Genomic DNA, 288358 nt, shown 5'->3' on the forward strand with positions numbered 1-288358 from the left:
GGGTAGGACACCTCTGAAATGTCATTCCAGGCTCCAGTGCTGCCTGTGGGATCAGAACGAAGCCACCCTTCAGCAGAGCCCATAGCTTTATCTGGCTTCTCCTGCTTCTCTCTCATCCTTGTAAGTTTTCCCTGGAGATCACGCCTCACTAAACCACTTGCAGAAGAATTGCTGTCTAAGGCTCTGCTTTTGGAGAACTTGTCTTAAGACAGTCCCAATGCATATGCAGGAATGAGAGCTGTATGTACTTTGCCATGCACGCTCGAAATTAAACATAAATCACATATAAACCTCAGGTTCTGATTGCTGCCGCAGATTCCTCCTTCCTGGGGGACTAGTTATAACCCCAACCCATCACTTCCAGTCACGGAGATGGACGGTCTTATCTATGGGTCCTTTTGCACTTGCTCCTCACACTGCTGGGGTTCCATTTCCTACTCGCTCGTTCTGACTAATAGAGATTGGCCTAAATCAAGTCAACCATATTCTCTGTGATTTTGCTCCTTCAGTTAAGCTCTCCTGTTCTGATAGCAGTATGCCCGCCTTTGTCCCCTCATTTATGCTGGCTCCATCATTGTGGCCATGGTGTGTGTCATAGTGGTCTCCTACATCTGTCTCCTTGTCACCATCCTCAGGATGTGCTCCACTGAGGGATGCTGCAAGGCCTTCTCCTCCTGCATGTCCCACCTCACAGGGGTCACTCTATTTTTCTTTCTTAAAGGTTTTATTTATTTATTTGATAGAGAGAGAGAGAGAGAGAGATTGAGTGAGAGCACGCAAGAGAGTACCAACTGGGGAAGGGGCAGAGGGAGAGGCATTCTCCCTGATAAGCAGAGAGTCCTATGCGGGGTTCGATCCCAGGACTCTGGGATCACGACCTGAGCTGGGGGCAGATGCTTAACTGACTGAGCCACCTATATGCCCCCAGTCACTCTGTTCTATGGGACCATGACATGGTGGTGATTCCCATGTTGAACCCCCTCATCTACAGCCTCAAGAACAGTAAAATGAAGGGGGCTCTGAAGAGAGAGCTTGGCAGGAAAATAATTTCTTAATGAAATCTGTTATTATTTGGATATAATAATATACCATAATAATAAAAGGAAATATTATCCATGACCTAAATACATAGGTCCATACACCATTAGCTGATGCGAAGCTTTCTAGTAAATGAAGAGGGTAGATTTTTTTTATATCAAATTATAAATTAGAGGGCAATAGTGAGTTACTTTAATGAAATTCTAAGTAGAAACCCATATTGATTCACATGAAGAAATACCTTATCAGTTGAATGCCTTTTAAAATTTAATTCACATATTTTCTTCAAATGTTGTTCTCTGTCATAAGTTAGGGTTATTGTACCTCCAAACCTTTTAGACTCTTCACTTTGAATAACATTTTATCCTGTAATGAGTGTGATAACTCTAGGTGTGACTGAGTACCTGTGAGAAGAAATGACAAAACAAAACCAGACAGAAAAGGAGGAATGGTTTTTCCTGCAGGAAGGTTAACTGCTGAGGATGGGCTTTGTGGACCCATGAAATTCTAGCCTGTGCACTTAATCTCTTCTCCTCTGGGTACAAAGTGGGGGTAAATGCAAACCTAGCATGTGTCCAAGTGGGGGTACCCAGAGGAGAAGAGGATGGGATGGCCCTGACTGACCTGTGAATTATGTCAGGTTAAAACAGGTGGCTTCTCTGTGGGAATGAGCAGGCTTCATGGCTTCCTTAGGGACAAGGAGTGAATAAAATCTTGAAAGCGAGTTCGTGGTCAAGCCCATTCTGGTCAGGAAATTGGAGGGAAATGGATTGTCTCTCTTCTGAATTTTTGACTGCACCCTGTAGAGACTTAACCATCTTTATAGGCTGACAACAAACATATTTACTTTTTGTGCCCCCTCTGTGGTGTTTCAGACACAATATCTATCGTTTTGCTGACAAAACTCATAGGGCATTCATCATCTCATTCATCATTTGTTCTATCATACAATCAAAAATTGTATCGAATGAGTTTATATTCCAGGGATTGTCCTGGGCTATGGGGAATGTAAGTGACAAGTATGCAGAGAAAGCTGCCCTCGTGGAATTTTCTTATATCATGGGAGATGCAATGACACAAACAAGTGGTAATTCAGATTATTAGGAGAGCCATGCAGACTAAGGAAGACTAATATGTCAGAGGCTGGGAGGAGTCAATGTTACTGTCTCAGTGGGAAGATAACATCCGAGCAAAGACTTAGAGGAGGTGAGGACTTTTCTTGTCTTGTCAGGTAGTATTGTTCCCTGTGTACATATGTGCAAGCTTAATCTCCCACTCATATGCATATAATTTACCTTTGGGACAATGGCAGCCTTAATCATTTTAACCAATCCAATGGTGAGCACAATGAAAACAGATGATAAAATGTTAAATAGTTCTTAAATACCACACTAGAGGATAGTAAGAAATTGCCTCACCAGAAACTGAGAACCCAGAGAAGCAAACTTAACACTCAAAAATGCTTTTTGGGGTGCCTGGCTGGCTCAGTCAGTGGAGCACGTGACTCCTGATCTCAGGGTTATAAGTTTTAGCCCCATGTTGGGTGTGGATATTAAGAGTCAAAAATATTTTTTAAGATCCTTATTTTAAAAATGTTTTTTGCAGGGCACCTGGGTGGTTCAGGGGGTTAAAGCCTCTGCTTTCGACTCAGGTCATGTTCCCAGGGTCCTGGGATGGAGCCCCACATCGGGCTCTCTGCTCAGCAGGGAGCCTGCTTCCTCCTCTCTCTCTCTCTCTCTCTGCCTGCCTCTCTGCCTACTTGTGATCTCTACCGTCAAATAAATAAACAAAATCTTTTTAAAAAATGGGTTTTTTTGCCATGAGACAATGTGAGAAGTCAGAAGCAAGTATTACCAACTCAGGAGGATTTAGTGTTCTTTTGGGATGAGATGGTAAGTGCAAACCTAGCACGTGTCCAGGAGACTATTCTGAATGATACAACTCACATATACCCTCAGGACACGCGGATATCTGAAATGACCATGTGTCCTGCAGATTTTCAGCCCTGGAGATATAGTCTCAAGCCTTGCACTTGAATATAAGATGGTCAAGGACAGGTGGTACCTCAGGGTGAACTGAATAAGCAAACAACTCAAGCCACAATGATTCTGATCAACAATTAATTCAAATACACTGAGTAGCACACTGTGAAAGATACTGACTAGCAAGAAAGGAAACAAAGTAGTAGGCGTGGGAGCCAGTGCAAACAATGAACAACAGAAACCAAACCACTAAGATTGCAGATATGGAAATTAATAGACACAGACTGTAATAGTACTTTGTTTACAAAAAAGATAAAGAAGATTATAGCAATGTCAATAGCAATATTGTACTATAGTTTTGCAAGATGTCCCCATTAGGAATCAATGGGCTGAGAGTACAGAAGAGCTCTGTATTATGCATGTTCATCTGCATATGAAGGGACAATGATCTCAAAAAGTGTAATTCAAAGCTCATGGGTGGCTCAGATTTTAAGCCTCTGTCTCTGGCTCAGGTTTTGATTCCAGGACCCACCTGGGGCTCCCTGGTCAGCGGGGAATCTGCTTCTCCCTCTCCCTACTCCCTCTGCTTGTGTTCTTTCTCCAGCTGTCTCTCTCGAATAAATAAAATCTTAAAAGAAAAAAAGTGAAATTCAAAAAGGGGGAGCATGCATAGGAAGACACGGGTACCAGGGCATTCTGAAAAGCCATTCCTGCTGAAATCTATGGCTGCACTCAGCCAGATTTTAGTCACAATGTATCTATCCATGAAGTTCAGAATATTAGTTGCTTCATGAATGCTCATAAATAAGAATTTCAAGGAGAATTATAGCCAAAGGAAGTTTGTGCTAAAAGTTCACACTGGGAGAGCTCTCTTGGGAGGGATGGGAAATGGACAGTGTCCTCCTTAAAAACGTTTTAGGCATTCAAGAGCTATAAAAGCAAAAATAGCTTGAGTGTCCATGATCCTGGAAAGAAAAAACAAAAACAAAAACAAAAACCCTTACTGGGAGCTCACCATTCTGTATCACTTTTCATCTTGAGGAATTCACTAAATGAAAAGTAATGTCTGAAGGGCTAAAAAGCATATAACCCAGATTACTTGCTGATAAGCCAAACGGATTTTTGAAGCTGTGAGAGGCTGGGGAAATTGTAGTTCAGGGTCAAACAAGGAGGGAAGGTCCTAGTAAAAATCCTCAGCTTTCAAATGGAACACTCAAAGGAAGAGGAAACCAAATCATCCCAAAGACTGAAACCCTGTTCCCAGTAACCTCAATACTATTTTGGGTTAAGGTGATCTGCCTCGCCCAAAATGCCTGCCTAAAGCAAAAATAAATAATCTCTGAAGGAAATTTAAATCATCCATATTCCCAGGTTTTCTCTAGGATTTGTTTTCAGCACTGAGGTATAATGAACACATAGGAATTGTGTGTATTTAAAGTTGATTACGTTATGCTTTCATACACATTGTGAAATAATCTCTGTAAATCGAGTTAATTAACATACCCATTACCTCCCATAGTAAGTCACACAGAGGTAAGTCTTCATAATTTTTTTCATGATTCTTTCCTTCTTCTTCTTAGGTTTCATTTCTCCTTCCTTGGTTCCTTCTCTCAGCCCTCCGTTTTTCCTCACTCCTCCCTTCTTTCCTCCATCCCTCCTTTCTTGTATTGCCAACTGATAGAAAAATCATTAACAATGAACAGTGATTTTGTAAGAACCACCTTTCGGGGCACCTGGATGCCTCAGTCAGTTAAGCAGGTGACTCGATTTTGGCTGGGGTCATGGTCTTGGAGTCCTGGGATCAAGCCCCACCTTAGGCTCTGCACTCAGCAGGGAGTCTGCTTCAGGATTCTCTCTGTCCCTCTGCCCCTTGCCGCCCGCACCCCGAACTCCTATGTGCTTTGTTTCTGACATGGATAAATAAATCTTAGAAACAGAAAAAATAAGTACCATCTTTCAAAGTTCTCTGTATAAAACCCTTGATCTTGTCTCTGCAACTTACTGAATTTATCAGTTCCAATAGTTCTTTGGTGGTCTTTAGGATTTTCTATATGTAAGATCATGTTATCTAAAAACAGTGACAGTAAAACTGTCGTGTGCAGTAGTAAAACTTCTTCCATTCTGATTTGGATGCCTTTTATTTCTTTTATTATTTATTTAAGATATATTTATGTTAGAGTACACATGCAAGCAGGTGAGGGGCAGAGGGAGAGAGAGAGAGAGAGAATCCCAAGCAGATTCCATGCTGAGCATGGAGCCCCATGTGGCACTCGATTCCATGACCCTAAGGATCACGACCTGAGCTGAAATCAAGAGCTGGATGCTTAATCAACTGAAACACTCAGGCACCACTGGATGCATTTTATTTCTTTATCTTACCTAATTGCTCTGGCTAGGACTGCCAGTACTATGTTGAACAAGGAGTACTAAGAGTGGGCATCTTGGTCTTATTCCTATTCCTGGAGGAAAGTTCTCAATCTTTCATCATTGAATATGATTTTAGCTAGGGTCTTGTCCTTTTCATTTATGGCCTTTGTTATGTTGAGGTACATTCCTTCTATTCCCAATTTGCAGAAAGTTTCTATTATGAAACTGTGTTGAATTTTATAGATGCTTTTTCTGCATCTATTGAGGTGATGAGATTTTTTTTTCATTCATTAATGTGGTATATCACATTTATGATCTATATACGTTGAGCCATTCTTATACGCCAGGGATAAATTCCACTTTATCCTGGGATGTAATGATTTTAACATGCTGTTGAACCGGCTTTCTTTTCTGTAGTGTCCTCACCTGGTTTTGGTGTCAGAGTAACGTGGGCCTCATAAAATGAGTTTGGGACTGTTTTCTTCATTTTGGGGGAAGAGTTTGAGAAGGATTGGTGTTAACTCTTCTTTAAATGTTTGGTGTAATTCATCAGTGAAACCATATGGTCCTCAGTTTTTCTTAGCTGTAAGGTTTTGATTATTGCTTCATTCTCCTTAGTCATTATTGGTGTTGAGATTTTCTATTTCTTCTTGTTCAGTCTTGGTAGATTGTATTTTTTTTTTTTTTTTTGGAATTCATCCATTTCTTCTAGGTTCTCTAATTTGTTGGTGAATAGTTGTTCATAGTAGTCTATCTCTTATGTCTTATGTCTGTGGTATCAGCTGTGCTGTGTCCTTTTTCATTTCTAATTTTGAGTCTTCTCTCTTTTTGTATTAGTTACTCAAAGATTTGTCAGGTTTGTTTCTCTTTTCAAAGAATCAGATCCTAGTTTTATTGATCTTTTCTATTGTTTTTCTGGTCTCTATTTTGTGTATTTCTGCTCTTATCATGGTTATTTCCTTCCTTCCTCCTAACTTTGGGTTTCATTTGTTCTTCCTTTTCTAGTTCCTCTAGGAGTAATGTTAGGTTTTTCCATTTTCTTAGTTATTTTTTATGGAGATAATTAACATATAATGTTACATTAGTTTCAGGTATACAACATAATGATTCGATATATGTATATATGGTGAGATGATCATCACAATAAGTCTAGTTAATATCCAGCATCACAGTTATACTTTTTTTCTCTTGTAATGAGAACTTTCAAGATTTACTCTTAGCAAATTTCAAGTATACAATGTGTTTTTTTAATGATAGTCACCATGTTGTACATTAACTATAAATTTGTACTCTATGACCAATATCATCCCATTTCTACTACTCCTTAACCCCTGGCAACCACTATTCTACTTTTGGTTTCACAAGTTCAACTTTCTAGACTCCACAGAGATAGCATGTAATATTTGTCTTTCTGTCTTTGGCTTATCTCACTAAGCATGAAGTCCTCCAAGTTCATACACAGTATTGCAAATGGTAGATTTCCCTTTTTTGAAGGCTGAATAATATCCCATTATGTAGAGATGTGAGTTTGTTCATCTATCAGTGGACCCTTAGGTTGTTTTCATATCTTAGCTATTGTGAATAATGTGGCAATGAACATGTGTATGCAGAACTTGAGATATTAATTTCTTTTCCTTCAGATATATACCCAGAAGTGAGACTTCTAGTTTATATAGTAGTTCTATTTTAATTTTTTGTGGAGACTCTGTACTGTTTTCTATAATGGCTATACTAATTTATATTCCTTTCAACTATGTACAAGGATTCCCTTTCCTCTGCATCCTAACACTTGTTATTTCTTGTCTTTTTGAGAATATTCATTCTAACAGGAGTGAGGTGATAGCTCATTGTGGCTTTGATTCACATGCCCCCGTTGATTAGGGATGTTGAACACTTTTTCATAAACCTATCGGCTATTTGTAGGTCATCTTGGAGAAATGTCTATTCCGTTTCTTTAACCATTTTTCATCAGTTTTTTTCTTTTTTTGCTATTGATTTAGGAGTACCTGATATGTTTGGATATTAATCCCTTATCAGATACATGGTTGGCAAATATTTTCTCCCACTCCATAGGTTGCCTTTTCATTTGATAATCTGAACCACTACACTAAAATAATGGAGGATAAAAATGATAAGATTGTCTCAATAGAAGCAGAACTAGCATTTGACAAAATTCAATATTCTTTTTTTTAAAAGGTTTTATTTATTTATTTGACAGAGAGAGAGATCACAAGTAGGCAGAGAGGCAGGCAGAGAGAGAAAGAGGAGGAAGCAGGCTCCCCGCTGAGCAGAGAGCCCGTTGTGGGGCTCCATCCCAGGACCCTGAAACTGCAACCCGAGTCAGAGGCAGAGGCTCAACCCCCTGAACCACCCAGGCATCCCAATATCCTTTTATAATATAAAATCTCTCAACATAATAAAGACCATGTATGATAAGCCCACAGCTAATGTGATACTTAATAACGAAACAGAAACAAGTTGGAGATATCTAATCTTGAAACTTCAACACAGTTCTGGAAGTCCTATCCAAAACAATTAAGCAAGATTTAAAAAAGGGGGGGGCACCAGAACTGGAAAAAAAAATATAAAACCGTCTGTTTTTAGATAACATGATCTTATATACAGAAAATCCTCAAGACTGTACAAAAAACTGTTAGGACAAACAAATGAACTCAGTAAAGTTGCAGGATACAAAAATCAACATACGAAAATTCACTGCATTTGTATATACTAAAAAAAGAAAACCATGAAATTTTACCCAAAAAAGGGTATGAGGGTTGGTTACAGTTGTATGAAATTCTAGAACCAAAATTCTAGAAGCCATGGTGAAAGAATAATCAGGACATGGGTGTCTCTATAAGGAGGAGCTAGGACTCACTGGGAAGGGGAGAAGTTCCCAGGCTGATGCTCGTATTCCATATAATGAGAGGTGTTTGAGTTACTCAGCGTGATGCATTTGTCAGTTCATGGTGATTGTACATTTAAGATTTGTATATTTCACCTTACGTAAATTTCCATAAAGTTGCACAGAATAAAACATGTCAGAAGTATTGAACTCTAGTGACTGATGTGTGTGTAAAGTATTGAGGAAGTATACTGATGTCTGCAATTCCCTTTGACATATATCTCAGGATGGATTAATAGAAGGATAAAGTACAAAAAGATATGTGATGAAGCAAATACAGTAAAATCTTAATGTGTGCTGTAAGATGTTTTCCAAAAATGATGGCAGCAATAATTCCACTCCCACATGCTCTTCTAGAACTTTGTCACTGTCCCATCAAGTGTTGTAATTTCTTTTCATCTCCTAGAACCCAGGTGTTACTTTAAGGCCAGTCTGAATGAAAAGAACGCAGTACCAGTGAGGTAGGGCCCAAGAGTTGATTTGGCATCCACTTGGCTGTCCCAGAATGCTCACCCATAGACCCCAGCCACCATGCACATGCCAAAAAGGCTGCATTCTAATTCAAGGTCTCAGACAACAGCTAACTGTCAACACCCATATTAGAGTGAACAAGATGTTCAGTGTGTCTATTATCCCTATGGAGCCCAGTCTATAGGAATTCAGTTAAGTCCACTATGATTTGGGATTGTTTATGATACAAGAGTAGATACTCACAGCAATGTAGGTCCTGGAGACACAGATGCTGACAAGATAATTGTTGCATCATGGTTTTAAACATTTCATGAAATACTGGGAAAAAATTTTGAGTGCCAATGCAGTCCATGGAGGCTTTGATTACAGGGGATTTTCCTCTTCAGCAAGGCCTTCTACAGAAGAGGTACTTCATGAGGAAGCACTTGCAACAATCATTCTGCCTTCATCGTCTTCCCTACCTTTCTTCAGACTGATTCCCCAGACAGCAGCCTATACGATAGGCTCTCTCCCTAGGCCTGCATACAGGACAGAAGACCTCGGGGACTTGGCATATTGTCAAAACTAAGGAAATGCTGTTAGTGAGTAGCAAGTAAAATACCTGAGCGAATCATTCGTATTCCAAAATGTATCTGAACAACTTAAATTTCAAATACCTAATTTGTTTTTCTCACATAAATAAGAGCAAACTTCTCTGAATAATCACTATGCTATATCAAAATGAAAACAAGGTTTTGTTTCGACATTCACATCACAATGAGCTCTAGGTCCACAGAGAACAATCCTCCCGGTATCTACTGGGAAGCAAGAAACTCCAAGTCATTTCAAGGGGTAATGGTCTCAGGTGACCACAGAATTCTCTTTGCAATGTACATTGAAAACTCAGCTCCAACCATAAGGCATTGAGAAGATGCTACCCTGTGGTTATAAGAGACCTTGTAATTTCAGACCAAGTGAACTTGTCACAGTCATTCAAAGGGCAAATTGCCTCAAACACGTATCCCTAAATGACATGAGAGAAGGAAATGTAGAAAACTGTGCAGAAACGTAAGTTATTCATACGGCTTACTGTTTTCTTCTTTTTTTTAAATTTATTTATTTGAAAGGCAGAGATCACAAGTAGGCAGAGAGGCAGGAAGAGAGAGAGAGAGGAGGAAGCAGGCTTCCTGCTGAGCAGAGAGCCTGATGTGGGGCTCGATGCCAGGATCCCGAGATCATGACTTAAGCCGAAGGCAGAGGCTTAACCCACTGAGCCACCCAGGCGCCCCTAAGGTAGGAATTTTATTTTATATTTCTATTTATTGTGAACATTGCGTTCTACCCACTAATAACAAAGTAGCTCTGAGGGTTAATTGGCAGTTAAAATGTACTGAATATACTAAAGGTACAACTGGATGGGGAATAAATGCTGTTGTTTTCCTATTCCTGACATAATTAGCACACAGATGAAGCAAGGAGAAGCTAGAAAGCTGCAGAGAAGAGGGCTGCAAACTCCAGCCCAAGGCAAGTGTGCAGCCTGAGAGGGACGACTTCATACTGCAGCTTACGCAGAAGAGCAGGGACAGTGTCACAGGTAACTTGTGAGCCCGTGTTGCTGAGCCCCTGCTGGGAAAGCCGTCTCTACACCACATGATGTGTTTTTTTTTGTTGTTTTTTTTTAGATTTTTTATTTATTTGACAGACAGAAATCAGAAGTAGGCAGAGAGGCAGGCAGAGAGAGAGGAGGAAGCAGTCTCCCCGCCGAGCAGAGAGTCTGATGCGGGGCTCGATCCCAGGACCCTGGGATCATGACCTGAGCCGAAGGCAGAGGCTTTAACCCACTGAGCCACCCAGGTGCCCCCACCACATGATGTTTTAACAAATGGGAAAGGAACTAGCAGCTACCGGGCACTTATGCTGTAACCCCTCAAGGAGGTAGATTTAGGGCCGTGTTATAGAGGAGAAAAGTGGTTACTTGCACATATGAATGGAATAGAAGCAGAATTTGGATTTGAACATAGGTCCCTCTAATTCTGCTCAATCCCCTCCCCCATTACAAAGTAGACTCCAGGATAATTCTGGGTTTCATTTCAAAGCTAATTTGTGGATTTTATTGTATCAAAGGAATTAAGCAGGAAAAAAGTAAAGAAAAACATTTATAAAGTCTTGCAATTTCCACATTTTGCCCATTAGTTAATTGTATATTTCCCTGTAAACCATTGGCAATTTGATTCTTTGTGTGTCCTCCTTACCCTACACACCTTTTCCCTTTGACCTAATGGTGTGACCATTTGGCTTCATATTTAACAGTTGTGATTTTTAAAAACAAGTCTTTCTTGGGCGCCTGGGTGGCTCAGTGGTTAGGCAACTGTCTTCAGCTCAGGTCATGATTCTGGAGTCCTGGGATCGAGTTCCACATCGGGCTCCCTGCTCAGCAGGGAGTCTGCTTCTCCCACTGATCTCTCTCCTCTCATGCTCTCTAACAAATAAATAAAATCTTTAAAAAAATTTAAAAAAACAAAACAAAAAGACAAGTTTTTCTTTAGTGGATCTAATAAATATATACACACATATACACACACACACACATATATATACACACACACAAATTTAGTTCTTTTGGTGAGGCTATACACACACACACACACACACACACACACACACACACAAGAGAGAAAACATAAACCTATGAACCTCTAATTTATGTAAATCTTATTAAATTTCCTATCAGAATTAGCACCTATAAGTCAATAAAACACTCCTTTATTTTCCCATTAAAAATATCAGTATCTTCTCTGAAAATTATAGAAAACCGGACTCAAAGCTGACTTTTATTCTGATTGGGTTGGAAGAAAATTGAATGCACTTTTCTGAACACTTGGTTATAAATATTTACCTTTGAACATTGCCCCATGGGCACAAATTAAGAGTAGCTGCCAGAAAATTTCTCGTTTCAGCTGGTGGGGAGTGATGAGTGACATAGTGGTCTCAGCACTCCCCAGACTGGTCATGGTTTGGAGGTACATCTTAGGAGGTAGGTTGGTTTAGAGTGTCCACAGTGCAAGGTTTTGACATGGTCTGGGACAAAAGAATGTTCCAGGTGGCTTATGTCAAGAAATAGCCTCAAATTCTTATAGGTCTCACCACTAACTCAGAGCAATAAGGCATCTGAAATCCACCAGAGCTCTAGCAAGGGTGGGGGCATGAATAAACCAGGAAAGGGGTTTTTAGGAAAAGAAGTCAATTAGGCCCTTTCAGTCTGCAGAAGTGGTACAGCACAAGGAGGGTGAATGGATCACAAAACCCTGGGCCAAAAAACATCTCCTTCAAACTCTGCCCTTGGAGAGTGACTGGAAGTGATCGGTGTGATGCCATATTGACATGCTCTCGATCCCTAGTTCCCTTGAGTATTAGGAGGAGAGAAGGATTCATAATCAACACAAATGAAAAAATAAAGTAATAGAATCACAGTCAGAATTTAAAAATCTACACATGTGAACTTTTCCTGGTGTTTTTCTTTTCTCCTTTTAGAAACACCTGCCAGAAATTTGGGATGAATGCTAGTGAGGATATGGAACCCTCGAGAATGCTCCCCTGGTGACCCAGATATCCTATCACAGGAGCAGTTATGGCAATTGCGTGTTCTTCGATCAAATATTTGTGGAATTAATGTATTGGCTTTGGATAGCCAGTTAAGCAACCTGTACCTTAGTGTCAATTTTTTATAGCATCAGAATCAACATACCTACCACAGAGAGTTGTTGGGAGAAATTTGGAGAGAAAATTCTATCAAATGCATATTTGATATCATATCATATTTCAGATGCTGAGCTAATGCTGATTGCCTGATCTGCCTCCCTGTAATTTTTTGACCCAGTAGTTCAGTACATGAAGAGCATACACACTTCTCAGCTGAAGGTATATTTTCTTTCTTTTTTTTTCATCAAGCTTTGTGGATCCTACAAAATGTGTGTCTCTATCATTCTTTCCCCAACCTTCAACTCCACACTGATGTCTTCTCAATGTTTTCCTTTCCTTCCTGGACAATAGTGCCTGAAAACCAAACCCCACGTCATATGGGAAGTCCCTGGGTTCCTTTCATCCTGTCATCTCACACCCAGAGAGGATAGGTTAAGAAGTGATGAAAACCACCTGAGGAACTTGAGTTTTAATAAGAGTGGTGCTGCCAAGCAGCCTTTCGCCCAGTGTATCAGTTAGAAAATGTCCTGAGGGGCGCCTGGGTGGCTCAGTGGGTTAAGCCGCTGCCTTCGGCTCAGGTCATGATCTCAGGGTCCTGGGATCGAGCCCCGCATCGGGCTCTCTGCTCAGCAGGGAGCCTGCTTCCTCCTCTCTCTCTACCTGCCTCTCTGCCTGCTTGTGATCTCTCTCTGTCAAATAAATAAAAATCTTTAAAAAAAAAAAAAAATGTCCTGAAAGTCTTCTTAAAAGCTAAAGAATTCACTATGACATCATGGGCACAAATGAGCCATCCAGGATGGGACAGTCTCTCCCTAACCATTTCGCCTCTCAGATCTGCCTGAATGGGAGACAGTTATTGAACACTTCTAGCCTCAACTTATTGTCATAAATAGGAAACCAGTACAAATTTCAAAATGGTAATTTCATTTATTAAGTCTACTCATTGGCATAATTGTTAACAAAGCAGCCAGTGTCTTCTGGGGACAACTCTAGAGATCCCAAGACTGTTTGGAAGCCATTCAAAATCTTTTACTTCTTAAAGTTGTATTGATTCAGGCAATGTTGTTCGGTACTTGTGTGTGCTAAGCTAGGATTAGATCACACACGCACTTTATACCTGTTAGTTTTCATACTCCAATAGGTGAGAAAACAGGCATTTTTTCTTTCCTATTTCCCTCTTCCTTGCAGGTTCTGATTGTAGAAGACAGAAACGGGTGGTAAATGCAAGGGTTTCCAGAATCTATTTCCACCACTCTAGGGCATTTATGCAGATTCTTCTACTAGAATCTTTCTTCTCATCATTCTGACCTCGAATTCAGTCAGGTGCATTTACCTCCCATTTTTCAGGCTCCCTCATTAAGAGTTGTCTTGTTGTTGCCCAAGAGCCATTGACTAAAGGCCAGGAGACCTCAGTGCTTTTTACAATCTTGAGTCTTGACCTCAAAAATGTTGACATCTGTGGGAGAAATTTACTGAGCCTATTGAATGATGGGCAATCACACCACAGTGAGCACCTTCCTTCTGTGGGGGTTTTCCAGTTTTCCAGACTTGCAGGGTCCCCTCTTTGCGATGATCTTCTTCCCCCATATGACCATCCTAGCTGCAAATGTATCCATAATGGTGGCCATCAAGCTCAGTCACAACCTTCACACCCCCATGTACTTTTTCCTCTGTGCCCTGTCCTTTTCAGAAACCTGTACCACCATGGCAATCATCCCTCGCATGTTAGCGGACTTGCTGTCTGACAGCAAGACCATCTCTCTTCCTGAGTGTGCCACGCAGATGTTTTTCTTCTTTGGCTTGGGAGGCAATAACTGCTTCATCATGGCTGCCATGTCCTATGACCGCTATACTGCCATTCACAACCCACTGCACTACCCCATCTTGATGACCCCTAAGATCTGCTTTCGTTTCATCACGGCTTCCTGGATGCTTGGGTTTCTGGTTTCTCTGTGCATCGTCATCATTGTATTCAACTTGTCTTTCTGTGACTCCAACATCATCGAGCACTTCTTCTGTGACATCTCACCTGTGGTCTGCCTTGCGTGTGACTACACCTTCCATCAGAAAATGGCTATTTTTGTGCTCTCTGCCTTTGTGTTGGTGGGCAGCTTTGTCTTTATCATGATGTCCTACATCTTCATTGTGTCCACAGTTGTGAAGATGCCCTCTGCCCAGGGGAGGTATAAGGCCTTCTCCACTTGCTCCTCTCACCTCACTGTGGTGTGCATACACTATGGATTCTCTGGCTTTGTCTACCTGAGGCCCAAGGACAGGGACTCATTCCGTGAGGACATGCTGATGGCTGTCACGTACACTGTGCTGACACCTCTGCTTAACCCCATCGTGTACAGTCTCAGAAACAAAGAAATGCAGATGGCACTAAGGAAGGTATTAGGCAAGTCAAATAGGCTCATCCCTCAGATGGTGAATAAAAGAACACTGGATACTTAAAAATGTGCAGACTGCTGATAAATAAAAGTGGGGAAAAGTGGAGTATTTCCAATGAAATAATCACTTTGTGTACAAAGCAATTAAAGTGCATCCTAATTGCCTGATATACCCTGGTCACACTCCTTTCTTACTACAAAATCAGACGTAGTTTTAAAATGAGAAAAATATTTTAAAATGTTATTACACATACATGTAGATATACACATATACATGCATATATACACATGCATATATGTGTATGTGTATACATATCAAAAAACAGTTTGGAAAACTATTTTCATAACCTTTGTTGCCTCTGGAAGGAAAAAATTCTACCAAAATGGAAAAAAAGAAAAAATGAAAGAGAGGGAGAGTGAGCCAACAAGAGAGAAGGAAAATCACTAATTTACTTTAAAAAGGAAAAACTACAAAGTCTTAAAGTTGAAATGAATGAAAGACCACAATACAGAGAAATTTCAAGGAATTTTAAGAAAGACCTTGTTCAGCTCTATTCAAAGACATAAGGAAACTTAGATCAGAATGGGTGAATTTCTGGAAAAAAAAAACAGATGAAAATTACTGCAAAGGAGATATTTTTAACATATCAGATTTCAGGAATAATATAGAAAAGTCTGTCAGAGAGCTCTTCCTTCTATGCCCCAGCAAAGGAGTAGGCTAGATGGTTTCACAATTAACTGAGTCCTCAAAAAGCAATGAATTCAAATGCTATTTGAGTTAGAGTATACAAATCAAAGCTTCTAATTTTTGAAAGTCACAGAAGTGGAAGGTGCTATGTATAACTGGAGAATCTAATTGAGGCCATTGCAGTAAGGTTTTCATGTGGACTGTGCAAGATGTTAGCTGCTGCAAGGAGTCTAGGCATTTTGAGGTCATATTGTCCAATGGCATAGCCACATGGTGTGAAGTTGCCAATGTTGGAGGACTGAGGGACACAGATGGGAAAAAGATCAAGAGGCTGGTGGCGGGACGCCTGGGTGGCTCAGTTGGTTGGACGACTGCCTTCGGCTCAGGTCATGATCCCGGAGTCCTGGGATCGAGTCCCACATCAGGCTCCCAGCTCCATGGGGAGTCTGCTTCTCCCTCTGACCTTCTCCTCGCTCATGCTCTCTCTCACTGTCTCTCTCTCAAATAAATAAAATCTTAAAAAAAAAAAGAGGCTGGTGGCAATTTGCTAATAAATGAGAAGAAACTGGATTGTCAGTAAACAACCAAGGACAATAGTACAGTTCACCCCTGAACACCACAAATTTGAACTGCATGGGTCCACTTATAGGGATTTTTCAATAAATACAGTACAGTACTGTAAATATATTTTCTTCCCTTATTAATTTAACATTTTCTATTCTCTACACTACTTCGTTGTGAGAATACAGTATATAATACACATAACATACAAAATAGTGTTAATTGACTTTTTTAAAAAAGATTTTAGTATGCGCCCACGCGTGTACACATATGGGAAGGGGAGAGGGGCAGAGGAAGAGGGAAGGAGAGAAGCAGACTTCCCACTGAGCAAGGAGTGTGGGGTCCCTTGTGGGGTTCCGAGTGGGGCTAGATACCAGGACCCTGAGATCATGACCTGAGTGGAAGTCAGACACTTTACCAACTGAGCCACCCAGGCACCCCAATTAGATTTTAGGGGAAGTCAAAAGTTACATGTGGTTTTTTGACTATGTGGAGGTCAGTACCCCTATTCCCTGCCTTGTTCAAGGGTCAACTGTATACTATTTCATAGCTGGATAGGATTGGTGTCGATGAGAAAAATATTTTATCATAAATATTCAAACAAATGACTTAGAAATACAGTAAGAAGCTGGGAGAATATCAGCTTGTTGCTGGTGCGTGCAGAATAGGAAGTGAGGAACTTCCTTTCAACAGAGCTGAGAAACAATTGTGCCCTTCTCAGACAACAAGGTTTAGTTAAAACGAAGAAGTAGAGAACAAACTCTGTAAAGCTGATGGGTGGAGTAAAGATTCTAGAATGGCAGCAAAGCATCTTGGGAGAGAACCCTGCAAGGAAGAATCTCAAGAGAGGAAGCATGGGGTTGTGCTCAAGTGAAAGGTGAGGAGAGCTCCAGAAGGGCTTGTAACTGGGATTCACATCACAGCTTCATTGATTATAGGTGGTGTCAGAGCCTATTGGGTCTCTGGATCCAATGGGAAATGGAATGGGAATTCTTTGTTTAACACTGAATTAAAGTTTGGCTAGAAGTTCACTGACCAGTCATTCACAAACATCACCATTCCATTTGCACAAACGTCCCCTAGTTAACATGAAAGTCTCTATTTCCTCATATAATCATCTTAAACTTTTTCATCTCCTTGTTTCAGTCTCAATTTTGACTAAGTGGGATAGAGTGCAAGTTTGTTTTAACATATGCAAACCAATCAGTGTGATAGACCACATTAACAGAATGAAAGATAAAAACCACACAATCATGTCAATAGATGTGGTATTTATACTTGTGGAATATTATGCAACCATAAAAAGAAGGAAATCCTGCCAGTAGTTACCAGGGTTGGGGAGGTAGCAGAAATGGGGAGACATTACTCAGAGTACAAAGTTGCCATTATGTAGAATAAGTATGTTGTAGAGATGTAAAATACAGGGACACCTGGGTGGCTCAGTTGGTTGGACGACCGCCTTTGGCTCAGGTCATGATCCTGGAGTTCCCGGAGCGAGTCCCACATCGGGCTCCCAGCTCCATGGGGAGTCTGCTTCTCCCTCTGACCTTCTCCTTGCTCATGTGCTCTCTCATTGTCTCTTTCTCAAATAAATAAATAAAATCTTAAAAAAAAAAAAAGATGTAAAATACAGCATTATATGTTAATAGTTAATTGTGTATTTTATACTGAAAATTTGCTAAGAGTAAATTTCAGTTGTTTTCACTGTAAGGGCTTACTTAGCCAGAGGGAGCCATTTTGTTGTTTATGCAGTAAACTTAGATTGACCCTACGCAGTAAACTTAGATTGATCCTGCCCCTCCTAGAGGAACTTACTTGCAAAGGCCAGATACAAGGGCAGGTCAGGCCAGGTGGAGACATCCAATCAGTGGAGCATGCATACTGTCTCGCTAGCTACCAGGGAGAGTGGGCCCCGCCTTCTGGGCACCAATTCTGACCAAGGTGATAGGCTAGTTCAAATATCTACTAGGGTAAATTGTAATCTCATTGGCCACCTGTGTGTAGCCAGGCTCAACCACATGGCCTTTGCTCTATAAAAGTTAGTCTGTGAGGCGGGGAAGGGTCGCCTCTTTGTAAGAGATGACCCTGACTGGTCAGTTTGATTCTCGATGCTTGGCGCGAAATAAAGCTTTGTTTGACCTTTGCTTTGTATCAGTCTGGTTCCTTTGATTACGGACCCAACATTCACCACACCCAACAAGGTGTGAGGAGATGGATATATTAATTAGCTTGACTGCATTAATCATTTCACATGTATGTCAGAAATCATGTTGTACACCTTAAATATATACATTAAAGAATTTTAAAACCTTAAAAAAAGTAAAGTTTAAAAAAATGGCTACTAGCACTTTATTCTTACTATGTGGATAGAAACCATTGGATTTTTAAGAAACATTTCATTGCAAACTTCTTGAAAGGAAAGCATATGATGCATTCAACTTCCTTTCCTCAGTTCATAATCTAGTGTGAGGAATAAAGAGACCAAATAAATATTCATTGAATTAATGTTTAACCAACAGATATTTGTTAAATGCTTGCTGTGTACCAGACCCTGTACTTTGAGCTAAAGATAATTAGTTCAACCTCCCACATCTCTCCTTTCACCCACCTGTTTCTGCAACTGCATTTCCAGCTAGCAATGACCACCTTACTCCCATTTTCCTTTATGCTTCAGTTTAATGTCATTTCCTCAGTAACTTCTTCCTGGAGCCTCACAAATAAAAGCATTTGCCAAGTGATATCAACAGGAACGGAGACTGAGCAAAAAGCTACAGCCTGGGGTTTTTGGCAACAGGGCAGGCAACCTAAGACAGAAGAGACTTGAGTCTGAAATTCTATGTGTAATTTCTCTTTAAGGAAATTGACAACTTCCAAGTTGCATGTGAGAGATCAAAACACCAGGTGGCAATCTGCCTGGGGGAGGCTGAAGATCTCAGCAGGTATTGGCATTTGGCAGGGCTGAAAGACAGCCTGTTTAAAGGTAGAAAAAACCTGTCACACCTTATGCTTCTAATTGGGAGTCCTGAAAGACCAGATGTGAGGAGTAATTACTGTATCCAAGAAATAAGGCCAAACCAGAAATAGATCATCCCCAACACAGCACAGCACCTAACCGACACTGTTTTACCAGGAGTTATACTGTACTAGGAGACGTGGAGTTGTTTTGTTACATGAATGACCCCTTTGGGGACTAAAATTCCATTTCTTCAAAGAGATTCATCCAGTGCTTTATCTGCCTTCTAGAAGAAAATTGAATACATTTTGAGGAAGATAATCTCATTTTTATCCTCTACAACTTTTTATCCATATTGCCCATCATTCAAAAAACAAAAGAACAAGGTATGCCAATAATTTGCCAGGATCAAATACATAAAAGCCAGGTACTTCAAAATAAATATTAAAACTATGTCTAAGAAAAAGAGAAGAATAAAATGAAGACTCACATCAGAGAACTGAATACATTTTTTAAAAACAAGTTTAAATCTGAGAAACAGAAAATAGGAATTCAGTAGATGAATTCATAGTAGATTGGACACAGCAGAAAAGAGGATTAGTAAACTGAAAGATAGGTCCGTAGAGAACATACATGTTACTGGATGGAGGAAAAAAATACAAAAAGAATGAGAGCTATACGGGAAATTGTGAAAAGATTTAACACATGTGCAATTGAAATCCAAGCAAAAAGGAGAAGTAGAAGAACTTTCCGAAGAAATAGTATTCCAGACATCCAGACATGAAAGACCATGAGCCACAAATTCAAGAAACCCTGCATCTTCCAAACACGGTAAGTAGAACAACTGCACTTTGGGAAATCATAACAAGACCACAAGAAGCCAAAAGCAAACGTTAAAAACTTCTGGGGTGTTGGCTTGAGACCTTCTCCTGGAGCTTCCCATGTATAATCTGAAACCAGCCCTCTTACACACAGGGCAGGGAAAAACCAAAAAGTGAGGCACCACTCCAGGTTGGAAGGTGGCAGTTTTAATAGCAAAGGGAACTTACATTCAAGGCTTGTCTTGGGCAGCAGCAAGACGGTGAATGCATCCCCCCACCTACCAGCCAAACCTTTAAAGCTTGTAAAGAGGCCTTAACTGGGTGCAGCCATGCAGACCACGCAGGCCACGCAGGTGTTTTCAATACCAGTTACCGTCTCAAGGCTGTGTCCTTGGAGCAGGCTCAGGGAGCAGGAGAGGCAACAGGAACATTCCAAGGACAGGGGAGGAGGCCCGGAGCTGCTGAATACCTGGGTCCAGCTCCTGGGTTCATGGGTAGTCACATCTTTTTGATGATTTCCCCAACAAGGGGGACATACAAGACATATTCCTTTTGAAAAAGAGGATGAGAGAGGGAAGGACTGATGGCTGAATTTTTGAGAGAAATGATAGAAACAAGAAAACAATTGCATCTTAAAAGTGCTCCAAGATTTATAACTGGAAACCTAGAATTCTACCCAAAACAGACTTATCTTCAAGAATGAAGGTGCACAGTGTGCCTGGGTGGCTCAGTTGTTAAGCGTCTGGTCACGATCAGGTCATGATCCCAGGGTTCTGGGATCGAGTCCCACACGGGGCTCTCCACTTTGCTGGAAGCCTGCTTCTCCCTCTGCCACTCCCCCTGTTTGTGTTCCCTCTCTCGCTGTGTCTCTCTCTGTCAAATAAATAAATAAAATAATAATGACATTGCACAGAACTATACTAATACATTGTCTCGGCGTCTGTTTCTTGGTTTTTGTTCTGATTCATTAGTAACCTGGGGTGAAGCTGCATCAAGGGTACACAGGCCCTCTTTGTACTATCACTGCAGCTCCTTGAATCTGTAATTATTTCAAAATAAAAGCATGTAAAAAGTGAAAAAAAAATGAAGATTTTTTTTGGTGACTCTTGTTGACCAAAGACTCTTTGTGACCAAAAATAAATGAACCTACCCCAAATTTTAAAATCATCACCAGCAAATGTGTAATAAAAGAAGAAATAATAGATTTTTTAAGCAGAAAGAAAGTCAGTGCTGGTATTGGCACAGTGTTGAAGAAAGGCATGAAAGGAACAAAAAAGAATAAATACCTGAGAAACTAGAGGAGGTACAACAGGTGAGGGAACAGCTTTGATAACTAATTAAGAAATAGCGTTGGCCTCCATTTCTAGGTAGATGGTAATCCTGTTGCCACTGCCTGTAGCCTCAGATTAAAATGAGAAAGAAAGGAGTACTCTCTTCTAGAATCTTCTAAAATAGCAACTTTATTAAAGTATAATTTACATACACACGATTTAAATATATAGGTAGATGACTTTTGACAAATGAAACACTTCTATGACCACCATCTTAATCATGGTATGCAATGATTTCCTCACCCCCAAATTACCTCTCACTCCTTTGCCTACAATCTGCTCTAATACTCTGTTACAGGTAAGGTTCACGGAATATGAAGAATGTCAATGACTTCCTAAGTCCCAATCCACTCCAAAAGAAGAAAAATTTCCTGAAATTTATATAGACTAAAAATCTTTTAACAACCCAACAGCTCAGGATCTTTAAAATCTTCTCCTGGTTCATATCTCTGCCTTCTAAGTAACAATCTATAGTCTACAGTCATCAGGAAACTTCAAAAAAAAAAAAATTCTTACAAAAGGAGTTTTTGATTATTTGCACAGGGATAGTCTTGATCTTTATTTTTTGATGTGCTCTTTGGGGAAAATGCTTTTTCCCATTTCTAGTATTCTCTGTCCCCCTTTGGAAGAGCTATCCATTAGCATAACACACCTTTCTTAGCCTTCACTCCCTCCTCCCCAAGAAGTAGTAAATTAGTCAATAGTCAGTTTGGAGGGGAATACTAGATATGTAGTTAGTTGTATTAACTTGTGAGAGCAGCTATAACAATGCAGCACGAACTGAGTGGCTTAAACAACAAAAAGTGATTGTCTCCCAATTCTGGAGGTTAGGAGTCCAAGATCAAAGTGTCAGCAGGGTTGGTTCCTTCTGAGGACTGTGAGATCTGCTCTAGCTCTCTCACTTAGCTTCTGATGATTTGTGGGTTATCTTTGGAGTTTCTTGGCTTATAGGAGCATAACCTATTTCTCTGTCTTTATTTTCACATGAGGCTCTCCCTGTGTGTTGTCTGTGTCCAAATTCTTTTTTTTTCTTTTGTAAGTAAGGATATTAGTCATATTGGATTAGAAGCCCATCCTACTCCAATATGACTTTATCTTAACTACTTACATCTATAACATCTGTATCTATTCCCAGATGAGGTCACATTGAGATACTGGTGGTTAGGACTACAACATATGAATTTTTGAAGGACACAATTCAAGCAGAAGAGCAAGCCCAGCCTTTCCCCTTCCTCGTTTCTCTTGGGAGCGAGCTTGACCTCAGTGCTCTGGGCTACTCTTGGTCATACTGTAAACAGATGGGGAAAGACCCAGTTTCACTGGGGAGACCTGAGTGTTTCCAATACTGCCAGGGACAGAGAGGAGAGTGTCAAGTTCTGGGATTTAGAACATGAAAACACCTGTGTCCACAAATATGTGATATTCAAATATGAAGATATTCTAATATCTTCATTTGTAAAGGTTAATATTTTGCTCTCCTACATGCCTTCTCCTACGTGCCATTTCCTCATTTAGAATTTGGGAGGGAAAAAAAAAGGTGCCAATGTGTATCCCCTCCCATAAAAGAGGTAACAGTGCCACACACCACACCACCTACATCTGGGGGATTGGATTATTGAATAGGAAGGAAAAACCTCTGCGTGAACTTACCATAATCAACTGGAGAGTCTTTAAGCACCTAGAAAGGAGAGACTTGGATGAGGAAGCGGTCCGTATGCAACATGTCTTCCCTCTGACAGAAGGAAAGGGCTGGAGGGAGGCAGACCATTTTGATGGGTGTGCAGGGATGGTCACCCCAGATCTCTTGCAGTACGAGGCCTTACAAAGAGATGCCACTTATTGAGAAAGGACCAGAGGAGAAGGAATAGTTTTGTGAGATGTCTGATAAATTCAAGTCAGGACACACTGAGTTTGAGAGTCTTGGGAGAAAAGGGAAGGGTCGGTGAAGAAGTTCATCTGTACTCCAAGGAAGGGTGTGTAGGGATTCTGTCACCACAAAGGGGGCAGCTGAGCTCATGGGAGAAGATAAGATCACCCAAGGGATTATTGGGAGGGGGAGCGGAGCTGAGGGCTGAGGATGTACCCTGGTGAAAAGCAAAGTATAAGAGGAAAGATGAAGACTAAGACTTCCAGAAACAGCGAAAAAAAACTTCAACCACCAGAGTGCAGAGCTCCCACTATGACTCCCAGGATGCCTTTTCCAAGACTGAAGTTACACCTTTGGAGGCCCTCTCTTTGCAAAGGGGCATGCCTGTGCTGATGCGAGCCCCCGAATTATTGCACTGCTGGGCTTACAGGCCCCATAATTGGTGTAAGTAAATTTGAGGCATAAATGGAGAAATAGGACCAGAGAAATTTCACAGAGTAGCTTCCAGGCAGAAAAGGAGAAGGTTTCCTTGATCTGATTTGTGAAGAACTCGGGTCAGCTTGTAAAGTGGTCCCTCCAACCTGTCACAGAATTTGTTTGTCTGACATTATTCCTCTGGTGATAATAAAATATGTTAGCTAGAATATTAATCATAAATAATTGTGAAAGGAGTATAGGAGGAAGGGAATCGATTTAGAGGCAGTTGACATACCAGACTGGACCATAAGCCCCTTCAAAAAGGTCAGTGGAAAAAGCAGTGACAGGAGACACCTCCCTGAGAGACATTATAAAATGTGTGGCAAACATATTATTTGCCTGAACCATAATCTCATGCCTCCTATCTATCAATTATTGTTGAAAGAAAGTCCCAATATCCCAGTCTCCCCCTCCAAAGAAACTTCAGCTTTTGAAGTCCTACTCTAGAATCATCTGGTAAGACTCACATTGCAAAAAGAGTCCACGAGACATATACAAAGTTCCTTCTGTGTTATCTGGGTTGGATCTCTTAATGGCCACACGGAAGAATCATGATCTTTACTTTGGCTTAAATAAAGTGAAAATAGAAGCTTTTTGGAGACACCAACATCAGTGTTTCCAAAAATTTAAATGTTCATTGATGAAGGCAGGGCAGTATCTTTAAAGGAAGTGACCTGAACAGCCTGATTGTCAATATAACCATTAGCTGGGGACAAGGTTTTTTTGTTTTTGTTTTTGTTTTTTGCCAGATGTTATTTAACAAGATGGAATTCAATCAAGTTTGATCTTTGATGGAAATAGCTCTCTTTATTTAAATAGGACTCACAACTGATGAATGGAACTAATTTGCAAAGGTATTCTTACCTTGGAAAGTTCATACTTAATTTGAATGAAGCAGATTTCCATGTTAATCACATATTTCATTTTCTATATGGCAGTCAGCATTGGCTTTTTATATTTATAGGAGTTCTTCACTATCAAAGTGATAAAGTTAATGATAAATATCATCAAAGTATCCAGCACAAATTTTTCCCCAAATCATTGGTTTGTTATTTATGGATTCATATCTGACGTAATTCAGGAGAACCAGTGTGTTTTAGCCATTAGTTTTCTCATGGCCCCTTTCACCTCCTTGTTCCTCAGGCTGTAGATGAGGGGGTTCAACATGGGGACCACTACTGTATAGATCACAGATGCCACTTTGACCTGATCAGCTGAGTAACTCGACTTGGGCATCACATAAACGAACAAAACTGTCCCATAAAACAAAGTGACGGCAGTGAGGTGGGAAGTGCAGGTAGAGAAGGCCTTCTTCCTCCCCTCCGTAGAGCGCATATTCAGGATTGAGTGGAGAATGTAGCTGTAGGACACAATTATGGTAAACAGTGTGCTGATGAGGACGGATGCAGAAGAGATGGCAGGAGATATTTCGGCAATATAAACATGGCCACAAGAAAGCTTCAGGAGTGGGAAGAGGTCACAGAAAAAATGGTTGATTTTATTTGGTCCACAGAAGGATAGGTTCATCAGACAGCCTGTAAATGATGAAGCATTCATGCATCCGCCCAGGTAGGAAGCCCCCAAAAGGAGGAAGCAGACCACTGGGGACATCTGGGTGGAGTAGAGCAAGGGAGAGCAGATGGCCACATAGCGATCATAGGCCATGGTAGCCAGCAGGAAGCACTCTGTAGTCCCAAAGGTGACATCAGAGCCAAGCTGGGCTATACAGCCAGTCACAGGGATGGTCGTTTTCTCTCTCAAGAAACTCATGAGCATGATTGGTGTGACTGACGTGGAGTACCCAATGTCTACAAAGGCCAAATGGCTGAGGAAAAGGTACATTGGGGTGTGAAGCTATGGGCTGCTTCGGATTAAGATGATTATACTGATATTTCCCACTATGGTAACTATGTAAACTCCCAGGAAAATGACAAAGAAGATGTCACATAGCGTGGGGTTATCTGTTAACCCCAGAATAATGAACTCCGTCACTGCTGTATGGTTTTCAGTCTCCATCTACCCATTTAATGGTGCCTATTGAAATCAGAACCAGAGGAGGTTAAACAGGTTGAAATTACCCTACATTTAATGTAGATATCTAAACAGAACCATACAATTATCATTTCTGAATGGTAATTCTGCCTCACTTGTAGAATACTTTGTGCACATGAATTTTCTTCTCAAATTCCACAAAAATATTACAGTTGAAGACTGAATGATCTTGGAATTCAGCTATTTTATTCCTATTTGTATACCATAGAGCAAGTCTTCCCCATGTGTACCAGAAACATGTAAAAGGGTGTTACACCAATACTGATGGTAACAACATAAACTGTAAATCACCAAAATGATGAGGGAAAGGCAAGCTCTTAATTTTCCACCCCCACCCCAAATGTGTCTCTGCCCCAGGATTCTCTTTTTTAGTAGATATTATTACCATTTATCCAATTATTGGACAAAAAACATGGAGTTGACTTTGACATCTCTTTCTTACCTGATCATTTTCCTGGAATGAAAACATTGCATCCTTAGTTATAACTGATACTAAGGGCTGGAAAGTGTCTATGTCCAAGATGAAAGGGCCAAATAGAAATTTTACTATTGTTATGAGTTAAATTCTGGATATTCTGCAAAATCTTTCAGGACTTATCTCTTATACCACACTTTTTCATCCTTCTGAGATTACATGAAGCAATAAGAAGATTCCAGGTATTTTCATGGACTGGATTAATTGGAAAGTGAACTGAAGCATTTGGGGACCTGCAGTAGTAAGTTTTGGTTCCATCAGTTCTATTAAGCAACTGTAAGGAAATAGGAAGTAGGAGCATATGATGGTGATGGGAGGAGAGGGTAGTTAGAGAGATATGGATGCAAGTAGCCAGCTAGGAAGGCTAGGAAATTGGATTGAAAGACAGATTAACATTTCAGAATGATATTCCCTTATTTCAAATTAGAGCATACGATCAAGGGCAAGGGAGAATATATTAGTCACATCCAGTCATCTCCATGGCTCTTCTAGTTTAAAGACCAATAATTTGCTTTTTCCTGAAGAGCTTCCATCTGATGAAGAAGGAAGGAAACATACATACATAACTACCAGCAACCATGCACCTTCTACTCCATGTTACATGTGAATCATGGCAATGACATCCTACAGTATGAACAGTACTAGGGTTATGTGTCTGAATTCTCATATTCTGGCACTTTTAATAAGACAAAGCCTCAACCTGAAATAGATTTATTGAGAAAAAAATAAATGGATGAAAGACACAAATGTTTCCAAAGTTGGATATGAATGACATCAGGGAAGACAAAGGGACGTGCAGAAATACCTTGGATTTTGCAGCCACACAAACCTGGGATTGGTTTCTAGCTCTGCCTCTTGCTGTCTATGGAACCAGAGTCACGTTACAAGAAGTTGTAGATCTTCTGTTTCCTCACCTATAAAAAGGAAATAATAATACATACCTCATGTGATTCTTGTGTTAAAAATGATACGATTTGAATGAAAAGACCCAGCACTGCGTATATGACAAACGCTCAGTTACTAATAATTTACTCGAAATAATCAATTTGCAACTTCTTGTACATATAAGAGATCAAATATTTCTGTGTCCTTAAAAAGGAGCAAGGATAAAGTAGTGACACATCCACTGCAACACTAGGGATAGGCTCCGAGGATTGGTCACTGAACGGCAGAGCCATATTTAAGTGAGGCTTGTGTCATTTGAGATAAGGCCCAAATCACTTACTTCACCGAATGTAATTACAAATTAATTGGTTTATTTGTTTTGGAAAACTATATTGAGAATCCATTGGGATAGAGAAATTACGTGTGCACCTCTACTGGGACTGAGAAATAACACATAAACATGATTATATAAAAGTATATGAGTGCAACACATACTCTGTGTTTCCACTTATTTTTTAAATGAAAAAATTAAACATTCAACTCAATTAAGTTGAAAATAATTATAACATTTTACTATCATTGCAGTTGATTATTAGATCAAGATGACTAATGTGGCTGTGATATTTTGTGGCATTTCTGAAATGTGACTACGAGGAGTGGCCCAAGTTTTCATGTCACCTATGTTTAGAGATAATTTGGGTTTGCTAGTACTGTTGAATTTACAAACATGAATCCACTGGAATTGTAATATTATTTTCAACATAAGTGATGTACATTTTTTAAAAATCACATATATTTTTCTCATGTAATATGGATCTGTCCTAGGACACTTGACACACACACCATGCTTGTTGGTGGCAGACATTTCTCACACACATGCTCTTCCTTCGCCCCTTTGCTAACTTTGATCCACCAACATGTAACCTTTCTAATAAAACAATGAAGCTCACCCTAAGATTTTTCTTAGGACTCTGCCATCTACAAATGCCACATAGACTGGCAGGTTGTCAAAGATACATGGCTGCAATCTACTCTGGCTCTATTCTTGAACCATGGCCACAAAGCAGAATGTTCTCTAAGGTTGAAAGTCAGGTTCTTTTGATTCTGGGAATGAATCCATCAACCAATGACCTTCAGAACAAAGCTAAACCTGATAATCCACATTAGGAGGGCCTAACAGCTCAAACACCTCAAATCCAGCAAATTAGGAAATGGACATGCTGTGAGACTCCCTCTGTCCTAGAAAGATACTATTCCTTTAGGTTTTAAGGAAGCCCGACTATGGCTGATGAATGATAGAAACAGGTACCACTGATTCCACAAAAACATTCCAGATCCTATCTGGGAGAATTAAAGTCTCTTCATTCCTGTCCATCTCCCAACTTTCTGTTCACATCACTTGATTAGTACCATTACAGGTGGAAGATCTTGTTCTTTCCCTGGAATGAAAGTGCAGTGTTTATGATTAATGATTTTGCATCCCTCTTAAATGGTGTAATGCTGGGAATATAGGACTAAATAGATGTTTGCTGAATTAGTGTTAAACAATTTTTAGAAAATCTATGCATTAGATACTATGCTAAAACCTAAAAGTAGACATACTTCTATCTCTATCTTTACCCAACTACAAACCATTTTATGATGGTATTCACCACTCCACACCCTTACAGTGGAAGACTAATATTAGTCACCTTAGATCTCAGGTTTAAATATATTTCACCCTTGAAGTGTCCTCTGACACCTTGGACTAAGTTACAGTGTCATGGTGAGTAGTTTCAGAGAACCCTGAAATATGTTCTGCACTTTTACACCTTTACTTATGTAGACACTAGTGTAAGTTATTGCTCAATGTCTTTTTTTTTTTTTTTTTTTTTTTTGCCTACTTTCCTACATTTCCATGAGGGAGGGATCATGTCTGCCTTGTTCCACACTTTCTTCTTAGAACATTGCATAGAAGGGGTGCCTGGATGGCTCAGTTGGTTAAGCGTCTGCCTTCAGCTCAGGTCATGATCCCAGGGTCCTGGGATTGAGCCCCGCATCGGGACTCAAGGGAGCCTGCTTCTCCCTCTCCCTCTGCCTGCTGCTCCCCCGCTTGTGTACTCTCTCTCTCTCACTGTCAAATAAATAAATAAAATCTTTAAAAAAAAAAAAAAAACATTGCATAGTACCTCATACATAGCAGTTTTAAACAAATGAATGAGTGAATAAATGAGTGACCTACTTTTTAAGATTTTTATTTTACTGTGGTATACCTAATATGAGACGTCCTCTTAAGAGGCTTCTGTGTGCACACTACAGTACCGTTAACTACAGTATAATGTGCTACAGCAGATCTCTAGGACTTACTCATCTTGCTTAACTGCAACCCTGTGCCTGTTGATTAGCAACTCCCCATTTCTCTCCAGCTCCAGCTTCTGACAACCGTCATTCCATTCTCGAGTCTGTGAGTGACTATCTTAGGTACACCATAAAGTGGAGTCCTACAGTATTAGCTCTTCTGTGACTGGCTTATTTCACTTGGCATAATGTCTTCCAGGTTCATCCATGCTGTCACATGTTACAGAATTTCCTTTTTTAAAAGACTAAATTATATTTCATTGTATATATAGATGCCAACATTTCTTTATGCATTTATCTGTCAGTGGACATTTAGGTTGCTTTCACATTTTGGCTCTTGTAAACAATGCTGGAGTGGACATGGGAGTGCTAATATCTCTGAGATACTGACTTCAGTTCTTTTAGATCAATATCTAGAAGGTGGGACTACTGGATGATATGGTAGTTCTGTTGCTGACTGAGGAAACTTCATACTGTTTTTCATAGCAGCTGCATTCCCAGCAACAATGTACAAAAGTTTGCTCTTTCTCCACATCCTCACCTACACTTGCTTTTTTCTTTTCTTTTCTTTTTTCTTTTCCTTCTTTTTTTTTTTTTTTTTTTTTTTGCCAGTAGCCAGCTTGACGCATGTGAGGAAATATCTCATCATGGTCTTGATTTGCATCTACCTGAAGATTAGTGATGCTGAGCATCTTTCTTTGTACCTCTTGGACATTTTTATGTCTTCTTTGAAGAAATGTCTGTTCAAGTCTTTAGGCCTTTTTAAAATTGAGCTACTAGTGTTTTTGCTATTGACTTGTTTTTTTGTTTGTTTGTTTTTTTAAAGATTTTATTTATTTATTTGACAGACAGAGATCACAAGCAGGCTGAGAGGCAGGCAGAGAGAGAGAGAGGAGGAAGCAGGCTCCCTGCTGAGCAGAAAGCCCAACACGGGGCTCGATCCCAGGATCCTGGGATCATGACCAGAGCCGAAGGCAGAGGCTTTAACCCACTGAGCCACCCAGGCGCCCCTATTGACTTGTTTTTATTTGATTTTTCCTTACATATTTTGGAAATTAACCTCTTACCAGATATATGGTTTGCAAATATTTTTCTCTCAGTCTGTAGTTGCCTTTTCACTTTGGTGATTGTTTTCATTGCTCTGCAGAAACTTTTTAAAAATTAATTTATTTATTGTTTAATTTTTTATTATTTTTAAAGATTTATTTGTTTGTTTGACAGAGAGACACACAGTGAGAGAGGGAACATAAGCAGGGGGAGTGGGAGAGGGAGAAGCAGGCTCCCCACTGAGCAGGGAGGCCAATGTGGGGCTCCATTCCAGGACCCTGGGATCATGACCTGAGCTGAAGGCAGACGCTTAATGACTGAGCCACCCGGGTACCCCAGGGCAGAAGCTTTTTAGTTTGATGTAGTCCTTATCTATTTTTGTCTTTGTTGCCTGTGATTTCGATGTCATACCAAAAAAAATTATTGCCAAGACCAACAACAAGAAACTTTTCCCCTATGTTCTCCTCTAGGGCTTTTCTTCCTGGAGTTTTAGTTCTTAAATGTAAGTCTTTAATTCATTTTGTGTTGATTCTTGTGTGCAGTGTAAGGTGAGAGTTCCATTTCATTCTTTTGCATGTGGATATCCAGTTTTCCCAACACCATTTATTGACGGACTATCTATCCTTTCCTCACTGAGTATTTTTGGTGCCCTTGTCGAGAATGACTTGACTGCACCCGGATGTGTTTATTTTTGGCTCTCTGTTTTATTCATTGCTCTGTTTGACTGTCTTTATGTCAGTACCATACTGTTTTGATTATTGTAGCTTTGCAATATTGTTTGAATCAGAAAGTGTGATGCCTACAGTTTTTTTCTTCCTTCTTAAGATTATTTTGGCTGTTTGGGGGTCCTCTGTGGCCCTTTGTTCATCGAAAGATACAATTAAGAGAGCCAAAAGGCAAACCAGAATGGAAGTGTAACTTTAAAATGTACAAATCTGACAAAGGACTTGTAGACAGATTACAGTAAGAACAAATCAATAAGAAAAGTACAATATGAGAGTAAAATTGGCAAAAGACTTGAAGAGACATTACACAAAAGAAGATGTACAAGTCGCTGACAAATATATATTTTTTAAATGCAGAACATAAGAGGTCCAGAGAGATGAGAGGAACACTGCCTGATTACTTTGTTGTAAAATCTGTGACTAGTCCGGAATTCTCTGGCGTTATCTTTTTTTTTTTTTTTTCTGGCGTTATCTTTTTTAAAAACTGTAGGTAAATAACTTCATCCATCAGAGAGCCGAGATGCCAGGACTTCTTCAAGCTAGCTCCTTCTGTAACAGTCTTTATATCCCTGACTATTTGCAAAGAGTACACTGCCACCAATTTATTTGCCGGGAACATTGAATTGGGGGGAGTCGGAATCTACTCTTGCTCTAGGACTCATGTGACACACACCACTTTGGTAATAATTAGAAAATGCTATTTTACTCTTGAAACAGGATTGATTGGAAGTCACAGGGAAGGTTCTGGAGGCAGGGAGGTAATTAAGGAGGCTGAAAACTCTCCAGGCTCAATCACGAGCACCTGAAATAAAGCCATGACAGTTGCAGCGATGAACACCTTGGGGGATGTTACAAAGAAGGATGGAAGGTATATTTCAGGCCTGCGGTAGCCTGGGTGTCTTAATCCATAATTTTATACCCTGGAAATACCAACTGGCTTGCTGAAAGCAAGCTCCACTGGGCCGTAGCCCCCTCCCCAGCACCACGCTCAGGCAGTTCTTCCTACTGTTCAAAGGCTTGTCAGCACATGTTCAAAGACAAGTGTCTGCACTCAGGCCTTTGAGAAAGACGAAAAACTATTGGGAATTCTCGAAGGAGCTCTCAGAGACTCAGCCTTCAGAGTTCCTTCTGTGTTATATGGATTGAGCTGTCTTGGTGACAAAACTATGGAATAAATTCTTTAGGTCTGTCTTATTTTAGGTGGGAATAAAATTTTTCAAGACTCCAGCATAACTATTTCAAAAGATTATGATAACCCGGTATAAGACAGGCCAAGTCTCCCTGAGAAAGTGACCCAGACTGGCAACACTACCATCATTTGCATTTCCATTGAATACATGATGCTTTCTAAGATGTTAATTTACAAAACGCTATTTTAAAAATATAGAACCTAACAGAAGAAAAAGAAAATACTCTCTAATCATGGACTGTAAACAATGAACAAAGGAGAGACAAAGTGAAATTATATTTCCCAAGTCTCCTAACCCTGAAAGGGTTTAATTTGAACCCAGCTGAATTTCATGAAATATTCTGTGACTCCAGAAAATTATAAATTAAGGTTGGCATTAGTTAACATACTGGTATTTTGTGTTTAAGATAGTTCTTCACATAAAGTGATAAGGCTAATGGAAAACATAAACATCTATCACATATGTTCTGAAAACTGTCATTTTTCAATTTCTGGAATCACACTGAATTTCTTTCAAAATAACCGATGTCTTCTAGCCATCAATTTTCTCATGGCCTCTTTCGCCTCTTTGCTTCGGACTGTAAATCAAGGGGTTCAACATGGGGATCACCACTGTGTAGAACACAGACACCACTTTAATGTGGTCAGACGAGTGACCTGACTTTGGTGTGACATAGACAAATGTGACTGTCCCATAAAACAAAGTGACCGCACTGAGGTGAGAAATACAAATAGAGAAGTCCTTGTGTCCTCCCTTGGGGAAGTGCGTACGTAGGATGGAGTGCAGGATGTATAGATATGAAACAGCTATGATGACCAGTGTGATTACAAGGACTGACCCAGCTGAGACGGCAGGAGATACTTCAGCAACATAGATATGGGTACAAGAAAGTTTTGCTAATGGTGGGAGGTCACAGAAGAAATGGTTGATTTTATTTGACCCACAGAAAGTCAAGCTCAATAAACAGCCAGTAAATGATGACACATTCACACATCCCCCCAGATAGGGAACAGCCAATAGGATGATACAGACTCTGGAAGGCAGAGGGTAGAGTAGAGAAATGGAGAACAGATGCTCACATAGCGATCACGGGCCGTGGTGGCCAGCAGGAAGCACTCTGCTGTTCCAAAGATAACATCAGAGCCAAGCTGAGCTATGCAGCCAGCAACAGGAAACTCACAATCATACTGGGCATGACTGACATGGAACACCCAATATCCACAAAGGCCAAATGGCTGAGGAAAAGGTACATTGGGGTGTGAAGCTGAGGGCTTCTGCGGATTAACATGATTATGCTGATATTGCCCAATATGGTCACAACATAGATTCCTAGAAAAACCACAAAGAAGACAGAAAAAAGTGTAGGATCCTCTGTTAACCCCCAAATAATGAACTCCACCACCATTGTGTGGTTTTCGGTCTCCGGCTTATTTGTAATGATGCCTATTGAAATAAAAACCAGTGTGTATTAAGGATAAATTAAATGATCTCATAGGTGACATATTTACTTTACTATTCACCCTATTAAAAAATTAAAACCGGGACACCTGGCTGGCTCAGTCAGAAGAGTGTGAGGCTCTTGATTTTGGGGGTAGGTATTTGAGCCCCTATGTTGTATGTAGAAATTAAATAAACAAACTTCAAAAAAATCAAAACACAGATCCCTTTCGTCTAGTTTACACTCTACAAAATGTTTCGAAACATATTTACATTATGCATGATTTGAGAATATTAATGTCCATTACTTTAAGGCCAAAGATACAAAGAGACTAGTGACTCAGATCAGAGCACAGTTAACACTCACATTTGCATCATTTGATTAGTTCAGATTGTTGAGTGAACACTTAAATCTGATGAGAACCGGAAAAGTCAGCCTGATTGACCTTAAGCTAGTGTTTAGCAATATCCAATTTGCTCCTATCTCGTTCACCTCGGAAACCACACTTCCCAGCCCCTTTGTGGTTTAGGTGCGACTGTGAATAGTACATGCAAACGGGCTAGCTCAGGAAATGCAGTACGCCTCTTCTAGATCAAATTAAGTTACCGGTGGACAATGTTCTCCTCTTCCACAGTGATATATTCTACCTGATACAACTAGAAGGTAGAGGTACCTCCCACCAGCCTGGGATTTGAGGGAATGTGGAAAACAGAGGATAACTGGAAATACACTAGAAGTGAAAAAATAAATCTGTGCTATGTTAGACTACACTGAGTTTCCAGGGCTGATTTGTTAGAAGAGCGTAATATCACTTTACCTGGTGCATATAATTATAGACTGGCTATAAATGGAAGCTGTGTGTAGGGTTTAATCCTGAGAACAGCAAGAGAAATAAATCCACTGAGTCCCTCAGGTACTCTACAGACCTAACAAAAAGATACATTTCCTAATCCTATAAGAATAACACACATAGAATATGTGGACACAATGCTTCCATGCTTATATTATGCCAGCTATGTGAGAGCAAGACAGAAATACATACATGTAAGGAATATCAAAGATCGGTGCACCTAACAAAATTAACAAGTGGGTTTAATCATAAGAATGCAAGAATTAAAATTAAAGCAGATTTTCATTTTAGGCAACACTGTGAACATGAAATATCCAAAAACACTCTCAACAAAATACTTGGGTAAACTGCTAACTTCCATATTGAGAAACATGTTCAGAATGCAGAAGTGAGATTTCATGTAAAAAAGGAAATCTCAACCAACCAAAAATGATGGGAGAGTTGGTAATCAGCACAAGGAGCTGAAGCAGGACTGCAGCTGTGTAGGGGCGCCTGTGGCTCAGTCAGTTAAGCGTCTGCCTTCAGCTCAGGTCGTGATCCCAAGGTCCTGAAATCAAGTACCCCATCAGACTGCTTGCTCAGTGGGGAGCCTGCGTCTCCCTTTGCCTGCCGCTCCCCTCTGCTTGTGTGCGCTATTGCTCTCAAGTGCTCTGACAAATCAATAAAATCTTAAAAAAAAAAAAAGGAACTACAACCCTCTAGACCTTTGCCAATCTCCATAACCAAGGACCTTGTGCTTTAATAGCTGTGCAGGCCCTGGAGGGAAGGGTTGGATACGCTGCAGAGTAGAAACTGAGGCTCTCAGGCCCTCCCCACATACTTCTTCATAATTCACTCTCCGAGTATCCCACAAACCATCATTATAATCAATCCCATGGTCGCACCTCCATTTCCCTGTTGCTCTTTTTTGCCCTCATCTAACAAAAGTGACTTCTGGCTAAATGCAATTTTCAGCTCACTCTACACCTACCCTCTTAGACCAAACTGTGTCTGGGGAAAAACATACAAATGCATTGATGGGTCTCATTTAAGTTGTGACCACAAACTTCAAGTGAGCCTATATAGATGTCCCATTATACTATATTTTCTTAGTACATTCACTCTCTTGTCCTTCCATTCCAACTTCATCTCTGATAAGGAGTGGGTAAATTGTGGCCTACAGAGATTAGAAAATTTTATCACACACATTATTGATAACTAAGCTTGAAACTAGACCCTATATTTTGTTTCCTAATTGATGACTATCAGTTGAATAATACATAGGATTCAGGCAATTGTCCAAGGAGGAAAATAAAATATCAGAGTATTTGATATCCACTTTATCTGGAAAATATCTAAAAAGCACAAATTATTTTTTCATTCAAAAATATTTATCGAGAGGTGCCTGGGTGGCTCAGTGGATTGGGCCGCTGCCTTCGGCTCAGGTCATGATCTCAGTGTCCGGGGATGGAGCCCCGCGTCTGGCTCTTTGCTCGGCGGGGAGCCTGCTTCTCTCTCTCTCTCTCTGCCTAATTGTGATCTCTCTCTCTGTCAAATAAATAAATAAAATATTTAAAAAAAATATTTATCGAGGGGCACCTGGTTTAAGCCTCTGCCTTCAGCACAGGTCATGATCTCAGGGTTCTGGCATCCAGTCCCACATCGGGCTCTCTGCTCAGCGGGGAGCCTGCTTCCCCCTCTTTCTCTGCCAGCTGCTCTACCTACTCGTGATCTCTCTGTCAAATAAATAAATAAAATCTTTTTAAAATGTTTTAAAAAATATTTTCGAGCACTTTCTATTTATCAAAGACTTCTAGGTATGTGTGAATTTCTGCTAAATAACAAAAAGACACACCCTCTTGTCTTTCATTCTATTGTGTCATACATTCTGTTGTGGAGGGCAGACAAATCAAAAAGAAAGGAAAAAAGAAAAGTAAATAAGTAAGATAATTACTGACAATGGTAAGTACTATGGAGAGAGTTAATCTAGGGTGATTTGATAGTGTTTTGCTGGCTCATTTAAAATTTACCAGGAGGTGCCTAGGTGGCTCAGTCAGTTAAGCGTCTGACTCTTGGTTTCAGCCCAGGTCATGATGGAGCCCGCATTGGGCTCCATACTCAGTGCAAAGTCTGTTTGAGATTCTGCCTTTCTCCTTCCCCCTCTGCCCTTTCTCCCACTCACACACTCTCTGTCTCTCAAATCAATACATAAATAAAATCTTTAAATTAGTCCGGAGGAAACTCTCTGTGGAGGAGATATTTTAAATGATGCATAAACAATACAAGCAAACCAGCCATGCTAAGATAGAGTAGAAGAGCATCGCAGTGCGAACTGCAAATTGCAAGGGCCCTGAAGTGAGAGCTTTGCACTTTGGAGGAACAGCGAAGCCCATGTGGTGGGTAGAGTGATACAAGATTAACCCAAGAACTAGGCGGAAGTCAGATCACCTGTGGCTTTGTAAGTCATAATGAGTTTAAACATTATTCTAAGTGCAATGGGAAGACAGTGCAAAATTTGAAAGACAATGTCATGATCGAATTTACAAATGACAGGATAACCTTGCTACTTTAAGGGGACTAATGTAGAGGAGTGAGAGAATAAACAGAAAGACCTTTCAGAATACTGCAGTAGTCTTGGCGCAATGTGGTGCTGGCTTGAGGGGCCTTGGTAAAGATGGAGCATAGTGGACAGAATAGGGAAATATTTGGTTAGGTTACAGGGGAATCTGTAGCTGAGTCCAAGGAAATGGGAAGATGATACCAACACAGGATTTTTTTTTTTTTAAAGGAAAGATCAACTAACCTGCAGCCACTTCCAGTTTTGAGGTCATCCCAGCATCCCAGGTTCCCAGCAAGAAATAAGCCAGACCACCGAAAAAGCAAGTGCCAAACAATGAAAAGAATTGGCAAGTAGTATCGAAAATATTACCAAATATCAAATAATATTTTGGAAGTATTATTAAATATGAGAAATCTGCTCCTTGAGAGAGAAGAAATGTAATTGTTTTTGAAAGGAACACAGTTCACCCTGTAGAGTCCTCTGAACTTCCAAATGGAATATTTGCTACTTAAAAAAACCCAACGTAATTTTTTTTTTACAAAATATACAGGTAAATAACTATCAGTACCTTATTCTTAGTCAATTTTACTATGAAAAACTGTACCCTCTGCAGTGATGATTAAACCAATGTGATTTGATCAGTTTTTCAGATGAATTAGCTTGATCCAGTATTATAAGAATGCTAAATCTCTAGCTTCATTAACTAGTCCTATGATTGTGTCAGAGGTTTAAATGACACAAATCTAAAACAAACCTTATATTTTTTAAAGAAAATCTATACATGAAAAACTCAAATAAGTTCAAAATAGGATATGGAAAACATGATGTACAGTTGCTGCAATGAAAATAAGATTTCAGAATAGAAGTCTCTGGGGATAAATTTAAGGTATGCTACTTACGAGCCAGATGATTTTGAAAAAGTTACGTAATCCTTTTGAGACTCAATATCTTTATTTTTTTAAAAAGATTTTTATTTATTTATTTGAGAGAGAGAGAGAGAGAATGAGAGTGAGTGAGTGTGAGAGGGGGAAGGTCAGAGGGAGAAGCAGACCCCCTGCTGAGCAGGGAGCCTGACTCCTGACTCCATCTCGGGACTCCAGGACCATGACCTGAGCCAAAGGCAGTCGCTCAACCAACTGAGCCACCCCGGCGCCCTCAATATCCTTATTTTTAAAATTAAGATAATATTTAACTCACAGTGGTTGCTGTGTTAAAGGGAGATAGTGCATGCTAATACACCTAGCAACGGATGGTAGTAAACAAGTAATCCATAAGTGAGAATCTACTTCAAACAACAACACTATTAGCTTCTATGAGAAATGCAGAACATGTTTACAAATCAATAACAAGAATGAATGTTACCTGCTGGTCAAATATAATGACAGGGACAAATTCCAGGAGTCATTTCTGAATGGCAAGGCTGATTTATGCAGCAGTTAGGACTGTCTAGAGTACAATACCTTGACCTCAGTATCAGGTACCCACAGGTTTGTAAACATCCCACTGAAAATCCAGTGGGAGAAAATCCAAGGAAATCGAGAAAATGAGGTGCGTTTAGGTCTGCCTACACCATTATGCAGGCTGAGATACTCACTGAGGTCTCAGGGGCTTCACTTATGCTTCTCATTATTGGTGTATAGGTATTACAATGGTAAACACCTAATTAGTTTTGAAACCTGATTTGGGCCAACACAATTAATGTGTGCTATCCTTTGGTCATCTGTGATATTTCTAAGAGCGATGATGAGGTGCCTAGAACTATTTTCTTGAACACTGTCCTGTAGTTCATGGTTAGTCATACCTCAGGGAGCTGCATCAAAAGCCAGGGTGCTTTTCTCTGTGTGAAACTGACCTATGATCTATTTCAGCATTGGCATTTCCCACTTACCACATAGATGCCCCCACCAAATCCCCAGACTCCTGAAATAGACAGAAATGAAATCACTGAAGATACTTCTTCCACTCCCTCCCTTATATTTATCTCTATCCCCATCCTGCCTTGGATAACCAAGAATCTCTTTCTTGTTCCTGATTTCCTATGATTTTTCATAAGCGATGTTACTGTTTGTATTGTTCTGAAATTGCTTTCCTGTACTCAAAAAATTCCTTGTGAGTATGTATTAATCTCCGTCACTCTCTGTAAAGATCCATGGTATTCAAGTATTTAATTAGTATTTATTTAGCTATACTCTGCCAATGCTTCATTGTGCTTATACACCAGTTCTCTTGGATGTACTCTAAGAAGTGGAATTACTGGGTCAAAAGCTTTGCCCAATTTAAATTCAATATATACTGCCAAATTGTACTTCTTCATTCTTTGTATCTGTGTGTGTATATAAAAATGTGTGTGTGTGTGTGTGTGTGTGAGAGAGAGAGAGAGAGAGAGAGAAAGAGAGAGAGAGATAGATTCTGGGTAATTCCTAAGAGCTATATTCCAGCTAATTAATTCTTTCTTCAGTTATGTATAATCTGCTGTTTAATCTATTTTTTTCTGAGTACACTTCTTTAAAAGATTTTATTTATTTGTTTGCCAGAAATCACAAGTAGGCAGAGAAGCAGGCAGAGAGAGAGGGGAAAGTAGGCTCCCTGCTCAGCAGAGAGCCCGATGTGGGGCTCAATCCCAGTACTCTGAGATCATGACCTGAGCCGAAGACAAAGGCTTAACCACTGAGCCACCCAGGTGCCCCTTCTGAGTACCTTTTTGATTCTAGACTGTCTCTTTGTTTTTTGTTTATTTTTTTCAAATTTCTATGCTCTTTTCTAAAACAAAAACCCTTCTGAGGTTTCTTATTCTATTCCTTCAAAAATATTAACCAATATTTTATAATGTCTGTTAGATCATTCTATTACCTGAAGTTCTTGATGGTATAAATCTGCTCTGTGATGTGTCTGCACATACTCTTATTTTTTTCTGTTTTTGCGTTTGCTCTTTTATAATTTTAAATTTTGAGCACATCTTTTTTTAGTGGGGCTGGTCTGTGTTACTCTTATCGAGGCTGGGTTGATAGTACTCTGCCCAAATAAGTTTTGTTTTCTATTTCCGCTAGCTCTCTTTTGTATCACTGGCTCAGGATAAACTGTGGTGCTGTTTTCTTAACTTGAAGGTCTATAGAAGAGGAAGACAGTAAAATTTGAGCCCCAAAGGCATATGTGGTACAGATTTTGGTCTAAAATTCCGAAGAGAGATATTTTTTCCTTCCAAAAGAAGGAAACCACAGTATCATGGTTAAAAAATTGATTTTATACTACCAGGCCAAGCAACAGCTCAGTATATCCCTTTCTGCAGGTAACTATAATGTGCAGTTATTATAATCCCTGGAACGCCAGGAGGCTTAGGGACCGAGCCTTATAGAAATTTAGTATTCCGGACCTGATACCATCTCCCTAAAGATTAAAATTTTAGCAGCAAGGGGTCAGAGTTTATACTTTCAAGAGACTGGATTAAAAACTTTTAATGGCCAGGTTCACGTTGGGAAAGAGTCTGTTGCTAACACTGATAACTGTGATATGTGTTGAATATGTTGATACAAGAACTTAAATGTCTTCTCCTGAATTGAAGGAAAAAGCAAGAGCCCATGACATTTCTGTGTGCACCACTCTCATGGGCAAGGGAGAGCTCATCATTTTTCATTTTAGAGTCAAATTTTTTTATTCTGTGATGCTAGAAATTGACAGGAGGTTGAAAGCTCGAAAGGCTCTGAGGTTTAGAGGAGTCTCCATACCTACTTGGGGCTCATCAACCCTCGTGCCTCCCAGGCAAATCTAAGTCTTCCTGCAACTTTCACATGGGTATTACACAATGAACAGACAAAATATAATGACTTAAAGCCAAGAAGGCCATATTCTTAGTAAAAGTGCCCTGGAAAGTGATTGATAAAAATAATAGGAACTGCAAGATCCCTTGTTGTCAAAAAAAAGATGGAGATCTTCATTTTTGTTTAGACTTTGATTGATTACCTCTTATGGTTGATACGAGTCCCCAAACCAATGGCCAAAATTTTCCAGCTTCTGGATTAAAGTATTTGTGAAAATGCCTCAGTTGGAGGTTTGCATGTCCTTCCTTTTTTGTTCTCCATTTATTTTATTTGCACGCAATGTATTTTCTAAAGATTTATTTATTTATTTGAGAGAGAGAGAGAGAGCACGAGCAGGGGGAGGAACAGAAAAAGAGAGAGTCCCAAACAGACTCCCCCCTCTGTTTAGAGCCCATGGGGCTCAATCTCACGACCCCGTGATCATGACCTGAGTCGAAACCAAGAGTCAGATGCTTAACCCACTGTGCCACCAAGGTGCCCCTGCATGAGATGTATTTTTATCGATTTATTTTGTACAAGGACAAAAGTTGTCACAAGGAAGGTAAAGGCTTCTGGTTTGACATTTGCTCTTTGGGGCAGATAATCTGCAAAAGTTGGCAGAAAAATCTCATGTTCCTCTGTGGGCATAGATGGGATTGGTGAATCCACACGTGTTTCCCCCGCACTGACCATGTGCCAAGAACTCAGCCAAAGAAGGGAAAGACTTGCACATAATCAGAGCCACCTCCCTGTGCCACGTTGTCTACCAAGTGTAGAGGTGAAGGGGATTTCGTGTTTGCCTTCTATAAATATAAAAAAATGATGAGAAAATGTAGATTCGCAAATGCCCCTACAGACAGTATCCTAAATGATTGTCTGGTAGCTTGATTTCCTGAGTGTGCTATCAAATTATCTTTCTTCTCCTCCCATATTCTGATGAGTTGTTGGCAAACATGTAGCATAACCTTGTAAACAAGGACAACTTTGATATTCAGTCCTCTTGTAGACAGTGGTAACTTACATACTAAGAAGCAAGTAATATTTGCAGATGAAACTTTAGACACCAACTACTTGGCTAGCCAATATACTTTGAGGGAAGAAACATATTGATGTGGGTGTAATGGGACATGTAATATTGCTTGATCAAGATTATGCTTCTGTGGTTGACTCCCCACATTTTGCAGAGATTTTTGCAAGAAACCACATTCAGAAACATCATATGGTCATGGTTGAATGACTCAAGTCTTGGTTAATAAATAACTTTCTTTTAAATTGGCTTCTTACTGGTCTCACAGGTTTTCTATGTGGTTTTTTCTTTAGTCTAAAAGTTCTAGGAAAAACTCTGAGTCTCAAAATGCCTCTGAACAAGAATAAGCTGTTTTTACTACTTGGAATGCTCTGTTTGGAACAAGGTAAACCTGCAATTCTCCCTCTCCCCAAAGGTAAGTTCCAAATGAACTCTGTAACTACCTTCATCAGAAGGAATAACCTTTGTTGGCAATGGGCATCATTACTCTATTCAATGTGCCTTTGGGAAAACAGAAGCAGATATATTTTGGGGATCTGTTTTTCATGTAATTATTTTGGACTTGTCTCCTGCAATCGGCATATGAAACTGCATAAAACGTTCATGGAATGAACAACTTGCACAAATGGCATTGATCTGGAGAAAACTGGGGTTATTCACTCATTAGGACACATTACACAATCCTTTTGCATGAGCAAATTCTGGAAATCAACATGTATTTGAAAGCATTTGTAATCTTTTGGAAAATGATCTTACTGGGAAATATGAAGTATATTTACTGAGGTTTATTATGAATGGTCTTTTTTTCCCTCCAGTAACATAAGGTGAGAACAGTTCTTGGCAGGCTTCTCCATAGTCGGAATTGTGTCAGCCCCAAGAACCATCCTGTTTTCTATTTTTGCTTCAGTGAGTTTGGGAAATTGTAAGTTTTGTGTCTAATTTATTTATGATTCATTCAACTGAAACTGTTAGAAAATAAGCTTTTGATTCAATCAAAAGAGCCAGTGTCATATCCATTCTTTGCCGTTCACTAGCTGTGCGTTTCTTCGATTCTTCATTTTCTCATCTGTAGTGCAGGGACAACAGTGCTTGATTCAGAGGCAGAGAAAGAGGATTAAATGAGAAGTTATTTGTAAGAGCTCTGTGTATTTTAACATATGAATCTAAATAGCTATGCTCTCCAGGATATGTTCTCCAAAAAAAAAAAAATCGTTCATCCGTCCAACTTTTCTAAGCGTCTACTATATGCTAGGAATTATCCGAAACCTTGGAAATACAGAGATGAATAAAACATAAGGTATTTTTTCCCCTTGTGTAGTACAGAGGCAGACAAACTACTCATTATCACAACGCTGCACGGCACAAGCTATAAAAGCAGGGAGGAAGGAGCACTACACAGTATGGGAGAGACACTTAACACAGCCTGAGGAAATCAAGGAAGACTTCTCAGTTGAGGTGATGCCTAAGCTGAGGGATAAGGGATAAGGATAAGGATGAGGGATAATCCAGCTCATCTGCTAGTTGAGGAGTCAAAAAAACCACTGAAGTTAAATAAGTAAAGGCAACTGTTTCAGGGATAGAGTCCTCTCCACAAAAAGGAGAGGCCCGTTGCCTGGCCAAGTACAGGCCTGGTGTGTGAGTTGAGGCACGGTCTTCTCTCCACTCCACTGTTCTTGAGCAACCTGTCACTTTCTACTTCCACAGAGAATGAATATCTGACTGTGTGCCGGGTAGCATGGACCACGGCCTCAGACTCAGTCCCCTGGGAGGAGCAGAGAAGACAGACACACAGTCACAGTCCAAGGCAGAGTGTGGCATCACCTGCTTCACCAATTAACCGAGCAGCTTCTATGCATCATGGACTGTTCTCGATATTTTGAATTTAGATATTTCTGGGATTAAGTTCCTATCTCTGAGAAGCCCACAGTTTAGTTGGGTTGAAAGACACAGAAATAACCACAAAGGCACGTGATAAATGCACAGAAGCACAGTGAGGAGTCCCTAAGGGGCCGGATGGCTCAGAATCAAAGGGGCTACATTCCTGTTGACCCAGTGGAGGTCTACCTCTGAGGCTCTTAATCTTTATATCGGAAAAGTAGAAAGACTTCGTGATATACCTGTTCTCGGTCACAAAAGCCGAACAATCCCACGTTCTACAAATCACAGCAAATCCCATAGTTAACACAAAGCCGTGTTGTAATCTTTTCACATGCGCCATGTCCTGCAGGGTTTTTTTTTGTGCTCAGGAAAGTTTCCTGTATCCCTCAGTTCTAGGAGCTACCTAATCACTAAATTTTTGTCTTCTCTCATTCCCAGCTCCCACTTGTGGGCGGAGTTTGGTGAAGGCACAGCCTTGGAATTACCTTAGCATTTTCAGTCGCATTGTTGGGGGAAGCCAAGTAGAAAAGGGTTCCTACCCCTGGCAGGTGAGTCTCAGGGAACATTCTCTGGAGGGTAGACTGTGAGCTTTCTCAGGAATCGATGTCCCAGAAACACATGTTACTCATTAGTATACTCCTTTCTGCCTAACTCATCAGCAGAGATCTCATGAGTGTTCCAGGATCCAAGTCCCTCATGATGTCTGTCCGTTGAGTTCCAGAAAACGTATACTCAGGATAATTACATGCACTATTGACTTGCCACCCAAACTGGAAATGCCACCCCAAACTTTCAGCCCCTAAGACAAAAATCCCACTTCAATAAACTAAAAAACCCATAAATTTACAATTAAAAAAAAAAACAATTCTCTGATTCAACAAATATAATAACCTCATTATAGTTAAAGATGACCAGGAAAGTCAAAGGTGTCATATCCATACAACTACTTTCTGTTTGGAGATTTATACCTGTACCATAGGACCTCTTAGGCAATCGTGAAGAATACTGCCTCCTTAGATATATCCCAATATATCCTAATAATACAGCCTCCTTAGCTGATATCCTAAGAATTTTCTCTCAATCTAACCTCCTGGTCTTCACATGTCATCAGAATGCCTTTGTGCATCTGTCCCTAGCCTATGGTGGTCCCATTTACTGTCTTTGAAATTCTCCCAACTTTCTTTATCCTGGGAGCCATGTTGTTTTCTTGGCTCTTAATTTTGTGAGTAATAGCTCCTTACTTTTACTTTAAGTCAGTCACATTAATTTTTGGTCGGTGGATATTTAGTAATGGCTGGTTGATTGAATTTATGTTTAGTTTGACTCAGTGGTTGAGTCATTGTCATTTGATTGACTGATGAATTAATTACTTGGTTGAAGAGTTAATTGATCAGTTGCTTATTTGGTCAACTGGTTGACTAATCAATTTAGAAGTTCATATTCAAGTCGGAGTCAGTAATTTTACTTACTTTTTCTCTTTATTAAAATTTTTTCAATTGTTCATTGAATAATTTTTGGTCAAAAAGTGACAATTCTAATAAATGTCTTCTTTTCTAATTCTGACAATGGAATCGAAAACATTTACTTGTACCTTGAAAGCATTTTAGAGTCAAATATAATGAACAGGATAAACAGGATAAACCAGAGATAAACCAGAGATAGAAAGTAATTGGTAGGGACACCTGGGTAGCGGCTACCTTTGGCTCAGGCTGTGATCCCGGGGTGCTGGGATTGAGGTCCATGTGGGCTCCCTGCTCAGTGGAGCATCTGCTTCTCCCTCTCCCTCTGCCTGATACTCCCCCTGCTGTTCTCTCTCTCTCTCTCTGTCAAATAAATAAATAAAATCTTTTTTTAAAAAAAGTAAAAAAGAAAGTAATTGGTAGAAGCAGATTAAAAATAGGCTTGAAGCAGTGATAGAGGTCAAATAGTTAAAAGCCTGAGAAAATTATAGGTACTGACTATTTCTCTAAGAGGCTTCAAGGAATTGGAGCATGTGTGGAAAGATTTCCTCAGTCTTCTGCTGTTTTTCTCCCAAACCTGTTTTTCTGGACTCTGCTATATCTTATACTTCCCTTTCTTTCTCTTCATTCACAGAAATTGTTTATATTGCTAGCGTAACAGTCTGGGTCAATAGTTTTATGAAAATAAATAAATACCAACAGTTTTTACTATCAACTCTATTAAACCCTTATAGCCAACCATCTCAAATTAACCACCTCTCCTACAGACCGGGGTTGGGAATGTTCTGGTTCCAACACTGCTTTTCCTTCTGAGCTGTCATGGGTTGGGTTTTACTCCTTCACAGTCCACAATTTCTAATATTTCTAAGACATCTGGGTCTATTTTCCAGAATATGTTCAGTCTCCAGTTTTGGGGCGGGGAGGGTGGTCCCAAGGCATTTACTTGCTCCCACTTAGGCTCTTTGCAATTTAGGTGTCCCTGAAACGAAGGCAGAAGCACATCTGTGGTGGGACCATCATCTCTGCACAGTGGGTGATCACGGCTGCTCACTGCGTTGCAAACAGGTAGGGAAGGCCTAGCTCATGGATGAACGCCAGACTACCCTCCTTCTCCTTTGCAGTCAGCAGCAATAACTCTATTAAAACATGGAAATGTGGGATGCCTGGGTGGCTCAGTTGGTTAAGCAGCTGCCTTCGGCTCAGGTCATGATCCCAGCGTCCTGGGATCGAGTCCCACATCGGGCTCCTTGCTCATCAGGGAGCCTGCTTCTCCCTCTGCCTCTGCCTGCCATTCTGTCTGCGTGTGCTTGCTCTCTCTCCCTCTCTCTCTCTCTGACAAATAAATAAATAAAATCTTTAAAAAACAAAACAAAACATGGAAATGTGTGATGTATACTTTAGCACAGGAACATAACAGAAATGCATAACACAAACAGGGCTCAGTGACATGACCAAAGGATTCTCAACTCAGTAGAAAACATACTTTGTTTGCAAGAGTAGAATACTTTGTTTACTTAAATATGACTGGAAGTAATTAAAGAATAATATCTAAGTGAAAACAAGTGTGACCAAGATACACTTGTGAAAATTCTCTCTTAAATTTCAGTGAAAAAAAAATCTTTCATTATACATCTTTAAAAAATTGATAAAAGAGCTGAATTCTACTCCTGAAACCAATATTATACTCTATGCTAGCTAACTAGAATTTAAATAAAATTTTGGAGAAAAAAAATGATAAAAGAAAACACAGGGAGGCCAATAAAACGAGAAGTAGGCTCCCACGTCTGCTTTCCTACTGGTCCTGCCTCGCTGAGCTTCAGCCTAACAACTTCCATCCTTTATCCAATTTCCTGTGTGCTCTAAACATTGTACTGTTAGTGTTCTTGGTAGTCACCAGGCCGCAATCAAGATCATGTCCCATATTTGCCCTCTTTCCTCTCAAGGCTGCAAACATTCCCTGGGTATTTACTTGATGCTAGACACTTTGGTGGGTACCAAGGATACAAAGATAAGTAAGATGTCATTCCTGCCCCCCACAGAGAGTTAACAGTCCATAGAAGAGTCAGCTGATAATTTCACTGCAGTGTGCCAAGGGATTAGGCTAAGGAGATGCTGTGTATTAGGTTAGGTACCCAATGTAGCCAAGAGTCAAGGAAATATACCAACAGAAAAGGATGCCCTTTCCAGTTCTGTATAAAATCATCTCTTTGGGGAATGAGGGGTCCCCAAAGAGAGTAAACTCGAAGTTCTTAATCCACCTCAATGCATCCTACCAAGTTCCTTTCAGATAACTTTGCTACAAGATGAAGGGAAATAGAATGGTCTTTCCCATCTCACACCACGTCTCTAAAGTACAAAGGTAAAGGAGGTAAGGAGAAGATCCCTACCTCTCATTGTTTTAATCAGTCCCAAGCCTTGAGCGTGCACGATCTCTGATGTATCAGAGTTATGAGGCCATTATGTTTTTCATAATATACATTAAGCATTAGATCTCTGACACTAAAGTAGCCTACTTAGGAGGGATCACAAATCATTCTCAGAGAATCACTGATACTGAGACCTGGCCAACTACCTAGGGTAGCTGAATAAAATCCATTATAGCTGAGTAACCCCTGAGTTACAATATATGTGCATTTTTAGACGTTTTATGGATAACACTGCAAAGTATTTGATTTATCATATTCTTGGTTCCATTTGAGGCCAATCTTGATTAGCCCCCCCCACTTAAATTGGGAACCTTCGCATTTTTATTAGTAGTGATGGAATCATTCTCACTTTCTCTGTTCAGCATCCTCACATCCACATTATCCATCCATGTCATTTTAAAGAGGCCAGATTGTCAACCATTACAAGAGTTCTCAGAGGCTAAATGAAATTTATTCATTTTACTGCTTCCTATTCATAGAAATAGTGTAACAACTTTGAATGTCACTGCTGGAGAATATGACTTGAGCCATATAGAGCCATGGGAGCAAACGCTCACCATCGAAACCATCATCATACACCCCTATTTCTCCATCAAGAAGCCAATGGACTATGATATTGCTCTTTTGAAGATGGATGGTGCCTTCCATTTTGGTAAACATTTGAGGCTCACTGTGTATCATCTATCCCATGTTCCTTATAACTTCTGCTCCATAGCACATTCCCTACAACGTATGTTACGTAAAGTCCAACACTTCCAACACTTACGTACATCCAACAGTTCCGGGCTATGCACTTCAAGATGGATTTGGGGTGGAGGGTCCCCTGAGTGAAATCCTTTTTGTTTGTGGCCTCAGATATAGGATTATGTGGAGTCAGGACAGGGTCTTTCTTTGTCTGATAAGTGACCCCTGGAAGCACAGATAACACAACTCTCACGAGATCTTTGGGGAACCATCTAGATGTCAATTGGCGAGTGGCTTAGGGTGCCCTGTGCTTTGTGGATGCGACAAGACCTGCCTGCTCTTTCTCTTCAGGCCAGTTTGTGGGGCCCATGTGTCTTCCAGAGCCGAAGGAACGATTTGAGGCTGGATTTATTTGTACAACTGCAGGTTGGGGCCGCTCGGCTGAAGGTAAACACTTCTGTGCCACATTCTCTTAATCAGATGTTAGAACTTTCTGATGGGTAATCAGAAAATACAGTTTTCATCTATTTTCTAAACAACAATTGTGTAAACATTTTTAAAAGAGAGTATCCACTGTCCTTAGAATTTCAGGTCTTTCCGAAAGATACAAACCTGCGTGGGGCATCTTCAACTCAGGAAGGGCGAGGGTGCCTTGCTGGTCCTCTCACCTCTGTGTTTTCTAGATGGCGTTCTCTCGAAAGTCTTACAGGAAGTCAACCTGCCTATTTTGACCCAGGACGAGTGTATGGCAGCTCTGTTAACCCTAAAGAAACGTGTCAGTGGGCGCACCTTTCTCTGCACAGGTTTCCCAGATGGCGGGGGAGATGCCTGTCAGGTAGGTGGGAATGGAAATGTCCCAGGAAGGGCTTCCCTCAGCTTTGTCATCAGGGGACAGGCTAAAAGAAGGCTGTAAGTAAGACTGGACTCTAGAAAGAAGGGTCAGGAGCGACAAGGGAAGTCAAGTCAAAATAAGGAACAGTTTATACAACCTGTTTTTACCAGGGAGTGTGGACTCAGAGGAGGTCTTCTATTTTTTCCAAAAGACCAGATAACAAGAGATAATGCCAACAGTGAGCTTAGGGTTCTGTATCCCTGAAGGCTGGCTGGCTTTTTCCCTTTTAGAGGTTTCTAATTGGTGGGTAATGGGGACTTTCCTTTCCTTCCATTCCTCTTGCTGAGCAAGACCAGAGATCAGTTTTACCACTGGGCAAGGCTTTTCTGAGTCTGTAGGATGAGATAGGAGTAGGAAGAAAGTCTGATGTTTGATGAAACAAACATCCCCTGAGGATGGGGAAGAAAGAGGGGGAACTGGTGGGCTCCAGGGATATTTGAGGATTTAATGTGAATTGTGCTGGGCTATTCTCCTGGGCCCCTGAGTCCTAATCATTAGAAGTGAAGAGGTGTCATTGATCCTCATCTAGCTTCTTTGTGGGGGAAAGAGTGAGCACAGACCAGACAGTGATGGTAAGAGAGGTTTTCCCCCCTTCCAGGGAGATTCAGGAGGTTCCCTCATGTGCCGGAACAAGGAGGGGACTTGGACTCTGGCCGGTGTGACTTCCTGGGGTTTAGGCTGTGGCCGTGGCTGGAGAAACAACATGCGGAAAGATGAACAAGGATCCCCTGGGATCTTCACAGATCTTAGAAAAGTGCTTCCCTGGATCCACAAACACATCCGAACGGGTAATAACACCAGCACACAAGGTCGGGACGCCAGGGCCGGCGAGGAGGTCAGCAGACCCGGCAAGTCAGGACCACTGAGCAGACAGGCCCTGCTTCTGTGTTTAGTGCGGCATGTGAGAACCCTGACGTTTACAAGATTTAAAACAGTAGAATATGGTATGTAGTGTAGCAGATACTTATTCAAAGAAACACGATTCCGTCCATCCTAGGCTCCGTCAAATTTGCCTTTAGTTGAAACTATCAGTTGGTGATGTGTTTTCCATCACTTCTCAACTGTGCTAGCAAGATTTAGTAAGTTATGAATCAGTGGAAATTCTGGCGTCCCAGAGGACAATGGAGACATTTTTTGTTGTCACCATGGAGGGGAGGGGTGCCACTGGCATCTGGTGGGTAGGAGCTAGGGCTGTTGCTAAGCATCCACAACGCACAGGATGGCACTCATGACAGAGAATGATCCAGCCCAAAATGTGAGTAATGCCATGGTTGAGAAGGTCTGGCACAGATCTGTGTTCCATGAGTCTGAAGAGGTCAGGGTCTGTATAAACCCGTTTACTAGACTGACCAGGGAGTTAACTGAAACATCCTTTCTGCCTCCAAAGCTAACTTCATTGTTTTCTAACTGGTAGCTTTCAGCATCAATAGGCCTTCTATTCTGTCCCAAAGGGGTTAATGCAAATTCATTCAATAAGAACTTGGGTCTGTTTTCAAGGGTATGGTCCTGTGGCGGGCTTCCAAGCCCTCCAGTTGTAGATCCACCAGCAACTCTCTCGTGGCTGTGGGTCACTTATTTCCATCTCCAGCCTCCCTTCTCATGAACAAGGAGAGAAGTAGACCAGAGAACCTCTTTCTCTGTATAACCTCCAAGCTAATCATGGCCTGTTTTTTAATCAGCCCGCTTAATAAACAGAGTGAAATTTCATTAAAACACCAAGGCCACTGTCCTACTTTGTCAATTCACCCCTTCTGTTTTTTCCACAGACTAGATTTTCTTCAGTTGCATATTGCCTTAAGAATGTCTGTACTTTGGAGCCAGGCATTTTGATAACTTCTTGAAATGCTGTGCAGGATACCACACACAGACCCTGACCAGCATCTCTCTTTTTCGTCCCTAGGGAAGCGGAGAAAGAGCTCCAGAGGTGGGTATCGCTCACAAACTGCTCCACGAGGAGCAGGAGGTAATATCTAGTATTTCTGAATATAGGCTCCCTTTATAATCAAGTCTTTGCTAGAGCTCTCTCTGCTAACTGGGTATAAAGCTACCCACACTTGGGGCACCCACAGCCATTCGGGGCAGTCGGGGCAGGCCATCGCCCAGAAGGAGCCTTGGTTTCCTCCCATTTCACTTCTTGAGAGCTGCATCTCACCTCAGCAAACATTTGCCAAATCCTAGCTTTGTGTCAGGGACTCTGGGGCAGGGAAGTGAGGTGGTGCAGATGTGCCCAGTGAGCTACACGCCTTACGCGGAAGTGTCCACGTGGATACAGAAGAGTCTCCCCCAGGGTTACGTGGCAAGTCTGCAATGAATCTGCTCTGTAACTTTGGGAAAGCTCTTTCCTACCTCTGGACCTCAGTTTCCTCATCCATCAAGAGAAGACTCTGGACCAGAGTGTCTCTAAGGCAGCTTTAGCTCAAATCTTCAGTGGGCTGTGAGTCTGTGGAATCATCTACAAAGAATCATGGAGGCGGAAGTACCCCGAGAACTAGAGGAGTGAGTGGCTGGGGATAAAAGCCAGAGGTGGCTTTGGAGCACAGACACCTTTTAAGCTAAGTCATACACATGCAAACAAAACAAAACAAAACAAAACACCCCACAAAGAACAAGTAGAATATTGTTAGGTGGAAACAGGATAAACATAAAGAAAAATATTGCAGCTCAAGGAATCATCTTTGTGGAAAGACGATACTAAAGGATGAAGATCTGCAAATGCAGTGGGTAAAGACACCAGTGCCTCAGTCAGAGCAGCTGAAGTGGGGGTGTGTATGATGGGGTTCGATGAGGGAGATTCAAAAATAAATTGAGACCAAGTGGTGGAAACTTTCGATGCCTGTCAAAAAAGTCTGGATTTATTCAGCAACAGGAAGTTGATGAATTAGAGAACTAGATCAGGGCAATACTCTGGTGGTATAAGAACAGCGGGTAGGGGCAGGATGGCTGCGCCTGGATGAGTGCCAGAGACCTAGGACAAGCGCCAGAGGATGAAAGGATGGGACTAGAAACAAGAGGAAGGGGAACCCGGTAGTCACTTTATTGAAGGGTGAGGAGGGACAGGGAGGAACCAAGGATGGTACCAAAGTTTCGAGCATGAGGGATAAAGCAAAGGGCATATCTATTCAGGGACGCCTGGGTGGCTCAGTGGGTTAAAGCCTCTGCCTTTGGCTCAGGTCATGATCCCAGGGTCCTGGGATTGAGCTCCACATCGGGTTCTCTGCTCAGCAGGGAGCCTGCTTCCTCCTCTCTCTCTGCCTGCCTCTCTGCCTACTTGTGATCTCTGCCTGTCAAATAAATAAATAAAATCTTAAAAAAAGAAAAGAGGTAATCTAATCAGGAGGCACTTGGGCGGTGCAGCTGGTTGAGTATCGACTCTTGATTTCAGCTCAGGGGGTGATCTCAGAGTTGGAATCCACTTGAGTTTCTCTCTCTCTCCCTCTGCCCCTCCCCCTGCTCACACACACTGTCTCTCTAAAATTAAAAAAAAAAAATCTCTCTTTTTTTTTTTTTAAGTAATCTAATCAGAAGGGGAAGCAGTTTTGCAGACCATTTGTAGCAAGTTAAGGGGATATCTAGGAGATGGTTGAAAAACCACGTCTGAAGCTCAGCAGAGTAGAATAATGGTTGAAACTCAGGGTAGGAATGAGACCCATCAGAGGCCTTGTGCAGAGAGAGATGAAAGCAAAGGATAGAACCTGGGAAATGAAATACATGTATGTACAGAATCGAGTTATGATGCCAGAGAAAGAATAGTGAAGGAAAGGAAATCGTCGAATCTGAAGGTTAAGCAGGATCTAAAAAGACCAGAAGGAATAAGGCATGGCAGAAGCCACGGCAGGGAAAGATTTCACGAAAGAGGAAGCATGCGTATCGAAGAACCAGGCGGTGCCAGTGTCTGCCGGGTTCTGGAAGGCTAGCCCCCACTGTCACCCTGCTTCTCACGGCTCTCTCTCCCAGCCCCATGCAGCGAGCAGGGTCGTGTGCTCCGTGAGTCTGAGGGCGAGCTGCACTTCCCGGAAAGCCCCTTCCTGCATTATGAGAGCCAGCAGTAAGTAGCCCCCTGCCATCCCTCCCCCAACCGCCGCCTCCAGTCTGACTGTGCCCAGTCTGTGCCCATGACAGCCACTTTCTGTCTAGCAATGACACTCTTCACGGATCTGCCCGCAGACGGTGTGTCTGGACGCTGCTGGCCCCAGAGAAAATGCACGTGCTGCTCGGTGTTTCCCACTTGGATGCAGAGTCTTGTCACCATAGTTACCTCTCCATCTCTTCCACAGACGACAGACTTATGGGTGAGCAGATTTTCGCATTGTCAAATGGACGCTTGTGCTGGGAGGGCTTCATGGGACATGCATGCCGTACGTCTGGCCCTGAGGCATTTCTAAACACCGCGCTGCCTGTCTCCAAGTCTGAGACTCGGGATGGACAGTAGAAAGGAACTGAAGCTGAGCCATTTCGTTCGCTGCATCTGCTTTCCGTGGAACTGGACTTCCTAGATTCATGTGCCAGGCCTGGAGCCCCTCAGGGGTAAAATACAGACACATCACAGGGAGAATGTTGCTTTCCCAGGCATGCAAATGACCTGGACTGCATCGTCCAGCTAAGAAGGAAAGCACCAATGGGAAACCATGCGTAGGGGCAAATGTCACTAAGGCAAGAAACAGAGATGGAGGAGTTTTCTGTGGTTCCTGACGGGTGGGGATTTTGCCCCCCAGGAGATACTTGGCAATGTCTCAGAGCGTTTCTGGTCATCATGACTAGACGGAGTATTACTGACATCTGGCGAGCAGAGACCAGGGGAGCTGTGAAACCTCCCATAATGCGCAACACAGTCTGAACACCAAGAATGTTCTGGTTCAAGGATGTCAGTGGTACCAAGGTTGAGAAACCCTGGCTTAGACAATCCAGTCCTACCATGACAAGTCTAGGTCTCCTTGAGTCCCCTAACGGGTAGTGTTTCCTAGACTCTGAACCAAGACTCTCGCTTCTGGTGCTGCAGGGAAGTTCTGTGGGAAGAGCCTCGCTTCGTCCGTTCTTGTCGGCTCCAACTCCCTACGGCTGAATTTCATCTCTGATGCCACAGATCAGGCAGCTGGGTTTAACCTCACCTATAAGGCTCTGAAACCAAACTACCTGCCTGGTAAGACCACTTACTTTTATCCCACACTATCCAGGCCATCTAGAGAGGTCTGAGGCCCTGTAGAAACTAGGAGCGGGGACCCCGAGGCCAGGGAGAGCTCCTTCCACAGTCCTGCTAACTTGTGTTTGTCGCACATCAGCTGGGAGGGCTGAATGAGTCCTGGAAAGTCAGCTCGCAGATATCTTCCTTCATGCTGGCTCCACCTGAGAGGGTCAGTGCCTGCGTCATTTTGTGGGAGACAGGAGGGAGCATGGAGAGGATTCTTCTTTGCTTGAGTCATGCCATCGTTGGGACGTTTCCCCTTGTGTTTCAGATTCAGGTTGCAGTTCCTTTACTGTCCTTTTTGAAGAAGGCCTCATACAGAGTCTCCACTATCCTGAAGACTATAGTGACATGGCCAGCTGTAATTGGGTTTTTCAAGCCCCCAGACGCTACCTAATTAAGGTACTGACTCTGGTTACCCTTGACTTTGCTCAGGTATCCCCACAGAAATCATGAGGGAAGAGGTTTGTTGTGTTTGTGCGTGTTTCTGTGGGTTGCGTGTGTGTTTTTAAATCGGGTTTATTCACTGCTATATCCCTGGTCCCTGCCATACAAGGCTCTCTATTACAGGCATTGAATACAGACCAGCCCATTCTCCCGGTAACTACCCACGTTTACCACTAGATGGCAATAGCGTGCTTTACTTCTGTTGGTGGGCGTCTTTCATCTGTACCCGGAAACAGGTTTAATCAGTTTCTAGTCCCTTCTAGAAACAAGCATTTCTTCTTTATTCAGTAAACTGCTAACAAAACGCTTTGTAAGTAATGGCTATCAAAAGTCAATGCTAATAAAGCCCCAAACATCAAGCTTTCCATGCATAGGGAACAGAGCAAGCACGGAGGAGCCAATGTAGACCAGATTGAGGGAAGGGCAGGTGTCAGAGGGTCCGTAGAAGAGGGGCCATAGAAGGTGAGGCTGAACTCCAAGAACAGAGAGTTTTCAATGTCAGGAGGCAGAGTTTACTCCGCATTTGCTTAGTAGCGTTTGTGGCCACTTGTTTGTTCATTAAGCACTGGCGGGCCATCGGCAGAGACGACGCCACCTGGTGCTTGAAGGTAAGACTGCAATCAGGATGAGGCTAGACATAGACATTGAGAATTCTTTCTCTTAAAATGATCATTGAAAGCAAGAGAGGATATGAAGGAGAGAAAAGGTAAAAAACAAAGGGGGAGGAGCAAGGATGGACAAGACCTCCAGTTTCTCATATATTTAAAAGGCAAACAGAAGCCTGAGGCTCAGGAGCAGGTGTGGAGTTAGGACAGTCCAGAGAATGGAGGCTTTCATTTAAAACACAAAACAAGGGGCGCCTGGGTGACTCAGTGGGTTAAGCCTCTGCCTTCGGCTCAGGTCATGATCTCAGGGTCCTAGGATCGAGCCCCGCATTGGGCTCTCTGCTCAGCAGGGAGCCTGCGTCCCCCCTGCTCTCTCTCTGCCTGCTTCTCTGCCTGCTTGTGATTTCTGTCTGTCAAATAAATAAATAAAATTAAAAAAAAAAAAAAAGAACACAAAACAAGCAAACATGCAGAGGTGTGGCCTACAGTTTGGATTCCCCACAGAAAGTGAGTTTAAGGAGGAGGACTCAGCATTTGAACATTTACTGAGCAGCAGCTCATCCCCCAGCAAAAAGGTAAAATACTTGGGTTGACAGTTGAGCAATGGAGGGCAGGTGGGAGAGGAAGCACCTGGAACAGCCAGTCTGATGTTCGGAGCAGGAACAAGATCTCGCAGGTTTTACTGATGAGTAGGAGAAGACACAGAGGAAAGAAACGTGTAGATCTCCTCTTCCTCAAAGCTTCTGGAACCCAAACAGTCAAAACAGAAAATTTCAGGAGGAAGCAGAATTAAGGGAAGCTTTGTGATGAGTGATGGAGCAAAGAAGTTGAACTATGAGTGGATTTCTGGAAGGAGGAAGAAGACAAAATTTCATTGAAAATCTGAATGTCTCAGAGCTAGAAGGGATTCAAGACCACCCATTCGATCCGTGTGTACTGATCAGTGACGTGATGCTGTTACCCCTGCAGTGACAGCATCGTCCTGCAGGACCCCTCCAAGAGGAATTGGTAAATTAGGACTACAAGTAATAACTATGTACATACCATTTGACTCGAGAGAAAAGGGCCTATTTCCAGAAAGCATCGAAGTAAGTGTTTCAAAATGCTTGAATGAACCCTGTTTCTGACCCTTTCCTTACCCTTTGCCCACATTCACCACTAGTAACCGTTTACCTCCATGTTGTCCCCTCCACGCAGCCCTCTGTGTCTCTTGCCAAGTGTTCAAGCGCCATTGAATCCCCAGCATTTGTGTGTTTAAAATCCAAATTTCTACCTCATCAGCCCTATCTCCCACTGCTCCTCCCTTCAGTCAATTAAAGGCCCCAGATGCTAGCAAATTGTTCAGATTGTTCTTTACTGTTTGTTTGCTCCTCGGGGAGGGGGCTAGGGAGCTCAAATATTTACGCTTTTCTCCACCCTTTATATATATATATATATATATATATATATATATATATATATATGTGTATGTGTGTGTGTATAATTTAATGATATATATGATATCATATATATGAAATATAAATTATATAATTTATAAATATATTATATTATATATAATATAAATATAATTTATATAATTTATAAGTGTATATATATATATATATATAAATTTTTGTTTTTTTGAGATAGAGAGAGTATACAAGAGGGGGTAGGGTCAGAGGGAAAAGCAGATTCCTCACTAAGCAGGGAGCCTGATATGGGACTTAATCCCAGGACTCCTGGATCATGACCTGAGCCAAAGGCAGCCGCTCAACCAACCGAGCCACCCAGATGTCCTTTTCCCCCACCCTTGTGTCGGCCTGGCCCATATTTGGTAGCTGAGATGTGCCTGGAGTGGAGCAGTCTGTAGTATAGCCCATTTTCCTAAGTAATTTAACCTACTCATCAACGCCCCATTTCCATCCCAAAGCAAGTTGAGCAATCCAAATTTCTCTGCTTACCCAAAATCAGGTCATTCGCTCATATAATTTGCTCTGGATGTAACACGGAGTCTTGTCAGCTTTCCTTTCAGAGTCTGGAAGTAGAGGAAAGCGGGGACTGCACTTCTGACTACGTGACCGTGCACAGGGATGTGGAAGGGCAGGAGGAAATAGGTGTGTGCCCCCTGGAGCCGAGGCTCCCCCGGTTTGCATTTTGGACCGGTTTGCATTTGAGCAAATCCTTTTTGGGAATAAAAAGGATGTGGCTTCAGCTTCCTTCATTGCCCTGCGCCCTCTCCCTCCTTCCCTGGGCGCCCATGACCCCTCCCCTTTCTCCGAGGTCAGGGGCCAGAAGAGCAGGAGGGAGGACCAGAGAGGCATCTAGGGGTCAGGAAGGGCAAGTGCCACTGAACTAAGCCCCGTGGCTCAAACCAGTTCCCTTGGTGGCATTTCCAGCGGAAGTGTGTGGGAAACCACAGAACGGAGGCATTGCTGGACTTGAATACCTATTAAAAAGAAGAAAACTGCCCTTCTATTTTGAAAACGAATTGGGACACCCACCAAAAAAGTTATTTCTCAACAATTACCTAAAGGACAACCTTTTTTTCTCTCCTATGCCACGTCTGTTCACTGGGCCCTTGACCGCGCCTTGCCTGGTCTGGGCTTTTCCAGCTCGGTTGTGCGGCTTTGTTGCCCCTGACCCCGTGCTGAGTTCCTCTGGGGTAATGCTCATCAGCTTCCAGTCGGATGAAAATGTGACCTTCAGAGGCTTTCAGGCTACAGTGTCTTTCATCCCTGAAACAGGTAAGAAGACTGAGACATCAGTGCTTGTGTCCCAATTCCCATCCTCATATTGTGGTAGGAAAGGGCAGCCTCTGTGGCCAGGAGTGGATACAGCAAGTTCTGGTTATTTGCAGGAGCTCGGCTCTATAAAGTCACTGGGAATCCCAAGTTAGTACTACTGAACCAGGGCTCTGAGGGGAAGTACGGGGTTAAGTTCCTGGGAGGCTCTGGTTTTATGGGTGTTTCTGTTTGAAGTCACCTTCTTCAATATGTCTCCTTGATTGATTCACACTGAACTCACAGCTAGGATCCCTATAGCTCAGCCCGAACAAACCTGGTCTATCCCGCATATTTTCTCCACAAAGCACATCACGGCCTCCTTGCACTCACGAACACCAGATGGCACCGCAGACCTGTGTTACATTTAGGGCCATTTCAAACCACAAAATCACCAACAAAAAGCACAGAAATGCAAAAACAAACAAACAACCCCCCATGGCACTCAAAAGACCACGGAATGGACACTTGCTTATAGGATAAGAGCTAAACAAAGAAGGCAGAGCATCACCTCGTTTGACCTCACCTGGGGACATGTGCTTCAGGAGACTCAAATTTTTCACTGCTCTGCGTACGTCATTGAATGATCATGAAAACACCAGTCCTTCTGAGTTAGAAGTAAACGTTATGCAGTGGGTGAATTTGCAAATGTGGAATCCACGAAGAACGAGGACTGACACTATGTCTGAATCATGGCCTGTCATTAGATGTGTGATCTGAGAGTCACCTGAGACTCATTTTCTTTGCCTTACCCTGGGAGAAGAATACATGCCTTGTTAGAATATAGGGAGAATTAATCAGATCAGGTGTGCGTGGCCACGAGCAAGTGTGTGACACATGACAGAGGCCTAGAAATGTGAAATGTCTTCACCAACCCCCACTCCCTAGGCACACGGATGACACAACCCCCCTCCAGGTCCTCACATCCATGAGCATTCCGCCCAAACCCTACAAAGCCAGGTGTCCGTCCCTCAAGTTGTTCATTCTTGTTAGACAAGCAGCGGCTCCTGGCAAATTCAGGTTACAGTTAAAGTACTGCACTTTTGGGGCGCCTGGGTGGCTCAGTGGGTTAAAGCCTCTGCCTTCGGCTCAGGTCATGATCCCAGGATCCTGGGATCGAGCCCCGAATCGGGCTCTTTGCTCAGCAGGGAACCTGCTTCCTCCCCCCCTCTCTCTGCCTGCCTCTCTGCCTACTTGAGATCTCTCTCTGTCAAATAAATAAATAAAATATTTTAAAAAAAAATTCTGCACTTTTCAGTGAAAATACCCATAGTCCAGCTGACTTAGATGAACCCTAACAATGATAATTTTCTGGTAAGTCCCAAACGCTAGCCCTGTGTGCATGATCTGAGCAATTGTGTATGCTTACACTCAGATTTAAACATCTCCAGCTCAGAGGACCAGTCGATGTTTTTGGAGACATGGAATGTACTACCTGAAGACCACAGTGCTTCTGGTAAGCTGTTTTGGGGAATGTGACTGAGAAATATCCACAGAGCCTATCAGCCAGGGTTCAACCAGAGAATACCAAAAAGATATGTTGGAATCCTAACCTCCAGTACCCCAGAATGTGACTTTATTTGGAGCAAAAGTCTTTACTGAGGTAATCAAGTTAAAATGGAGTCCTTAGTGTGGGCCTTAACCCAATACGACTGGTGTCCTTATAAAAGGGGAAACTTGGATTTGGAGAGAGACACCCACACAGAGAGAACGTCAAATGAATAGGAAGGTGGAGACTGGGTGACACATCGTCTATAAGACAAGGAGCACCAGTGGTCACCAGCAAACCACCAGAAGCTGGGGGAGAGGCACCATCACCAGCCTCAGAAGGAGCCAATCCTTACAATACTTCAATCTCAGATCAACAGCCTTCAGAACATAACCCAATAAATGTCTGTTCTTCTAAACCATCTGGTGTATGATACTTTGTTACAGCAGGGCTAGCAAGCCAATGCACCAGAAACTGACTAATATGGCTGAATGGGGGGTGACCAAGCAATTAAATCCATCCAGCAGACAGTTAGAAAGCGAAGGTCACAGGACACTGGAACTCTATAGGCACAGGTTGAAGATACTATCCCCCAGGGGCAGACTTGCTTTCTCTTCCTCCAATGAAGCGTCAGCTCTTTTTTTTTTTTTTTTTTAAGATTTTATTTATTTATTTGACAGAGAGACACAGCAAGAGAGGAAACACAAGCAGGGGTAATGGGAGGAGGAGAAGCAGGCTTCCTGCTGAGCAGGGAGACTGATGAGGGACACGATCCCAGGACGCTGGGATCACGACCTGAGCCTAAGGCAGACACTTAATGATTGAGCCACCCAGGCACCCCTCGGTACTGTTCTTAAGGGCTTTCCAACTAATTAAGTCAGACCCACCCAGGTCATCCAGGATGATCTTCTTTACCTAAAGTTAACAGATTAGGGACTTCTCTATTACATCTGCAAAATCCCTTTGCAGCAACACCTAGACTGGCATTTAACAGAATAACCCAAGGCTGTGGCTTAGCCCAGCTGACACATCCAAAAAGCCATCATACAGAGCTGCATGGGACGGACATCATTGTCATTTTGCTCAAAGCAACACCAAAATATTTCCAGTCATGAGAAGCAAGACCCCTGTCTAAATCAATTCATTTAGTGGAAATGGCTAACTTGTGTGCCACGTTGCGGTCTGACTCATGAGATCTGTCCCTAAGAAAAGTGAGTGAGTTTCCCGCTCTGTATGAACGCCAGTGAGCGTCGAGAAGCCCTGGGCCTTCTCTTCCCCGTGTTTGTTCCATGACATCCACTGACATCCACGTGCCACAGCCTGGTCCACATAGAAAACATGGTGACCAAAGCAAGCAGAGGAGGGGCAGGGAGACTTGTATCATCTGTCATTTTGATAGTTTGTCAAGAGAAAATGCGAGCGCCTTATCTTTTTTTTTTTTTTTTTTAAGTTTTATAAACTGACACAGAACATAGAGTGTGGAGAGAGAATATTCCTTCTAATGAGAAGGAATGGAAGCAATCTGAGTTTTTTGTTCTGGCTTCTTAGACCCCGTGATGCACGGATGCCTTAGGTAGAACATCTTTGTAAAGTGTGGCTGCAGGGGCTCCTTCTCTTGACCCCCGGGGGTGCACTCAGCAAAGCCATGTTTCCCAGCTGAAACCAGGTATGATGGTTTCTAAGGAGTCTCATTACAACGCTCTGCAAGACTTACTCATCATTCTGTGCCCAGCACCTACTACAGTGCTCAGAACACAGCAGGTGCCAAATAAATGTTCAGTGAATAAAGCAAAATAATCCACAGGTAGCCCCTGAAGTAAGACCTCAATAAAAGAGACTTTCCTTCTGTCACTGAACTCACCCATTAGGGCCTTTTCCTTTATACATAAAAATTTAAGAAGGACAAGAAAAAGAGTTTACATGTGCCCTGTTTTTTTTTAAGATTTTATTTATTTATTTGACAGAGAGAGATTACAAGTAGGCAGAGAGGCAGGCAGAGAGAGAGGAAGGGAAGCAGGTTCCCCACTGAGCAGAGAGCCTGATGTGGGGCTCAATCCCAGGACCCTGAGATCATGACCTCAGCCGAAGGCAGGGGCTTTGCCCCACATGTGCCCTGTTTTAAATAGCACATGTAAGGGATGCCTGGATGACTGAGTGGGTTAAACATCTGCCTTCAGGTCAGGTCATGTCCCCAGGATCCTGGGATCGAGTCCCGCATTAGGCTCCTTGCTTAGCGGGGAGCCTGCTTCTCCCTCTGCCTGCCGCTCCCCTTGCGTGTGCTTGCATGCATGCTCTCTGACAAATAAATAAAATTTTTATTAAAAAATAAGTAGCACACCCAACCTAGATTATTTAAATCATTCAGTAAGCAATTTTGTCCTTCAGGTTTTTTTTTAAATGTCTCAAATCTACAGAATACATGAAAGAATAATACAGTGAATTTCTGGGGATCCCTCACTTACATTCGATCATTGTCGCCATCCTGTCACATTGGCTTATTTCTCACCTGATGCTTTCTCTGTACAGATCTCCATACCAGAGCCCAGGGCACAGGGGAGGAGGTGCAAACAGGAACAAGACATAGCTCCTATCTTCAAGTAATTTATATCCTAATAATGAAAATTACGTGTACGAATTAGGCGCACAAGTCAAGAGCAGATACTGTATGATTTCCATTTACGTGAATTAAAATCGTTCAAGATTACTATATGGTAGTAGACGTCAGGAAAGCAGTCACCCTTTGGGGGAGCTCAATATTTTACTCTTGGGTGAAATACCCACTTCTGGTAACGTATGTATTATTTTCTCTCTCTAGAATACAATCAGCATTTCTCATCACTCCCAGGTGTCTGTTAAAGTGCCTGGGACAAGACAGATGCTCAGAGCCTACAATCTGGGCTTGATGGTGAGGAGGAGCCATGGGTAATACAGATGGGTTTCCTTGGCCCCTTCCCAGGCGGCCTTTGCAGAAGTGCTTCCCCCAACCCTTCCAGGTTTCTTTCCAGCTAGACTGTAGGAGGCAAGGAGACAGGTCAGCCTGCGGACTGCCACCTGGCATTTCTGCAAAGGAACCATCTTTGGGAAGACCTGGGTAGTCACTGCTGCCTGCTGCTTCACCAGGTTGTAAGTACACCTAGACCGTGGAACAGGCTGGGAGCCGATGGTTTAAGCTGGCTGATCATTAATTCTTCAGCCACCACCACTGACATCCATCAGTGTGGACCCAATGACTGGGTCTGCTCCCAGACATTCCACCACCATCATGGGCAATCCACCTCCCCAGGCAGAACTGGAGCTCCTGAGTGTTCAGGAAAGTTCTGCCCCTTCATACTGTGCTTCTAGCTTATTTTAATTAAACATAAGGCTGGCAACTACATACATCTTACCATGGCTCTCCCAAGGATTTTCTGATCAGAAAAAGTATTAAATTTTGTGAAATACGTTTTAGCATCTTTCAAAGTGATTAAATGGTTTCTCCTTTGATTAGTATTTTCAATCCTTAATTAATAGATCTCCTAATATTCCTACATTCCTGAAATGAATCCCACTTGAGCCTGGTACATTCATCTTCAAGGTACTGCTGGGTTCTGTTTAATATTCCACTTAGATTTTTGTATCCACATCCATAATTGAAGTTGATTGATAGTGGAGGCTCTTAAAATGTGGCCTTTAGATGTCTGGGGACCTCCAAGATCCTTTTAGGGGGTTTGTGAGGTCAAAACTACTTTCATAGTAATGCTAAGACATCATTCTTCCTGTCTACTCTCATTCTCTCACAGTGTGCAATGTTTCCAGGGGCCACACACCATGTGGTAACTCGACAGACTGAATATAAAAAGCACATAGGCGGTGCCTAGGTGACTCAGTTGCTTAAGTGTTTGACTCTTGATTTCTGCTCAGATGATGATGTCAGGGTCATGGGATCGAGCCCCACATGGGGCTCCTGGCTCAGCCGGGAGTCTGCTTCTCCCTCTCCCTCTACCCTGCTATCCCCAATCTTGCCCCCTCATATAGATAAATAAATAAAATCTTAAAAAAAAAAAAAAGATAGGACATCTTGCCTGACTTCTATTTAGCCAGACATTAAACAGTTTTAAAAATATGTGCAACAATGTGAGTCTTATTTAGAGTTTCTGTTTTGGAAAATGTAGTCATTTGAATAAACATGGTATTTATGCTATTGCTTAATGTTTTTATTATGTTATCTTAAATAAATTAGCAAATACATAATTTTTAAAGTTTCTTTAATTTTTAATAGTTTTAAAGTTTCTGCTTTAATTTTTAATAGTTAACTGTTGATAAATATAACACATAAACAAAAGCTCTTTAGGATTCTCAGTGATTTTTTTTCAAAGTGTAAAGGTGTGCTCACTTCAGCAGCATATATACAAAGTATAAAGATGTCCTGTGACCAACATGTTTAAGAACTCTGACCTATAGCTTTCTTTTTATTGTCTGCCTTTGTCAGAATTTGATATCAGTATTCTTCATGAAAAGAACTGGGGAACTTTCCTTCTTGTTCTAAGCTTTGCATACAATTTATAACAAAAGAATGATTATAATGATGTCATACAATTACATGTACTAAGCATCTATTCCTTGAAGCCTTAAAGGAAACTTTCTCACAATTTCCTTCATTCTTATTGGCTTTTAGGTTTAAAATTTCTCTTTCAGTCAATTTTGATAATTTTTTGATAATCTCCTGCTAATAGCTATAACATTCAGATTTTCCTACTACTTGCTTTGAGTTGTACAAAACATTTCCTTAATAATTAATACCTTCTGGATTTGCATGATTTTCTAGTTTCCTAATTTTGTATATTGCTTACATTTTTTTTAAAAGATTTTATTTATTTGACAGAGAGACAGCGAGAGAGGGAACACAAGCAGGGGGAGTGGGAGAGGGAGAAGCAGGTTTCCCGCTGAGCAGGGAGCCCCATGCGGGGCTTGATCCTAGAACCCTGGGATCATAACCTGAGCTGAAGGCAGACGCTTAATGACTGAGCCACCCAGGCACCCCTGCTTAAATTTTTTTAATATAAGATTTTATTTATTTATTTATTTGAGAGAAAGAGAGAGTGGGGTGGTGGGGAGCCCAAGGCAAGGGGGAGAGGGAGAGAAGCAGAGGAGGGTGGGGGACAAGCAGATGCCATGCTGAGCAGAGCCAGACTCGGGACTTGAGCCCAGGACCCTGAGATCACGACCTGAGCCGAAATCAAGAGTCAGTTGCTTAACAAGTGAGCCACCCAGGCGCTCCTGCTCCTTGCTTAAATCTTTTTTTTTTTTCTTTTTATTTTTTTAAATAAACTATTTAGTGTTTGGTCACTTTACAGAGGTTTTGTTTTTATTTTAGAAGACAGATACCTTATTTTACTGCACCTATGTCCTCTGCACCCTGCGGAGTCACTTCAGCTGACCTGGACAGGCCAGCTGATCGGGGCTGGGGACCGTGCCTCGGAGACAGTTCCTCCAGATGACTGACAGGCACAGTCTGAGCTGACATTACAGATGTCATGAATTCTTGATTACATTATCAAGCAGCTGCAAGACTTGATTATGTTCCCATGAGAACTCTTAACTCATCGCGTGACGTCACACAGATTACTTCATGTTTCTGAGCCCTAGAATCCTTCACATACATAGAAGAGAGAACATTCTCTAGAGCCTTGCTGTACTGCTGAAAGGGTTGGCCGTTGCTCTCAGTGTGATGGCCAAAATGGTGACCTTGCTATCCCTCTGATCCCAGGGCCCCTTGGAGAGCCACCTCCTAAATAACCCCATGTGTTTTGATGAGGCCTGAGATTCCTTTTCCTCTCATTTTCCAGGGAACAGCATGCCGCTGTGTGGGTGGTGAATGCAAGAATTGTGATTGGGCCAAAAACCCCCCTCAGTAAGAGCCCTGGGAGCCTCCCTTCTGTGCAGCCAGCCTGGCCACCGGCATGTCACTGTGACTGTCGCAGCCCCACTCCATCTTCAGGTTTACAGTGCTTGCCAGAGTTGGCCATAGAAAGTTTCAGGCATGGAGTATGGGATCTGGACTGAATTTTCTTTCCCTTTATAAATTAGAGAAATATGGATAGGATTCAAGAGCCAATGACAAGTTTGTCCCTGTGTCTAACTTCACAATGGAGGCTCTCTTCTTTTCCTGGAAACCTACAGATTTGTCTTTCCTTGTTCCCAGCCCCAATAAGACTATAGAATGAATAATAGTGACTTAGGAAATCCTCCCTGAGGCCCACGTCCACCCAGTGCCATGCCGGGCACTTACAACCCAAGGGTGAGTCAGACACCATCCCACGTGGCGATCACTTACCCAAACTTCCAACTTCAGGGGTTTCCCCTGGAGGGGAGTTCAACCACCCGAGCTCCATGTGCCTCCCTTCTTCAGGGAGTCTAGTTAAGGCTCCTTTCATCCGACAGAAAAGGTCCATCAAGCACACTGTACTCCCCTCTGCCTCCTGCTCATCACCGTAGAACACGATTTGCCAACACGGCAGCCCGTCGGTCGGCTTCAGTTTGGCCACTGTGTCTGCCGGCCTGTCACCTGAGAGAGGCACAGGGCTGTCTGCCTCCAGGGTGAGCACAGCCACGGGGTGGGGACTGTCATCCGGGTCTGTGATGAACCCTCACATGGGGTCCCTGGAAGATGACGGCTCTGCAGTCCTTCACAGGCCCCGTCTTCACGCACCTTCTGTCAGCTGCTTCTTTCTCATGCTGCCCGTGTGGCATGAAAAGACAAGGACGCTTACCCCATGCTCAGAAATAGAAACTGAGGTTTACAAAATCGAAGTGACAGAGTCACACAAGTGCTAAGTGAGGCAGAGCCTGCACCTCATTCAAGTAATCCCGGAGATTGCCCCCGTGCCCCCACGTGGCCCATCCTGGAGAACCAGGGCTGGTTCCACTCCACTCTGGTGCGGGGCCGCCCTTCCCTACCGTATGATCCATCACTTGTTTCACTCATGCTTTCATACAGTCACGCACAAGTCGTCACGGAGCACCATCCCCTCACCAGACTTGCAGTTAGGCTCTGGGCTTGCAAAAGCAATTAGCACCCAGTCCCTGGTTTCTCGTGTAGGATTTGGGAGGCCCATTCAGCTGCCTCTGTACAAGGGGGGAGATACTGCAACAGATGCGAGCGTTAGTGTCAAGGGAGCACAGAGCACAGAGAAGTCCTAGTGACTTCTAAGAGTATCAGGGAAGGCTTAGCTAAGGATTAGACACTTATGCTGGGTCTTACGAGAATCAAAGTTTTTCAGGTGAACAGAGAAGGGAAGGCATTCCATTGAGGGAAACGGGCATGAACAAAGGATCAGAAAGACTAAGCAGAAGGATATTCAGGGTGAAAAGTGTAATTCTGTGTGGCTGGGGCTTTGACAGGGGGAACTGAAGGGAGATTATTTAAAATCACAGCCTAGGTCCCACTTGTGAAGGGCCTTATTTTGCTAGAAAGAACGTTAGACTCTGTCTTGTAGCCGGAGGATGGGGATGATTGACATTTGAGCGCAGAGGAGAAAAAAATCAGACTGTGTTAAAGAGAAGTTCATGTGGCGGAAGTCAACAGGGTGGATAAAGAGAGAGAGCGGAGGCCGGAAACAGCTGAGGAGATGTGCAGACGCAGGAGCCCCAATAAGCTCTGGTGGGGACTGCGAGTGACGGGAGGAAAAACAGAATCAGCAAGCTCAGGGGACCAATTATGTTTGAAATGGAGGAAAGGAAAAATCACACATACGAAAAATGACTCCCAGGTCCCTAACTCCAATGACTGCAATAGGGAAAAGCTAGTAAGCGTTACCATTTTTATTTACTCTAGGCCAAACCCTTTATATGCATTATTTCCTGCAAACCTGAGAGATAAGTAGTATTATTGACCCTAATTTTACAGATGAAGACACTGAAGCTCAGTGACCAAGTCCTCTGCCCAGATGGGTGGTGAAGTCAGGCTCTCTGATTTCCTTTTCTCAGACTCCGTGCACACATATATCATGGTAATACTGTCTCTCTGTAGGACAGACTATAACACAATGGCTCAGGCCACAGATTTCTCAACCACAGACACATGGGACAGCCCTCCACCGAATCCTGCACCCTGAACAATGCGCCCTGACTCACGTGTTCCCCACTAGCCCCAATCAGGCATTTGTAAAGAACGCCCGGGGCTGTAAGGAGGCCCGCCTCGTGTCTGCACCTAGTAGACACTGTGTGTCTCCGGAAGTTGGTCAGGGACCAACGTTTTGGCTGTGTTCAAGTGGGAGAAAGGCATGCCTCCCTTCATGTCTTGGTTTTGGACATTTTCTGACCCTGTCCCTGCCCCTCCACTCCCAAAGGCCTGCCTTTCCTCTATTACAGGTCTGAGGCTCCCAGTCCCACCCCCTCTGAGCGGGTGGATCCCTGCCCTAGAAACTACATTTGCTGTCCCATTTACTCCTGGTTGTCCCGCAGTCCAGGCTGGTGAACTGGTGCTGTCTGGACGCTCTGACTCTAATTGGCCCCTGCTACGACAGAGGCCATTTGGGAAGAGTGGAGCCACTGCTGTAAACAGGGCAGAGGGACTTCAGTAGCATTGCTGGTCAGGGGGATCCCCTGGGTGCCAACGGGGCAATGGGCAGAGGACTCTGCAAGCTGTTCTTTTGACTCTTCCCAAAGACACTGTTTCTAGCAAATTCTGCTCATTCCCCATGTCTCAAGACTCTTGCAGAAGGTGGAGGGATGGGGTAGCCGGGTGATGGGCATCAAGGAGGGCATGTGATGTGATGAGCACTGCGTGTTACACACAACTAATGAATCACTGAACACCACATCAACAACTAATGATTTACTCTATGTTGGCTAATTGAATAATTAAAAAAAAAAAACTCTTACCTTTATACAATCTTACTCCATCAGGCCCATGTCCGCCTCCAATTACCAAGTGTGTGCAAGGTTTCTCATGACATATTTCTGTTATACAAATCAAAGTTGAAGACGGTCCACAAAGCAAAGTGTTACTCTCGTTCTCCACCCACCTGCAAGACACAGTGGGGAATTCTGATCAAGTGGTATCAATACCCTTTCATTTAAAATCCTTGAAGAAGGAAACCAAGGAAACTTCCAATTCAAGTCAGATTTTTACCTTGGTCATGGCACTGGCTGCTGGAGTGGGTGAGGTGTTCCATCAGTGTTCTTTCATTAAGCTCAGCCCAGTCAACCGAGGACAATCCCCAAGCCCGAACTGGGCTACCAGGACCCTTTGTTCAGGATGACATTTGTGCACAATGCACAAAGGACAGGCTAGAGCCAGGGTGAGAAGGAAGGGATGGAGTGGATGGGCCGCTCATGGGGCCTGGCAGAGAGGACAAGCTGAGGACACGGCCAGCAGCAGGAGGAGAAGGCTGAAGGAGGTGCTTTGCAGGAGAAAGGGGCATACAGTCAGAGCAACAAGAGCTTGGACACCAGAGGGGAGGAGCACTTCCTGGCTCTTCTGATCCAAATCCCAGGAAAGCTGTTTCTGGAATAAATCCAAGTATAAATAAATAAGCCCAATGAGACAAAAATAATAATTCATTTAGCATATCAGTTTCCCATTGCTGCTATCACGAATTACCACAATTTTGCTGTCTTTAAACAGCACAAATGTGTTGGTCTCTTACAGTTTTGGAAGCCGGAAGTATGAAATCAGTTTCACAGGGCTAAAGGCAAGGTATTGCCAGGGCTGGTCCCTTCCAGAGGCTCTCAGGAGAAATCCTTTGTCTTGCCGCTTTCCTGCTTCTAGTGGCTGCCTGCATTCGTTGGTTTGTGGACACATCATATTGCCTTCTTGTCTCCTCCTGCATCCCTCTTATACAGACTATTGTGATCACAATGGGCCCAACCAGACAATCCAGGATAGTCTTCCCATTTCAAAATCTTTAGGTTAATCAGAGCAACAAAGCCCCTTTTGCCATATAAGCCAGCATTCATGGGTTCTGGGATTTAAGATGTGGGCCCATTTGGGGAAGATCATTATCCAACCTACCACAACATAGGCTTAATAGCTAGGACCTCAGAGGTGGTCATCTGTTCAGGGGTAAAATGGAAATAAATCACTTTTAAGGTAAAAAAAAAAAAGCTAATGAAAAGCCCGCAGCAGCTCAGACACTGTTTAAAGAGCAAAGGCTCAGAGAGCTTTGACTTGGCCACAGCATCAGTCCCCACTAGGGGAGTCTCAGCAGTGAAGGCGGCCGGTCCCCTCACTCGAGAAACTGTCCTGTGGGGCAGAGTTTCATACATCCTAAAGCAGTGACAATACACATTCATTGTTTCTTTTTTCAGCAAACTCTTGCTGAGTGCCTCCTCTCTGCCAATTACCAATCTGCAGATGTAGGGAGTGAGACCTGCGCTCATAGTCTATTTCATGGAATAGTAAAACATGAGCCAAACCAGGCAGAACATGGGCATGCAAGGGGCGCATGAGGAGAGAGGGGAAGCCCTGCCTTCTCAGAATCGGTGAGAGCCCAGACAGATGCCTGTCTCTTATCCTGCTCCAAGGGTAACAAAGGGAGATGTGTCGCTGCCTCTCTGGTCACATGGAGAGAAAAAAAGAAAGGGGAATGGGGGGGTAGAGGCAACTGTTAAGAGCCACAGGAAAAATGGAGGTGCCCAATGCTTCCAAAGCCAAAGAGAAAAAGTTGATTGAACCGGAGGGAGAAAATTAAGTTCGTTCTTCATTCACTCTTTCATTCATTCATTCAGAAAATATTTATTAAGCATCTACCAATTGCTAGGCACTGTTTTGAGGCCTGGGAAACAACAGGAGTTAAAACAAAGCAAGTCCTAGGGCACCCGGGTGCCTCAGTGGGTTAAGCATCTGCCTTTGGCTCAGGTCATGATCCCTGCATCCTGGGATGGAGGCCCTGGTCAGGGTCCCTGCTCAGCAGGGAGCCTGCTTCTCCCTCTCCCTCTGCTGCTCCTCCTGCTGTGGTCTCTCGCTCTCTGACAACTAAATAAATAAAATCTTTTAAAAAGGGAGGGGGGAGCAAATCCTGGCCTCATGTAGCTTACATTGCAGTAGAGGGAGAGAAGGAGTAAGCAAGTAGTTAAGATACATAGTATGTCATCTGCTGACATGTCTTATGGAGACAGATTAAGCAAAAAGGGGGACACTGACGGAAAGGACTGTTCTTCTCTTGAGCATTTCTGGAGCAGCTACTGTGTTCCAGGCAGTGTGCTAAATGAGGCAGGGCAGAGAGGAATTCACTCCTCCTTCATCTGTTACCTATTTATTGTCTTCCTTGTGATAGTCACTGTGCTCAGCCCTGGAGAAACACCTCTGCCACAATGGAACATCTAGACTAATGTGAGAGTCAGCCATTTAACAATTAAATAGACAGGATGTATAATCAGAAACTGAAGTAAAAGCCAAGAAGAGAATATAATGTGTGCATCTATTTAAATTGGGGGATTGGATCAGGCATCTCTAAGGAAGAAGTGATATTTGAACTGAGACCCCAAGAATGTATGAGAGGAAGATAGAAAGTCGTAATAAACGACTGTAATTAGAGCAGCATGGTACGCATGCAGCATGCAGAGGGGTTGGGAAAGGAGATCAAAAGAGAGCAAGGAGACCAGAAGCAGACTTAGCCATACATGAAGGCTGGTACATGACAGTGGTGATATTGTAGGTTATTGACCAGGTGAGCAAGTCCACACATTTTACTGAGACAACAGATTATCCACATGGAAAAAATTAAGGTGGATCCCTGCTGTGCATCATATACAGAGATCAGTTCCAGATGGCTGACAGCCTTAAATGTTAAAGTAAAAACTTTAAGTCTTGTCAGGAAAAATAGAGAGGATCTTTATGATCCTGCATACAAACAGACAATAATGATAAAGGCAAAAGATTGCAGATTGATACATTTGACTACACTGCAATTACAAACTGGTGTTCATCAAGACAGAGAGAGAGAGAGAGAGCAGAGAGAGAAGGGGAGGAACGGAGGCAGGAAGGAAGGAGGCAAGGAAGGAAGGGAGGAAGGGCGGGGGAGAGGAAGTTGCATACCAGGAGAAAATATCTGTAACTGATCTAACTGGCAAATAAGTGGTCTCTAATATATACAAGACTCCTAAAAATTAGTAAGAAAAAGTCAACTCCTGAGAAAAGAGGCAAAAGTCATGAGCAGGCACTTTTTTTTCCCCCCAGAAAAAAAAAAAAACCCACCATGGGGCATAAGCATATGAAGGATGTTCAACCTCCTCAGCTCCCAGGTAATGATATTAGGTAGAAGCTATCACTTTACATTTATTAGCCTGTCAATAATTAAGATAGCTTACAATAATACCCTGGTACCTGCAAGTACTAGGGCAGGTGTTCACTAAGTACGTGCCAGTGCTGGTGTGGATAGGGGGCTGGGGATGGCTGGCTATCTCTTGGCCTCTCTCGGGCCCAGGGGCAGGGATTCACCGTTGCCACCCGCAAGGGGAGAACTGATGGGGGGCGGAAGACTATCAAGGTTCTGAAATGTGCTGGCGAAGAACCCCCATTACCGTTGATGCCTGCCATTCTGCCTCCTGTTGGTCTAGGGTTGGGTACCTGCCATCTCTCTCTCCCAATAGAGAATGAATGAGTGAATGAGCGCTCTGAACGAATGTCTTATCTCCATGACACCCCCACCCGGGCAAACACCCAGCGCTGGACCAGGCCCACAGTAGGAGCTCCTTATGTGCGTTGAAGGAATATATTCATGTGCTCTTGGACTTGGCCTAAATTCCCATTTCTCTTACCAGCATCCCCTCCTCCCACCAGGACGCACCTCCCTCTCTCCCACCTTTGGACCACGCGCGGAGAGGAAGCTCTCCATCCGGGCTGCTCTGAGAGTGCTGGGAGAGGGCACGATGGAGAGGGGGCCACGAATAAACGAGAGATGGCCGCTAGGAACGGGGACCCTACAGCAGTGTCACCCCGCAGGCAGGGCGCGGCAGGGCGCGAGCGGCGTGGGAGTGGAACTCTGCGGGCCGCGTGGGCGGGGAGCGGGGAGCTGGGAGCAGGAAGGAGTTACGGAGGGGGGCTGTGCGGGAGCGGCCCGGCGCGCGTTGCGGTTCTAGCGCCTTTCCCGGCGTGCGCCCGCGCGTCTGCGAGGCTTCCCGGTCAGCCAGGCGGAGCTGCGGGTTCTCCCGCGAGTCGACCCGACGCGCCCCGGCCTGGCAGCCAGTGGCACTTCGACGACATGTTCGGCGTCTCGTTGCGGGTGGGTGCCCGGGGCGTGGCTGGGAAAGGCCGCGGAAGTCCGACGGGGCCCGGGGTCGGCTGGGCGGGCGAGGCCGAGGGCGAGGCCGAGGGCGAGGCCGAGGGCAAGGGCGGTGCCGGGCGGGGCCTCGAGGGGCGGGGAGCGGGGCGGCCCGAGCTGCGACCCGGCAGGCGTGGCGCCGCCGCAAGCGGGGCCCGGAGGCCCTTGTCCGGTCCCGCCTGGGGCCGTCTCGGGTCGGGCCAGGGGCTGGCGGAGCGGGCCGCGGGGCGGGGTGGGGGCGGCTTGGGGGAAGGGGCCATATCCCGCGCGAGTGGCTGCAAGTGAGTGGCCGAGCCACCTTCGCCTGCCTTGGAAGGTGCTGGTGTGTCCCGAGGCGCGAAGGTAATGGAGCACCCCGAAGTCGGAGGTACTCACCCCACCCCAACCCGCCCGAACCTGGTTGGGGGAATCGTGGGGTTGGTGAGCCCCATCCCCTGCCTAGCGGTCAGCAGCAACAAGCTGCTGGGGGACACAGCGCCTATCCCCCCTCTTTAGCTCTGCCTTTGGGGACTGGGACATTCATCTTAGATTGTGGGTTAGAAGCAGTGCCATGGGGGGGGGTGCTGGGTAGCTCAGTTGGTTAAGCTTTGGACAAGATCCCAAGAACCTGAGATCCAGCCCCACATCAGACTCAGGCAGTGGAGCCTGGTTGGAATTCTTTCTCTCCCTCCCCACCTCACCCCATCATGCTTTCTCTCTCAATAATAATAATAATAATTATTATTATTATTTTAAAAAGCCGCAGCAGCACTCAAGGAGTGGGACTCCCAGGACTGGCACCCCTGGATGTACCAGGTTGGAGGCAGATGGGTAGGAACGGCCTGGTGACATTAATTCCGGTTGGCCTTGTCTGATCGGCAGCTCACTCCTCCCTATCCTCCAGGTCCACCATAGGGTCAGCCTACATTCTGTTTTATGTTTTGTTTTGTTTTTTAAGATTTTATTTATTTATTTGAGAGAGCATGCACATGGGGGTGGAGGAGAAGCAGGTTCCCCACTGAGTGGGGAGCCTCACATGGATCTCCACCCCAGGAGCCTGAGATCATGACCTGAGCTGAAGGCAGATGCCCAGCTGATGGACCCACCCAGGCACCCTGGGTTCTGTTTTATTACCTTTCCCTCTGATTTCTTCTGCCCGAGCACCATCCTGCCCTGAGCATGCGGGACCTGAGGTGCTCTGCTCACTTTGTGTCTGGCCAGGACTCGACCCTGCTCCTTGCCATCACCATCGTTGGAGTCACGGTGGTCCTGTTGGCCCTGCGGAACATGAACTTACGGAGAAGATATACCACCTTACGGGACTCTGAAACCAAGTACCCGCTGCCCCTGATTGAGAAAGAGGTAGTGGGGTCAGCCTGTGAGAGAGAAGACAAGAGTGGTGGGGAATGTGCTGGTGGGAAGGCAGGGCAGTGGGAGAGGCATTTACTGGCCTCCACTTTGCATCCTTCTGCGTGTGTGTGTGTGTGTGTGTGTGTGTGTGTGTGTGCTGGGATCATACCAAATAGAGCTCCTTTGCCAGGCATTGGAGCTTCTGGAAAGCTGACAGAGCCTGCCTCTGTTTTCTGTTTTATAGCAAATCACTCACAACACGCGGAGGTTCCGCTTTGGACTGCCCTCACCAGATCATGTCTTGGGGCTTCCTGTAGGTGAGTGGGGTTTGGGGTCATCACCAGGACTGGGCCTTGCAGGCACTCTGCTCCTCTCAGAAACTCAGATGGGGTGTGGAGGTTGCCCTGCCCTTCCTGAGACAGGTAAGCTCAGAGATGTAGAGAGATGGGCTTGGGGGCAGTCCATTTCCTTTCTCATTGCTTGATTTGGGCCAGCACAGAAGTGATTAATGTGCTTAATCACAGAAGTGATTTAGTGAGCACTGAAAAGAAGTGAATCTAGAATCAGCAGGCCTAAGATCTCATCACAGGTTCCTTGGTGGGCAACTTTAGGCAAGTCCTTCAACCTCTCTGAGCCTTGGTCTATGAAATGGGAGTTTCCCAGACCTGCCTGCCACTTAGGTTGTTGTGAAGGTAAGGTGACTGATGGGTGTGAAAAATGAGAAAGTGTAAAATGCTGTGTACAAGTGAGGGATGGAAGGAACTGATGTCCTCTACAGTCAGGAGAGAGGCCCAGAACGTGTGGAGAGGCAGGAGTGTCATCCGGCACAGGGTGTCTTTTCAGCAGGGACCTCAGACCCACACAGGGAGGGACCCAGTGTGAAAACCAGCCCTAGCGGGCCTAGAGTTCCAAGTTATCCCATTTCTAGTCTGCAGACACCAGCAGACCCAAGTCAGTCTTAGTGGGGTGGAAAACATCTGCTAGGTCCACAGCCTGGGGATTCAGAGCTTTGAACAGACTGCTAGTGCTGCTTGCCAACCTGGTGGAGACCCTAATCCATGCCTACTTGTCCTGTGTACGTAGGACATCATCTTGACCTCTCCTCTGGCAGGTCATGAAACTACTCACCAGGCAGCCCACCTGGCCCCCGAGCCTCCTTGCTTCTTCCGTTTCCTGTCTCCACCCACAGGAGCTTGGTGCCAGCCTGCCTTCCAGCCCTCTGCCTGGCCTCTGGGGGCAGCCCTGTTGGCAAGAAGGCTAAAAGAATGCAAAATGATGAGAAATAGAATTTCTGAGACTCTGCCATGACCCAGCCTCTCCTTCGCCCTGGTATAGGCAGAGTTAGTGGGACAGATAGTTTAGAGGCGTCTGGAAGAGTCTGCTGTGAGGGCCTCCCAGCTCAGCTGAATCGAAGCAGGTGAGAAAAGGGGCCCGCCAGGGCAGCCCAGTTTTCTCCAGGAAGGATATGGCCAGGCCAGGCCCAGGTTGGCTGCATCTGGAAGAGCCTTTCTGAGGTCTCCAGGTTCACATTTGTCCGTAGGAGGAAGCTGCCTCAGGCATTTATTTCTGAGTGTCCCTGATAGGCAACAGGGACATAGCAGAGTCACTGAGCCTGTCCTTTTTTCTTTCCCTTCCCTTCAGTTTAATTCCAGTATAGAGTCTGTCCTTTCTTAACCCTGAGTGTTTGCATCTCAGGCTTCAGGGCCTCCTCAGAGACCCTGAGGACTTGCAGGGTTTACACTCCAAAGCAAATAGAAGGACCCGGCTCCTCCAGCGCCGCCCTTCCTCCTCTCCTCCCTGCCCTTCCCCCTTCTCTTTTTTTCTGTCTCTCCCAGGTCTCCCAGGTGGATATGTCTGCATATCCACCCCATCTTTCCTGCATATGGTTTCATTCCCTCGGATGGCCCAGAGCTTCCTTTTGCCTCTGTCTCCTAGCAGATCCTGTGGGCAGCTCCTGCCCACACCACTATTCTTGTAGTCATCAAACTGTCCCACTTTAGATCCAGGGGTGACCTTAGCGGCCCCACCCACCCTGTGACATTGGGATTTAGTCCTAATCAATATAGGTCTGTGGCCATACCTGGTCCATTCAGTTCTACCCTGGAGGGGCAGAATTCCACGGCCCAGAACTTGACTCTTCCTCAAGCAGAGCTATGGGCCAGGAAGACACAATAGCTCTTCTAGAACTCCTGGTCTGTGGTGTCCAAATCCCGGGACCCAGCATGCTCGTGAGCCGAGGGCTGGCCCTGTGCCAGGCAACAGGAGGCAGGTGATGGGGGCTGTGGTTCATTCATGGACCCCAGCAATCCACCCCATTCAGGAAGAAACGACTTTGTGAAGGTGACATATTTTTCCTTAAAAGGGAGGCACACCTTTCTGTTATTTTTAATACTCAGCCTCTGACTTGAATGAGTTCTCCGTGTGGCACGGGGGACTCTGACGCAGGAGGCAGGCACTCCCACAAAGCTCCCAGCTCCACTGGGATGGAGGGCAGGCATATCATGCCCACTCACCCAGAGAGGTGAAATGACTTGCCCAGGATAGTACACAGAGTGACAAGGGCAGGCCTAGGCCCCAGGCATCCTGGCTCTGGGCCCCTTCCCTACCTGGCCCTGCTGCTGAGCACCCTGCCATACTGGGCACTTGCCTCCCTGAAGCTCAGTCCTTTATGGGAACCCTGTGTCCTGTTTCGGATGGCTGTGCTCACTGAACATGGGATGCCTTTTCTGTAGGGAACTATGTCCATCTCTTGGCCAAGATTGATGGTGTTCTGGTGGTCAGGGCTTACACGCCGGTGTCCAGCGATGATGACCGAGGCTTTGTGGACTTGATTATAAAGGTAAGTGGTGCCCACTGCATCCAGCTGCTTTTCCCTACCAGGCCTAGGAAAGGTGGTTGGGTAGAGAAGGAACCCATGTCCTGGGAAGGGCTTCCCAGCAGGGTCATGTAACAGTGAAGCTGTGGGGAAGTCTTCTGGGGTCTTTAGAGCAACTCTGAGTGCAGAGGACTTTCGCTGCAAGGCTTCCAGTAGCAAATGGAATTTTGAGTTGTTCGCAGCTGTGGCCTCAGGTCTGAGAGGGTACGAACCAGGCTGCCTTCTTTTTCAGATCTACTTCAAAAATGTGCACCCCAATTATCCAGAAGGGGGGAAGATGACTCAGTACTTGGAGAACATGAAAATTGGGGACACCATCCTTTTTCGAGGGCCAAACGGTCGCCTGTTCTACCCTGAGCCAGGTACTTGCACTGGAAGGAAGAAGATTCCTGTGGTTGCTCCTGTTGTAGAACACTTCTGGAGGGTGGGTCCTGTGGACTTGTCCTTAAAGCACCCACTCCACACACTTGATGAGATTGTAAGCTTCATTAAGATAGGGAAGCGCTAGGGTGTTTCCTCATGGAGACCGGCTCTCCACGATGCTCGATGCAGAAAGGGTGCCTGCTAAGGCTGAGCAGTGGAAGGATGGATGGATGGCTGGGTGGATGGATGGCAGCCACTCTCGTCCTTACCAGGTACTCCTCACTACCTTGTTCGTTCAGGCTGTGGCTGAGAGTGCTCTGAGAGGCTCCATTTAACTCCACGGCACCTCCCTCCCCCCTCAGAAGAACAGGTCCAGCGAGTTCTCGGCTTGGTTTCCACTTTGTGCACCAAGACCCCGGGGCTGGTGGAGGGGGCCGCCCTGACCCGCTTCTCTGATTGTGAACAGTGCGGGCCCCTTCCTCGGGTGGCCTTGCCTCCTGCGAGTCCCAAGGAAAGCCCGTGATCTCTTACAAGCTCTCAGGCAAGAGCTGCAGAAGTCAGAGGGGTCCTCTGTTTCTAGGGCACTTTTCAATCAAGGCATACAAAACAAGTGAGCCTGAAAAGAAGCTGGTCAGTCACCTGGGAATGATCGCTGGGGGCACAGGTGAGTGGCTTCCGGGGCTTCATCCACAGGGTGGGGGGGGGCCCCGAGACCCTTCTCACTTTGGAGTCATCTGACCTAGAGGAGAACCTTCTACAGCTGTTTTAGATGGGAGTGCAGGATTGATGACAGGCCTGGAAATGGACCCCGTGTGCCCTCCTCCCCTGACCCAACATGCTAGCGAACATGGAAGAGTCCAGAGACTGAGCTGAGCAGGTCCACACATGGTCCCCTAAGGGCTTCTGGATCCAGATCAAGCCCAGTGCTCCCCATCCCTTGAAAATGAATGTCTGGAAGAAGAGAACAGATGTGTAAGGACACCTACAATGTGCCAGGCACCATCACAGGCGCTTGTAAAATGATCACACTTACTTGTCATTCTGTTGTACACATGGGGACATCGAAGAGCTCAGACTCACCCTGCTCAGAAAGCAAGTCGGGGGGGGGGGCAGTGGGGCTGGGTGGGAAACCAGACAGTTCAGAGCCAGGGCTCCTTCTGTCTTGCCCCATGAACATGAGAAAGGGCTTTCGATTTATTGTTGCTTTAGAAGGGAAAACTGAAATGAAGGGTGGTTTTCCACTTTGAATTTGGGGGCAGGCATGAGAAAAGTAGGCCTGGGGCTGAGGCAGACCGCTGAGGGGGCCGCAGACCAGGGGTCGTGGGCATCGGAGAGGGACGGAGCGCCACTAGCTGAGTCCCACCTTCTCCTATCCCAGGGATTACGCCCATGCTGCAGCTCATTCGCCACATCACCAAGAACCCCAGCGACAGGACCAGGATGTCCCTCATCTTTGCTAACCAGGTCAGTTCTGCCGAGTTGGCCTTGGGCTTGAAGGGGTAGGAAGCATGTTTGCTGAATGGGGTGTCTGCCTTCATGCCTCCCCGACTGAACTCTTGCTGCCTCTGCTGTGGGCGGAGCACATGCTCAGCCGAGGCGGGCGGGTGATGGGGGGCATTGCCCAAGGAGTGAAGTCCAGGCCTGGTTTTCCACTTGCTTCTGTTTTTATTTCTGCCTCCCCAGCCTTGTTTTGAAGTAAGCTTTCCTTCTTTCATATGTAATTCTGTTTTTCTGAGTATAAAGTCTTAGATGCCCTCAGTAGAAATTTCAGAAAATACAGAAGTTTATAAATACTTCTTTTCTTTCTTCTGTACATGCCATGTATTTGCAATTATATTTATATACTTTTTTTTCGCTCAACATTACCACATGAGCATTTTCTTCTCATCAAACTTATTTATAAATATTTTCATCAGTCTGTATCAAGTTGTACTACAATTTACTGTGCTTTTGCATTCAGATTGTTTTCAGTTTTCACAGTTGGAAAGGATAAAATGAATGATAATCCTAGGCTTGGTGCCTTTTAGATTATTTTCTTAAATAGGATCCCAGAAGTAGAATTTCTGGCACAAAAATCATGGAGATTTTAAGATCAAGGTCCTCTCTGCGGTACCTCTGAGCTTATGACGAGTTCCTTTTGGCTTTGGCTCCCTTTCCCCAAATGAAGCTCCAGCCCTTGCTTTCCTCGACTTTAGCTCTCCGGTGCTTTTACGTTAGGTGGTACCTCATACATTACTGCCTTCACCCCTTGCGCCCCCTGCACAAGACCCTGAGCCCACACTCAGCTCCTTCCAGCTGGGTTAGCCCTGCCTGGTGCTCAGTGTGGATAGGGGCAGGATGGTGGGCTGGGACCTCTGAGTGAGGCCATCCTGCCGGGACTCTGGGTGGCCTTCCAGCTGGAGGGCAGTCACCACCTCTGCAGGAGCCTCCCCTGTCCTCCGCCCACAAGAGGGAGGACTAGTAGCGTGGGAGCTGAAGCAGAACCTTTGTTTGTCCCCAGGAGCCGGTGCGAGAGCACTCCTGCCTGAGCGGGGGGACAGCCCAGGAAGAAATGTGCTGACCCGTGCGCTCAGGGTGGGGACCAAGCAGGACATTCCTGGAGAGGCTTTGCTCATGTTGCTTCTTTTCTAGACAGAGGAGGATATCTTGGTGAGAAAGGAGCTTGAAGAAGTTGCCAGAACACACCCGGAGCAGTTCGACCTATGGTACACCCTGGACAGGCCTCCTGTTGGTACGATCCCCATGGTCCCCACTGTGGGTTAGCTCCAACCCTTGACCCACCTCAGGAACTAGTCCGAGTTTGTTTGCTTTTTAGAACTGTGCTTGGGAGCTGAGACCTTCAGCTCTGTCCCTGCATGGGAAGAGGAGGAACTTGAGGGAGAGAGGACCAGGGATGGCCTGCTTTTAAGAGCTGTCAAGGGCAGGTGTCTGATATCTTAGCAGCAGTCCATAAGCGTACTGACCTCAGGAGGGACTCCGAGGACACCCAGTCACTGGGTCACCCTGAGCACCCACCCCACACTACACTCGACACAGCATCCTGCAGAGACATCACACACGTGGCCATAGACCCCTTGTCCCCCTTACCACCCAAATTCTCCCAGACAGCAGTCATCACATGGCGAGCCCCAAGTGGCTACGGCAACCCTGGCCAGCACCCAGCCACCGCCCGCACCCTGCCTCTTCATGCTGCCTCTCCTACAGCACCCGGTGGTGCCCCCCTTGTCATGTAGCTCACTGCCCAGCAGAGGGCGCCCCCCAACAGGACCACAAACCCCAGACCTGCTCTACCCTGCCCAGCCCCAGCTCCCTGTTGTGTTCTCCATCCCTGCCTGCTTGCCGCGCCAGCTGGTGGCTGGGGGCCTCAGAGTCCCAGCAGTGAGCCTGGGATCGCGGGTCAATACTGAAGGCAGCTTCCTGGGTCTCCCATGTCCTTGACTTTCCGGCTTCTTTGTAGGGAACAGCAGAGCAGATTTCTAAGCCTTGGAGAGAAGCCTTGCCTCCCTCTTTGTCGGGGGGGACGTGGTAGGAGGCTTGGGGTCTGGGGATCCATCAAGCAGCCTCACAGCTTTTTTCTCCTTCTGCTTAATCTCAGGCTGGAAGTACAGCTCAGGCTACATCACCGACAACATGATCAAGGAGCACCTCCCTCCTCCTGGGCAGTCCACGCTCATTCTTGTGTGTGGCCCGCTGCCCCTGATCCAGACAGCTGCTCACCCTAACCTGGAGAAACTGGGTTATACCAAGGATATGATTTTCACTTACTAATACCTCCCTTGCTTCTAGCACATTTGCCCGTTCCCTTTTATCTGTTTCAGAGTGAGTTCCACCTTACCACATTAAACTGGGATGTGTTTACAAGTGCCTTGTTATGCATCCTTGGGCACATGGCTCCTCCTTCTGCTGTGGGCCTAAGATGGGTTCAGGGGGCTGGAAGCAGACTGGTTTCTGAGGCCTCCTGGTTTGGGAGGCTCAAGGGAATTCTGTTGCAGTATCCTGCCCTGTAGTTTAATAAACTTCAGGATGAAGCAGATCGCTCAGGAGATAGGGCTCTGTGGGGCCTGCTAGACCAGCCCTCCATGTGAACGGTCTTCTGGATGTCCAAGGGAGGTCAGAACTGGCAGAAGTGCAGGGGCAGAATTCCGGAAGAAACCAAGTGGGGTCATATAAACTCCCAGTAATCTCTTGAACTTTCCAGAGTGTTCTGTTTTTAAAGGTCAGATGGACTAGAAGGCCCAGGCACCCTCCATGTGCACTCTTCCTTCTTGTAGGAAGACGCTTTAAGTGGAAACAGTGTTAAAAGGCATGAGGGCAGTTGCAGATCCACTGGGGTAGGCGGGCTCCAGCCATGCTAGGCTCCCCGTGCTTTGCACAGCAGATAGAGGCAAGGGCCCTGGTTTTCTCTGCGTCGTGTAAATGCCAGGCCGCATTCCGGTGTGGCGGGGTGGGGGTGTTTAGCACAGTAGCTTCTGAATGTGCAGATGGGCTGAGCTTCCAGGAGGTACTCCTGAACTCCTTCCCACTGCTCCCCCCAAGTGATGCAAGGGAACACCCAGCCTTGGCTGTCCACGGCCTGGCTGATGTGCTGCTCTGATACCTGGGGCTGGGTAGAACCCGTCCTGCACTTCAGTTCACATCATTCTCGTAACAAGCCAGAGATTCCGTGGGGATTTTGTTCTCCCGAGTTATGGATGAGGAGAGTGAGGCTCTTAGACAAAGTTAGTATCCTCAGGTCCTTTCAACAGGAGGCAGGGAAGCTGGGCCTGAGACCTGGGTGCTTAATTCCAAGTTCTTCCCTTTCTGCAAAAAACTGGCATCGTAGCATTGTTGCTGCAACGAGTGACACTGGGGGTGTGTGTGTGTCTGTGTGTGAGGGGTACAGGAGAGGGTAAGACAGCTCTAGAGAACTCACCGAAGGGCAGCTGTGCCCTGCCTAGGGACAGTCTCACAGAGGGCAGGTAGGGGTATGGTGGGTGGGGGGCTCAGGGGATAGAAGCTAGGAGCCTTCACCCATGTGTGTTCAGTACACCCTCAGCGGATTCCCACTTGGAGAAGATACTCCGATGGGCGCAGTATGAGTAGTACGAGCTCACCCTTGTACTTCTCTCTAACACAGATCTTACCAGCCCTTACCCCTCTGGCACACTCGGGGAACCGGATTCATCTCAGAAATCCAAGTAGCACTGCTTCATTGAAGCCTTTCCTATCTGCTGCTCCAGCCCTCTATTAAAAAGGACAACTAGTTTCTATCGGAGCAGCTGTACCTTTCAGTACACCCATGTTTGAAAGAGGTGTCCCCCCCACTAGACCATCAGCACCCTCAGACAAGCACCTTGACATTCGTGCCTAGATCCCCAGCTCTTCTCAGCCTGGCATGGAACATGCTTAACCCACACGTAGGAAGGGGTGAGTGGATGGAGCACGGCATCACGGCACGCGTGGAGTCCCCAAGCGGTGTGGGGTCCGGGGCTGGCTCTTGCTCCAGTCTGTACGGGAGTGTGCTCAGAGCGTTTGTGCTGAGCGTGGCTGTGGGAAGGGAGAAAGACACACAACAGGGGGAGCCAGGAGGGCTCTGGCTCAAGGACTGACAGCACAGTGGGATGCAGGAAATGCCAACGCATCAGAGAAGGTTTTCTGAAGAAGCGGTGGCTTTCTGGCTCTAACTCAGCCTTGTGAAGGGGACCGGGGGGAAACATCTCACAGCGAGGGAAAGGCAATGGCACAGGCTACAGAGTGAGTTTGTGAGGCTGAAGATTCAGAAGGGATGTGGGGGCTGGCTAAGGCTTTTGAACTCCTCTCGATTCTGGAACTCAGGAGTTCTTAGCAGAAAGGTAACGGGATGAACACAGTGCTTTGGGAAGGCCACTCTAGGACAGGGGAGAGAACTTCTGGAGAGGACCAACTGGGGAGGAGGTGGACCAAGGAGGAGATCAGCTTTGGAAAGCAGAGAGGAGGCCTGAGCTGTCACAGGGAGGAAGAGTATGGCTGGGGGCACGTGGGGCCTCCCCCCAAGGTAGGAGAAACCACAAGGAACGGGCTGTGTGGGGAGATGGACTGGGCCAGTGGAAAACGTTTGGGGTGTGCCAGGACTGTCCACTAGGGGGAGCTGTTTGACCAGACACCAGCACTTGGGAGCCTGCGCTTGCTGGTCAGCTAAGGTGAGGGTGCCCCTGTGCGTGTGTGCGTGTTGCAGACACCTCTGCTCAGACCTGAGGCAGCCCAGCAGCACTGACAACCTGACACCCTGTTGCAGAGGAGGGTAGGACGAGGGCAGTCAGGGCCGCCATGGGAGGAGTCGCACTGCTCCTTCCCGGTGCTCACCTGGCCCTGTGAAGGGAAGTACCCCCACCCCCAACTCCCCACCATGTGGAAGCAGCCAGGAGGGACTCCCTGTCACTTCAGCCAGCTCAGCCACTACAGGACAGTCAGAATATTTTTTTCAGAATTTTCTTCCAGCAGAGCTTTTATGAACTCCTTGCCTTTCCCCTTTGGTGTTAAGAACCTCCCAAAAGTCACCAGGAAGAGCATGAGCCATTGAGTCTGTGCTGACATCTCACCGCCATCCCCACAGAAGTGGGGTGCAGTCCACGTATAAAAGTACAAAAGGTATATAAAAGCTACAGTGAAGAGCACAGCACGGGTGAAAACACAGGGCCCCCCCCTGGACCATCTCCTGGACATCCATTCACCGCTCTGCTCGCTCCTGTCGGTACACACGTCCCAGGTGTCCTGCTAGCCTGGCTGGGCTTTGCAGGTGGCCATGCCAGCTCCCCCTTGACGCAAAGACTTGAGACCCCCACGCGTGCCTCTCTGGGCTCTCGGCCACGAAGAACATCATCTCCAGTCCTCAGAGCTGGGAGCGGCCAGGTGAGAGTCGTTCAGCAGGTGGTCCTGGCTCAGCAGAGTCTGAAAGGACACAGCCCAAGGGGCAGTTGAATAGGGTTTTGGTCAAGGCTGCCCTGCGGCAGCTGCATGGGAAGCCATGGGACACTGGGTGTGGTCCTGACACTGGCACCCTCTAAGTTCACGGGGTTCCAGGGACCCCACATATGGAATCAGAACAGACTGTACTATCGCTCATATCTTAGTGAAGGTGAAGCTACTGTTTCAAGACCCCCCCAAGGCCTATTAGTGGTGATGAGGGGAAGGGTGGGCGCATTCACTGTGTGAGCCAAGGAAAAAAAAAAAGAATAAAAATGAACCCATTTCAATCCAGCCCCCCCCCATTTCCATATTGTCCTTGGATATGACCTTCTTAGTGTTCCTCAACAGATCAGTGAGCGAAGGACAGGGATGGGGGCCTCAACGTGGACAGATGCCACAGCCAGTGGGCTCAGTGATGGGACCATCCAGAAGTAACGGGAACTGGAAGGTACAAGGCCTCCACACTGCAAATCTTCTCTGTGGCTGGTCTTTTACTGCCAGTTCTCACCTGTCTCTAAGTGCCCTGCTTCACAGGTAACTAAGCTGGGGCTCGGAGAGAGAATGACTCGCCTGGAATCCCAGAATTAGTAAGAGGCAGAGCAGCACTTTGAACCAGACTGGCCTTACTCCAAAGTGGCTTCTTTCTCTGACACCATTCTGTCCCTTCATGATACAGTCTGTCCCCATGAGGATGACAGGATGTGTCCACATGCCCACGATATCCATGAAGTCAGAGGCACGGCATGAAATGCATGTGTCTCACGGACAGAGAGTGCAGTGCGATGCCCACCAAGTCAGAGAGGAGGCCCGGGCATCGGGCTGAGGAAGCAGGTGACGCAGAACTGCTAAGCATCTTGGTTCTCAGATGAACTCACCAGCTCTGAGCCTGGGAAGAGGACTGAGACCTGGCTTGCTTTAGCTGATTTCGGCTCAAGGCCTGTGACCCTCCTTAGGGCCCCTTGCAGCTCAAGGCCCAGCAGCAGGCCAGCTCTGGCTCCAGCTCCGGCCACAGTGCTCAGCACCACCCTTCGAATCCCTAGCAGAGGCTAGGACACAGACTTGGGATTGGGTGTGTGTATGTAGGGGGGTTGTCTCAGGCCGTGGGTATCACAGTGTCAGAATCGTGGGGCCACACTGGCACCTGGCCTACTGTGGAGAGAAGGTCAGAATCCTACCGTGAGGCGGTGAATGTCTTGGGAGAGGAGCCCTATCTGCGTCACAGCGCCTTCCGAAGGGGCCATCTGTAAAACGGGCAGCAGCCTGGTCAGCACACGTGGACAGAGTCCGCTTGTGATCACAGGGACGGCATGCAAGTCCTGTCCTGGGGGAGTGGGCGAGGAGGGGGCCCAGGGCACATGCTGTCTGTGTCCCCGGGAAGGCCAGAGCTTCCAGTATCCCACGCAGCCATGTGCACACTCTCCCGAGGCCTGCCCTGGCACCAACACTGAGGGTGCAAGGGACACAGGACACGGGCATCCACACGAGCTCGGGGCTCCAGCTAGTTCTAGGAGCAGAAAGCGGCAGGGATGAAGGCCTCAGCATGCTGAATAAACCAACAATTTCCAGGGACGACAGGGCCCCATGTGCCAACGCCCCAGTAGAGGTTATGGGCATCCTTAGGAAGCTGCCGGGAGCCTCCCTTTTCCTTGCCTCCCCTCCTACCCTGAGGTAGTGCTGGTCTGCTCCCTCTTCCCTAAGCCTATGCAGACATTCTAGCTTTAGAAGCATCCTCTGAGGGCGTCAAATATCATCCCACATTTTCCAGGTGCGAAAAACAGGTCCACAAAGGGACACAGGCCTTGCTTGGGGCTGCACAGAAATGCAGTGATACTAATTCCATGCAGGGTTTGAAAACAGGTGCATGCAGAGACACTCTCCCCAGGACACTCCAGGAAATTAGGGACAAAGCCAGCTCAATGACAGCCATGTCCTGCGACCAGCCCTGAGGAGCACCTGCTGTTCAGTGTCCCAGGTACTGGGATCAAGCACCAGCCGTGCCAACTAGAGACCTTATCCTGTTCTCACTGGCTGACTTCAGGGGGGCTCAGGAGTCATGATCTGGGGTTACCAGCTGTCCCTGGGGCTGCTGGTAGTTTAAGAAGCAAATCAGAGCACTGCCGGCATCTGGGACAGAATCAGAGTGACCTGAAGGGGGCCAGCAAGCCCTGTTCCTACCCGCCAGACTGTTACGAGGCAGTTAATACCCTGCAGATGAGGCCCGGGGGACCCAGCAGGCCAAACCCTGCCCCGGAGAAACTGGAATCTCAGAGCAGGAACCCAGACTGGCAAGATATGTCCAGACAAGGCCCATCTGGAAGAGCCATCATCAGCTAGCCAGCCTCTAAATCAGGAGGCAAGACTGTTCCCGTTCTGCCAACAGACGGACCAGCCCCCACGACAGACATGGGCCCAGCCAGGTCAACAGCAGAGAGGCTGACAAACCACACAGAAGAACAGAGGCGATTTCCATGGGACCCTTTTCTTGCACTCTAGGAGGTTCACGCCACTGAAACGGAAACTGACTCTGGGGTCTGCATGACAGATGTGACCGACGGTCACTGAGCACCAGGTTCCCCACGGCTTCACAGAGGGAGGTGGAGCCTGAAATGAAGAGGCCCCACACCTCCTCTGAAGGACATGGGGTCCCTCCGTGCTTCAGCCCCTTGTCCACGACACCTGGCAGATGCCAAGCGGGCCCCTGGCCAAGGACTGGCTCAGGGCCACCTAATGTCACAGGACTCCATCTCCAGCTTTGCCCAGCTCTCTTCCCCACCCAGTGAGGTTAAAGATATGCAGTGCTGTTGGCTTTTTACATAAATACTGTCTTTATTACCAGAAAGAAGCGACCACCCATGTGGGTAAGGCACAACACAGTGATGCAGTCACTGCCGTCCCTGGGGTCTCAGCCGCGACTCTGTGGCCACAGGCCTAAGGCACTTGACACTGGCCCCCACCGGAAGCCCAGAAGAGGGGCCCAAGAGCCGAGCCTCTGGGGATCATCCGTGGTTTCGGGACCCGTGTCCAGGGTCATGTGTTTCCACCAGTGCTGAAGATGGCCACTAAGAGTTACTACAAATGTACAATCATCCTTGTGTCTTTCCTCCCGAGTCCATTTTGGCAAGAGTCCCCAAAGCCTGGCCCCTTAGCAAAAGTGCCACTCCATTACCCTGGCCACCCCCCAGAGTTCTGAGAGACACTGGCCGGGGGTACACAGCAGCCGGAATGTTCTCTGTGAGGCATGCACAGGGCGGGGGGTAAGGCGCAGCTCTGTGGGGACACACGCGATGTTACGGTGAAGCTCTCAGGGTGCACAGACAGGACGGTAACAAGGCCATCAGCGAATCTGTCCCACCTGGTCCAGCCCATCCAGTTCAGGGCCATCGAGGGGGCTGAGGCCCCGGTAGCCACTGTAGGCCCTCTGACTGTCACCAGCACCATCAGTGGGCTCCATGGGGCAAATGTAGTCCGTCGACTCATCGAATTTCTTTTTTCTTATGTTGCCAAAATGCGAAAATCCTAGTTTCCTTGGCTAAAACACAATAAATGCATGATTAGGAGAAGGGGATTATCAAGTCAGGGTGCAGACAGGACTCACAATATAAGGAGGAAAGGAAGAAGCTAAACAACTTCTGGAAAAATTCTCAACACAGCAGAGCTCCTGGCTAGGGAGAGGCCGATAGGTAAATAATCTTGAGCAAGGAGAGAGAATCTTGCTCCTCCAAGACTGTGTGACTTGAAAGACTCAAGTCCTGTTGGCCCATGAGTGACCTTCTACCTTCCCCAGGGGTAACTGGAGGAACTGCCTCACAGAGAGGCGGCCTCTATGGCCTGCAGTGCCTCGTGCCCTGGGGAGGCCGCATGGACAGCCCTAGGCGGCCCCTCCTGCTTGTTCTAGCTTCCTGCGGTACCCTATCTGATGGTCTCCCCCAGACACACGTGTAGCCCTGCTCCCTTGGAGATGGCAGTCCGTGCATGAACTGTAGCTAGACCTGGGCATCACCATGCTGCTGGGGACATGCCCTCCAGAGGTGTGGGTCTGCAGTCTGAGGAGGACATGGTCTGAGGACAGTGTGGTTCAGGCAGTTTCTCACAGGCTCTGTGGGATTCAGAGAGCCCCAGGGTGTGCTGCTGGTGCTTATATGACCTTGGGACCCCTGGACAGTTGTGTACTGGCCACGTTCCCAGCACCAGGCCATCGGAGCACTGTGCTGGCAGGACAGTTCTGAGGAAGACACCTCCCTGCCCCCCCACCGCCCCCCGCCATGACACTGGCCCAGAGATGAGCCTGACTGAATGGAACACAGAATCATGAACTCATCTGCTTGCAAGATGAGTCAAGGCATTCCTGGGATTGAGGACAAGCACTAGCTGGCTGAGAGCAGATGCTTCCTGGACATGGTGTGTGTGCACAGAAAACTCTACTCTCTTCCTTGGACTCAGGTACAGCAGGAACTGAACAAATGAAACAGACGAGGAGACCAAAGCTCAGAGGACAGGACCTGAGAGAGCCTCCTCATCCGTGTGCCCCAGGCGCCTGCCAGTTTGGGTCCGGGCACCCGGCCCACTGCAGTACAACGCAAATGCTAGAAGGCAGGCCCCTCAAGGGCCCAGCAACTCACCCGGACTTTGGCTGTGGTGGTCAGTGGTGTGTACGCTGGTGAGGCCATTTTCTCTCGCTTTTCCTGCTCAGCCTCGGGACCAATCAGGGCATTGAATTTGGTGGTCAGGTGGCGTCTGAGGAGCGTCTTTTGTGGTGGAATATTGAGAAGCATAGCTAGGGTGTCCCCAGTGAAGCGTGGCTCCAGGATCTAAGAAACAAACACAGACAGAGCCGCCCAGCAATGACTATAGATGGCTCTAGGAGGGGACATGGAGAAACAGGCCCTCATGGGCTGGGGGGTGTCTCCAGAGAGGGGTTGGAGCTCATCTGCTCATCCTGTATGCCGCTCCCCTCGGTTAGCCTGGCACATGGCCTGGCTCGGAGAAGGGACTAACACACTGGGTGGCTGGCAGCCTCATTTTCACAGACCAGAAGAGCACAGTTGCTTCTTGGATAAGCCTGTCTCCCTGGGTCCGCTCTGCTCTGGAGGATGTCCAAACCACCCCTCCTTCATTGCCCCACTGACTTTACCACTTGACAGATCTCAGGGACAATCACGACCATATTATGGCAAGCAGGAAGTTACACTGTGGTGGCCAACCCCTCACTCCCCAGCCACCGCGTTCCTCCAGGAGCAGGTGGAGATGCTGTGTTAAGGCCTGACTGATGCAACCGACTTGTCCTGGATCCCTCTGGATCTGGTGCTCCGGAAGTCCTTTCCAGAAACCATCTTGTTTCCATGAAGTATATTCATTCCCAACTGCAAATTATCAAATATTCTGAGATTTCAACTGATGTAAGGGCTGTCATTATTTTTACCAGGATTTATGTCTAGCTGTGAAAAAACCGTGTTCTGACTACTCCAGTTTACATGACGCAGCTGGGCTAGTCTAAAGAGCCACTCACGATGAGGCCTCCATGGACACCACTCCCACGAAGGTTGGGTGCGTACTCTGCCAGGTCCACGGATCGCAACCACTCCATCACCCTGTGGTTGGACCACTGCACAACTTCTGAAGGAGAAAGGTTACTCTGCGAGAGGGAGAGGAAGAAAGTTAGGTCTAACAGGCCCTACCTGTGGCCCCCTGTGGGACCAGCCCCTGTGAACAAGCCTGCCTCAGATGCCTGACCAGAAGACAGCCCTCATGCCCACTGAGCTAGGCAGCCAGCCCAGCGACCCGAGAGCCTTCCTGGTTTTCGAGAGAGAGTTCTCACAGAGTCTTGCAAGATCTTTCACACTGAAATCTTTGATTCCAGAACCCTAATTGTGACTCCCTAATTCTCTGGTTGGGACTGGTAAATGAAGGCACAGAGTCATTCATTCAGTGACTCAACAGAACTTGAAAGAGGACTATCATTTACGAGTCACGTGTTTTACAGACAAAAGATCTCCTGGGAGCAGCCAAATGTTTTAAGACACTTAGACCTAAGTGGTATCTTAGGCTTCAAAATGCTCAGCACTGTGCCTGACACACAGAAGGCATTCAAAACTTATTTGCTGAATAGGGAAAACATGAGACGGAAGGCGGAGGTAGGAGTTTTTGATCCCTCAGGAAGAGGAGTTACTCTTATAACACGGGTACACTCAGTTCCCAGGAGTATAGGAGATGGGGTGTGATGGACAAGCCTTTAGCTTCAGGGCGTAACAAGAGCTCTGTGGCCTACAGAACATGACCAGGCACTTCTCCACGACATGAGCTGCAGTGTTTACCTAGGCTCGCTCTTCTCTAGCAAAACCTGCTCACCACCCCCTGTGCACCTGGGACTAGAGGTCAGCTAACTGTGTAGCTACAAGTAGGGAGATCGGAAATGTCTGGTTCCTGAGGGGCTCTTCTCCCCTCTGTCCACTTTGACCCCATCTTCCCATTTTGCTTTCCCCTCCTTCTCCTTTGAACCGCTTGTTCATCATCTTTGGTCACTGTGATGGCTTTAAAGACTTGTTGTTACTGCCTCTGGCCCTGAACACCGGTCTCCCTAAGAGCGGTGGGAACTTAGAGGCCCAGTGTTTGTTGTGGGGCACAAAATGCAGGCAACAGGGGGTGTCTGGGGGCACCATTTAAGCAGCAGCAAGGGAAAGAATCCCAAGCAACCTGGTTCAGAACGCAGACACATTGTTCTGAGGCCATTCTTGTTTTGTCACACCTAACCTTGCAGGTGTCCAGACACACGGCTACCAGGCTAGGTCCCCGGATAGGTACAGTCCTGTCCTCACCTCATCAGCTGGCCGCCGGTGCAGGCAGTGGGGGTTGAACTTGTTGACGTGAAGCACATGAATGGCACATTTGATGCTGAGATGATGCAGTTGGCTGGTGACTTTTAAGAAGAGGAGATCATTCTGGAAGAGAAAAGTTTTGGTTGATAAGCCAGCATTTCCAAGGTGACTGAGACCCTTCAGGTTCCTTCCCAGACCACACACAGACAAGTCTACCACATCTTAGAAAGTGCACAATGGACACCCCAGCAGCTTCTCTTAGCTCAATGGTTGTGCTACCTTGGACCTCTTGTGTGACCAACAATACTATTTAAAGACCTTAAGAAAAGAGGGATGAGGTGAAAGCAAGTTTAGAATAAGCACCAGGGGGATAGCTGGGCTGAGTGCTCACAGAGACCATGGAAACCCTGAAAGGGAAAATCCTCACCACAGTTAGGTACTGTAGCATTCGCCCATCGACTCTGGACTCATGGAACTGGTCTTTGTATTGTGGTAAGCCAATATCGTCAAGCCAACCTACAGAAACCAGAAGAAACAGGTGTGCTCGGGCTCATAAGAATGGGAGACTGTGAATGCAGGTAAAAAGCAACGAACGAGGGACGCCTGGGTGGCTCAGTGGGTTAAGCCACTGCCTTCGGCTCAGGTCATGATCCCAGGGTCCTGGGATCGAGTCCCGCATTGGGCTCTCTGCTCAGCAGGGAGCCTGCTTCCCTCTCTCTCTCTCTCTGCCTGTCTCTGTCTACTGTGATCTCTCTCTGTCAAATAAATAAATAAAATCTTTAAAAAAAAAAAAAAAGCAACGAACGATCATCTTGCAGGTCCATCTGGATTCCCCGTAAGGAACTCACTCCCCCATCTGCCTTTCCCAAGGACAGCTAGTCCTGGAGGCACACATTCCCAGCACAGGCTGTTTACCCTCGGGAGCTGCCAGGGACATGTATGCACACTGCCCGTCCTTACGTGTCACCCAGATGTGGTCCAGCAGGGCTGACTTCTCCTCCTGCTTGGTGTTGATGGCTTTCACGGCCAAAATCAGCTTCTTCCTGTGCAGAGGCTGCTTAATCCCCAACTCCTGAAATTGAAAGACACAGACAGATGTGAACTTCCGGCTGGCAGCTTGGCCCTCAGAGGGCGCCATGTCTGGGAAGAGATGGGGGTGTGTGTGGCAGCAGATACAGGCACAGTGCCCTGTAATCGACATGCAGTCACAGAGGACATCTTGGCCTCGTCCCCTGCCCCCCACCGTGTGTGTGTGTGTGAGTGTGTGTGTGTGTGTGTGTGTGTGTGTGTAAGGGCAGGAAGGAAGAGTGGGGGCCTCACCGCCCCAGATACTGGTTTGAGGACAAAGGGGAACCTCCTTCCCGGGGCTCAGTTCTTACCTTTTCCATGTCCTGAGGGGTAGCTGACAGTAAAGTGTGGCCAGAAGTCACCCACTGCCGGGCGAAGATCACGTACTGGCCCAGGCCGAAGTCCTCCAGCCACGCGCACACGCGCTCCGTGCTCCATTGGGCAAAGGGGGCGCCAGCGTCACTGGGGGACAAGAGAATAGCAGGGCCCTGTTAGTGGGAGAGCCTGAGGCTGCATCTGAGCACAGCAGAGCCTCAGAGAAAAGGCAACTGTGTTTTAAATAATCCTAATCATGGGATCAAGCTGCACGAAATTCCATGACAATACTCATCTTTAGTGGATTCCAGAGTTTCCTGTGGTAACACCTGGTGTGAGCTTTGAGTCTGCGGGGACTGTGAGCACAAGCCAGGCATACGGTCCTCAGGAGGCCGTGTATGTGGGTCATCTGTCCACTGATGAGGCACACGAGCTACAAGCCCAGAATTGTGCCCCGTTACGAGGGTAATCAGATTTTTATGGGCCAACACTGTCTTAAGGGAAATGCTTAGAAAACTAGGAAAAGGGGGTTAGTTCTCTAACATTAAAAAAAAAAAAAAAACCTTCTAAACAGCGAATGCCTTATTAATGAGACACTAGAGACATTCACATTAAAGTCAATAAAGAGTATTTTTAATCAGGACTAAGAACACGGGTCTGAGAGAGCGGCCAGTATAAGAAGGGAGAAGAAGGATAGAAGGTAAAAGTAAAAGACAGCCACTCTTTTCAGATGATGGGCCTGCCCCACCTGGACAACCCAAATGAGCCCAGTAAGGGGGCTCCTCATAAAACACGCAAGTCATATTTATATGACTTACAAAATAAGTAGCACATATACTAACATTTTTGTTGAAAAATTTTAAGAATCCGATTCACGGCAACCAGAATTATAAAATGTCTAGGAGCTGCTTTCTCAAGCAATGCCCAAGTCATATGTATGTGTGTGTGGGGATGGGAGCAGAGCAGGGGGAGGTGGTGACGATTACCCTCAACTGAGCAACATCGAGTCATGAATAAATCAAGGGCTAGATCATGTTCCCAGACAGGATGACTGGGAATTACAAAGCCATCAGTTCTTAAAGACATCAATTTTTCATTTAAGTGTGAATATAATGGCACACTCGAAACCTCCATGGAGTCTGGGGTGGGGAAGGCTGGCAAAGCAACTTTATGTTCATTTGAAGAAAAACCAACCAGGATTTATGGAATGTAGAAAACTAGATAATCTGTAAGGTTCCTTCCAACAAAGTACCCCTAACATGCTAGTTAAAAAATTGTTTTTGGCGGGTGGGGCAGGGGTGCCTTGGTGGCTCAGTGGGTTAAGCATCTACCTTCAGCTCAGGTCATGATCCCAGCGTCCTGGGATCAAGCCCTGCATCAGGTTCCCTGCTCAGTGGGGATTTTGTTTCTCCCTCCATCTCTGACCCTCACACACACCGCCCCCTGCCCTGGCTTTTGCATACTCGCTCAGTCTCTCGCTCTCAAATAAATAAATAAAATCTTTTTAAAAATTTGTTTGGGAATGCCTGGTTGAGTTGTTCTTAAGGTAAAAGAGTTAAAACACCAGAACAACAAGAAAGCATGGTTCTAACACTGATCTCTACCTCTGAAACCAATAATACATTATATATTAATTAACTGCATTTAAACTAAAAAATAAGTGAATAAAATGTTAAGTGACTAGAATCGTAAAAATTAATTAAAAATAAAAACAATTCAATATTAAAAAAAAGAAAAGAAAAAGAAAGCATGATTCTAGGTGTCCTGGGGTAAGTGCTGGCCACTTGGAGTAATGAGATCCAGGTTCTGGGAGAACTTGTAAAATTTGGAGGGACCGCTTTAAGAAAAGTACAAAATCTGAATATGGAATTAGGAACAAATAATTTATTTAGAATGAGAAATCACAAAATGTTACAAGTTTAATCACACTGAAAACCATCACGAACTCCAGAAATATCTTTGAGTTTGTTATCTTTGTCAATGTATTCTATCATGTTAAATCACAAAATTTTCAGCTTTTTCCAGTGTGTTTAATATGATTCACTTTATATAAATAATAATCTAGGAACCTATTCACTATTTTTTTTTCCTATTCAATATTTTTGTTTGGAATTTATCTTTTGCTTTTAATGAATTACTGCTTTTGGTCTGATCTGGAATTTTTTTATTTATTCTTTTTTTTTTGAGACATTGGTTTTTTTTTTATCAAGCAATTAACATATGTGTATTATTAGTGTCAGAGGTAGAGTCCAGTGATTCATCTGTTGTCTATAACACCCAGTGTTCATTACATCCCATGCCCTCTTTAATGTCCATCACCCAGTCACCCCATCCCCCCCCATTTCCCCTCCAGCAACCTGTTTATTTCCTATAGTTAAAAGTTTCTTATTGTTTGTCTATTCTTTTGTTTTTAAGATTTATTTATCTGAGGGGGGAAGGGATGGGGGAGAGAGAAAGAGAGAGAATGAGTTGGGAGGACAGAGGAAGAGGGAGAAGCAGACTCTCCACTAAGCAGAGAGCCGGATGTGGGGCTTGATCCCAGCACCCTGAGGTCATGACCTGAGCTAGAGGCAGGCACTTGACTGTGTTACTCAGACACCCCAGTTTGTCTTAATGCCAGAATACTTTCAGTTTCAAATGTTCATTTTGTCACTTTTATTTCACATTCTATTAGCTTTTGATTTCACTTCATTTCTTACTTCTGGAAATTGGTAAAAATACATATTCAATTTATCAGAGGGGTATTTCAGTTCTGAATGAAAAATGTGCTTCTGAGATCATAATTTGAAAACCTCGCTCTTCTACACCTTTTCAAGAGTTCTAGAGCTCCAGTGCTCATCTTCGACAGAATTTCCATGCCCTTCTTTGTAAACGGTCTCCACCCTCCTCCACCAGTGTTGTTCCCACAGTGGCAGACCCTGCTTCTCCACCTGCCTGCCCCTACTAGGTTCTCAGTTTTGGGGTCTCCCAGGGCTATCGCTGAACAGGCAACGAAGCAATTCAGAGAGGATAGAGAAGGTACCTTCCAGGCACAGCCAAACCACTTGCTTTACTGACATGTTCCAAAACATCTTCCCAAATTGTGGTTAAAGTGATGTAAGAGATTATCAGATGTGCCATCCCCATGAACGAGGGACAGCACATGGTGCATTTATAACTGTATACACGTCATCAGTCAGTGCACTTCTGACTAGGAAGAACTTCTGTTTTGACGAAGCATCCATGAGAAGCAAAGCCCTTGCCTGGGATTTCGCACCCTAATGACTGGGAAAAGTTTTCAAAGAACAGCTTCTGGTTTTATACATTTGAAATGTTTCTTTTCTACTGCCCCAGACTTCTAATAGCAAGAGCCAAAGGACACGTTCACACTGGGACGTGACCGCCAGCTCTGCATCTCTGTGTCAAAACGCTGGACAGATGGGCACACTGGGAAGTGGTGCAAACCCTGGGAGCGATTTTTACAGAGGACAGCTAGTTAACCAAACATGAAGTGACCGCACACCACGGACGCACACCCCAACAAATACAAGCTAAATGGAAACCCGGAACTCAACTCCCCCTTGGCAAGATCCCTCAAATGCCCATGGTGCTCCAGTATCATCTGACAGAAGGCAGTGTGTAGATGGAGGGAAGTCTGCAGTGAACAGTCAGCAGTCAAAAACTGCTTAGATTAAAATACCTGACTTGGGAAAGTTTTGCAAAACACATGGCTTTGTTGGCACATTGATGGGACTCTCTCCATATCCTAGAAGACACCTGGGTGCAAGCAAAGGACCCTGAAGCTTAGACTTGCTCACATTGAGGGTACACCTGATGCCATGAATATGGGAGAAAGGCAGGAAGAGAGTCTGACCAGAGCCCCTCATAAAGCTACAGTCCCGAAAGGCAGCAGACTCAGGAGGCCAGCTCAGGAATCATCGCTGCACGGAGATGAGATCCAGCCATGGGATCGAATCCGCCTGACTTCAACATTATACACTGCTGCTTTCTCTTGGAAAAACAAAAATACCTCTCACCACATACCAAAATAAATCCCCAAACGGAGGATTCAGACACAGCTTTAAAAAAATCATTGAAAAAATTAAACATGAACAAAACCACAAAAGTTCATGAACTTCATTATATATAAACATAAAAATTCCATATGTCGAAGTGTCACAAAATAAAGTTCTGTAACAAGCCTAAAACACAATTTATCACCATTACTAGACATAGCTTCATGTCTTAATACACAGAGAGCAGACAGAAGTCTGTAAGACAGACAGTAACAAAAATGGGCAAAAAATGCAGACAATTCACAAAAAGTAAAATGACAAACATCTGAAAACTAAATTAACAATAAAATGTAATTTTTTGTGAGTGTGACAGGCACTCTGCGTAGCAGTGCTGACTAGAATATAAATCAGGAAAACTTAATAGGAGAGAAGAAAAAACATAATAAAATTTATTCTTCTATAACCTCAGAGAAGAGTCCTAGGAAATGTCATTATCAAATACTATTATTTTAGCATAATTTTTAAAAGTTTACTTATTTATTTATTTGACAGAGAGAGAGACACAGCGAGAGAGGGAACATAAGCAGGGGGAGTGGAGGAGGGAGAAGTAGGCTTCCTGCTGAGCAGGGAGCCTGATGTGGTGCTGGATCCCAGGACCCTGGGATCATGACCCGAGCCAAAGGCAGAAGCTTAACCACCAGGTGCCCCACAAATATGATTATTTTAAAAAGAAATATTTCATTAGAATAAAAAAAAAAGACTGGGGCTGGAGACTTTCTGTAACCAAGTACTTTTCCTACAGGGATATTGGTGATGAGACTTTTTTTTTTTTTTAAGATTTTATCTTATTTATTTATTATCTTATTTATCTGACACAGATAGAGAGAGAGAGCATGGAAGGGAGGGGCAGAGGGAGAAGCTGACTCTCTGCTAAGCAGGGAGCCCGACATGGGGCTCAATCCCAGGCCCCTGAGATCATGACCTGAGCTGAAGGCAGACATTTAACTGACTGAGCCACCCAGGCTACCCCAGTGATGAGACTTTTTAAGGCTATACCTAAACATCTATAAATACCAGAAGCCATTAGTTTATATCAAATTTCCGCTGACAAGTAAGAAAGGCCATTCTTTTCCACCAGTGAATGCAAGGCCTTACCACAAGCACTGTTAGCATAAATGCAGCAATCTCCTTAGGGTGTCCTCTTCCCCTTTCTCATCCTTATTATGGTTAACAAAGCACAAAAACATTCACAGCAACCAGCCCTGTGGCTGGAAGCAGTTTTTCCTTCAGCAGAGAAGTTCCTGACTTTGGTTACCCCATCCTGAAATGGCTGACAGAAGATAAACGGGCCTCCTAACCATGCGGTCGGCACTAAGAAAAAATGCTGAAGGGTCTTAGAGAAAGTTCTTATAGCCCTGCCAGTGAATCAATGCTAAAGAAATCACCAGAATTGGAGCTGAGGTTAATCATGCAAGCTGACTGTAGACTTTTTTCATCTCTGAAAAATCAGAAACATTTGCATCTAAATTTAAAAAACTGCTAGGAAATTAGAGCGTCCTTGTGGAATACATAAGCTTTCTTTGGCTCGCTTTTTTACTGGCTCTGAATGGGTCTCTGCCTTCTCTTGCCTCCAAAAGCTACCACTCACCAAGCATTTACACCTGTAACACCAATGCCTCGGCTGGCAGGTACACAAGTGCACACACCCTCACATCTCCCTGCACGGCACCTGGAAAACACGTCTGTCGACACCCATCAAAGTGCAAGTGGATCTGGGGAGGCCCTCGTCTCACACCCGAGCCAACTGGGAAAGCTTAGAAAGCTGGGGCTGGCTGGGTGGGGAAGAGAAGGGTGTGTCCGTGGGTTCCCTTTCTCAGGGCAGTGGGGGCGGAGGGGTGGGGGTGAGGTCCGCCAACAATAGGCTGCTTTAGGGAAACGTGCTTCTCTCCTCTTGATTGTACTGTTTCTGAGGATTGGTATTGGAACTGTGCATGTCTTACTCACTACCCGCTCCTGGCACAGGTAGATAGCAATCTCAGAGGAATTAAATAGGAGAGTTAAACATTACTTTTCACTGTTGGGTTAGATTTAAAGTGTCACAATGCAATCCTGAGGAAGGTGCTCAGAAGCCTGACCTTGGCTGAGTAGCTCAGACTTCAGGAGATAGTTACTAGAGATAATATTTTGTAGAAACTGTCTGATGGGAACAGGGGATCAGAGGATATGGAAAGGGATTTTCCTAAAGCTCCGGAGTACTGTTCTGCCTGGGCAGGCCTGAGGAAAGGGGGCAGAGCTACTCACTGGAGAGTGTCTACCAGGGCCGTCCAGGTCAAGCCAGGAACTGGAGGAACCCCAGCACAGCCAGGGCAAACCAAGAAAGTTTAGTTTCTTTTCACACTTTTTTGTTTGGGCATGATGGGAGACTCCTGCAAAAGTAGGTAGTTCCTGTGGAACACACTGTCTGCCACCCCCTTTAGCTAACACCCTTCAGCAAAGCTTGGGGCCTTGTCTTAGGAGGCATAATGGCAACGCGGCCTGCTCGGGTGGCGGGGGACAATGCCCTTTCTCAACGTTTACCGGAGGAGGTCGACCCGTGAGTGGCAGACTGCTGATGCTTAGGTTAGATGAGCAGCAGCGATGCGATCCTTCTAAGAACTTTAATAAACTTCCTTTGATTCCTCACTTCACAAATGAGGAAACTCATTTGTTGAGGCTCAGAGAGGTGAGAACTTGCTTTAAGGCTCGCCGCTAGGAGTGGCTGAGTGGACATTCCAAGTCGGGTCTGTGGTTCCATAATCTGTGCCCCAAAGGTTGCCCCAGAGTTTCTCAATCCCGCACGCCAAGGCCCTGAGGCTAATGAATCACACACATGCAGAGCTGCTGAGGGTCCAGCACCCACGGCGGCTTGGAGGGGGCCTCTTGCCTTTACCTCAGCGTGTCTGTAAAGCATGAACAATGTCTGCTTGCGCCAAGTGGGAAACAGGGAGAAGCTCTGCCTTCTGTCTTGGCAGCATTCGGCCCCTTGGCCAAGACCTCACAGTTCTCTGTTGATGGACTGGAGGGAGCCTTACCATTTCTGACCCTTGGGGTCTCTGGTCCTAGAAAGCCTTGGCCCTGCAGTTGCCCGGAGCCCACCTCGTCGAAACTCCGCCATCCCTGGGGCGTCGGTGTTGAAGTTCCCAGACTGAGTTCTTCGGATCCTGTGTGGAGAGGAGTCCATGGAGGGTGTCAGGGGGCAGCTGGGGGCATGCAGGCAGGGCACCAGCCCCTATGCAGGGCCATGCCAGCTGGACGCTGGACTCTTCACGGCACTGCTGCCCAGGGCCTCCCGGAGATCAAGGATCATGACCTGTGACAGCTCCCCAGACCCAAGCCTCGATTCTCATTCTGCCTCTGGGATTTGGGGCACACCCTGTGGGGTCCAAGTGAGGAAGTGATGCGGGGAGGAGGCCCATATCTGCCCAGGGCCAGCAAGTCCTTCTTTAGGCACAGACTGACCCCTTGGAAGGAAGAAGTTGGTCTCATGCATTGTCTCCCCCAAAGTACATGTGGTGAAAGCTGTGCTTGGGGTTCGTGGGAGGGAGTGATGCTGGGAACGAAGGGCAGATAAGGCAACAGCTACATTTACTGTTCTCCTCCTCTGCGCCCTCGAAGAGAACTCCAATTCTTCCCTCTAACGGCCTGTTTCTAGTGCTGTTCCAACATCTAATTAAACAGGGGGCTATGTGGTTCTTTACCACATAGAATTTTGATTTCTAGATTTCTAGAAGAATTTTGATTCTAAGCAATGTAATTATGATCACCACCAACTTACTTTCCCCAGAACTTCCTGATGCCTTTGGGGCTCCGTTTACCATCTGGGGTCAGGGGAGACTGGGGACTTGAGTCAGTGCCCGAGGATGTGGATGAGAGATCGTTGGCCATGGCGGTGTCATCCCAACCACTTTCTGTGTCTCCTGAGATGGAAAGAATGGAATGGTGTGTGAAGGACAGAAAGGAACATGACCTTCAAAACCTTGACCCCAGGCCAGGGCCATCCTTCAGTGGGACTGGGGAAGAGTTTGCTCTGCCTGCTAGGCAGAATGTCACACCTCCTTCTCAGAAACCAGTGGGGGCTCAGGCACACTCCAGGCTCTCTCTCTGAGGACTGGCCAGGTTAGTGTTCCAAACTGGGGTGAGCTAATGTTTTCAAGTCTAAAGGTTTGGGGGTCCAAGTACTGGCAGGTAACTTCAACAAGGAGCTTCCTCCTTCCCCCAAGGGAGATGCAGGGCTGCAGGCAGGAGGGGATGTGGCTGAATGTTCCAGAAGGGAGGGTGTCAGGGGAGGGACACAAGGGCATCTCACTCTCCACCTCACCTGGAAGGGTACAGTACCTAATACCGGGGCACTGACACTCCGGCCACGATCTCCAGCCAATCAAGAAGCAGAGAAGCCACATGAAGAAGCAAGAGAGGCCAAAGTCCAGCCCAACAGAGTTATAGGGAAGCAAAGAAATAAACAGAAGAGTCATCGAGCAAGAGAGAAAAACTCAAACAGAAAGAAAAATAATCCCATGAGAAAAGAAGGGTGGGAACAGTGACTGAACTTGGACCCCAGGGTCAGTGCGTTGAGAGGAGGTCTAACGCGAGGGGATCGGAGGGGATCGAATACTCTCAGGGCCACTCCCTGGCAGCCCGAGGCAGCCACACACGGGTAGGGAGAGGGAGGGAGAGTGGCAGGGGCTGACACACTGGGGCACACGCAGCCCCCATGTGGGCGCCAGGGCTCCCTCAGATCAGTCTAGAATGCCCTGAAGCTGTTGTGAGTCCAGAGTCTCAGGGTTACCAGGACAGACTATCTCAAGAGCTTGTCTGGAGTTCCTGCAGCCAGAGGCGGAACTGGCCAAGGGCAGAAGGCAACCCACGAGCTAGCTCAGAGAACTTACAGGGGTGAGGAGGAGAGGAGGGAGGGCTCTGCAGGGACCAGAATGTTCCCTCCTACACTCCATTGACCTGTTGTTGTTGAGGAAAGATGGCCTACTCTGTGTGAAAAGCAGTGAAGACCTCCACGGTTCCAGGTCCTAAGCACCAAAAGGGCACCTGTGGATGGATATCTTTGCCCATTGGCCACTCCATTTCCCTAAGGAAACACTTTCCCTTGGAAGAGCGCATAATATCATCTTACCAGTAATAGGGAGGCTGCAGGAGGAAGGCACAGATGGGGGTGATATCAGGATGACAAAGGAGGAGGGAGGGAGGGACAGGAAGGATGCACTCAGGGGTCTAAGAGGGAAGGAACAGAGGAATGATGGGAAAGACACGGAGGGCCAAGAGAGGAGGACTGGAAGAGGGCAAATGGGGGTGGAGCAACTGTGGAAAGAAAGGGAGGGCTCACACCCTGGGTTTCTGGCGCTCTACAGGGCTTACCAAAGGAAATAATGTACCCAGACAGGGAGCCATGGTCTCTGCCAGGGAGGCCACCCAGAAGGACACCTTTTCCCGTCCATCCACCCGACCATCCCCCAACTGTGGGCTGTGGCAGTGGGCACGGGACTTTTGCAATAACTGAAAGTGTGGCCGCCACCCCTAGGTCCTGGACACTCACTCAGCCGCAGTAGGCTGCTCCCTGCGGGGTCGGGCTGCGAGGCAGTGGCAGTCGACTTGGCAGCCTCTCCATTGGGTGTCGCTCCTGAAAGCTTCCCAGGTAACGTGGGGTATTTGTGCTCCACCAGGAAAGGGCTGTCCTGTTGGAAGGAGAGAGAGAGAGACATGTTCAAGCAACTTTATGGCTTCAGACTCAAACCCAGTTAGGAAATGTTTGGATGCACAGACAATTCAGCTTTCCAAGAGCCACGTGTCACTTAGCCCAACTCAAAGACCTTGCAAAGATGACTTAGTTCAGGAAAAGGGACCAGAGTTCTGAGAAAGAAACTTGCCCAAGGGCCACACAATGAGACAGGGACAGAGTCAGGACCAAATCTGGGGCTGTTTGCAACTGACTCTAAATAGGAAGTGGAAGTGTCTGGCAAAGGGGGGCTTTGCCCTTTGGCTGGATGCTCGGACTTGCCATGAATTAACAGCCACCAATGATCCCTTGGGCACTTCGAATTAACAGACCCGAATTCTAGTAAAGGGTACAACTACTGCTTTAGTATATATATTTATGTAATACGTCATATGGAAGTTACATTTATATATTACAGTAACAGTTATCTTGAAAAACACCAGGTTAAGACAAAGTGAGAAGGGACGTACACTCTGGGGAGGTGACAAGAGCAAACACGCCGGTGGGGCGACACACCACCCATTCCCTTAGAACTTAGGATCCTGGTCTGCACAAGATTCAGCCCCAGCACAATGGGCCTGTGCAGACACCCTAGCCACAAAAAGGGTACCCAAAACAAGGTGACATAAAGGGAAAAGAACTGCACTTAACTGGTCAGGATGGGCACAATGCAGCCAGAGAAAAACAAATATCATAAGATTTCACTCCCATGTGGAATTTAAGAAATAAAACAAATGAACAAAGTGAAAAAGAGAACAAAAAACAGGATTTTCACTACAAAAAACAAACTGATGGTCACCAGAGGGGAGGTGGGTGGGGACGCGTGAAATAGGTGATGAGGTTAAGAGTGCAGTTATCACGAAAAGCACGAGTGACGTATAGAATTACTGAATCGCTATGTTCTAAACCTGAAACTAGTATAACACTGTCTGTTAACTACACTGCAATTTTATTTTTTTTAAGAAAAAGGACATAATGGCCCCTAAAGCCACAAACCTAAGGGAAACCCAGTGGAATGCATTTGCATAAAGAGAGAAAATGCATTTGAATAAAGAGAGAAAATTCATTCCATTTTCTTTTACCAAGGAAATCGACTGTGGATAACTTGATGGGGCCCAGAAGAAAAGTAATACAAAAGTTCTGATTTCCAAATGGACAAGTCCGAGAAGTGATAGAGACTTCAATGCCTGAGACATCTCTTGAAGTTTCATTTAGTTAAAAGCCAGGTATCCAACGAATTCTGAATTCATTGTGCTTATAAAATACGCATCCCTGAAATTGTCTGAAATCCGATTCCTTCACTGAACATGGACTACTAACCACTGTGAACTCGGACTACTAATCCCCATGAACAGGCTCAGGAAGGAGAGATATGGGGGAAAAAAGGAGACTAAATTTCCAAGGAAGTCTGAAAGAACCAGCTGGTGAAGCACAAATAATCAGATGGGGAGACTGCATGATTTTTAAGCTCATGACGACCCACGAGGCAGATACTGGACCTGGTCAGGTCAACAGTTTACAAATGCCAGTCCCTGTGCCAGCTGCCTCACAGTCACCGGGAACACCTGAAAAGACAGGGTTCCCAGGTTGCACCTGGTCCTGTGAATCTACCCCGCTGGGAGCACACCCCAAGTGGTGGTATTTTTTTTTTTAAGATTTTATATATTGGGGCGCCTGGGTGGCTCAGAGGGTTAAAGCCTCTGCCTTCGGCTCAGGTCATGATCCCAGGGTCCTGGGATCGAGCCCCGCATCGGGCTCTCTCCTTGGTGGGGAGCCTGCTTCCTCCTCTCTCTCTCTCTGTCTGCCTCTCTGCCTACTTGTGATCTCTCTCTGTCGAATGAATAAATAAAATCTTTAAAAAAAAAAAAAAGATTTTATATATTTATTGTCAGAGAGAGAGAGAGAGCACAAGCGGGGGGGCAGCGGACAGAGGGAAAAGCAGGCCCCCTGCTGAGCAGGAAGCTCCATGCAGGACTCAATCCCAGGACCCTGGGATCAGGACCTGAGCTGAAAGCAGATGCTCAACTGACTGAGACAACCAGGTCCCAAGTGTCTGTATTTTTAACAAGCGTTTCAGATTACTCTGATGCACAGTTAAAGCTGGAAGCACTGAGTGTGGGGAAGGCAATGTTTGAAAGGTTTAAGGATCTGTGACTCCAGGTTCCACATGACACAGGAAATAGAAGAGTGGGGAAGGGCTCTCAAAACCAGATTTCCAGTTGCATCATCACCCATGCACCACCCCCCTCAAAGATCGGGAAGAGACCACTGAGGCCACCGATGTGGGCTGTCCAGGGTGCTCATTGGATGGGAAAGGGGACAGAAGCTGGTTGGGAAAGAAGACAGAACCTAACCCAAGCATGCGTGTCCCAGGCCTATAAGACAACAGAAAGAATCGAGGGTGACAGAAAGGGCTCTCAGCTCTGTTTAGCCAAGAACGACAGCTAGGAAGGAAGGACTCACTGCTGGAAAAGGTAAAGGTCAGGGCAGGACCCAGAAGGAACAGAAGAATGCGGCTGGTTGTGGGGGAATGGAAACCCCAGCTGCCTCACGTTAGAACAGAGTGGCAACGCACTGGAGGCGGCAAGAACACAAGCTTTGTGTCAGACGGACTCAGACAAAGCTCTTTCCCTTCAGCCTCCCACAACCTGTTTTATTGTTTCTCAATGGGGAACAACTCTTGCCTCAGGCTGAGCATGCCAGGACAGCAGATAAGCACAGGCACAAGAAATATCACGTGCCCGGGGCCTGGAGAGACAGCAGGCTGTAGGAGCACAGTCTCTAGATCAGACCCCATCCAGAACATTGCGCTCATGTGTGGTCCAGGGCACAAGCCGGAGAAACCAGTGCGGACCCTAAGGAGGATGAATGGGAACTTTAAAGGCTTGTGATCCACACGCTGGAGAAGAGGATGTTCAGCTCAGAGGAGGGTGTGAGGAGCAGTCAGGAGCAGAGGAGGCTGGTTCATTCCAGGGGCTCCAGAGGGAGAGCCAGGATCAGCGGGCACATGCTCTGGGGAAGTCCTGAAGGTGTATCTACTAGGGCTGGGAAAGATGTGAAGAGCTCTCCAGCACAGAAAGCGAGGGCCAGACGTCAATGTTAGGGGATGCCCCGGTGGCTGAGTGTGCCCGTGTTTAGCCCTGACACGTGAGCACAGAAAGGATGAGAGCTGTCCTGCTCCTCCAGCTTGTGTGTAGGAACCCTAACCTTCCCCTTCCCTGCAATCAGATCCACAATGTTAAAGATGAACTTTCCTGAGCCTGTAAAAGAAAATCCCATCCCACAGACAACGAGACGAAATCACACTACACGGTGCGCGTAAGCCAGAAACGGGAAAGGAAGCGTTGTCTTTCCTCCTGTGCTCTTATCCCTTATGATTCACCTATTTCCCAGGCACAAAGCTCCGTGTAAACTCTAGCAGACAACCATGAGTGCACGATCGGGGCAGTTATCGTACCTTGGTTTCCACCCCAGGGGAGAGCTGGTTCCCGTTGACACACTGTGCAGCAGCAAGAAGGGTTTCAATCATGTGCAGAGAGAGAGACCAGTGTTAGTCACAAATGACAGCTCTGGACCACCTGCCTGCTTCCAGCTGCAAGGCTCATCCCCTCCCTCCCCATCTTTCTGTTAGGTAATCACCATCCACGGAGGAAACACAGGTCACTGTCCAACCTGTGGACAGATGTTCCAGGTAGTTGCCAGCAATCTGACCAGGGAGAGCAAGAAGCACAGGACCACAGGGCCAGAGCCACTGAATGGGCCCCGTGGCTCCTGCCAGCCTCAGTCTTCAGGGGTGTCCTTTGTAATTACTGGTGCTGGTACACTGCTCAGACCAAGGGATTGAACACAGCAGGCTCCAGAAAGGTGCTCTCTCAGGAAAGGAGTCTGGTCTCCAGTGACCATGCCTGAGAACCTGGGATCTACCCTCCAGCACCCGGAATACCCACATGGTCAAGGGCCAGCCTCGAATAAGGGGCACAAAGCCCTCCTCACATCTCTCTAGACTCTTAAAAAAGCTTCCTCTCCAATCTCCTAAATTATCCTGTAACTCACTCCTGGGCTCATCAACTTTATCCACATTACTTCCTCATTCAAAATCCCTGCAACAGAGGCCCAGGACTCAAGACCTTGACGGCTTGATCTGACTCAGGCTCTGAACTCACACCCTCCTGCTCCCCACCATTTCCCAAAACCTGCCTGTGCTCACCTCTGCATCTTGTCCATCAACTCCCTGCAGCATGCCCTGGCCTCCCTCTGGGATGCCTTGGGCCACACCTGACTGGTTTTCTCAGAATGTTCATGTAATTCCTGCCTCCCCATCAGCTTCAGAAAGGCCTCTACAAGATGGGACCTGTGTGTCCCAGCACTGCTGGGTAAGGAACTCAGGAGTTACAAGGGGCTGACCTTGTCCACAGGTTCACTTCTTAGGTCTTCTAGGCTACATGAGAGTTTTTTCTGAGCTCTGGAAAAACACAAAAGAAAGCGAACAAAGACACAGTTACTGGACAAGGTGGTGTGTCATTCATACAGAGGACATACCAAATGTTTTACCAGTAGTCTGTTAAGTGGGTTTAGGGTCAAGGTCAGGAAAAAGTCACTCTCTCATCACAACCACTACACAGGAGACTGGCCCATTTCAGGGAATAACCTGGTCAGACAATGTATTGTTGAGGGCATGAGAGCATCATTTAAATCCAAATCAAAAGGCCTTGACGTTCCTTGGAAATACAGAACACACTCAATTCTATTACATCAATGGGAGCTAACTGGTTTATAGTCAGAAAGAAGACTTTGCAGAGTCAAAAGACAGGAGAGGTGCCGATACGGCCTCATCCGTGAGTCTAAGATGTAACCCTGGGAGGAAGGAGCTGTGCCACATTACAGTGGAGGTGAGCACATCGGCCAGCCACAGCTCCAGAGCATCACCTGCTAGGATCTTCCAAGCCTTTGCTCCAGCTCTGTCCTGACCAGTCCGCTCAGCGGAATTTGCTTTTTCAGAGGTTATTTTGCAGAGAAGGGCACAAACTATATAGAGAAGAGACCATGCCACCAGGGGTCACAAGAGTTACCTTGTAACAAGTCTCCTTGGCAGTGATGCGTCTCAGTTTATATGAGTAAAGCAAAATCTCTTAGTACATTGGTCTCCTGTGAGTCTGGTCAGTGTGAGTTAATCACTGTTGACTTTTTCCCAAGTGAACTCATACTTAAACTAAATTTCTTATTGTGCAAAGTGACTACCAATTGCAGTCTTTGACACTGGCATTTTTCTCTAGGGCTAAAGGCTGAGGGAAACAATGGCCCTATAGAAAGTGGGGTCCAGAACGTAGTGCTGGAGCCTCAGCACCATTCTGGGGAAACTTCCATCATACATATGGCCAATCTCCCCAGATGTCCTCACTGAATGACACTCTGCTCTTGGCAGTGGAGCCTCTGTATCTCCATTACATGGGGCCTAACCTGAAAGCATGTCCTAAATTGTTGACCTAGGGAGCTAGAAATTGGTTCATTTTAGAAGGAACTAGACCAGTGGCAGCCAGTGACCCCACAGGCCAGCCCATTATAAGCTCATTGTCATGTGAAGCTTCCCCAAAGCAACAGAACAACCTCTCTGTAGGAGAAATGGCTCTTCTGGCGAAGCTGGACTTGTCACAGGGCTCTGGGACTCCTAAGAGCAGAAAGGACTTTCAAGAGGGGACTGTTGAAAATGAGACCTACAACATGGGATGCTCTCACCCCAAGGAATCCCTGATGGGCACAGATGACCTACAGCCACTTCTCCTTTGAGGCTCCAATCCCTGGCCAGGTCTTTTCTCAGTGACAATGGCCCAGACCCTTAGCCCATGGGAAGGGAAGCTCATCCGTGGCTAGGGGAGGTAGGCATGTTTGTGACTGTTCCGGCCACAGTGTGGCCACTGTCAGGGCCTGGAGCACTGCTCAGTGGAAGGGCAGGTGTGCCTAGGACCTGTGGCTGTGCTTACCATGCATGGCCAATCCCTGCCTTGCAGGAGCCCCAAGGGTGGGCTGAGCGCACAGCAGCTCTAGGGACATAGTCAGGACCCCTACCTGGTTTCCAGTGATTTCTGTGGTAGAGGAGGCGGCCCCACGGCGGGAGAGTTACATCTTGGAGGCATCTGTACAAGAAACAGAAGTCGCCGTAGGGGACACTTAATGTGTGGAGACCACCTACCATCCCTTCTCCTTTGAGGAGTACCACTTCCTCCCCTAGGTACAGCCACATTGGCTGTGTTGATTCAGGTGCCTTGCTCTTTCAGGATGCCCAGGAGGAAGGAGTATTGGAAACCCAGGCCAACCTGCAACTCCTCCCCAGACCTGGCCCCATATCCCTGCAGGAGAGTCCTGACACCTGAACCCCTGGGGACCCTTGCCACTCCTGCCCTCTCTGAGCTGGGTTCTTTAGCTTTTTCCTTCTTGCAGGAAGCCACCATGCACCCTTTCAGAAACATGCCTTGTTGGTGTAGGTTAGCCAGAGTTGATGTCTGGTGCTTGCAATGAGAAGCACTAGAACGGACCTATGCACTTAACAAACATGAGCCACCTCCACGGCCTGCCGGGCCCCGTGCTGGGTGTGAGTAAGTGTTCCCCACAGCAAACAGGCAGACAGCTGAGATAAAAGATCAGTGCAGACGTTCTTATGATAATGATACCTCTAATGCAACAGAGGGATGGATGGGAGGAAGGGAAACTTCAGAAGAGGGCTTCAGAGGGGAGAACACTTGAGAAATGAGAATGGGCTTAGTGAGAAGGCAAAAAGGGAAGAGAATTACAGGTAGACTGAACATGAGCTAAAGGTGGCATCTAAGGAGGACACAGTTTGACATTTTCACTGTTGTACTAAGTGCAAAGATGACTTTTTCTCTAGAGCCCAGTAAGTACCTTTTTGGTCTAATAAACATGTGTCCATTTCCAGGTTCTGCCATCTAGCTGCTGTGTGACCTAAAGCAGATTAATTACCCTCTCTGAGCCTCAGCTTCACAATAAAGAAAGAATCCCAGCTGGGTGTCATTAAGGTGACAAGAAATAAGGTGAGAGCCATGTACAGAGCTCATTGCAGTAACCACACATTGGTACTGGGTGTCAATCACTGCTTCTGTATGATTGCCAGCAATCTGGAATGTTGATCTGACTTGATAACTGGTCACTTGGTAACATTTTAGTTCCTCCCTCAATTAAAAGAGTTGAGCTAGACCCCTAAGATCCTCTTCAGTTTGGCCATTCTAGAGTTTCATGAGCTTTTTACACCCTGAGCTGAAGGCCTTTCTCTCCTTGAGATCTGGATCTATGAGTATCTAGTCTGAATGCGGAGAGATTTGTGTAGGACAAAGAAAATCTGTCTGCTGGTTACAGCGGCTGGAGGGGTGTCTGAAATAGGAATGGATCCCTGCAGTAGCTGAAGTTATTCCCCTCCATGAGCAAGGCACACTCATCCATTCGACAACCATCTGCATTCTCCTGGGCATCGGGCACTATTACAGACACTGGACAAATGGGGGGAGATAAAACCAAACCACCCTCAGTCTCTGCTTATACCCCAGAGAGGAAAGACAAAAGAAACAAGGAACTGGATTGAGAGTTCCTATCCTTGCAAGTCCAGCGTCCACAATGTCAACCCTCCCAGTCAGGACACAGGCCAGCGCCTGGGCCCCTACCCACTCTCAGTGCTCTCCCCAGGGCCTTGGGGGCCACTCCATCTATTTAATTTCTCACCTGTCAAGATTTATACCTGACAGGTACCTGACTAGATCATTCCCCAAGCTCTGTAAGCTCCCAGGACCTGCTAAAACCCCCATCATGGGTGAAACATAGCACCTCTGGTTTAAAGAATTCTTCAGGGCCTTTATTCGCACTGTTCCACTTCCTGAAACTTCCCTCGAGTTCTTCTTCATTGATTAAGAGAGTTCTTTCCGAAGGCCCTGGAAGCATTAATGCAGAAGGGGGGGATCACTACTGTGGGAGTTATTCAGAAACCCATAATTAACACAAAATTCTAACAGTCTTTCTCCTTCATTAAGAAAGCCTAAGGAATACATAAAGGTACATTAAGAGTGTGACTCAGATTCTTCAGGGCATCTGAAGATGGACTGTCATGAGGGTCATCTCAAGGGCAAAGCTCATGTATGGAACATAGAGAAACCCCTAGGATTCCTCCCCAACCTTCTCACTCCTTGGCCACAGGCAGTCAGGCTCTGACTAGACCCCAAATACCAAAGAAGAGGAAAAACAGGGCAGCGATGTGTGTGCAGGCCCAGCAAAAGCTCAGCCAGAATGAGAGGTCTCTGAATGCCCTCGGAGCAGCCCCCTCCTCCGAAGTAGCTGCTTTCCGGGGACTGTGATAGGAGCCCAGGTCAGCGGCACGTAGGGTAAGGCAGGCAGCCTGGCCTACAGCCCGCCGTGCTCAGACGAACACTAATGCTGCCTGGGAGGTTCGTTCACCCCGGGCAGCAAATACGAAACACGGAGAGCTCTCCCTGCCCTGTGCCTTCCTACGGGAACCCAGGTACCCAGGGACTTAAAGGAGGCTCCCTGAGTGTCCTGGCAATCTACTGGGGGAGCTTTTAGATTCCTCTGGACATGGGAAAACTCTAATCCCCCATGAGGGTACCAAACTAATTTTTGGTCCAGGTTTGACTGCACTTACTGCCCCTAAGGGGTATGCTGGAAAGACACACAGCCGATCTCCAAGAATGGAGATTCCCAAGGGTTCGCACTGATGGCTTTATTTTCTTGATGATCTGCTTAGTCCCTGGGAGCTCTGGACCACCATCAGACATAGTTTCTAGGAAACAACAAGCTGCCGATTTCCCCCATCCAGGACAGGCTAACCAGCTCCACTCTCTAGCAGAGGATCTTCTCCAAATGAAGATGAAGAGCCTTCTGGCAAAATGCCCCTGGGTTTAACCCAGTCGATGAAATACCTCTGGGAGAAAAGGGCAGAGCCCTCCTTGCCCTCACCTTGTGTTGCCATCATCATCTCCTTCGCCCTTCGGTACTGGTTTAGCAGCCCCGTGAGCTCCTCTATCCGACGGTCCTGTCACAGTGGGAGTAGACTATACGTGAACACCACCACTGGCCCCTCTGAAGATTTCATGGGTGACGGGGGCCACATTATGTTCTGGGCACACGGAGAAGAGATGCCACAGGGAACCTAAGGAATGCTTCAACAGAAAGGTCGGCATCCAGCCTCCTTCCCATAGAGCCTGGGTTCTCAGTGCTCTACTAGGCCGCTCCCAACATTCTTGCCTCTACCCAAAGGCAAGAGTTCAATCTCTAGCCATAAAACAGTCCTTCTAGGGGTTAAATATTTCCCATCAGAACAATCACTATCTCCCCTCCTGAGGTAGCCTTAGAAATCTGTCTCCTAGTTCAACTATTGTCTTCTGGAGCTACATGCAAAAAAAGATTAAATAAAGCTGGTGTATTTATCCCCAATTCCCTCACCTGTTCCTGGGAAGTCTGAGATTCCGTGTACAACAGATGAAATCTCCCAGAGGAGATCATTTCTTTCATCAAAAGGTCTGGGGACTTGGGAGGTCACACAGATTCTGGCCCTAGACAGAATTGGGGGGTGAACCCTGGATACACTACCTACTGTGACCTGACCTTGGACAAGATTCAAGTGCTCTGAATCTCAGTGTCCTCATCTGTAATGTGCAGGGCTGTGATCCTCAGAGCTGATGTCCATCCCAGGGAGGTGCTCTCTAGTTACAGAGGGGGCTCCCCTAGGATTATACAGGGATCAGACGTGAAGGACAGAAGGTGGGGGGTAAGCACATGGCATGCTGCTTAGTGTCTCCACGATGAGTCTACACCAGACAGTACACAGAGGAGACTGGTGTCTAAGCGGGAGTCTAAGTAGTTACGACATTGGCAATAACTGCGGTGATATTTTTTCCCCCACACCTACATGAACAGGTACCACTTCAATCTGCCTCTGGGAGATTTCACTTAAGCCAAGTTCCTAGGCATCAAGGGCAAAAACAGGTGGCTGAGGCTCAGTCTCTAAGAGGCAGAAGCCATTCTCCCGACATATCCCTGGATCAGCAGCCTAATGGGCATGACCCTGCCCAGAATATCAGAGACCAATAGGGACCAAACAGTCAGAGACATCAGCAGAGGAAGGAGAGGGCTTTCTGCCTGACGTTCATCTTACCTTATCTTCATTGGCAACAAGCAAAGTTTCCATCCCCATTTTCAGACGTTGAATTTCTTGGTCTAAAAGAATTCAGGTGTGGGAAGAATTATGTAAAGACAGACAGCCATCCCCACATGCTAAGCTGCTGATACTTTCCTTGTGAATCAACTGCACACAGGCTCTTCTATTTCTTTAAAAGCCTGTGATGATGTCTGGCATAGTCAGTCTCATTAAACATTTGTTGGACTTCTAAATGAATGAAGGAGCCTAGTATTTTATCTTCTCTTTATAGACGTTAGTGGGGAAAAATCAAAATGCCATTTACTCAAAGGTGACACAGAAGAACCCCCAGATCTTTCAAAATCAACATCTCAGAAGAATACAGACATTTATTGCTGATTACCTGAGTGGGCATGCACCTGGGCTGCCAACTAGTTTTAGAGAAAATCCTACAGTCCCATGGACTGTAGCAAAGGTGAATTTAAAATAAGAAGAAAAAAAAAAAGAGAGAGCCCACATCTGAATGAAGATGAGAAAAAAATGATTATGTAAAAGAGCTGGTGGGTACTTGGCTTAATTTAAAATGGTATAGTCAGAATTGACTAACAAATGTTTAGACACATCTATAAGTATGTTCAAACAAACTCTATAGTTAAGGAAAACTATCTTACTTCATAAGCCTACAGAATTTCCCAGTGTGCCTCTGTATGGAGCACCCACGGCCTGCTCTCCCTCTGGGCCTAACAGGGACTCTTGATTTCTTCCCCAACCAGTCTGGAGAGCCAAAGGACAGTGCCTAAAGGAGCCAGAGGTCTCTCTGCTAAATATTTAGGCCTAGGGATTGTCACATAGTTGGGAGTTCCAAAACAAGGACCTGTCCCCACTCCTAAACTGATCACTGCAAAAGGAACAGGGACAACTATGTAAGCAAAGCAAGGAGACGAGGGAACTAAAGTACAGGCATCCCACTTGCAACAAGAACAGGACGAGTAAATTTATGGGCTTTGTGTACATAGTCATAGGGATTTATTTTCAGAGGAAAGTAGACAGTGCCTGCTCACTATCTTAGGCTCTTGGCAGCTGAAGACCAACTCTGCAGCTCCACTTGTGGGAGGAGGGCGGTAATCCCCATATGAAGACTGGCAAACCTCAGTGATTTGGGCAGAACCCAACCTGTGCAGCAAATGACAAAAGGACCAGCTCTAAGAGTTACCTGATGATGGACTAGAAGGCCTGGACTGCAGAGAAGCATAGGGTGGCGGGGGAAGGCTGCCTGGCCTCAAGTCAGGGCTCAGCATTCTATGCAGGTCAAGTATCGCAGAGAAGCTAGGATATCTTAGGGGGCCCCACAGCCTCCACCCCGAGCCTTGGCAGGTAGGGGGCATGCTCAAAGACTTGAGAAGAGACTGAGAAAGGCTGGGGGAGGGATGAACATATGGGTCGCAAATTTTCTTCTCCAGCCCGAGTCTTGGCTTCAGGGCTGCGTGGCTTCCCCACCCCAGCCAGGGACCCAGGCTCAGCTGTGCTAAGGCTGACCAGGGACCCAGCAGTGGGGCCAATCCCCAAGGCTACCGGACCTCGTCCAGCATCACTCTGCAGCCTGGTGGTGGGAGGAGAAGTCAGGAGGTGTGTGATCATTCTGTACTCCAGGTGAACAGCTGTAAACACTCAATAGGCGTGAATAAGAGGATCTGAGGATTCACCCTCTCGTTTTACAGCGGACTTGAACTTATCATGGTCCACTCACCACGCTTCCACTCACTCAGGATTTCTGAGGAGCCTACCAGGGCTGAATGCTGTGTGCAGCTCTGTGAATCCAGTCTTAAAGAGAACAGACACAGACCTGGCCCCACAGCGAGGACCACAGTCTTCACCACAGGACTTCCACCAGTGCAGCCCTGATACATTTAAGTGCTAGGATGGAAGTTAGAGAAAAATTGGACTGGGCGTGGGGGCGCACTTTGTTAAGGTACGGTGGCCAGAATAGGTCTGAGGGTTAACAGTGAGTTGAGATCTATAGGATGAGAATTAACTGCTTTGTTTCTGTGCCCTCAGGGCCTGGTATGAGTATCAGGCAGGCATCTACAAGTGACTGAATCACTAGTCTCCCCTGGGGGGAGGACACAAAGGAAGTCCTTCCAGTCAAGTGAAGGAAGAGCTCCAGGGGGGCTGCACAGAGCTTCGTGATCATACTACACATGAGAAGTTCACGGCCGTGAGTCCACAACAGAGCTGTGCTTTACAGGCCCGTTCACCCGCACGCTCATTTGTTCGCTCAGACATGTTTGCATGCATGCAGGCACACACAGCAAGCCTACTCACACAGGCACACACACACACCCCCACTCACAGACACACGTGCCCGGGGCCCAGGGGCAAGCACGTCCTATCACCGTCCAGCGGTTACCTTTCTCTGCATGGTCACTGTGGAGGGCCGCAGTCCGGGAGAGCTGGCTGTGCAGACGCTCGATTTCGGCAGCCTTCAGGGCCACCTGCTCTTGCAGCTGGGCCACCTCAGCCTGAAAGAGCAACAGAGGGTCCCTGGGAACTCAGAGGGACGACCAGACTGTGATGGAGTGCCTCAAGTCTCTCACCGCCCAGGACCAATGGGTCCTACAGCCTGCCGGGCAGTCAGGGACAGAAGTGGCAGAGGTGAGCAGTTAGGGGCGCTTAACTGCTTTCTCCACAAGGGGGCGCTCTGCCCACTGAACTCATTCTTCCGGGCCCATTTGGCCATGCCTACAGCTCGGGCTGGTCTCCTGTATCCTTCCACCTGACCAGGTGGCCCAGTCACCATGGAGGCCTGATAAGCTGGGATGGTGTGCCATGGGAGAGCTGCTGATGGACAGTTTCCTTCTGGCTGTGGTCTTCCTTCTCCCCAGAGAGTCACACAAAGCCATGGATATACACCACTGTGATAAGTACACACAGATTCCATTTTCCCAGCTCATCCAGGAAGTACAGTGGAAATCAAACCACTATTGGTAGACAAAGAGTAAGCCAAGGGTTCCTCCTGGAAGTACTTTCCCACCCTTCAGGCATAGCCACGGCCTCTGCCCAGGCTCCAGGAACCCACACACGCTCAAGTACGTGTCCACACATACAAGCACTCAGGTGCACCGAGCAGACACACTGTGGCAAATAAAGCTGGTAAGCACAGCCACAATGCCGCATACACACATTCAGACCCACATGTACATGGACTGTTGTACTGGGCAGTTCCCACATCTCTACTAAGCAGAGCAGGTTAAATTTCACACATAACAGTAAGTGTGATTATTCACATGTTCCCATACTCATGAGAAGATCAGAATGGTGTCAGTCCCATCCCACGGGGCACACTGGCTTTGGAGCCAAACCTGGATTCTCTCATTTCCTACTTGGGTGACTTTAGGAAAGTTAACCTTTCCGAGTCTTGCCTCATGTATGAAATGGGGAAAACAGCATTTACTTCATAGGGCAGTGGTGAGGATTAAGTAAGATAATAGTCACGGACAACTTAGCCTCATGCTTGGTAGACAGTAAGTGCTCAATAAATGCTGCCACTGTGGCTCCTCTCATCGTAATCCTTCCCCTGTGGATAACCAGCTAGTTCTCTGAGCACCAAACTAGACAAAGAAAGAGGGTGAGGACTAACTCTAGAGCCAGTCAACACAGAGTGGAGCCCAGTCCTCTGGCTATCTCTCCCTGGGGGGAGCCCAGTCACATCCCTGTCATGCCTCAAGGTCATGGAATGGGCTGTCCTTTCCCACAGGGGCTGGAGTTAACCTTCAAACAATTTCAAGGAACCAGATGAGCCCTGAGCCTTCTGGTGGCTCCTCTGCCCCACAGGCCTGCGTTCAGTCTCAGGACACACTGGCAGAGCACCCACTCTGCCTGGGCCTCCATGCTTGCTGACTACTCACGTCAGGCCTCACTCGCTCCTCACAGGAAACCATGGGAGGAAGTAATATCCCTGCGTGGTGCTTCTGGGGAGACACCAGGACCGGTACCCGGGACATAAACCCCACCCACTCCCGAGCCAGCTGCTATCCACTGTGGCCTGCGTGCTTTGGAGTTAACAGCACAGTGAAGGCCGCTATTACGGGGTGAGGGCTCCCCGCGCCCACCTCAGGGTCCCTGAATAAACCTTCCCTGATATCCCCCAAAAGGGAAAGAGATGACCATGTAGAGAACAAGGAGGCAGCAAGGGAGAGGATCTCCTTACTTGAAATTGTCCTGTGGAGCACTGCCCCTCTGCTCTGTGGTATTGACCCGCAGAGGCCAGACAGCCAAGCCTCGCTATGTCAAACTGCTTGCTGAGACCCATAGCTTTCCCTGGCTCACTGAGGGCCTCAATGCCCATGGCTGACCACTACTAACGTCCATGGCTTCCAAAAACCTTAGCCTTGAGACCTGCAGTCCAAACTCCTCTCACTTCTACAAGGACTATACTATTCTTAGGAGATAGTCTCCTAACCTCTCTTGTACCTCCTACAGCCATTTTCCCCTTTCTCTGCAGTCGGAGTGAGAGCTGGTCTCTGTCAGCAATCTGGATGCCCAGTGCTTGTCTGCAGGAGCCACGTATGTCAGTGGCGTGAGCCCATGGAGGCAGAGCCCAGCACCTGGCACAGGGAGGTCTCTTCTCTCTGAGGCCTGCCTCTGGGTGAGGTCACCTACTGAAAACCCTACAGACTAAGTGCCTGGGCCAAACCTCCCTTGTGTCAAATTCCACAGAATGGGCCAGAAATGACAAGTGTCCCCACGGCTGGGAACCCTAGTCTACCACAGCCCACAGGCTCTCTACCTGACCACAAGGGCAAAGGACGTTCCTGCCACAGCCACTGAGGCTGCAGCTGTGTGGCAAGAGGTCCAAGGCAAAGGCACACACATTGGCGCTGGGAGGGGGGGTATCCCAGCTCCCTTCAGGTACGCGGCCTCATTAAACCCAGGGAGCAGGCCCTGCTGCTGCTGCACTGGAAAATGAATGGCCTACAGGGACTGACACATTATATGCAGAAAACTGAAGAGAACTTTCAAGAAGAATACGGGTTTTTACTGTAGGGAATCAAGATTTTATAGGGAAGAGAGCATGGTTTTTGCAAAGACACAGTTCCAGATCGGAACCTCACCTTGGCCTCTCTGGGCCTTGGCTTTCTTACCACTAAAATGAGGATAGTGAATCCACAGACCTCACTACCTTATTTCATAGATCAAACGAGAAAAGGTGGGCAAAGGACTTGATGCCTTCTGGCCTGCAGGAAGTACCCAAACCTAGGAGTTACCAAATAACCCATCGTATCTCAAAGGGTTATATGCCAAGGCAAAGAGCTTAGGTGACCGAAAAAGAGTTATTTGGTCTTATAATAGGTGGTATGTACAACTCTGGAGGCTTCCCTGAGACAGGACTCGCCTGAGTGGAGCCCTGTGACAATAGGTTCTGGGATCTTTGAGAAAATGACTGAAGCACCATACACACAAAGGTCCCCTTAGATAAAAACAGGCTATAGATAAGCAGGTTCGGATTGCCTACGGTTGCTGCTGACTTGGTAAGATGTTGGGAAAGTTCCTTAACTGCTCTGTGCCTCGGCCTTCTCATCCATACAATGGTGAAGAAAATAATTTCATACAACATATTATACAGACATCAATATCACATTCAGAGTTCTAACAGCATGACATACATTGTATATAAGTGGTCAATACTAGAAACTGAGACAGAAAGAGAGAGAGAGACCTCCCAAAAGATAAATTCCTAGAACTAAATATTACAAATGGTAGCTCCTAGGGCTGGGGGGTGGGGTGGGGAGTGATCTTTATTTGTTTTTTTATGGCTTAAAAAGCCCCTATAAGGGGCACCTGGGTGGCTCAGTTGTTAAGTGTCTAACTTCGGCTCAGGTCATGATCCCAGGGTCCTGGGATCAAGCCCCAAATTGGGCTCCCTGCTCAGTGGGAAGCCTGCTTCTCCCTCTCCCACTCCCCCACTTGTGTTCCCTCTCTTGCTGTGTCTCTGTCAAATAAATAAATAAAATTTTTTTTAAAAAAGCCCCTATAATAAGTACTTTTTTATAATCATTAAAAGTTAACTTATAGAAAAAAATAAAATTACAAACTAGAAGTGAAGAAAATTCTTAAGGATTTTTAAAAACCCTAGTAAGAAGTAAACATGTCAATCTGGCTAACACCTCTGGGTGGCGCTGCAGAGACCGTAGTGAAATAGAGAGTGCGTTCAGAAGCTCCCTTACCCAGGAATGCCGCTCCAGGTCTTTTCCCTTCCCCCGCCCCCCAGGGTAGCCGAGCTCCCTAGTTCAACAGCAACATGATTTAGTTAGAACAACAGTCAAAGTATATTTATATAGGTAAAATATGCATTTGAAGCTAAAAACACAGCATGCCTATTTTAAAAACATTATTTAAAAACATCATTAAAGGGACTGCTACATTTAAAACAATGCAGCCCCTATTAACATTGGCGTTCATCTACCTTAAGACTTCTCACTTGCTCACAGCCCCTTCCCGGTCCCACGTCAGCCTAGGGTGCTACAGGACACAGCAAGAGGAAGGAGACTCAGCTGCTCCAGCAGCGCCTAATCCCAGGGGGCTTTCCCTTTGAAAATAGCGTTCTGGATCTTCTGTCTGCGTGGGCGCACAGAAGGGTCAATCTGCGTGTTTCCAGCTCAGGCTATTGCAAACCCTGAGCCCGAACACAGACCCTCCCCAATGGCCCTCAGCCACTCCCCAAAAGCACCAGTAACTGCCTCGTACCTTAGTGGCCTTCAGCTTCCATTCATACTGATTCCGTTCATTCTCCAATTCTTCCACCTTGATTTTGAGGTGCCTGAGCTCTTGCAGTAACTCCTGGAAGGATGAGGGGGAAAGACAGAGTTCTGATGGTGACAGAGCACGATGGCCCCTGGATCGACAACCCTGGGTAGGCTCATGCACAGGATGCCAGGTGCAGGAGCTCCTGCGTCATGCTCTGCGCGGCAGCTCGAGTCTTGAACCATGGTCCTGTTCCGGGAAAAGCTGTTTGGGCCATTAGAAAACAGAAGCCAGGGAGTTTTAGGCACAGGAAGAGAAAACGTTCTTATTTTTAGAACCTGTTCTGATCCATGTCCTCTGCAGAGTGCACCCAGATCATGCCCAAATGTGTGGGGGCGAGGACAGCTAGGATATGGGAGCAAGAGCAACACAGATGCAAAAATGAGGCAGCTTCTTGTGGACAAAGTAGTGGGAAGCAGGCCAGGTGGGAGCATCCCTCTGTGCTGGGGGGTCAAGGAACCTGGAGAGGGCAGTATGATCCTGGAAGGCTCCAGAGAGGAAGGGACAACCAGCAGGACAGAAGACACTAAGAGGCCAAATGCCAAATATAGCGCCAGTTGGAGGGTTCCTGGGCAGGGAACTGGGTCCACTTGAGAGGAGGGAGGGAGAAGCCAACCCAGCACAGGGAGGATGCAGGAGGCCGATAAAGGGGACGCACTGTTGGGACTGGGGCAGAGGATGGGTGGCATGCAGTGGGAGGTGAGGCCAGAGAGATAAGGTGGGGCCCTACTGGAAAGGCTTTGGATGAGGATATAAGGAGCTCAGATGCCATTCTTTGTCCAGTAAGGAGCCACTGAAGGTTGCTGAGTGAGGAAGGGATCATTGAACAACTTGCCCGTGGTGAGTCAGGTTTGTTTCTTCTGACTACAAGGCCCTTGCTCTCTAAACTACCCCTTTAGCAAAGATGACATTGCTAAGCTCCCTTGTCCCAAACCGAGGCTTCTTTAACAGTGGATTGGTCCTGCTGATTGGTTCCTATCTCACTTCCAGACTTTCTGATCTCCAGATTCTCAGAGACTCCCTACTCAACACCTCCACGCAGGCATCTCACGATGGTCGCAGCCCGGGTGGAACACTTCATTCCCCCTTTCGCGTCCCACGAAACTCCATCTCCGTGCACCTACTCCCTGTGCCAGAAACCCGGGGCCCATTCCTGGCACCTCACTCTCCCCCAAGATGGGGAGACACAGACAACCCCAAGCCTTGCGAATTCCACCTCCAGGGAAAGGAGTCTCTCCTTTCTCCCCAGCTTGGCCACCACTACTCTGACCTAGCAGCTCGCGTCCACAGCCCGGGCAGTGTCGCCAGGGCCTGCTCCTCCGTCACCCTGCCCTTCCTGAAGGCCCTGACCCCTACGGCATCCAGGGCAACAATACCATCAAAGCATGCCTCTGATCCTGGCATTCCCTCGAAACTCCGAAGCTCCTCAAAACTCCTAGGCTGCCCAGCCTGACCCGGCACCAGGTCCCTTGATATTACCCTTGCCTCTCTCCCTAGGCAGGCAATAGCCACATTGGCCACTTTGTAGTTCCCCTTTTGACGTGGCCCTTCACACACACCGATCCCTCTTGTCTGCATCTGTTAATTCTCACCGATCCTCAAGGATCTGAGGCCAAGCTATGGCGACCACCCCCTTCTTCAGGCCCCCTTACTACACTCCCACAGGGCACCCTGGAGCTCTCCTCCATCATCTGCAATCAGACATTTACTGGTATGATTGCAAACAGCTAGTATTCCTCCTACGCTGTGAACTTCGGGAGGGGCTTGGCTAACTCCAAGTCGGCTTCGCTGCCTTGCGGCACACAGGTGTGTCTTACCTCCTGATGAACGAACATGTGAAATTCAATTCGGCATTTAACCAGCCTGGAGTTGAGACAGTCCGCCAAAACGTTACACCGCTTACCCTTGAATTTTGTAGGGTAATTCATCAAGATTTTCTCGCATCTAAGGAAACTCTCTGTTGATGCCCTTTTAAAAAAGATGCCTTCCAGGCAAAGATCACTGCACCCATGACCTGCGGCATTAGACTTAAACGCCTGGTGGGATGGTGGCTTATCGCGGATGGTTCTGGGAGCACATTTCTGGCCCTGCCTGAGAGGCCACCACCAGGGCACAGACAGCATAATGCGGCCAGGCTCTGGTGACCTCTTTGGCACAATCTCTTCTTTTAGGTTGTCTGCTGCCCATCAGCGGCTATAAGCACCGGTGTGAATTTTAGCCTCTTTTAGCCATCTTCGTGGGTGACCCACTCAACACGGGGCATACCCAGTACCTTCTCAGCACTTCCCTATACAAATCCACACTTATATCTGGACTCTCATTTTTCCCCCCTCTTATCATTTATTTAATGTAGGAAGAAATCTCCCCCCAACCTCACCCACCGCCCCCCAGCCCGCCCCCAAGCTTCTCCCCTCATGCCTGAGTCTGGGTAAAGTTTCCACATGTTCCACGGTTGAGTATGGACTGTGGTTAACTACAGAGCTGAGGCAGACCCTCTGCCGTGCTCATGGCTACTGTGACCCTGACCTTCCCTCAGACTTTCCAGTCCTCTTTGACAGCAGGCTTTTGAGGCACAGGTCATCTCCACGCAGCTTCCATCACCAGGCCCAGCTAGGACACACAGGACACCGTCCCATTAGTACAAGGGGCCAAGTCCAGGACACCAGTCAGATACATCCCACAGGGCCCAGAGTTTGTGAAATCCCTTTCCTAGACATTCAGATGATGACCTCACTGTCATAGCAAATGGAAACTTGTGTTCTATTTTCTCACTAGGGATCAACTTGTTTAAAAATAAACTTGAAAGAATTATTTCATGATGCTGTTATTTTCTTAAAAAAAAAAAAAAAAAATCCTGGGGCGCCTGGGTGGCTCAGTTGGTTAAACGTTTGCCTTCAGCTCAAGTCATGATCCTGCGGTCCTGGCATTGAGCCCTGCATCAGGCTTCCTGCTCAGCGGGGGGCTGCTTCTCCCTCTGACTCCCCTTCAACGCCCAGCTTGTGTGCGTGCGTGCGTGCTCTCTCTCTCTCTCTCTCAAATAAATAAATAAATAAATAAATAAATAAAATCTTAAAGAAAAGAAATCCATGAAATGGAACTTTAATCAACCTCCCAGCCCAGGAGTGTCTGAATCACACCTGGGAAAGGGACTCCGGAGGCTTCCTGTTGCGTGACTGCCCCATCCCTCAGAGCACCTGACACACCTCACTCCTAGCCCTGAGGAAGACGAGGGCCACCACCCACTGGAGAGCGGACCTCACCTGCTCAGACCCTGCTCAGTGAGGGTCCCAGAGCTCAGCCCAGAGGTAACAACAGAGCCATGTTAAGCCACTGCACGCACCTGTGGTTAGGAGAAACCCCAGCCCCTCCCCCTGTGGAATGCCCGCACACGCATGCTGATATACTTAGGTGTGGTTCCTACAGGTGACCCCTCCCAATAGGCGCAGTCCTGGCTGCAGGCCGGGGGCTCGGCGGTGCCATCCTCGGGCGCCACCTTGTCAGGGACACCCCTCCTGAGTGAGAGGCGCTCCTGGATCTGCCTGTGGATGTCCAGCTGCAGACTACACATCTGCTCCTGCAGCTCACTGATCACATTCAGAACTGACTGCAGGAAGGAAGAGAAAGGAGAAGACACACTCAGGGCCAGTCGGCTCTCAGATGCAAAGCTCCTCCTTGTGAGAACCGCCCAGAAAGAAGGCAGCAGGCAGATGGGGAGCAGCAGGCGGCCCCCAGGGGTGACCACCCACTTCCTTCACAGGAACCAAAAGACATGGCATTTTCCCGGAGACCCACACCACAGCCAGGGCTGTCTTATAACTTGAACAAACCCCCAGCAGCTCCACAGTGCCACACGGCAGCAGTGGGGGGCGGGGGCATCCTAGCACGTCAACACAGAGGCACAGGGCCTGGCGACAGCAGAGACAGGCACGTGCACAGACCCATCCCCTCTTACACACGCTACAGGTGCCCCACCCCCATGAGCACACATCACACTTACAACACTAACATGTCCGACTCTATAAACTCTCCCTCACACCTCTACCAAACCTTCCTCCTTCGCCTCCCACTCCAGATCAGACTCCTTTGTAGCCTCAAGAACATGTTGGCCTTTTATGGCAAATTTGAAAAAAATAATCGCAATTCCTGGACTTCATACCTATTCAATGATGAATAGCACCTGCTAGCGCTCTATGGGGCTTTCCTTCTCCCGCCCCATAGACATCTAGTCACCGTGCAGACAAAGACCCATGGCCACAGTAATGAGGGGGGCTCACAGGTGAGGGGGGAGAGATACACAAATAATCACGACAGGCTGTAAGTGCCAACACCCAGAAAACACAGGGCTGCCAGGGAGTAGAGGGGCTGGTTCTGCCAGCCCCCTTGCCCACGGGTGGGAGTAAAGGAGTGAGCAAGCGAGCCATGAGCCTGAGTAACACGGTAGATGATGGTGCCGCTGGTGGCAGCAAGAAACCCAAGAGGTTGGGGGAAGCTATGAGCTACGGGGATGTGGACTTAAGGAAACACGTGGCAACAGAGCAGAGCAGAGACCGGGGTGGATGGGGTGGCAGCCAATGAAGCAGCTTAGGTCTCCCCGCCCCACTTTATTGATACTCTAAGCACTGGCATCTGGTACTTGGGTCTGCCACTGGTGCTGTGGGAACCGCCCAGGTGTGTTAGAAGGAAACTGTTCATACTCACCAATGACAATGGTGTCTAAGAAGGAAAACTCCCATCCATACCTTGTTTTGTAAATCCCCTTCCCCAGCGTAGATGGGAAATGGAGTCTGAGTGGCAGTTCGGACTAAGAAGGCACCAGGCTAAGGCACCTGTCTCCTCTCTGCTGATGCCATTTGGACTGTGTTGCAGTCCTTGGTGGCAGAAGCAGCCCCCTGGCCTCCCAGCCAGTCTCCCTGTGAGCCAGCCCCCCTGAGATGACCCCCACACAGCACTAGTTATCTTCCCCCAGGACCATCTCTCTAACAAGGCATTTTCCTACCAAGGCCAGAGGATTGGGCTGAGAAATCAAGGTGACCCTTATGGGCCTCAATGCCCTGGACCTCAGACCTCCACCCAGCACCCCTGTTACTGTGTGCACCCTGATGGGCCACACACCAATGGGCTGGGGCCATACCTGCCCTCTGCGTTCTTATCCGCAGTCCCAGTACAGACACTGGGCTCTGACTTAGCCAGTACTGTGTGTGCCACTAGCTTCCAAACCCCTTGCTGAGATTTTGTGTCTGAGAGCTGGCTGACCCTGAGTGCTTCCAAACCCCTCCTGTCTGACTAGCCTGAGCCACTAGGCATCATAGGCCAGCTCTGTCTCTACTGCCCATGGACTTGGCCACCATTGGGAGGTGCTCAATGGGGAGAAGACAGTCTACATTCAGTTTTTTCATGCTTCTTTGAGAAGTCTCCAAGTCTTTTGGAGATTTTAACCACTTAGCAGGTAGGTTTTAAGGACTACTTTAAGGACCAAGAAGCTGCACACAAGGAATTAAGAGGGAGGAAAAGTGCTGGAACAGGCATCCCAGGTGGGGGAGATTCGCTAAGCACAAAGGGAATGTTGAGGGTCCAGGCAGTCTTTACATGAGCAACAGCAAGTTGAGGGAGGTCGTCCCAAGGGCCTTGATCTCTGTAAAGCAGGCAAGGTCACCTTCTCAAGGGACATAGCAGTGAAACAGAAGGGGCACAGATTTAGAATGGTTACTGTGAGGCATGAGAGGAGGAAAGGTAGGCATGGATAAAAGCAAGACTAAGGAGAGAGGGAGATGCAGCTGGCAAGCCATTAGCATGGAGGCAATTTTTTAAATTTTACATCTAGGGGCGCCTGGGTGGCTCAGTGGGTTAAGCCTCTGCCTTCGGCTCAGGTCATGATCTCAGGGTCCTGGGATCAAGCTCTGCATCAGGCTCTCTGCTCAGTAGGGAGCCTGCTTCTCCCCCCCCCCTCTGCCTGCCTCTCTGCCTACTTGTGATCTCTCTCTGTCAAATAAATAAAAATCTTAAAAAAAATTTTTTTTAAATTCTATGGTGAGTGCTGTGACGTATGTAAACCTGGCGATTCACAGACCGTACCCCTGGGGCTAATAATACATTATATGTTAATAAAAAATTTAAAAAATTTTTTAAAATTTGAAAACGGACTTTTACCTAGAAAAAAAATTTTTTTTAAATAAAATAATTTTACATTTAACTCTCTAACCAAGAGCCCTGGGGCAGAAGGAAGGATGGCAGGTTAATCAAGGACAGAGTCAAAAGTGACCCCTCCTGGTAACAATAAGTCTTTACCTCCCCAAAAAGGGAGGTCAGACGGTTATGGGTGGCTACACCACGATGAGCTCCGGCATGATGCAGGCCAAGTATGCAGGCTGCAAACTCGTTTCACTTCTGTGGAAATGAGGGTTGATCTCAGAGTGTTCCTGTGAGGGGTTAATCAAGTGAGCCCTGGGTGAAGCACCTGGCACAGGGCCTGGCACACGCAGGGCATCTGACATATGTGTGGGTTCACTTCCTGCACTGTTTCTCCTTTGCCAAGTATTCGATCCCTAAGAAAGGAACACGAAGAACAATGGAAAACACTTAACTGTCACGGGACACAGGTAAGGCCCATGACATTGATAGTGGACAACAAATGCCCAGCAGCTCTGCACTCCCTGGCATGCTCACTCTTTTCCAGAATCTTTATTTAGTCCCTTGTGCACTGGCCCTGCTCTTATCTTTAGACCTGCTTGTCTCTCTTATAGAAGCTTCTAGAATTTCACTGTCCTCTTCGTTCTTTTGTTCTCCCTATTATTAAACCTCTCAGATGAAGAGTCAAGACCTGCTGCCCGATTTCATCACCCCATTCATTCCTGCCCCCCGCCTCCTGGCAGACAAGCTCTGTCTCCATGACGAGGAGCGCCTCGCTTCCTCAGGGCCCTCTTCCTGGTCAAATCAGAGCCATGTTCCTGTCCTCAAGCTGCTTGGCTCCATCTTGAAGTGTTTCCTTCCCTACCTTTAGTGATTTTCCACAACTCAGGTTCTTCTGACCTCTTTATCCTTTTCAGCCCACCTAGCTATCGCTCTAGTCTATGCAGGTTTTGATGAATCCCAGTGTCGGCTGATCCAGTTGGTTTTTCTTTGGCTTTACATCATCAGAGCTTCAAGACCTTCTAGATCAGCTTCCACATTATACATTTAAGATGCTAAATACAGGAAGGCTGAGGGCAGAAGACTACCAACCTGTACAGTAAATCCTCCTACAGATGGTCTCTAGGTACTATTATCACCTGCCTACCTATCATCTCAGCATCCGTGCTATTTCCTCCAGCTCACCCACAGGACTCCCTGAGTAGTGTGTGTGCAATGCCTCGCAAAGCGTGCGTTTACCCGGTCTATCCTACACGATGCATTCCCGGCCCAACACATGAGGTCAAGTGGATGGAACTTCCTCTCAATGAACACCATTCCTACTTCATATCCTTGCCTTCCACAAACTATCACAGGGTCAACGCCAGCCTCGACAGACTAAATTTCACAGGACCTAGCTCACTTTCTCTGCCGCATGGTGGGGGTGGGGGAGGTACAAGGAGAAAATGGTTCACTTCCAGTTTGCTAGCAGCTCACCTGATTTCCCTGATACCTCAAAATTCACTTACAGCAGGCAGTTTGGGGACGGTTGCCCTGAGTTCTTTGTGGCCGAGGCATTGGGAGAATGGAGCCCATTCTCTCTCTGATTTCCCGGACGTAACTTTAACAAAAAGCCTCTCCCCTATCCTCAGCACTGTCCTTTGTTTGGGGCTTGCCCTTCCTGGCGCTCAGGCAGGCGCACTCTGTTTGGTCCTTTCCAGCTTTTATACAAGCCCATTTGAATACCAGGGTCTCTCAGGGTGCCTCTAAGCTTCTCCTTTCATCGGTATTATTTGGGAGATTACAGTCAGAAATCACATTATTTTTAAGTTCAATATTCCTGAGTCATCTGCTGTGGTATTTCTGAACTTTCAAAGGTCTGATTTTCCAAAGCCTGCAGGGCACTTGTGGCTACGCCGTTTTCTCTCTCTGTCATGGACCCACAGCACGATGGCCGCTCTCTCTCTCAAGGCACCCACTTTGCTCTCATACACTACTGTCTCCTTTGCTGTGACATTACAACCAGGGTGGCAGTTTCCTAGTGTCTTTCACTGCACACACCCCCTGGGTTGAAACAAGTAAGGGGTTGGGGCACCAAACGCCAACCTCCCCAGTACTTAAGTGTTCAGCTGGAGGAGATCTCTGGGAGTTGTGCACACTGCTGCCCGCCTCTGTGTGTCTGGGGATCTATGTCACGGTGGACCCATCTTCCTCCTTGGCTCAGGGAGACTGTGAGGTGCACCCCAACACTTCTGGGACACTGCCCTCACTCTACCGACCCATGCCTTACTTTCCAGGGCGTCCATCCTCAGGCTCAGCATTTCAACTGACGTTTCCAATCCTCTCTTTTCAGGGCTGGGCCACTTCCCCTCTTAACAAGTCTGTTTCTCCCCCACAGGGCGCACCCATTCTTGGGTCCTGCGTCACCAAGTCCAGGTGACATTTCTGAGGTTCTAATTGCCACTGTGTGTCATACCCTCAGCTGGCTTTATTACTCCTGCTTCGCTAACCATCAAAGTTCTTCTTTACGGCTCTTTTCTATGTGAAACCACTGGACACCTCCCATAATCATGGTCCTCCCTAGCCCTTTCCCACCTGTTAAGCTCGCTCCCAATTTTACGTATTTCTTCTTTCTCTTGCTTCATGCTCAATTTAATACTGGCCTGGCATTTACACATCACTGATGGGAACATAACCTCTATGCTCCATGGGACAACATGGAAATATCTGCCATGTAGATATTATCTGCACACGTAGCCTTCGGCCCAGCGACTGCACCTCAGTATCCTCACACACATGCAAGCTCGTTCACAGAGGCATTTTCTGTGGTAATGAATGCTGGGCAACCACTTCCGTGTCCATCAAAAAAGGACAGGCCAAACAAATTCGGGTACAGTCAGATAATGAAATAATATGCAGATATAAATATAAATACATTTTTAGAAAAACATACTTGGTATGAAATAAACTCCCAGAGTGCCAAATTAGAAGGACTAGGGGCACCTGGGTGGCTCCGTCAGTTAAGCCTCTGCTTTCAGCTCAGGTCATGATCTCAGGGTCCTAGGATGGAGCCCCACATCGGGCTCCCTGCTCAGCAGGGAGCCTGCTTCTCCCTCTCCCTCTGCCTGCTGGTCCCCCCTGCTTCTGCTCTCTGTCAAATAAATAAATAAAATCTTAAAAAATAATAAATAAATTAGAAGGTCTAGAGTAGTGGGCATGTGTACAACAAGGGAGAGAATGTGCGTGTACATATGTATCTCCACATAAAATTTGCAAATTTGCTCATCGGTGCAGCACTCTGGGAGAAGACAATACAAACAAACGGATCACAGTGGTTCCCGACGGTGGGCTTGGGGGGCATGGAAGGGGACTTTCTGCTACATATACCTTTTTGAATACTTAATTTTTTAATTGCTGGAGTGTATATTTCCCATGCTAATAAAAATCACTAAATCAAAATAAATAAAAGCCCTACAATTCTCCTGCTCATGCCAGCTCTTCCCAGAGCAAATACCACCTTCTTAGCCCCTGCTCTGTACTCCAAGTCCATCCCTCTGGTTGCCCCAGCTCAGAAATCAGAATCCCTCCCTTCCAAGGTGCTAACGACAGGAAGGAAGAAGGACGACACCACCACCCATGCTGTAAGACATTCTGTTTTCTGCCAGAAATCCTAAAGACTCTTTCTGGTTCTCTTTATATTTGTGTATAGCTCTGGGCTGACTTGGCTTTCCAGGACCTGCTGGATCCCTGCTCCATTCTTTACAGGGTGCTCTGGTACTGCACACAGCCCTCCTGGATCCCACAGAGGGATCTAGCTGCAGGCCCCCCTGCATCTCCAGGGCTTGGGGGAAACCAGACTTCCTGCTCCAAGGAAGATGCCTCCTGAAGGACTTTCCTGTGATACAGTGTGGCACCCAGAGGGTTCCTTTTGCCTCTGGCTCTTTTATGTTCCATCCTCCCAATTGTGTTATTTACTTTCCATGGTAGCCATTCCTCAGCAGTCCTGCTTCTCAGGAGTAAACCTAACTGATTCAAGCCTGGGTCTCCTGAAACGACCCAGAATCACTGCAGAAGGCTCACGAGGAAAGGTAAACAGAAAACCCAGTTTTCACCCACATCTCACTGACAGACTCCTAAGCAAGGCCGGCTGCCAGGATGCTCTCAATCTGACAATAAACCTGCACCTCCAAAGTCCTCAGGTTTCTAGAATCACTTCCATCTAGAATCACTTCCATACCTTTCTAGAGGCAGCGGGATACAGGCTTCTGGAGGAACCAGAGCCAGACAGAAAGAAGCAGCCTGCAATGCTCTGGTTCACAGCATCCTTTTTCAATTTTCACTGAAACATAAAATGGAATCTGAGGATAAAGCCTGAACTATATGGAGGAGTTTTCAGATCCTGCTGCCCCAGAAAACAAAACAAAGAGAAAGGTCCTGCCTTTCCAAACCACAAGCCATGAGGCCTTGGGCTAAGTATATTCACTGGGAAAAAACCAGCAGCAGTGCGGGCTGGGAAGCAGCACTGCCCCTATTCATGTAAGTACAGCTTCTGGCGGACTTAGCTAAATGCCCCCTTCTAACGCGTCCTTCTAACACGTCCACGCGCATGACAACGGGCGACTATACTTCCCACTGCCCCGGGGTTTAAAGCCTCTGGGGCTCCAGGGAGTGCAAATCATGGCAGAGCCTTTGAGCATACCAGCAAGGATTATGTTCAATTCTAAGAAGGAGAAGTGCATTTCAAGTCATGTGGTTGTTCATGGAATATCACAGGTTGGAACAGCCTAAAAAAATTCCTCCACGTAGAAACCTAATGTTTGTACTAGCAACTGGGAAGGGCTGTTATCTGGCAGGACTGAGGCCAGAGGCTCAGGGTCTATGTTGTCTCAGGCATGAATAGCCCAGTGGAACACAAAAACAAAGAATTTGGATTGAAACATAATCCCTCAGAAAAGAAAAAAATAAAGCAAACAGCAAAATGACTGCTTGCTTTAGCTGTACTTGGCCCAGAAGTAGGAGCTCTCCTTCCACCCTGTCTTCCCCAGAAAGGAACTCAGCTGTCCCAGGTTGGTACTAACTCTGCCTTCTCTCCAAGATGGATTCACACCCACCCACATGCTCCCTACAGTTCAGAAGCAGGCATGTGACCCAAACTGGCCCGGTGAGATGCAATCTGGGGGCTTTTGCTGGACCTCTAAGAAAGAGACTCTCTCTCTGCACAGGTTGCTTGGCTGGCAGGACCTAGAGCTGCTGAGGGCCATCCTGAGACCTCCTGAGAATAAGGCTAAAGCAGAACCAAGCCATACACTACAGCTGATTTTTAATGGCACCCAGAGGTCACTTGGATCTAGTGGTATGGACTTTAAACCCTAGACATGTCAAGTTGTGTGACCTAATAACCCCCACCTTTACTTATTTTTTTAAATTTAAGTGGTTTTGAGTTATCTCTAACACTTTAAGACTTCTCAGAGTTTACTGAATTCTGCTGCCAGAGCCTCAATGTATGTTCACATGTAATCACACAACTTGAAACATTGGTTAAAAAGCAAAAACAACAACAACAACAACAATAACAATAACAAAACAACAACAGGGACGCCTGGGTGGCTCAGTTGGTTAAGCAGCTGCCTTCGGCTCGGGTCATGATCCCGGCGTCCTGGGATCGAGTCCCACATCGGGCTCCTTGCTCATCGGGGAGCCTGCTTCTCTCTCTGCCTCTGCCTGCCATTCTGTCTGCCTGTGCTTGCTCTCTCTCCCTCTCTCTCTCTCTGACAAATAAATAAATAAAATCTTTAAAAAAAAAACAAAACAACAACAAAAACAAAAACCCTCTAAACCTGGAGAAAATTCAGTTTCCTTCTTTCCTTTTCTTACATTTAAGAAGCAAAGTCTATTCAACTAACACTTCACCCAGATAAGCTTTCAATCTGTGTGACTTTGCAGTTTTTCAATATACCTCAATCTATACCGCCATCCACAGCATGCGTAATGACAATTGGTAAGTAATAGATAAAAGCTCTATGTTACTGTGGCCAGCACTATGCTAAGGACTACACACCCAAGGTCTTGTTCCCTCCTCAGAATCAGCCAGGAAATCCCAAGCGTTACTCTCTCCATTTCACAGAGGAAAAGCAGAGGTTACATGACTTGCCTAAGATCTCAAAAGCTACAGTTGGAAGATCTGATTGGAGGGCCTGTACCCTTAAGCACTAGAAGACACTGTCTTCAGTGTAATGGAGAGTTCTTCCTTTGGCAACACTATGTACCAATGAGCAACTTCTCAAAGCAATGCATAGAACTGCCCACATATTACAAGTATCTCTATCACCAGTGTTTACCCAGTAAACACAGCAATAGGGCAGGTTTCAGTGTACACAATGGTGGTACTTAATAGAAAGGAACAAGATCAATTTTTAGATTTTGGAGATTCCTAAATTGTGTGTGTGTGTGTGTGTGTGTGTGTGCGTGCGCGCGCGCGCACGCATGCGCGTGCACATGTGCATGTGTATGAAGATAGACCAAATGCCTATATCATGCCAGATACTATGACAGGGACTTAACTTTTGTGATTTGATCTGGACTTCCCATAGTTACCCATTGTACAGGTAAAGAAATTGAAGTTCAGAGAAATTAAGCAGCTAGCTTGCAGAATGAAATTCAAAGACCTACTAAGCAGGCAGGTCAGTAATTGAACAAAGGTGCTTCTAAATCTAAAGCCTATCTTCTTTCCACATCTTACATTGCCGGGTACAAAGAGAGGAACTTAGAGGTACAGGTACATGGAAGGTGATTATCTAAGGTTAAAACAGGATATTCTCTCTCAACAGAAGCAGCTCTGAGCCTAGAATTTATCCAAGACATTCATCCCAAAAAGGAGTCTGGCATGCACTGGCCAATGGCATTATGGAGCCTGAAACAAAAACGGGAACAATGCAGGAAAACATTGCATGGGCTCGTTCCTATGACCTATTAGGAGAAAAGAAGCACATAATCTAAGGATTCCACCTGGGTCTGTGAAATGTGCTCCTCTGATATGGGGATAGTGGCCTACTGGGCAGCAGACTTCATCCCAGTACATGGTCATTACCTTGGCTCTCACAGAGGACATCTTGGGTCCCTTCACATCTCGTCTGATCCTTCCCCACCTACTGCTTTCCCTTCCATCCTTGTCAGCAGCTTGAGGGAGGATAAAGCCTTAGAGCCAAAACTGGGTGGTTTGGGCACTGCTGAAATTTGCAGCCACAGCAAAACCTGATAACTTGGTATTAACAGATCATTGCGTCTCTTGTGCATAGACACTTCTGGCTGCCAGACTTGGGGTTGACCAGATGGCCTGAGTCCACATTAGACCAGCTTCCCCTGCTCTGAGTTTAGAACAGTACATATCCCACCCCCCCGCCCCCCAGAATTTGGTATATCACACTCACCTCTGCTTTTCTCTGCTTCTCCTCCTGCTCTCTCTGCTCCTTCTCCATGCCAACCAGCTTGAGCTTCAGCTCAGAAACTTCAGTCATCAGATCGAGCTTCTGGGTCTCAAGAGATGTGCGGCTTAGCAGCTCCTATAAGCAAAACCAGATCTCAAAATCACAGCCTCCCTGGCAACAAGGCAACTGTAGCTCCATCCAGAGTGCAGAAGGCAATCTCTAAGTTATATGTTGGACAACAGAGTTGAGACTGCTACATGGGAGCCACAGGTCTAGTAGGGACGGACCTGCGCTGCTCCTGGGTCATTCAGGGAGAGCACAGCCCCTCCCACTACCCATTGTGCTCTGAGAAACGATATGGACTATAGCACTCAAAAAAACGTTTGCCTCTAGAAACCATTATTTCCAAGTACAGAAAAATGGACAGGTTTGCTTAAAAAAAAAAACCTCATTTTCTCTATCTCCATTTTTACAGCAAACCAACAGGTCCTCTCAACCTAAACGAAAAAACAAACAAAATCAAGCTTACATCAACAATATATTTTTCAAAATCAAGGATTCCAAATCATCTCCTGGGCTCAATGTTTAGCCTACAACCTGAACAAATTTCAGTGTAAGAGTTCATACAATGAGCCTAGGAGGGAGCTAGAGCATACAGCAGATACTCGATGAGTATTTAGTGAATGATTAGAATCTTATGTATGTGATATGGATTTTTCCTAGCCTATGTGGTATGGAGCTTTCTGAGCCACTAAGGGATTAAGTAGGAATCCTTCCCTTTTGTAAGGCCGGGCTAGAGGAGGTTTTAAGACCTGCCATCACCGGAACAGTAGTAGACAAAAGCCTGCCATCAATACATACACGTAATAAGCATAAATAAGACAAAAAACAAAGGTGATAGACAAAATGCCTGCTGGGAACTACTAGGGATTATGTAGACCCTCAAAAACCGTGAGCATTCCTAAAGTCCGGGGCAACACTTCTCCACTGGCAAAAGGCAATGGTCCATAAGCCCCCAAATCTGGGCACGCGGTAGATACTGGATACACAGTTCCCAGCAAAGAGATTACAATAGGGTGATTCGGAGACTAACCAGCCAAATGAGCAACCAGAACAGATACACTATCTGGTCAAAGGGTGAACATTTTATGTTGTCTTGGGCAACCCAACCTTAGTACCAGAAGGGTGATCTACAGCTATGATTTCACATATTCTGAACTGTCCTCAGACCACAAACCAAATCACACAGGACAGAGATTTAACTGGGAATACAGGATTCCCTAGGCAAAGGCCCTCAGGGTCTCAGAAAGCCAAACTACAAACTATCTCTATCTACTAATCTGAGGGGATGAGTATCAAGAAATTCAGCAAAATGAGCTCACTGAGCACAGGGCAGAAGAGGCCAGCTCTTTCTGTTTCAGCTCAACTTGAAGCCAGTGTACAGGGCAGAGGCAGCAACACTCAGTGCCTGAACTACAGGCTACTGGGTCACAAGGAGTCTGCCAGACAAATGTGGGTAACGCTGGAGGGGGAAGGAGAGAAGACACACAGATTCAGTGAGTGCCTCCTCTGTGCCGGAACCCCCCGGGTACTTTGCATACATGCTCTCAATAAACCTTCCTAGTGATGGGACAGTAAATATTATCCTAATTTAACAGATGAGCAACCAGGCTCAGACACTGGCCTGTCTTGGCCGAAGACACATGCCACTCAAAAACAGCAGAGTCCGTTTTCAAACCAAAGTCTGCTGGACTCCAAAACTCATTTCTGTCTAACGTATCACATTGTCTCCCAAACAAAGGAAGAAGTCCAAGAATTTTAAGGGAAGTAACAATATACATGCTGAAAAAAGCCAATCAACAAATACTCAGTCAAGGAAACTGCCACTCAAATTGTCAAGATTTTTAAATATTTTTTGTTTACTTGAGAGAGCAAGCAAGCACAAGTGTGGTGAGCAGTAGAGAGTAGACGCCTGATGAGCAAGGAGCCCCATGCGGGGCTTGAATCCAGGACCTTGGGATCATGACCTAAACTGAAGGCAGACACTTAACCGACTGAGCCACCCGGGCGCACCTCAAATTGCCAAGATTTGGTCACGCGCACACTTTATACCAGGGCCTGGTACTAAGACTATCTTAAGATGCAATCTCCCCGATGCCACCTACTCACTCCTACCTCCCCCTTACTCCTCTCCCTTCCCCTCGGTCTCCACCATCTCATTGTGTGTTTCTCTCCCCATCCTTTCATATACCTGCTTTGTTCCAAAAATGATTTGAGACTGTTTGAAAAATGGACAATTTGAGTTAAAATGTAAAATCATAGAATTAAGGCAGGTAGGAAAAGAAGTTAAAGCTGGAGCCATCATTGGTAAAAAAAAAAAAAACAACACCTACCCTAAAGTTCTGTGGACTCCTAGAGGTGGACTATACTGCCTATATGAGCTTTTCAGCCACCGAGGCGAAGAGACGAGCAACTCTACAAATCAGGGTCCATGAGACAACTGCTTTGGAGCACCGACAACTGAGAAAATATTCTTCCATGAGACTTTAATCATTTACTCAACAAATATGTTTTTAAATATCTACCAGATGTCAAGGCCTAGTGATACGACCATTAAACACAAAGCCCACTGAGTGCTTAAGTATCGTAAGCTGCAGTCTGTCTACTAACTAGCATTCATGGCGCTGAATCTACTCTATTTCTACTCTTGCCAGAATCCCTCTAGCCGTTTTAATTGGTCACACCAATGTTCCAGCTGATGAAGATAATATCCTAACTGGTCGTCCTAAAGTTCCAATTGGTCATGTCGGGGTTCCAATTCGTCACACTAACATTCCACGTGCACATTCCAGTTATTAGCGATTATGCTCAAGTCTATCTGTTAGCATATGCCTCTACCTTTCATTACCGTCACCCCTCATCCTGGTCATCAGTAAGTACTATCCTACTTCCTGAATTCAAAACCGGCCTTGGACAAGCTCATCCCAGTCCAGATCCACCTCCCATCTCCAGGATCACATGGCCTCCAGGGACTAGTACATGCTAATACTCTATCATATGTGTCCTAAGAGGGTTTAACTACCCTATAATCTCAACTGTTCTTTCTCCCTCCAGCATAAACTGAATCCTGACTTTGACATCCTATGCCCTAACCTTCCCAGTCATCTCAAGCTCAGTCCACTCCACTCCAACAAACCAACTTACTGGACAATTTCTCCCTGTTTCTAGACCACTACTGTCCTTACTGACCATCTACACCTGCCCTCCTCTTCTAAGGCAGCACCATTCGGTTATAGCAACTTCCCCCAGACATCCAGAACCCAAGACAGTCTCCCATTTTCCTCAGGGCTTTTGTGTTTTTTGATCAACAGTTTCTCTACCTAGTTTGGGCACATTCCATTTCCTCTGTAACTTCAACATCCTTGTTCCTTTCTTGTGAGTCTTCCCATATCCACTCTGGCTTCAGCTTTCTTGACTGCAATGCCAATGGGCTTTGCTTCTGCTTTGCCTCCGTTTCTCACTGGGATTATCACAACTTGGCCCTCGCCCTTGTCTAGAACGCATTTGTTCTGCTTCTAAAATCTTCAGCTCTGAAATGGTCTCTTTCAGCCACAATCTACTGACCTTTAAATTTTCCCAATTAGTAACTCAAATAATCTTTAATTTCTTCTGTGGGCACTATTTTATCAACTTCCCTTAAATAATATTTGCCTCCTTATCCATTCCACAGCTTGAGGTCATTTCAACTGTATCACATCTGCACCAGAAAATTCCTCATCCAGCTCATCCCTGCCCCCAGGCCTGAAGTGCATTTGCTTTACCAGAGACCAGTCCATGCCAAACCTCAAAGTCTTTTGTCTATCTTTCTAGTCTCCATGGCCTGAAAACTGCTGCTAAATGACACTTAATGATGCCAGCTGGTTTCCATACAAAGTTATGCTATCTAATGATAGCTGATCTTCCAAGACCACCTGGCACCCTTGCATTTGTCTCTGGTTGGTTCGTCCAAATCTTTCCCATTCTCCTCCAGCCACAAATCCCACTGTTTCTCCCTCTTCTCAAATAACCTCTCCTGTTTAGTGAAAAGATATTTAAAAATAATCTGATCATTCGTTGAATTTATATCCTTTCTATTTCAAAGTTTCCCAGAAACATCTCTTATTCAAATCTCTTAAATCCACACTTAGAGCTAGCAAGCCCATGTTTCATGTTGAGTTCTTTCACTTTTAAGAACCACTCTGAAGCCCAGTAAGTTTCCAGGTTGCACATAAAAAGCATGTTCAAGGACACAATGATTCTGGAGTTTGCCCTGGAATTGCCCCATCTCACCCACCTTCCTGTTGCTGACTATCTCTTGTTCTCCAGACTTCATGCCATCTCCACACAGCTTGATGTCCAAGGCTTTCAAGTTACCTCCCTGGTCAGTCATTAGTGTTTGGCTGTGATCTCAGAGTCCTGGTCCGGTTTCTCCCTCTGAAGGATGCCTACTCACCTGGTCCTATGCTCTCCCTCACCTCTGTCCTGCCTGTGAGGAAGTTCCCACCCAGTCTGTGCTACACTAGGGTAGGACTATTAATCATCCACTCTGACAGGCATTTAATCTCTTTCACCATCAGCTCCCATTCCTCAGGCTATAAGCATGATCAAATTTCTGACATTCAAAAGAACTTCCCCTCTTGACCTTGCCTTACCCTGAAGCAAACGCCATCAACTCCCTTCTGCTCTCGCTAGCCAAATGCATGCTCTCTGTGCACTGTTGGTATGAATGTACTCTCTCTCCAATCCCTCCCTCACCCCTTCACAGCCAAGCTCTAAAAGAATAATCTACCCTTGCTGCCTCTTCTTCCTTACTTTCCCGTCATTTCTCCACAAGATGTCTGCATTCCTGCAACCCAGCTTTTGCCTTCAGCAGGTAGCGCACAGAAACAGATCTGGTTTTGGGGACCAATGTCCAAACTTTCAGATACAACCTGTACTTCTCAGCTTTCAACCGTTGATTCTTCACCCACTTAACAGTCTAAGATACTACCTTCCCTCTCATCCTTCCAGTATTCCTGATCTTTCTTTTTCTCTTCCGTCTTTTTCTCTTCCGTCTCCTTTCTTTTTCTCTTCCGTCCTCCTTTGCTAGCTGCTTTTACTCAGTTTGTGACTTAAGAGAAAGGTTGTTGGATCCCTATCTCTCATCCTGAAGACTGGGGTTATCTCTGGATCCAGACTTTTTGTCTGGAGCACCAAGGGAAGGCTTGGTCCCTGCTCGGATCTACAGGGTGGATCTGGCTGGGAATCTCTTGGAATCATGCAGCTACCATAATGTGGGGGAGAGGTGAAATGTGGGGAAGCAGGGAGCTGGAGATAAGGGGGATAGGTTTCATAAGCTGCATTAGCTTCTGCTCTCCCAATTGTTTTAAGGTTGCCTATGGAGAGAGTGCAAACAAAGAGAAGGAGGTGCTATGTGAGGCAGGTGGTATTTGTTACTATGAAGCATCACAGAACTAGGTCATGAAACTTTCAGAAAAAAACCCCAATGAACAAAAGTATCACTCACCCCTCTCGCTTCACCAGTAACCTCCTCCAGAAGGGCAAATACATCTTTCCCAGAGATGGGAATAAAAGCTTACATCTCAGAGAGAAACATCATTTCCTTTTTCCAAAGCTCAGTTTGAGACTGGAGCTGATAAAAAGAAGTGGCCTTTCAATTTATTCTCTCCTTAAAGGGCCACATCTTGAAGCAATTACTTCCATCTTTAAGTGTGGAACTTGACCCAGGGAGTTACTGACCAATGACAGAGGACTGAAGCCAGACCGGCAATCTGAAACCAGAATGAAAGATTGGGCCATGGAAAGACATGAAAGGAAACATGTGTCCCTTTGCCCTTTGAAGTAAGAGGCCTAGGCAATGCCAAAAAGCTGCTTTTGTGAATAACACTGCTGAGAAGTGCCTGTAGTCAACCCGGGTTCGAGTCCAGACTCGGTCCCCACTAATAAAACCATCCCTCTGAACCTCAGTCCCCTTACCCTGTGAAAGGAGGGTAAAGCACTTACTTCATGCTGTGGTATGAAGACGCGACATCAAAGATAAACAGTTATTTCTGCCTCAGAAATCTCCTGGGCGGGGCGGGGGGTAGGTTTAGGGAATAACTGGCAAACCCCTATTTTCTTCACTTGTGCCTCAAGTGTCCTATCTCCTAAGACAGATCTGTGCTCTCACAGGATCATGTACAGAGCTCTGTTTAATATTCCTTGTGAGACAGAAATACCTCCTTAAAGGTGCTCTTGGGAAATTAGCCAGGTGCTGACGACACTCGGGAGTGTACATGCCTGGACCCATTATCCCACACTCAACTCAAGGGTAGGAACTGGGTATTCCGGGCCCCAAATCCCCACACTCAATGTCTTAAAACTGGTGATTTGTGAGATAGCTCTTTTTTTTTTAAGATTTTATTTATTTATTCGACAGAGCAAGAGATCACAAGCAGGCAGAGAGGCAGGCAGAGAAAGAGGGGGAAGCAGGCTCCCTGCTGAGCAGAGAGACCAACACGGGGCTCGATCCCAAGACCCCAGGATCATGACCTGAGCTGAAGGCAGAGGCTTTAACCCACTGAGCCACCCAGGCGCCCAAGATAGCTCTGTTTTTAATGAAACTGAAATAACCACACTCCACTTCTAAGAGGTGAGCAATGTAGAGCCCATATTGTCATCCCTGTTCTCCATACATTAAGAACACAAGTCTGACGACTTTCCCAGATCAACGGCAAGAGGTGAGTCTATAGAAAGTCATGTCCACTGACTCCAAATGCCAAAATCTGTCTCTCCACACCTCACCTAAATGGCAGCCAAGACAATGAGGTTGTCTAAAACCTGGGATTCCAGGTCGGGTGGTAGGACTGAAATTGAGGCTGGTGTCCTTTAACATTACCCCAAAGCGGGAGTGTGTCCTCACAAGGAGGTTTGCATCCTTTTTTCCTCCCCATGTGGCTCCCCTAGCCTGTTTCCTTTTTGACACTGATCCTCTTTTCTGCTCGACACTGACTACATCTGTAAATGGCTAGTCCCTGGAAAGTACTCCATTTCACTGCCAGCTCTGTGTAAAGTCTATTAACCACTACATTGCATCAGTTTCTTCCTTAAGGTCATCATCCTCTGGAGAAAGGTTAGAGGCTGAGGAGTGTGCTGGGCAGGACTCTAGAGGCCCCTTTAGAAAAAGCCACCAGGGACCTCACTGCATCAGCAGGCCATGGAGAACCTGCCCTGTAACACAGATTTTGTTGCTAGCCTGAGCTAGTTATGACAAGGAGACTGCTGCTTCATGTCTGTGTTCCTGGGGTGCTAATTCTGGAAAGCCCAGAGTGCAGCCCTCAGAGACACTGCTAGGCAATGCCTTGATCTGCTTAGGAAAGAGAAGGCGAAGGTCAGACCCTAGGCCCAGACTCCCCAGACCTGGGAAAACAAATCCAGTCTGTGGTCTCTCTAAGACCCATTTATAGATTTCTTGGAAAATGACTCTTTCTAATGGAGAAGGTTCCCTGGGAAATCCATACCTGTTCAGTGAGTCTGAGACCATACCTGAGTAAGTGCTTCCAAGAGGCAGTCCCCAAAGATGCTCACAGCTGCACCCAGAATCTTGCAGAGGGCTGCAGACAAGGATTTGCCCTCAGATGGGTCCTTCATCTAAGTGCTGCTCACATGAACCAGCCCTGGTTTGGTCTGTCTAACCCCAAGGTCTTCATGCTCCCTCCCTTTGGAGACCAGATGGATTGATGCATAGAAAAAGACAGATGGGAACTGAGATATCAACACCCAGCAGGGGTGGGTGGAGGAGTGTGCGGCTTACAAGTTGGATGAGGTGCTAACTCTCTCCGATCTTGGGCTCCTGGAGGGAGGGGAACAAACAGCTGTGGGGAGATGTGGCTCGTGGGGTTGCTGGAGCCTATGTGAGTAAGCACAGGGCTGGGGCTATGGTGGTTGGGTTTGGGTTCTGAAAGTCCCACAAGCGCTCTAGCCAGTGGAGAGGGTAGAGTCTAGAGCAGGGGTTGCCGATTAGAAGTCTGTGGGCCCAACTTGGCCTGTAGGTATGCGGGATGTGGTTCACATGTAGGGTTTTTTCCCCCCATTTAAATTAGTTGCCAGTGTTTTTAAAATAGAAAAACTTATCTTTAAGTCTGGATTTCCAGGGAAGCTTGGGTGGCTCAGTCGGTCAAGCCACTGCCTTCAGTTCAAGTCATGATCCCAGGATCCTGCGAGCAACTGAGTCTTGCATCAGGCTCCTTGCTCATCGCGGAGTCTACTTCTCTCTCTGCCTCTGCCTGCCCCTCTATCTGCTTGTGAGCATGTGCACTCTCTCTCTCTGACAAATAAATAAATAAAATCTTAAAAAAAAAATCTAGATTCCCAGCCTTTTGTGAAAAATGAGAGTATCTAACAGCACTGGGCCTGCATGGGCAGTCAGCTCCAAGCAAGTAGCGGCTGCCTCTGGCAGACAAGGCCACTCCATGCACTGGAGAAGTGTGACCAGGAACAGAGTCCCCAAGGGTGTCAGCGTCAATAGGCAGTTCAGAAGGCTCCTCACTGACTGAGAAAGGACCTTGTTCAGAGCCCTTTGGGCCGTGGAGCAAGAGGCTGGGCTTGGCTCAGGGCAGGAACAGTCTCTGAGGGCTGGCAAAAAAAGACAACTGTTTGCCTTCCTTCTCTGCCTCAGGGCTGGGAGTCCTTCCTGTTCCTATCACCAGAAGCCAAGAGCCCTGCAGTCCAGGATCTGCCCACCCCTAGTTCCCAGGACACGTGTGTAATGTGGTCCCAGCCATCCACAGCTCTGCCTCAGCACTGTGGAGAGTTAGGTGCCCTTTCAAAGAGCACCAAGCATATCTCAGGAAAGGGTCAGCATGTGCAGCAGAATGTTCAACAGGGGATTTGGAGTGAAGAACTCAAACATCTCCAGCCCAGGTGCCACCAAGCCGAGCAGACACATGAGTGGGAGCTGAGGCTCAAATGGGTCCTATGACCAGAACCCAGAATGTGCCAAAAGTGAGTGTTCCACACTCCCTTCATTTTATCCTTGAAAGATGGAAAGAACACAGGGAAAGTGATGAGCAGCATAAAAATAACTTGGTATAGGGGCGCCTGGGTGGCTCAGTTGGCTAAGCGTCTGCCTTCAGCTCAGGTCATGATCCCATGGTCCTGGGATTGAGCCCCATATAGGGGCTCTCTACTCAGTGGGGAGTCTGCTTCTCCTTCTCCCTCTGCCCCTCCCCCCCTGCTTGTGTGTGCACACGCGTGCTCTCTCTCTCTCAAGTAAATAAATAAAATTTAAAAAATAATAATAACTTTGGTTAGTTCAGGAAGATCTTTAAACCTGAGAGGTGACAAATAAGACCTACTGCACTTCAAAATCTACCGGGCCACAACATCCAGCTCTGGCACACACAAACCCCATGCCTGGAACCTCACTCATAACACAAAAAAGATTTAGAATAAACAAGAAATCAAAGGTATCTGAGGTTAAGACTTTTTCAAAAATCTAAAATCCAGTCTGTGGGCTGATGCTTAGAAGGACAAGACAGCCTGCCCAGGCGGTGCTGGGACTAACATCAGGTACCCTGGCACAGAGACTCTGACAGGGGGGCAGAATCTTGAAGGACGGGTGGTCAGGTAGTACAGGCACCACACGCAGCCGTTCTCTGACCCCTGACTACGTGGCTACCCACCAGGCACTGCCTTCCTGAAACATCAACCTTCTGACATCTTCCTGGCACGTTTGCCTTCCACATTCAAATCTTCTTGGTCTCTGCCTGGGGTGCTATAACACTCTATCACCCATCTCCCTCATCCCCATCTCAAATCCACAGCTTGCACGGCCTTGACAATCTAGCAGGCTCTCCCATCACTCTTTGTGAAAATGCTTTCCCACCATTAGAGATCTTTCCATCAGGCTATTTTCTTTCCTGGCTTTCAAAAGAAAGATACTGCTTGAAAAAATAAACTCAATTCAACTCCTACTGAGATTGAGATTTTCAGGGAATAGGATGAGCAAGAGAAATGCATGCAATTTAAATAGAAAAATCAGGGGGCGGCTGGGTGGCTCAGAGGGTTAAGCCTCTGCCTTTGGCTCAGGTCATGATCTCAGGGTTTTGGGGTTGAACCCCAGGCTCTCTGTTCAGTGGGGAGCCTGCTTCCCCCTCCCTCTCTGCCTGCCTCTCTGCCTACTTGTGATCTCTCTATGTCAAATAAATAAATAAAATCTTAAAAAAAAAGAAAAATCAAACAGAGCCAAGAATGTGGTAACTTATTAATCAGAGTTGAAAAGAAAGCAAACTAGGGACGCCTGGATGGCTCAGTTGGTTGGGCAGCTGCCTTCGGCTCAGGTCATGATCCCAGCGTCCTGGGATTGAGTCCCACATCGGGCTCCTTGCTCATCAGGGAGTCTGCTTCTCCCTCTGCCTCTGCCTGCCATTCTGTCTGCCTGTGCCCGCTCTCTCTCCCTCTCTCTCTCTGACAAATAAATAAATAAAATCTTTAAAAAAAAAAAAAAAGAAAGAAAGCAAACTAGAGAGCAAACAGCTTCTGAGTTGTTGGAACTAGTTTTTTTTTTTTTTTTTTAAGACATCTGCATAGAAATACTAACTTTTCTTAAAAAGTTCTTCAAATGCACTCAAAACTAAGAAATACATGGGAACCAAAACATTTATCCTAAGACCAAATGTCAAACTCAAAGCTTGTGTTCATTATCATTCAACCAAGAAAAGACTTGAACGCTGATCGTGACAATAAAAAATGTTAAGAGCTTTGGGGGAAAGATTGAAAGCAGTTATCTGACTGAACCCGTTCATGTTAAGGGACTGTCATTCTTTAAATAATTAGTGAGCACTTCTATGTGCCAAGTACTACAGCAGGAGTTACAAAGCATAAACCATGACTGAAGTTTATGTGTCTATTTCCCAAAATAACTGAAAATGCAAGAATGATTCAAGGACATCAGACTGATCACCTTGATAACTCTCACAAAATTTCTAATTAGCTTCTCAACAGTTTCTGAAAAGACTGAATAAAAATTCAACACCCCTTCCTAAAAACAGCAACTCATCATTTTAAATAGGGTAAAACTACTTGAAAGTAGAAAAACGATTATCATACTTTGAGCTAAAAAAAAGCTTCTAAGTGATAGTAAAGAAAATTATACAGCAAGATTTAAAAATGGAAAAAACTTCACGCTGATTGGAAGCCTAACAAAATCAGAGTACTAAACTCTACCTGTGGTGTGAACAGGGCTTTGTAAATTATATGCACATCTGATGACAACAAGGACCAAAAGGAAACAAGGCACTGAAGAGATTTATTTGAATGGTATGAGAACAGGTCAATTTTTCATTTTGATAACCATTAGATAACATTAACATATTCTTTATGAATTAAGTCCTATCAAAGAAGATTACACAGAGTGGGAGGGCAAGAGTGAAATGGGAAGCAGGAGAAAAGCTAACCGGGGGGCCTGGGTGGCTCAGTTGACTGGGCATCTGCCTTAGGCTCAGGTCATCATGGTCCCAAGGGGCCTGGGATCCAGCCCTACATCCTTCTGCTCATCAGGAAGCCCACTTCTCCCTCTCCCTGCCTTCTGCTTGTGCTCTCTCTCGCTATCTCCCTCTCTCTCCAATAAATAAAACCTTAAAAGAAAAAAAAAAAAGAAAAAGAAAAAGAAAGAAGCGAACTGCCTTTCTAAAATCCCAGATGCTACCCACTGTGAAGCTGTGCCTTGAGAAGAGAAGGGTGACTTTGCCCCTGAACCCGAACCCCGGGAGAAAGTGCCACCTGGGAATCTGTCTAACCTGCCCAACAGGTTATTCCTCTCAGGCCAGTCCTTCCCTCCCTCTCCTCCCCTGCAACTCTCAGTTCCTGGCTGGTTTCACCTGCTGTATAAACACCACACATGGAGCAGCCCAGCCCAGCCCACCTCCAGGCAGGATGGGGAAGTAAGCAGTGAGCGCAGTGACCTGGACACAGAAAGGGACTTTACCACAGGAGCTGCTTTAGAACCTGAGGCTTGTGCACGCGCATGCGCCCCCGCCCTCCGCGCCCCCGCCCCCTTACCTGCTGAAGCATCTCTTCAGCAGCATTGAGTTTCACCTGGTGTCCTTCCAGACACACTTCCAGGTCCCGGATCTTCTCTCCTTGGGCTTCCACTTGGTCTGTGAGGACACTCACCTGTCCCAAGAAATAAAGCAATGCTGGAGGAGCAGAGACGGCTCACCTGGGGCTGAGAGACCAGGCTGCGGATCCTTAAGTAAAGATGGCTTTCCTTTTTGGCAGGCGGCGCGTCAAGGGTGGAGGAGTGACGGTTCTGGATGAAGAAAACTCCAGCTGCCTTCCTACCTCGCCACTGCCTCACTGACGCTGCGGCGTTTCCCTGCTCTTGAGGCACTCGAGAGAGAAACACCCGGCAGTCACGGTCACGCGCGCTGCCTCCGGGCTGGCCTCTTGCTCCTCAGCCGGCTCACCGAGCTCACTCAGTCTGGACCTCCAGGCATATCTCGGCTGGCTTGCCAGGGCTCCTGCCACCTCGCGTGGAAGGGCAAGCCAAGCTCCTGCGGAGACTAGCCAATGACCTTCCCTCTCTCTTCAGGGTGTGATGACTGCTCACCTACCAGGCGGGGCTTCTGAAGCAATTAAGGAATGTGGGATGTAAAGGGCATGTATTAGCACTGACAGAACTTGGCTCCGGGGAGGTGTTTGTGCCTCACAGGCCAAAACCTGACTCTAAGTCATAACACACACCAGCCCCACGGCACATACAGCGGCAGGAAAGTCCTCCACCTAAAAAAATCACACAGAATATCTATTGGAATTAATAAAAATCCACTTTTATCAGTCACTGAAGTTATGCCCTCAATACATACCTAGAGGATTTCCATAGCCTGCTCTCAGCAAACTGCTCCAGGATCCTCCTTTTTATTAAAAAGGTGCCTCAGAGCAGGAAGATGAAGAAAGAGAATGAGTGGCCTCCCCAAACAGAGAAATCAATGACCAGTAAACTGAGATCCTTTACACACTTCGGGTTTTTAACCAGTGGTGGAGTTGTGGCCATTTATATATAGATTATCCTAAGCAATTTCTCAGTCTGTAATGATAGCCGGAGTGTGAAGGAGTTACTCACTTCTGTTTCAACAGACTATCAATCATAAAGCTTACTTTACAGGGAAGAAATCTACTAATGCCACTTTAAGCCTTTCATTTTCATATTCCCACATGATTAAAGAATGACTGGAACATATTCCTGAAGTTGGTAAGTAGTGTGCTAATATTCCAGGTACAGTCCCCAAAACAGGCACTTTCTGTCATTTTGGGCCCATGTGAAACACAAACCTTTGTGGTGGATCGTTCAATCCTTGTGACCAACACTATCAGCAGTCCTGGCCTTTTTAAACTACCAACCCTACCTTCAAAAGGGTACAGATTCTTTGGGGTGGCCTTTCAAATCTCCCTGGGTTCCAGAGTTTCTGTTTGGGAGGGATGTGTGATGGTTAATCTGATTATGAGGATTAACATATTGTCCGCACCACACCTCAGAGTCATGCGCTGGGGTTACCCGGAGGAATGATCTGAGGTCTTCTGCACTCCATAGCCTGTAGAGCTCGGCTGTGCATGACTCAGGATATACAGGGCTACAGTGTCCTCACAAAACTGAATACTCAGAAGGACTATGGAGAGGCCCAGAAAACTGGGAAAATGTATAAAGATCCTAGAATGTGACCTTTACTCAATAAAAGGAAATACGTTTTGATCCCTACTACATGCTAGCCATAATTTTAGGCATTGGAGGGAATATAGAGATGTGGTAAAAAAGGGAGGGGGTGAAAAGCCTTACCTTAAACAATTACATTCTCATGAAGATAGAAAAGATTCTGGTTTTAGTACACATGCTGCTGAAGTGAGCACAGAAGATTTGGGGTTTCTTTTTAATTTACTCTGAAAACAAAGTATTTTGTTATGTGTGATTTGCCTTGCTCCTCTACGAGTAGACCCAGGAAAACATTCTGGACCAAGTGCTTCAATTAATTCATTCTGGCTAAGCTGCCTTATAAGTGAAGCGAGAGGTTCTACCAAGTTGAGGGGCCTAGCAGCTCCATAGGGGCCCACTACAAAACAGAGTGATCGCCTAAGAGCAGCTCTGAAAGTCTGGTCACAAGCTCCTGGAACAGAAACCACAAGGATCCACCTCTGACTTCCATGATTAGCAGGTTCCCAATTGTGTTAGGACTGTTGCAATAAGGATTATCCAAGGAGTCAGGATGTTTTAAAACAAACAAACAAACAAACAAACAAACAAAAACTGTGAATGTCAAAGAGAACATTATCACACAGGACTCCTTTATTAAATTAAATTCCTTTAAAAAGGAACATGTTAGTTCCATCACGAAGGTTCCCGTTTCAAAAGTCTGAGAGATCACCCTGTTTGCTGTAAAAATTTAAACCGGACACTCTGATTAATCATGTCATTGGGATGGACTTTCAAGTTATACACATCCTTCAAGATACATGCCATATAAGGTGCCATATAACCCAGCCCCTCCTACCTCTCTGAAGGCAGCTCCCCACCAGACTTCTTCATGGTCATAAACTCCAGCCACAAAGACCCTCGCTTGCTCCTTCCTACACACCAAGCACTGTCCTCGCTCAGGGTGTGCACTGGACAGACTACCTCCTCTGTCTGGAATGTGCTTCTCCAGGCATCTGCAGGGCTCCCTCCCTAGCCTCCTTCAGGACTCCCCCTCTCAGGGAGGTCTTCTCTGACTACACAATCCTCACCTTGCTTTCTTTTTCTCCATAGTATTTATCACTGCCAGAAACATTTTACGTATTGGTTTATTGTATATTCTTGAACCCATACACATGTACCTAGACAGACACACACAGACACAGACACATAAGCTCTGTAAGAACAGGGAGCTGGTTTATTTTTGTCTCCACTGCAACCCTAGCACCTAAAACCCGTGTCTGCCAAGGGGTGAACACTCAAATCTTTTTTAATGAACAAATTATGGAGAAAAAAATCCCTGAAAATGCAAAATTACGTAATTGTATATTTGGTGTGAGCTTAATTTTTTAAAAAATGGGGCAGGACAGGAAAAAAATGTCCAGGAAGAAAGGTCAAAATGTTAAAACTCTTTTTGACTTTCCAAAGTTCCTAAAATAATCATTTATTACTCTTAGATTCATAAAACAAAGTAGAAAGGTGAAATAGAAGGAAAAAAGCCAAACATATGGCAGCCTCTTCATTTCAGTGCTCTAAGCTAAAGCCCACAGCCTGCGGAGGGTTCCAGAACCCTACCTGCCCCCTGTCCCGTTTCACTACTACCCTTCAAAAGCTTTTTAATGAGCCAAGATTGGAACAGTCATCTTCTTATTCTCCAAATCAATAATCGCAGTGTCTGACAGTGTACAAATGCTAGATTTACACATCTGAGAGCTAAGACAGTGGAGAACCCCTACCACAGAGACAAACCTCACATAAGAAAGCTCAATGTTCTGTCCTGCCAGGGAACCTGAGTCTTCAGAATAGAAAATGTTCCTTGACCATCTTTCTCCATAAAAAGTTTTGGAGTTCCTCTCTTTGAAGCAAGAAAGTCTTCACAGACTCATGAGCCCATGTTACTAGCCCCAGGGGACTTGGCCTCAAAGGGATCAGTCTGGATCCAGCTCCAGATGATTTGGGCCTGATCCAGTTAGCATCCACCCTATGTCCGTATCACTCATGGCTGGTTTATTAGAGCCAGGAAGACACATCTTATCTCCCTTACAAGGCTTCTGGGCTCCTAGAGGACAGGGCCTCATTCATTAGCCTGGCCACAGAGCTCCCAGTGTACAGAAGAAGTGGGTGCTCAAACAGTACAAGATGAATAAATGAATGCATTCACAGCCCCAAGGCCAACTCCACCTGAGCTGTGGCTTCAGTTACTTTCTGCTTTGTTTCAGTTAGAGTCTTTTTAAAAACACACACTTTCAAAGAGGTTAGATCCAACAGAAAAAAACCTCTTGTGCCTCCCTCCCACTCAGGGTACGTACAGAGCTAGAGGTAACAAGATAAGCTGTTTCCCACGAAAGCGGACCCACCTGTAAAATGAGGGACTCCTTATCTCCTTCTAGACGTGCCAAGCGTTCCTGGTACGTTTCATTATTAGCAGCACCTTGGTGATTTACCTGGGACTAAAAGGGGGGAAAAAAAACTATGTACTTAAAATGCTGGAAAAACATCTTCTCAGTTTCCAAATGAAGTATGCAATTTGTGAGGACAGTTTCGCTGGTTACATGTGCAAAACCACCCACCTAAACAGGAAACCACAGGATTTCAAAACTACTATGAAGAGGACCACTGATAGGTGTACCTTGAACGCTGGCCACACCAGCCCCTGGATGACCTCACCCTTGGCCGGGAAGGCCTTGATGGAACTCCAGACCCAGTGGTGCTGCACTTGACTGGGCATGTCGGGTTGCGTCTGGTGAAGGAGGAGGCCCAGCCCGCCAGAGGCCCCAACGGCGAGGAGTCTACTCTTCGAGGAGGCCCGGGAGCTGGTACATTCGACAAGGAACTATGTGGGAACCAGTCCTGCACAGATCTTGGTCTCTCCTGACTCCCATGCCAGCATTCTCCAGAGCCGAGGCTCTGCTCACAGCATGGAGGCCCGTCTGGAGCGCTGTGGGGAACATGGAGGATGGGGGACCCAGCGGCAAGGCATGCAGTATGTTTGCTTATCTCAGCTCCAACACTGCAGGAAAAGGTAAAAACATCCGAGAAGACCCCAAGTGATGGTCAGAGGGACTTCAAAGAGCTAACAGGAAACGAAATATCCAGAAGCTGGAAAACAGACGAGCGGGAGAAGCTGTGAACTGGCAGATGGTGGGGGGGGGGGGGGGGGGGGGAGCAGGATTTATAAAATGCTCTGAGCAAGAGACAGGAGGCTGCAGACACTTTTTGGGTGTGTCTGACCTGGTTGCAGGCAGGGAGGAGGGAGAGAGGTGGCTGCCAATGGTCCTGAATTGGCCTAATGCCATCCACACTCCCTCCATGCTTAATGGAAGGCCGAAACCCAGAGGCCCAGAGTAGGCCATTCAGGGGTTTGGCAACCTGAAAAAGCAGGTCTTATTGCTAAATGGGTAAGTGACAATCATCATAATCTGGGCTGGTCCAGAGGAGTAAATGCTCTGAGGTTTATGAGGCAGTATCCTCCATTCCAAAGGCAAATCATGGTTGTGCAAAGGAGTGGGTCGGAGAAGAACCTAGGCACAGAGGCCTGGAGGTGGCCCCCTTCTGAGTCCATTTCCCTACATTCTGACCTTCAGAATGGGCTTGCCAAGGGCACTCCTTCCTTCCCTTGTCCCACCCCTTCCCCAGTGTACACCAGGTAAGGGCAGGGGCAGAGCCCGTCTTAGTCCTGAGACAGAAACAGGGACTAAGAAACAGGCACCACATTCAAGGCCTGGCACGTCACTTGATAGAGAATCACGGGCTGCTGGAGGTGCAGGGGGAGGGCGGGCCCGGGGGCCGGTTCCCAGGGCAGCTGTGCCAGGCCACAGTGCTCACTGCCCTGGGCTCCAGCCGCTCTCTAGTCTGCATCTTGTTCATTGTTATGGAAGCTCTTTCATACCATAGACAAAGGGCCTTCACAATCACAAATGACTTCTTTGTGAGGATGGCAGTTTATTGTTGTGACATTAATTCTGCTCCTCACACGGTCAAACTCAGATGAGTAAGCGAGGATGTAATTATCACCCATGTTTTCTCAGACCCTCAAAGGAGAGGAAAATAATTGCTAACAGCAGGTCAAGAGCTTCTCTGTGAAACAACTCACACGGTGATGAAAAAAGGACCCAGGCCCCCAGTGGAAGCCGTGCGTGTCCCGACCCAGGACCACAGTCAGCACGTGTAAGGGGCCGCCCAGCACTGCTGGCTGTCACTTCTCCGTGGGTGGTCATGGAGAGAAGCCCAAAGGGAAGACTCCTGGCACAAGACTCCAGCAAGTCACCACATCACTGTGCCTCAGGCAAATGGCACCCAGTACGTCCCTCATGTTACAGGTCTACCCGTACAGTCACCCAGAGACACAGCTATTTTTACTAATTGACCCCAAATCAAGTTGATATCGTAAGCTCAGTTAATACACAAATGCATGCCATTAGGGTCTCTAACAGATGCTAGACCGTAGTTTAAAAAAAAAAAATCTGGATCTACTCTAGCAGCCAGAGGAAAAAGCAAAGCACAGTGAGTTATAAGATGCCCAGATCAGTACAGTGAATAAAGTCAAAATGACGGCCTAGGAGAAATGTAACTAGTCCTACAGAAAGGACAGACTTCAAAGTTTTCAGAGAGAGACTCTATGCAGTGGGGTAGACATCCAACATCTATTATGCTAACCTCACAGTAAACGGAGCCCAGCAGAACTCACTGCTTTCTTGGGATGTCCTCTAAATAGGTCAAAGGTTAATGGATCGTCTGGGCCAAAGGCACAAGAAATTCATCGGAGACCAATCCAATGTGGAGATACACAGCAAGCTCTTACGTAGTGCTCAACATCGCCAGGTACCATTTCGAGCATTTTACATGCCTTAACTCTTTTAATATTTCCCATAAGCCTGTGAGAGGGGTATTATTTTGATTCCATTTTGCAGATAAAGGAACCGAGGCACAAAGTGTAAGAACAAGGCATAAACGGTATTTTGCCTAAGTGACTACATACTAAATTAGTAAGTTTTCTGTTACAGCTTAATTGAAGATATATATAATTAATTGAGGATAATATATAAAAATTTATATATTGGGATTGTACGAAAATTCACTTAAAATAAGGTTTGAAAACACTGTCTGAACCTAAGTGTCCATTAATAAAGGAGTGGCTGGGACACCTGGGTAGCACAGTGGGTTAAGTCTCTGTCTTCGGCTTAGGTCATGATCTCAGGGTCCTGGGATCAAGCCCCGCATCAGGCTCTCTGCTTGGTGGGGGGCCTGCTTCACCCCCCCTTTCTCTGTCTGCCTCTCTGTCTACTTGTGATCTCTGTCAAATAAATAAATAAAATCTTAAAAAAAAATAAAGCAGTGGCAAAATAAACAATGGTTCATCCACATTATGGATAGTTTGTGACATTCCAAAACATGAATATAAGACATACTGGTGGGGCGCCTGGGTGGCTCAGTGGGTTAAGCCGCTGCCTTCGGCTCAGGTCATGATCTCAGGGTCCTGGGATCGAGCCCCGCATCGGGCTCTCTGCTCAGCAGGGAGCCTGCTTCCTCCTCTCTCTCTACCTGCCTCTCTGCCTGCTTGTGATCTCTCTCTGTCAAGTAAATAAATAAAATCTTTAAAAAAAAAAAATAAGACATACTGGACAGTGAAAATAGCAAGATCCAAAGAATCATACAAAGTGACATTAGAAAACAATACTGTGGGGCTCCACGCATGTATGACATATGAATAAAAAAAAACTGACCCAGTGTCTGGAAGGCTACATAGCAATTATAATAGTGCTCTCTCCTGGGGAAGTGTCTGGGCTATGGAAAGCTGGGGATGGGAGGTTTGGTCAAGGTGGGCTTTTATTTCAACCATAACAATTTTTGTAAGAAGCTCAAATATTTTCTTGATAAATAAAAACACTTTAAAATCTAGAAGCACTGTTTGAGTACCAACGACGTTGGTTCCTGGTACTTTCTTCCTCCTACAGCAGCCTGAAGGACAGGCAGCAGCAGGCACGCTGCCCCATAGGACAGTGAGCCTGGCACAAAGCACCTCTCTTGCCCCAAATCACTACTTGAGAGTAAAAGAGCACCTTCCCCTCTTGTTCAGTCTACCAAAATCACCACTGTTCTCTAGCAAGCTTTCGAGAGGTACTGAACAGCAGTGAAATGGAGACAATGTCCCAAAACACAAGTCTGCAGAATCACCATCCTATACTTTTCCTGACACACTGAGCCAGATCTTTGCAATCTAGGTAAGACTGATACCTTGAAAACTGCAGTCCTGTAGAAAGGCACAGACCAGGATAAAACACCATCTCCACTGAGCACAGAGCCATGAAGAGGATTGTTTTAGAATTACCTTGTTGAATGCCAACACTCCTCAGCTGAAGGTGAGGATTTCATTAGGGGAGAAAAGGCACGTGGTTATGAAAATATCATTCCAATGACTCTCAAACATGTTTAAAAAAGAGTTGAGACCCAGCTCAGTTTTGTCCTACTTTAAAAAGAGTTTTTGTTTGTCTAAGGATATACTGTATATCCCCTAACTGTAACAGTGAAATCACAATAGAAGGCTCAGATCAATTTGGGGATTGTACGTCTGGACCCCAAGTGATCCCCAGGTTTGGGAGTCTATGAAATTCTTGTCCACGTTCTCTAGGAGGTAAATCAGTGATAGAGTGGCTGCCCAGCTCTCCACGCGTGAGATCAGACTGGGAGACCCATGCTGGCATTTCACTGAAGGAAGCCGGTCAAGTCAAATTCTGAAGGGTGCTACGTGCTGAATTTCTATTCCTCCACACTCTACACGGCAGGGAAATGTAAATGAGAATTCTACCCTGTTCTGCTCTTTTGAGGATGCTCATCCCACTGATGAATAAAAATGACCTTTTATTTATATTTAACTAATGAGGTTAGCCTCTAGGCTAGACCTAATAGATTACTGATGTACGAGGTAGGATATACATCTATCTGATGTTCTCTCCTGTTTTGATGGTTATTTCTACAGATGTGACAGAAGAAAAATGGATCTTCTCATTCAAATTTTCTATGGTCAGAGCTGTTCCTCCATCTATAACCAATGTCAGTTTACCTGATATATTGTGTGGGGCCAAGAGATACTGTGTGGAACCCAGGGATCTGTGTGCTCTGTGGAGGTGGAATGGCCACTACAGATGAACATTTCCATGTCCTCTTGCATCTTGACCAAAGAATGCCACAGTGGAACAAGCTCCCTCTCTCGTATCACAGAACTGAATGGATGGGGAGGCCTTCTTGTACATATGTTGTCAGTAATAGGGAAACTTTAGCCTAGATTACTGAAGCCAAGCCACCTTTGCTTTTATCAAAGCTGTGTTCTCAAGAGTCTGGGAAATCCATTCTCTAAAACCCAGAACTCTTGAAGGCAAATAGAAGACACAGGCCGTAACGGTCAGATCAAGGTCTTCCCGAGGCCTTGGCAGTAATGTTTCTGTGAGTCCTCGGGAAGAGAGAAAACACAGCATCTTGACTCTTGCAAGGCAAGCCTGGCAGCTTCAGCAACTGACAGTCTAGCGTGGGGCTATTTTTCTAAGCCTTTCTTAAGTGGAAAAGAAAGGCTTAGGATGGTGGAGCAGCTATGCAGGGTGTTCTGTGGTTGGGGTCATGGAGTTGGTCATGAGAGTTAATCAGCCTTAGTGAAAAGGAGAGCCAGGAGAGGATGGAGGACTGTGTATCCAGGAAGGAGAGTACTGGCTAGCCAGATTCCAGCATGGACAGTATCTACAGAAAGGGTGGTCTGGGCCAAACAAGGACACTAGCCTAAACTGGACTGAGTCCTGCCTCTATCTCTCCCACAGGTTGGTGAAGAAGAAGTTTACTCTTGGTAAGTTCCTCATGCACTGAGAGCTGACTGCCAGCAGACTCAAGAAATAAAGCAGGCTTTCTCTCTCTTGGGGGACACTGAATTTTAATTAGGGATGAGATTATCCAGGGACATTTAAAGCCCCCAAAAGAACTATCATCAGTTGTAAAAACCAAACCAAACAAAAAGCCTCCAGACAATTTTCCCCTTGCTTTCTTGCTCAGGATGGGGGTGGGGGGGTGGAGATGAAGACCAATACGAAGAACTCTTCTGAACCCTGGAATCTCCTGTCTGTCTGTCCAGAACAGGCCAGATCATCACGTTTACTGCAACTACATGGCACAAGTGAGGGCTGCCACCTTCTTGGAGATACTCTCACCCCTCCCAGCCACCTGATCCCAGCATGGATGTGTGGATCCTTCCTCTGAAATTTTAAACTTGGGAATAGAAAATGAAGTGGTTGTGTAGAAGGTTCTCAGGTTTGATCAGGTTTGTCATTAGCAATGTCCTTGTTAATGGGAAGACGTGGGTTTGCAAGAAGACTCCACTAAGAAGCCAACATGCAAAGAAACACAAACAAGAGCCAAGAAGGAGACCAGCGGCATTCTCACCTCTGGCTCATGTGGTCTCAAGGCAGCAGATGCATTTCTGCCCTTCCTGTTGGTTGCCTCTAGTCTGCAGTGGTTCAAACCGAGTTTCTGCTGCCAGAATCCAAAATCCGAAATCCCTGGCCCATGCATTTATCTCAAAGGGTGATAAAGCAACCGAGCAAAACTTACTTCTTGGGCAACAAGAAAGAATTCCTGCTATCTGGAGAAAATACACTTACAAAGTTACAAAGAAATTCTGCCTACTGTTGATTTTCTGAACTGGCAGCTGAAGAAAGAATGGTCAGTTCTGAGCCAACTGTAGTTAAAACCAGGATCCTCGCTGAGGGCCAACAGGGATCTACTCTGTGGCACAGAGCGTGTCTGTATGGGATATACTGGGATAAAAATGGCACCCAGTCTCCTTCATGTGGGAAATGGAGGACTTCCTCTCCCCGACCTGTTAGCCTCCATGATTCTCCATGTAGAGCAAGAAGGTTAAGGCAGGGAATGTTACAAGATGCATGAGGCCCATGGGTATCCACTGGGCATGCATGGTGGGGGATGGTTGGGGGGGAGATACAAAAATAAGTGAAAACACAACAATAAACAGGAAGGTTAAGGAGGACTAAGAGGATGAATGGGAAATGAAATGAAGGGTGATAAGAACATGAAACCACCTAACCATCATTTAAGAAGCTATGTTGAAAGACGGACCTGTCTTACATAGCTGGACAAATGTGGAGTCTAGGAGTGGGAGGCCAAGAGCTGCGGGTCCCCTACACCCACCCTTTGCCCAGCTGGAATTCAAGGCAGGGGATCCGGGGAGACTCTGCTGTGGGGCTTCCATAGGCAAATACAGAATTCCTACAGCTTCCTGCCACACAGGTAGGACATCTGCAGAAGGACAGCCAGGAATGTCTAGGAGGTAGGGCTATACTAACCATGTGTGATCTCAGCTAGAATTCCTCATTTTGGGCCTTCCCAGCTTTTAAATGGAGAAAGTTCTACCTCACAGAGCAATCAATGCAGAGGGTCAGTTAGGTCGTTAATCACAAAAATGTGTGGGAATATAAGTACAGGATATTCTTTGTAGAGGGATGCGCTAGTATTTCCAGTTTCTGAATGATTATGGAAATATGGAAATCATTTAAACGGCACTGTTTAAGCCAAAAGACCAAAGTACAGTTGGAAGCAGTTCCTCCCTTATACTGACAGTTTTAATTAACTTGCTTTTTTTGTGCAAGAAAACAAAAAGGCAATGTTTTTGATCAGGACACCTATGAAGTATCTGTAAAGATCTGTATAAACAGACCAAGGAACAATAAACAAAATATTTTTAGGCTGGGAGGGAAAAAAAAAGCCTAAGTGACAACATAGAACCCACTGCTACCTAAGAGCTCTGGAATCATGCTTGTGGAATAAACAGCAGAGGACGTGTTCATTTTTCCATTGTCCCAGAAAAGATGCCCATGTTTTGAGTCAGATCTACAGGACCACATTTTTTCCTTCTTGGTGAGCATTTTACTAATGCTCTAAGTAGTATGTGCTACATACTTTATAAACGAGCACAATGAGAATTTCAAGAGCTAATTAATGACCAATCATAAAACTCAAATTTTTTATTTCTGTTCCAATCTGGAAGTCAAGTCCAACTGAAGTTAAACATGAGTGTGTCAGCCACATCACCCCTGGCGGCTTCCTCAGAGCCATCACCCTCTGACTCTGGTGGCTGCTTAGATTCCATGATGCTTGCTCACTCTTGGCCTGGCCCCTCCATTGTAGCTTGGCCAAGGGATAGCCATATTAGGTGTCTGTGGAGTTCTGGATGTGAGCCAAGGACACTGTCAATTAAAAATCACAAGAATTTGGGGCGCCTGGGTGGCTCAGTGGGTTAAAGCCTCTGCTTTCAGCTCAGGTCATGATTCCAGGGTCCTGGGATCGAGCCCTGCATCGGGCTCTCTGCTCAGCAGGGAGCCTGCTTCATCCTCTCCCTCTGCCTGCCTCTCTGCCTACTTGTGATCTCTGTCTGTCAAATAAATAAATAAATAAAATCTTTAAAAAAAAAAATCACAAGAATTTGGAGGGTATGAATCAAGATGATGCTGAAATACTACACAAAAATAAAGTGGACGACAGGGCAGTGGTAGAAATCAAAACCTTCTAAGAGTCAGGTATATTAATGAGGAAGAACTCCTCTTCTTTAAAGATACTTATCTTTAGCCTTCATGGTCAGGAGACATGTTAAAAATATAAGTATGAGGGGCGCCTGGGTGGCTCAGTGAGTTAAGGCCTCTGCCTTCGGCTCAGGGTCCTGGGATCAAGCCATGCATCTGGCTCTCTGCTCAGCAGGGAGTCTGCTTCCCCCTCTCTCTCTGCCTGCCTCTCTGCCTACTTGTGATCTCTGCCTGTCAGATGAATAAATAAAATCTTTAAAAAAATATATAAGTATGAGCATCAGATGACTAGAAATAGATATTTTACTTTCTAGCAGAGGTTAAAAACAACAATAGAGGCCAGCAAGACAAAGCCAAAAACAAGTTAAAAAAAAAAAGTTAAAACAGAGAAATAATCCTTAAAATACCTGTATAGCAGTTAAGTATAATAATTATAAATGTATTGGGGTGCCTGGGTGGCTCAGTGGGTTAAGCCTCTGCCTTCGGCTCAGGTCATGATCTCAGGGTCCTGGGATGGAGCCCCACATCGGGCTCTCTGTTCAGCAGGGAGCCTGTTTCCCTCCTCCCCCTCTGCCTGCCTCTCTGCCTACTTGTGATCTCCCTCTCTGTCTGTCAAGTAAATAAATAAAATATTTAAAAATAATAATAATAGGGGCACCTGGGTGGCTCAGTGGGTTAAAGCCTCTGCCTTTGGCTCACATCATGATCCCAGGGTCCTAGGATCCAGCCCCACGTTGGGCTCTCTGCTGGGCTGGGAGCCTGCTTCCCCTAATCTCTCTCTCTGCCTGCCTCTCTGCCTACTTGTGATCCCTGTCTGTCAAATAAATAAATAAATAAAAATCTTAAGAAAAAAAAAAATAAGGGGACCCAAAAATATATATATATATATATATATATATATATATATATATATATATATATATATATATATATATATATACACACACACACATATATATATATCAGTGACTTACAGAAGCTATACTCAATCCCTGTTACATAGTTTAGGTTCTGTATTGGGGAACCTAGCAGTATGAGCAACAGTAGTGCTCGTAAATAGGAAAACCTCCCTAGATTTTTTGGTTTAGGGAGTTATAGGGTTTTCTGGCAGCGCTTATAAAAACAACTGTTCCCAGGACACGTTCCACCTTTTCTAGGCAAAGGATAGTCAAGCCAGTTTACTATCCTTAGTACAGAGTTGAAAGAAGTTTCTTCCAAATGCAGTATGAGTGGAGTGCAATCAGATCCTTAACTACTAGGAGTCCAACAAGAGACACCTATCCTGACCCTGACCTCTTTATACCTTCCACCTCTTGGTTTCAATTATATATCAGAGTTGCTATATATTATATGTAAGTGTTGCTAGTAGAACTGTCAAATGATCTAAATGACCACCTTTAGGGGAAAGCAAAGCCAAGTTCGTAAGTAGTGAACAGTTTGGTTGACTAAAGTACATGTAATCACTTGTTCTTCCTTTATCTATTCAATGACTCAAATCTTCCTAAATACCTACTAGGTGCTGCTCTGTGCTGAATAAATGATTCAGTCCTTACCCTCAAAAAGCTCTGCAGTCTGACCCTGAGATATGGTAAGTACAGTCAGAGAATAAGCCAGCAGCAGTGGCACAGGAGAGGAGGAATCAATTATACCCTCAGGGGAGAAGAGGCTTTATGGTGAACCAGCTTTGAAAGCTACAAGGGGGGGGTGCGCCTGGGTGACTCAGTGGGTTAAAGCCTCTGCCTTCAGCTCAGGTCATGATCTCAGGGTCCTGGGATCAAGCCCCACATGGGGCTCTCTGCTCAGCAGGGAGCCTGCTTCCTCCTCTCTCTCTCTGCCTTCCTCTCTGTCTACTTTTGATCTCTGTGTGTCAAATAAATAAATAAAATATTTAAAAAAGAAAGAAAGAAAGCTACGAGGGAATCTCCCCAGGAGAATGGAAGAACAGCGTCTCTGGAAAGTCTTCCCAATACAGAAAGTCATCCATAAAACCATGATAATCACTACCCTTCAGACACTCTGGCTTCCCAGACTAACACAGAAAACAAAAGATACCATGAAGACCATCACTGAGAAGCTCCCTAGTCAAGGAGCTGGTGTGATGTACATGAAAGTTCCTAACATCCTAAGGAAGATCTGGAATCAAAGGAATGCATTTGGTTTACCAAGGTCTTATTCCTAAATTATAGCCTTGGATAAGGTATGTCCCTGCTAAATTCTCCTGACAAGGTGGCTGGATCTGTAAGGAACCTACAGTGCTGGGCTGCAGGAGAACCGGTATCTCTAAGTGTGCTGGTATCTTGTGAAGGGAGGATATGAAGACCAGGAAGAGCGTACAAACAGGAGGTTCTCTGAGTGGCTCACTTTCCTCATCTTGCCAATACCAACAGACACACTGGCTCCTTGGTATTAGAAGCATTTTCGGGGATAGAGGGGCAGCATCAGGTGCTGGGGTTGGGGTGGAGAGGGTGTTGTGACTAGAGACATTAGAAGTAAATGCCCAGTTCCTCCTCCTGCTGAGGAGCCAGTAGTCAAATCAGCGTGAGAGAAAGATCCATAGGTGGAAAACATGGGATTAGGTAGAGGGCCAAAGTGAGGAACGGGTCCTTGGGACACAAGAGTCCCAAATTGGAATGAATTCCGAGGAAATGGATAGGAAAGGTTGTTTGGGAACAGGAGGCAGGAAGAACATTCTAGAAGGAATGTGAGAGAGGTCAAGAGGGACAAAGCCAGTGCACAGTGGGGTTGGGAGCAGTCAGGAAAGAGCAGAGATGGTGAGTTTTCAGTCTACTCTTCCAAGATTCCTGATGGTGAAAGGCAGGCAAGTTATTATGCAGTGTGGAGGCAAGTAGAGGGTCAAAGACAGTCTTGATTTATTTTTCCCTAAGAATGAAGGAAAAGCATATTCTGCCAAGGATAGGGACGAGCAGGCGGGGCTGCGATTTAGAGGAACAAGAGGCAGTGGAACCAGACTGGGTCAGGAGGACAGGATCCTGAGACAGCCTTGGCCCATGAAACAGAAGTTGAAAATGTTGGCTGTGAACATAGTTACATTTTGTGGTGAAGGGGAGGGAAGAGGAGAGCTTCATCTATGGGTGGCATCACCTCCCACTGCCCCTTCAGTGAAGTAGGTGGTGACATCAGTTGAGAAGGGAGCCTAAGGCTGTGGACAGATGGAAAGGTGTGAAAGGGCTGACACAGAGGACTGGAGAGGGAAGAATGAAGGGAGGAGTCCGGGATCCCCAAGCCCGGCTGCCAGCCTGCTACCAACGGCTGCATTGTTCTGCCGTGTCCACAAGCTATTTAGCAAATGGCTCTGCTATGATGTCACCTTGTTAAACCCTGCTGGGAAAGAGGCCTGGGGGCCTCTCCAAGAGGCTGACAGACAGGAGTCACAGGTGCCAGAGGTCAGAGATGGTGGAATTCTAGCTCCTCAATTACACTGAGGGACAGGATGCTTGGGCATGTTGGGTACATTGGCTAAAGACAGGAGGTACCTAGAGGAAACTGGAAACTGCTAGAACCCTTGAGTAGGCATACCTGCTGCTATCCTCCTCGTGGTCTTGAAAACCTCTCCACCCAGAAGCACGGAGGGGCAAAGGATGCCAGTGATGATCCTGATCATCACTGCCATAACAAATGCTTACAATGCATTTTCTAAGCACTTTACATATATCGAATTATTTATCCATATTTTACTATCAAGGAGACTTACTCCTGGGGGTTAAATCAGTCATCCATGGTCACACGGAGCAGAGACATGAGCCTAAGGAGCTTGATCCAGGATCTGTGCTGTCACCCAATAGGAATGACTTTCAGAGGCCACTGCCTGTGTCTCCCCCTTGCACGGCAGTCCAACCTGAGTGCGAGGAAAGTCAAGGTCTGGAGCTAGGATACCTGTGCGCCTCTTTGTCCTCACAGCCCTGCTGGCCCAGGCTACCGGATCAACCATTTGAGTACCAGAGGACACAAAATAAAAGTCTCACATTCGCAGCTTGAGTTTATTCCACATTCTACTACAGAACCCAAGTTCACTGTATAGGGGATCCACAGTAATTCCTTTTTCTTAGTGACTTTGGCCTGGAAGTTGGCTTAAACACTGAATGTGTTAGCAGCCAGCAAGAGTGTGAAGATGCTGATGGTGGTGGGATTTCTGTCCCTGGGAAAATAAGCTCAGCTCAGAGGGCAGTGGGTGGGCCCCACAGACCCTGCCTGGGGCTATTTTTAGAGACTCTTTCCTGACCATCCTGGGTTGGATCCAGTGATCTCAAAGCAGGGTAGGTGTGTGTGAGTCGTTTGTGAGTCAGTAAGGAACCAGACAACTGAAGGGCAAAGGCCTTCTGGATGCTTGCAGCAGATTACCCTGTCCCTGGATTCTGTTCTGTTGGAGAGGGAGCTGGAGGAGCAGCTCTGGTCAGCCTTCATTCAGTAGCCACAGCCAAGTTGGCCAGAGCCAGAGGCTGCTGGGGCCTCTGGCTACTCCCCACGGGCCAGGTCACAGCTGCCTCTTTCAGGTCTTCAGTTTGAGACCTTGACAGGGCATGCAGCAAGTGGGGGAGAGCCAGAGGAAAGGATGGCATAGCACGTGCCGCTGGAGAGAACCCAACTGGTCCTGCCGTTCTCCCTTCGGTTCCCACCTCCCTCACAACGGTCAGTAGCAGTTCATAGGTACAGCGATTCTTTGTATAGGCATGTTCCTATGCAAAGCATTCTATAGATGTTAGCTAACTTGACTCACACAACACCTGTATGCAGCAGGTACTATACCCTCCTGATTTCAGAGATGAAGAAATCCAGGGCTGATCACGTAGCTAGTAAGTGTGGCAAAGCCAAGATTCCAGTGCAGGCCTTACTTCAAACCACATGTTCTTAATTATAATAGTACACAGTATCCCATCCCCCAAAGGCCACAGAACAATGTTCCCTTTTTCTGAGCCAATTCTTTCCTGCTACTCGGTGCCTCCTTGCCCACAGGCATCTCCCCCTTTGTCCCCAAAGTCAAAGACTTGGACTTGCTCTGAGACCCTGCCCTCCCAGGCTGGTCTTAAGTGCAAGGGCTTCTAGCTTGTACACCAGATCACCCCTCATCCATCTCTTCTAGAGTCTCCCCTTCTGCATGGGAAAATGAAGGAGATAGTGTTTGCACCTTCAAAACTCCGGGCCTAGAGAAACCTGCTCTCCAAGCCACTTCGGCTGGAGGACGAGCAGGAGAAGGGAGGTATGAGCCCCACAGACAGGAGGTACTGAAGACCCGCAGCCAAGGAGCCCATGGCAGGGATGGGGTCAGCAGAGGACTGCTGGCAAACGAGAGCCTTGATGGAGTCAGATGAAGTGGGTGGCAACGAGGACGACATTGGATATAAGCTTAGAAAATGGAGGGAGCTCACGCCGGAGCTCAGAGTAGATATAAAGGATGAGATTCAAAAGGTAAGTTGAGGGCGCCTGGGTGGCTCAGTTGGTTGAGCAACTGCCTTCAGCTCAGGTGAAGCGACTGTCTTCAGCTCAGGTCATGATCCCGGAGTCCCGGGATTGAGTCCCACATTGGGCTCCCAGCTCCGCAGGGAGTCTGCTTCTCCCTCTGACCTACCCTCTCATGCTCTTACTTGCTCTCTCTCAAATAAATAAATAAAATATTTTTTTTAAAAGGTAAGTTGAGGCTGGGTTGCAAAAACTCTCAAAGGTCAAGCAGGCAGCTGATCTTGGGCTTTCATTCCCAGACTACAGGCAAGTCCTGGGGTCTTAGGACCAGGGTCACAGGATAAAGGGATTTTTTAAAGAGGATTTAAAAGAATCTGGCAGTAGTGTTTCAGGTACAGATACTCTGATTATTCTTCCCAGGTCATACCCAATACTTTGTGCTTTTTTCCTAATGATCATTAACATTCTAAAAGTAGAAGAAAACTATCTTTTTTGCTAGGAGTCATCCCAGCGGTTTCTGAGGTCTCCTTGCTTCGAGAGTCCCTCATCCGACTTGCATCGTGCACAGGAGCCAGCGTGGCCAGCCTGGGTCTCAGGACAAGATGCCCGTCTGCATCGCAGCACGTGTGGAATCAGTTCCTCTACGGACAGAACTTGGGCACGAGGTGTGGAGTTCAAGCCAGTGGGATGAGGCACCGATAGTCCCACATGCATCACAGCTGGAAGACCTTCTGATTTAAAAGCTTCATTTGGAGCTAGGAAAACAGACTCAGTGATGGGAAATGCACTTCTCACCTATTTTCCCCCAGATTCTCCTGTGAAGGTTTTCGGATGCTTGAGACAATGGACACAAACCTTTGCCAAAATGTCTGGTCCCCTCAGCGCGCTCTCTGCTGGCCGCAGTGCCCCCAACCCAAAGCTGGGCAGGGGCTGAGCACAGTCAGGATTTCAGCTGGGTTCTAAACCAATAGTTTTCTACATATATGGCAAAAGAGGGGAGGAAGGAGAACTGGAATGGGAGACAGAAAGCAGGGTCCAAGGCCAGGCTGCACCATGAGGAGTTCTAACACTAACAAGCATGAGGTCCTCAGCCTCTCCTGGGCTTTGTTAAATGGAGGGTTAAATGGACTCGCCAGTGGCTCCTGGCGAGTCCCCAAAGCTCTAGTTTTGTTCAGCTGCCTTACTTTGACCACACGCTTGCCATATACCACATCACAGCAAGAGTAATTTTCTTAAAATACAAACTGGATCCCCCCATGTGTGCCAGGTCACTCCCAGTCCACAAGTCCCCAGTCACATAAAGCACGTTCCCCCACAAGCCTTATCATCTGCTGCCCTGAGTGACTGGACATCGGCCAGCTCCCCCGTCATGGAGCTTACTCCGGCTTTCTCTCAATCTTGAAGCTTGCCCAACTCCCTCCTGCTTTAGGACCTTTATACACTCTGGCCTCTTTGCCTGGAATGTTCTTCCCTCCACTTTCCACCTGACTCGCTCCTCTCTTCAGGTCTCGGTGAAGCATTCCTTGCTCGGAGGACTCCCCGATCGCTCCTCCTCACTCGTGCCTCCTCCTGGATGGTGCCTAGTAACAGCTCCCTCTCCTCTCTGCGCTTAATTTATAACTTCAGCTTTATCTGCTGGGACGGTAACCTCAGCCTGCCACATCGGACGGCGGCTCCCCAAGAGCAGAGACAGATTCCACTTTGCTTGCCCAGTACCCCCGTCTCTATAAATATTTGCTCACGCGCGCCGCAGAGTGTGCACACAAAAGCCAGCATCCCCTCGTCTGGGGGTGGCAATCGGGGGCCTTAGGAGCTGGACACGTCCTGTCCCTGCCCGGTTACAACGTCCAATCTCTTATCTGTCAGCTGTTTTGACCTTCTTGCTGCTGAGAAACACTCAGCCTCCATGTGAAAATAAAATGGACAACCATCTTGACCGGTTTAAAGATGATTGCGAAGGAGGAAAGAGCCCGAGTTCTGCGAGTACGGATGGTACTCCAGCCCCAACATTCATTTCATTCATTCGTTCGTGGCTCACACCACACGCTTGAGCTCATCCCCTAAAGAAAGGGCATAAACAACTTGCAACCCAAACCCCTGGCTTCAGAGCGGTCAGAAGAGAACTCCCCAAGAGCCTTCCTCCGGAAACACAGACGCTGTCCTGGCTGACAGCAGCTAACACTCGCCTCAGATAACATCAGAGCAGAGACGTTCCGAGGCTGAATCTGAAAGGCAGCAGCTTCCTCTGCGTCCTCAGACCCAAAGGGAGTGGGACACTTTTCTCTGGTCACAGCGTTTGGAGCCTCCAACTGTTCAAGCGCCCGAGTTAAACTAACGAACTTTCTTCACCCCTCTGTGCATTTCTGCACAGAGGCTCATTCACCAGAATGTCAGTGGAGAAACAAAGACAGCTGACTGTTTTCTCCCCTAGTGCCTATAATTAGATTCTCATGGAGAACTTGGCCACCACAGGACTTTGCTGGACAAATACTACCCCTGCCCCCCCACCCCTCAGCATCTCTCTAACCCTTATCTCCCGGGAGACCCACTCTCTCCAAAGGAGCCAGTCACTTACCCTCTTCAGCCACGCAAAATGCTTGTAAACATCAATGTCCCCATCCATGCTGGGCACCCATGTCAGCAGTTAGATTCCTTGGTGGAAAAAGCCCTTTTTTCTGGCTAGAGACCAAATTCTCTCCTCTTCCTTGCTTCTGCCCCCTCCCCCTCGGGACGTCAAGCTGTGTTCAAGTTTCCCCACTTGCCTGGCCCATGTCCTTCAGCCTTTCCCTAAACAGTTTCAGATACACAACGGCTCAGACCAGACCGTGCTGCTCCAGTGTCCTCCCCCTCCGCCCCCAGACACACGCAGGCACCAGCTCTGGGATTCAGAGCCTGAGCAGCAATCAAACCTCGAAAAAAGGTAGGGGAAAAAGACAGACTTGGACAGGAGTTGTAAACACACACACACACACACACACACACACACACACACACACACTTTTTTTTTGGTGATAATACCAGAGCCTGCCAGAGGGAAACAGTCCTGAAGAAAATTCCTCGTCTGGCTTCCCCTTTCTGCAGTGGCTGGAACTCATTACTGAGAGACCCCGATTTCCTGTCTCTGCTCCACTCTGCATTTACCCACAGGCTCCCAGCTGCTCTTGGTTTATTTGGGACTGGGGAGAAGACTAAAAATAAGTGCTGCTCTTGGAGGAGCTGCTGGTTCCCACACACAGCCTGACCCCCACCCCAAAGCCCACGCCTACCCCTTTTCCAGGCGGGTGTCGGCCTGGGCCCTGAGGAAAGCCGTTTTTTCCCAAAAAAGAACACATTCAGAACCAGCTCCGGTCTGGGTGGCTGGCTCGCTGGGTGTCTACTGTCTTTGGTTGCTGGTGGCACTGTCTGCCAGGGGCGAACTGCTACTCCCCAGGAGACATTTGACAGTGAGGGAGTTTGGCCTGGGGGTTCTGTCAGCCCCCCATACAGCCAGGCCTTCCTGGGGCACATTCAGAGCCAGGATGGGTACAGCTCCAGTTGAGCCCGAGGCGGGCCTTGCTGGCTATCCACCACTCTAGCTTAACTGCCTCAGAAGCCAGGGAAGGGGGAAGGAGAGACCCCCTCAAGTGGGTGCCCATGTGGGAGTGGGTGCCCTCAAGTGGGAGGGCTCTGGGGAGGAGCCCTAGAAAGGCAGGGGCTGGTGGAGATGGGGAATTGTGTCTATTTTCCTGGGCTGGCCTTCCAGGGTGGTCTCCCCATCCCTGCCTGCCCCTCCTCCCCCACAAGGCTGCCCTTCACCTCCACTCACCCCCCACTCCCCTGAGAGCTTCCCTAAACACAGCTTTTCTCCCTGGCCTGGCCCTTAACGTGCGGCCTTTGGCTAGAGTGATTATGAAAGCGATCCTTGATGTGGGTACAGTGGGAACTGTGGTTACACACAAAGCCTCTGAGCTCTGCTGCCGTCAATGACTTGCAGATGTAAATCTTGTGATGGTGGGGGCCTTCCTGGTGCCCTTAGGGGGTCCCCGGGGTGGGGGGTTGTTCCTGAAATGCTAGCCTGAAAAGAAGGCTCTACTGGGTGTCGCTAAGCCCCTTAGCACGGCCTCGAAATCCAGCACGGCCCAGAATTGGGCCTGGCAGTCTAGTCACCAGCAGGCTGGTCCAGTCCACAGCGATCAGAGGCGGCAGCCGGGGAGCTCTGGCCAGCAGCTGGCATGAGGGGAGGAGTAAATTCCTGGAGGCACACCCAGATCAGAGGCTGGAAAGGAAAAGCAGGCTCTGCTGCCCGTGCGCTGAGCTCTAGGCCCTTCTCGCCTCTGGCCCAGTTTAGTCAAGGCCTGGACCCCACCTGGATGAAGTTCCCTGACCAGAACTAGGGTAGGATGTGTTGGGGAAACAGGTCTCTAAGGTTGCAGGGGTAGGTAGAGCTTCGTTTTTGTTTTTTTTCCTGTCTGAACGTCTGGGAAAGCCTAAGGAAGAATTCATCAACATGCATTTGCCCAGCGTCCAAGGCAAATGAAACCGACTTCTTGCCCTGAGCAAATAAATAATCATCACATGGTATGTGGTAAAGGTATTTCTGGGGCCCTAGGGAAAAAGAGGCCTCTAGAGTGGGTTTGGGGGCTGGGTAGGGAGACACAGGGCACAATTCTAGCCCCTGCTCCCCGTGGTCATGGCTCGGTGCTTTTTAGTAGGTTCTGGTGTGAGGAGGAGGGAAAGGACAAGGCAGCAGTGTGGTGGCCTCTCTCAACCTTGCCAGCTTCCACCTGCCTGTGGGGTTGGCTCCAGTGGCAGCACCTCCCCAGCAGCCACACCCCTCTGCACTTCACTACCTGTCCTGTTGTACTGAACCACCATGGACGGCTGACAGGTCTGTGCACTGCACCAGACTGGAGAACATGTGTCTGTGCCCTGACCTCCATGCCTGCCAGTTCCAACTGAAACATTCTTTGAGTGAAAGAGTGAGGCTCACATGGTAAGACTTGCAAGACAAGCCTAAAATTCAACTTGGAGAACATGGGTCCTAAAGGTGTGTTTCCCTAGGGTAATGATGCTCCACTGAGAGGAAAAGATGGAGCTGATGCTTTTTTTTTTTTTTTTAAAGATTTTATTTATTTTTTTGACAGAGAGAGATCACAAGTAGGCAGAAAGGTAGTCAGAGAGAGAGAGAGGGAAGCAGGCTCCCCACCAAGCAGAGAGCCCGATGCAGGGCTCGATCCCAGGACCCCGGGATCATGACCTGAACCGAAGGCAGCAGCTTAACCCACTGAGCCACCAAGGCACCCCTGATGTTCATCTCTTAACTCACCTCACATGTGACAAATGTGAGGTGGGAGGGTAGAGAAAGGGAAAGAAGAGGAGGGAGGAATCTAGACAAGCAGCAGCTAAAATCTTGACATATTTTTATGGTATCCTCAAGTAGCAATTTCTACCTCAGCCTTTTAAAAAAGGGGGTGGCATTTTGTAATTCAACTAAAAAATTCACAGAATAACACTCTAAAAGACCTAGGAGCAGAATACTATTTGGATGTATAAATCACTATTTCTCTGAAAACAAAGCTTCCAGATTATCAAAATGATCCGTGACTCCCAAAGAATTACAAGCCTGGGTTTTATCTGGCTTATGCTGTGTTAATCTGCAAGGTTTAACCTTCCCTTAAAGGAGAGTGGGGGATGGGCCTCCTATCTAGTACACCGCCTTGGACCCACTGCTGAGGTGCGTTCTCAGGAACCACAGGGGGTACACAAATAGGGGTTATTACGGTGACCCCAAAAGCCCTTGGGGCCTTCCCAAAAGCAAATCACTCCCCAGCAACCACACTCAGCTCATCACCATCTGGAACAGGAGGTAGCCAGCTGAGGGCAAAGGGCATGACATTGAGTGCCTGAGCATCTGGGGCCTAAAAACACAGCGAAGAGGGCAGAGTAGTCAGGTTTGGACTGGGAAACACAGGTAGCCTGTCCCCTTCCTCATCCCAGGGCTTAGCAGGGAACCCCAGGAGAGTCACCTCCGTGGCTGGAGTTTCACATATGTGTGAGGACTGAGGACGGCTTCCTAAGGTTCTACACCCCCACCAGGAGTCAGCAGCATCTAACTGGGTAGAACTGTGGTCTGAGAGGGGGTCTCATGGGTCACATGCCATTCTGACCGGACACCTGCACCCTGAGCTCTAGCTCAGTCCTGAGCCTTGGGCCCTGGGCCATGGTGACAGGTGTCAAGATAGCCCTGGAATACCAGATACGGTTTGTATCCTTCAACAGGTGTGGTGCACGGTGGGCCTGCCACTGGGGAGTGGGGAGAGCGTGGGGGACAGGGAGGGGCCCAGCCCAAGGACACTGCTCCTTTGGGCTCACGGTAAGCAGCATCCTGGCCAAAGCAGCCCAAGTCCCCATGGGGCACAAGCATGGGAACCCACTACCACAAGGAGCTGGGACAAGGATCAGCAGACTTTCCTGTAAAGGGCCAGATGGCAAATGTTTTAGGCTTTGTAGCCCATATGGTCTCATTTATACTCAACTCTGCCATTTGGAAATGCAAAAGCAGCCACAGCTAACACATAAACCAAAGAGTGTGGCTATGTTAACACCTTATTTGTGGACACTGAAATTAGAATTTTAGACCATTTTCACATAAAATATGCTCATAATTTCTCAATCACTGAAAAACATAAAAATCATCCTTACCTCATCAGGCATAAGAAATAAACAGTGAGCCAAACACATGCCATAGGCTGCTGACCCCCGGCTAGGGCAATACTTCCCCATTTAAAACAAATCACCTGAGTTGAGAGTGTTCTTGTAAAAATGCAGATTCTGACCCCGAAGGTTGAGAATGGGGCCTGAAACTGCATTGCTAACAAGCTCCGGGGTGATGCTTATATCTGAAGATCTTGTATTTGTATAGTCAAAGGTTAGGAAACCATGTTTAGAAGTTTCTTAAAGCACAGGGTATTGAAGTTTGCCTGGAAGTTCGAATCCTCTGGAGCTCTCCTCCCTCCTTCCCCTTCTCCCTCCCTCCCAGGGGTGCCTGAAAGGGCAGAAGGTTCCTGGTGGATGCAGGGTGGGTGGGTGTCTACATGCTCAGACCCCACGTTATGCTAACCTGGCAACATCAGCCACCATGTCCCCTGGACCTGAAGCAGGAAATTTAGTGGGGAAGGGTTTATTTGCTCTTTTACCAGTGTTTGCACATTCTTGGTCATTTATAAACATTGGTTCTTAGGGACTGAAATCACATCCTCAAGTCAGGTCTGAAAGGAGCCAGACCTCTAGAATTTAGGAGGGTACAGTTTACTGGCGGGGGTGGGTGGGGGTCGGAGAGGTGGCATGCGCAAACATCCAGGAAAGTGAAAACTGCAGAGTTTATAGTAGCTGCAGGGTCCCCACTCCGGGCTGCTATGCCAGGAAAAATGTATTAAAAAAAATCTAAGGTACAGGTTTCCTCTAGGGCAGGGCCTGGCAGCTGAGGGCCAGGAAATGCCTCCTGGAATGGAAGGAGTCATCCTAATAGCGCCCCAGCAAAAGGCACTGGAACGAAGGGGTTTGGAGAGGTCTTCTCTGCCTTGACAATGAAGACCAGGTCTCTGCTCCCAGCAGCAGCCCTCAGCCCTCCCATTTCCTCTCCCCCAGCACAAACAGTAGCAACCTCTCAGGCTTGCCCTTTCTCCAGTGGGTTCCGAGGAAAATGGGAAAGAACTCTCCTAACTGAGCCAGGTACGCTGTCCAGCAGCTTCACTAAGCTCTCCTAAGAGGGGAGCTTAGGTCATCTTTCTAACTGAAACAAACAAAGCTATTTTTCTTACATAAAGCCTGCACCTTCTTCCTTGGGATTTAGACTTTCTAGCATTTATCCCTGACTGCCACATAGCGGTTTCATCCAGTACTGCACAGGAACAAAAAACCGGACTAGCACCCCAGCCCTGCTCAGGTGGAGTCTCAAGAAGTCCCTGGGGAGCAAAGCACAAGTGGGGGAAAAAAAGAAGAAGAAGAGGAAGAAAAGTGGAGGATGGTGCCCATACCTAGGACTTTGAGCTCTCACTCAAGGGAAAGGCAAGAAATTCACACTGCGAACTGGCTCACATAAGCTCTATTTTTCCCTCCCCTTAAAATGTAAGCACCAAATTTCCCCTTCTCTCAAGATCCATAGGAAGGGATATGTGTGTGGCTTAGTCCATTAATCGTCTGCCTCTGGTTCAAGTCATGACCCCAGGGTCTGGGATCGAGTCCCGAACTGGCTCCCTGCTCAGCAGGAGTCTTATTCTCCCTCTGGCTGCCACTAACTTTTCAAAATGAGTACATCCAACGTGCATATACCCTGATCCATCTTTTGTTCAAGACCCCAAGTGGGGAACAAAGATACAGAGAGAAATCACACATGGCAGAAGAGAAACAAGCTCACAGTTCATAACTCATAGAACAGCTTTTTCTCCCTACCTTTTCTTGTAACTCCTCTGGCTTTTCAATATGGTAAACAGATTTGCTTCTTTGGCCAGAATGAAAGATTGCAAGCTGAATCTGGGAGGACTGGCAGGGGCCTCTGTTTGAGGAGCTGGGAGCTGAAGAACCAGCCATCTGTGACAAGGTACTGGAGCAATGAGGGGGTGGCCCTCCTGGGCCTGGGCCACTTTGTTTCGTGAATGACTAGTGAAGAAGGGAACCGCAGGCTCCTAAAGCTACAGCAGGCAGTCAGAGGTGAGCACACAGGCTAGAGAGGATATCACTCCCCACCCCATTTCAGTGGTCCTTGAGAGGTCAGCCTCCGCCAAGCCCAGACCATGGAGCAGCTGCGCCCAGAGAGGATCCCTAACCTGTTTCTACTCTGGAAACCCAAAGGCCTTGGCTGGGGGAAGGCCATGGCTGGTGCGGACCACGAAGCCAAGACCAGAATGCCTGGCCAGATCTTGTCAAAGCAGTGGTCACTTCCAGTAGGGAGATGGGGTCCCAGAGGAGAGAAGAGGCCCATCCAAAGTCACATGCAAGCAGCAGGCCACTGGTCTCTTAACTCATCCCTACCTCCCATTCTGCCTCATTGTGCTTCGGTGCTGCCCAAGCACCCTGTCCAGGACACCTGCACCCTCGTGAAGGAAATCCAGGGCTCCTGCTCAGAGGCCAAGCCACTCCAGAAACCCAGCTTGCAGAGAGGGGCCTGGCATATGGTCCTGCTGTGGGTTTCCTGCCCACCTCTCCCCCTCACCCCAGAGCCTGGGTTGCCCTGACTTGCCCTCACTCTGCTGCTGCTGGGTTTGCCAGCCTTTCCTTGGACTTCAACTTGAGCCCCTGAAGCCTTAGGTCTTTATGCAGGATTCCCCTGACCCACACCAAAGCCACTGAACAGCCGTCTAGACCTAGCACTGTGTAGGAGGAGAGGAGGCGTCTATACTGAAAGGTTACAGAAGCCCCTGAGTTGCTCCATCTGGAGATGCTGCTGGCTCTGATCGCTCTTGCACATCACCTAGCGACCCAGGTGTCACCAGCCTGCTGCTACCTGGCTATCCCCAGCCCTGCTGAGCCCACTGGAAGCTGGAACACTAGTCTGTCTCTGAGCTCTACCCCCAGCCCAGCCCTGGTTCTCCAACCAGCCTCCATCCAGCCAAGCAAGCAGGCATGGAGGAACATGACACCCCTTCCGGGCTCTGGAAAAGCCCCACTCAAGGTCCAGCCGGATTCTGGGATGTGGCCAGAATGGACCAGCATCTCCCTGCTTGTGCTGTATGTCAGGGCCACGGATGAGCATCCCTAGCCTCTCTGGCCTTCAGGACCATCTGGTGGGACTGAGGGGCTCTTGACCAGAAATGGCAACGCTCTCCTTGAGGGCATCATCTGCACTCCGCCACAGGTCGTGAAGGCGGCTGCAGGGACGTGAGCTCAGCTCAGTGCCCACCACAGCAGAGAGGCCTCAGCCCCGCAGCCAGGGCCTCAGCCTCACCCTGGGCCTTAGCCTCACCCTCTCTAGTACTGACCCTGAGCAGAGTCCGGTCTACCCAAGGTGCAGGATGACTCTTTCCTCTCCTGAGCTCACACAGGAGAGCCCTACAGAAGCTTCTCTGCCAGTCAGGCCGCATGGCTCACCCAGGACCCCGAGACGCCCTCCCTACAGAAGAACCTTATCAGAAGCTCCCGGCCACTCTATCAATTCCCTGTGACAGGCCAGACAGATACCACTTCCATGACAAGGGAATCTGGGCACTTGGTTCCTTTCCTCATTGAAGTCCAGAGGGGGTCCCCAGCCTAGAGAACCCCCCCCCCACCCTTCTGGGCCTGGAGCTCACTTTTCCTCATCCTACTGCCTGCCAAGGAAGGGAAGACCCTATTTTAGGCCCCAAATTTCTGGAGACTCATTCACAACCCAGCACCACTGAATCCTGGGCAGTCTGCTGCACTGGGTCTTTAGGAGTCTGGCCTGTTGCTAACTATCCCCAGGCAGAGTCTTTGCTGGTGCCCCTGTCCTCTGTCCAGCCTGCCAGGCCCTGGCAGAGGGAAAGCCAGGCCTATTGTAGGGAGACAAGCTGTCTGGGATGCACTAGGACCGGGAGCTCCTCCTCCACCTGAGACAAAGGCAGGGCCCAGACTCATATGTTGTTTGTTCCTATGAAAACACCAACCATTCCCCCACAGCCACCTCTGCCTCCACAGCACCCATTCTCCTTGTGTACCCCGGATGCTGACATCAGTGTCTGAGGGCCCCCAGCACGAAGACAGCATCTTCTACCACACGCACCCAAGGGCAGCTAATCCACAGCTGTGTGTAAATGCAGGGTCTTTAATTTCTACTTCTTTTGCACCTAACAGCTGTTTGTAGGCCTGGAGGACTTGACTAGAAAATTAGGAGGCAGCCAATTAGATCCTCTCCTTCAGGAATATAAGTCACACACACACACACACACACACACACACAGAATAAACACTGGAGAGAAAACACAAAAAGAATTTGTCAACAAGAAGACAAGTCAAGTCTAAAGGCCATGTGGCAGTTGCTCTGGGCTGTGTTCCCAGGAGCCATGCATGCCCCCTCCCTCCCGTCATGGCTCCTTTTGGACAAAGTGCCAATACTTGTTTCCCAGCCTCCCTTGCAGCTAGGGTTTGCACAAGTGAACAAATCTGGACCTGGGGCGCATACTGGAAGTCAGCTGCAGGGCTTCAGAGAAAAAGAGTTCCCTTTCTAATTGGAAATAAAACACAGGACAAGACATGCCCTACTTCTGGACATGCTGCCTAGGGCTGCAGTCACCATCTTGCAGTTGTTAAGCGATACCCCTGAGGAAACACCAACCCCCAAGGATGATGTGGCAGAACGATGGGAAGAGCCACCCCATGATGACCTTCAGGTCATCCCAGAGCCACTGATCTGACCCTGGGACCGCCCACCTTCTGGGTATCTTGTTAGTGACAAATAAACCTTTTTACAGACTATGCCTCTTCCCTGGAGAAAAATCACCAACTGACAGAAAGATCATGAGGCAGAGCTGGACCACACCAGGCCAACAGAGGACAAGCAGTAATTGGTGGGAGGGGGAGGGGGGCGGGGCGGGGAATATGGCAAAGCCAACTGACCAAAGAGGAGTAGAGCACAAACATTCAAGGGACGCACAGGTATGAACCCTGCCCGCCTGATCCTTCCAGCTGCCTTATTAGTTTCTATTCTAAGCCACATACATTTAAAAAAAAAATAATAATTTAAGTGAGTCTCTGAGGTATAAAGCAGTGTGTCTCAAACTTTAATGACAATATGAATCACTGCGAGATGGTTCAGTGGGTAAAGGGACAAGGGGGTGGCAGGTCCCATATTCTGCCCTTTTCTAAAGACACCAAGCAGCACGTAAACTACCAGGGGCTGGCAAAGTTGCTGGTCCACAGACCACGATTTCAAGTCTTCTAGAAGGACCAATCTAAAACCAATTAAAAAGTACTGGTGGATCTGTTCACTACTTTGGATTCCATTTTCATATAGGTCTGACCTACTATGGAATGTGTATGCCCCCAGATTATAAAAGGACTCTAGGGCTGCACAATCCAATATGCAGACAGGCTATCTCTGTCCAGATTCAAAACTTCACATCCTGTCCTGGTATCCTGGAATGTTTATATGAACTTTTGACCCACCCTAAAAGTACACCGTTCATAGGTTGCTGATGGCCATAATTACTCTAAAAGACACCGAATGCTATAACATTCAGGAAACTTTCTCCAAAGGCAGGCATTCCCCCCAACCACCATACAGAACCTCAAAAGAGATCTACAAATCTTAATATAAGTGGTTTTCTGTAACACGTTTTGAAAAACTAAGAACAATGATGACTGCCTTTGGATCAAAAATATTTAAGAATCTTTTTAGTAAGTATAGAAATTAGGTTCATATTTCATACCACACACTAAGAAATGTTGCAGGTGAATTCAAGTTAAGCCTAAGATATAAATCAAACCGTAAACTTACTGGAGAAGATAAAGGTGAATATCATTTGATCTGAGGTTTTAAAAAAAATGCACTTCTAGGGATAAAAGGAAAACAAGAAACCCAAACAGGAAAGACGGTTAATTACAATCCTTTTAAAGTTTTTGTCTCAAAAAGCACCAGAAACAGCATTTAAAAAACAAAGCGAAGAAAATGCCACAAACGATGCAAAGGGCTTTAAAAAGGTCAGTATATATGAAAAGCACTAAAATTCTAACAGGAAGGGGAGAGAAGAGCATAGAATATGAACAGGGTATGGTAAGGACACCCAAGGTGATCTCCTGAGTGTGTGGGAAGGAAGTATTAGTGTTATTTTTTTAACCTGACCCTTAAAAAAAAATCTCTATTTGGGGCTATGTTTTATAATTTACATATATTAGGACAATACTGTATTTATAAATATGAATAAATGGAAATGAATTTTTTTTCCAGATGGGGTAGAGATAAAAACTTTGGAGACCATACAGAAGAATACTAATTTAAAAATGTTTAGCCTCCCACTAGGCAAAGAAATGCAAAAGTGGTAAAAAGACATTTTCTCCTAAGAAATTAGTAAATCTAGTTTTTTTTTTTTTAAATCTTAGTGATTGTTGTTGATCAGGATAGACCTCAAACTCTGCCAGTGAAAATATAAATGAGTAAAATCTTCCTGAAAAGTGGTTTGGAAAAAATGTGTCAAAGGCTTAAAGATATTAATACCCTTGGATTATAGTTGCCAGACTTAGCAAACTGCATGGGACAAACTTACTAAGATTTATCCATCACTTAAGATGGATAGAAACTAGAAACTAAAATTCCAGTTTAATGGGGCATCCTGTATTTTGTCTGTTAATTTTACTTTAATCCCACCTTTAGGACTCTACCTTACGGAAATATCTAGAGAAAAAGACAAATATTTCTGGACATTCTCTGCAGCAAAGCTATATATTGGTTAAAGATGAAGAAAAACCTAAATGTCAGTACTACAGAAATGGTCGCATAAATTCAGGCATGTCCATATAAGGTGGAAGTACATCATCATCGTTAACTACACAGTGAAGGGTAAAACCACGAACTGTTTCCAAACTCTGGGCAGACTGGGCTTTTGCTGGGGAACCCGCTTCAGTTAATCTCTTGGTTATATGATGGTAAACGCCCCCAGAAAGCTGAGAGGGGACATTTAAAACCAGATGCCAAACTGCTTTGCAGCCTGAGGCAAGGATTCAGGGAACAGTGGAGGCGGCTCTGGAAGTTTCCAGTGGGCCCCCAGCAGACGGTGACAGGCCAGCCCAAGGACAGAGAGAGTCAACAAGTGATGTTAGGAGAATTCTGGCTGGATATGGGGAGCAGTGAAATCCAATATCCAACAGTTTGGTCTGAAATTTTCGTTTTCTACACGGTAACATTACACATATAAGCTCACCGTCCCTTACCTGCCATTCTGAAAGCCCCAAAGCTCTGAAGACCAAAAGGTTTTGGTTTGTTTTCAAAGATAATGTTGGTGCCAAACTTATTCAGCAGTCTCACTGGACCTGATAGATTTGTAGTCTTTGTCCCACGTCATGTGGATATTCACACATCTTACTGTAGAAAGGTCAACGCACTCCTGCTCAAGACAGAATATATCCTAAGTATAGATGTATGCTCTCACCTTTCTGAAGTTTAATATGTTCTGGTTCTCAAATGCACCTGGACCCAGGGTTATAGACAGAGGGGCTAAGGACCAGCAATTCTCTTTATGTGTCATCAAGTTCCCTTTAAACACTACAGACGGAGTCAGTCAGGCTAGCAGAAATGGAGGGAGGGATGGGTGTCCACCCCTTGGGGGACAGTGGGCCTTAGAAAGCTCAGTTGTCCACACAGATGGGCAAAAGATGATCAGAGCGGACTGGAGAGAGGCCAGGCACAGCTTCGGGGAGCTAGAAGTATGGGAACAGCCAGAATTCCTGATGAACTCCAGAGAGACAGAGACCCCTCTGGCCTGGGATGGGAGAGAGAACAAAAGCCAACCGCAGGTTGGGAAAAGTGGGTGGAGGAGCAGATGCAGATTTCTGTCTGGTCGTGGCACAAGTCTAAGAGACCGTCGACGACGGTCTTCATCTGGCGGTGACATGAGGAGGTTTTCAAACCTAGATGGTAACAGGCCCACCAGAGACCCATCCTGCGGGCTTCCCCATCCTTCCCCAGGCAACGTCCGGCTGTATTCCCTAACGCTGCCTTCACAAAGGACTACAAACCTTGTGGCTTCCAACAAGGCAAGCATACAGTCTCACAGTTCTGGAGGTCAGAAGTCCCCAAGGGGTCTTGCTGGGCTCCAGCCGAGGTGCTGGTAGGACTACTTCCCCGGCTGGGGGCTCAGGGGAGGGCCACCTTGCTAGCCCCCAGCCCCTGGGCTCCTGACTTGCTTCCATCCAGAAAGCCTGACTCCCATGGGTCTGCCACCTCCTTCCTAAGGATGCCAGTGACTACGCTGGCCCACCTGGGCAATCCATGCCCCTTGTTCTCCCTATTTAAACTCTGCTGATGAGCAACCCTAATTCCATCGGCTACCTTCCCCTTGACCATGTACAGTAACAGTCACAGGATCCGGCGATTAGCACACAGACATCTTTGGGAGGCCACCACTCTCCCTCCACAGAGGTGTAGGTATGTTACAGAACACGAGGCAGGCAGCCTGCGTACTGAAAATACTGAGTAACACACGAATGCAATGAAGAATTCCTCAGCGTTCAGAGGGAGGCTCGGGTAGAAGACTGTATTGACCGAGGACTCCTGAACAGAGAGCCCGCTAGGACATCTGGCATGTAACCTGTCTCATTGCAAATGACTTGGACTCTGGACAAGGACATCCCAACCTCCTTGGTTTCCAACACCACCCTCTACCTCCCAGTTCAGTGCCCATTCCTGCCTTCCCCCCTCGGTGTGTACCTTCCCGTCTGGAATCAGTCTGCAGGGCTCTGGCTTTGGAAGACTGCATTTTGGCTTCCATCCTCAAACTCAGCTCAGGCAATCCCATGCTCCCTCAAGCTTCCCAGGTTCCTCCCTCCTGCCCTGGAATGGTTGATCTTAGATACCTCCTCAGCGGGCAAGCTCCTCACTTTCCCCCACTCCGGAATATCGGGAGGCTCCTAGAGCAGACCAGCTGGTCTCCCTGGGGAAGGAGACAGGCCACCAAAGCCATATATTTACAGCTTTGGTTACTCATCTGCCTCCGTCAGAGACTAGCAGATGTGTAGCCTTGATCTAGAGAGCAGGAGGGGGCTCACGAACCCTGCATCCTGCTCCAGGGACAAAGCGTACCAGGGCAAGGAGGTCTGAAGGGCAGGGGCGGCAATGAAGGGCTGGGTGAGGAGAGGAGCTGTTGTAAGAGACAAGGAGCAGTGGGGACAGCTGAGGATAGGGACCCCATCTGGGGATCGTAATTTGGCAAGTTGTACTTGTAATCCCACAGGAAAGAACTGTCCCTTGCACTCCTCCAGCCCTGGATGTCCCCCATCCCAGAGAGCGTGACTGGTGCCCACAGGCAGGCCGACCGAGTGTCTTAAGCTGCTGGCCTGCGGGGGAGGCCAAAGACTAGCTGGCCAAAGCCAGATAGGAAGCAACAAGAGCCTGGATGGTGCACAGATGAGGTAATAATCCCCAGGCAGTGTGGCCATTCGGAATGCCCTGGCATTATGTGGTTAGTATGTTCCCCAGTGGTTTCCCGAACAGGCCACAGTCCCACTCACCAAGCTCTCCTTTATGTAGGCAGCTGTGGGGCCCGGGATCTGGCTCAGGAGGGCTGCTCTCTCCTGGGGTTGCTCCAGCATCTCCAGGGCCAGTTTCAAGTCCTCAACGAGATGGAGCACTGGAAAGGGGTTTGTGTGGGAAGCCGGAGAGGCTCGCGCAGGCTCACAGCCACCGTCATTGGTATCTGCACCTGTCTGAGTGCCTGGAATAAGAAAGAGGTGGGAACCTGGTAAGAAGGGCGGATGCCATGGGCAAGGAACTGGCAAAGGGCAAAGAGAGAGGAGATAGGGGACAGAGATGGACAGGAAGCCCAGAAAACCACTTCCGCCTCAGCAGAACCATTCACACAGCAGACTCGGCAGAAATCATCTTTAATCCTGGACTGGGCCTGACAGGAAGAGACGGGACCAAGGTGGATGACTTGCCCAGCAAGAGTGATGTATAGAAGCTAAGAGCCCCAGACAACTGGGTGAAAACAGCCAGCCCTGATCAGGAGCCAAAACATGCCTGCTCAAACAATGAGCAGCCTTTCTGCTGCCTTTAGATTCCTTACTTTAAGTTAATGCTGTAGGGCTGTCTGCACGGTCCCCTCCCTGGAGGTGCATTCCTCTCCTCTGTTCCACAGCAGTTCCTCACTCTGGGCTGGCCCTGTACCGTGTCGCAGAGTGACGCAGTGCCACCTCTGGTGAGCACTGGTGAGCTTCTAGCAGACTGGGATTTTTCTAGATCTTCCCACTTGGGGGATCTCTACATCCCCTTATAGACTCCCACTTCACAGCTGTATGAGTGACCATATAATCCACATCTCATCCCCGTGTCATGGGCTGTGAAGCTCTGAGGCCAGGGTCCCTGGGGTCCCGGCTCCTGCCCCCAACCCCCCAAGATGCTGAAGGGGCATCTGGCTCTGCACACTTGCTTGGAGGAACAGCTAAGAGAGGGAGACAGCTTGGACTGGGTCAGCTCTAATTTCAAGTGTCCCAAACAAGACTTGTTTTTGCCTTTCTGAACCTCACCATTTAAGCAAACAAACAAAAAATCTTCTTTACATAAACACAGTCGTTTATTTTTCAGACCAAAAACCAGGGTGACACAGTCTGACAAAGGATTTCTGTGCTTCTTTCCGCAATAAAACACACTTCAGAAAATACGGGGTCAGTGGTGGAATTTCTAGGGTACTTGGATTGTTTATAAGGCCAGCGGGAATCAGGGCCCTGCTGGAAAATGTGGGCAATAGGGCCACCGCAGCCCCAAATACACGGCAGGCCTGATGTCTACATCTAGGTCCCTCCACCCTTCTAAGAGCCAGCTTCCTAGTTGCCACGGCAGTCCTCGCAAGGAAAAATCCACACAGAAGGAAACAATTACTATCTGATTGCTGGTTTGCTTTCTGAAAGCACAGGATAGAGGGAACTGTGGGTCACAATCCACAAACAAGTCCATGGCTCTGGGGAGCTGGGAAACTGCCCGTTACCCACACTCTGGTGTGTGCTCAGCAGTTTCTGGGCCCTGCAAATCCAATGGAGAGTTGACTGGGAAGGGCCACAGCCGGCTTCAGGGAAGAAAATGGACCGAAATAGAGCAAGACCCCCCATCCCTGCCACCACCCCAGTCTCCAAGCAAATGATGAGTGATCCCTGACCATCCCAGACATACTCCAACATGCACAGCTTCATTCATGGAGGATCAGTCAGGCCAGTCAGACCAGGGGTAGGCAGGAAGACCGAGATTTACATTAACCTTATGCTACGCTGTGGTGTTGGACAAGTCTCTTCCTTTCTCTGGGGCCCTCCCTGCCCTAAAGCCTTGGGATGCTTCCCTACTGTTCAAGGGGTGTGTGTGAGTGTGTACACATGTGTATCTGTGCCTCTTTTTTTTTCTGTGCCTATTTCTGTATGTGATGTATGTATACATAAAGTACATAATCCCCCCCTTCTTTTGTTTTGCAATTTACATCAACACATAGGCTCACAAAAGGGTCCAGAATGGTGAAACTCCTAGGGCCCAGCATTAGCAAAGGCAAAATCACCCAGAAGATTCAATTCCATACTCCACACATTCCCTTTGGATGATTAGTTCCTATGGAAAAATTACAACCACGGAGGGAACCAAATCAAAATGGAACTACCAGATACAACAAAGAAGAAGATATATGCCCTCATACCTGTGAGGATAATGGAGCAAGATAAAAGAGATGATAATATAACATATAACACAAAATATAAAAGAGACAAGGTGTTACGCCCCAAATTACTTCTCGGAAAAGAGCAATTCACCTTATACTCAACCCTAATAAAGTTTCTCTCTGGGGGCACTCTGTCACTTTATTGAACAACAAGGCACTCTTTGGGGAAGACAGATTAGCAAGAAAGGTTTCAATTTTATATGCACATTGAGTTTTACAAACTACAGATGCCTGGGCCCCACATCCAAGGTTCTAATTGGTCTGAGGTGTGACCTGGAAGAATAAAAAGCTCCCAGATGACTTGTGTGCAGCCCAAGCTGAAACCACTGCACCAGCAAATCACCACAATCGATACTGAATTTTGATGTTTAGGGAGGTCACCTGGGAATTTTTATTTTAAGGATAAAAACACCAAAGCTTAATACAGATTTAGTAATTATTAGAGGAAATAAGACCCCATAAAATGGAAGCATAGGATTTTACTGGAAGGCAAGTAAGTAGGTATGCGGTAATAACTAGGGTTATTTATAGATGCTTTGCTTCTCCTCTATTTGAGCTCATATAGTGGGATTAAGCGTTTGCCCCTTAAAGTTATTTAAGGCCATATGACTTCCTTTGGCCAATAAATATCAAAGTCTTTAAGAAACAATACATGATTCCCCATATCTCTTCTACCTGCTCTGGCCTCTGGTAATGGTGGAGACTGAGTCAGCCCACGTCCAAGAGAGAGGATGACAGGGACCAGAGCTCCCAGCAGATCTAGGGAGAACTTAGAAGATGAACAAGAAATAAACTATGCTGTTTCAAGCTAGTGATCTTTCAGGCTGTTATGCTGCAGTAACACACAGTCCTATCTTCCCTTATACAAAGTATGTATGTCATAGGGTCACATATGTGAAAGATAAACTTTTCAAAAATGACCTTTTAGTGGGTTCCAACTTAAGTGACCATCAACTTAATACAGACTCTATATGTGTAAGATGTTGACCACAAATCAAAGACAGGCAAAATATAAAGAGAAGGAATCCAAGTATATTAGTAAACAAAGTGAGAAAATTGTGAGAAAAGAGCAAGAAAATAAAGGAACAGAGAAGAATTATAAAACAACCACAAAACAAGTAACAAAACGGCAGTAAGTTCATACCTAACAATAATTATTTTGTAAATGGACTAAAAGCTCTGAACAAAAGACATAAGGTGGCAGGATGGATAAAAAACAAGACCCATCTATATGCTGCCTACAGGAGATGCATTTCAGACCTACAGACAAATGCAGATTGAAAGCGAAGGGATACAAATCATTTCTCATGCAAATGGAAGTGAAAAGAAAGCCTTGGTAGCAATACTCACATCGGAGAAAACAGACTTTAAAACAAAGACTATAACAAGAAAAAAAGGACATCACACACTCATAAGGGAACAATCCAACAAGAAGATGTAACAGTTGTAAATATTTATGCACTCAACATGGGAGCACCCAAATACATAAAGCAGCTAATAACAAACATAAAGGGAGTAACTGACAGTAATATAATAATAGTAGGGAATTTTAACACCCTACTTACATCAATGGATAAATCTTCCAAGCAGAAAACCAACAAGGAACAGTGGCTTTGAATGACATCTTGGACCAGATGGAGCTAAGACTGATATATTCAGAACATTTCATCTGAAAACAGTAGGGTACACATTCTTTTCAAGTGCATATGGAACATCGTCCAGAATAGATCACATAACAAGTCTCAACAAATTTAAAAGCACTGAAGTTATACCATGTATCTTTTCCAACCACAATGCTAGGAAACTAGAAATCAGCCAAAAGAAAAAGTCTGAGAAGAACACAAATACATGAAGTTAAATAACATGCTACTGAACAATGAATGGGTCAAAGAGGAAATTTAAGAAGACGTGGAGACAAATGAAAATGGAAATACAATTGTCCAAAATCTTTGGGATAAAGCAAAAGCTGTTCAAAGAGGAAAGTTCGTAGCAATACAGGCCTACCTCAAGAAGCAAGAAAAATCTCAAATAAACAACCTACTCTTATACCTAAAGGAGTCAGAAAAAGAACAAACAAAAGCCAAAGCCAGTTGAAGATAGGAAATAGTAAGATTAGAGCAGAAATAAACAACATAGAAACTAAAAAAAGAAAAAAAAACCAATAGAACAGATCAATGAAACCAGGAACTGGTTCTTGGAAAACATCGATAATATTAATAAACCTTTAGCCAGACACATCAAAGAGGCAAATAGAGAGAGAAAGGACTCAAATGAACAAAATCAGAAATGAAAAAGGAGAGTTAAACAACAAACACAATAGAAATACAAAGGACACAAGAGCATATTATGAAAAATTTTATGCCAACAAACTGGAAAACCTAGAAGAAATGGATAAATTCCCAGAAGCATATAACCCCCCAAAACTGAAACAGAAATAAACAGAAAATTTGAACAGACTGATTACCAGCAATGAAATTGAATCAGTATTAAAAAAAAAAAAAAAATCCCATGGGGACACCTGGGTGGCTCAGTTGGTTAAGCCACTGCCTTCGGCTCAGGTCATGATCCCAGCGTCCTGGGATCGAGTCCCACATCGGGCTCCTTGCTCAGCGGGAGCCTGCTTCTCCATCTGCCTCTGCCTGCCACTCTGTCTGCCTGTGCTCACTCTGACAAATAAATAAATAAAATCTTAAAAAAAAAAAAAAAAAAAAAAATCCCATGAACAACAACAACAAAACTCCCAACAAACAAAAGTCCAGGACCAGATGATTTCACAGGTAAATTCTACCAAACACCTATAAAGATGAGTTAATACCTAGTCTTCTCAAACTATTCAAAAAAAAAAAAAAATAGAAGAGGAAGGAAAGCTTCTAAATTCATTCTGTGAGGTCAGCATTAATCCTGATACCAAAACCAGATTAAGACACTACAAAAAAAAGAGAACTACAGGCCAGTATCTCTAAAGAACATAGATGCAAAAATCCTCAAAAAATATTAGGAAACAAAATCCAACAATATTTTTTTAAAAAAATCATTCACCACAATCAAGTGGAATTTATTCCTAGGATCCAAGGGTGGTTCAATTTTCACAAATTAATCAACATGATACATCACGTCAGTAAGAGAAAGGATGAAAAACATGATCATCTCAATAATGCAGAAAAAGCATTTCACGAAGTACAACACCCATTCATGATTAAAAAAAAAAAAACCCTCAACAAAGTAGGTTTAGAGGGAATATACTTCAACATAATAAAGGCCATACATGAAAAACCCACAGCTAACATCATACCCAATGGTGAAAAACTGAGACCTTTTCCCCTAAGGTCAGGAACAAGACAAGATCTTGTCTATCACCACTTTTATTCAACATAGTATTGGAAGTCCTAGCCACAGCAATCAGATAGCAAAAAGAAATCAAAGGAAGTAAAAGGAATCCAAATTGTTAAGGAGGAAGTAAAATGTCCTATTTGCAGATGACATGAACTATATATAGAAAGCCCTAAAAACTCCATCAAAAACTACTAGAACTGATAAGTGAATTCAGTAAGACTGCAGGATACAAAATCAATATACAGAAATCTGTTGCATTTTTATACACTCATAATGAAGCAGCAGAAGAGAAATTAAGAAAACAACCCTATTTATAATTGCACCATAAATAATAAAATTCCTAGGAACAAATTTATCCAAGGAGGTGAAAGACCTTGAAAACCATAGCACACTGATGAAAAAAACTGAAGACAACACAAAAAAAAGGAAAGACATTCCATGCTCATGGATTGGAAAAATAAATATTGTTAAAATGTCCATATTACCCAAAGCAATCTACAGATTTAGTGTAATCCCTATAGAAATACCAAGAGCATTTTTCACAAAACTGGAATAATCTTAAAATTTGTATGGAACCACAGAACACCTCAAATAGCCAAAGTGATCTTGAAAAAGAACAAAACTGGAAGTATCACAATCCCAGATTTTGAGTTATACTACAAAGCTGTAGTAATCAAAACAGGATGGTACTGACACTAAAATAGACAGATAGACCAATAGGACAGAATAGAGAGCCCAGAAATAAACCTGTGCTTATATGGCCAATTAGTCTTTGACAAAGGAGTCAAGAATATACAATGGAAAAAGACCATCTCTTCAACAAATGGTGCTAGGAAAACTGGACAGCTACATGTAGAAGAATGACACTGGATCACTTTCTTACATCATACACAAAAATAAACTTAAAATGGGTTAAGGACCTAAATATGAGACCTGAAATCACAAAAATCCTAGAGAACACAGGCAGTAACCTCTTTGACATTGGCCATAGCAACAGTTTTCTAGATATGTCTTCTGAGGCACAGAAAACAAAAGCAAAAATAAACTATTGGGACTACATCAAAATAAAAAACTTTCAACAGAACTAAAAGACAGCCTACTGAATCGAAGAAGATATTTGCAAATGACATACCTGATAAAGGGTTAGTATCCACATATATAAAGAACTCACATAACACCAAAAACCCCAAATAATCCAATTAAAAAATGGGCAGAAGACATGAACAGACATTTTTCCAAAGACATCCAGATGGCCAATAGACACATGTAAAGATGTTCAACAGCACTCATCATCAGAGAAATGTAAATCAAAACCACAATGAGATGACACATCACACTGGTCAGAATGGCTAAAATGAAAAACACAAAAATCAACAGTATTGGCAAGGATGTGGAGAGAAAAGAACCTTCGTGCACTATTGGTGGGAATGCAAACTGGTGTAGCTACTGGGAAAACAGTATGGAGGGTCTTTAAAAAAAATTAAAAATAGAAATACCATATGACCCAGTAATTCCACTACTGGATATTTACCCTAAGACTGAAAATACGAATTCAAAAAGACACACGCAACCTTATGTTTTTTGCAGAATTATTTGCAATAGCCAAATTATGGAAGCAGCCCAAGTATCCAACAACAAATGAATGGATAAAGAAAACCTGATATAAAATGGAATATTACTCAGCCATAAAAAAGAATGAAATCCTGCCATTGCAACAACATAGATATTTCTAAAGAGTATAATGCAAAGTGAAATAAGTCATTCAGAGAAAGACGAATATGATATGATTTCACTCATATGTGGAATTTAAGAAAGAAGAGACAAACCAAAAAAAATACTTTTTTTGTTGTTGAAGATTTTATTTATTTATTTGATAGAGAGAGAGAGAGAGTATAAGCAAGGGGAGCAGCAGACAGAGAGAGAAGCAGGCTCCCGGCTGAGCAAGGAGCCAGATGTGGGACTTGATCCCAGGACCCTGGAATCATGACCTGAGCTGAAGGCAGATGCTTAACTGACTGGACCACACAGGCACCCCCCCAAAATAGACTCAACCATAGAGAAGAAACCAGTCATTACCAGATGAAGGGGATGGGTAAAACAGGTGATGGGGATTAAGAGTACTTATCATCGTGAGTGCCAGGTAATGTATGGAAGTGCTGAATCACTATACTGTACACTTGAAATTAACATAACACTGTATGTGAACTATACTGGAATTGAAATTATACTAAATGATATTTAATCATTTAGATGGGGGCTCTTGGGCACGAAATGAAATATCTGATGACAGTATCATATGTGAATTTTAGAAGTGCTATATTTAAAACAACTTAAAAATAATGTTTTCTAAGACTTTGCCACTTAAAATCTGGTATACATCAGCAGCACTAGCATTACCCGGGAGCTCAGCAGAAATACAGACTCTCAGGTCCTATATTGGCCCTACAAACATGGATCTACATTTTATTAACATCCACAAATGCTCTGCAACTGCTCTGGAATGCTAAAATTATTCAAAAGGTAGCGTTCATCATGATAGAAATAGCATGTTAGAGAGAAACATAATGCTTGGATAAAACTGTTAAAAATGTGCCACCAAGACAAGAAATTCATAAATATATTATTTTATGTAAGTACTTATAAATACACATGAGTCTAAGCCAATCAATCAATATTATGAGTACGTTATTTGTCTATTTGGGAATGCTTGTCTATTGGGGCATATATGGTAAGTTTTACACGGTTAAAGGGGAAAAGGAAGAAATAGAAACCTTAACAAAAGAATAAGAAAGCATGAGCAAGGAAGACAAAAACTTGAAAAAGAACCAAATGGAAACCAAAACAAAAAATGCAACGCTGTAGTTTCAAGTGAAGTGGACAGATTAAAGAACAGAGGACAGATTAAAGACAAGAGAATTATGGAAGTGGGGGTGTGAGAGAATGTGGAGAATGAAGCAGAGGCAACAAAGACAAAACCGCTATGGACTTCGCTATGGACTTCTCACAGTTGAAAACTTGCATCTTCTCATTTTGAAGACATAGACTGCATCTCCAAAAGGATACATGTCAAAACACACCCACCCTAGAAACCACATGGTAAAACTCAAGAACACCAAAGATAAAGAGGACACTTAAAAGCAACTAGAGTGGAGCGCCTGGGTGGCTCAGTGGGTTAAGCCTCTGCCTTGAGGCCCAGGTCATGATCTCAGGGTCCTGGGATCCAGCCCCTCATCGGGGGGCTCTGCTCAGCAGGGAGCCTGTCTCCCCCTCTCTCTCTGCCTGCCTCTCTGCCTACTTGTGCCTCTGTCTGTCAAATAAATAAATAAAATCTTAAAAAAAAAAAAAAAAAAAGGCAACTAGAGGGATGCCCGGGTGGCTCAGTCGTTTGGGTCACTGCCTTTGGCTCAGGTCATGATCCCCGCTCCTGGAATCGGGTCCTGCATCGGGCTCCTTGCTGGGCAGGGAGCCTGCTTCCCTCTCTGCCTCTGCCTGCCACTCTGCCTGCTTGTGCGCTCTCTTTCTCTCTCTCTCTCTCTCTGACAAATAAATAAATAAATAAAATCTTTAAAAAAAAAAAAGCACAACTAGAGATAAAAGGCAGATAGTCTACAGTTACCTTGTCAACAGACTTCTTGTGGGCAATAAATCCCAATAACCACAAAGTATCATTTACAACCTGTAACCTGCATGAGATAAACTGGAACTCAAGATTAAGTGACGGTGACTCATGCAATTTATTCCTGATGGACTTTTTAAGGATCTCCTTCATGAAGAAGGAAACTGCACCAAGCAAGGTATGGCATGAAAAGAACTGATTATGTTGGAGCAGTTGTTAACATATTTTGTTAAGCAAAATAAACACTGTCAATTAAAAATCACAAGAATTTGGAGGGTATGAATCAAGATGATGCTGGAATACTACACAAAAATAAAGTGGACGACAGGGCAGTGGTAGAAATCAAAACCTTCTAAGAGTCAGGTATATTAATGAGGAAGAACTCCTCTTCTTTAAAGATACTTATCTTTAGCCTTCATGGTCAGGAGACATGTTAAAAATATAAGTATGAGGGGCGCCTGGGTGGCTCAGTGAGTTAAGGCCTCTGCCTTCGGCTCAGGTCATGATCTCAGGGTCCTGGGATCAAGCCATGCATCTGGCTCTCTGCTCAGCAGGGAGTCTGCTTCCCCCTCTCTCTCTGCCTGCCTCTCTGCCTACTTGTGATCTCTGCCTGTCAGATGAATAAATAAAATCTTTAAAAAAATATATAAGCATGAGCATCAGATGACTAGAAATAGATATTTTACTTTCTAGCAGAGGTTAAAAACAACAATAGAGGCCAGCAAGACAAAGCCAAAAACAAGTTAAAAAAAAAAAGTTAAAACAGAGAAATAATCCTTAAAATACCTGTATAGCAGTTAAGTACAATAATTATAAATGTATTGGGGTGCCTGGGTGGCTCAGTGGGTTAAGCCTCTGCCTTCGGCTCAGGTCATGATCTCAGGGTCCTGGGATGGAGCCCCGCATCGGGCTCTCTGCTCAGCAGGGAGCCTGTTTCCCTCCTCCCCCTCTGCCTGCCTCTCTGCCTACTTGTGATCTCCCTCTCTGTCTGTCAAATAAATAAATAAAATATTTAAAAATAATAATAATAATAGGGGCACCTGGGTGGCTCAGTGGGTTAAAGCCTCTGCCTTCGGCTCAGGTCATGATCCCAGGGTCCTGGGATCGAGTCCCGCATTGGGCTCTCTGCTCAGCAGGGAGCCTGCTTCCTCCTCTCTCTCTGCCTGCCTCTCTGCCTACTTGCGATCTCTATCTGTCAAATAAATAAATAAAATCTTTAAAAAAAATAATTAAAATTGTAAATGCATTAAACTCACCTATTTAAACTAACAAATTTGAATAGAAATACATCCAATTCTTTGATGTTATTAAGAGAGACACACAAAAAAATTATGACACTAAATGAATGAAATATAAAGTATTCAAAAAGATATAGCAAAGGACTCCATATATTAGAGCATTGGGTCAAACTATTGAAAACAGTCACACACACACACACACACGCACACACACACAAAATCACTGGGTGAAATTATAAAAACCAAGAAAAAAATCATCCGAATGGTCCTGTAAAGAATAATTTAAACTGTCATCTGTTGAACCATTTGAACCACAATTTAAATTTTTTTCCAAAGAAAGTATCATGCCCAATGTTTTTATCAGTTAGTACTGTCAAATCTTCAAGAAGTGACTAATCCTACTCTGTGTTGCGGAAGTGAAGGAAGGGACTGCTCCCAGTATTCTCAGTAAGGAGAACCCACAAGCACAGCCTGTAGATTGGAACAGCACAACTCAGCAGCCCTGAGTGCCACACAGGGAAATCCAGGCCTTTTCACAGATGCACCTGGACACATAAATTCTGAAAACCAAATCTATGGTAATTAAAAAAAAAAGAAAGAAAGAAAAAAAGGTAGCACATTATGACCATCAAACCTGGGAAATGGCAGATCAAGCAGACCTAAATAGGAAATAATAAATACAGCGGTGATCAACCAGGACAACAAAGGACTGAGACCTCTGCCCCCCAAAAGCTAGACAAGGCGCACTGTGTTCAAGCACATGTGAAGAACTTTTGTCCAAACTGGCAACAGATGTGTTAGAAGGACTAAAATAAAAAAAGACAAGAAATAACAGGTGTTGGTGAGGATGTGAAGAAAAAGGAACCCTCATATACCATTGGTGGGAATATAAATTGTTGTAGTCACTGTGGAAAACAGTATGGAGTTTCCTCCAAAAATTGGAAATAGAAATACCATATGATCCAATAATTCCAGTATTGAGTATTTATCCAAAGAAACAAAACCGCTAATTCAAAAAGACATACGCACCCCTGTGTTTATTGTAAGATTATTTACAATAGTCAAGATACAGAAGCAACCCACGGGTCCACGGAGAGATGAATGGATAAGGAAAATGTGATATATTAATATCACATGCAGCCATAAAAATGATGAGATCATGCCATTTGTGACAACATGGATGGACCTAGAGGGTATTCTGCTAAGTGAAATAAATCAGACTGAGAAAGATAAATACCATATGATTTCACTCATATGTGGAATCTAAACATACACACAAATGAATAAACAAACAAAAAGCAGAATCAGACCTATAAATACAAAGAACAAACTGATGGTTGCTGGGGGAGCAAGGTGAGGGTGGGCAAAATGGGTAAAGGGGAGGGGGAGATACAGGCTTCTCTGTTACAGAATAGGCAAGTCACCAGCATACCTAAAGGCACAGCATAAGGAATCTAGTCAATGATGCTGTAACAGAGATGTATGGGGACAGATGGTAGCTACACCCATGGAGAACAAAGTGTTAGGTACAAACTTTTGAATCACTATGTTATACAGGTGAAACTAACATAACATTGTGTGTCAGCTATTCAAATACATTCAATAATATATTCAAATTAAAAAAAAAAAGCTGACCATAGACTAGGCCACACAGGAAGTCTCAATGAGACTCAAGAATCCTATTAGGGGGATCTATTCCTGTCTCCCTATTTCCGTGGAAAGGAAGGGTGGATGCCACTGTAGCCACATTTGTGGCCTTGCCCCTGCCTCCCCTCACTCAACTTCTCCTCAAAGGAGGAACACATCTTCTGACAGGAATACTGACAGGGGGCCTCTCCTCTCCCCAGAGCTGCTCATCCCTGGATACAAGCCCTGTCCTCTGGCGAAGCTTTCTCAGACCAGCTCTGCTCCACAAGGTGGAGATCTTTCACTGGGGATTCAATTCCATTTCCTGTGTAAGTGTGTGTGTAGGATGTCTGGTATTCAAGATCCTGATGGTGGTCTTCAGGTCAAACTAACTTTCCTAATGGGTAAAACTAAGATAAAGCCACTTCTTCTCTTTCCATCTGACCACTTTGTCTAGTCCTTAATTGGTTTAAAACCAAGGAAGGGACTAATGGGATGTTACTTAACGATTACCATGGTAGATGAAATGATGACATCCCTACTCCCTGAAAAACAACCATGTCCTTAACCATGAAATCTATGTGTTACCTTGCACTGCAAATGGAACTTTATAGACGCAACTAAGGTGAAGAATTTTGAGACAGGGCAGTTATCCTGTATTGTTACTCATATGCACTCTTAAGTGAGAAGAGGGAGCCAGAAGACTGACTGGGTCAGAGGAACAGGAACCCTGCCACTGAGGGTTCTGAAGATGGAGGAAGGGGACAGCGAGCCAAGAAGGTGACAGCATTATAGCGGAAATAGGGCAGGCAGGGGCAAACTAGTTGTACAGAGAAAACCCTCCAAGAACACCCCCAAATTTAAAAATCCATGCACACCCACTCTTTTATGCAACTGAACTGACAGAAATCTTCAGAGCTCAGAACCTGGGGGTTAAGAGAGCATTTGAGCTGGTGTTTGCCCTGTGCACCACTGCCAACTCCCTGATGGCCTATCACCTGGGCCACAGGCCACTCAAGGGGGACAGGGAACAAAGCTAAGGCCTAAGCACAGGGAGAGGTCAGAGGGAGAGCTCTGCAGAGCCGGGCTACCAAAGGGCACTACCTTCAGTCAACTAGAGAAGCCCACCCCACAGGAGGACACTGGGTCTTGACTCTGGAGTAAGAGCACATGCAAAGAATTTGATGTTTTAAAACAATAAAAAAGGGGAGGGGGTCAGGGAAGTACAGAAAGTGTGAGACAAGTAGACATCAGACAGTAAGTAGATAAACAGTCAAATGAATTGTCAAAATAGATATATACAGACTAAACTGACCAGTTAAAAGATAGATATCGTTAACTTGGTTAAAAATTGAAAATGCAGCTCTATTCCTCTGGCAAAAACTACACCTAAGACAAAGGCACACTGAAAGTCTGTGATTGAAAAGGATGGAAGAAGGATAATACCAAGAAGATAGTAACCAAAAGGAAGTTGGGATGGACTGATTAACATGAGACTGAACAGTCTTTAAGACAAAAAGCATTGGGGCACCTGGGTAGCTCAGTTGGTTAAATGTCTGCCTTCTGCTCAGGTCCTAATGGGATGGAGTCCTGCATCGGGCTCCCTGCTCAGTGGGGAGCCTGCTTCTCCCTCTGCCTCTGCCTCTCCCTGCCCACTTGTGTTCTATCATGCTTTCTCTCTTTCTTAAATAAAAAGATAAAATCGTTTAAAAAAAAGACAAAAAAGCATTGCTAGAGATGCAGGGTGTAATTATATGATGAAAGCCTTCACCAGGAAGTACTAATTCTAAATGTGTATTCATATAATACATAACACAGCTTCAATATATAAGGCAAAATATTCAGAATTACAAGGAGACAAAATCCACCATTTAGTAGAATATGGATTTCTAAGAAACTGATAAGCTCAAGCAGACAAAAAACAAAACAAACAACAACAACAAAAAAACCCAGTGATGGTAGCAAAGATTTAAACAAAGTGCATGTACCGAACAAACAGAGAACATTGCACCTGATGACTGGGAGAAGGCACACACCTTTCAAGCATGCGTGGGAGAGTAAGGACCACTGACACTGTTATAGTCAAGGCCAGAAAGCAAGGATCAATAAATTCCAAAGGATATGTATTAGAGACCACTTAACCACAACACAATGAAGTTAGCAGCCTGGTGAAAATATCGATTACTGATTGGCTTTTTAATTTGGTTTTTAAAAGAGTACGGATACCTTTAAGTAAGTAAAGAAAAAAGATAAAAACATTCAAATAAGTTAAATACGAATATAGTAAGTACAGCTACAGAATGCAAATTTATCTATAGATACAGTAATGGTTAATTTTATGTGTCAACTTGGCTAGGCCACACACCCAGATATTGGATCAAACGTTATTCTAGATTTTTTTTTTAAAGATTTTACTTATTTATTTGACAGAGAGAGACACAGTGAGAGAGGGAATAGAAGCAGGCTTCCCGCCGAGCATGGAGCCGCATATGGGGCTCGATCACAGCACGCTGGGATCATGACCTGAGGCAAAGGCAGAGGCTTAACCCACTGAGCCACGTAGGCACTCCTGTGAAAGTATTTTTTAGACAAGATTCACATTAAAGTCAGTATACTCTCACTAATGCAGGTGGCTTGCCATATGTGGGGGGCCTTGTCAAATCAGTGGAAGGCTGTAACAGGAAAGGAATGATCTCCCTGGAAGAAGAAGGAATTCTGCCAGCAGATAACCTTCACATTGGAGCTACAACAATGGCTCTTCCCCAGATCTCCAGCCTGCTGGCCTGGCCTATAGGTTTTGGACTTGCTAGCTTCCATAATCATGTCCGCCAATTCCTTAAAATCAATCAATCAACCAATCTCTCAGAAATTCCCTCTCTCTCCACACACACACATTGGTTTTGTTTCTCTGGAGAACCTACATAAATATACATATTTATCTATTTACTATCTCTTTACATAATAAATAATATATACAAACATATCACCCACATATAATGGAAACTAATCAGCAAAGGCAAAAGTCATTTCTTTGAAAATAATAATCAAAACGATAACACTGGCAAGCGGTACCTGGGTGGTACCTCAGTTGGTTAAATGTCCAGCTCTTGACTTTGGCTCAGGTCATGATCTCAGAGTTATAAGACTGAGCCCTGCGTTGGCCCCATACTGGGCATGGAGCCTGCTTAAGCCTCTGCCTTTCACTAGGGTCATGATCTCAGAGTCCTGGGATTGAGCCCTGTATCAGGTTCTCTGTTGGGCAGGGAGCCTGCTTCCCCCTTCTCCTCTGCCTGCCTCTCTGCCTACTTATGATCTCTCTTTTTCTATTAAATTAATAAATAAAATTTTTAAAATAAAAATCCTCTCTCTCCCCCTCACATTCTCTCTCTCTCAAAAAAAAAAAAAAAAAGGATAACTCTGGCAAGACAAAAAATAAAGGGTACAATTAAGCAATATTAGGAATATAAACAGAGACATAACAAGTGTAGCAAATCTTTAAAAAATATGATAGCTAGGGCACCTGGGGTGGCTCAGGTTAAGCAACTGGCTCTTTATTTCACCTCAGGTCATGATCTCAGGGTCCTGAGATCAAGCCCCAAGAGAGCTCCACGCTCAGCATGGAATCTGCTTGAGATTTTCTCACTCCCTCTGCCCCTCCCCCCACTCAGGAACGTGCACATGTGAGCATGTGCTCTCTCAAATAAATAAATAAATCTATCTTTAAAAAAAAAAAAAATATATATATATATGATAGCCATGTTTATGCTAATAAAATTAAAGACCCTGAGGCACCTGGGTGGCTCAGTAGGTTAAGCATCCGACTCTTGGTTTCCACTCAGGTCATGAGCTCAGGGTTATGAGACGGAGCCCTTATCTGACTCCCGCTTGGTCATGGAATCCCCTTCAGATTCTTTCCTTCTTCCTCTCCCTCCCCCTCAGCTCCTCCCCCCACTTGCACCTGTGCTGGCATGCTTGCACGCATGTGCATGCTTGCTCTCTCAAATAAATAAATAAGATCTATAAGAAAAACCCCAAGAAACAAAATTAAAGATCTCAGTAAAATGTACAAATGTTTAGATAGATATAACTTGCCAAAACTCCATTGAGAATTAAAACCACTGTTGATGACCATGAAGAAAAGAAAATGTTTCAATAAGAAAACACCAGGTCCACTTGGTTTTGTAAGGTCGGTTCCTATACCCATAGCTATAGCAAGTACTGAAGGAAGAAGTGATAATACCAATTTTACTCAAACTCCTTCAGAGAATGGAAAATGAGGCCACGCAGCGCTGAAGCTGTGGAGGAGGGGCTCTGCCGGAGAGAGGAAAACTCAAAATGAAGGCTGTCGAACAGTGCTTGCCGCCCTGGTCCACTTTGATCTCATTACATAAAGATTAGTCTCTGACACCTCAGCCCACTGGACACCTCCAAACTTCCCCTCTGACTGTCCCCGGGTCAGAATCGGAGCCCAGCACTCTCAGCCTGAATCCCGAATGGGAAACAGGCCAGTTTCAGTTCTGCCCCTCCCTTACCGATGACCACTGGGTGCTGACCTGGCTCAGAGAGGGCCTGGACAAGGCCAGTTAGCAGAGCATGTTCTCAGCATGGACTCATCAGCAGCCTTTAATGCCACAGCTGAAGTCATTCAATAGCCAAGGTGAATAATCTCAGTCTTGACCAGAACTTTCTCTACCCCCAACCTAAATCTTTAAAAACAACAACAACAACAAGACCCTACCCGGACACGAATCAGAGTTAGCAGAAAGGCCCAAAGCAACCTCTTTTTTTAACAGGTTCCTTTTGACTATTCCTCATCGGTGAGTACAGCCTGCAGATGACTGTCTGCGTGACCTCCTGCTAGTGAAGAGGGATGCGTGGTCCTCTGTGTCCTGACCACGGGATTATCTGGTACTATCACAGAAATGGCCTTACAGAGCAGCCACTGAACCTGTTAGCCCACAAATTAAGCCTCACGCAAAATGAGAAGATGTGGCAGTCGCTCTGGGTTACCCAGAAGGATGTACTTAAGCAATATATAGTTCAGTTGCAATTGTCAAGAGTGTAATTCAGTTATGGTATGATCTGCAGGCCAAACCGCAGGGATTAATCAGGAGCAAGAGCAAAGGTTAACATCCTGCTGGAAGCTAACAACGGTCTTCTGTACGAGGAACAAATCATTCTGACAAGGGGGCTGGGGTCTTTAAAGTCACCTCTTTCCAACTCTCTGGCATAGAATTTTGGGGTGCCAATCAAGTATCATCATACCCCGGAAACACTCATTCAGCTTTTAAGAATTCAGCCTTAAGAGGAGTTTCATCTCCTAGTCATGTTTCTGCTTGCAAGGCCTTTCTTCTCCTCACACCTCCAGAGCCACTGGGAGCCTGAAGGGCCACCATGACACCTTTTATCCCCCCTTAAAGACTTAATTACAGAAATCTTGATATCACATGCCCTACATGTACTCTTTTTGGAAAGAGTTTCAGAAAGTAGAACTGAGCCTATCATAGTACAGAGTAATTAATAAAGGGAAACCCTCATTCTGTACTGTTACAACTATGAACCATCATTACTGAAGGAACGGTGTCCATTTTAGGAGGATTCTGTGTTGTTTTTGTGTAAATGATTGCTACCAGGGTGTGCAGGGAGCCTGTAAAAATTCCTTCCGTTTGAAATAAGTGGTAATTGTGTCTTCAGAAAGTGAGAGAATACAGCCCTTGGGTACTCCTTTGAGCACCTTAACATAATGCAGAAGCAACTGTGTTTTGGTGGTTCGGCATCACTGGACATCATTCAAGTTAACACGAGGGCAGAAATGAGAAAGGATGATGTAAATGTTCACCTAAAAATGTCATCTCCGTGGAACTGGTGGCATCGTGATGCGGTGATGCAGTTTTCAAACCTTTTCTTGGCTGCCACCCTTCTGGCAAAGGAACCCTTACTTGGAAGTCTGATGTGTAAGACAGACAAGAGCAAAGTCACTCTGGCTAGGGTATACGGCAAGAACAGAACTTGACCCCGCTCTCAGTTAACTCTTCTCTACAGATGGCCCCACAGAGCCCTTAGGGCTCTCTTACACATCATCATAACACCAGTGCAGGCAGGAAAGCAGCCCTGAAGGGACTCAGATGGCCCTAGACTCAAAATTTTGACATTTACCAGCACTGTGACCTTGGGTGGTAAAAATCATGTCAGTACTAATCTCAACCAAACAAATAGTAACTTATACCAACTGAGTACTTCCTATGTGCCTTATTTGCATTAATTTAATCCTCTCAATAATATTAGATAGGTACGAATACCATTATTTTATATATGAGAAAACTGAGCTCAGATAGGGATTAAACACTCTGCCTAAACATCCCACAGCCAGTCCTAAGTGACGGAGCTGGGATTCAAGCCCCAATAGTCCACACTAACAACCACAAAAACTCTTAAGCTCTTTGGTCCAGTTTGGCCCAAACACCTTGAATATGAGGAGGGTATTAATAATCTTGCAGAAGAGTGTCCTATACAAAGACATTCAATAATTATCATTCCTGGGCTCCTAGATGGTTCAGCTGGTTAAGCATCTGCCTTCAGCTCAGATCATGATCCCAGGGTTCTGGGATCCAGTCCTGTGCCGGGCCCCCTCAGCAGAGAGTCTGTTTCTCCCTCCACCCCTCCCCCAACTCGTGCTCTCTCTCTCTCTCTCTCTCTCAAATAAATAAATAAAGTCTTTTTAAAAAATTATCATTCTTGTCATCACAAATGGTGTGGAACGTATACCCTCCAGACACTCACTAATTACCTCAATGTTCAGTTATCTGCCAAACAGCTCCTGTCAAATGTCTGTGTGAAACAATTACTACTTGAAAGATGGTTCACAGGATATGCCAATCACCAAATCTTCAGACAAAACTAGTAACTGGTGAGCCCAGAAGAATGAGTGAAGGGCACCAGAGAAAATAATAAACGAAATTCAGTGCACAGCCAGAGAAGAAGACACTGTAGAAATGAACAGCTGGTGCCTAACCAATGAGGAGAGCCTGTTCACAAAGTTAGATACAATGTGTATGTGACAGTACTTATTGAACACCTAATATGTGCTTGCAGACCTACTGAGGTGCTAGAGATGGAGCAGCAAAGCCTCGGTCCTAGTGGAACTTACAATCTGGTGTGGGAGGCCAACGATACACAAAGAGACAAATGGCAATGTAATAGGTCAGGTGGTGATCAGTGCTGTAAAACAATATAAACAGGATATGAGGACAGAGTGATGGGGGGGAATGCTAATTAGGGAGGGTCAGGTTAGACCTCTCTGATGGGATTGGGTGGCAGAGATCAGACAGAACGTATCTGGAGGACAGCATTCTAGTGAAGGGGGCAGCAAGCACAAAGGTCTGGAGACAGCTGTTATGCAGGCTTAAGCAAGATAAGTCAGGAGGAAAGTGGTAGGAGGTGTGGTCATAAAGGCGGCCAAAGGCCAGGTTGGGTCTGAAAGTGCTGGCTCCATTGAGGACTTCAGATTTTATCCTGAGATGGCAAGCCACTGATGAGCTTTGGAGAGAGGAATACTGTGATTTGATGTACATTTCAAAGATCGCTCTGCCGCTCTGTGAAAGACAGCCTGTAGAGGGCCAGAACAGGGCAGAGACCACTCAGAAGACTGCATGAAGCTTGCAGCCCTGCATGAGTCTAGCAAGGCATGTACAAGCCTTACTCAATGAAAGACACAAAACTCAAATGGGTGAGATGAGGTCCAGAATAAATAAGAACTCTACCATGTCCCTAGAGAGGATGTAATGTAATAAAGATTTCTTTCAATCTCTTGTTACTTTATCAAAAGCTAACATTTTAGAGTGCTCGTATGTGCCAGGCACTGTTCTTGGCACCTTATGTGGGTAAACACGGCAATCCTCTAAGGTGGGTACTATTATTATTCCCATTTTAAATATGAGGAAACTGAAGCCTGGTCAGGTAAACAGCTTGCTGTAGAGCTAGGATTTGAGCCAAGCAGCCTGGCTGCAGAGGACCCAAAAAACACAAGGAATCTTCAACACACAATCCCACCCCCACCCCAGGCACCAACACCCAGAATGCTCAGTGAGTCAGATTCTCTCTGCAGGGTAGAAGCAACAGCAAATGCCTGGCAAGGGGCAATATCAGGTACCCACACACACATCCTGGGCTTTAGCCACACTCAGCCTAAGCCCCTATCCCCAGCCTCCTCCAGCTGAAGCTCCACATGAAAAAGAGCAAAGTCCCAAAGAAGCATGTCCGGCATGGCAAATCAGGCCACTGACTTGTTGGGTCAGGGGCGGAAAGAGGACCTGGGATTTTTGGGAAAGATCTCCAATGACAGGTTTATTCTAATCAAGACGGTCTTGGGCTCCCCCTATAGAAGAGTTAAAAAGCCCAAACAGCTCACTGGCAGCCTTTTTCCAATTAACCAGTTTTGCTGGGTCTTTTCTAGGGAGTATTCCTAACTGGCAAATGTGAATGTTAAGTCAGTTATGATCGGTTTAAGATACAATATGGCATAAAGAGCATTCTCTCTCTCTCTCTCTCTTTTTTTTTTAAGATTTATTTACTGGAGAGAGAGAGAGAGAGATCAGGAGCAGGAGGGGCAGAGGGAGAAGGAAAGAGAGAATTCTCAGGTAGACTCCCTACTGAGCACAGAGCTTGACATGAGGCTGGATCCCAGGCCCCTGAGATCATGACCTGAGCCAAAATCAAGAGTCAGATGCTGGAGCTCCTGGGTGGCTTAGGTCATGATCCCAGGGGCCTGGGATCCAGCCACATGTCAAGCTCCCTGTTTAGAGGGGAGTCTGCTTCTCCCTCTCCCTCTGCCCCTCCCCTTACTCACACGTGATCTCTCTCTCTCTCTCTCTCTCACATAATCTTAAGAAAAAAAAGATGCTTAACCTACTGAGCCACCCAGGCGCCCCAAGAACAATCTTTAGGTGGTGAGGTCATTTGACACCACATGACCTCCTGAGTCCCAAACACACTGGAGACCAACTGGGGAAGGGAGCTGACACAAGCACTCAGGTAGCAAAGTCGCCACTTTTGAGTTTCGCTTCAGCTCGACTATGATAAGCCATCATGTGCTCTGGCCAGTTTACAGTAAAAGTGATCTTACTGCAGCCAAATTGCCGTAGAGCCGGGACCCACGCCGTGTCGCAGTTCAAGGCCTGCCACCGTGCAGGCACCCACACTGTCTCAGCAGCCCTAACCTCACCCAGGCATCAAAAACTTCCACGAGCCCGAACTCCTACACAAACAGATGGCATGTACAATGAAACACAACCCATCTACCGAGGGGCTTCTCACTGTGCCAGGAAGGAAGGTCAGAGGACAGAAAACGGTTCCTCTAGGATGGAGGGTGAGCTGTGAGTCGTGAGGGCTCCCTGCACATACCTGCGATGATCCCGTCCATTTGCTCCAGAGCGGCTTCCAGCGCGTGGCTGGCATCGGAAGCCATGACTCTTTGCCCCTCGGTCTCCTCCTTCTCCTACTGGAGATGCAAGCACAGAACAAAGGAAAAGTTAGAGAGGTCCACAGGATGCCTGCAAGACGGCAAGCCCTCCTTCATCGTCATGCCACACACCCTCACGAGAATCCTAGCATGGAACCCCCCGATTCTGCCAGCCCTGGAACCTTGCCCTCCTGGCACGAGTGCTCTGTCTCCATGAACCTTTAGCATGTGATCCCACTCACTTCTGAAATTAAGAGACTCAGTTAACTGAGTCCCAGGTTCCAGAAGTTGCAGCCAGCATGGGGCGGGGAGGGGGGGAGAGCCGAGGGGGTGGGGGGGTGGGAGTGTCCCTGTGAGTCAGGGAAAGTGACCCCAGAGGACATTCCCTGTGGCAGCGGGGATCACCACAGTCTCCCCAGGCACCAAGCTATCTCCCGGCTGCCCTAGGCCAGCACCTGCAACGCTTTTGTTGGGTAGTTGTGATCTGGGATGAGACCTCCACCACCACTTTCGATTCTCAGATTGTCAAAAGGGCCTGGCCTCAGAAGGCTGCCGGCACAGTGTCATGGGGAGAATTCTGTCCCAGGAACCTGGAGCCCTTCTTACCATTTTAGTTCTACTCTACCCAACACCATGCAGGGCACAGCATCCCATCTCCTTACGACTGAAGAGCATCTCCAAGGACACCCAGTACAGCCATTACCCCCCCCTCCCCACTGAGTCTCCCATCTAACGGGGAAGATGCCAGTTGTACCGTCTCTGGTCAACTCTGCCTCTATGAAAGGTTTTTTAGCTGAACTGCTTTCCTGCAGCCTCTCCTCATTTTCCTTGCTTCCCACCCATTCCCTGGATGGCAGGGAGAGACTGACAAGAGTATTTGCAATCTCTACCTAGTTCATGTCTATAAACTGAAGGCAGGAGTTCTTTGTTCCTTTAGCAAAAGCCGTCCATGTGCCCAATGGGCATAAGCACTATGAAGAACAGAAGCTGGGCTACTCTACCCCAGGATGGCACGGGTCAGGAAACAGGGGGTCCTGAGCGTCTCTGCTCATGTTCCCTGTGGAGATGGACTTTCAAAGAGAAGAAAGTAAAGTGAGCAGACACAGAAAAGTGGCTTTGGAGATGGTGCAGATGAAGATTTTAGGACCACAAAGAACCACAGGGGACAGTCCTAGGCAGCAGCAGTTCAAATAATCTGGGTTCAAACACTGCTCTGCCATTTACTATGTGATCTCTGAGCCTCAGTATCCTCATCTGTAAAATGGGTATAATACCAGCACTTGCATCACCAGGTTGATGTCATGACTAAATGAGGAATTACTATTTCATAGAAAATATTAATACATCCCTTACAGATAGGAAGTGCTCAATATAAGCTAGCTGTTTTCCTTTTTGTTTCTGAAGTGAGGCAATAATCTCAGGATGTATTTGTGCCAAGAGAGCTCACTGGAGGAGACTTTAAACTCAGTGGGGTAGGCTTAGGGAGGAAGAACCCAGGTAAGTCCAAGAGGCTGGTTCCCCTGGGCATGGCAAAGAGAGATAACCAACGATGTGTGTGAAGGCGGAGGGCAGTGATTCATAGGAGCAAAGGCCAAGGAAGGTTCGGGAACAGGCACTGGGCTTCAGTAGGCCAAGAACCATTGCACAATCAACTCGGGAATGAGAATGGGAGCTTGTAGAGGAGGTGGGAACCTAATGGGCACCTCAGGGCTGTGGCAAGAACCAGGCAAGGCTGCAGCAAGGAACAGAGCTGCCCCTGCTGAGAACAGCAGCCAGGACAACTGGAGACCCCAAATGCAGTGTGCAGATCTCAGAGCTTGAACAGAAGAAAGCTTGGGTTGGGGGGAGTGGGGAGAAAGGAGAGGGAACAGGAAACAGGAAGGGGGGGGTGGGAATGGGTAGCAGAAGTAGGACAATAATCAGCACATTCCCACCTGTTCAGAGATACTGAAGGTCTGAAATACTTCCCTCTAAGGACTTCCTACTACTTCGAAAGAAAAATCCAAACTGCTCACTCCCCGGGACCTATGAAACAGGCAGTGTAGGAATCCGGTCAGGCCAACCCCACGCTGCTCTCCTCACTGCTCACGTTCCAGCAGCACTGGTCTCCTGTCTGCCCCGAAACACTCCAAGACCTCCTCTGTAACTTTCCACCTGCCATCCCCTCAGCCCTGAGCATGCTTTCCCAGCTCTCTGCATGGCTGGTTTCTTCTCATCTTCCAGGTTTCAGTTCCCATGTGTCTTCTAGAGAGGCCTTCCTTGAACACCTCCATCTCGAGCAGCCCCTGTGAAGCGTAGCAATTCTAAAGTATCTCGTCCATATACTTGCTTTCTTGCCAACTGTACTTGCTCGCTCTCCCCATAGAGGCAGGGGGACTCTGTCTGCCCTGTTCACCCCTATGTGCCCCATGCCTAGCAGAGTGCACAGCATGCGGAAGCTTATGAGTGGATCCTTGGGAGTAAATGGGTAGGTACATTCCACCAACGTCCCCTGAACCCTGTGCCCTCAAGGACCAGGCAGACTAGTGAAGGCAAAAGTATAAACAAAGAATTATGACGCAGTATGAATATATGCTGACTGAGGCAGGTGTGCAGCTTCCCTGAGTCTTGAGGGATGAGTAGAAGTTTTCTCAGAAGATAAGGGGGAGAAATGCATTCCAGGCAGAGGGGGTGGAAAAGTAGAGAAGCATGTAAGGGCAGGATGGAGTTGGCAAATATCAAAATGGCTGACAAGATTCTACTGGGGCAGCCAGCTGCTCGTGATGAGTCAAAACCTTCCACAGAATTCACGTAAGTGTGACAAGGGTAGGGAATGAGAGGAGCTTGGGAATCACACCACCACGTCAGGGGTCTAGATGCCGGTACACAATACCTCAAGTGGCCTCAGATGTCAACATGACAGGTTTTTGAGAAGAAAGGTCTCCTATTTCAACAGACAGGCCCCACAGGGGGCCTTACTACCAGGGTGACAGGGAGAGGACAGCTGGAAGGTGTCTGGCCCAGAGGGCCCAGGCCATGTCCCCCTGCAACAGAAGGGCCATAAAAGGAGGCCCATGGCCTTCTGCCCAGTGATGAGTTTGTACTTGGCAAACAGCAAGTTGGGTGGACCCGTGGGAGTGGTGTGAAGTGAAACGTGAGTCAAAGGTGTATCATATATACATCCCGGGAGCCTGAGCCAGTAGGCTGGGAGCACTCAGAAGCCAGAACCTGTTTAGGGCAGCTGACAAGCTCAGTACTAGACCTGCTGGGTCTGAGGTGATGGCAGGACACGTGGGTAAGAAGGGGCCCCACCAGCCACTGTCATAGGGCAGCTGTGAGGTGTCAGTGGTGTGGGGGACAGAGAGACCTTGGAAGGGCCAAACATGCCATCAGTGTGAGGCCTCCAGCCCCCATCTGTGAGTGCAGACACTCTCATCAGAACAGGGGAGCCACAGGGCTGCTAATCATTCCCACTCTGGCAGCTAGTGACCACTGTCAAGGTTAAAGCTTCTATCTGTAACACATGATGGTACAATCATGGCCCTCAAGGACTTGGGGCCTCAGAGGCAAACATGTCAGGTGGCAGCATTCAGTGTCTTGTTACTCCCTGCGGGGACGCAGCACCTCTCTTGAGAGCCTGGGTTCATCAGGGATGTGAGGCTTAAGTTCATGAAGCTCCAGAAGGTGGACACATGGATGCTCCTGGAGAGAAGCGAGGTGAGAGGTGACAACCCAAAGCGGCTGGGAGAGAGCCACATTCTGGGAAAAACTCCAAAGGCCCAAGGGAAAAGCAGGATAAGCTCTAAGCCGGTGGTGGGGAGGTAGAAGTGAAATCACATTCTCTACCAATGACAGAAGACCCAATCAGGGGCCTGACACAGCACGGACGCCAGGGAAAGAGATAGCGTGCCCAGGGAACACTGCGGCATCCCAGGAAGGAGAGTGGCAGGCGGAGGATGACAGTGTTCTTAATGACCTCAGTACAGTGACAGTTGTTCTAGTGGCCACAACCAGCTCTCATTCTCTCTGGAACACCTGGATGATTCACAGGGCCCTGCCCTGGATGGTAGAGGAGCAGACAGACTTCTCTCACCAAGAGATCAGCTCTGGCTATAAAGAAGAGGTGGGAAAGGTTAAGAAAATGTGTAGCCTATGTACCGTTCACCCTTCCCTTCAGCCACAGGCCTCTCCAGATGCTGCCATCCTCCTATCTGTGACAGTGTCCCACTAACACAGAACCTGACCCTCTCTGCTACCAGCAGGGAGAAAATGACTCTGTAGCTGCAGCCAATACGTGACAGCCATGTTTTTGGAATGACAGTGTCCGGTGACAGATGTCACAGCCCCCCGAACTACACTACACAAAGGCCAGCTGGGCTCCTGGACCTTGATCATGGTGCAGGATTAGGGGTTCTGAAGTTTAGAAAGTGAGCCACAATTAGCCACCCATTATCTGGTGCACTCTCAGGCGGGCGGTAATTTAGATACTGCATTAACAGTAATTGTAGATTAAGATAAATCTTGGGCAAGTAACCTTGATTTATCCCACCCAAGCTGAAGTGCAAGCTTCCATTCCATTTTATAAAGTACTTTTCTCTCAGTAAAAGTGGTTAGAGCTGCAAGTGTTTCAGGCAGGCCGCCCATGGCCTGGACAAAGGAAGGAATCAGGAACAGATCCAGAGTCACTGGTATCCGTACTCCTCCAACCAAGGTCTCTATGCCATGGGCACAGCTGAGTCAGAGCTGGGACCTGACTCTTCGGTAGCTGTACCCAGGTGGAGGGGTGGGGGAGGAAGTAGAAGGCAAGGCTTAGGGAAGGAACCCTCAGCCAAGAACCTGCCACCACCAAACTTAAGACTCGTCACACACGTCCTCCTTCCCCACACGGCCACCAAGTGGTAAAGAAGCATCATCGTATCACAACCAACCAAAGCCTTTTCCCCACAATTTATAGGTTACCCAGAAACCAGAGCTGTTTTTAAATGGTTATTTTAAGAAATACCTCTTGCTATCCTTATGCTTGGGAGACAGCTTCTTAACAACGTACAGGGAATTTATCATTTTGGGATAAGGGAGCAAGAAACCATTTTCAGTATTTAAAAAAAAAGGAAGATGAAAGAAGACATACAAGGGAAATTGATGGCCAACATTCTCGATCATATCCCATATCAACTAATAACACCTTTATTTTCAGAGCACAAAGAGGAAAGAACATGGGTTTCATAGCCACAGTCTCAAGTTAAAACACACGCTCTGTAGTATAATGGCTGTGGGTCTTTAGACAAGTTATTGAACAACCCTCTCAGACTCAACGGTCTCATCTATAAACTTGCATTGTTACCAGTGAAAGCAAACAAGATCAACCTCAGGGAAATATAGCAGACGGAAATGAATATCTAATTTAGCTATCCACAGCAACAACAGTAGAAGAATTTATTTTGGAAGCCATAAGCTCATAAGGACACGGAGAAGTGACAGGAGACATAAGGTCAACGGCTCTGCAGCAATGTAAAAGGGCAGCTGGTCCATGTTAGAGAGCTTCCCAAAGTTCAGGGAGAGATTCTCCAGGAACATGAAATTCACAAGACACCTCATGCATGAGAACACGCAGAGGGATTTATATAATTAGTAAGGAATTTGTTTAATTCACTGATAAGAAAACAGAAAACCAAGCAAGTGACCAAAGAACTGCATGGAAACCAAAAAGCAAAAGTAACCCCAGACCTTATCTAACCCAAAGTGCGTGAGCAGTACCGTGGGGACGGATCAGGCTGGTGGGCAATGGGAGTGGGGCTGGAAAGACAGCCAGGATTCCTCACCTCCTAGAGTGCGAGCTCAGAAGTCACTAGATAATGACAACTGTAAAAAAAATAACAAAGCAGCAGAACGAGCATCTTTTCAGCAATATGGATAAAAATACTCAAAATTGTAAGAGGAAGAGCAATGGGGATGGGTAGGTAGGGAGACAACAGCTGTTTTAACAAATCATGTACAATCATTTGACTGTTTAAATTGTGTAGATAATCCTAGTGATCAAAATAAAAACAATCCAAATGACTTAAAAAGGTAATATGCATGGTGTGCCTGGCACAAAGGAGAGACTCGGTGTGTGCTCCTTCCTCCTCTCCCGCAAGTGTCTGTAGCTACTCGCTAGTTTATCCACCGCTGACTCACGTAATCCCCATACACCACTTAGGGACTCTCCCACTTTGCCCATGAGCAAAAAATTAGGCAGCTTGGCTGAAGACACACACCATCCTTCCACTTTACCTCTGAGGCAGGAACCCAGTACAGGGTTTTGAACACAGAAGCGTCTATGATACCTTTACAAAAAGGAACACTTTGGCTAAAAATGAACAGGGGTGGTAGGGGGTACAGTGCACTGGTGAACACAGGAAAACCAGGTGAGAGATGAAGGTAGCTTGGACCAGAATGATGGTGGTAAATGTTCTAAGTCTTGATATAGGTTGAAGGCAAAGCCAGCAAGCTATACTGACAGTGGACATGAGAGAAAGGAGTCAGAATGACCATAAACTTTTTGTTTTGAGTCTCTGGGAGACTGGAAGGGCTGCAGAAGCAACTGGAAGGAAAAGGGGATCAGGAGATTGGTTTTGGAAATGTTCAGTTTAAGATGCCTAAGGTTTGGGGGGGGCGGGGGTGTGCCTGGGTGACTCAGTCAGTTAAGCGTCTGCCTTCAGCTCAGGTCATGATCCCAGGGTCCTGGAATAGAGTTTACTTCTCCCTCTCCCTCTGCCTTGCCTAACACATGCCCCCACCCCGCTCTCTCTCAAATAAATATATTAAATCCTTAAAAAAATAATGCCTAAGGGGACACCCAGAAAGATATGCTGAGTAAGGCATTTGGAACTATGAATCTGATGTTTGGAGGTAAGTCTGGCTGGAGAGAATTTGGGAGCCTTCTACACAGAGATGGAATTTAAAACAACTGCATGAAGTAACCTAAGCAGTGTGTGGGGCGGAGGTGGGGGTGGGGAGGAAGAAAGGAAGGAAGGAAGGAAGGAAGGAAGGAAGGGAGGGAGGGAGGAAGGGAGGGAGGGAGTGGGGGGAAGGAGAAAGTAAAAGCAAGAGGCCCCAGAACTCTCTGGAACACTTCAACAAAACCATCAGGGAGAAGAACCAACAAAGGGGACAGAGGAGAACAGCCTGGTGAACTGAGAAAGTGCTGTCCTAGAAATTACACAGAGGGTTCGGGATGGAGAGTATGCAATCAGAAGAGTCAAGGTCCACTGAGTCAGACCAGAGATGGTCTCTCTCCCAGTACTCGCTGCAGGGGTGATCTCACCTGCTCCCATGGCCTCACCTGTCCCTGCATTACCTCATCCTAGACTCCCACAAGTGCCTCCTACCTGGCTGCCGCCTCCAGGCAGCCCCGTCCATCTACCCTGCACTAAAGTGTCACCTGACTCAGTGGTCCTCAAACACTGGTGTTCATCACAGTCACTGGACAACAACACAAGCACAGAGGTCCAGCCTCACTGAAGCAGAAGACGGCCTGACGTTTGTATCCTGCCTAGCTCCTGGGGTGACTCTGATACTGAATGAAGCTGAAGAGCCGGAGAGAGAAGGCAAACACAGCTCCAACCAGGCACTCTCTGCTTAGAAAGTCTCCAGGGCTCAGCATCAGCCTCTAGAATTCATGCCTTTTGCCACATGGACTCAACTTCCTGGGCTGCAACTTTAACTTCCATCACACCCCTCGGGCCAACCTCTGCCCAAACCAAATGTCTTCTCATCAGTGGACAGACTATAGTTAGTTGACTGTACCAGTTGCTTCCCTGCTTTTCACCCAAGCCAGTAGCTTTCCTCGCTATATTCCCACCTTCTCTTCTAGCCAGTTCTTCCAGGAAACCAAACTTGATCCTGCCTACCTAAACGTGACCTCCCCTTCTATTTTTCTTTTCAGGAAAGGGAGGAAAGAGGCATAGCAGAGCCATCTCCCCTGAAACTCTTTCTGTGTGTCTCAGCCCCTGAGGGCACCCCCAGGGCACCCCCATTCTGTAAGTACCCCCACTCCAGCCTTGTACGACTGCTCACCCAGCTCGTACTCCAGACAGAAAGTGAAGGACCTATGAGGTAGTCAGGAGCAGGCACTCTTGTCAGGCTACATTTGGACCCACACTCCTCCTGTCATGGGCTATGTCCTTGGGCCAGTTCCTTAACCTCACTCAGCTTCATTTTCCCTATTTATAAAGCGCAGGTGAAAATATACATATTCTGGGATTACAGGGACTCGGTGAGATAATGCAGGCAGAAGTCCTCTGCACATAGCTGGCTGGGAGTTTACAACCACAGCAGCGATAATTCTCTCAGTCACACTTGGCCCCTTCCTGAGCACTAACCATTTCACCCTACCTGATTTTGCTGTAAGGCCCCTTCAACATGCAACATTTTAGCCCATGACCCCATTCCACCTACTCAATTCCCACTCCTTGTTCAAGGCCCAATCCCAGCGTCATGATTCTAGGGATCCCCTCCCATCCCCCACATGGAAGTGACTGCTCTCTCCCCCTCTCCATGCCCATGACAGACTTCCCTCACAGCACCTGGAACTCTCTAGAGCACTGGCCACTTATGTGTGAGACTCCTTTGCAGGCAGGGCAGTGTCTCTGAAGCCCAGGGCTCAGCTCCACCTCATGTGTGTGAAGGGACAGACAGAAACACACAGTGCCTGGGGGAGGCAGCTGAAGCTGACCAGGGGCAAAATTCCTCTCCATCTGTGGTTCTTAAAACAAGTTATTTGCTTCCAAAATACAATGGGACAGGTATAGGATGGACATTCCCCTTCCACAAAGGAGAACATGGATGAAACAAAGAGGTTGCTGGTCTAAAGTGGAAGCTGAGAGGCTTCCATGGGTACCAGGGGCCCTGAAAGGCCCAAGGCCTGAGGTTCTATCCAGTCTGGAGGTCTCTGCCCCCAAAGGGAAGGGCCTGATGAGGAGGAAAACCACCCCGGCAGGGCCCACAGACACCGTCTCTGCAGCAGGCCTGAAGGACAAGGCCACAGAGGTTGACTTTCCATCAGGACAGAGCGGGGGATGTCAGAACACAGAGCAGTGGAGCAGGACAGGGGTCAGGGAGCTGAGAAAGCCGCTCTTGGAATTGCTGATGGCCTGGAGTGAATATCTGAGTCTGATAAAGGGAAGAGGTGGAGCTTGGATTTTTTCTTCTAGGGAACAGAAGCTTAAGCAGCCTCAGGAAAATCCGCCCAGGAGAGAGACTAAAAAGCCTCCAAAGGTGAAAAAGCCACTGACCTTGTGGCAGTGGAATCACAGTGTCAGTCAATTCTGATACCAAACATCCGTCTGGTGTTTAACGCTTCGGGCTGCGAACATGTTTTCCACACACAGGCTTCTCACTGCCACCTAACCACCCCAGGTCAGGCGGCTCGGTTTGGTCAGCCAGGGAAGCTGAGACTGGGAGGCGGAGATGGACCAGAACAGCCTGAAGGGCCCGGAGCCCAGGCATAGGCTGGTGGTGCCAGGGCCAGCGGGGGGCGAAGGTAGTATTTCCTGCTTAGCGTCTTTCTTCCCCACAGTGCCAGGTTAGTGAGCTGTGGGCGCTGGGCATTCCCAGCCCCTCCCCACTGGGCAAGTTCCAAAAGATCCCTAAGAACATTTGTGCTGGAGCCCAGCTCCACAGAACCCACTGGAAGGAGTCCTTTTTCTTTCTGGCCCTTCCACTGAAAACCTAGCCCAAGCCCTGTCATGTGTCACTGCTCCTCCACCGAGCTTGTCTGGCACAGCCAAACCCAGATGCTTCTACTTAGGCTCAAGCCGTCCTTCCCAAACCACAGCCCTTCACACAAGGCTCCACGACCCCAAACAGCCCTTCCACCAACACGCAATCCTAGGAGACGACTCGGTCACACAGTTCAACACCCTCCTCAGAAGAATGCAACAAATAGCATCGGGGCAGACAACCTCACCTCCGGGTGCCGTGAGGCCAGACTTCCTCCCAGCTCAGCTGTCCCCCAGACTCAGGCCAACATCCTCCCTCCTGCTCGCAAGGGCAAGCTTCTTCAGAGAAACACCACCCTCAAAGACATGAGCATGAGACACCGCGAGCCCAGCCCACAAGGAGGAGCACGGGGTCTGGCCAGGAAACGGGTATGAGCCAGCGTGAGGTTGTCATGGCTCACGCCCAAACAGCACATTGGACCTTCTGGGCTTCAGGAACACCAAAGAGCTGATTTTGGGTTCCCGTCCAGGTCTCTGCTTAATATTTTTAAACACTTGCTTCCCCTTCCTCTGACTGTTCTCACCTCCCATTTCTGCTCTTGACATTCTGCCTCCCAGCTGGTCCTTTTCCCCAATTCAAGAGCTTACTGTGTTGAAGAAGCCACAGCAATGTCAGTGACTGAGGCCATGGTAATCTCAGTGACCAAGGCCATGAGCCTCAACCCATGCCTGCTGAGGAAAGGTTGGGCAGATCTCAGAAGACAAGAGGGGCAGGTACTCCAGCGAGGAGATGGATCGAGGAGTGGGGCAGGCAGGCCAGAATCTGTGCCTTTGGGAAGAGGGAGCTGGGGAGCCAGACAGTGTCCAAGGGACAGAGCATCACCAAGCCCCCACCAAGGCGCCTCTTACCACTGTGCTTATGGCAAGCCCATCTGCATCTTCACCAACGTGGGGGCTCACTACAGCTACTTAGAGAACTTGGGATGGAAGGTTCTTTCCCTTCCTTCCGAGAGTCTCAGAAACAGGAAGTCTAAGGAGTGGACATAAATGAGTGTCCCCTTCCAGGCTGGGATATGAAGGACCACGCCTCAGCCACACCACCACATGCCAGAAGATCTCGCTGCCTGCCTCGCAACCCCGAGCCAGCCCCAAGCCAGCTAATGATGGCACGCTACCTTGCACCCTGGTTTCTGCCTGTGTGTAAACACTGCCAGCTACAGGGGCTCACAGAGGGTTTCCCTGGGCCGACAGAAGCAGCAGCTCCTGTGAAAATACTTTGTCCTCATTCCCTCATTTAATCTTCCTGGCCATCGTGTGATGGATAGATTATAATTATCAGGCCCATTTTACAAAAGAGGAGCCGAGATGCAAAGATGTTAAGATGCTGCCTGAGGTCACATGGTTGCTGACAGGCCTTCTGTGGAGTCTGGTCTGTCAGCCAGGTCCCTGCTCACTCGCCCACCACACCATCTCACCCCGCAGATCTGCTCTGAGCAGTGAAGGCTGGGAGATGGGAAGCTGGTCTCCATGTCCAAACAGACAGGGTTCAGGGCACTGGGGCTAAGTGACTACTACCTCGGCCCTTCACCTAGTATCTTCATGGGGACTGTGTGCGCTGCCCTGAACCCCCTCAACTCTGTTACAAGATCATATTTCACTCAGAAAAAGACAACACAGAACAGAAAACAGTAGTCATAAACATGCATGATCCATAAAAATCAACATATATATAGATTAATTTATCCATTTAACAAATACTATTTGTACCCATTACCTGTAAGACCCTGTGGTAGATGCTAAGAGGAAATTAATGAATGTTATTGATCTACCAAGGGCCCAAACTCTTTCATCTTTCATCCGCATTAATTAGAATGTAAACGTTGCTTGTAGAACCGGGCCTCTATGTGGGTCCAAATGGCAGAGCCAACAAAATTTGGCTTTTACCAACTTCGGCTTCAGAAATGCATAAAATAATGGTCTAATTTTAAAGTGGTCATGGTACTCCTTTGAGAGAAGAAAAACACCATTTCCCTGAAATTCCCATTGTCTCCAAAATTAAGTCCGGATGGTAATTCAGTGCTGATGTCAACTTGACAATGTCACCAGCTCAACAGGCAAGTCACAGGTAAGATCTTCCATGGCAGTGACTTGCGAAGAGAAGCTGAGCTTCAAAATTCGACCATTTGCCGATCATTTTGTGGATAGTAAGGCTCAGTGTGACACACACTCATTCAAGCGGATGGACAGTCAAAGGGAAGCTGCTAGGTGCCTGGCACCATGGAGGCCCCGGGGATTCCAGAAAGACACATGCGTGCAACAACACAGCACCCAGTGCCCCCCGGGAGGGAGGGAAGCTGAGCATGCTCAGAGCAAGGCAGCAGGAGGAAGGAGTGACGAGTGCAGGGTGGGTGACCCCAGAAAGCGTCAGAGAGGGCAGTATGCAGAAATGGGAAACGAGAAAGGAGTGTTAAGTACCCTAAGGTATGCTGGGGAGCAGGTATGTGCACGCACGCATGTTGTGTGTGTGTGTGTGTGTGTGTGTACACACTCATGTATACCTATAGCTTGGCATGACCAGAGAACTGGGAAAGAGTGAGAGCAAATGAGGTTAGGACCAGTTTATGAGGGGTCCCTCGCCTCACCTCTCCTAGAACTTGGTCTTTACACACCAGGCAATGGGAGTCACCACCAGGAAGCCTCCCATCCTTTTCCAGCAATAATGGAGCAGGATGCAAGGATCTTCTCCCTGAGAAGAACCAGGCCATGGCAGCCTGTCCCCTCCACTGACTACCTCAGGAGCCCTCCCACACTCTCCCCTGACTCCATTTCTCCTTCAGCACCCCGTCATTCTGGACAGCAGGATGGGGCCTTGCCACAGGTCAGCAATCAGCACACAGGACCATTTCCTGACACCCACCCAGGCACCACCCCAGCTCAGAGCACCTCTGAATCATGAATCACCCCCATCTCCCCCTGCCTGGGGAGGGAGATCTTTAATCTGGCACGCCCTTCCTACCAGACTCCCCTCAGTGCACTACCACATCTTTTACTGGTGAGAAACAGAATCCTTCACTTCCCCTTCTCTCCTCCTCAGACTTCCCCTAATCAAGCCCCATGGAGGCCCAGCCTCTCCATGGTTCCCTCTCTAAACTTAATCTGCCTCTCTCCCCTCTCCCATTCCTTCCTCTTGACCCACACAAACATTAAAGCCTCTGCTCTCCTAAAACACTTCCTTCGGGTACTATCTCATGCTTCTCCTTGGCTTCCCTGACAAAGCACTCACCTCCTATTCTCTCTGGTACCTCCTGCCATGAGGTCACTACTGTGCCCTGCTGCGGTCCCTCCCTCCACCAAGCCACATGCACTCTTACTCCTGTGACAGGCAGCAAGGGATTGTTTTCCCTGGCTTCTCATCCATACCCAAACCCCACCTCCACTGTACTCTTTCTTGGGCATTTGGGACAAAACACTGTATGGGTTCTTCCAGGTCCTCCCCCTTCACTAAATGTCCTATGTCTCAGCCTCACTTCACTGCCTCTGGGCCGGATTCTGTGCTCAGCTCTCTTCCTGCTTCTTCTGCAGTTGCTCCCTGGGCAAGCCATATTTCATCTCCATGTTCGGCACTAGTTAACACTAGACTACCTTTGTAAGCTCCAAACTGAAGTACCCAAATGTTCCTCAGCTTTCTGGCCATTTCTAAGTAGCCCCAGAGATGCAGCACAATCAGAAACTCTCTCAGCGTGGTCCTCTCTCCACGGGGTAGCTCCTGGTCTGCTTGACCTGCACGCCTCACATTCACCTGGGACCCTCCCTGGCCTTTCCACAGCAGACAGGTGCCAGTGGATTGCTCCGGGCAGGGAGCTCCATCTCCCCCCAACCCCCTAGCTACCCAGCCTGTATCCAGGTATCAGAATCTTGGCCTTGGAGGGTCTCCTCTCACCTGAGCCATACTTGGCCTTTCCCACAGGAATCTGAACTCCTGAGTGTGGCATTTAAGGCACCTGTTAGCTGACCCCAAACTGTCCTGGACACACGATGGTAATAATAATGGCTGCCACTTCATAAACACCCGTTCTGCCCTGAGCTAAGCATGGATAGGTGTCTCCTACCTGAATATTCATAACTGCTGTTAACCAAATTTTAAAGAAAAGGATACTGGAGCTTGCAGAGGTTAAGCAACTGGTCAAATCCCACATCCTGGAAGCAGTGGAGATGGGCCTGAAGCCAGGCAGTCCAACTCCAAGGTCAAGTTCTTACCACTCTGCAGCCCTTCCTCGCTGAGCCTGGCCACTTCCAACTGCATTCTTCTCACTTCCTGACACTCCAGTCATAGGAGAGCATTCTCCTTCTGTTGTGCCTTTTTCACACTGTCCCTCAAGCTAAAGGTCCCCTCTCGGGAAAAAAAAAAGAATAAAAAAAAAAAAAAAGATCCCTTCTCCAGTCTCTGTCCATCAAAACTCATTCAAGGCGATTCTCCTTTCTCCAAGAGAGCATTCCCACTCCCACCTGTCCAAGTGCACCTCTGCTGGCTCACAACCCATGCTTACATCTCCACCTAGGTTCTTTCCTGTTGCCATGGAGACATCCAAAAGGGCTGACATTCTCTTTCTTGGACCTCACCTCCTGGAGGCAGCTAAGTAACTGACTGAGGGAATGGGGGAAGGAACCCAACACCTGTGCCTCAGCCCCACCCTTCCCACTCTTTTTCCAGAGTGGCCGTGCCCCAGGGAAGTGGCCTGTCCCCAGCAGGGGGCAGTCATCTATGTCTCTGACCCAGGTGGATATGCTAACTGAGGAAAGGGACGCACTGGGAACCCTACTGACCACAGTCTCTCAACACCTTTATGAGTCCACAGCTGGTATCTTAGTCTCTGTCTGACTCCTGGTCTTATTTTTCAACTGGTGCCAAACCCAGAGGGCATTTAAGTGGTCCAAACAATTACCAAACACCCAACAACCTGGGTCACTCTCAGTGAAGGACGAAGTAGCACTGGCCATAGGACTGGTCAGTGCTGGTCTGCAGGACACACTGGTGACTGGTGCACCATCCCGTCACTAGCAAGGAGGCCCCATAGCAGTTTGGGGGAACACCCCTACCATCCACACAGTGCCCTCTGTCTGGGAGCCCGGCTCCCCGGCAACCTGTAGACGACCCTGTTGCATCCTTCAGTGAGCAGATAAGGAAGGTGTCCAACCCTGTCAAATGCCCTCCCAAGCGGTCCACACCTCACCTGTGCCCTGGCAGACAGAACCTTACCCACTGATAAGAACTGCTAGCAGTTTGCTTCCTCAGCCCGGAACACAAAGAAAGCTGCCCTCACTTCCCTTCTCACAACAGAGAACACACACACGTGTACAATTTTACTCCGAGGAGGAAGAAATGGATATTTTTTTCCATGGACTCAGAGAAATGAATCCAATGTAGCCTCAGCTTGAATACTTTCAAAAAGCTTCATTGCAAAAATTATCTCCTACAAGGGCACCTGGGTGGCACGGTCGGGAAAGTGTCTGACTCTTGGTTTTGGCTCAGGTTGTGATCTCAAGGTGGTGAGATCGAGCCCCATGTCCGGCTCTGCGCTAGCACAGAGTCTGAGATTATTTCTCTCTCTTTCTCCCTCTGCCCCTCCTGCTCGTGTGCACTCGCTCTCCCTCTCCCTCTCCCTCTCCCTCTCTCTCAAATAAATCTTTTTAAAAAATTATCCCTTTGAAATATAACCAGCAAGGGCTTATTGTTGAAGATGGTTGATGAGTAAGTTGATTCAGTACACGGTTCCTTCTACTTTTGTGTATGTTTAAATTTTTTTTTTTTTTTATAACAAAGGGGCTTTTTGTTGCTGGTTGTTTTTTTAAAATCTAGCACTTAGGGATCTGAGCTTTTCCAGAGCAGGGCATGGGATTCTACCTTACCTTGCTGGGGACCAACAGAACCAGAACTGAGGTTTGAACCTTAATTCCTGGTGACACAGACTCTGCCCTTTCCGCAGTGCCATTCAGGCTCCCTGAAGGACCTACCGCCTGACCAAATGCTCAGCCCACCCTCATTCAAACCCTCATCATCTCTCCCTCCCATTGCCAAAGCTGCCTCCTCTAGGCTTCCTGCTTCCGGCTGACTCTCCTTCAACCCATCTTTCCCAGAGCAGGCAGGATATGTTTCGTAATGCCGATGGCACTACTCCTCTGCTCCCAAACTCTCCATGGCTCCCCACTGCTTCAGGAACAAAGCTGTATTCCATAGCTCAGCTATCCAAGTCCTCCTGTGAGACTGACCTTCCCAGCTACACTTCTCACCATGTTCTCAGTTCAGCCCCCCGAGCCACTTCCTACTCCCTAAATACAGAAGGATTTCTCTGTGTTCTCTCTTTCCTGTGTGGGATGCTTTTCTCCAGCCATACTTTCAGATCTCACATATTCTAAGGCATTCTCCACAGGCATCAACCTAAGGAAGCCTTTCCGGACACCATTACACTGGAGCGTGAAGGTGCTGGGTGCTTTCCTTTCGTTCTGCCACACTTGGTACTCACTTTTATCATCCCACTTACAGCTCTGGTTATACAAATCCTCGGTATGTCCGTCTCCCCTTCAAAATTAAGATGCTTGAGAACAGGGAGTATATGCTATTCGCCTTTCTATCCTCAGAGCCCAGCAATAAACCTGACAAAGGCAGACACTCAGGAAACGCTGGCTGACACAAAATGTTAAGTGTGAGTACTGAGTGGAGGGCAAAGGGAGAAGGGTGCACGGGAGAAAGAGAGACCTTGGCCAGTTTTCTGAATAAGGGTGGGGGTTGTCTACAGCAGCCTCTCCCCTCTCACTCTCTCTACACATAAAGCCCCTCTCTTTGTGGCCTGACAATCAGAGGCTAGGAGGACTGGCCATGGTCGGCCCTGGCATGACTGAGAGACAACGGATGAACTCAAGGATATTTCCACAGAAACAACAGGAGAAGAGGATGTAACTTCCCCTAACAGATGATAAAACCAGGCATTTCTCCTTATTCTATTATTTTTGAATGCTAGGCAACAAGAAAAAAAAAAAAAAAAACAACACACATCTGAATTGGCGAGTTTTCTTGTGATCTAGAATGTTCAGGGGCCTGATAGCCTGTAGCCAGCTACCTCCTACAAGCCTCCTGAGCTGCCTGGGGAGGAATACAGACCCCAGAATTTGGCAGTGTCTGGATAAACATGAACTGGATTAATCACAATTTATTCTGTATTTTGAACCTTCATTTCAACACTTGTCAAAGAGTTTAATTTGGAATCAATGCAATAGTTTTCCTTTTGCATTAGACCAGTAGGAGACCAAAGAATTTTCCTGAAGTCAGGCTGTGTGTGCTGGCAACGAGAGCCTGGCTCTGGCCTCTGTCAGAGGAGAAGGGGGCTTCCTCTACATGCCCAGGCTGGAGGGTATTAGTAGGGTATTAGCAGCTCTGTCTTCACTGGAGGACTGAGGCCATGTGGGAGCCAGATGAAGACAGCACACAGAACCCACGGCTGCTAGAGAGCCCAGACAACCAGGGAACTGCCTAGCCTGGGCTTCATGGAGCTGAGCCTTTGCAAGAGGCCAGTCAAGCTTCTCCACTGGCTGCCTTGAGCCTACCTGCCTCTCCCGCTCCTTGGCAGGACCAGCACCAAGTGCCTCTCCATCCCTCACTGCACACGGAGGCTTGTTCACTGAGGATTCTGAGAAATACCCTGTTATAGGCCAAACTGTATCCCCCTCCTCAAATTTTATGTTGAAGTCTAACACCCAGGACCTTAGAACATGACTGTATTTAGAAGTAAGTTCTTTAAAGAGATAGCTAAATTAAAAAGAGGTCCTGGGGTGGGCCCTAATGTAATCTGACTGGTATCCTTATAAGGACACAGACAGGTACGGTGAAAGACCATGGGAGGACACAGGGAGGTGACCATTTACAAGCCAAAGGCAGGCCTCAGAAGAAACCAACCCTGCTGACACCCTGATCTCGGACTTGTAGCCTCCAGAACTGTGAGGGAACCAATTTCTGTTGTTTCCCCAGCCAGTCTGTGGAGCTTTGTTACGGCAGGCCCAGAGGGCTAGTGCATGCCCCAGTCTGATCCTGGCCGCACCAGCCTGTTGCAACAGGTCGGCCTCCTGTCCGGAGATGTGGGGCTCTGTTCCCATCCAGACCTGTTCCCTTCCCTCGAAGTCTGAGGAAGACTTTGCTTTGCATCTTCAGACCTTAAGCAACATCCAGGTACGGAGAGTCTCTAACAGTCCTTTATTTATCTTTTTGTAAGTCAGCCCTATGTCAGGCCATGCCCAGGGAGTGAGGGCACCAGCAAGGCCAGACTGGTACCTCTAAGAAGGAAACCCTTCTTGACGCCGTAGCCTGACCAGCTACCTGTCGAGCCTCATTCAAGGAGCCAAGTGCCCTGGGCTCCCCCCGGGGCCTCCACCCAGTTCAACAACTCTAGCCTGTGACAAAGGGGGGAAGGAGGGGCAGGCCCCAGCCCCTCAGCTCAGCTCACCTATCACAAGACATCTGCCACCAGGATTGCTTCCCTCCTCCGACAGCACTTAGGCCAGAGTGATGCAGGGACTTTCCCAAGAAAAGTGATCCAGGAATCCCCCATTTGCACACATAGTCCCTCAGACCAAGGACAAGTTGGCTAGAGAATTACACTGTATTCGGGTCTCCCCTCTCTGGGGGCCCACAAGGTCTTCTCCTAGACGTCTGTCAGTCTGACCCCAGGGGAGTGGGAGCATCTACAAGAGCTCCTGGGGGCCTCTCTCCATCTTCTACACTTCTTGTCCACAAAGCAAGGCTGTTCTCCCAGCGGGAGATACCTGAGCAGGGCCTGAGACTCAGGGCGAAAGGTGCAGAAAGGGGCAACAGCAGGGGAAGGCAGCATAACAGGAGTCCCCCGTCCCGACCCACCCCTGTTCTGAGCCCTGAACTCCTGTACTCCTTTCCTTACCCCCAAGGAGTGGAGCAGGAGGCAAGAGAAAGAGTCCAAGCTTTGCAGTCACACTGACTGGGGCTTAAATCCTGGCTCTGCTACTCACAGCTGGGTTAGTTTTGACCTTGAGTAATATATATTAACCTCTCAGGTTACTGTGTAACAAAGATAATAATGTCTGCCTCACACTGGGCGGGTCAGAGGGTTAGCAGAGAGGACAGAGTAAATCAGCTGGCTGGGAGCCTGGCCCTGTAAACATGCAATGCTCGCCTCTCCCTCTTAGAGAATATGGCCCTAAATGCAATATTCCAAAACATGGATTTAGCCAAGACCCCTGATGGGGTGAGGGGGAATGAGGGGGACAAATATATGACACTGACTCCCTTTGAGAAGTTACCAAATCCCTCAGAGCCAGCCCCCCAAGTAGCAGCCCGGGGCTCCACAATCGCCCCTGCTGTGGGCCTTCAGTGTCTGTCTGGGAGTATCTGAAAGGAAGGCCCAGGCCACCAGCTCTTCTGGAGCAGAAAGTTTCCTACTGATCTGACCGTGTGCTTCCTTGTACAGCCCCTTGGCACCTTCCTCAGCCATTGCATCGGGGACCCCTGGGCATCCCACTTAGGGACGGTGAGCAGGCATATGTTCATGGGCCACTGTGGGCAGGCACCTGGAAGACAGCCGGTGAGCGGCGAGCCAGATCTGGGAGACCCCAAACACAAAGGCTACAGCTGAAGCCGGGCTCCAGGGGTCAGGGACAGGAAGGGCCATGTCCTGACCACATTCGTGGAGCAGGAAGCCCCTGGCCCTGGGCACTGGAATCAAGAGAGTCCCTTTAACTCAGAGGTGTCAGAGACAGAAGATGGTCAAGCTGTACTGGTGTCCCAGAGAGGCCCCACCGTTGCTCCCAGTGGACATCACACTTCCGGGACACCTACAGCTAAGCAGGCAACTGCCCCTGGAGACACTTGGGGAAGGTTTGCACACACGGCGGGTCACAGTGAAGCAACAAGAGATGTGTCTCATGTAGCCTGCAGAAACCCTGTCATGAACGCCATCCCTCATTCAACTGTCACAAGATTTATTTAAAATTCTCTGTCAAATACAAATATCCATGACAGTTGAGGACTGGATTTGTGACCCTGGTGCAGCTCTTAACAGTTTTCAAAGGGCTCCTGATTCACAGGGAGGATGTGGAGGGAGAGCTTTGTCTCACCTGCAGTTCCATTAACACGAGATTCCAAGTCACTGCAGCTCAGATATTACCCGAATAGCACCCCAGCCTCCCTGAGGTGGTCTTCTCAGGCTCTTGTCTCTGGGCTAAGGGGAAGCATCCCACTGGGCAGCTGGAAGAAACCCAGGTCCACCCTGAGGAAGCAGGGTGCAGCTGCCAGGGCCAGATCTGGGTTCTGAGCTCTGCTGCGGGGAGGAGGGGCAGCCGCGCTGAACACAGGATGGGGCTCTGGACAGACCTGATCAGCAACACGGACTGGCTGGCTCTATGGCATACAAGGTAAGGAAGAACCCCAACTTCAGCGGGCAGCCACTACCAGCACCCACCTGCTCAGAGCCTGAACATGCCTGGTGGAAACAATGCTCTCCTTCACGCAGCACCCAGCCCCCACTCCATGCTCCTGCACGGGCAGGCTCCCTGCCTGCTTACTGAGCTGTCCTGGCCCCTCCTCTCCACCCACACCCCCACCTGGGTTCCTGCAGAGGCTCTTCTGACTCCCATCCCTCACCCCACCTTTCCAACCCACCTCAGAGTACCCCTTGTTTAACATCCCTTTACTGCCGACACTCTGGGGTCCCCAGCCAGGCAGTCTGCCTTGCTGATCAGATCCCCAGCAGATGAGGAGGTGGGCTGTAAGCAACCTGTTACTAATGACAGAGCAGCTAAAGCCAAGAAGCTTTTTGTATAAATTAGAGAAGATTCCAGGTTATCTTGCCCCATTCTAATATAGTTTATTGAGTGGGTGGAATTCAGCCAGGAAATCAGCAACTGCCTATAGAGCTCGGGAAGTAACAGTTTCTACGACACTGTGCAACCTCCTCTATTTTAGAAATTTATCTCTAAATAGGTCTCTCTGTGTGTATGTATGTATGAATGAGGCTGACTACGTGTCCTTAACAATCTGGCCAAGTCCACCAAGTGCTTCTCACAGGTTAATGTCATCTGACACGTGCAGCCTGAGTGGCTTCCTGCCCCAGCATGAAGGCTTGATCTTCATGGTAAACTTAAGACTCTGAATAATCTGACCTTTCAATGTGGTGGCAAGATAGAATGGAAAAAACATGGGCTTGAGGATCAGGTAAACTGGGCCCAAGTCTTATTTCAGCCTCCTGCCAGCTGGAGAACCTTGGGAAAAGTCACTTTTCCTGAGTCATTTTCCTCCTCAGTGGGGACTTAATAAATGATGATTTCTAATCCCCGGTTCCCTGTATAACCCCACTCCTTGGTAACACCAAACCAAACCACTGGCTGTTGTCCACATATGCCCTTTAATTTACCATTCCTATGGTTTTCTTTGTCCACTGCTGTCCCCTCTGCTAGAAATACCCCGGACCCAGAGAAAGGGGTGTCTCCGGTCCCTCTGTTTCCTTCAAGACACATCTCAAAGGCTACTTCCTCAGCAAACCAAGTGCCCCAACCTCTTCCTTCTCTGAATGTTCCCCGTGTGCTCTCTGTGGTTAGCATTGCCTATTTTGAGGAAGGGGTACAATCCTGAAGTTGGACCCAATTAGCAGACATGTCTTACTCATCTCAGGTTCCCGCAGTCCTCAGCACAGATGGTCAAAAATCATCCGGTGACTGAAATATTAAATGAGGTCACGAGTCTCTTCGCTCCAGAGCACTTAGAATTAGCCTCTACCTTTGTTCCTAAAAGGGGGAGTCACCCTGGATCCAGGGGGCCAATTCTGACTTGAGAGCCTCCATGGCCTCCCTCCCTGCCACCCAGGCCAAGAGAGCATATCCCTCAGACATCCACGTTGCTTAACCACAGCGCTCTCCATCCTCCACCCATGCACCCCACCCGAAACCTCAGCCTAGCTGAATTAAGGCCCCACTGCCCACAGCCCTTCCCGGGCAAATCTTGGGGCTGGAAGCTGGCTCTGGGGCCCAGGCTGCAGACAGTCAGACTTCCCAGTGTCATCCCCACTGCTTTCCTAGATGGCTCTCTCCTGTATCCACCATCCCCTCTTCGATGTTGCGATCCCAGTGCCTCAGACCCCATGGCCCGGGTTCTTCAGACACCAGGATGCCGTGTTCTTGAAATCTTCAAGGGGCGGCCCTAAGTCTGCAAGAGGCTTTAAGCCCCAGTGAGGGGGCTGGGCCAAGGCAGGCATCTGCAGAGAATATTCGGAGTATAATCACTTCTTCGGGATCCCAGGCCTCAGAGTTTCAGGTCACAAAACCATTTTTCCTCAGAGCCTTTCCTCTCTCCCAGGCTATTACTGAGAAGGACTTTAGCCTGTAACTTGGGCCAGAGAAGGTCTTCACAGCTTTGGGACCACCCTTCCCAGCCTCCTGCCTTTGTTCCACCTCAGAAGCCAACCATCTCCACAATCCTGCTGCACTTTCAGTTCAAGCTCTCAGCAAATCCTGCCTCCCCTGCAATTTGGCAAACTTCTCTCTAGTGAAGACCGCTTGGACAACACCTTCTTGAGGTAAGACTGCAACACAGGCTCTGAGACCTTGCCCTCGAGATAAGCTTGAGTTATGCAGAATTTCTTACCCCACAGAACTTCTCACAAAGAACTGAAATCTGCCTCCTCCTTAATTCCCTCTGGGGTCCCCACCATGGACCCCCAACTCTATCCTCTGAGCAACACAGAACAAGATGGCTCTGTCCCCAACCTGAAAATCACAATCACAGCCCCAGTGTCTTCCTGTCAGTCCTTAGGTCCTTTCAAAGCTTGCAGGACACAGACTCTGGCTTTGGGGCACTAAGCACCCCTCTTCCACCTGCTCCCAGAGTGTGGTGTGTCGTCTTGGTCAGTGCAGAAAAAAGAGGGATGATCTTCTAGCACGGTCTAAAGCCAGGACTTCTATTAATGCAGCCAGGCTGACTTCTATGGGCTTTTCCATGTGGCCAGGTAGGAAACCTACACCATTGATTTTTGGAGTCTACGGATGGGACTTTGCAAATCCCCCCACCACATCTCATTGAGCTGGTTTGGGGTCTCAGTCTTCCCTGCTGCCTTTGTGCTGTACATTGGTGACCAGCCATCTGAAACCAGGCTGTTTCCCACCGGCCATGAACTTCTGCCTCTTGGACTTCCGGCTCACCTCCACCATGGCTGTCCTTTTGAGTCAAACCTGGAGGCCCAGGGAAAGCTCCTTCCCCCTGAAATTTTAAAATGAGCCCTCTAGATGATATGTCACTCTTCTTGACAAAATATTCTCTTCCAGGCTTCCTGAGAAGAGGACAACATGGTAACAACCCCGATTGCTGACTACGTAGGCTATGCCAAGCACTGCAATTCACAATCAACACTACGTGTATCACCTCATTAAAATCTTCACCAGAACCCAATGGAACAGTCTTCTTATTGTTCCCACTGAACAGATGAGGAACTTAAAGCTCAGGGTAGCAACAGCAAGTCCATGAAGAGTGGCCTTGAAAGGGAGGCTGTATGGTTCGAAGTCTACACACTTGAGCAAGTGGGGTCCTCGGAGATCAGGGAGGCCCTCACGGTGGAGGAAGGTGGCAGCCCGCCATGCGGGGAGGCTGGGGGCAGTAGGCAAGACTCCTCTCCTCATCTCCAGAAACAAGACAATAATCCCTGCTTGAGGCATTGTGCGGCCCCAGTGAGCTGGCGCAGGGAAAACCTAGACAGACACATGGGGTGGTGGTTGTTGTTACCGTGTGAGCGCACTGCATCGAAGAACCAGATGTCTTGGCTGGTCACAGGAAGAGCTTATGTAATAAAACTTTTTCATGATATCCCGTCAAGATCAGGTGTCAGAGCCAAGAATGATTCCTCTGCTTTGGTAAAATGTTGAATTAGAAGAATCTGCCTTTCTTGCCCAAATTCAACTTCTAACCCTGCTCCTACTGCAATCCCCTCTCCCTGATCCTCTCCTGCCTCCCCTTACCCGCCCTGGTCACTTACTTAATCCGGAGCTGGATACCACACTTCTGATATGCCCAAGACAGTCCTGTCACCCCACATCCCACCCAGCTCAGCATCTGTCTGCCTCCTTTCAGACTCAAAAGTAACCCAATTTCAACAATAAATTAAATCTAATACTTGGAGGGGTTTGGGGGGGTTGTTTGTTTGATTTTACAAAAAAATCACCTGAATTTTCTGGCACCTATTTCCCTCCCATATGATGGGAGCAGTGTCACTCACCTCGTGAGACAAGCCCTTTGTAAAATCCACCAAAGCGGGGCGCTCCCCCTCTCCTCCCTCTGGAGGCAGCTTTCTGGGGGCCCCTGTGCACCCACACCTTTGTTGCCTTCATGAAGCAGTGCAGTGTCCAGCTAGCTATTCACGCCAAAACCTCCTTGAGTCAGGGGAAATGAGGGAAGGAAAGCGCTGCCCCTGGAGAGAGAGCAAGTGCCACATGCACATGTAGGAAAGAAAGGGAGCTCATTTTTGGTGTTCTGGCCTGAGCTGCAGCTCTGCCCGGCTCTTTTCCCCAATTCTGACAACAGGCCTCTTGGCTCCTACAGGAGTACCTCTCTCTCCCTCCCTCCCTTCCTGCCAGCTTGCCTGCCTTCCTTCCTTCCTTCCTCTCTCTCTCTCTCACACACACACACACACACATGCACACGCATGCACACACACACACGGTCTGTCAGCCTCAGGAGTTCCTTTTGGCAGAGTCTTCTGGGCTTTTCTGCCAGAAGCAGGTTGCAGACATTTGCTAAGACCTCTCTGGATCCCAACCAGTGCAGTCCCAGGAGTGGCCCTCCCAGTCAGAGCCGTCCCTGCCCAGCTGAGAGGCCCAGCTACATGCGACTAGTATATTCCAAACATGCACAGAAGTCGCCGCCGTGGACTGATGCATTTGCCCGAGAGTCAGGGCAGGAGTCTGCACTCTGTGCCCCGAGCACACTCCCAGCAACCATTAAGCCATGGCTATCCCTGGGCAGGCAGAGAGCAAGCCGGGGATCCGGATCACCCCTTCCCTCTGCCTGTCCTCATCAGTAGGAGGAAACAGATGCACCCCAAGCAGAGCCACGTGGGACCTGCTCGGCAGCTACAGGCCGGAGGGGAGAGGCCAGGCTACCATCACTCCCCTTAGCCTCACCTGGGTTAACAAGCTGTTCTGGAGATTTGTCAGAAGGCCCTCCACCCACCCACCTCTGCATGAGTCATTCCTGAGACACGGACAACACAGATCTCAAGTCTGCCATCTCTAGCTGTCCTTGATGCTTTACTGTGGATGAGCAGGCTCTGCATACATTTTTCTATCAGTAAAAATAAATAAATTAGTAGCAAAAAACAAAAACTCAAAACAAGGTAAGGCAGAAACTTCCCAGATGCAGCTGTACAGTTCCAAAGAGCCACGAGGCTTGACAAGTTTTCCCTCTAGGTTGAATCCCAGCGCTCCTTGTCTTCGTTTTCCTTTGGCAATGACCACGCGCCAGGCAATACTCTAAATGATTCCCGTGCGTTAACCCAGCTCTGTCTCATCAAACTAAGGTGACCACTGACCCATAGCAAAGGCAGAACCTGCCCCGGGGAGGCTGGGGGCGAAGGAGCACCACCAGGCTGAAAGGTGTGGAAGGGAGAGGTGAGGAGGAGAGGAAATGCAGCCTCCGGCCACGGAGTCTCCAGGCAGCAGTGCAGATTCTAGATAAGGTCCTCTCCCCTCACCGGACAGCTAGGGCCCTCCCCCAACCATCTGGATCCCTGACGCAGGCCCTACACAAGGGCCTGTGCTCAGAGCCACCCACCACCCCCACTCCACCACACCACAGCCAACTTCTACTGACTGATTGGATGGGTTCCTAAAATTTGCCAAGGATTTGAAAAAGGGTTTGGGTCTTAGAATACATCCTTCTGGAGAACTGAGAGAGGGGTGGGTGTACTCCCAGAAAATCCATTTAGTACACATTACCCACACTGAGCACTAACAAGTGTGGGTGTCCATGCCATAAAGCACTCCCTGCTCCCCAAGAGCCCACAAACGCCTGGGCCACAGGAGAGAGAAGACTCAGGAGCCTTCATACCTACATTGGCCTTGGCCACCACAGACACTTCTCTTCTGAGTCCTTGACCTGGAAGATTCCAGGCTTAGCTATTCTGCAGACTGAATTCACCCCAAACCTGGTCTCTTTCCCATTTTTCACTGCCTAATGGAATCTCCATCTGGACCTTCTGGCAGCTCTACTTTGGCCAACTCATGGTGCTCCAAAGGATACAGCCCCAGGCCAGAGGGCCAGGAGGCCTGGGTTCTACCACCAGCAGCAGGTGACCCTAGATAGGTTCCTCTGGTAGCTTCACCATCCATGTGTGTGTATGATGTGTGTCTATATATATGATGCAAAAAAGTACCCAAGGCTCTCTTCTGATTCACAAAGGAACTAACCATCCTCACTTCCCTTCCCCCTTCCAAGAATCTCCTCCATGCTCTCATGCTACTGACAATGCCTCATTCTTCTCCCAGCACACTAGCACAAAGTGTCAGGGTCCCATTTGTTGCCTTTCCCTCTCCCTCAAATCCAATCACTCAATCCTGCAGGATTTCTTGGCAAGACCCCTTTCCCTCTCTACTGCCACTGCCTTGATTCACATCCTAAGCTACCTCCATGGGTTATTCCAACAGCATACTCCACAGGAGGTTGCTTCCTGTCTTTCCATGCTGTCCTTGCCAGCCCTGGATCATCCTGAAAGCAGAGATTTTTCCATGTCTTTTCCACACTGAAAGACCTTCAGTGTCACGGGAATTAAAATTTCAATTCTTAAGCCGCAGAGTTCAAGGCCTTCCAAGACCTCACCCCAGCCTGACTCCGGTCTCACCTAGCCCAGTGTCCCCTCCCCACCCCACCCTCTGACTCTAGCCCTATGGGCCACTCCTCACTGAGCCTGTCCCAGACTTTCAGGTTGTCTTCTTGCTTCTTCCCTCATCTCTGGTGCAAAATGGCCTACCCCTTTCCCCCTCTTCCAGGGCAAACACAGCAAAAACAGCCAGCTCAGGGTCTGTGTTTACCACAAACTCTTCCTGCACATCTGCTAAGTGTAGGGCTGCACCCAAGGGCTGATGCAGGCCTGGAGCAGCTGCAGTCTGGAGCGGGTGTGGACAGAGATAATGCAAATGAAGTGCCTAAATATCACAGCTGAGTTCTCTATGTATGCCCCAGAGAGAAGAGTCCAAGTGCCTTGGAGATGGGAGGAAGAGAGGGGTTTCAAGGGTTTGATGTGCATCCTGAAGTTTTAATAAGAGTTCATTCATCTCACAGAGTGAGACCTTTCCAGGAAGACCTTTCCAGGAAGAGCACATAGCGTGTGCAAAGACGGAGAGACACATAAGGCAGAAACTGGTGAGCTACTCAGTTTGGGGAATAGTGGGGATACAGCTGTGAGCTACAGTACTGCCAGCCGTTGCAGGGCCTTCAGTGCCAGACAAGGATGCTACACTTTATCCTACCAAGGAGGCAATCCTACCCCATCTTGTGGCGACCTTCCATCCACAGGTATATTCCAGGGCCCAGATGACTGCACCACGTGGAACATGGTGATTTAAGAGCCTGCATCTCTGTGTGCATAAGCATGGATGTGATAGAGGAAATGAAAGCAAGAATTAGAGAGGACCCCAAAATAGGAATTACCTTGGAGTACTAAGTAGAAGTCATGGGTTTCCTGAAAACAAACTGACAGTTCACAGAACCCTGGAAAATTGCAAGGCCGGAAGGAGATCTGGGTCTGAAGTGAAACGATTGCTCTAGGACAGCATCTCCTAGATTCTTTACTGAGTGTGTCAGAGATAAGAATGGATGTCGTGAAGATCCCCAAGGGTGAGTTAAGACCAAGCTTTCAGAGTCTAAAAGGGATACAGCCCGCCCTTCTGAGACCACCGGTGGATTTTTGGAAAACTGAGACCTAGAGGTGCCACCAAGTGTTGAAACCAAAGAATGACACCAGGAAACAAAGTGGAACAGCTCTGAGGAGGAAGCAGGAAAAACAGTGACTCAGGACAACACCAAGCTGCCAAAAGCCGCAGTCTGGTTGTGCCCACACCAAGTGGTGACATGTCACATTCCCCCCCCCCACCAGGGGTCACTTCTTGAATGGGGTGCAGTCTGGGAATTTACTAAATGTTTAGATGGTTCGTTAGCTGCATTCATACTAGCTTTTCCTTCTCCTGTGTTGCAAAAGGGGAGCCACCAGAGGATGTAGAGCAGGGAAGCATTATGAGCAGATCTGTATTTCAGGAAAAAAATTTTTTTCAATGGCCACGTCAAAACCAATTTCCAAATTTTACAACAAATGTTATAGCCTGAAGGGCATGCCATTCTTCTCCAAAGCTGAATTCTCTCAGAATTATTTCCCCCTCCTCACTTCTACAAGCTGTGCAGTCACTCTAAAGACAGACACCAGCACTCCCTGAACCCTTGGCCATAGATTCCATCTCTCTAGAGTCTCTCCTACCTGTCCCACTCTTTCAGGCCCAATAGAAGGCCTCCCCATTTCTATCCTGATTGACCTTCAATGTCCTAACTAGACACCCCCTCCCTGTGCCTCCTCCCTCCACCCCCACTCCTTCCCACAGCACAGCCACAGTGGGCTTGAGCAGGCCCCACCTTGGCCTTCACTGGAATCCCCTGGGGAAACTTGGAAACACCACGCCAGACCCACTTCATTCCAAATAGTTTAAAAGCTCCCCGGGTTTGCAAACAATGGCCCTTATCCTTGCCAGAGACAGTGAAGGGCACTACCCTAGAACTTTTTAGAAATGTAGGTCAGATCCCACTGGCAGACCTAGGAATCAGAATCTGCATTTGAATAAGATCCCCTAGTGCTCCTAAGCTTGTTATAGGTTGAGAAACTCAGCTCTAAGGTGTTGCCTGATCACTCAGTTCACAAATATTTACTGGATTTTCTCCACATCAGGCCAGGGGTTAGGATGGCCAAGGACCAAGGTCCCGGACTTTGAGAAGCTCACCAAGAACCATCAGTCAATCCCTTGCTTAAAATCTCTCATTGGCTACCATGTTTTCCAATTCCAGACTTCTGCACCCGACTTTTAAGGCCCACTGGGGCCATGCTTCATCCTTGTCACCAGCTTTACTGCCCAGCACTCACTCTGGGAACCCAGTTGGGCCACTTGCCACTTCTCACGGCTAGCTGGTGTTTGCCTGCCTACACAGCTCTCAGCCCACACCACGCTCTACCCGCCTCTGCCTGGAGACACCCGCCCAGGAGAAATCCTCTGAGATTCATCACACAAATCATCCACTTCTTGAAATTATCCCAGATCTTCCCTGGTCAGATGAAAGATGGGAATTCCTGCGGCACCTGGGTGGCTCAGTCTGTTAAGCATCTGCCTTCCATTCAGGTCATGATCCCAGGGTTCTGGGACTGTACCACACTCGGCTCCCTGCTCAGTGGGGAACCTGCTTCATCCTCTCCCTCTGCTGCTCCCCACCCCCACTTGTTCTCCTTCTCTCTCTCAAATAAATAAATAAAATCTTAAAAAAAAAAAAGAAAGATAGGAATTGCCACAACTCTTTCCTCTTCCTCTCTCGTGGCATTTATCTCACTCATTCTGCTCAGTCTTAGAGCCACCACACCTGCCACAGCTGTCCCAGCAGAGATCATGATTCTCAGTTTGTCTCCTCAATATTATATGCAATAAATGCATTAATATAAATATTAAATTAATATAGTTATATTACAAATAATATAATTATATGATATATTATCTATAATGTAATATAAAATATTAAATTAATATAAATATTAAATACAAAATGTATTATAATACAATAATAATAACTGGCACATCATCAAATCTCTAAGTAAGAATAATAATAATAAATGTGTTGATAAAATCATGGATGAATGGAGTAAATGAGAAATTCATCTCTCTCATTTCCCACCTCAAGGTCGTTTAAATATGAATTTAAGCAGAATACTAATGGGATGCCTCTCAAGTCCCAAAGAAAAACAACCTCTAAATTAAATGCTATTTTGTGTTTTCTATACTCTCTCTCTATATATATATTCTATATATTGCTATATTCTATATTTTCTATATTATAATCAAAGACGGAACATACTGAAGATGAATTTTGTGCACGGCCAACTACCTTTCTGTAGTTGGGCATTTAACTTCACAAAATGCAACATAAAATTTGTAAACACTTGAGATTTGTATTATAATCAGTTAAGGAACTGGGAAAGGAAAGAAACAGATGAAGAGAAAGATAGGATGTGGACTTAGAAATACTGAAAGAGGGACGGACCTATACGACATAACCAGCTGCTCTATAAGTAGAAATACAATACTCTGGGTCTGTTTTTTAAGAGGATCAAAGACTAGCTGGAATCCTTGTTTCAATCCCCTGCAAACTTTGGAAATTCTACTTTTTCAAAACATATAATCGTATTTTCACTTGAAGAAAAACTGCAGGTCTGGAGATGGGATGTCATGAGGGAGAGGAGGAGCCCACTTTCAACTAGCACCTTGCCCATCTGGCAGTCTATTGGGACGCAGTGGCTTGAGATTTTGGGCACGTTGCGTTTTCGCAATTACAGAGCTGGTCTCAGTCAAGGCGTTGCATCTGAACACACTCGAACAGAGAGATGTTTGGGCAAACAGACCCTAAACCGGCCGACCACCGCGGGCTCTCTATATTACGCCGGTGCTTCGCTGACATACTGCACAGAAATGAGGTGACTGGCCATCCCGCATCTCCAGGGCCAAGCTGGCACCTGCAAGGGCGCGGACTGTCTGTAAATTCCGGGCAGGTTTAGGTGGAAATTCGGAGCAAATCCGCAGGAGTTACACCCTCCTCCCAGAATTCTGGCCAGGGAAGAGGAAGAGAGTTCCTGTTCTCTCGCCTGGGACACGCTCTGGGGCCCTCACTGGCACTGACTCCCACTCCTCGGATGGTTCTTGAATCTGGGGGCTTTCGGTTCCCCAAGCAATGCACCCGCGGGGACTCCCGGTCTGGAACGCGCAGGGGACGTGGGGCGTGGGGAGAGCCCACTGACCTGGGTGCAGGGCTCCTGTCCGGGCGGCTCAGGTGTGCGGGCCGCTCCCGTGTCCCTCCCACCTCCGAACATGAGAGGCGAGAACCGAGCTGCAGGCCACTGACCCACCGACCAACTGACCGACCAACCAGCGGACCGAGCGGCAGCGGCCGGGTCTGGAGCCCACGTGACGGGGGCGGGACCCACGGGAGGCTCGTCCCGGAGCGCCGGCTTTCTCCCGCCCTCCTTCCCTTGGGACCGCCCCTCAACTCCCTTTCCCTCTTCCGCGGCGTTGCAGCCGGCAGGGACCCGTCCACCAAGGGTTCCCTTTCCTCTGAGACCTGCCTCTTCAACCCCGCCCCTTCGAACCTGCTTTCACCCCGTCTGCCCAGCCGCGGCCCCGCCCCCTGGAACGTGTTTAGAGTCCGCAAGCCCCGCCTCCCAAGAGGCTCCGCCCCGGTCGGCCCCGCCCCACTCCTGTCACCTCCCTCTCCTGCACCCTTCCGGCCCCGGGGAGACCGACGCGGGGGTCCCGGCGCTAGTGCTGCCAGTCCGCTGGGCTTCTCCAGCCCGTCAGCATCGTTCCCCGGCCGTAGGAAATGGAAAGGAGGAAACAGAAAAGCGATTTGTATCGAGAACTGCAAACAGAGAAAAGCCATAGGAAGACCGATTAGAGGCGTACTCAGAACAGCAACCCTTTGGGTGTTCGGAGCGCCCCCCCCCACCCCCGGCACCGCGCCGACCCGTGCGACGCAGTTCAAATTGAGGTTGGCCCGAGCTCTGCCTCATTCCCGGTCTTTACAAACAACCCGTTTGGAAGGCTCTGAAGCAACCTAGCTAGCGTCTGGGCACGCTTGAACCCCGCTATCTGGAGTGGAGTTCCCCCTAGTGGTCAGCCCCAACCAAAGACATTTGCTCTGGGTCTTGGGAACAGCTAAGGCCAAGAAGCACTCCCCTAATGGCTCAGCACCAAGGCGGCGTTCCCCAGACAAGAGAAAAACCTTGGCACCTAGGACCACTTGAACAGGAGTAGATTCTAGAATCAGGGCAGGACTGGACCCTGGAGACTCAGTCCAACGCCTTCCCCCAGTGTATGGCCTGAATCCCCCTTGACTGTACTGCTAGGTTGTTGCCTTGCCTGGGTCTCCCAGGACAGGTTGCTCAGTTCAGCTGATTAAAATCCCTGTGGGCCGCAGATGGCATTGACACCGCAGACTCTGTCTGGCACAGTCCCCAGGTCTGGCAGGAGTCACCACAGCCCGGGCCTCAGTTTTAATCTACATTTCTACAGGCTGGACAAACTCCACAAGACACATCTTTTTTCAAATTACCCTGGCTGTCTGAAATTACCAGAGCGCCCGGAAGACTTTTATGTGTGAACAGAACTTAAGCCACCCCCAGCAAATATGAGACTCTGGTCGCTGTAGGAACGTGGCCAGAAGCAGACCAAAGGCAAAGCCAGCAGAGGAAGGCTGAGGCCCACGAGAGTTGTGTTACAGCAGGACACCCTCCAGTTCTCTTTCACTTCCTTAAAATAGCAGCAGAGGCTTTTGTAGACCTAGGCGCTCTGGTTCACATGAGTTCATGGGTGTTTCCAAATCCCACAGGTTACTGCCCCAGCGGACACACTGTCCTAACGATAGCCCCTAGAAAATGTGAATCTGTTCTAAGAACTACACAACTACTTTTTATAAAAATTATCTTAAAAAATGATGTAAGTCCCTGGCTCTCAAGCTTCTTCACAATTTTGAACCATTTGGGGGGAGGGAGCTTAAAACTATGGCTGTCTCGGTCCTACCTCCTCTGGGAGTATGGCCTGGTATTAGGATCTTTAAAAGCTCCTCAGGTGATTCTTATGTGCAGTCAAATTTAAGAACCACTGTCATAGGTCATAGGGACTTTCATCCTAAGATCTGACAAGAGACCCCAGAGCTGAACAGTTCACCAAAAAGAAGCCCGGAATGGTGCTTGTGGGCCCACATGCTGTCCTGCCCTGAATCCCCGGAAAAAAAGTGGCCCATTAACAGGGAGACAATGTCTTGACTTGAAAATGTGATTCTAGCTGCAGGAATTTAAAGTACCTGGGTGGGTCATTAGTGGCAGGCAGGGTACTCTTCAGAACTGTCGAATCCCTGTGTATCACAGAAAAAAGGCAACCCTCCTCTGGGCCCATAAAGAACTCTGAGTGCGGGACCCACACATAATTCCACTCACTAAGAATCCCACTTAACCCTCCCCCTGAGGCAGCCCACATGCCTTACACGGGTGAAATAGGTCATGTTATTTTACCCCCCAGGGTAGACAATGTCTGTAAACCCTTGGAGTGGGCCCCATGGCCATGTTTATGTATCCATACCTGCGTCCTTCCACAACAGATGGGGGCTGCGGGGCTTCTAGAACTGTGGGTAATTGTGCTTCAAGCACGGGGTGAGGGATTCTATTCTGCCAAAGCTCTACGCAAATGCTCTGGGGGGATAACGTCTCTTCATTGACTGTGGTCCCACCCTGAGCTTGGCAGAGTTGGCAAAACAGCTGCAAGCACACAAAACAAGCCCTCTCATGTGACTAACCTGGAAAGACAGAGGCCTCGGCACATGACACGGACTGGCACCACAGCCCGCGCGGGTGACCCACACTGGGCTGAAGTGGACAAACGCGTGGGAAAGATTTAAAGAAGCCCCTCTGCAGCAGTACAGCTGTCCTCTGTCACCCGTGCCACTTGGCACGCCTGCTGTGACAGGGAGTCACTGGCCCACGACCTGGCTTCCATCCAGATTCCAGAAGCTTTCCTTCCCCAGGTCTCGGTGTGCTGGGGAGCTGAGCGCTTCCTGCCAGCTTGTCTGCTGAGGGCACACACGCAAGTCTCCCCTGATGAGGCTTATTTGCTTAGTGTTGGTTTTATTGTTTCCAGCAAGTAAAGAGACAGAGGGGAAGTTAAGACAAGATGAGGCTACAGGTGGGGTCCTCACCCTTAGGCTGTAGGCTTGTTTTCTGGAGGAAGTAGCTTTGGAAGGGCTTTCCATAACGTCTTGTGCAGACATGAAAACCGGCCGCAGGGGGCAGACCATGATTTTTTAGGATGAGACGCTGAGTGTATTGCTTAGAAAAGGCTGGGTGAACAAACATCACATGTGATGCTCCCTTGGGCAATGGGAAGACTATGGGATTCCCAGTATTTTCAAGCCCTATTCTCATTCTGAGGCTGTGTTCCTCTGAATGGCTCACCTAGACTTCTCTCATCTCTACAATGGCAAGTATAAAAGACCTCTTCTGCACGTCTCACAGGGTGGCATGAAAATTAAATGATGCAGATGGGAGCAAACACTTTGGAACTGGCAAGTGGTATTCAAATGTGAGCGGTTTTACTTTCCTCTTGTATCTCTTCAGCTTGTAAAGGGGCAGAGCTGGGGGACATAGTAAACATCATAGGAAATTGTACTTTAACTGGGTGGTAGAAAATGGAAGAATACCAATAGGCATTTAAGAAAGGGGAAAGAGCATAAGGAAAGGTCAGGATGGAGCCAGGAGTATTAGGAAGTGGGCTATGTTTCTAATCGTTGGCAGGGGAGGGGGCTGGGGAGGTAGGGGTAAGGGAAAGTCTGGACATAAGCTGGATCAGCACTTGGAGGGCCTTGAGAGCCAGGAGGTTTGGGTGGGTCACGGAAGTTGAAAATTTCCAAATGACAGACTCTCATCTATGCTCTTGGATGATAACTCAGGCCATAACATCCAGGGGGGAGGATGCACACACAAGCCCAGTTCTAGGCTCTATCCCTGTATGCGATTAGAGGGATACCGTACTGCAAAGGGGCTGTGGCCTCCGTGTCCCAGAGAGCAGTGTCCACAGCCTCAGTGCTCTCCCTCCTTGCTGTACTGCATTACTCCAGAAGCTGCTTTCTCTTTGTCTGGAGTTTGTAAATGATCTGGTTTCCATCATTCCAGGCATAGAGCTGCTTATCTCTGGGGTTGTAATGGATCACGGAATGACTTCTCGGCCGCCTGGGGAAGAACAGTTTGGGCAGATCGTCCTCACTGACAGTGCCCAGCGGATCATAGACACAGGTGATGCGGTGAGGGCCGTGGCCGCCAGAGCTATAGACCACATAGAGAACCCCACACAAAAGGAAGGAGGCTTCAGCATCCTGGCTCCTACATGGAGTGTCCCATGAGTGTTCCACTCCCAGTGTGCCAGGTTCAATTTTTGTGAGAACCAAATGGCCATAGACACCTGGCCCCGAGTGGATGGCCCAAAGCCCATGCTCGTCCACAGCCAGGTCAATGTATGTCGACGGGGAGTGCTGGTAGACCAGTGCTCGGCCTGCCCCTCCTGGGAGCAACATTCGATCTTCCACAGTCCTCTTCTGCAGATTATATTTGATGATCTCATTGAGAGTCCCTTGGTTGTGAAAAAACAGAAAACCTCTGTGGATCACTTGGCCCGTTCCCTGCCAGGAATGTGTTAGGATTAGCTTCCGTGGGGCTGGCTTGGTGCTATCCTCCATGAATGCCCGCATGTTTGCAAATTCCCAAACAGTTTTGTTTCTGGATCCAACTAGGAAATAAACCTTTTGGGAACTGCTGACAGCATCTTTCATCCAAGAGCCGTGTGTGTCCATAGTCTTCTTCACTATTTTCAGAGACTTTATGCCCATCAGCATGTTGTCACAGCCTAGCCAAACAGGAGAAAAAGGAGAGGTACTTTATGGACACGAGATGTCTGCTTTTCTCACAGATTACTTTTGTATTTCCTGTTTATCGAAGCATAGTTGACATATAATGTTACAATAGTTTCACGTGTACAACACAGTGATTCAACTGCTATGTTATGCTTGCTCACAATGGTAGCTACCGTGTTTCACCATATAACACGACAACAATGCCATTGACTATATTCCCTATACCATGCCTTTTATCTCTATTCATTCATTTTGTAACTGGAAGCCTGTCCCTCCCACTTGCCTTCACCCATTTTGTTCCCCCAAAACAACAACTAGTTTGTTCTCTGTATTTTTGGGTCTTTTTCTGTCCTTTCTTTTTTTTTTTTTTTTTTAGGTTCCACATATAAGCAAAATCGTACAGCATCTTCCTCTAACCTATTTCACTTAGCATAACACCCTCCGGGTCTGTCCACGTTGTCATAAATGGCAAGACTGCATTCTCTATGACAGAGTAACATTCCATATACACCACATCTTCTTATCCACTCGTCTATTGATGGACACAGAAGTTGCTCCTATGTTTTGGCTGTTGTAAATAAGGTGCAATTAACAAAGGGATGCATGTATCATTTAAAATTTAGTGTTGTTTTCTTTGGATTAAATACCCAGTAGTGGAAATACTAATCATCGGGTAGTTCTATTTTGGATTTTTTTAGGAACCTCCTTATTGTTTTCCACAGTGGCTACAATAATTTACATTCCCACTTATAGTAAGTAGATGGGCTTTCATTTTTATTCCACATCCTTGCCAACACTTGTTATTTCTTTCTTTTTGATACGTGCCATTCTGACAGATATGAGGTGATATCTCTTTGTGGTTTTGATTTGCAATTCCCTGATAAGTGATGTTGAGAATCTTTTCATGTGTCTGTTCTCACAGATTACTTTTTTTCCTTCAGTGTCTAGAATAAAGTTATCACACACAGATCAATCACAACTTATGGTATGGTTTAAAGAATCAAAGAATTAAATGAATAAATGTGTTTCTGTTAAGGGAGCTGCTGTCCAATGATAAGAGTCAACGTTTTATTCAAGTCAGGATATAAACAGCTCTTTGCTGGATCAGAGACCCTGTTCACCTTCTTGGAGTTGACACAGTGGTGATCACTTAGGGGTGAAGCTGCCTGATTCAATTCCATTTGTTCAGATTTTACCAGCTATCTACTGTGGACTTAGCTTACAATGCTCCCAGAACCATGCTAAGTAAGTATTGAAGATAAAAAAATATATATAATATCAACCCTAACATTGAGGAGATCACCTTCTAGTGAAGGATTTTGGCCCTTAATTCTATTAGAACATTATAAGAACTCCACTTATCCATTCATTAATTTATTCATGAATGCATGCATGTAGTCAGCAGACACTGGATACCTACAGAAGGCGAGATATTGAGCTAGGTATTATGAGCTGGGGTGCAAAAGTGCCAAGGTACAATGATAAATTAGCAATGGTTCTTGCTTTATAGGTACCCGACTCACTACAATAGAAAGTTTAAAGTGGATTTTTTACAAAAGGACAGGGAATGGTGCTGTCATTTGAGGAAGCGGATAATCTACATTGGCATTGACCCTTAATAGGTACCATTCTGAAATGGCAGGGTATAACATTCTTCACAATTCATAAAAGCACATTCATGACTTGTGTTAGTAAAGTAGTGCAGCACTGAAACCAATATAAACTAAATATTTGCTTTTACCTCAAACTAGATGCATAAAACAAAGCAGTGGATTGAAACGAGCTCTGTGCTGGAGCATTGAGGGTGGGGTTAAGGAATATGGATTTTATTCTATAGGCAGGGAGGGAGCTACTGAGTTTTTTGAGCAAGAGTGAATCACAGTCAAGATTTATTAAGCTGGCAGTTGTGTGTATGTTGGATACATGGGAGAGAAACCAAAATTAGGGAAACCAATTAGGACAGTATTTCTATGATCCAAACAGGATCTTAAGGGTCTCAAATGGGGGAGGAAGATGAAGTGGGGGAAAAAAAAGTGGCGGGGGGGGGGGTTTACATTTCTCCAGCTCCTCTATCTTCATGCAAAAGCCCTCCCTTCTTTGTATCTCATGCTATCAACTCCTTCTAGTCTGAAATCACTGAGAGCTCTCTGGGACACTACCCCATACACATCAAGGGCCTGAGCACCTCAACTTCTTCAACTCCACAGCACATTGCTTTCAAGCTCCTCTAGCAACCACTCCCCAACTTCTGTACTCTGGATCCCCGCCCCCCCCATCCCCCCGGAACTGTTCCCTATTAGAAATGTAAAACTCTACTATGCTACCCTCTGCAATAATTCCTTACCCTTCTATTTCTCACTTCTTTGTTCTCACGGACTCTGCTCTTCCATTTCCTCATGCCCTCCTGTCCCTTGACCTCTGCTTTCTCCCAGGCTCTCAGCTTCCTTTCCTATCACCCGTAATACCTCTCTCACCAGGACCCTCACCCTTCAGCCCCTCGTTATTCCACCATAGCTGCTCTACAAAAACCCCTGGTCCTGGATGAGTTCAAACATCTGGCTCTGTCCCAGACAGTGGTGTGGAGAAAACCTCACAAACATGCCACTACACGTAAGTGTTCTCCAACCTCAGCTGAGCCCTAAGCACCATACCGCTCTCTCCACGGTTAACCCCTATCTACCACAGCAGGTATCTTCAATCTGTCCCCACCCCCCAACCATATACACACATACTACCCCATCAGTTTCTTCACTAACGGCAGATTAACTCCTTTGAAAAAATAAATACCATTAGACATGACGTCCCTGAACTTCCTGCCCCTCACTATAAACTTTTCTTAAATTGTTCCTACCCTGGCTACCCAACTATACATCTAGAAGAGGTCACATCGTTCCTCCTGTCCAGCACTAAGACATTCACTTGTGCTCTGATCTCACCCTTTTCTGGCTCCTTCTTGACTCCCTAGATGAACCGCCACCTTTCTGTCATCTTTAATACCTCCTCCACTGCTAGTTCCTTAGCTTATAAACACCTTGCCTATATTTAAAAAAATTCTCCCTCAATTAGGCACCACTCTCTAGTTACTTCACTCCTTCTATCATTTTATGTAGTTTCTCCTCCAGAGTGGTCTACGCTCTCTGGGTCTACTTCACTTCCCATATTTCACTTCATAGGAACTTCACAGAAACTACCCCTCATTGCATCACCAAGGACTTCCTAACTGAAAACTCCGAACTTTATGTTCATATCTTCATCTTCCCACAGCATGACAGTATTGATCAATTCCTCTTTCTTGAAGATTTTGTTTCCCTTGATCCTTGGGTCACTGCTATCTCCGTGCATGCCTTCTACTCATTTCTTCTCTGTTTATGGCAGAGACAGTGTCTGTGTTCACCAAATGCCATTCCATCTTCCTCTTCCCCACTTATATATTCACAGCTTTCTTTGTAGTTAGGCTGTACCCGCTGACCTGTATTCTGTCCACTGGGACATGGACAGAAGTGGTAGAAGCCATTTCTACCTAGCCCTAAAATACACTATCTTCCAGATGACCCTGGTGTCTTGGAATTCTCATGGTGTCCAAGTTAAAGAGGGATATGGGCCAGGATGAAACTGGTTCTACTGGACATTTCAGGAAAGGTGGGTCACTAGTTCTGATGGTGAACTTGTTGTGGGGACTGCCCCATTAGACAGTCTGTTGTAAGGTAAACAGTGTCAATGGAGGTGGGGAGGGGTGGCTTACTAGAAACATGAGGAACCCCATGGGTATCCCTCAAAACCTGCTGAGGTCTGTATGGGAACAGTATAGACCTCTCTTGTTGACTGCTGGAGTGTGTGGGGGTGGGATACCAGGTCTGTAACACTTCAGGAGCACTGAGCTCTGCGGGTTTCCCTCAGGTCTCTGCAAAGGCTTTGGTATCAGAAGCTGGATGAGCCCATGGGTTGTCATTTTCTTCTTCATAAGTGCTTGGAATAACTGGGGACTCTCTAGAGTCAGAGGACATGAAGCAGGATGAAGGAAGAGAAACCGGACATGAGAAGGAGAGGGGCAGAGCCAGAGACGCCCTAGAGGTTTTGAAGTAAACAAGCATCGTAGCAAACGCTTGTTACTGCCAGCTGTTTGGATAGCAATTCTATCACAGTCCCTTAATCAAGTCATCATCCACAATTATCAGACCTTCTCTTCTCTCCTCAAACCTCCATCATACCGTCCTCTCTCCTGTATAAAGATCTTGCCCCGTATTTCACAGAGAGAATAGAAGCAAGCCAAGAAATGCCTCATTTCCTGCCTCCATTACTGCAATTGCCTCCCTCAGGGTGGCCACACTTCATCCTCAGCTCCCCTGCCTTCCCCACAGCAGCCAGTGTAAGCTTTTAGCAATGTCGGTTAGATCATGTCGCATGTCTGTTCAAAACTCACCAGTGACTTCCCATCTCACTCAGAGTAGAGTTCAAGTCTTTACCTTCCAGACCATGTGAGCTGCCCCGGCACCACCTCTCAGGTCTCCTCTCCTACAGTACTTCCCACCTGCTGCACTTTAGTCACTCTGGCTTGCTATCCCTCACGTGGTGCCGAACACACTCCTGCCTCAAGAATTTGTCACTTTTTTTGATCCCTCTGCTTGGGAACCATCTTTCCAAGATATGTACGTGGCTTCCTCCCTCACTTCCATTAGGCCTGTTCTCAGATACTCCCTCATCATTAAGGCCTTTTTTGAACACCCCATAAAAAATGGCAGCCCTCTTCTCCAGCTAGTTCATTTTTCTCCATAGTGCTTATTAACTTCTCTCTGACATATTATAAATGCATCTGTTAACATATTTACCTCTTGATTCCCCTCAATGGAATGTAAATGTCATGAGAGCATGAGTTTTTCCTCATTTGTTTCATTCACTGCTGTATGTCTTTCCCCTAAGACAGCACCTGGCACATAGTAGGTCAATATTTACTAAATAAATGAATGAATGAGTTTTCTGAACACCGAATCTAACAACCAATTGCATCTGAACCCGTATTCTCTGCCTTCCCTCCTGCTCCCTTTATTTTTGCAGTGGATCTCTTCTCCTATAACCTTCAAGGAATTAACTTCAATAGTCTCTCCTGCCCTCCTAGATCTTTCCCCTCAGTAAACAAACAGAACTTTCCAGTGTGGCTCTGTTTTTCTCTTCCACACTCCTCTGTTGAGGAGTTCCATCATCTCCAGTTATGCCCTAAGCTGCTCTAATTGGGCTTCTGGCCTCTGCTGGTCTAAACTCCCCAGCCCACTCCACAGAATCAGTTCTTGTCAAGGTCACCCACAACCTCCATTTGGCCAAATCCAAGGGTCAGTTTTCAGTCTGATATCCTAATCAACTTCACAGCAAAATTTGATTACTCGATCACTACCTCCCCTTGAAACCCTTTTCTCCAGATTCTGGAACACCCTTCCTCTTGTTTGCCCTCCGACCTCTCTGGATTTTTTTCTTGGCATCCATTTTGGGTTCTTTTCCTCTCCCACTCAAGGAGAAAGTGCTTTGTCCTCACATCTCTTCTCTGAGCCACCTCAGTCTATCTGATGGTTCTGCATACAGATAAATTCTAACTAATGATGAATTTGGAATTTGCCTCTGGAATGACATCCTACCTGGATGTCTACTTAGTCCCAAATTCACTTATCTAATGGCCTACTCAGTGTGCCTACCTGGATATCTTCAAACTTGACCTGTCCAATCAGAACTCTCGCTCTTATCCCCCAAATTCTTTCTCCCTACTCTTCTCATTTTAAGCAAAACCCATCAATCACATTTCTTACCTAGAAGTCATTCTTTTTTTTTTTTTAAAGATTTTATTTTATTTATTTATTTGAGAGAGGAGAGTACAGAGAGAGAGTGAGATGGAGAAGCAGGCTCCCTGCTGAGCAGAGAGCCTGACATGGGACTCAATCCCAAGTCCCTGAGATCATGACCTGAGCTGAAGTCAGATGCTTAACTGACTAAGCCACCAGGCACCCCCGGAAGTCTTTTTTTTTTTTTTTTTAAAGATTTATTTATTTATCTGTCAGAGAGAGAGACAGGGAGAGAGAGAGAGAGAGAGAGAGAGAGAACACGCATGCATAAGCAGGGGGAGGGGCAGAGGGAGAAGCAGGCTCCCCACTGAGCAGAGGGCCGGATGTGGGACTTGATTCCAGGACTCTGGGATCATGACCTGAGCTGAAGGCAGATGCTTAACAGACTAAGCCACCCACGCATCCAGCTAGAAGTCATTTTAACTCCTTTCTCTCCATCTCTCCACCACCAGCAAGTTCTGATATTAAAACTAACCTTTAAATTATGTTATACTTAAATTAAAATGCTCAAACATGTCTCTCTCCTCCTCTTCCCACCACTCATCCCTGTGCTCCCTGAATCTTCCCCTCTTGCCTAGACCACTTTGTCTCCCTGGTTTTACTCTTGCTTACCAGCAACATGCTCTCCACAAAGCAGGAGAATTAATCATTTTAAAAACATAGGTTATTTGGCTGACTTGCTAAACCCGTTCTCCTATCACTCCTGGAATAAAATCCTAACTTCCTATCCTGCCCTGAAGTACTTACAGGACAGGGCAGCTGCCTGTCTATGGGACTTCATCCTCCACTTCCTCCAGCTTGCTCACTGCGCTGTGATCACACTGGCTTTCTTGCTACTCTTGGAGCATGCCAAGTTCAATTCTGCCTCACGGCTCATGCATTTGCAATTCTTTCTGCCTTGGGTGCTCTCTTCCCTGATCTTCCCACAGTCTGCTCCTCTCATCCTTCAAATCTCAGTTTCAGTGTCATCTCCCCGAGGGGCTTCCTGTGACGACCGCATCGAAATTTAAAATGGTCTACTACAAAATCTTTCTCATTTCCTGGAGATTGCTGTCCATATTCTGCAATTCTGTCATCTGTTTTATTTACTTGCTTATTGTCCTTCTTTCCCACTGGACTGGACTGTAAGCTCCACAAAAGCGGGACTTTTGTCTTCATGTTGACTATTATACCCGATTGCCTAACTTAGTGCTTTGTGGGTTCAATAAATATCTATTGAATTAATGAAGAAAATAGCTTCATTCAAACAGATGTTTTCCTAGAGCCTCCTTAGGCTGTGCATCGAGTTCTGACCACAGGCCTGTCTTAAGTAAATAATAATTTGTAAAGTACTTTAAAGCTTTTAAGAGACTTTCAAATCCATTATTTCATTAAAAAATCTGACACAAAGTTCTTGTCACATGGCAGGAGTGGGCAGAGGCTGCAGGAAGGAGGGGTTAGGCCTGCAACTGCTCAACAGTGTCTCTAATGGGGAAGAGGAGGGGCCCATCGGCCAGGAGAGAAGCTCAGAAGCTGTTTCTGATTAAAGAACAAACGCAAAGGCTTGAGAAGTTAATAAATATCTACAAATACATACAATATGCATGGCATGGTGAGAAGTACTTTATTTACACCAACTTGAAGTAAGTGCTTATAATATGCCTAAGTGGTGAATATTTTAATCTCCATTTTCCAAATGAAAAGAAAAGGCTTGGACAAGTTCCTTGGAAGGTTACCCAGTTATGGGTCCTCTGAGCTCAGTGGGAACCCGGAGGCAGGGCTGGGCAGGAAACCTCCAGCCAGCCCCCAGGGACAGGCCCATCCCTCTAGGAGGAGGGTCAGCAAGCTTACAGCCCAGCTACAGAGGGGGACTGAGTCTAAGAACAAGGCACATACAATGTCTCACGAGTGAGAAAATGTTCATTTAATATACAGCAGAAACTAAAACAACCATTCTCCTTTCTCCATCTACTCCTCTCTTACTACATGCAAAATCCTTAGAGAAATAGAAAAAACAAAAAAAGAGTGTTGATAGATGGTTTTGATTAGGGAGAGACAGTTCCGAGAATATGGACACACAGAATTTCCCCTTGTGCTATTCTGCCTTTGCCGAGGAAACCTGGGACTGGGAGTCAGAGACCTGAATGGTCTGAACCCTGTCTCTGGTTCTCTCTGTGTCTCCCAACAAGTCTGTCGGTCAATCCGCCCTTAGCCCTAAAATGAGGGGTTTAGGCTGGATGTTCTCTAGAGTTTCTTCAGGGCTGAGAGTCTATAATTTTATAAATTCCTCTTTTGGACTTTGGAGAAAAATACTTCTTGTGTTTGAGTTACGATAGAACTCCCTGCTGTGCTGAGAGAGAGAGATAATTAGCAGGAGAAAAAGGTTGAGAAAGAAAATAAATTTAAAACCTTTGAGTTCAGTCAAGATGCAAATTATTTAACAGAGACAATGGCAAGCAAAGTTCCACTGGCAAACCAAAGAATGCAAATCTCTTGTTTTCCCTCAGGCAAAACTGCAGACCAGGATAGGATTTGGCAATGAGGATAGAATTTGGCCCAAGGCCTCCTGGTGACTTCATATACAAATATCACTTATTTGAATTTTTTAAATACTTTTGCCCTTATTAAAGGGCAAAACTCTCCAAACCTGGTGAGACTTGCCCCTCTATAGGGGAGTGACTCAACTGCCCTCTAGTTATGTTTTGGAAACATTAATCCAGATGTTGGTGGACAATGGACTGGGGTTGAGGTGGAGAGAAGGGGCCCCTGGGAAACAGGTAGAGAGTCTGTAAGTACAATCCAGATCAATCCAAATAATGATGGACATGGAAAAATGAGTATGGAAAAAAAAAAAAGAAAAATGTGTATGGATTCAAGAAATAGTCAGGCAGGGGCCCCTGCGTGGCTCAGTGGGCTAAAGCCTCTGCCTTTGGTTCAGATCATGATCCCAGGGTCCTGGGATCGAGCCCCGAATCAGGCCCGAATCTGCTCAGCAGGGAGCCTGCTTCCCTGCTTCTCTGCCTGCTTGTGATCTCTGTTGGATAAATAAATAAAATCTTGGAGAAAAAAAAAAAGAAGAAGAAATACTCAGGAAAAGAGGGGTCAGGTCTTAGTAACTGGTTAGATGGAGGGAGCCCTCAAGGAGGAGGGTGATGGAATGACAGAGAGGGAGCCCAGGTTTGCTTGAGAAAAAGAGGGATGAATTCAATAAAAACAAAAACTGTAAAACCATGAGTATTTTGACTGCTTCTTGAAATTCTGTGCTATTAAACTTGACTTTTTCAACTACCTGGATTGTATTCATGTTAATAAACTTTAGTCAACCTATCAAGTGACAGGTACAATGCTAGGCTCTGGAATGACCAAGATGGCAGCTCTCAGAGGTGCAATTAAGTATAAAAGTTTCACACTAATACAATGAAATTGGGAGGGCAGACTTAATGTGTTGTAGAAATTAGGGCTGTTTCGTACTTTCTGCCCACAGAATAAGTTTCAAGTATCTTAGCACGGCACTCAAGGTTCATCTAACCTTGAGTTAACCTTGAGCTAACATCTAACTTCATCTAACCTCCTCCTGGCACATCCCCACCCCACCTGGCTTGTCACCGGTCACCAACCTGCCATGACCTCTTCCAAGTGTTAGAGTGTGCCCATATTTTTCCTTCGCTCCCCTTCACTAACCTGGGCTACATCTGCTCCTCCTTCAAAACAAAATTCTCTGGTCCTACAGAGCAATCAGTTTCTCCTTCCTGTGTGTGCAAAGCAGTCCATGCAGGTCTCTTCCAGAGCAGTTATCCTGCTGAATCAGAACTGCTTACTCATTCTGTTTCCTTGTAAACACTTCTGACAGAGGCTGGGTCTTATTTATGTTTTTATCCAGAGTGCCTAGGACCCACCATGTGTATCCTTCCCATCTAATCTCTTACTGCTTACTGTCCACAAATGCAAGAATCAATTTGATTCGGAGAATGCAGTATTGGTGTTCCAACTTCTATCCCAACTCACGCTCTGCCAGCTTAGAAATCAGATTTTAAACAGCAAAAGGTAGGTGCAGACATTGGAAGGTGCCCCTGCATACTCCTGAGAGCCTGGGTAGCTGTGTGCCAGGCAGGAAGCAGGCAGGAAGCCTGGCTTGTGTGGAATGGCACTCGGTGAGCCTTGGGAGGGTTTGGCTTGGCAGGACCGTGAATCCAGGCCTTAAAAGGGCCTGGAATACAGTAAGTGCTCTATAGCTTGGCTTTGGTGAGTCGTACGGAAGTCTTTAGTAAATCTACTTTAGAGCTCTTTCTAGGTTCCCAGCACTAAACTCAAAGTCTTCTATGGTCCCCACTATGGTGCCCTGACAGCTTCCCTTTGTTGGCGATAAGCAGCAGCTTGTGAGAAAAAAAACAGATTTGATAACGTGGCTGGTTGCTTGCAAGGCTCTGCTCCTCCGCATCAAGTTAAGAACTTCACAGGAGCGCATGTGGGAGATGTGTGAGTTGGGAGTATGAGTCGGGCCGACTCCAACCACAGGGTGCCTGTAGCTGGAACCCGACACAGCCAACCTCCTTCCCATGTTTCCTTTGGGTGCCGGCCAGCTGCCAGAATCACCACACCTTAGCTGATTTCCTTCCACAGGATTTATCATCCTCTCTCTGACATATTTTAAATTTATCTGTTACCTATTTATTGTTCGACTCCCCTCAATAGAATGTTCACCCCACAAGGTGTCTGGTTTTGTTGTTGTTGTTGTTTTACTGCTGTATGTCTTGTCCCAAAACAGCATCTGGCACGTATTATAATTTTCCTATATTAATTATGAATATGGTAAATATCGATAGATATAACTTACATCAAGAAAAATGCTTTGGGGTCCTGAATAATTTCTAGAAATGTAAAGCGTTCCTAAAACTAGAAGCTTAAGAACACTATCCCAGAGGATGCGGGCTGGTCAATACTCATGGGAAGGGAGGCAGTGAAGTGGGCAGTGTTCTGAGGAATGTCTGACCAAACCGCTCCATTTTGAATCAATTATCAGAATGTTGCAACATTTAAGCATTCCAAGGTTATAATTATGAACTCTTTGTTTTTACTTATTTTTCATTTAAAAGCTGAACTTATTTTTCATTTAAAAGTTTTTCTCTGTGTATGGGTTTTTGTTTTGTTTTTGCATAGTGTTTTTTGTTTGTTTTCTTCCTGTAATAATATTCTTACCAAACTAAAAGGGATAGAAACGTTCTCAATTTCTAGGTGTGGTCCTGCTATTCTCCCATTTGCCTGGTTAGAAAACAGAGTCATTTTGACATTGTGCCCACATTTTTCCTGTGCAGTAAATCTCACTTTATCCTGTTCTCACCAGCCTGTCTCAAAGTCTAGGACTTGCTTTCTTGAACTTGAACTTTGCGGCAGCCTCCAAACCATCAGTCACACTAATGCCCAATTTACTGCTTCCGTATAGAAATCTGTCTCTGTAAAAATGGATTTTGTTTAATGCTTATTTCCAGGAGCATCAGGACCAAAAGCCTTATGAGATGCTGTCAAAGGTCCTAGTGGAAGGGTGGGCCCTAGAGCCAGACTTAGAACTTGCTTTGGCCACAAGAATTCAGTACAAGTGACCAGACCTTAGTGTGCTTGTGCCTTCTCTCTCAGAGGTCTGCCTTCTTCATGGGAATAATCCTAAGTCTGTCTCCTGAAAGAGCAGGGACCACTTGGAGGAGATCCAAGCCATCCCAGCTGAGACTACCTTCAGCCAGTCCCTTGGGCCATGTGCCTCTGGGGAACCAGCTGAGAGCAGCCCAGCCCAGCCCATAACTGCCTTGTTGCCTTGCAGACTCCTGAGAAATAATCAATGATTATGGGTTTAACCCACAAGGTTACTGAGGGGTTCACTATGCTGCATTATTGTGGCAACAGGAAACCGAGTGGGGGTGAGGGCATGGTGAGCAGAAATGGAGGCCAAGATGAATCTGGTGTGTCTGGGGCTGAGGGAGCACCCTCCTGAACATAGCAGGCATGTGGGAGGCAGATGGGGTTGTGTGAAACACTGGGCACCACAGTTTCTTCATCGGATAAGAAGCTGTAATGGTATCTGCCTGGCAGGGTTGTCATGGGCTGGGGACAATGGAACAGACAAAAGGGCTTAATGCAATCTTTGGCGAATAGCTCCCTCTACTTTCTAATAAACTGTTCCTCGGGGTCAGAGAATTTTGATTTCCACTCTGTTCCAGGCACTGTGAGAGACTTGGAGAAGATGGCATGAATAATGCAGGGGCACGTGAACTGTATTTTGTTTTCTGAATAGCACATCGGGCATGGCGTAGAGCAGCGGGTGGACGGGGACAGGTCCCAGTGACACAAGGGGCTGAGAAACACTCGAAGTTCATGTGTTCAGCTGTTGGCGTGTTATCTCCCATTACATAGAGGTAAATAGAGTAAATATAGTGCAGATGATATTCATAGTTTTTAGTTAATCAGCAGGTGTTACTTTTGTGGAGAATGACAAAATATTTCAAGAAAGCTAGGTTAGGTGGGGGGCGGGGGAGCGCCTGGGTGGCTCAGTTGCTTAGGTGTCAGCCTTGGGCTCAGGTCATGATCCCAGGGGCCTGGGATCGAGTCCTGAATCGGGCCCCCTGCTCAGTGGGGAGTCTGCTTCTCCCTCTCCCACTGCCCCTCCCCCTGTTCATGCTCTTTCTCTGTCAAATAAATAAATAAAATCTTAAAGAAAAAAAAAGGGGGCCCCTGAGTGGCTCAGTTGGTTAATCAACTGCCTTCGGCTCAGGTCATGTTCCTGGAGTCCCAGGATCGAGTCCTGCATCGGGCTCCCACCTCCAGAGAGAGATGGCTTCTCCCTCCGACCTTCTCCCCTCTCATGTTTTCTCTCACTCTCTCTCTCTCTCAAATGGATGAATAAAATCTTAAAAAAAAAAAAAAAAAAGCAAAGAAAGCTAGGTTGGGGGTCTAAAGAAAGCTAGGGCTTTCTTTATGCCATTTTGTGGGGTTTGCTTTATCCTATAAGTTGAGGTTTCTGTCAAAGCTGCTAAGGCAATGCTGTAGTAACTCTAGTCAACTAACCCTGGTGGGCAATCTAGGCCAGAGCCCTGGAAAGGGGAGAGCCTGGTGGCAGGAAGTTCGGTGAGTGGCTCCTGCAGGAATCAGGGCCGAAGTCGATGAGAGAACAGCGCAGACAGAAAGAGGAGATTTGAGGGTTGTGTACAAGGAAGGATCTGCTGGATATGGGGACTGGTCAGATGAGGGCCAAAGAGATGCTTCTGAGGTTTCTAGCCCAGGAAGGTGTGTGTGTGGAACTTCTCTACTAACTGAGAGAATCTTGGGGGATGCAGAGGAGTGTTTTAGTTTTAAAAGTAAATGAAGGAAAGGCAGGGAATTAAAAACCAAGGAGGTGGGGGAAGAACATGGACCCTTGTTGGCCAGGGTGATAAAGAATGATTTAACGCAGTCTGTGAGTGGGAATCATCATCACACAGAGACCAAGGGGATGGATGCGGTCCTCAAAGTGTCCCACCCCAAGACCACAGACAGCTGGGCCTCCTGGCTGCAGGCCCCGAGTCTCAGCACAGAGGGCTCCCACTGTGACCGTCCTGGAGATGGCACCCCTGGCCCCTACCCCGAACTCTGTTGCACACCTACCCCCCCACCCCCATCCCCACTACTGCTGGCCAGCTCTGTGTGCTGTGGCCAGCATGACCTTCCCCAACCTCCCTCTGAGTCCGGATGCACCCACGCTTGCCACTCGATCGTGCCCAGCAAGATGGGAGAGGCTAGCCTATGTCTGAGGCAGCCCGCCCCAGTGTGCATCCCAGCTCTGGCCTCAGTTAGCCGAGAAGCCTCGGATAGATTGAGCCAGTGCCACCCAAGAACACAGCCTTGCGGAATCTGTGAAAAACTGTTAGATAAATTCTCAATCTGGGTGTCTGAGGCACCGTGCTTTGCCATAAGCTGCTAAGGGCAATGCAAAATTGCAGGCACTGGCTCAGCACAGAGGAGCTTAGCTCAGTCCAGTTCCTTCATCTGCTCTCCGTGACTGAACACGAGGCGTCATTAGGCCCGTGCTCCCACAGGCCATTCCATTTGCCTGAAGCATCCTCTCCTCCTCTGTCCATTTGATCCATTCTTTTCCATTATGAAAACTCAGCTTGAGGGTTGCTTTGACCACAGTCCCTCCCTCACCACTGCACAGCAGCCCTGGCCTCCCTTGGTTACTTAATGCCACTCTCCGCTCCTGCTCCTTCGAGAGCACTGGTCACTCTGGCTGTGACCCTGGCTTTGTCTAGATGGGCTCCCCACTTGGCTGTAGCTTTTTGAGGACAAGGATGTCACCCTATTCCATGTTCCATCTCGAATGCCTCGAACAATGCCAACACAGACCTGGAATTCAGGAGACAATTGTTGAATCGGGGGACAAATGAATGAGTGAGAGAGAGAAGGAATGGGTGTTCACTCAACTTGAAGCCAAAAGCCATCAGCTAAAATAACTTGGGGACCTTCTAGTAGTATCCATAGTGATGGGACTGGAGGTATCCTAGACGGCAGGCCTTCCACGTAAGTAAACAGAAGAAGTGCTGTGTACGGAGGCCTTTCTGGACTGGCACAGTGACCTCTGGGACTCTGCGGGAGCTAGGACGGGCTAAGCTTTACACACGCCTCTGGCATTGCTGGCCCCAGAATGCAGCAACTTCTGGCTACAGTGTGTGTGTGTGTGTGTGTGTGTGTGTGTGTGTGTGCGCGCGCACGCACATGCACAGGCACACAGTGTACACACACTCATGCGCTCTCTTCTGCACTTACACTTGTGTGTACACTCTCAATCCTTTGCTGCAAATAAGGGATACACATCTTCATGTTGGTGCCACTGGTCACAAACCAGTGGACCTTGGGAGTTGACTCATAGAGATGTTTTATTTGGCTTCCAGTGGGTGTATTATTTTTTATTCTGTTTTGCTTTTAATGGCTTTGAATATGGGGCAGGCACATTTATAACACCTGAATGGATCCCACAGGCATTTAAATGTGCAGCAACAAACAGACTTTCTTTTTGAAAGATGATCTAACAAACTATAGGAGTTATTTAACTCACGAGACAGAGGGTTACTTGAGGTCACTTATGTGCTCCCTTGCAATAAAAGGAGCTGGAATGAAACAGGAAATAAAATAAAATCTGCTCTAATGGCTTGTTTTGACTGCCTTAGAATTTTTCTTCGTAAGCTATTTACAAGTAGAAAGAGGTTAATAATCTTATCCACCCAAGAACACAGCCTTGTGGAATCTGTGAAAAACTGTTAGTTGGATAAATTCTCAATCTGGGTGTCTGAGGCAGCGTGCCTTGCCATAAGTTGCCAAAGGCAATGTAAAATTTCTTTTTACTAATAACAGAGTGCCAAAGATTTGGAATGACTTTTAAATATAAGTCAGATTGTGTAGCAGTACTATTCACTCACTGCATTCTAAATCGAGTGTGTGTGTGAGAGAGAGAGAAAGAGAGAGAAAGAGATGCAGAGGTAAGGGAGAGAGGAGGAAAGTGTGTGTGTCAGAGTTAAAAAGATTTAAGAATTTGACCTAACTCAGAACAACCCTGGGATTGCAGCTCTCATGTGAATGTCATTTGGGGATTGTCTCTAAATAAAGGCTAAAGACTTGAAAACAGCTCAGAGCAGGTCTATTTTTTTTTTTACCATCCCCAGTATCTGACCCTTCCTAGTTGACTGAGAAATGTTCCAGGAGTAAATGCAAACCATCTTTTTTTTTTTTTTTAAGTACCCTCCATGCTGAGTGTGGAGCCCAATGTGGGGCCCAACAGTGGGGCTTGAACTCACAACTCTGAGATCTAGACCTGAGCAGAGATAAGGAGTTGGACATTTAACCAACTGAGCCACCTAGGTGCCCCAAAAGCAACCCATTTAGTGATGTCAGAATTTTCTGGAAGTCTCCTGAGACAAGGTCGAATCTCCCAAGGAAGTTGCACCATTCTCTCCCTCCAGGGTTTCCAAAGAAACTCTCTTTGTAAGACAGTGCGTATGTATGAAGGAAACCCTATGACATGACAACCCCTCCTTGGCCTGTAATCCCAAGGTGTTTGCCCAGACAAGGGGGCTGACTTGAGTCTTAAGGATTATAGTAGGAGCTCTGTAGCTGGCTCAGTCCCTACTGGCCAAGATAGACTACAGGAAGATGGGAGCTTTGTAGGACGAAGACTGGTACAGGCAATTAGTAGCAGTGGGGCCTAGCAGACAAGAGCATGAGAGCACGAGGTAGGCAGAGTTCCCAAATTCCCTCTCCTGCTGTACCTGCCCTACATAATCCCGTCCTCTTGAGAGCGAGCAACGCCTGTGACTGTGACAGGCTAGCATCCAGGATTTGGTGACATTGCAAGACAGAAGTGAAGGGATTCTGCAGATAAAATTAAGGTCTCAAGCCGGCTGATTTTGAGCTAACCCAAAAGGAAGTTATTAGGGGTGGACCTGACTTACGTGAGATGCAAATTCTTAAGAGGGACAGGGTACTTCCTAAAGAAAGACACTCTCCTTCTCGCCTTGAAGAAGCAACAGTCACATTGTGAGCTGCCAGCGTAAATGGGCAGCCTCTAGAAGATGAGGATCTTGGTCTTAATGACCTGAGAAAGTGAATTCTGGCAACAACCTCAGTGAGCTTGGAAGTGGACCCTGAGCTCCAGGTGAGGATGGAGCCCTGCTAATGCCTGACTGTGTCCTCCTTGGACAAAGTGTCCAGGTGAGGTGTGCCTGGCTGGACTCCCAACCCACAGATACTCTGAGATAACGAATATGCATTGTTTTAAGTTCTAAATCTGTGCTAGTTTGTTACTCGGTATTAGAACACTAAGGTAGGTCTAATTACTAACAGAAATGGCAAACAAGAAAAAGTGGGGGATGGGCACAGTATACAAAGTACAGAAAAATCTATCCTTGAGCAGAGAGCCTCTGAAAATAATAGATCTAAATTGATCAGAAGGTTATGATTGTTTACAGGTTTGTCTTCCCCTAAACTAAGCTCTTAGGAGACTCTGCCATCAGTATCTCCTCTATAGACAATTTTTATAGCCTCCTCAAAGGGCTGTGCTGACCCAGACTCTGTGAATGCAGAAATGAAGATGTCCATATGTTCACGGTCTGGTCGAGGAGTAAATACATACAGATATGTGTGGTTGAGAGGATGAATGCTCCCTCGGGGAATTTAGGGACATACTCTGGGAGCACTAGAAGCCAATCTGCCTGGCAGGAGGGATTCACTGAGAATTCACAGCATTCTTCAGTCAAAAAGGGGGAGTGAGAAAGTGAGAAGAACTATATATATATATTTTTTCTTTTCTTTTCTTTTTAAATTGCAACTGCATGTGGGTAAATTATGGGAGAAGAAGAAGCTGAAAATCAACTTGGGTCACTTTATAAAGGTCCTTTCCCATATAAAAGGCCAAGAGATTTGAATGGAATTTTTGGTGTTGATAATTAATGGGGAACAGAAAAAAAAATTCTACACAGAGGAGTAATATGATTAATTTTGTATTGTGGGGAGGTCTGTGTGACAGCAGACAACAGGCAAGATCAGAGGCAAGAGGAGCAATAAGAAAGCCAGGGCAGGGTGCAGACACGATGTGCTCACCCTTCCACCCCTACCATGTAGCACATGGCCCATCCAGTAGGAGGGGGCCAAGAGTATTTGTTGAATCTTAAACCAACGAATCACCGAACGAGGGCTCCGAGGCAACAGGCATAGAAGGAGCAATCACAGAAAAGTTGAAAGTTTTCACTCACCACGGAGCTGGGAGAAGGAATATTTCAGGCCTCTAGTGTTGGAGGAACAGGGGTTGGAAGAGTAGCAAGTTCAGAATCGGGACATCTGCTGAGCTCTAGCTGAATGGAAAGGGGCAACCCCAAGCCTGAGGGGCTTAGCGAGTCCAGAGACCAGGAGCAGCTCAGGGAGCTAACCTAGCACCACCATTCAGAACTCGGGTCCTGCCTGACCCCTGGCATAAAAGTTCAGGCACATTCTAGCTCAGGCCACATTGGTACTCAATTCCTCCCATCAGTTTTTTAGGCAGCCTCTGTTCATCCTCTGCTGGATCACCCTCACCTTTTCCTCCTTTCTTCACCCCAGCTAACCCCTCATCTGCTCCCTCTCAGCGGGTGGTTCATCTCAAGACAATGTCAGAGCCAAAAAGAATCATTTACTCATTCAACCAACTTGGTCAACTGTTTCATATTTCAGATAGGCCCCTTCTGCCTCAGCATTAAGATGTTCTCTTTTCTATGAAAACCTAATAACACCTCTGTCTGTGTTGATAGTCTCTCCCTCCATCTATTCATTTATTTCTTCACCTAGTTATTCAATGACCAGTATGCACTGACCATCGACACTACTCTAGGTACTGGGACACAGCATTGAACATAAAATGCAGAATCCAGGCTCTCATAGAGCTGACCTTATAGATGGAGAGGCAGAAAATAAGCACTGAGCAAATAAATAAACTAGAAGATTTCAGAGTAATAAGTATTCTCGAAAAAAAAAAAATAGTAGAGTAGTAAGTGCTCCAAAACTCCTCTTGGGTTTCTTATCTCAACATATTTGAGAACAACCACCTAGTGACCTGAGCCAAAAATCTGGAAAACATCCTGGACTTCTCCTTCTCACTCACTTTTCACTTTTAATTATCAGTCATTAAGCCATGGGGTTTCCAACTCTCAGTGGCTCTCAAATCCATCTGCCCTTCTCCATCTCAATGACACTTAATGCAGACACCATCACTTGTCCCCAAAATTATAGTAGGCCCCCCAACTGGTCTTTCTCAAGTCTCACCTTCTTCCTTCATGTCATGCCCATGCTAAAAATTGTTTAGTGGTTCTTTATTGTTTTTCCAGTCAAATTCAACCCCCTTTGCTTTGCACGCAAGGTCTCTCATTATTTGGGTCCTGCTGAACTCCTGAGTCTTGTTTCTTATTCTCCAAATGTACCTGCCCCACAGAGCTTCCACTCAAAATATCTGCAGATCTTCATGCTAAGGGTTACGTACTCATACACCTTCAGTAGGTTGTGCCTGCACCTCATGTGCCCTCTGCTCATTCTTCTCTTAACACTTTGTTCAAAATGCAGATCAAGTGTCACCTCATTTAGGGACACCCTTCTTCTTATAATGACCCATGGAGTTCTTATCAGGATTACAGTGAGAAGATCTACAAAACCTTTAGCACAACAAGGGCACTCAACTTTTATCTTATTTCCCGATGGAGTTTCTTGCATTTGGGGCAGACATAATTAACATATAAATAAAATTTTCCTATTTGCAATGAAACCATTTCAGAATACAGACTCTGAGCTGGGTGAATTGTCTCCCTCATTGTTTTATTAAAATGGACAGGAAATTTCCTTTCTCATTTATGTTTTTCTTACTTGAACTTGTTATTAGAATTCAAGCTCCTAACCATTATTCTTAATGGCCTGGAAGTGATTTGAATGGGATCACCAATTAGGACAAATCTTCTAAATATCACCATCCTGACAACACACACAGTAATAATTCACTGCAGTCCCCAGCTCTGAGGGTTGGCTGATGCCATTTAAAATTTCAGACTATTTCTGGGCACATTTGCAGCCACTCCCTACTTCTAGGGCACTGGGAGAATCCACCAAACTTCTACCCTCTCTGGAAGGATCTGGGACGACACACCTCTTCCAAACCAAGGTCTCTCTGGAAATGTCCTTCCTGGGCTGACCTCTGACACTGAAGCTCTGACCTTCTATGGGGCCTTCAGAAACTCTCTGTGAAATGAAAAGCTGCTCTCTGAGAGTGACTTTTCCTTCAGACACCTGTTCCCTGCTAAGGTTTCCCTCCTAGCACCTGCACCCAAAACCATACATCGGGTTCTTTCTCTCCTAGTTGCCAGACCCCTATCTGTGCTGCATCTGTGTCTCTGAGTGTGAGTCCCTAGAAGAGCTATCAAAGACAGAGTTCTCTTACTCGCATTCAGCAGAGTCCGGATCTTCTTCTCTTCTTCCGCCTCTTGGATGAGCTTTTCCGCCAGGGTTTTGTCCTCTGATTCCACGCACACGTCAGCTTCTCGCAAATACTCCAGGTAGTCGATCTCCCGTTGCGCACGTTCGACTCTCAGGGCCAGGTTAGTCACTGCGCTCTTATACTCACTTGTGTAGGTCTGGCATCTTCCCAGCATAGCGGAGATGTTTTTCGAGAACTCTTGGAAGTCTTGAATGTATGCCCTCATTGCTTGGGTACATTTTTCCAGTCCTTGCTTCAGTCAGAAAATAAATGCTCAAATTATTGTTCATTATTTAAATTGGCCAAGTAATATAAATAGCTATCATTCATTGAGAAAGATTTTTAATTTATAAATCATTGTAAGGGGGAAAATAAAAATCACCTATAATCCCTGAGTTCAAAATACCACTGATTTGTTAGTGTGTCAGTTTTTAAAAGTTTTCCCATGCATTTCATCATACATATATAAGTATATATTTTAAAATGCGATTTTACTATAATGCTTTGTAACATATTTTCACTTGCTAATACACTGTGAACATATTTCAATACTAATTAATAGATAGCTATACAATAATTTTAATGATACAGAATTCCATTGCATTGATGTCCTATTTATTCTATTAGACTCCTTTTGACGGACATTTATGGACTTTTCAACAATGCTGAAAAGAATCTTTGTATTTACGTCTTTGTGTACTTATCTGATTATTATCTTAGGGTGGATCTCCAGAAGTAAGCTCCATCCCCAGCACCTGGCACAGGGCTTAGCACAAATATTCATAAATATTTACTGAGAGAAAGAATAAAGTGAATGGAGACCAGAAATGGGGTGGCTGGGTCAAACAGAACATTCTTAAAGCTCATTTGGCAGTCTATCAAAATGCTCTCCACAAAAGTTGTAAAAATTGCAACTCCAAACAGTAGTATGGAATACTGTTCACTGTGAAGGAAAAGGGAGAGGGAAAGGTAGAAAGAGAGAGAGGCAGAGAAACTCCCTAAATCAATCCTCTTATTTCTTTAGTACCTCTCAGAGACACAAGTCCCTCAGGGTGAGGACTGTGTCAGCTTGTATGTGTCCACATTGGTCATCAGTGACTGCCCTCTGGGACCTGACTTCCCCACCAGGTCCTGACCAGGATGGGGAAATCTATACAAACCATATCCCTATCCTTTTCAAATTCACATTCATAGCCATCAAAGTATTTGTCTGTACTTTATACCCTTGTCTGAACACCAGCTTTTCAGGTATCGAGGAAAACCTGCAGGCATCTGGCCGGCGCTTATCTCAGGATAAGTCGGTGTTAACTGCAGAGGGACCACGGTTGAACATAATTCTGGCACTTTCTAGGAGGCACATTGGGGAGGAGCTGTCTGAGGAGGCAACAGGTGAGGCAGCCACCATCCTGGGAACATCACCTCCCAGGCCCCCAGGCCTCAGCTGGTTGCCAGGGCAACGTTAGGAAATGCGTTCAGTCTGCTCTTTGAAGTTATTTTACTTAACCAGATGATCAACTAATTTGGACTTCAGAATTTATAGAAATTAAATTAAAGAAAATATAGAGAATAAACATTGGAGATAAGAGTGTCTTTGGGGGAAAAAAGTATCTTTGGAAGAAGATAAATAACTTATCAAAATTTAACTTGTATAAAAGGAAGGCAATTAAAATATGAGACAATCACCAGGAGTAGTATGTCAAGAACTTGGGCAGAGGGTTACATTTGTCCCTGGGAGCCTGTCTGTGTAGCAAAAATGTTGGTTTTTTACAAATTTTAATGAAGCGCCAGCTGCGGCACTTGGAGGAGGGATCCCAGCAATTTCTCTCTATCTGACATGGCTGAAACCTACTCGTTTCTGAACCCAAGCGTGGTGCTGCAAAGAAGCGAAGACGTAGCTTCTTGGTACAACATCATGACTTTTTATGGTGGCCTCATGTTTTATCATAAAAAGACAAAAAGGAAAAGTGAAAACTATCAAACCCTGATATGGTAGAACATGAATAAAAAGTGACCCCAAATTTTTAATTTTTGTATTTTAAAAGTTGAACTATTGAATAATAACATTTTGGGCATTTACCACCATGCCAGGGAATGTCCTAAGTATGGATTAATTTATTAATCCATAAATGGAGTGAAGTCCTGCTCAGGGCTGGGGAGTGGTAGAGCCTAGACTCTGGAGTTGGTGCTCTGAACCACTTGACTATGAAAACTCTCACAGGTGAAGCTGGCCATGTATTTGGCATTGACCATGTGGGGAACTTGCATCCCGGTAGCTAGGGAAGCTGGGCTAAGATAAGGAGACTTATCAGGCAGGCATGCACCCCAGATCAGGTGCACAGATGCCACCTACCTCCAAGACTTGAAAGCGCTGGTAGATGTAGTGCACCATGCCCGGGTCCTGGGCACGCCGGGTTGGGGGCAGAAGAGCGGCCAGGAACAGAACCAGGACAGCAGAGGCTCGAGGAAGGGCCATCATTGTCCCGCAAATCGCCCAGGGGTGGGATCTCCTCTGTTGTGCTAAAAAAAGCCAAGGATCCAGGTGGTGGTCTCCTGCTTTCTAGCCACTGCTTTGAAAATCCTCTAAAAACAGCCTGAAAGCCAAGCCTGCTTGTTATTCCCCCAGATGGGTGATCTCACTTTGGAAGTCGGTGATCAAGTCCAGCTGTTGGCAAGCCCGTCCTTGCAGGCCTTGCAGGTCGACTTGGGGTAGAGAGCTCCTTGGGTCCATCTGTTACCATCACCCGTCACACACTGGTCCTCTCCAGGCTAGTAGCTGCACCCTCTTGTAAGCCTGGGTGAGCATGCATTGGGGTGGGGGTGAGGGTGGGGAGTAAAACGCTCTTTGCTTTTTACTTCGGCTTTCCTCCTCCCTAGTGGACTCTGCAGTCCAATCACAGGCTTGACCCAACACAAACCACCCCCAGCTTCTCCTGAGTTGGAATCTCAGTTTAGTTTCTGGCAAAAATTCCCAGGATCCTTTTCCCAGAAGTCCTGTTGGGAGACCCCACCCCTCCTCTGGACTCTTTGCATTCCTGCAGCTCTTAAAGGCACAGCAAGGGGAAAAAAAAATGAAAGTTTGGCTACACTCCTGTCTCTGAACAGCCAGTGCACAGGGCTGATTGTTCCTTGGGGAGAGAGGTACAAGGAGCCACAGGCCTGACTGCCCTGGGGCTGATAGCTGAAAAATCGGAAGATGGAGCTCAGAGGAATTGCATTAAGGGGCCCAACAGTAGCTATCTACACAGCCATGCCTCCAGAGCCAAGCCTTCAGGACATGGAACTCCTTTTGTAAGGAAGTCCTTGAGCTTTCTCAGTCTCTAGAAGCAGAATCCTCTTCCTGTAGCCACAGGCCAGCAATTCATAGAACATGGTTTCTACACAGTTCCTGCAGGCCCTGGGCCAGCTGGAGATGCGTCACATCCCCAGGGCAAAGTGGTAAAATCTTCCTCCTTTCTTTTTTTTTTTTTTTTTTTTGGCTATTGCTGTCTGGGCCTTTAATGATCTCAATCTCTCCTTCCCTGGGTGGGTCCAGAATACCCATGTTTCTTTCTCACTCATCTACCAAAGTGGGTAAGGTTGGGGCATCTATAAGACATGGGAAGAACTCTGGCCAGGAGTCAGAAGATCTGGGTTTGCATTTGGTTCCCGCAAGAGACACTAAAAGACGGAATTTTCCGGGAGCATTTGTAAGTCCCTGTCTCCATTAGATAAATGTTCCTCTCTACCTGTCTTTCACATGACCTTGGCCCCTGACTGTTCCTCCCCCATCCCTTAGTAAGGTGGCAAACAATGGCTCCTTATCCCAAAGGTTAATTCCTCCCATTTCCCATAACCATCTTTGAACCATTCCCCAAAGGAGGTGAATTTCGGCTGAGCCATCCTCTTAAATCCTCAGAAACAATACTGCCCTACTCAGCCTCCTTCCCCAAGTGAGGATGCTCTTTCAGAAACTTCTTGTGCCTGGCATCTTGGAACCAAATCTTCAGCTAAAGGAGCCCTGGTTGATTTTATTCATGAATGCTTCAAGCCCTATCGCTGAGACGGTGAACTCAGATGGATAAGGTCCAACAGAGGGAAAACTCTGATTGTATCACAACCAACTTTTTTGATGGGGGGGCAGCATTGTGAAAAATCGTTTTCTCAGTTTTCTGGAGCATGCTTACATTATTTTCACAATGAAGTGCACATTCAAGACTAAGGAAGCCTAAGGAATTACAGCGAGTAGGTGAGGAGGCGGTGGGAGATCATGGCTGTAGCGTGAAGTCCTCGGGCTGTGCCCAGCATGGCTGTTGCCCTCCCATCTATGCAGTGAGTTTGGTCTGAGCCCTCCAGTCCCATCCGGCAGGCACTTACTTGCCCGCCCCTGGTTCAGGCCCACACCAATCTCTTTTCAGTCGCCAGCTTCATGGGCACTGGCCTCTCCACTCTAATTGTCCGTCCCTGGTCTTAGTTGGAGAGCCTAACTCTTAGGGTCCCAGAGGCAGCAAAGCCCACAGCTGGCTCCCTGAGCCCATTAGGACGGATGCGTGGAAACCCTCGTGTTCTTGTGACCAGAAGTTTCATAAAGAAAGATTAAACTCCCTTTGGAGATAATCACAGATTTGACTGACTGACAGTGGCCAACTATGGCCATCCTCACTCAGAGCAGGCCTTACTCAATGGAAAGGAAAAAAATGGCTTGGTGCACCTTAGCCTACAATTGGAATAAAATCATTTGTTTGGCTCTTCTTCCATCTTCCTTACATTTAACCTCTGGCCTTGATCACTGCCATAAGCTCACTATGAAGACAGTGACAAAACACAGTGACAGCCTGCTTTTCTCCTCTGTTAAGTGTCTGATCCTTCTGCTTTTCTGGCCCTCCATCCTGAGAGAGGAACTTGAGCCCTTGACAGCCACCACTATGTCCTCAGTGTGGTTGGATGTAGGTCACTAGTCCCGATCTGTAGGCCCGGTCCCGAGTTCACGGGCCTCGATGACGCGTCAGAACCGGACCTGTCAGTGCCCAGCCCGGTCAGCCCATTGAAGCTGATCTCAGCCAGCTTCCTAGCTCCTCTTGGAACCCTTTGCCACCTTCATCACAGGTGGCCCTTGTGCTGCTGTACCTCTATATGAACAGACTCCCTGGTTTCCAGAACCTCCTCTGCCCCACCATCCTCCAGTTCACAGAGAAGTGCTCGCCAACGTGGGGACTCTGCCTTCTTGAGGGAAGATTAACTAGACAGAATACCAGCTGGGATATGAGAATTCAGTATTCAGAGCTGACCATGATGCTTCCTATTTTTAACTTCTCCTTTCCTTTCTCCCATATTTTCCCCTTTGTATTTTAGTCCCCACTCTGGCCCCCACCCCCACCAGCTATTTGCCTCAACATCATCCTCAACCTTCCAGCCTTTTGCAAGTAATTGCATTGTTTCCTGCCTGAGTGATCAGAGCAGCCTCTAATTCCCTGTCTATGTCTCTTCACATAAAGCATTGGCTGATTCTATGCCAAGAGGAAAGCGCTTTAAAACGTGACCTCAGCCAACCCCTCTTGCTTTGGCTCTTACCCTCCCCCACATCCAACCTCTACAACTGCCACATCCAAGTGTCTCCAGACTCCCTCTGAAGTTTAACATCACGATCACGGTATCTTCGCTTAGCCTAGAATGTTTCTCCCTTTCGTAACCAGTGACCTCTTATTTATCCCGCAAGTCTTCCCACCACCTCACCCGCAACCCTGGCAGAATTAGCCCCTCTCTCATCTGTCTCCGTAATGTGTTGAAGACTGAATCTTAGAAATGTGAGGGGAAGGCTCCTCTGGACATTGGTGCTCTCTGATGGAGGGGTGTGTGCTGGCAGCCTCTGGGGCAGCGCTGTGGAAGGAGGATGAGAAGAAATAACAGCCCTCTCACGGGCTAACCTTGGTCCATCTGCAAAATTCTTATTTTGAAGTTCTAACCCATAGCACCTCAGAATGTGACTGTATTTGGAGACAAGGCTTTTAAAAAGGTAATTAAGTTAAAACAAGGCCATGAGAGTGGGCCCTAATCTAATCTGACTGATGACCTTAAAATAGGGGCAATCCAGGCACACAGAGACACACCAGAGGTCCGGTGTGCACAGAGGAAGTGCCATGTAAGGGCCCAGGAAGAAGCAGACATCTGCAAACCAAGGAGAGAATTCTCAAAAGAAACTAAACTTGTTGACATCTTGATCTTTGAACTCTGGCCCCTAGTTTTGAGAAATAAATTCTTGCTGTTACAGCAGCTCCAACAAAGTAATATAAGCACATGCTGAGTTGTGGAAAGGGGCAACATGTGACAAAATGGAAAAAAAGATTCCACAGGGGTCTACAGGATGTTCTTGGCAGGAAGTAAATTGATAAGGAGTATCCTGGCTGAGACACCGATGATTGCCCAGTCCAGGCTTACTGCTTGAGCTCCAAATCCCATTTTCACCTGCCTGCTGGACGTTTGCACTTGGATATTGAATAGATATCTCACACTTGAGCTGTTTCTATTTCCCTTTCTACTCCAACTTAAACTCCATTCTGCATTATCTCTCTCCCGAAAGAGCATTATCTTCTGTCTACATATAAATGCAGAAATGTGGGAGTTATTCCAGACTCTTCCTCGCTCTCATTCTTATGTTTAATTAGTCAATTAGCCGCCAAGACCTGTTAATTTTGTCACCTAAATATATATCAAAAATTCCCTCTTCTTTTTTTTTTTTTAAAGATTTTATTTATTTATTTGAGAGAGAGACAGTGAGAGAGAGCATGAGTGAGGAGAAGGTCAGAGAGAGAAGCAGACTCCCCGCGGAGCTGGGAGCCCGATGCGGGACTCGATCCTGGAACTCCAGGATCATGGCCTGAGCTGAAGGCAGTCGTCCAACCAACTGAGCCACCCAGGCGTCCCCAAAAATTCCCTCTTCTTTTCATTGTTACCTCCTTAGTAGGGCTTTTTTTATTTACTAATTTTTATTCATTTACTTAACAAACATTTGGGGGTGCCTATTATGTTCCAGTCACTGGACTATACACGCACTAGGGATATGATGACCAACACAGCAGACACATGCTTTGGCCACACCGAGGATGTAGTCTAAGAGGGGAGACAATCACACAGATGGACAATTACAATGCATCATTCATTCCCCCACAGGTATTGTCCACGGAGTACACCTCCAGAAATGTCTTGCACACAAGTTGGCCTCAGTGTCTGTCTCCTAGGGAATCTAACTATGATCATTTCCTAGCACCATTATTGATAGTCCACACAGAATTTTCATCATTGGCTCAAGTCCACCAAGTTCTTGTTTCTATATTTTTGCGGAAATAGAGGGAGGGGTCCATTTTGATGGCTAGATTTAACATTGCCTACAGAAGACTCCATTCCGACCTCTTCTGGTCTATCATTCACACTGCAGGCAGGATGATGGACACAATTAGCAAATCTCATTATGTCATACTCTGCTTAGGAGCACTGACTATCTGCCAATTCCTCCCCAATCAAGTCTAAATTTCCCAGGCTCAGGAAGGCTGTGCAAGTAAGTTACATCTAAATTAAGATCCTAGCATGACTAAAATTTTGGCAAAGGACTAGGGGTAAGTGTGATGTACATTCCCAGTGGGGAGGTAGGCACACAGAGAGCTGTTTAGCTCTTACTAGCGAGGCTGCCTTTCAGAACTGACCATGCCTTTTATGGACCCAATTTTGGCTACTTGGCTTGTCTTTGCCATATGTCTCCCAGTCAGCTCTTAGATCCTTGTTAGGACATACATCTTTGCCTAGACTAATTCCTGAAAGACAGACACATTTGCTCTGGGCTTCTATTTCCTCCAGAACTTGTCCCTTATCTAAATCATTCTTGTTCCCACCTTGCAGCCAGGTCCCATCACCTGACAGCCTCTCTGAAAGACACTTGGAATTTTGCGTGGATGATGTAAGAAACTTGGCTCCATTAAAGAAGCCCACCTAATGAATGGGTTTTAGCATGGACCTCAAATCTTCTATTATTTTGAAGTCCTCAGTGCTCTCTAGGGCTTCTCAAACTGGGCAGATGTGAGATGATTTCACATACCTATAAAGACCAAGTTCTCAAAAGTGTCAGATTTATAAGCTACATAGTACTGTGGATGTGATGGGGAGGACTTGGTAAGGACAATCAAACCTCAAAACCTAAGAGGAGGCGCACTGAATGGAGAAGGGGGGCCCTGAAATACCAAACTGTTTTTTAAAAAAGTCAGTACTTTTCAGTACTAAAGATTCAGTTGTGAGGATCACAGTTGTTTGTAAATGGCAGGTGTGTAGGGGACTTGAAACAGCCTCCTTTCTTTTCTTTTCTTTTTTTTTTTTTTTTTAAGATTTTACTTATTTATGTGAGAGACTGCACACATATGAGCAGGGGGAGGAAGAGGGACAAGCAGGCTCTGTGTGCTGAGCATGGAGCCAGATGAAGCCTCGATCCCAGCGCCCTGAGATCAGGACCTGAGCCAAAACCAAGAGTTGGACACTTAACTAACTGAGCCATCCAGGCGCCTCATACCTCTTTTCTTAATTATTGCTGTTTTCCCCTGGGCAGATTTATTTCCTACTAATTTGCTACTTTCATCTTTTCATACCTTTGGATTACATGGAAAGGAAGGAGGTGGGAGTGAAATTTCATAAGGACTAAATGCAGTTGCAGGGTGGGATTTAAAAAAGAGACATACTAGGGGCATTGGTTAAGTGTCTGACTTTGATTTCAGCTCAGGTCATGATCTCAGGGTTGTGAGATCCATCCTTGCATCAGGCTCTGCACTGGGCGTGGAGCCTGCTTAAGGTTCTACCTCTTCCTCTGCCCCTCACTCCCTCTCTAAAAAAGAAAGAAAAGAGAGAGAAAGAGAGACACATACTATAGAAGGGAATTAAATTTGACATTAAAAAGAGTTTCTGACTGAGAATTCTGGGGTAAGAGGTTATTGAAGTAAGTTGCTATGTTTCTAGTGGATAATGAGATATTTGAGGAATCACTTAAAAATCCTTAGAGATTCATGTTAGAATGTAGGGAGTCAGGACAGAACTCCCTAGAATGCCCCATGAAGATAACAAAAAATGAAGTCATATATAAATCTCCAATCTCCTTGGAATCTCTAATCATTGTCAAATATACCTTTAGTTACCTTCTGTCCCCATACAGCCTTTGCTGTGTCACCAGCCTTGCCATTTGTCAGTGACGGACATCATCTGACATGAGCAAGAAGTTCCCGAGACACCCCTTCACCCCCATTAACCTCTCCTTACCCTCCCCTCCCTCACTTTTGGCCTGACTCTACTCAGAGCACAGTCTTCTTGGTTCTGGTTTTCCGGCCCCAACTCCTCCATGCCTTCCTGGAAATGCCTTCTGCCCAGAATCTGCTCAGGCAGCCTGACAGGGAGAGGCTGGCCCTGCCTCCCGAAGCCCCAGATGAGAGGGTGCCGTCCAGCATTCCTTCGGTGGAACACTCACAGCCTTGCTTTGCGGCTGTTGCACCCACTGCTGTTTTTTAACTTAAGTATAATTGATATACAATGTCCTATTAATTTCCGTTGTGTATTATAGGGATTTGAATTTTTTAAAAAAGATTTTATTTATTTATTTGACAGAGAGAGAGAGAGAGAGAGAGAGCGGACACAAGCAGGGGAGGGGGGTAGCAGAGGGAGACTGAGAAGCAGGCTCCCCATTGAGCAGGGAGCCCGATGTGGGACTCGATCCCAGGACCCTGGGATCATGACCTGAGCCAAGGACAGGTGCTTAACCGACTGACCCACCCAGGCACCCCTGGACTTGATATTTTTATACACTAGGAAGTGATCCCCATGATAACTCTGCTCACCATGTGTCACCATGCACAGTTATTACAATATTACTGATTATAGTCCCTATGCTTTACGTTACATCCCCATGATTTATTTAAACCATATGCACCAGAGTTCCTAGGACTTCCAAAACCTCTCTTGGTGATCATTCTGGTTTGGTGATCATTCTGGTTTGGCTTTTGATACGCACCTATGAACAGATTCTCACTGGAGGCTGAATGTCTGCTCCTCCCCGGCACAAGGCAAGTGTTTGGTGAAACTGGTTGGGGTCAGGTCGCCTATCTGGAGCTCCTGTTCTTTGAGCACCTGGTAACCACATCTCTGTCCAGAGTCCTGAAGACTTGCCCACATTCCCTTAGCTTGGGAGTGGGGGATGGGTGGACTGCAGGAAGGGGACAGATAAGTGAGCACCAGTGATGGGGAGGGGACGTGGTTAGTGCCTTCTGGTGCTGTGAGAGCTGTGGATGCAGCTCTAGAAGACTTGCTGGCCGGGAAATGACGTCATGTTGCCTGATGGTCACCTGCACAGGACTCCTTACTAAGCAGGCCCCGGGGCCAGGGTTGGTCGGCTGGGAAAGCTGGGTCTCACCCAGGTTCCGTGTCTCCTCCAGCATAGGACTTACCCTTGGTCTCTGAGGCACAGGTCTCAGTGCCTTGGGACCCATGAACATTCAGCCCACTGGAGCCAGAGCCCCAGGACCCAACACCGACGGATTACATCTTGTCACCACCAAGTACCTGCTTGGCTGGTCTCAGTTCAGTGTTCCAGGAGCAAACAGTGAGTCAGTTTTGGGCAAAATATTTGTTTAAGGCTTTAGCCACTAGAGGGCAGACACTTTTTAGGCAGTTACTGGACTATGGCTAAGACGGTAGTCCTTTTCCTTTTTATATTTGAATGGGAACATACTCCATCTACAAAAAGTGCCCGTAAGCTTTCTCTCTTTTCTTCCTCCTCGCCGCCTCCCCCCAGTACATTTTATAGATATTCTCAATCAGATTGACTGAATCAATAGAAGGGACTGAGTAGTTTCATATTAAAAAAACATTCTTGCAGGGGCGCCTGGGTGGCTCAGTGGGTTAAAGCCTCTGCCTTCAGCTCGGGTCATGATCCCAGGTTCCGGGCCCCACGTCGGGCTCTCTGCTAGACAGGGAGCCTGCTTCCCTTCCTCTCTCTCTGCCTGCCTCTCTGCCTACTTGTGATCTCTGTCTGTCAAATAAATAAAAAAACAAAAACAAAACAAAACAAAAAAAAAAACGTTCTTGCAGTCAATAGCGCCTCAGGCCCTAGAAATCCACATCTCAGGCCAGTCCCAGGTGCGCTCGGTGTGTGAGCCATGTTGGCTTGTGTGACCTGTGGTTTGGAGAACGAGTTTCCTGCTCTTGGGCCCCCCCCCCCCACCTCTATCTTGATGTATCAGGACACAGGGCTCAGCCACAGGGGCTGTGGACAAATGCAGGAGTTTCCTGGGGTAAAGATCTTTATCACAGCCTGAGGAGAGGGATTATAGTCAGTTGCTGGAAGAAGTAGGCCAGGGAAAGAGGCGCTCTGCATTCTCCCTCTTTCCTGCCCCTGAGAGAGAACCAACGGATCCAGACTGTCTTTCCCTCTTCCTCTAACACTTGTTTCTTCATCAAGAAGCCCCTTCCTCTGGGGAGCGCTTGGCTGCTGCCCTCTTCCTCCCTCCGACTTACACAAAGGACTCTAATGAGTTCTTTGGAGTATACTGAGAGACTCTGTACAGGTATTGAATCCAAAATGGAATTTCCTCTGCTTGGAGGGCCAGTCCATCTGTTAGGACCCGCGCTAGACATCATTGGTCATTAGAAGGGATTTAGGTAATTCTCGAAATCAAATTCCTTTCACATCATTGTCATAAATGAAGACCCAGTGAGAAACTATGGGAGGAGTGGGGAGAGAGCCCATGGACTCTGGAAAGCAGAGAAAACCCTCACCCAGAGCCAGTGTGCCCTTGGGTTTCTGGGCAATAGGCGTCTAGGAGAGCACAGGCCCTACCCCGCTACACAGGTATGCAGACCACAGGTGGAAGATCACAGAACACACTGGTCCAAAACTTCCTCACATGAAAAGCTGAGAGCCACAGATGTGACCTCAGCTTCAGAGGCAGGGGCGAAGCCCCAGACCGGGGATCCCAGACATCATGCTACCTTTTGGTCCTTGCTCAGTGCTCCTGATCCTTGAACAACAGTTGACCTTGAACACCATGGGTTTGAACTGGGTGGGTCCACTTATACATGGGCTTTTTACATTGCCGTATGGTAATGTGTTTTCTCATCCTTATGATTTTCCTGATAACATTTTCTTTTCCCTGGTTTACTTCATTGTATATAGTATACATACATACATACATACATACATACATATATACATATACATATATATATACACACACACACACACACACAAGTATATAATACATATAGCATTCAAAATATATTTATCAACTTTTTATGCTATGGGGTAAGGCTTGTGGTCAACAGTAGGCAACAAGGAGTTAAATTTGGGGGAGCCAAAAGTTAGATGTGCATTTCGACTGTGTGGGGGTGTCAGTATCCTTACCCCTGCATTGTGCAAGGGTCCATGGTACTACGCATGAATGGCGATCTTTCCCCCCAAACAGTAGCCTTGACAAATCCTACATGTGATGCTAGAGCTCTGACACGATCCTTTCTTGAACCCATATATCGTGGCCCTTGGGAGGCGGTGTTATCCATGTGATGCTTTTCCTGGCTGAAGATTGGTTTACTGAGGTGAGTGTCATGGAGACACTTGCATAAAATGAGAGCAGAGAGCTGCTATGACCAAGGGTCAGGGGTATTAAAGGAGATAAGAGGCTTTTGAGAGAGAACTGGGCTACTTATGCTAGGTGGGCAAGTGCACTTACGAAGTCTTGCCTTAGCTTTGGTATTTCCATGCAATTTCTCAAAGACCTAGAGAGCTCCTTGCTGCAGAGATGTCAAGGTCAAGTCATCCAGCTCTGCATGGGGCCATGCTCTCCTCAATCATTTTCTTCTGCTGGGGAGGGGCAAGAAGCTCTGCACCAGCCTTTCCTGAATGCTCCTGCACAATAATTGTATTTGTGCTGGTGTGTGTGTATTCATGTGCAGTGGGGATCCTGTGCACCACAAAGTAAAAATCAGTGAGAGGCTGGGTGAAGACAAAAAGTTCCGTGTCACATTTCTGTTGTGTGCTTGAGCTCTTTGAGAATTGCCAAAGTCCTCTTAAGCCCAGAGAGTAGAAGCCAAGAACACCAGCCGGGTACTACTCTTCCTCACCCAGGTATGTCTAATCTGGTTGCAGCAGGGACTGATAAGGGTCTAGGCAGGAATCCTTGAGGACTGGGGGTGTAATAGGAAGGTGAGGCTTGGGGGTTAGAGTTCATCAGTGATGGGGTAGATCCTCAGTCCCCCTCCAGGGCAGGGCCATCTCCAACCAGCACAGCACTGGGAGGTAACCAGTTTGAGATCCTTCTGCATCTTATAAGGCCAGCGGCTCCTTACCACTGCTGTCCACCAGCAAAAGGCAAATGTTTCATAGTTAGAACCAAAGCGGTGAGATCATGCACTAGAGTAGTTTCAAGTGGCAGGTAAAAGTTGAGTTAACCTTTCTTCCTGGTCCTTAACCCTCATATCATTATAACCTCAAGCCTGAAATCTGCCTTTCCCAAACTAGTGATTTTACATTCCCTGGAGCAAAGAAAGTCATTGAGTTCTTCCCTCACTTATAAAAGGCTTTCATCCACGAGGACCCACCCTCCTCATGGAAACATGAGGAGACAAAGACTGCTCTGAGGTTTTCTTGAGCCTGCCCCAGCAGACTCTTGCTTCTTCCGAACTAGAAAGGGCCCAAGACGGGCAGTGGGTCCCACTGAGGCTTCACACACAGGAACAGTCCTTAAGAAGACACCCACCGCAGCTGCTTCTCCTTGGGCAGGGAAACGACATAGTAGAGCCGTTCAGCCAAATGTCAGTATCTGACCTACCATATCTAGTAAGTGCTTGAATGATTTACCCAAGTTTTCTGGTTTTGTGGGACTCTGTAAAGTCACGGATATACCCCTTGGATTACTTTTAAGTCCATTGCTTACATTGTTTGAAACCCCATCTTTATTCTCCTTAATAATCCAAGATCCACAAACTTTAAAATGTAGAAAAAAATTAAGAATGCTGCACTTGGGCTGGCTGTAGATGTGTGTCCCCACTCCCCTGCACACACGCACATACACACACACACACACTCACAAACACAGTGGTTGTCCTTGTTACTCTGTACGGTGACATGGTACACTCTTCCGTGCTTTGCATTTTTGGGGACAAAAGGGCCACCTGTCTGATTGGAGAGAATCAAAACCAAGTGGCAGTGGCTGCCCAGATGGCCTTATCCCGCCCCAGAAGCCCCAGAGGTTTTGTGGAAGCTGCTGAGTGGACCGCTGCTGCAAGCCTGAGGCTCACCGGGCACGGGCTTCTGCAGCAGGTGATAAGAGCCTGGTTTGGGGCCGCAGGTCAGGCAGGCAGCCACCTCTCACCAACCCGGCAAGACCAGCAGCACCTCAATGAAAGCACTGGAAGACAAAGTTTACAGGTCTTCTGGTTCATTCTACTCAAACAAATACAGTTTTTTTCAAAACCTACCAGGGCTATTCAACATAGGGTTTTACTTAACTTCACAGAGAGCAAGATAAAGCCATACCTACTTTGGAAAAATATTTACTTTGGTCGAAGAACTTTCAACCCCTGAGTTCTAATTTGAAAAGTAGCATAGAGCAGCTCCTCTTCCTGTCTAATAAGGAGAAGCCAGGACATACCGATTCTCTCCTTGGGGCTTGGCCCAGGCCTACCTGCATCTTATTCTCAGTAAGACTTTTGTATTTGCTCTTTGCATCCAGATAACACAGACCGTAGCTGGAAGATACTACCCATAATGTTGGCTATAATGTAGATTTGCTGCTTGGTCCAGAAAGGTCATGAATGTCGCTGGAGCCAGCGGGCCTAGCGAGTCCTTAGCAGAGCTCCACTGTGAGCTGGGAGACAGACAGACGGCGCAGGCGCACCGGTTTCCCTTTAAGAAATGCAGTTGACATCATTGCTTTTCTTCACTGGGTTCTTCTCTTGCTCGCACTTTCCAGCACACTTTTACAGTAATGATTGTTGGAAACTTTTTTAAAGTTTATTTATTTATTTGACAGAGAGAAACACAGAGAGGGAACACAAGCTGAGGGAGTGGGAGAGGGAGAAGCAGGCCTCCTGCTGAGCAGGGAGCCCGATGCAGGTCTCAGTCCCAGGACTCCGGGATCACCACCCGAGCCAAAAGCAGACGCCCAATGATTGAGACACTCAGGTGCCCAGAAAATTTATTTTACATTTAAAATCTTTAGTTCAGTTCTAAAAGCTTCTGAGGGGGAAATATATTTTCAAAATCATTACTTCTTTGAAATGAAGATTAAAAAACTTGTTTCTGGGGCACCTGGGTAGCTCAGCTGGTGAAGCGGCTGCCTTCGGCTCAGGCCCTGATCCCGGGCTCCTGGGATGCAGTCTGGCATTGGGCTCCCTGCTCAGTGGGGAGCCTGCTTCTCCTTCTCCCTCTGCCCCTCCCTTCCCCACTCCTGTTCTTGCTCTGTCTCTCAAATAAACAAATAACATCTTTAAAAAAAAAAAAAAGCCCATTTGCTTCTGGAAGGTTTGTTTACCAGTTTCCGTAAAGCTCATCTGTGGGGGCACCTGGGTTGCCTCAGTGAGTTAAGCCTCTGCCTTCAGCTCAGGTCATGATCTCAGGGTCCTGGGATGGAGCTCCACATTGGGCTCTCTGCTCAACAGGGAGCCTGCTTCCCCCTCTCTGCCTACTTGTGATCTCTCTCTGTCAAATAAATAAATAAATAAAATCTTAAAAAAAAAAAAAGCTCACCTGTGAAGCCCTGAACATAAGTACTTTCAGGTATTTATTATTCTCTCACAGCTTTGAGTTTGGTAAATTAGAGAAATTGCCTTTCTTTGATAAATTCAAATCTGGATACTGCAGCCATGCAAAGGGAATTTTATCTAAATTGTGCTAAAATCAGTGTCTTGAGATGATGTTCACTTAATAGGAAAAACTATTAGTATTACTCTATCAGATGCTGCTTTGGAAATAGCTTTAGTGCAATTGATAATTACTGGATTATGAGCTATGATAAATTTAGTATTGAGCCAAGAAGATAGTAATTTTTTCCCCTACCTTTGCTGTTTGAAATAATAGTTGAATTTTCAAAAAGTAAAGAAAAAGCAAGATCATGTGTTATAAACTGTAAGATGCAGTGGTCTTTATCATAAATAACCTTCTTATTGATAAATACACTTTTTTAACAGTCCAGCAATGCTCATCCAGCCTGCACAAAGAAATCCGTCCTCTGACGGAGTCTGGCAATGATGTAAGGGGACAGCCTTTGTGGCCTGTGTCCCTTTGGCTTAGAGATGAAAGGAGAGGAAAGCAATCCAACTTAAGCTTTTGAGCTTTGCGTAGAATGATGATAATATTTTTCCTCCAAAGTGTCTTGTGACATTGCAAGTTCTGTATCAGTGAGAACCAGCTGCTTCTCTTCAGATTTTGCTCTTTTTTAGTGCCCGTGGATAGCCCTGCCCCCTCTGCCCCTTGTTACTGCCCCACTCACCGCACCCTTGTGCATGTTAAGGATCACATGTGGTTTTAAAGTGACAGCTATCCAGGAAGCTCTCTGATTCTGTGTCACCTCCCCCTCCGCCCCCATTCCTGCTATTTCCAAAGCAGCCCTAGTGAGCCACACCTGCTCATATTCCATTCTTGTGTAATCCCTTCCCCCAAATCTAGGCTGGCCCGATGTGATGACTTGCTCTTGACTTGCAGTGTGTGGCAGGGACAACTCTGTGTTACTTGGAAGGTTACTGAGGAGAACCATGCAGCATCTATGGGGACCACTTGCAATGTGAGCTCTGGGGGAAGCCAGTGCTATGCAAACAGTCTTACCGCTTGGGACCACCATGTCATGAGGAAGCCCAAGCTAATCTCGTGGACAGAGATGCCCAACCAGCAACCAGCTGTTCCCGCCATCCCGGAGAAAGAGCTGGACATGTGAGTGATGGATCCATCTGGAATAATCCACCCTGTCAGGCATTCAGATGAAGCCTGAGCTGCCATCTGAGAGCAGCCATGAGACTCCAGGAGAGAGCGACCACCCACACCCAGCCAACCTACATACCCATGAAGGAAAGTAACTTTCCCTCTGAATCAGTAAGCTTTGTTACACTTTGTTACGTGGCAACAGATCACTGCAGGACGCCCCGGAGCAGGACAGGATGGCCCTAAAGGGAGCTTTCTGTGTCTCTCTCTCGTCAGTCTCCTCAGCTGAAGTGTGAGAACATGCAAGACTTTCTTCTTTTCACATGAAATTTAGTTCTACGGATGGTCCTGAGGACCAAATCATTCCATTCAGGGTCATGATTGTTGGAGGATTTTGAAAACTCTAGAAACCATGCTCTAGAAAACGCTCGGACCCCTCCCTTATTCCTCCTCTGGACGTGCGACAGTGTACCTCCTGGACATCAGATCACCCACTGGATGTGCCCAGTGCAGGGCTGGGGAGCCCGCTGGATGTGCCCAGGGCTGCGGAGCCTGCTGGATGTGCCCAGGGCAGGGTTGGGGAGGTGCTTTGGCAGCTACATGCATCCAAGGCAGATCAACTTAAAGACAGAGGCAGTGTGAGAAAGGGGCTGAGAATCAGGGCGGGTTGGGTGGGGTCCACACGCTTGGCCTCTCCCATCTCTTGGCACCAACTCTCCCCAAGGTCTTTTCCTAAGATCTGACCCTCTCACTGCCACTTCCATTTTTTCAAGGCATGTTAATTTCCTTCTCCATCCTGAGAAAGATGTTGAAGAAGCCCCTCCCCCTCAAGTTCAATGAGACAAGATTGGAATGTTTCAAAAGGAACATTTACTAGGAAACTAAAGGGAAACCAAATAGAATGCAAGAAAACAGAGGCAGAGTTGCAGATGGGCTCAGGGAGTTCAAATTCAAAAACAGCCTTTGGCCACAGCTGGACTGGCTAGGTAAAGCTTTCTAGACACAAAGCCACCTGCCTGCCATGTAAACAGGCTTCTTTGCCTGCTGCCCCTACAAAGCCACCTTCCGTTTTGTACCAACAAGCCAGTAACAGGCTCAGTAGTACCCGGGGCTGCTAGCTCTCTGGGTAGGAAGATCTTTGGGGGGGTGGGTGGGGGGAACAATAGGCACAGCTGCCCCAGGATCTCCTACCCAGGCTCTCAGTACCAAGGACATGTCGAAGTTTATTGGGATGGCTGCCTGATATCTCTCGGGGCCAGTCTGGTTTCTCGGGGACCATTCTTCTGGGTTCATCTGCCTGGCTCTAGAGACAGTATTTCTACTGGCTGTCCTGCTGGCACAAGTCCATCATGCTTTGGTTCAAAACACTGCTACGGTGCAGGATGTGTGATAGGGAGGAAGAGGCAGGATAGAACTCTGGCCAAGGAAAGATGAGTTCTTCTCATATGGTCAGATGTAGGCAGAACCTTGGCTTCTCTTTGGATGCCAGTGGTAGAAAGCCAATCAGAGATGAAAATGCACTAGGCAGGCCGGGGAACGCGGGAAGCTGGAGTGTGGTTAACACTGCCTCACACAACCAAAGGCCCCTTTCCTTTTTAGATGTGAGATCAGTGTCGAGTGTCTTTCACCAGGCAGCTGCGGCACTAAGAACTTTCTGAAGATAGGCAATGATCCTGCTTCCACCCAGGTAGTCCTACAATGAAATGTTAATTCAAATGAAGACAATGAGCTTCCTAGGTTGTTATCTTGGAGAAGTGGTGCAATGTGTGGTTGGGGTACCTTGCACCCATAATGGGAGAGAGAAGACCACTAGGTCACAGCCACCCCTCTTCCCCAGCCCCAAGGTACGCTAAGGCCTTTGGTTTCATTTGTATGGAGGCAGAAGCAATGAGGATGAGGAGCAGAGCTGGCAGTGGGCTGGCTGATGTGGTCACAGAGGAAGCTGAGTAATGAATGAGATACCCGGGGAGAGCCCTTGACCTTCACTCTTGTAGGTATTTCCGTTCCCCAAGTGCTGTGAAAGTGATATGTGTCTGGAGGTGAAAGGAAGCCTGTCTTGGCTGCCCAGGGCTAATGCCTCCGGGCTGCTGCATATGGAAATACCCCAGAGAGCACAGAGGCCAAGAAGGCCCAAAAGCTGTGTCTTCCTCAGGGGGAGCGTTGTGTTACCTCTCCATCAACTTATTTCATACAACAGTACACCTGTTCCTGCGGCTGTTCCCCCCACGGACAACCATGCCCGGGAAAGGGTATTCCAGAACTCTTATGCCCTTGAGTCGCCGGCCTCTCTAACAGAGACGGCAGGTAACTTTCATTTTAACGTTGAGAGCAGTTGCCGGGAAGTGGCTGCTGACCATCTAGAAAACACTGCCCGGGATTCTGACTCCTCAGAATGTGGGTTTAGCACTAGAGAGGATTACAGTCAACTGGTAATCTCTGCCATGTGCATGGGAGGGGGCAGTGAACTTGCTGTGAATCAGCCCTCCTTGCACTAGATTTTTTCCGGGGGAACAGCCTGCTTCTCCTCTTACTCTCCTGGGGCTATTCCTTGAAAAGCTGGAGCACTTCTTGGGGTAAAATTATTTTCTGAAGACAGTTACTAGCTCAAATGTAGTCCAGGGTGAATTAGATCTGCTGCCTGTTTAGCACCTGGATGTATGTTTACATATTCGGTCCTTCCAGGGCATTCAAGCAAATGACATCGTGTCAGACTGACACTACCAGGGCGGTGCTGTGACCCCATCACCAAGGGCCTCATGTTAGTCACTAAGAGTCCTAGCGCTCCAGGGTACTCTTAGTTTTCCCACTACATCAGGTGGTTTCTTCCGTAGTCCAACCTTGGTTCTTGGCCATGACAGTCATGCTCCCCCTGTAGCACACCACCTTAGGCTACTGGAAGATGGCCAGACCATTCACATTCACCAAACCTAATCCAGAAAGAGGGCCAGTTATTGCTGTGGTTACAGCTCAGCATTTGGTCACTGGAGTCGTCCGGGTGTTGTTGGATGGGAAAAGTTACTTAAGATCTTTGTAAGGTGGGTGTCCCACTGTGTCCTTGGCACAAAGAATCCTCTTACCAATAGTCATCGTTTCTGTAGGAAGAAGAAACAAAAAGAATGCTTTGGTTTTCATCCATATATATATTTTTATTTTTTAAATTGAAGTATAATTAACATATAGGGTTATATTACTTTTAGGTGTACAACATATTGATTCACAAATCTATGCGTTACTCCATGCTCACCAGGATGCATTATTTTACTATTATGGACTATATTCCTTTTGCTGTACTTTTCATCTCCATGACTTCTTTATTTTATAACTGGAAGTTTGTATCTCACAGTCCCCTTTATCTGTTTCACTCATTTCCCTACTACCTTCCCCTCTGGCAACCACCAATTTGTCCTTTGTATTTAAGAGTCTTTTTTTCACTTGTTTATTCATGTGTTCTGTTTTTTTAGATTCCATATATAAGTAAAATCATATGGTATTTGTTTTTCTCTGTCTGACTTAATTTCACTTTGCTTTGCTTTCTAGGTCCTCCACATTGTCATAAGTGGCAAGCTCTGACTCTTTTTGATGGCTGAATAGTATTCTAGTGTGTGTGAGTGTGTGTGAGTGTGTGTGTGTGTGTGTGTGTGTGTGTGTGTGTACAAACTTGAGCTGCTTCCATATCTTGGCTATTGTAAATAATGCTGTAATAAGCATACGGAGGCATATATCTTTTCAAATTAGTGTTTTCATTTTTCTTTGGAATTCTGGAATTTTCTTTGGAGTTTAGTGAAAGTACTGAATCATATGGTATTTCTATCTTTAATTTTTTGAGGAACCAGCCTACTGTTTTTCAGAGTGGCTGCACCAGCTTGCATTCCCACCAACAGTGCACGAGGCTCCCTTTTTCTCCACGTCCTCACCAACACTTGTTATTCCTTGTGTTTTTGATTCTAGCCATTCTGACAGGCATCAAGTGGTATTTCCTCATGGTTTTGTTGGGATTTCCCTCATGATGAGTGATGTTGAGCATCCTTTCATGTGCCTGTTGGGCAGCTGTATGTCTTCTTTGGAAAAATGCCTATTCAGGTCCTCTGCTCACTTTGTAATAGGATTATTTGCAGGGGTTTTTTGGTGCTGAGTTATAGAAGTTCCCTCCATATTTTGTATATTAACCTATTTTTAGACATATCATTTGTAAATATCTTCTGCCACTCCGTAGGTTGCCTTTTGTTTTGTTGATGGTTCGAAAACTTTTTACTTTGGTGTAGTTTCAATGTTTATTTTTGCTTTTGTTTCCCTTGCCTGAGGAGACAAATCTAGAAAAATGTTGCTAAGGCCAATGTCAAAGAAATTACTGCCTATGTTTTCTTCTCAAAGTTTTATGGTTTCAGGTCTCACATTTAGGTCTTTAATCCATTTTGAATTTGTTTTTGTGTATGGTGTAAGAAAGTGGTCCAGGTTCACTCTTTTGCATGTAGCTGTCCAGTTTTCCCAGCATGCATTTACTGAAGTGACTGTCCTTTGCCCATTGTCTATTCTTGCCTCCTTTGTCATAGATTAAGTGACCATATAAGCATGGGTTTATTTCTGGGCTTTCTATTCTGTTCCATTGAACCATGTGTCTATTTTTGTGTCAGTACCATACCATTGGGGCTTGGAGAGAACATACGTCCACATAATAAAGGCCATATCTGACACACTCAGAGCTAACATGATACTCAGTGGTGAAAACCAGAGAGCTTTTCCTTTTAGATCAGAAAGAATGTCCACCCTCACCACTTTAACTGAACATAATAAGAAAGTCCTAGCTGTAGCAATCAGACAAAAAAGATATAAAAGGGGGCCCCTGGGTGGCTCAGTCAGCTTATTGTCTACCTTCAGCTCAGGTCATGATCCCAGGGTTCTGGGATCCAGCCCCACATTGAGCTCCGTGCCCAGCAGGGAGCCTACTTCTCCCTCTTCCACTCCCCCTGCTTGTGCTCTCTCTCTCTCTCTCTCTCTAATAAATAAATAAATAAAATCTTTTAAAAAAAGATATAAAAGGAATCCAAATTTGTAAGAAAGAAGTAAAACTTTCACTATTTGCAGATGACAGATCATATATAGAAAACCCAAAAACTCCACCAAAGAAACTATTAGAACTGATACATGATTTCAGTCACGTTGTAAGATACAAAATTAATATACACAAATCTGCTGCATTTCTACACACTAATAACAAAGTAGCAGAAAGGGAAATTAGGAAACACTCCCCTTACAATTACACCAAAAAGAATAAAAGATCCAGCAATGAACATGACCAAGGAAGTCAAAACCTGCACTCTGAAAATGAAAGCACTGATGAAAGAAACTGAAGACAACACAAACAAATGGAAAGATATCCCAGTGCTCGTGGGCTGGAAGAATTAATATTGTTAAAATGTCCATACCATCCAAAGTCGTCTACAGATTCAGTGTAATCCCGATCAAAATGCCAGTAACATTTTTCACAGAACTAGAACGAGTTATATTAAAGTGTGTAGGAAACCACAGAAGACCCCAAATAGCTAAAGTATCTTGAAAAAGAAGAACAAAGCTGGAGGCATCAGAATTTCAGGTTTCAAGATATACTGTAAAGCTGTAGTAATCATGCATATATTTTTAATGTGTAAGCTAACAAGTGCCAGGCACTGTGATAGATGCTGGGGACACAGTGTCCCCAAGATGCTGGAGATGCCACGTGTAAGACACATACCCCCACTTTTTTCAACGGGCTTACCGGGGGAGAAGTTATAAGGTGAGAAGCTGAGTAACAGAGGCGTGCAGAGAATGCGCAGGAGCAAAGAAGGAAGAGGGTTTGAGGAGGTCCATAGAGAGGACTCCGAAAGGTAAGTCAAGCTGGGCCACTTAGGCTGAAGGGGAGTCTATCAGGAAAGAAGAAGGGAAGGCCATTTGGGTTAGAGGAAAGAGCCTGCACAAAGGTACAAAGGTACAAAGGCAGGCGAGGTATATGGCTCACTAGAGGAACAGGCAGGCTTGGGGATGAGGAGTAGAGGGGGAGGACATAAGGTTGGGGAGCGGAGAGGGGGTATCTGTGGGGCGCAACCCCCATTCCTGGTTTCTAAGCTGTGAGGATGGGCTCTTCCAGTGGAGCCCGGCATTAGAGCAGCCGGATCTCTCCTGTTTCACACTCAGTGCAGCATCCATTTAATTTCAACTCAGGGCACGTTCCAGTACAGACTAAGGGTATTAATGCTGCCAGCCCAGAGAGAAAACCAGAGTCACTGCCAAGGACACAGCAATAACCAAATAGATATATATTAACCATGGAAAAGCTGCAAACATTTTGGAACTGGAATATGTGGACTGCATTTCATGGATCAAATGCTCGCACATGAGGCTCTGACTTAGAGTGAGTAACGAAAGCCAGAGCGGACACTGCAGATGGACAGCCATACCTGACTGTACTCCTTGACTCAGAAGTATGCCCCTGGCTGTGGGAAGGGGAATGTTCGAGTCTAGGAGGAAAATGTGAATGGATATTTGTCTTCTATTGGGATTCGAAATGACCTTCCCAGGCCAGCTAATGTTCTGGAGCACCCTCGGAATGGCCCTCCTTCCCAACCACCCACCCACATCTGGCAGGATCTTCCCAGAGCCCCTTCTCTCAGTGGTGAGACCCCTATCTGCAGGCCCAGCTTGTCAGTCCCTCAGTCATTCTTGTCTGGGAGGGCAAAATGTCCACAGTCTTAGCCCCACCAAAGAGTTTGTTGTGCTGCTATTATTCCTTCAGTGTCTGAGTTCCTATCATGTGCCAGGCAGCAGGATATGAACTTTACAAATCCTTACAAAGGCCTCACAGAGAACTTATGAGGTTTTTTACTGGAGGACACAAAGATACAGGAAGATTAATTTGCCCAAAGTCACACTGTTACTAAGTGTCAGAGTTGGGATTTGAACTCAAGACTTCTAACTTCAAAGTCTATGCTTCAGCAATTACATCATTTCTAAATTCAGTCTGTAAGTCCCGTCTGTACATTTGAGCTTCTGCCTTGGTTTTCTAGGTACTCTGAATCAGATGAAACAACGTTAAGCAACACTATTCTGAGCCAGTAACATGCAGCAAGTGCCACAGCCCTCTTATGGCTCCAACTTAATTATTCTGTTTTTCCGGACTGCACCAGCTAGTGACCTGCATGTGTACCTAATTTGCACCCTCAGCTCTACACACGACGTCAGTCTTCCCTGTTCTAACCTTAGTTTCTTCTTTCCATTTGAGCAGGTCCTTCCCACTGCTTTGGGTAGGGCTTTCCCCAAATTCCCAGCCTTAGAGACCACCTCTGTACCTGATGTGTTCTGGCTTTATCTGAAGCCTGCTTAGATGGCTGGGCTGTTACTCTAGCCAATGTTTTACCAGTCTCCATACCCAGGGCTACCATTAGCAGAGACCATGCTGCCAGGGGTCAAATTATAGTATAGCTCTGACTTGACCTTCATAGCTAGGTTTTGCTCACCTGGTGAGTTTCCTTGTACATGCAGTTAGCTGGAATCAAACTCAGTTCCTGGGAATGGTGTGGAGGGGCCTCTTCTCTTCTTCTTCAGCTGGGTCTCCCTCTTCTTTAGCTGGGTTTATTTTCTGGGCTCTGATCCTGGCTGGTCCCAGTATCCTTTGTGTTCCTACTCTAGACAGTGACACCAGGACTCTAGAATATTTTTGCCAGCCCACAAGAGGATAAGACAAAGGAGTTTCAAGGTCTGGTGGAAGGGTAGGGTCATCTCTGTCAGGGGTCTTGCAAAAGAAGCTTCTTGGAAATGAACTTCTCCTAGGGCATGTCAGATATGCAATTCAGTTGTGAAAAAAAGTAGTTGTTACAGGAGAAGGGCAATTTTGAGTGTGGCATGGGTGAAGTGTGCTGGGGCCCAACCCCTTCTGTCTGTCTTCTGTTGGGGGAAATACTGGAAAAACCCAACCAAAAAAAACAAACAAACAAACAAACAAATAAGCAAATTATAACACCTTTCCAAACTCTTATAACTGAATGGGCTGTTTCTCAGCCAAGATTCCTGTAAACCGAGGTATAAGGAAAGACTTTCTACAGTTCAGAAGAGCACTGACCCAGTAGGGTTTTGGTGGGGAGATGGGGTGGTTACAGACTGTGGCCCCAGCACCAGAGAGAGCAATGGTGGTGCCAACTGGTGGCCAGAAGCCTGGCCTAGCTGGTTCCAGGGCTGGCACCACACCCATCTCAGGGGGCAGAAGCAGCAGCGTCCTTGTTATCTGAGCTCCCAGGCTGCGCCAGGGGTTTGGAAGGCATTAGGACCTTCAATGGCATCAATAGGAAATAGTGGTTACAATCTTATCAGAACAGTGGGAAACTGAAGTGAATTCAATTGTCCCGAGACATACAGATCCCGTTTGAATTAAATTGAATTGAAACCAAAGATGAGAACAGTCTCAATGAAAACTGTAATGTGAAGTGACATTTCGATCACAAAAATGACAGGTGATGTGAGACAGGCCAATGAAACTGACCCCAAATTAAGAACATGAAAAGATTGGGTGGATCATTAGATAATATCTTCGTGTGAATTTGAAAATGGGTTTTGATTACAGGAAGTATCTAAGGGCTTTGAACTAAGAAGCTCGTCAGAAATTGAAGTGACTCATTACATGATTCAATCTTATATGGGCTCATTATTGTTACACTCATATTTTCAATTTTTATTTAAAAACCATAAAAAGTCTCATGATTTTGTTGACTATTACTTAACCCAGCTTTGCAAAATATATTAGGAATCCTCATGCCCACCCCCTCTCTCCCTCCCTTCCCCCCTCCCCCCGCTTAGAATCTGATTAGCTTTTTTCTTTCTCCAAAGAGGACATTCTTTGTTTTTCATTGCCCCTCATCCCTTTAAGAATCACGTTAAAGAAGTGTGAATGTGACTGTACTGTCAGTCAGGGACTGGGGCGACAGCTGGAAAAGGAGAGTCCACTTGGGTAACAGCTTCTCTGTGTGGAGCACTTGGGCACTCTGCTCTACCCTAAGAGCTTTGCATAGCTGATCTCGTTCGATGTTCGCCTGGACCTCTGTGATGGACACTACACTTACATTCTTACAGAGCTGAGTCCGAGAAAGGCCAAATAACAAAGGCAGAGAACAGCAGAGCCGGCATCTGCCACTGTGTGTTTATGGCTCCAAATGTACGCTTTGAGGACCATGCCCAGGATGGCAAGTCATTGCCCACCCCAACTCCATTACACCATCTTTCCAAAAAGGATTTTCAATTCAGAGAGTAACTCGGAATAGTCCAGACTGTGTAGGAAAGTGTACTAAGACCCACTGTCAAGTCAACCTTCAGGGGAATGGCAGTGAGTGTTGGTGTGTGTGTGACATGTATACTGATACTGAGAAGCTCCTCAGAAACAAGGAAGAAGTGGCTGTTGGTGAGGGGTCATTAAAAAGGTTCGCAGCAGGGGGTGCTGTCAGAGTTTTCAGAGGGTGGGGCAAATCAGGGAATTGCTACAAGGCAACAATTACTCTGCCTGGTGGAGTTGTATATTTGGAGTTTGTTACTCCAAGCTTAGAATTTATTACATTTACTCATTAATTCATTCTGCAAAGATTTGTTGAGCACCAGGCAAATGTGCGGACCATTAGAAACACAAAGATGACTGCCGCGCACCCTACTCTTGAAGAGCTTGTGGTTGTCAGTCAAGGACCAGAGAAACAGGACACTGAGCAAGAAAAGAGAGTAACTGAAGTCTCATCAAGAAGCTGGACTGTAGAGACGCCTGGGTGGCTCAGTTGGTTAAGTGTCTGCCTTTGGCTCAGGTCATGATCCCGGGGTCCTGGGATCAAGCCCTGCATCGGGCTCCCTGCTGAGCAGGGAGTCCGCTTCTCCATCTTCCTTCCCCCACTGGTGCTCAATCCTTCTCTCTCTCTCTCAAATAAATAAATAAAATCTTAAAAAAAAAATGAAAAATGTTATAAAAACAATTGGGTCAGGGTGGAAGTTGAAATGTTCCTAGAATATATGAGAGGCACTGGATCGTGAAATGAAATCCCACTGAAAAAGGCTGGTATTATCTCCCACTGACAGCACACCTGGCAGAAGCCAACTAGAAGAAGGGACTTGCCTTGTGAATGCACAGCTCTGGTGAAATTTTCCAGGGAGTAAGCCAGCCCTTTCCCATGTCTGTGCACAGGTATCCTCCTTTTGTAATTGGGGACTCAGACCTCCGAGTGGTCATCCATCTGTAGTCTCAGTTGCTACTGAAGAACTGATAATTCTCTTCCTGCTCTTGGGAAAATTAACTTTGTAACAAGAGAGAGGTAAAACAAACAAGAATTCTAAATGTGAAGTAATAATGTTTTTGTGTAGGTTATTTATTTATTTATTTATTATATTTATTTAAATTTGCAATAACACGTTTGTAATCAAAATTCTGTTTTATGTTTTTAAGGTAAGTACTTAATAACATGATACAGTAAAAACTACTGGATTTATGATTTTAATAGATACATTTAGGATAACTTGACTAGTTACATTTATTTAACCTTTAAATGCTCAGGAAAATCCAATATGCTAAGTTTACAAATTTATTTTCTAAGATGCTGAAATGCTTAAGGTAATTTAATCTCTATGCATTTTTTTTTATATATTCGCATTATAAGAGTTAATAGTGCTTGACCGAAAATCTTAAAAGCAGTGAAAATACTTTGTATGACATATGCTGTTATGTGATGGATACATGTCAGTGTGTGTTTGTGCAAACTCAGAGCATGAACAACATCAAGAATGGACGATGATGTAAACTACAGACTTCTGGTGATACTGATATGTCAATGCGGGTTCACTGCCTGTAACAACTGTACCACTCTGGTGGGAGATGCTGACAGCAGGGAGGATGTCTGTATGTGGAAACACTGGTTATATGGGAACTCTCTATACTTTCTTTTTAAAGATTTTATTTATTTATTTATTTGTCAGAGAGAGAGAGAGGGAGAGAGGGAGAGAGCACAAGCAGGCAGAGTGGTAGGCAGAGGCGGGGAGAGAAGCAGGCTCCCCACTGAGAAATGAGCCCGATGTGGGACTCGATCCCAGGGTCCTGGGATCATGACCCAAGCCAAAGGCAGCGGCCCAAATGACTGAGCCACCCAGGCGTCCCGGGAACTCTCCATACTTCCTACTCAGTTTTACTGTATGAACCTAAAACTGCTTAAAAAAAAAATAAGATTTATTTTAAAAAATAAGGAGTTAACAGTGCTTGAAAATGATTCTGTTTAACACTTACTGTGTTGGATGTTTGTAGTGTTGGACATAATCACACTTTAAATTTGTGGCTTCAGTTTGAAATGTTTAGGAAATTTAGCCAATTGATTCCTGAAACAGTGCTTAAATATTAGGAGAATTTTCTTTGCTAGATTATAAAGTTTTTTTTCTTTAATTTAGAACATTTAAGAGAATTTGATTAAGTGTGAAATTAGTGTTTAGCAGTTTAGGGAAATATAATCTGTCCAGTTAATGAGCTAATTGAGAATTAAACAAAGAACAAGTGAAAATGAGTTGTTGTTTTTTTTTTAAAGATTTTATTTATTTGTCAGAGAGAGAGGGAGAGAGAGCGAGTGCAGGCAGACAGAATGGCAGGCAGAGGCAGAGGGAGAAGCAGGCTCCCTGCTGAGCAAGGAGCCCGATGTGGGACTCGATCCCAGGATGCTGGGATCATGACCTGAGCTGAAGGCAGCTGCTTAACCAACTGAGCCACCCAGGCGTCCCGAAAATGAGTGTTTTAATTTCAAAACAAAATGATGGGATTTATCAATCACTGTAATAGTTAAGCACTTGGTATGAATTATTCTAAGACTATTACATCTATTAATTCACTTGTTCCTCACCACAGTTCTCTGAGGTGGTTATACTATTATTATCCCCATTTTACAGATGAGGAAATCAAGGTACAGAAATGTAAAATGACTGCTTTATAGAGTGCTATGGAATGAAGTTTGTACCCCACAAAATTCATATGTTGAAGCCCTAACCTCTAATGTGATGGTGTTTGCAGATGGCACATTTGCAGGGTAACCAGGGTGAGATGAGGTCCTGAGAGTAGGGCTCTCACGAAGGGCTTTGAGCCCTTAGAGGAGACATCAGAGAGCTGGTGCTTGCTGTCTTTCCACCCGCCATGTGAGCACACAGGGAGAAAGCAGCCATCTGCAAGTCAGGGAAAGAGTTCTCACCAGAACCCAACCATGCCAGTATCCTGACCTTTGACCTCCAGCTTCCAGATCTGTGAGGAATAAATGCCTGTTGTGTAAGCCCCGGTCTACGCTGTTTTGTTACAGCAGCCCAAGTCAAGGCACCAAGTGCATCAGGGTCCTCGGGTTTTCATAACAAAATACAATAAACTGGGTGGCTTACAACAATATGAATCTATTCTCCCCCAGTTCTGGTGGCCAGAAGTCTGGATTCAAGGTGTCAGTGGGGCCGTGCTCTTTCCAAAGACTCTCCAGAAGAATCCTTCCTCGCCTCCTCCTGGCTCCCGGTGGTTGCCGGTGATCCTTGGCTGGTAGCCGCACACTGGAATCTCTGCTCCCCCATCGCCCTGCATTCCCCTTGTTGGCTCTGTGTCTTCACCACATGGTCTTCTTACTCTAAGGACACTAGTTTTCGGATTTAGGACCCACCCTCATCCAGTATGATGTCAATTTAATGTAACTGAATGTATCCAAAAAGATTCTACTCCCCAAAAAGTTTCTGTATAGATATTCAAGAATTTTGGGAGGATACCATCAACCCAGTATCCATTGTCACCAATATCCAGCACATGGATAAACTCAAAGTCAGTTCTCAGTCCTCATCTTATTTGACCTCTTGACAATATCTGAGATCTGATCATTTCCTTCTCCTGGAAACAGTATCTTCTCTCTTGTCTTTGGACGCTCCTAGTTTTCTTACAACTTCAATGATTTTCTCCTTCTCAGTCCCAGTTTTTAGTCCTTGGACCTCTTCTCTTCTCCATTTATATGTCAACCATCTTTACATCAGCTTGACCTTTCTCTGGAACTCCTGATTTTTGCATCTAACTTCCATTTGATGTCTCCCTATAGATTACCCAATAGACACCTCAAGCTCAGTAGGTCCAACTTCTGATTGCCTTGCACAGATGCTCTACCTGCTGTCTTCCTCAGCTCACTTCTAGCTGCTCAGGCATAAAACACTGAAATCATCCTCCACTTCTCTTTGTCATACCCTACATCCTGAAATCCTATTCGGTCTCCTTCCAAAAATGTATCCAGAATGTAACCACTTCTCATCACTACCTCGCTTTTATACCAGTCCAAGCCTCTACAGTTTCCATCTGGATAACAGCAGTAGACTCCTAGTGATCTCACCCCTTCCAGCCCTGCCCCCTACAGTCTATTCTCAACACAGAATCAAAGGAATCAGTTGTAACCTCAGGTCATGTCACATCTCTCTATAAAATCCTGCAACAGCTTCCTCTTCTCTCAGATTATGAACCAGAGTCCTTATAAAGGTCTATTAGGTTCGGGGTGCCTCGGTGGCTCAGTGGGTTAAAGCCTCTGCCTTCGGCTCGGGTCATGATCCCAGGTCTTGGGGTCGAGCCCTGAGTTGGGCTCTCTGCTCAGCGGGGAGCCTGCTTCCTCCTCTCTCTCTGCCTGCCTCTTTGCCTACTTGTGATCTCCATCTGTCAAATAAATAAATAAAATCTTAAAAAAAAAAAAAGATCTATTAGGTTCTACGTAATCTGAGCCCTACACGCCTGTTAACTTTCCTGATCTCATCTCCTATTTTCCTACCTCACTCTGCATCCCCCACATTGTTCTCAGGACTCCTTGTACAAATGTCCCTAAGGTCTTTGTACTGGCCACTTCTTAGCCTGCATACTTACATGGCTTCCTCCCTCATCTCCTTCAACTGTTTACTCAAATGTTTCAGTTCTCCATGAGACCTACAACACCTCTATGAAGATCATCTCCCCCCTTTAAAAAAAACTAATGAACCAACCAACTAACCAACAACAACAACAACAACAACAACAACAACAACAACAACAAAAAACCCACTACGATACTTCTGGTCCTCCTTACTTGCCCTATTGTATTTTTCTTTTCATTAGTTAGTGATTATTACCTTCAACAACACATAATATACTCATTTACAATGTTTATTTCCTGGTTTTCCCACTAGAATATAAGCTCAACTTGGACAAGAATTTTTGTCTATTTTTTCTCAGATGTATACCCTTCATAGGTACTCAATCAATATTTGTTGATAAATAAATAAATGACTGAATCTGCCCCATCCCTCTGCAAGGTGATTGTTCCAAAGGAAACTTGATTGAGCACCACCTGAACAGAATGCCATAATATCGACAATGAATGATGTAAATAGTGTGAAGAAGCATCTTGAAAGATTGTGGAGATAAGCAGCTAGCATGAGGAGCCCAAACATGAAGAAATTCTGGAGAAGATGGTCATGGTTCTTCTGACCAGTTTTTAAACTAAGATGATTCCCTGCCCAGACCATTTTGAGAACTGTGTGGGCTTTTTTGTTGCCACAAATCCCATCTGAACAAAGACTGGGCACTGTGGTCATTCTCACGGTGATGACTTGCATTTGGAGAACTGTGTGCTGGCAGGAAGGTAGAGCTCATCTGCTCTTCAGGAAAATGGAACTTCATTGGCTTTCAGAGCGAGCTAGCCCTGGGTTATTTTTATACATTAACAGAACCACTGTAGCTATAATTCTGAAAATATGATATGCAGAGTCCATCTAACAAATCAACTATCATTTTCTAAGTTGTAAGATGGAAGAAATTGGAATTCTATCCAACAAGAATTTATTCAATGCTGACTTTGTGCCAGGCATTTTGCCAGGTACTGGTTAAACCAACAATGAATAGTAATTGCTATCCTCAAGCAGTTGGTTGGGCTGTGGATGACACGAACACGGATAATATCAAGTGGCACCAAACACTATCATAGGGGTAGGCCCAGGGTACCAGTGGGAGAGAACATGTACAGAAGACATTGAACTCATAGTCGGATGATCTGCAGAATGCCTCCTGAAGAAGATGATAACTGAGGAGATGTTTAAAAGATGAGCTGGATTCGGCCAAGCAAAGAGGCAGAGAGGACAGCATGAAAAGAAGTCAAAGCAGGAGGAAGGGCATGGGAGTGAATGAAAAGCATGAAGCAGACCACCAGAAACTGGGCATGGCTTCAAAATACAGTACAAGGAAGAGATGGAGGCAGGGTTGCCGAGGACCAGGAATGGCAGGATAGGGAACCTGATCTTGGTCTGAAAAAAGGGCAGCTAGTGGAGTAGGGGAGGAGATTTGTGTTTTAGGACTTGGAGTCTGCAAGCAGTGCAGAGGCTGGACGGGAGAGCACACAGGAGAGCAGGAACCCAGGGCGGAGTGACACCGGGGCAGCTGAAGCATCCCTCTTGCCTTCACAGTCCTCATTCACGCTCGCCCTACACAAGTGTCGGTCAGTAAAGATGGGGAGGAGGCAGCTGGCTTTGGCTCCTGATAAGTCTGTTTGGCTGGTCCTCAAACAGGACCAGAGTATTTAAATTCAGCATTTCCTAAAAAGGGACAAATGGAGCTCTGAAAAATAATGAAGAGCTACAAGCATAAATACCAAAGAGACAATGAAGAGTCATCTATTTGCCTCCCAACTCACCAGTGTTTACTATACAACAAAATGGAGGCTCGATCTGTTCACCTATGACCTTGACTCCAGGATATCACCACTTATGGATGGTAGGCATTTTCTGGCTAAAGAGCAAGATCCCAGTATCCTCTAGCTCTCATTTCCTGACAATGGTAGGTAGGTGCACTCAGCCTGGTGCATGTGTGGGTAACTTGCCCCCTCCTCTGGATGCTTGTACACACTTTGAAGAGCCAGATGCAGACTGCCGGTGTCTCAACCCTCGCTTGGGACTCTGACACCGACCAGTCCCCTCCTGCCTATTGACAATCACATGCTAGAAACTTTTCTGTGGACCACA

At 46.5% G+C, this 288358-nt stretch overlaps 7 protein-coding genes and 1 pseudogene across 13 annotated transcripts in view; 3 read left to right on the forward strand and 5 right to left on the reverse strand.

The window, feature by feature from the left end:
* Positions 1 to 13926: 13926 nt before the first annotated feature.
* Positions 13927 to 14895, forward strand: LOC111159376 (olfactory receptor 10T2-like). The gene has a single exon (XM_022521789.1). The coding sequence runs from the start codon at positions 13927 to 13929 to the stop codon at positions 14893 to 14895; it is 969 nt and encodes a 322-aa protein (XP_022377497.1).
* Positions 14896 to 24606: 9711 nt separating this feature from the next.
* On the reverse strand, positions 24607 to 25551 carry LOC111159642 (olfactory receptor 481-like). Its single transcript, XM_022522192.1, is given in 1 exon segment — positions 24607 to 25551. A coding segment is annotated over 1 exon segment (939 nt). The 5' UTR covers positions 25546 to 25551.
* A 7201-nt stretch (positions 25552 to 32752) lies between these two features.
* LOC111159267 lies at positions 32753 to 37338 on the reverse strand (annotated as a pseudogene).
* Positions 37339 to 42215: 4877 nt separating this feature from the next.
* Positions 42216 to 59962, forward strand: LOC111159268 (ovochymase 2). Its single transcript, XM_022521689.1, has 16 exons — positions 42216 to 42303; positions 44205 to 44314; positions 46200 to 46291; positions 48132 to 48304; positions 48688 to 48783; positions 49020 to 49171; positions 49827 to 50016; positions 51129 to 51152; positions 53183 to 53273; positions 53393 to 53517; positions 54225 to 54365; positions 54679 to 54809; positions 57459 to 57552; positions 58051 to 58182; positions 59594 to 59674; positions 59889 to 59962. Exons 1-16 carry the CDS (start codon positions 42216 to 42218, stop codon positions 59960 to 59962), a joined length of 1794 nt encoding a protein of 597 aa, XP_022377397.1.
* Positions 59963 to 74172: 14210 nt separating this feature from the next.
* On the forward strand, positions 74173 to 81376 carry LOC111159532 (NADH-cytochrome b5 reductase 2). 2 transcript variants are annotated; one of them, XM_022522056.1, is made up of 8 exons: positions 74173 to 74292; positions 74525 to 74597; positions 77013 to 77119; positions 77388 to 77517; positions 78099 to 78182; positions 78897 to 78982; positions 80150 to 80249; positions 81114 to 81376. In XM_022522056.1, the coding sequence occupies exons 1-8, from the start codon at positions 74218 to 74220 to the stop codon at positions 81284 to 81286; spliced, it is 828 nt and encodes a 275-aa protein (XP_022377764.1). In that variant the 5' UTR covers positions 74173 to 74217; the 3' UTR covers positions 81287 to 81376. The 2 variants fall into 2 exon arrangements, with proteins under 2 accessions (XP_022377764.1, XP_022377765.1); XM_022522057.1 differs by lacking the exon at positions 81114 to 81376 and having other exon boundaries at positions 74218 to 74292; positions 80154 to 80171.
* A 2976-nt stretch (positions 81377 to 84352) lies between these two features.
* LOC111159412 (PPFIA binding protein 2) lies at positions 84353 to 200239 on the reverse strand. Of its 6 annotated transcripts, XM_022521854.1 has the most exons (26): positions 200154 to 200239; positions 178759 to 178961; positions 148975 to 149067; positions 144955 to 145068; positions 132880 to 133011; positions 119291 to 119383; positions 114954 to 115065; positions 112565 to 112626; positions 111367 to 111442; positions 110224 to 110327; positions 108460 to 108527; positions 106801 to 106858; positions 105854 to 105895; positions 102217 to 102355; positions 101007 to 101039; positions 100447 to 100588; positions 99704 to 99832; positions 92634 to 92784; positions 92215 to 92326; positions 91682 to 91770; positions 91255 to 91377; positions 89949 to 90074; positions 89062 to 89250; positions 87795 to 87971; positions 85618 to 85683; positions 84353 to 84424 (listed from the first exon to the last, which is right to left on the reverse strand). In XM_022521854.1, exons 1-26 carry the CDS (start codon positions 200215 to 200217, stop codon positions 84353 to 84355), a joined length of 2769 nt encoding a protein of 922 aa, XP_022377562.1. In that variant the 5' UTR covers positions 200218 to 200239. The 6 variants fall into 6 exon arrangements, with proteins under 6 accessions (XP_022377562.1, XP_022377561.1, XP_022377560.1 ...); XM_022521853.1 differs by lacking the exons at positions 84353 to 84424; positions 85618 to 85683 and adding an exon at positions 87252 to 87488 and having other exon boundaries at positions 178747 to 178961; XM_022521852.1 differs by lacking the exons at positions 84353 to 84424; positions 85618 to 85683; positions 101007 to 101039 and adding an exon at positions 87252 to 87488 and having other exon boundaries at positions 178747 to 178961.
* A 33601-nt stretch (positions 200240 to 233840) lies between these two features.
* On the reverse strand, positions 233841 to 258230 carry LOC111159471 (olfactomedin like 1). Its single transcript, XM_022521978.1, has 3 exons — positions 257792 to 258230; positions 255406 to 255694; positions 233841 to 235628 (listed from the first exon to the last, which is right to left on the reverse strand). The coding sequence occupies exons 1-3, from the start codon at positions 257915 to 257917 to the stop codon at positions 234838 to 234840; spliced, it is 1206 nt and encodes a 401-aa protein (XP_022377686.1). The 5' UTR covers positions 257918 to 258230; the 3' UTR covers positions 233841 to 234837.
* A 14970-nt stretch (positions 258231 to 273200) lies between these two features.
* LOC111159617 (synaptotagmin 9) overlaps positions 273201 to 288358 on the reverse strand; it is a 206358-nt gene continuing 191200 nt past the window's right edge. Inside the window, exon 7 of the mRNA XM_022522155.1 lies at positions 273201 to 275439. Coding sequence (XP_022377863.1) covers positions 275431 to 275439 — 9 coding nt within the window. The 3' untranslated portion in view covers positions 273201 to 275430. The remainder of the gene's footprint in view (positions 275440 to 288358) is intronic.

The sequence above is a fragment of the Enhydra lutris genome, unplaced genomic scaffold, assembly GCF_002288905.1.
Source record: "Enhydra lutris kenyoni isolate GAN:26980312 unplaced genomic scaffold, ASM228890v2 scaffoldscaffold68, whole genome shotgun sequence".
Lineage (NCBI taxonomy): Eukaryota > Metazoa > Chordata > Mammalia > Carnivora > Mustelidae > Enhydra > Enhydra lutris.

What these genes read in the sequence shown, in the direction of transcription:
- LOC111159471 (XM_022521978.1), bottom strand. Translation starts at nt 257,917, where the DNA reads ATGATGGCCCTTCCTCGAGCCTCTGCTGTCCTGGTTCTGTTCCTGGCC. An exon ending in AGCGCTTTCAAGTCTTGGAG is followed by an intron (nt 255,695 to 257,791) that starts GTAGGTGGCATC and finishes TTCTGACTGAAG; the next exon opens with CAAGGACTGGAAAAATGTAC. An exon ending in CCGGACTCTGCTGAATGCGA is followed by an intron (nt 235,629 to 255,405) that starts GTAAGAGAACTC and finishes CTGTTTGGCTAG; the next exon opens with GCTGTGACAACATGCTGATG.
- LOC111159268 (XM_022521689.1), top strand. Translation starts at nt 42,216, where the DNA reads ATGCCTCTGAACAAGAATAAGCTGTTTTTACTACTTGGAATGCTCTGT. An exon ending in GCGGAGAAAGAGCTCCAGAG is followed by an intron (nt 51,153 to 53,182) that starts GTGGGTATCGCT and finishes TCTCTCTCCCAG; the next exon opens with CCCCATGCAGCGAGCAGGGT. An exon ending in GGAAGGGCAGGAGGAAATAG is followed by an intron (nt 57,553 to 58,050) that starts GTGTGTGCCCCC and finishes GGGCTTTTCCAG; the next exon opens with CTCGGTTGTGCGGCTTTGTT.
- LOC111159376 (XM_022521789.1), top strand. Translation starts at nt 13,927, where the DNA reads ATGATGGGCAATCACACCACAGTGAGCACCTTCCTTCTGTGGGGGTTT.
- LOC111159412 (XM_022521853.1), bottom strand. Translation starts at nt 200,217, where the DNA reads ATGGCTTCCGATGCCAGCCACGCGCTGGAAGCCGCTCTGGAGCAAATG. An exon ending in CAGAAATCACTGGAAACCAG is followed by an intron (nt 106,859 to 108,459) that starts GTAGGGGTCCTG and finishes GTGTTTTTCCAG; the next exon opens with AGCTCAGAAAAAACTCTCAT. An exon ending in CCCCTCAGGACATGGAAAAG is followed by an intron (nt 92,327 to 92,633) that starts GTAAGAACTGAG and finishes TTTCAATTTCAG; the next exon opens with GAGTTGGGGATTAAGCAGCC.
- LOC111159532 (XM_022522056.1), top strand. Translation starts at nt 74,218, where the DNA reads ATGAACTTACGGAGAAGATATACCACCTTACGGGACTCTGAAACCAAG. An exon ending in TGTCTTGGGGCTTCCTGTAG is followed by an intron (nt 74,598 to 77,012) that starts GTGAGTGGGGTT and finishes CCTTTTCTGTAG; the next exon opens with GGAACTATGTCCATCTCTTG. An exon ending in AATGATCGCTGGGGGCACAG is followed by an intron (nt 78,183 to 78,896) that starts GTGAGTGGCTTC and finishes CTCCTATCCCAG; the next exon opens with GGATTACGCCCATGCTGCAG.